Source organism: Prinia subflava, chromosome 18, assembly GCF_021018805.1.
Source record: "Prinia subflava isolate CZ2003 ecotype Zambia chromosome 18, Cam_Psub_1.2, whole genome shotgun sequence".
NCBI classification, from domain to species: domain Eukaryota; kingdom Metazoa; phylum Chordata; class Aves; order Passeriformes; family Cisticolidae; genus Prinia; species Prinia subflava.
This window is the reverse complement of record NC_086264.1, coordinates 10,304,772-10,579,549: the sequence shown is the minus strand read 5'-3', so window position 1 is coordinate 10,579,549 and position 274,778 is coordinate 10,304,772. Positions and strand designations below refer to the sequence as shown.

The 274,778-nt window shown below is 41.6% G+C and overlaps 8 protein-coding genes and 1 long non-coding RNA gene across 17 annotated transcripts; 5 read left to right on the top strand and 4 right to left on the bottom strand.

The window, feature by feature from the left end:
* Positions 1-7,024: 7,024 nt before the first annotated feature.
* Positions 7,025-19,248, bottom strand: ZNF330 (zinc finger protein 330). Of its 2 annotated transcripts, none has more exons than XM_063415199.1 (10): positions 19,112-19,248; positions 15,548-15,677; positions 15,265-15,284; positions 15,068-15,138; positions 13,501-13,580; positions 12,094-12,220; positions 11,270-11,374; positions 9,300-9,346; positions 8,086-8,203; positions 7,025-7,750 (listed from the first exon to the last, which is right to left on the bottom strand). In XM_063415199.1, exons 2-10 carry the CDS (start codon positions 15,665-15,667, stop codon positions 7,485-7,487), a joined length of 954 nt encoding a protein of 317 aa, XP_063271269.1. In that variant the 5' UTR covers positions 15,668-15,677; positions 19,112-19,248; the 3' UTR covers positions 7,025-7,484. The 2 variants fall into 2 exon arrangements, with proteins under 2 accessions (XP_063271269.1, XP_063271270.1); XM_063415200.1 differs by lacking the exon at positions 19,112-19,248 and adding an exon at positions 18,414-18,843.
* A 20,544-nt stretch (positions 19,249-39,792) lies between these two features.
* Positions 39,793-128,159, top strand: RNF150 (ring finger protein 150). Its single transcript, XM_063414946.1, has 7 exons — positions 39,793-41,204; positions 93,406-93,656; positions 99,549-99,620; positions 100,037-100,119; positions 105,928-106,024; positions 109,592-109,802; positions 127,280-128,159. The coding sequence occupies exons 1-7, from the start codon at positions 40,742-40,744 to the stop codon at positions 127,396-127,398; spliced, it is 1,296 nt and encodes a 431-aa protein (XP_063271016.1). The 5' UTR covers positions 39,793-40,741; the 3' UTR covers positions 127,399-128,159.
* A 2,980-nt stretch (positions 128,160-131,139) lies between these two features.
* LOC134560011 (uncharacterized) lies at positions 131,140-137,482 on the bottom strand. Its single transcript, XM_063415465.1, has 3 exons — positions 137,478-137,482; positions 135,021-135,665; positions 131,140-133,234 (listed from the first exon to the last, which is right to left on the bottom strand). Exons 1-3 carry the CDS (start codon positions 137,480-137,482, stop codon positions 133,183-133,185), a joined length of 702 nt encoding a protein of 233 aa, XP_063271535.1. The 3' UTR covers positions 131,140-133,182.
* A 1,612-nt stretch (positions 137,483-139,094) lies between these two features.
* LOC134559883 (uncharacterized) lies at positions 139,095-145,263 on the top strand. 2 transcript variants are annotated; one of them, XR_010082604.1, is made up of 5 exons: positions 139,095-140,065; positions 140,768-140,857; positions 142,940-143,025; positions 144,738-144,813; positions 144,886-145,263. It is a non-coding gene; the product is annotated as an uncharacterized LOC134559883 (long non-coding RNA). The 2 variants fall into 2 exon arrangements; XR_010082603.1 differs by having other exon boundaries at positions 139,095-140,857.
* Positions 145,264-147,638: 2,375 nt separating this feature from the next.
* Positions 147,639-185,396, top strand: TBC1D9 (TBC1 domain family member 9). Its single transcript, XM_063415270.1, has 21 exons — positions 147,639-148,063; positions 159,586-159,696; positions 161,779-161,897; positions 162,414-162,642; positions 163,640-163,901; positions 164,991-165,198; positions 168,009-168,215; positions 169,172-169,342; positions 169,784-169,934; positions 170,632-170,846; positions 171,650-171,767; positions 172,679-172,964; positions 173,686-173,815; positions 175,400-175,498; positions 175,615-175,683; positions 177,575-177,815; positions 179,757-179,822; positions 181,017-181,103; positions 182,002-182,076; positions 182,213-182,313; positions 183,224-185,396. The coding sequence occupies exons 1-21, from the start codon at positions 147,937-147,939 to the stop codon at positions 183,914-183,916; spliced, it is 3,765 nt and encodes a 1,254-aa protein (XP_063271340.1). The 5' UTR covers positions 147,639-147,936; the 3' UTR covers positions 183,917-185,396.
* ELMOD2 (ELMO domain containing 2) lies at positions 185,078-197,168 on the bottom strand. The gene is made up of 8 exons (XM_063415275.1): positions 196,908-197,168; positions 195,804-195,832; positions 195,140-195,234; positions 194,217-194,346; positions 193,264-193,397; positions 192,516-192,584; positions 191,326-191,459; positions 185,078-190,233 (listed from the first exon to the last, which is right to left on the bottom strand). Exons 1-8 carry the CDS (start codon positions 197,050-197,052, stop codon positions 190,076-190,078), a joined length of 894 nt encoding a protein of 297 aa, XP_063271345.1. The 5' UTR covers positions 197,053-197,168; the 3' UTR covers positions 185,078-190,075.
* Positions 197,169-197,251: 83 nt separating this feature from the next.
* MGAT4D (MGAT4 family member D) lies at positions 197,252-229,238 on the top strand. Of its 3 annotated transcripts, XM_063415274.1 has the most exons (17): positions 197,252-197,281; positions 199,397-199,471; positions 200,509-200,597; positions 209,995-210,156; positions 211,812-211,952; positions 213,680-213,813; positions 215,906-215,952; positions 217,709-217,822; positions 219,099-219,174; positions 221,773-221,884; positions 222,426-222,556; positions 224,788-224,895; positions 225,256-225,449; positions 226,685-226,763; positions 226,901-226,979; positions 227,824-227,936; positions 228,462-229,238. In XM_063415274.1, exons 4-17 carry the CDS (start codon positions 210,009-210,011, stop codon positions 228,486-228,488), a joined length of 1,503 nt encoding a protein of 500 aa, XP_063271344.1. In that variant the 5' UTR covers positions 197,252-197,281; positions 199,397-199,471; positions 200,509-200,597; positions 209,995-210,008; the 3' UTR covers positions 228,489-229,238. The 3 variants fall into 3 exon arrangements, with proteins under 3 accessions (XP_063271344.1, XP_063271341.1, XP_063271342.1); XM_063415271.1 differs by lacking the exons at positions 197,252-197,281; positions 199,397-199,471; positions 200,509-200,597 and adding an exon at positions 203,295-203,838; XM_063415272.1 differs by lacking the exons at positions 197,252-197,281; positions 199,397-199,471; positions 200,509-200,597; positions 228,462-229,238 and adding exons at positions 203,295-203,838; positions 228,091-228,411.
* A 1,381-nt stretch (positions 229,239-230,619) lies between these two features.
* Positions 230,620-249,261, top strand: CLGN (calmegin). 2 transcript variants are annotated; one of them, XM_063415174.1, is made up of 16 exons: positions 230,620-230,759; positions 234,927-235,097; positions 235,870-235,940; positions 236,382-236,440; positions 237,395-237,536; positions 237,722-237,803; positions 238,556-238,748; positions 239,255-239,444; positions 240,047-240,160; positions 240,689-240,845; positions 241,703-241,918; positions 242,704-242,823; positions 243,001-243,124; positions 245,090-245,167; positions 246,609-246,739; positions 248,271-249,261. In XM_063415174.1, the coding sequence occupies exons 2-16, from the start codon at positions 234,936-234,938 to the stop codon at positions 248,343-248,345; spliced, it is 1,914 nt and encodes a 637-aa protein (XP_063271244.1). In that variant the 5' UTR covers positions 230,620-230,759; positions 234,927-234,935; the 3' UTR covers positions 248,346-249,261. The 2 variants fall into 2 exon arrangements, with proteins under 2 accessions (XP_063271244.1, XP_063271243.1); XM_063415173.1 differs by lacking the exon at positions 230,620-230,759 and adding an exon at positions 230,929-231,061.
* Positions 249,262-251,088: 1,827 nt separating this feature from the next.
* Positions 251,089-260,687, bottom strand: SCOC (short coiled-coil protein). Of its 4 annotated transcripts, none has more exons than XM_063415232.1 (4): positions 260,609-260,687; positions 254,065-254,139; positions 253,881-253,964; positions 251,089-253,323 (listed from the first exon to the last, which is right to left on the bottom strand). In XM_063415232.1, exons 1-4 carry the CDS (start codon positions 260,670-260,672, stop codon positions 253,181-253,183), a joined length of 366 nt encoding a protein of 121 aa, XP_063271302.1. In that variant the 5' UTR covers positions 260,673-260,687; the 3' UTR covers positions 251,089-253,180. The 4 variants fall into 4 exon arrangements, with proteins under 4 accessions (XP_063271302.1, XP_063271303.1, XP_063271301.1 ...); XM_063415233.1 differs by having other exon boundaries at positions 254,065-254,136; XM_063415231.1 differs by lacking the exon at positions 260,609-260,687 and adding an exon at positions 254,741-254,846 and having other exon boundaries at positions 254,065-254,136.
* Between the last annotated feature and the right edge of the window lie 14,091 nt (positions 260,688-274,778).

Here is a 274,778-nt window from a genome sequence, read left to right as displayed (position 1 = left end):
CTGGAGGCCCTGCCACAGCTGCAGGTGTGTCTGGAAGGGCCCAGGCAGTTCCCCTCAGGTCCTGCAGGCTCAGAACGAGTGGGGAGTTATCCAAGGACAGCCCACAGGCTGCACTTCACTGGCACCCAGCCCATCCTAACACAGTCAGGGCTGTCTGGACTAGACACCAACCCCTGCACTTCAGCTGAACCTAAAGGCGAGTGGGGCTTTGGCAGGAGGGAAAAGGGCTGAAATTGTGCTGAGCAAAGGACCACAACCCACAGAGCACTGTTCAGCACCTGGGAGCTGAAGGACTGCGAGAGACAAGTACAGGAAAAACAACCCTCAGGTTTATTAGCAAGGTCGCTTGGCAATATTCCATGTATGAGAGAAAAATGCAGATGCTAGACTTGGTCCAGTACAGAACATGACAGATCCTTTGGCTTTTGTTCTCACCTTAGGGTATTTCACCAAAGGACCTGAGCTTAGCTGGAAACAAAACACCGTGTCCTGCAGCTTCATGGGTCAGCTCCGTGCCTGGGCTGGCGGTGATTCTGTGTCACTGTCACTGCAGCAGTGCCTGTCACCCCAGGGCACGCTCCCCTGCCAGGCTGCAGCTGATGGGAGCAGCCACAGAGCAAGTGGGAAGACCTCTTCACTTTCTTTATAAAGCAAGTTATTATCTGAGAACCAAATATCTCCAAAAGGACAAAGACTTTCAGATATTTTTAAATGGTACTTTAGGGACTCTGACTCATTTTCAATGTTAATAATCTCATATAGCTGTAATATTTTTTTTTAATGCCCAAGAAAAAATTACAGTGCATAAAAGACCATGAGGTTATATTTTAGTTTTCTAGAAGCTGAGATAGTCATATTAATATATTATGAAAGCATTGCAGCAAGAGTGCTAGGATTTTAATGATAAAACATTCAGGGTCAGCAGAAAATATATATCATCATGTGCAAATTCATTTTAGATATAATAAAATAGCATAGCATAGGAGATATGTCACGTCTTAAATAGGATAAATGTTATTTATACTTTATGCTGCAACATTTTATCTTCTGAAGAAGCAGGAAGGTGCAGCAGGATTCAGTATTTGATCATGTAGCATCTGCAAATGTGCAGAGCAGCCGCAGCAGCTCACCCAACAGCAACAGTGCAGGCTGCAGGAATTGCAATGTGTGGGGATGCTGGAGGCAGCTGAGGAGGGAAGCACTGCACAGGCTCAGAGGGGTGACAGCAAGGGGAGCAGGCAGGGAGGGAGCTGTGGGGGTCAAGGAGCTTTTTGCTGACCTGTGGGTTCCTCTACCAGGGAAGTGAGGCTGGGGGCAGGCAGAGGGGGAAAGCTCCTGGCAGTGAGTGCTTTCCTTTGGGAGTGAGCTCTGTCCTGCAGGGGTCCTGCACAGGGTGCAGAGCTCTGCCACAGCCCAGGGAATGCCAGGGATCCACGCTCCAGCACCAGCAGGATGCAGGGCACAGCTCTGCCACTGCCCAGGGAATGGCAGGGATCCACACTCCAGCACCAGCAGGATGCAGGGCACAGCTCTGCCACTGCCCAGGGAATGCCAGGGATCCACACTCCAGCACCAGCAGGATGCAGGGCACAGCTCTGCCACTGCCCAGGGAATGCCAGGGATCCACACTCCAGCACCAGCAGGATGCAGGGCACAGCTCTGCCACTGCCCAGGGAATGGCAGGGATCCACACTCCAGCACCAGCAGGATGCAGGGCACAGCTCTGCCACTGCCCAGGGAATGCCAGGGATCCACACTCCAGCACCAGCAGGATGCAGGGCACAGCTCTGCCACTGCCCAGGGAATGCCAGGGATCCACGCTCCAGCACCAGCAGGATGCAGGGCACAGCTCTGCCACTGCCCGGGGAATGGCAGGGATCCACACTCCAGCACCAGCAGGATGCAGGGCACAGCTCTGCCAGAGCCCAGGGAATGGCAGGGATCCACACTCCAGCACCAGCAGGATGCAGGGCACAGCTCTGCCCTCGGCTGGCTAAAACCTGCTGACTTAAACCAAGGTCAGGAATGCTGCTTGCAGGAGAGGTTTCTCAAGCTGAATTTGCTGGTGACTTTGTGAACTGTTGAAAAAAAGAGAGTTTTTCTGAAGGTGTGATAGGCTGAGATGGAACATGCTATGTTTTATGTTGGCCCTGTCTGCTCAGAAATGCTTTTGACAGTAGATCACAGCAGTGCTCTTGTGCAGTACTAGCAGGTAAACGTCAGGAGGGGATCTTTGAAATGCATGTAACATCAAGAAAGTGGGGAGAATGTGGAAGGAATGCCATTTATTATCCAACTTCTGAATTATTCTTAACGTTCCAAACCTGGCAGCAGTGGTTGTAGGCGCTAAATGCCTGGTAAGGAATTGCACAGTGCTCCCCAGGAACTGTGAATGCTTTGGCAAACAAAAGCCCCAAGGTTAAGCTCTGCATAATGCTTTCTTGGCCTGCCCTGCCAGACTTGAGAGGAGGGGGCTGGAACAGCCAGCTGTGAGCAGATGGTGCTGTCCTCTGCACACCCTTCCTTCAAAGCGCTGGGTACAGCTTTGGTGTTCAGCTCTAGACAGGGAAACGTCTTTATTGAACTGCCTACCTCATTTTCTTGCTTCAATCTGTGCTCAATAGGTTATTATTTTATTTTAATAAGGTGAAAATGGTAATAATGAGTTCTGTACAAGCTTGTGGACATATTCTGTTATTGCTGAGGAAGAAAGCAGAGTGTAAACACCTTCTCATGGGATGCAGCTTTGCAGTAGTTGTTTTTTCAGGCAGGATTTTTCCAGGCATTTGGGTTTCTTCAGGCTTCCAAAGTAGCCTAGTGAAAGGTCACATTTCAGTTGTACCACCTTGAGCTGGCACACCCTGTGCACTGGTGGTGACACCCAGGGTGAAGTCTTTGCACGCCTCCCCTGATGGTGGGAAAATCCCAAAGGGGCTCATCCTTGTCTCTGCCATCAAAATAAGGTGCTGAATTCAAATCAGACTGGAGGCACCCCAAGGGTTTATGTGCCTGACTAGCAGGAATTCACTTTCAAAATAATCAACCTCTTTCTCTATGCCAAAAATAAAACAGTAGGAACAGCAACAGGCAACCACAGCAGTAAAATACTTGTATTACCTGTTAAAGAAATTGTGGAAGGTTGGCATCTTTACACTCTGGTAATTTTTTCTTTTTTTTCTTTAATTGGTGGTTTTGTAATGTGAAAATCTACAACAGATGTGACATAACATCAAGATGAAGTGAAAACATTACTTGGGCACTGAGGCACTCAGTATTTCTCATTTCAGAAGGAAATCAAAGTGAATTTCAAATTACAGTTAAGTTTGGGAAACATTGGGAGAATCACAGGCTGCAGAAGTGAGGTTTATAAGAATACAGCTTACACTTTAGGATGCTTTAGTGTTAGAAAATAGCAGGAGTTGGGATAGCTACAATAGGCCTTCTCATGCTTTGCAGTTGTTTCTCAGCAAACCTGCTTATCTGCAGTAGCTTAATTTGGTGACAGAGAAATGCAATTTATTTTTTTCCCTTTCCTTATTGAAGTACAGACTTGTGAACCTACTGTTTGTTTAGCAAAGGGAACGAGTGGTTTTCTACAGATTATTCTTCACATCTGTGACACTGTCTTGCTGATTTTTGTCTGTCTTGCTTATGGAAGCTAAAAACTAGGCCCTGCTTCAAATTTCCCATGTGCAGTAGCCAATTACAGCACACATAATCTTAATAAAGGAGTGTCACAAAATATGTTTAGTCTGGAACTCCATGGGTAGGAGATGGAGAGTCCAAGCTGGAGAGGGCTGCTGCCAGCTGGATTATTCAGGCTGTGATTTTGTCAACTACTGTGTTTTCTATTTATGTACCTACAAAAGAGAGATGATAAAATCTGTCTATGTCCTAAGTGCTCTGAGTTTTTAGTAAATATTTATTAATTACATGAAGACTTTTCGGAGATGAGTAATTACATTTCTGCATCTTGTAGAATGTGATCTCTTCCTGCTTTAAGCAGCCTCATCTTTCAGTCTTGAGAGCACTTTCGAGTGAAACCGTTGAAATTTAGAACAAATATTTTCATGCTAATGGTTAACACATTAACCTCATGTTAAAAGCTTTGCTTCATCTTCCCCACTTCTGCTTATGCTCCAGTTGTGTTCCATAACACCTCCTGACATTTAGGATGAGCTGTAGATACTGGAGAATTGTTTGCACCTGGATAAATGGGAACTTTGCCATTGGCTCCTCTGGAATAGGATCAGGACCTGGATGTAATGCATGTGATGTCTTGCAAGGCACATTAATCCCACCTAATAATGCCTGAACAGATAGAACTCTGAGCATCTCTAAGTTTGTCCTCTAGCTCCCTGTGGCATGCCTGATGCTGCTTTTTCAGCTGACTAGTACATTACAATGATCTTCCCATTCATTTTCTGGAAGGAAAACTAGCAATACTGGATTGATCAGAAGACTCCCAGTTAACAGGTGCTCAATTACACCTGAGTATAAAGGGAAATGCATTAAATCTACAGGAGCACCCAATGAATTCATAATGAGCTGGTGCTGTCACCAGAATAAACAAATGCAAGAAAAGAGCTTACAGAGGTGACCAGAGCTTTTTTGTTTTAGGTTCTACAGGCACAATAAATGTTGCTGTAATTTTAATTCAAGTCCTACTTAAGCTTTGTTCAAGTGGTCATCACAGAGGTTAAAAAACCTGAAGTGTAAGATTTTATCAAGGTCTTGGATTCCTGGAGTGCAGCACATATTTCATGGGTATTACTGGTTTTGTGTTAGAACTGCCCCTCTCTCCAATCAAAACCTCCTTTAACCAGGGACAGGATTTCCAAAGGAAATGTACAGCAATGAAGAAAAATGGAACAAATATGATTTTGTCCCTGGCCTGTTTTTCAATCAAGTCAGAATACATGTTCATTTTCTGTTTCACCATGTTCCTGCCATTTACCTTAAGATAACCAAAATGATGCACTTTCTCTGAGAACAAGCTCTGAGGGCCCATCCCAACCACAGCACCTGCTTTTAGCTGCACTAAATAAGCAGAGAAAACACAACACATCACATCCTATCCAGTGTGCTGCCAGATTGACATGTTTGTCTGCTCCAGCCTGAATCCACCAGATTACTTTAAAGCAGCTTAAACTCGCCTGTTTTGACCCCTGGAAGGCCAGGCACTGCAGGGCTAATTCCTGATCCCAATTTCCTGACAGGCTGACAGCACAGTGGTCTGAACAGCAGCACAAAAAAGCAAATAAATGCCCACTGAGCAGTGACCTTGCTAAATTACAGCAGGTACCTTGAGCATGTGCTGCAGGCACTGCTGTGACCCTCCCTTCCAGTGTGCCACAGGAGCACACATCAGCTCTGGAGTATTGATCTAGCAAGGATCAGTGCAAGGGCACTTCAATGAGAAAATGATAATTCTTTACCCTGATTATGGTGATTAATTCTGTTATGTCAGCAGCCTTTGGCACAGCCAGCGACAGCAGCATATTTCAGAGGGGAAACACCAAATTCAAGAGCCAAGAACCTTAAAGAGGGGTTTTGTGTGGTTAAGTAATATTAACAAATGACACAGAGGCAGCCATAATTTTACATATATGCAGAAACACATGTACTTTCCTCAGCTCTGTACAGGTCTTGGTACTGATGTGTGTTTTGCATTTGAAACATCAGCCAAGATTTAAAAACTGGCACTGTTGCTGGAATTGTCCAGCCACAGATGGACTCAATGTGAAAGTTTTTGGACCACATAAAGCTGAGCAGAAATTCTCTCACACGTGCCAGTTTCACAACAAAGTGATCAGTGTTGAACTGGCAGGTGTCCCGCTTCTGTCACTTCAACTTAGGTTATGCTAAACACTAATCAAGCCATGTCTCAGGTACATGATTTAAGATAGGCCTTTGCACATGGTATTGGATATTTCAGTGTTTGAAGGGGATTTGGCTGTCAGTGCATCTGCTCGTTTCCTCTCCAGCTCTGAAGGAATGCAATCACCAGCTGTGCCCCTTTCTCCTACAGTTTCTCCCCCAGCTGCCATAGCCAAGTTGTGCTCCTTGTTTACATAACCAAGTTTGTTTTTGTCCTGGATGGACCCAGCTCTTGTCTTTCACACATTTGGTAGGAGATGTGTTTAGGAGGGGAGTATCACGACCAGGTTTTCCAGTCCTGCTTTGCCAGGCAATGTTCATTTGGCAATCCTAACATCATTAAAAATGACTCTCCATAGGGTATGCTCTGCCAGCACACGGCCTTTAGCTGGTAAGGAAGAGAAACACCACCAAAGCAGGTAATGAATATAATCAGTTCAGGTATTTGACAGATAACAAAAAGGGCTCTCTTGCAGTAAGAAAGGCATTTAGAAAGCTGAAGCAACACTTGATGTGGCTGCCCTTGCATCATGATCTGTCTGCTGTAAAACATTCCCCTACAGAGGGAAAATAAATGCCACCACTTAGATGTGTAGATGGGTCATTTACATGTTCCTTTTCCAATCAGAACCACTGCAAACACTTCTGCAGGTGTCACCCTCTCAGCTCAGAGGTGCTGATCATTGGCTTGCACAGGACAGTATTTCGACCCAGCATTTGGAACCCCCCACGTTTTCTCTCCTTCTCAGCTCATACATGTTGTTGTTTCCTATCATGTTTTTCCTAATTTCCTAATGTTTTTATCATATCCAAGGAAAACAGTTGAAGGCTAGGTACAGAAGAAACCAGTCTCCTTCTCATCTCATGGGAAACTGCCTTACTGATGTTTGTGGCAGAGAGGATACCAATATTTTATTTCCATAAAAGTTTTGATTATCTGGGGTGCTCTTACAGTGACTGTATATAGTCCCACCAATTAATATGTAATAAGAAAAATACTGAAAAGGTGATGTGCACATACACAGAGAACTGCATTGATCTGCCATACTGACATAAACAAGGAAGCAATTTCAGTGTCAATTTACACTTTGTATACAACCTGCTTTCCAACTGTTCAAGGGAGATCAATATTTATGACACTTCATTAGAGAATGCAGTTGAATTTTATTGTGAAGACCAAAAAAAAAAAAAAATGCAGCCACCAGCCCACCACTGCATTAATGTATGAAATCAGTTAACAAAATTATTGTAAAAAATAACTTAATTTCTGATGGGCAAATGGAAGCAAATTCTACAGCTTTCCCACATTTCTGTGTAGACAGGAGAAAATGGCATTGAACCACTGTACTCAGTAACTCAAGGACAAAACCATTCTGTTGTCCAGGGGAATAAAAATATCCTGATTTTCTCCCCCAGTGCCAAACCAAGCATCAGTTTATCTACAGGAAAAACGTCCCTTGGAGTTACTGCAGAATTCCCACACTCTTTATTCTCTAACTCTGATATGTAAGTACCTGCTAGAGCTATCCTACTGGCATGTACACAACTCACTGAAGCACTGCTTGGCTCCTTCCACATGTTTTTAGCTTGCCAGCACACTGAGCTTAATCTTCTGACTCCTCATAATGTGCATACCCACTAGCATAGGTCCTTCCCAAATTCAAATTGCTGAACACATCCGTGGCCTCGGAATCTGAATCCTTCCCTCGCTCATCGTTGTCCTCTTCATCATCATCTTCTGCCTCATACTCATCATCCTCCTCACGATCCCCAGACTTGCTGGAGGAAAGGTTTTTCCAGTAGGAATCATAACCAGAGGCTCCATCTGCATCTTCCCCTCCGCTCTGCCGGCCAAACTTCAAAGAGCGTGCTGCAGGCAAAGAAAAATCATCACGTTCCCACCAGCCCAACACTCCTATCTTGTGTTTTCACTACTTGAAGAATAGTTTAATGGAAATTATTTGTCATTTTTTCCACAACTAAAATCTCAAACTAAACAAAAGGTTTCACTTTCTTGGAAGCAATTAGTGGTTAAGAATAAGACTGCTCCATTGCAGAAGTCAGAAACAGAAAGTTTTTCTCAAAACAAATGAGGCAAAACTGTGCAAAACAACTGAAAGTAACCAGACTTTACTCAGTGCTCCTAGGCAGAAATTAGTCACTAATGGCATGTGTAAGGCTTGTTAGCTAGAGAAACTGGCTTACTTGACATGCTCAGATCCTTTGTCTGCTGAGTTTCATGGCCACATTTAGGGCAAGGAGGCTTTTTCCCTTTTTCCTGCTTGAAAACCTTACTTCTCACGTGGTCATCACAAAAACAAGCCTGTGTGTGGAAGGGAGAGTACAAAGGCCAAATGTTTTAATCACAGAAGCACAATCTTCAGCAAGAAGCAAGCAAAAATGTAATAATAACAGTAACAGCAGCAGGGCTTTCTGGCTGGGATTCAGATTTAATGAGGTCTCTCTTGCAGTGGACACGAGGTCTGCTGGATGTGGTTCCAGGGTTTCTGGGGAAGAGGCTGGATAAAAGTGCCAATAAAGAAGCAGAGAAAGTAACAAACTCCAGGGCTGGATTGCAGTGCTGCCCACAAGGAGCCTGGCAAACTTGGGGCTTGTGCTGACAAGCTTAAATAAACTTAATGAGATGGATGCCAGAACAAAACCATGCAGGGGCCTGAAGGCAAGAATTGGAGATGGGAGTTCACACGCTGAGCACCAGGGTGCACCAGGTATTTTCCAGGAAAATGCCTGGAAAAAGGAACTATTTGGAAAGGCCACTGATGCCATGGGAGGGTGCAGGGAAAACATATGGAGGGAAAGAAGAGTTAGAGCAGGCAGTGAACCAGCACCTGCAGAAATCTGGGCAATGCTGATGAGGAAGCAGGTGGAACTTTTTACACAAAATTACTTCTGAGGGTGTAAAACCATAAACCCAATGTCAACGAATCAGTCTGTTCACACGGAAAACTGGATTAGCTGTGGAGATTATTCCTTTGGATGCAGCGATTTCTGGTCAGAAATCAACAGTCAAACCTGACTGTTTCAAAGAACAACTCTTCTAACTGTTGTAGTTCCACGCTGGATCAAAGCACATTTCAAAGCCTTGGATTCTGTTCATGACCAAGGATTTCTTTTGTTGTTTTGGGTTTTTTTTAAGCCCCAAGATGTTGCAGGCCCAACTTAAACTAAGAGGGCTGGGCAGAGATCACCTCACACTGTCTTGTGGTTAATAGGCAAGCACAGATAAACAATTTTTGTCCCCCACAGATCTGGCTCCAGGCTACGGAAACTAACACAAATTTTAATTAATTACAAAGGATTTCCTTCTAATCATGGAGAGGAAATCATGGCAAGGCCTGATACCAGCCTGAAAGCCGAGGAGAATTAAATTCAGCTCCTCCCCTGTCTTTACTGCTCACCTTGCAGCGCAGGCAGGAATGCTGCCCCAGCCTGTTACAGGAGACACCTGTGGGAGAAAAGCAGCATGACAAATTCAGGACTTGCAAACTGGAGACTGTCGTGTTTTAAAACCTTGTACAAGTATGCAATACCATAATTGAGGCATTTTATTTTAATTCCCTGACACAACTGCACTCTGGTAACGTGAATCAGTCATTTTACCCACAGTACCATTTTACTAGATTTTTTTTAACTCTAAACCTCATTTTGACACAAAAAACGACAAAAAAAAAAGAATTCAAGAGGGGAAAAATGTTTAACTATTTCTTGAGCTTCCAAACTTTTAAAACCTGACATTTCAGAAACAATTTGGTGTTAAGGTTTCATCTTCCTTTTCCTTTTCTCACAACATTCAAAAGAGGTGCAAGAACACTTTAGGCTTGCAAATTTCTAAACCTACAAAAGTTGTTACATTCTGTATTTTCTGTCATATCCTCTCCAAATGTACCTGACTGCACAAAACTTCCTAAGAGTGTCTGTCTCTCTGTGTTAAAGAACTGGAGCTGTAAAGAGCAGAATCAGTGCAAAATTTAACTTGTCTTGAGCTTCAAATTGTTATTATTCCACTAGAGGGAGTGCAGTAAAGGCAAACACTCAGGAACTGGCAGCAACACGAATTTTGGTGAATAGTTACTCCTGGAGAAGCAGTAACGTGTACTCCACCAGTTTATGTGCAAGCACTCATTCCTTTCCTGCTTGTCTAACCCCTGTGACAGCAGCTTTTGAACCTGAATTAATAAATACCATCAGTTCTCCACATGAGCAGGACACACGTGGGATTCAGAGCTCTGACGTGTTTAAAGATGGAACTGGAAATGCTGATGCATAAATATTCATCATTTTTTGAGGATCTGCACTTCACTCAGACAGTGATGGAAAGTAACAGCACCTTTTTCACAATTAAAATGGATTTATACTACAATTGTATTACCACATTTCAAGTTCATATATTCTGTAAAAGTACAGGTTTTATAATCTTGTTACCTCACTGACAAAAATCTTGTCTCTACAATGTCTTACAAAACACCAAATCCAGTGAAAACTCTCAAAAAACCTCTCTATTCAGGGTGTGATACCACATCTGTGAATTGAGAGCTTCCAACAATGATTGAAAAAACATTCTTCTGTCTCAATATTGCTGCACAGGAAGAAACTGTCAGAATCCACCAAGGGAAGCTTAGCAAGGCTTAAAAAATAGCTGGCTAGGAACAAAAATACAGGAGATGGAAAGGAGATAAGAGATGTCTAAAGACACCGATTAAAATATTGAAATCACAAATATTCTGGATGAGGAGAAATCACTTAGGACAAGAGATGAGTCAGTTCAAAGGAAAACAGCCTTATGACAAAGAGCACCTTGGTTTAATAAGAATTGAAAATGTTGTAATAGGAAAAATACAAGCATACAGGTTTTGGGAAGGACAAACAAATGCTTGTCTTGTGATGAATAAAATTGGATTTAATGGTGGGTAGGCTGAAATACTGCCAGAAAAATTTAGTTATTTCAAATATGCATAGTCTTGGCTTGTTTTGTTTTGTTGTTGGGGTTTTTTTAACTTCCCTTGAAGATTCCCTGTTTCAGCCAGAGATGAGTAATGGGTGAGCAAAGTCGGGCATAGCCACCACGTCCTCTTACAAATACCAGTTTCAGTGTTGTCCACACAATTAATCCAAGTTCTAAAGGACAGAAATTGTTCAGCTACCAGTTCTTTACTCAGGAAAACAACTGCCATGCGTGCTCTGGCATGGAGAAATGTCCATGAAAGAGAAAAAATCTGTATTCTGGGTAACTGGATACCAAAAGGAGTACATAGGAAACAGGCCCTTCCCTCCAGCAGTGGCAAAATCTGCTTGGGAAAGGTGATGGAGACTGTTCTGAGCACAGAGTCTGCCTGGCTGTGCTGAAAGGGACTGTGAATAACCAACTTACATTTAAATGTCTCTGCTTCCAGAACTTGGCAGCTGGCTTGATGTTCAAACTGATCATCTTCACAGAGGAAATCGTGGCAAAAAGAGCAGGCGAATATTCTGCCCCCTGGAAATTTATCAAGGCAAGATAATCAACAATGGGCACAGGCACCAAGTCTTGCTCTGCAAACAATTTAGGCAGTTCTGACTGAAGACCAGCTCTCCCTACTGTCACAAATGCTTCAAGATCCTGAATTAGACACTGCCATCCATCTTTACACTGAAAAATACCTCCTGTCCTACAATGGAAGACAGCATAACTATAAAACAGGTATTACTTCTTGTACTTTTCTTCATTTCAATTGGACTGTAGCATTATTTTTCTTCAATCAGATCACACTCTCATCCAGTCTCTGATACACATCTGAAATAAACCCTTCAAAGGATTCCACAATGGAGACCAGTATGGTTTCCTAAGCAACTGGGAATCCAAATACCTGTGCTAGTGCAGAAGAATGAGTAAGAATGGCAGAAAACTGTGCTGGCAATTTGATGCAGTGCTTAATTATGTGAATAATTAAGCTGATAGAACCATTATAATTTAGATTTACATAATCATCTCTGAACTGAACACTTGCTCAATGTATGTTCCTGAGCAGGTCATTTACTTTCCCCACTGTATAATGGCAATTTTTACAACAGGGAGAATCCTTGCTTTGTACAAAGATACTGCAAGGAATAATCAGTGAAGACTAAAAGGGCTATGTTAAGAATATTGGTGCCCTAACTTAAGCAATGCAAGGAAAGAAGTGTAATTTATATTATTTTTAAATGTGAACAACCTACCATGGTCCCAGACACTTCTTTCACACTCAACGCACTCGGCATCTGCCAGAGGGCACGTACAGGCGTGGGTGCTGAGACACTTCCTGCCGTGGCACACCCAGGCCTCGCAGAAATCACAGATTGCACCCTGCAATCACAGCAACACATCAGCTCAGCACCAATGCAGCACCAGCAGAGACTCAGCCCATCATCCCCAGTGCCCCAGGATCCATTCCCTCAGCGGGCTTTGGTGCAGTGAGTATTGAACCAAAGCCCTGCTCCACAGGTCGTGTTTGTTATTCATTTCTGCAGGATTAACTATGATGCAAAATAATTTGGTTATCTATCTCAATTCTGGTTTTCATATTTCTTATCACACATTTTGCACGTGGTAAATTGTGTCCTCCAGTTGAAACCTGGGATCCATAAACAATGACAATGTTCTAGCAAAAATGAAATTTCAAAGAAGACCTGAAAGATGCCTCTAGATCCTTACAGCTGAAATCACTCATTTGGATTTTAACCTCTGCTATATTGGAGCACAAGCAGACAGTACTCTGCAGAGACTAAAGATCAAATAACTCATTAGAAGTAAGTCAGACTCTCTAACTTTTATTTTGATTAAATTATAAGATCTCCACTTCAGCTATCCTTAACTGTAGCATTTAAGAAGCCTTTTCAGCCCATAGGTAACCAATTACTGTGTGCATTACATGCACACAAAGCTAAGAAAACAATGAAAAAATTCAAACTTATCTATTGATGCATTTACTCTTGCATCAGTGAATGCATGGGATGAGTTCAGCATGTAAAGGCTGAGAACAGCTCACAACAGGACAAAGGTTTGGTCCATTTAATCCAGAGGCTGTGACAGTCTCACCTTGCTTCCCAGAATGCAGACACTAATTTGTCCTTCTAAGAACACTTCAAATGCCTGAAGCTAGGACTATCTCTAATTAAGAGCCCAAAAGAGGGGGTTTGTTCATTAAAATTCCCCTCTAATGGAACAGATTCCTCTCTGTGATGCTGATGATCTCTGCAGTACTAAGACAGCAGAGACACAGGTCTGCAGGTTTCTGCAGAATAATCCTAATTTTAACGACAGCTGGGAATTGTCTGTGGGGTATGTGGGGGTCCAATGCTCCTCATGCATGTGCTCAGGGCCTGCCACCAACACAGATCCATTAGCACCCATTAGGACATGTCCATGAGGACATGTGCTGGAGCTTGCAGGAGCTGAATCTAAAAATGAAAAATTTGGGGGGTTCAGCATAAGGGAAAAATCAGTTTGTTACAGAAAAGGGAGGAAAAAACCAAATTTGGCATGGTACACACTATCATTCCATAAATCTGTTTTATCATCTTTCCAGGAAGATTTGCACAGGATATCCTCATAGTGCAAAACAGGCTGTAATTTTGTATACATACCACCATAGCTAGTCCAGTACTGTACACACCAGCATGTTTTATAACACAGTCTGAAGACTTCATCATGCATTTGGTTTTTCCTGTATAAATAAAAAGGCAAGCAACCATAAGAACAATGTAAAATAAATATTAAAAAAAGTAGGACGCACATTTATGTAAGAACAGGACTTCAACTAAATGCTTGTGCTTTTAGCTAGCCATAAATCTAGGTAAAAATAATGCAAACATCTTTGCATTATTGCTGCATTCTGCAACCCACCTTCACACCTCCCTTAGGTTAAATTAATTATTGTCTGTTTTCAGCCAAATCTCTTGCCCCTGTACTGAGATAATAAGACAATGTGTTGGTCTTGCTCTGTATTTGAGGCAGTGGCAAAAATTTCAAAGATCAAAACAAAGAACAAAACTAAGGCCAAAGTCCAGCAATGAAAGCTTGAAGAGTTCTTTTTAACACCACTGCTAGTTCTGTCCCACCATGACAGCAAAGTTGGGCAGGGAGAAGTGGTGGGGGCAGGACTGGGTGTGCAGCACTGGACAGAGCTACCCTGCTCCCACCCCTCCCTGCCTCCTCTAAAATGCTGCTGGTTTGCAGTCCCCAGAGCTTGATTACACCTTAAACAGCCCAATGGGCTGTTTAAGACAGACAATTATTCCAGACAATGGGCTTTGTCTGGAATACCCTGGGTCTCAGAGCAGTGTGCTTGTTGACAGGAATGTTTTTCCTACTCCAGATTAAGATAAATGCAGCACACAGATATGAGCCATGAGACAGAGGGTGTGTTTCAGTACCTCACTGCATGGTGACAGAAAGGACACTTCTGGAGGGTGACACGCTGCACACTGACAGCCTGGCTCCCAGAAATGCTCCCACAAAAGCTGCACGCCAGCAGCTCTGAGAGCCAAACCCCAAAACTGCCAAACTGCTTAGTGACAAACTGGAAATCTGCAGTGACGTGTTGGAACAGTGCAACAACAAAATTCACCTCAGTATGGAATGAACATCAACATCTCCTGCAAGCAAGCAGCTGTTTAAAAACAGCATTTAAAAAGGGCATTTCAGCCTGACTCAGAGCAGTTCTCTCTTCTCTTCTAATTTCAAAGCATCACCCCTCAAGCCCACATAAATAACAAGAGTTGCATGTTACATTACACTCCATGCAAGGTGAATAATATATTGTTACTTTAATTGATATTGAATTGATAAGAAATTATATAATCCCTAAAAAAGCAGTATTTATTGGTGCCTTGCTTGCAGTCAGAGCATTTTCAGCTTTGCTGCTGTTATGAAACAATGCTCCACGTGGTCAATCTACAGAAACAGATTTCTCAAACCTAAAAGAAAGCGAGATAAATTTTTCCAAAGAGAAGCCACGATCCAGGCTTGCAAACCTCTGGGGGTTAGAGGCATATATACTGATAAAAGATCACTTCTCAAGGAGGATATCCACAGCAGATTGAAAAGAACCTGCTCCACATCACAGAGGTACTTTAAGATAAAGCTGCTGTAACACAGTACTGAGATTACAGGACTGAGGACAGCTTGCTTTCACTGATTATTTCTACTCACCACATTGTGCACAAATGGGCAGTTTCTGAACAGAATTACAGAAGTAACAAAAAGCTCTGTTCTTCTGTCGTCTAGGCACATGGAGGGGAAAAAAACAAAAAGTAAGTGTTAAGATTTAAAAGAAAGCATTTAAAAAAATCTGTAAAATCTCTGAAACCAATATTAACTACTGGTTTGAGAAGGGGAAAAATTCTTACCTTTGGCACTTATCACATTCCTAAAGAGAAGAAATAAAACACTAGTAATTATTTTCATAGTAGGTAAAATATATAAAATTTACAGACCTCTACAGGGAGTTACAATTAGGATCCAAACCTTTTAATCAATATTCAGTCTGGTGCAAATGTAACCTTAAATATCAAGGAAGGACAGTAGGAAGAACGACATTCTAGTGGCATTAAATGCAGTCAAGGTATTACCACTGGGTTTACATAATTGAAAATTAGGTATTTTAATACAGAATACTGTATTTTAATTTACCATTGAAGCATTGCAGGGATGTTTGGCCAGGTCGATGTTGGCTCGTGAAGCCCTTATCTGCTTCTCCCGTTCCCGACGGTTCTCAGCTTTCTTACGAGCACCAGTCTTTTTTTTAGGCATCTTTCACTGCCTGTGGGGGGAAAACAGGCATGGAGTGAATGCACACAGAACTGTGCATGTAAGTACAGGGACACACATGGCACATCCAGCACCAAACCTGGATTTTACAGCTCCTGCATTAACTGTGCTTCATCTCCGTTCATTTCCCTGTCTGAAAGCTCCTTTTGAAATGTAGAATAAGGGGACAATCCACGAGGAAGAGCCGCATGCTGAACCATAAAAAATCTTGTGATCTGGAAAACTTTGCTGTCCTGAACTTTGTATTGAACTATCTTTGAAGTGTTTTGTCTTAAAAAAAAATGAAACAATTACTATCTGTAGGTTTATTTGTGATGGACCTCTGGCTTTGGTTTGCCTTGCCTGTTTAATAAGCATCTGTAAGGACAGTTGCAGCAGTCAATTCTAGCAGCTTCAACTTGGAAGAAAAATTAGTATCTTCATTCAAAAGGTCTTATAAACCAAAGAGTCCTAACTTTCCTGAACACAGAAATATATTGTCCTGACCAGATACTAAAATTTGCTTTTGATAGCACACATAAATCCGTCTTCTTACCCTGTAGCATTTTGCACCGTGTTTAAATCGTATTAGTGTCATATTTTGTAGTCAAAATTATATTGCTGTGCTGCCTGCTGGCAACTGTCATTATTCTAGAGTGTGGCATTTCTGACACTGGGAGTCCAATATCAGGCTCCACACTAATTTTCAAACCACTCAAATGCTGATTTAACAATAGAATCTAATGGTTAGTATTTATACCTTGACTTCTTCACATTCCCCCATAATGGAAAGCAGCGAAATGACAAACTGTTTTCATGAAAAGCACTGCCCCAGTGCCTCCTGAGGACACAGATTATGAGAAATTTTAGATGGCAGTTTTCAGAAAGTTGCACTGAACTAAGCAACAGCAGAACTGCAATGTCAGGTCCCTTTAGCAGAGCTGTTGAGTGAATCCATGCTTTCAAACACCATCCAGTAATAACAACATCCTATAGATCAATATTCTTATCCCTCCCTCTGAGCTGTCATTTAAGTTGTTTGTTATCTTCATCCTGGGCTCAGTTTTTTAAGGAAGCTGCTGTCATTGTAATTTTAAGGACTAGAGCTTACAATGTTATGGTTCCAGAAATTACAACAGCGCAACCCTGTCTACCTTTAATTCCTTTCAAATCAGAGTATCCCCTCTTTTGAAACCACTAATTAGTGTTCAAATGCCTCTGCAGAGTGCTCTGCCTCCACTTTTAGCACTGTTACCACATGGTCGGGCAGGAAAGACCCAGTGGATTCTGCCTGCAGTGCACACCCTGAGGGGTGTGTGGGAGAGAAAAGTGCATCTGGAGGACCTAAAATAAGAGGCTGTGGGTCCGTGCCTGGTTCCCCCCTCAGCCCCAGGGGTACAGCTGTGCTGCCCTGCAGAGCCCTGCAGCTGCTGCACGGGACGTTCTGCACGAGGGTTCTTCTGCATTTGCAGCTCCCTGCTCAGGAGTGCGATGCTGTGCCTGGGCCACAGCAGCAGCCACGGGGGAGAGTGTGGCTCTCCAGCTGAAGGGCTGATGCTCTGTGTCTTGGGTTGGAAAATGTCACCAAAAATGTGTGTTCTATTTCCATCTGTTGAAGCCGGTTGGGAGATACTGATCTTTATTTGTTGTAACTCTAGGGGGGAAGAGGGCGGATGCCCTCTGTTAATGGACACCTGATAACACCAGATAAGGCAGGGCCTCCTTATCTCTTCCTCCACCCATCCTCCTCCGAGGGTATCCCCTGTGAATGGGCCATTGAAGGCCTCTCACATGACTGATAACTCATTCCATTGGGACATGTTCCACTCAGCAGGAGGAGCCAAAGCCTTTCCACCCGAATAAAAGCAGCAATTCCAAACACCAAGGGGGCCTGTTCCCACTGGATTCCCAGAGGATGACTGGACCCTTTCTTGAGGATCATCTCTACTCCAACGGAGCCACATCTGTCACTCCAGGAAGACTTATCTCAGTCTGCTTCCAACACCCTGACCAACAGGGTGTCAGGTTTGCATTCTGACTCTGTCAGTGGTCCTTTGTACTACTGCATTTATCTTATTTTATTTTCCCCTTTTTTGTTGTTTGTTTCTTCTCTCTCTATTAAATTGTATTTCTGACTTGGAGCCTCACTGGTTTTGCTTTCCAACCAGTACACTGTGGCACAAGGAAGCAGAGTTCAGATATCGGGAGGCTGTGTAGGAATGAGGTGAACAGTTCAAAGGAAAACCCCTAAAATGTGTTGTGTGAGTATTGCGTCCCAGCTCCCATTCTGTAGATTTTCTCTCCTGCTGCATTTTTTGCTAAGGCAACCATGGGCAAAGACCACAGATCTCCCACCACAGCTCCAAAGCCTGCTGGTAGATTTTAACTGGCGTTTGTGCTATGGGAGGTGCATCAACCATGCCCAGCACCTCAGTTCTGCCACAGTCACGGCTTCTTGTCCTTGGTGAGGTCCCAAAGACACAGCCTGCCTGCACCAGCAGCTCCTGGATCTTCTGTGCTGAGCAGGGCAGGGTCTGCCTCACTGCCTGCTGGTGCCCTGCCCACGCTGCTGTCACAGACTCGGGAATAGCTGCCAGGAGCTATTCACTGGGGGGCTACAGATACCAACACCCACAGAGGCTCTCTGACCATCAAACAGCTTCCACTCTACGTGTGTTCAAAATCTGTTTCACCACTCGCACAAAATTACAATTAAAAATTTAAAAACTGTATTAATAGGAGTCCATACTTAAAAGGACCGTGAACTGAACGCCTCAATAACGCATGAATAATTTTGCAGGCGTGTGACACCCATGACTCAGTCCATCTTTTGGAAGCACGGTGGCCACAAGCTGCGCTGTGGGCCCGCAGCACCGGGGCTGCTGTGCTGTAAAAGCGAGCAGGGGTGCAGGGCTGTCCTCAGGGCCCCTCTGCCCCACTCGCTGCCCGGGGGAGCCGGCCGAGACCCGCTCCGAGGCTCTGCGGGTGCCCGCACCCTGCGGCTGCTCGGCTCCTTCCCTCACCGCCAGTGTCCGCGCCCAGCCCCGCCGCACCGCGCTGCCCGCCTGGGCCGGGCACCGCAGCCGCAAGGGCCGGAACCGAGACCCTCGGCGCCTGTGAGGCACCTCTGAGGCACCGCGGCCCGCTCAGCGCTCCCGGCCCCGGCCCCGTTCCCGGCCCCGCTCCCGCTCCCGGCCCCGCTCCCGCTCCCGTTCCCGGCCCCGTTCCCGCTCCCGGCCCCGCTCCCGCTCCCGGCCCCGCTCCCGTTCCCGGCCCCGTTCCCGGCCCCGCCCCCGGCCCCGTTCCCGCTCCCGGCCCCGCTCCCGGCCCCGCTCCCGCTCCCGGCCCCGGCCCCGTTCCCGTTCCCGGCCCCGCTGCCGCCCCCGGCCCCGTTCCCGCTCCCGGCCCCGCTCCCGGCCCCGCTCCCGTTCCCGCTCCCGCTCCCACCTGGCCCGGGCGGCGCGCGGCAGGCGGAAGCGGCGGTGCACCGCGGTGCGCTGCCCGCCCAGCCCGCGCCGCCCGGCGGGGACGTTCCGAGCGCGGCTGTGCCCCTTCCCCTCACGGGATTTTGGTCTCCTCGTGTGGGCGCCGCTGCTGAGGGACGGCCCGGCCCCGACCCTGCGCGCTCTCGGCCCCTCAGCTCCCCCTTGTCAAGAGACCGAACTTCGGGAGCGATTGCAATGGTTAGTTGTGGTTGTAATGGGCACCTGAAAAGTTAGCTCTGAAATGTTTCATCTGTGGCTTGAGCTGCTTTTAAAATGAAGTGTTAATATAAGCGGTAGGAATACAGTGTAGCAGAAAGGGAAATTATAGGCGTGCTATAAAAAACACCCTGCACGCAGCTCTGTCTCGTCTGAGGTTCTGCAAGTCACCGTCACGGGTGGGTATTGCCTGGAAAACCCTTTGTGAAAATCATTAGAAGATGTTTTGTATAGCTATTTAATGGCAGTGCATGGATCACATTCCAGTATATTTCGTGGTCTTTTGCCTAGAAAAGTTTGGTACATATAAGTAAGATGTAGGGCATCGCTCTGTGTGCTTTGATCATCAATTTACTCGGGCAAAGTGGTTGTATTACAAACGAGGCCAGAACTCAGATGGATAAAGAAACCTCTTCGTTTATTATATGTGTTGCTTCACATTGTTACAAACGACTCAGACCTCAAGTGGGAACGAGTTATAAAAGTTTTAATGAGAATTAATCAAAATTACAGAGAGGGGCGGCACTGGGAGCGAGGCTGAACGTCGGGGGCTCGGCCACAAAATGGCGGCTGCGCCTTTTATTCCCCTGTGTTCATCAGCCCCGTAAATATTTATCAACATTCATACTTATTGCAGCATTTTCCATAAATATCCCTGGCTCCTCCCAAAGTCTGCCGGTTGAGCCTCCCTCATGGCCCATCCATGGAAATCTTCTCACATCCTGATGGGAGGGGAGGTGTGGTCAGCGACATTCCCCATTCCCGGCTGCCTCACCCTCCCCACACCCCTCAGACCACCCTTGCCACAGATGAGGGGAGAGAAGATTAAAGGGGTCCAAAACCAAACTACAACAACAGATCCTCTTATCAAAAAGAACTTTAAACCTTAACAAAACTTCTTTTAACACATGTAGTAACCCTTCCTCATTTGCGAGAGCCAATCACCACGCCACCCATCCATAAAACCTTGGTTGTAATTCTTCCTGAACGTTGGCTGCTGGATATGGAATGTGATTTTCACTTAATGAGAGACACAGGTTTTCATGGGCCATCATTGCCTTTCCAGGAAGACACTCCTGACTTTTGTGAGGCCACCGTTGATTCTCTCACAATAATTGTTTGCTTGCCACACTTTTCCTTCAAGATGTGATCTTCACAGCAGGTTAGTGGGATGCACAGAAAATAGCATTATTGTTTTGCAACAAAAAAATCGTGGTGGTCACTAAACTGGATGTTTCTTTATGAGAAAGTGTGTGGAGAGGTAATTTTTAATTATATTCAGTAGCCCTGGCCACATGCTGTTTAACTAAAAACCTGAGTAGAAAATCCCATCTTTTCTGAGATGTTAGAGGCACTTTTGTGTAAGTCTCACTTTTCTTAATGAATGTCACTAATCACCAATATTCTTGTATTCTGCTTGTGACCATTGTAGTCTGTTTTAGGCAGCCATGAATGCAAGAACAGAGTGAGGATAAATGTTACAGCATTGGAAAAAAATACAAACAGAAAGTTTTAATTTATTTTATAATCATTGTTCTAGTCAGCTAATCTGCTCTCATGAATGAATGGAGCTGTTGAAGAAAGGAGTATTACACATGCACAGATGTGATAGGGTATTTTTACATAAACTCATGAATGAAAAAGAAGGAGAAATCTAGAAAAAAACCCAAGGAGATAGGTAGATGCTAAGATTTTTGTCTTAGTTTTATTTTATCCTGTGAAACAGTATCTGCCTCAAATGTCTTCCAGAAACCACCCTCTAGATGGCAGGAGTTTGTCACTTCACTCATGAGCAGTAAAACATTTTCAGAACCAATAGAGTGGCCTAGGGCTGTAATACAAGTGAATTTAAAAAAAAATAGATGAGGATAGCCAATTTAGAGCTTACAGAATTTCCATTAGCAGTACTGGACCATCTCTGGGGAGTTATTGCAGACTTGTTTCGAAGAAAGAGCAGAAGGTAACGAGAGCCAGGCTGAGTTTTAGAGGTGTTTGGGGAGCAAACTCCTTTGGTGTGGGGAGCAGTGCAAGGACAGCGAGTGTGGCTCTGAACTGTTGTCATTCCGTGTCACCTTTCTGAGGATCAGAGCTGTCATGTCTGTGCTTAATGCCTGCTGCCTGGCCAAGAGAGCAGGTCAGGGCCAGCCCACACTGCTGGAAAAGGTGTCTGTGTGGTCAAGAGCAGCACAGGTACTGGTGACAGGCTGAACCCTCCGCTGAGCTACTGCAGAGGACACTAGAGACAGCAAAGTCACCTCTGTAAGGTAAGGATGCAAGGACAGCAGAGCTGTTGGTCTTCCCACAGCTGGTTTTCTCTTCTGTTCCACTCTGCCATGCCTTCGTGCATCTCATAAAGTTGGCTTTATCCATACCAAGGGCCAGAGGATGCTAATAAATCAGAATCTCTCAGAAATAAATGGATGTCGGGCATACAGAACTGTGACATTTTGAGCAATATCTTTCCACCCTCGCTCTCTTTTTTGTTCACCTTTCAGACTCATGTGGCAAGGCAGAGCAGTGGCACTCTGGATTATGTACTGATTGCTGGTCATGTCTTGTTTTTAAGGCAGCAAATTCACATTTCAAGTGGGAATAATTCAGCAAAAGAGTGTTGTGAACTGAGGGAAGGCAGGCTTGCTTTTTCCAGTGGCAAAGCTGAGTGGTGCCAGCTCACCTGGACACTGACCATCTCCAGGCTTGTTCTGCTCACTTCTTCCTCTGCTCAGCTCACAAAAATTCTGCCTTTGCTGTGAGAGCACATTTCAGGAATGGACATTTATTTACTCCTTAGGTTAGCCACGTGATAATAAAGGATTCATGCCTTCTCACTTCCACTGCTGGAAATCATGGAGATCAGAAAAGAAAATCAGGAAATTATTTGTGTGCAATATTCAGATAAGGGGCAGATAAGACCTTCATATGCAGTGCCACTGGGCTGTGCTGCATGACAATGAAATATTTTTATTGCCTTTTGCTGTGATATCTCAGTCCCTTTAAAGATACAAGAAAGCATAATATCTCTCAACTGACCTGAGTTGTTGTCGTTTACTTTTAATTGAATGAACTGAAATTTCTTTTTCTCTAAATAATATGCTTGTTCTGATCTAATTAGGCCCCTATTACCTACCTGCCTATTACCATAATTATCTTCATTATTGCAATGTCTCCTTGCAGCATTCAATATGTTTGCCTCCCTGGGGACTGCATTGCAAAATAGGTGCAGCATATACCTTTCTAAATGACCTTTGAAATGGCATACATCAAATTTAATTTGTTTTTAAATCCTGGCCTTGCAGCAAGTGACCTTAAAAGTCACGTCAATATTTGTTTGATGTAACATAATTTTGTCTGAAGACATTTATACTTGCTGATTTAACTGTATAAAGAAATGGGAAACAAAGAAAATAACTGGAGGCGAAAATCTTTACTGACGTCTACTGAATTGGCACGTTCAAATATAATATTTTAAAATAGGCATCCTAGAATTAGATGTTGGAAAGATTTTGGTGTGTGATTTTTTTTCCCCCTGCTATTATACCTCATGTTTGCAGTCATTAATCTTAGGCCTGGAAAGTCATTCCCCAAGAAATTTCTAGATGGTTATTTTCAGATGGTTATGGTCAGTGTTTGTGGAATGTATCAAGAGAGAAAAGAAGAAAAATAAGAGATGAAACAAAAAGAGAAATTTTGTTGTTAAGTGATTAGAGTCTTGATTCAGGGAGCTCACTCAGTTGTCAACTTCTTTATTAAAATCTATTAATCTTTTCTATTATATTCAAGTTGCATTTTTTCACATTTCTTCCATGACTTCAACAAAATACCGAACAGCATTTTTATCACAGTATCTTACTGGGGCCTTTTTATTTTGTTTTTTGAGATGAAAGCTATGCAGTAAAGCTAATACTGGGATTTATGTGCACAATTAATCTGCCATCATATGTTAATTACCATATATTAATTAAGATTGCTGAGGTGAGGGGATAGTGCAAGACTAATCAGCTACTCATTCTGTAACATAAGGGGGAAGCTATAATTTTTTGTTACAGAGAAAGAACTTGTCCGGTGGCGAGTTATTAGTATTATTTTTCCATGATGAGATTGCAATATCATAAATCACCTTGTTCCTCTTCCCTCTGATCCCATCAAAAGGCTGGCACACAGTGAAATATTTGCAGCATAGGTGACACTGGGAGGCTTTGTTTGGGAAGAAGAGGAGGGAGATGCCTGATAAATGGCAGCACCCGAGTGACAGAAATGAAAAAGGTAAAGAGAAAAAAAATCAAGGTCAGACAGAGGATGACTGATGACAAGAATTCCTCTCTCAGTGCTGGAGGGTTGTCAGGTGGATGTGGCAGAGGAGAATGAAAAATGGGAATGTTTTAATTGGTCACAGGGTAGGAGAGGTGTTCACACAGGTGATCAGGACACTGCCAAGGTGATCAGGGGACTGAGAGGCCACTCCCATAGGAGGGGGCCAGAAGGATGTGCTGTATCTGGCAAAGGGAAAGGTTGGAATGGGACAGTGGGGTTTCTGTCTTTGTGCTGAGTCAGAGGGGTGAGCAAAATGCCTGTTCTGGCACAAGAGCAAATGGGTACGAAATTTTACAGCCTGGGGCCACGTGGGCAGGGAGAGAGAATGGTGGGAGAGTGTCAAGGTTCAGGGGACGTGGGTTTGTGATGTATGGAGAGAGCTGACGCAGTTCAGTCTGGAGAAGGGAGGGCTGGGAAGGTCTAGTTGCTGTCTTTGAGGACCTGAAGGAAATTTATAGAGAAAACAGAGCCAGGCTCTTCTCAAGGGTACCCAGTGACAGCACAACAGACAACAGTCACAAGCTGCAGCATGAGGAATTACAACTGATTTACAGAAAAAGATTCTTTGAAGCGAGAGTGGTTAAGCAATGGCAAATCTGTGCTGGAGCCCCAAGCACTGAGGCTAAGAAACTCTCTTGTATTTAGAACGGATATTATTAAAATGACACAAGGATTTAGATAGGAGGGGACCTCTAGAGGTCACCTAGCCAAGTCTCCTGATTTCTACATCAAATACGAAGTTTCTACATCAAATAAGGCTGGTCAAGGCCTTGACTAGCTGAATCTTAAATGTTGCTATGGATAGGGAGTGCACAACTGCTCTGGACACCCTTTTCCCAGGATTAACAGCCTTGCCTGCAAAGATCCTGAACAGGAGGATCCTGCTGATTTCAAAGGCAGTTAGACTGTGTCCTAGATGAGGTAGAATATTTATTTGCCATATTTTTCTGAAATATCTGTTCTAACAAATTCAGCATTTCAGCTGTTCCGTGTTTTTCTTCCGTTATCGAGCTGTGTGACATGTTCCTCTTTGGTGTCACTTCTTATCTAGATAGCAATTTTTCTCCTTTAATTATGGCTTTTCCTTGTTCAGTAGAATTCGTTTGTAGAAATCTCATGCAAATATGAACTGAATGGTTTTCCTGTCTAATTACAGCTCCATTTAGATGACATTAATATCAGTGGCACTGAGCAGTGGCTGAATTAAATACTGAACTTATTCAGCTAATGAAAGCTGAAGGACAGATCATTTGTTTTATGGCATATGACATGGGTGCCTTAGCTGTTGATTCACAGGACTGAAAGAGAATTTTTGCATCGAGTGTTCATGACATTGTAAGGAGCTCTCTTGTCATCTCTTTCACAAAATTAACAAGCTCCCATCTTATTTGCCCTCTCCATGTTTTTGAAAAGCACTGTGGGTGAGGAACAGGATTGCACCCAGTGCAGCATAGCATCAAGCAGCAATTCATCATATACTGAATTTCACAGTGGAGGTGATGTAATACCTGTATTATAAATAAGATGTTTGAGTGCAGGTAATCGAGTGTCAAATCAGATGCTTATGGCACTGTGAAAAATGACACTTGGAACCATTTCTAGGCATGGATATCAGTCCTCAGTATTCTGATTGACTTGGAAATCCCATTTGTTTATGTTCTACTACTGTAAGTTGATATTCTGAAAATAGTTTCTATTCATTTTAATTTGTGTTTCATTAGATTTCCTCTATAGTGCAAAGCTGTAATAACAGTTCCATTGCTTCTCAAGTACCTGTACATTTAGACTTATTGAAATGTCACTATAAATAGTCATGTGCTCACCAGGTTCACTAAACTCCTTGTTTATGTTTATTGTGGAGTAATGAATCTCTAGTCCTACTCTGAGCTGGAGTTTATCCACTGGTGATGTATTGTGAAATACATTTCCATTTTTATCATAGGTGTTGGAAGCATGGTGCTGTTAAAAAGCTGAGCAAAAGCCTTTTTCTCAGAGTATGAGGGGGAATTGAAGAGTTTGCTCCAATTATTTAGTTGTATTTACATATTATTTAAAACACTAGTGAAAACTGCAGTGCTCTTGTACCTAAAGACAGGACAAAAGCAAGCAGTTTCTGAAAACAGCATTCTGGGCTGTGAGCTGGTTTCTTTGTTCACTTTTATTGGGTTATATCTCTTTTTGACAAGACAGAGTTCTGCTGTCTCTGCATTGAGTGTGTGTCTGATGGGTCACTGGGTGCATCAGGGTGTTTGAGGAGTTGTTTCTTTGTTTTACTCTGTTTCTTGTTGGTGTCACCTCTCTGGGCTGACTGTTGCCAGCTAGGACCTGGCTGTGTATTTTATATGAAGTCAAATATTTGTCTGCAAGGGCCTTGAGGCTATGAATTTGCCATTTGCATGATGATGAGTGAAGTTAGAAAGGAATAACTTTTGGTCACTGCCTGCTTCAGGGTGTTTGAGGAGTTGTTTCTTTGTTTTACTCTGTTTCTTGTTGGTGTCTCCTCTCTGGGCTGACTGTTGCCAGCTAGGACCTGGCTGTGTGTTTTATATGAAGTCAAATATTTGTCTGCAAGGGCCTTGAGGCTATGAATTTGCCATTTGCATGATGATGAGTGAAGTTAGAAAGGAATAACTTTTGGTCACTGCCTGCTTCTCTTGGTCTGACCCCTCTGAGCTTGAAGACCTTCCAGGCACCCTACAAAATCCAGTTGTGTAACAGATTTGGGCTGGAAGATGGATGGGATGCCCCTGACAGCCTGTGTGTTTCCAGAGCATTTCCATTTGTATCATTACCCAGCTGAAGTAAAATGTTGCTCACATTTGTTGTTTGCAAGTGGCTGCTAGGTGGAGTTTATTTGCATAGTGGTATTTTTGTCACTGGTCAGTTAAATTTAAATCCAGTTTGTTTCAGAGAGCTCAGATCTTGTAAATGAGCTCACTGTTTTCCTGTTAAATCCAGCTGAAACAGCCTAGAACGAGCTGGAGCACTGGCCTAGAAAGGAAAGGCTTCACAGCCCATTACTGATCCCCTGAGCCATCTCATCCCCTTTTCTGTCATGTAATGTTTGTTTAATGTAAAATTTCCATATAAAGCCAAACAAAATAAAACCCAAAATGCAGAACAGCAGCTCTTTGCCATTCAGATATTAAAATGTGAAGGTAGTGAAAATGAGATTTCCTTTCATAAGTGCCTCGGTGGCCTTAGGGAGACCCTCACCAGGGAAATGCCACAGGGGTGAGAAAAGCTCACAGGAGAAGGGGGATGAGCCTCCTTTGGCACCATGATTTGGAGTCACTGGGGGAGTTTTGTTTTCAGCCTCAAGGGAAAATAGCCCGTGTGGGAGCCTGTGAGGATTTCTAAAATCAGTGCTCTGTGCCAGGTGTCACTGTGCGTGTCACCAAGTGTGTCTGGGCAGGGTGTGTCACTGACTGACTGAGGAGTGCTGTGCATCACGGAGTATGTCATTCCATGAGCCACTGAGGATTTCTGTGTGTGACTGCTTCTCTGCTCAAATATGAATAAATAACATTTGGAGCCTCCAGTCATTCTAAAAAGGTTTAATCAAGGCTATCAACTGCACTGTCAAAAAAACATTCCTTGCTGAATTCATTCATGAGGTTTCAGGGAGTAAGTTCAGCATCCCGGCAGCTTCTCCTGGGTCATTTAAAGTTCCCACAAAGATCAAAGGAAGACCTCTAATTAAGATCTTTAAAAATGTGAAGCCCAGATGGGATCACTTGTGGGAAAGGTGGAAATGAGAACTCAACAAGTGCCTCTGCAGCCACGGGTGGAGCTGTGGAGTTTTGCACAGCATCGGGCGATGACTGCAGCCTTCACCCATGGGTGAGCTGGGGATTGCAGGTACTTGGCAATGAGGAGAGAGCGTGGAAAATGGCAAAGACAGCCTGAAAATACTTGCTGAACGTGCTGGGAGAAGGCAGGGGGAGAATTTCAGAGCTCCCTCACTAAGCATAAGGTGAAGTGACACATGTTTGCATGGACCTGTGGGTCTGGCACTTGGAGCAAGAGCCTCACGCGAGCTGCCCCTGTGTTCCACTGCCCCCACTGTCACCTTGGCCTCACCCTACCTCTGCTGGCACCCGAGGGGACATTTGTGTCACAGCCTCCCCCCTTGCAGGTCTGTCCTTTCATCTCAGTCTCTCACATGCCTCCATGCTCCCCCCACAAATGAAGGCAAACGAGATGAGTGGGCCATTCTGTGGATGACTATAAAGACATTCCAGGAATGCTGTGGAGTTACCAGAGCTTTTCTGAGGGCTGCTTTTTTCACCACTAAGTCAGTCTGAATTTGATCTTGAGAAGGTTTTGAAGAGAATGGGGCGATGGTCCTTGTTAGGGAGTGGTGCAGTTCCTTCATGTCACAGCTGGACAGTCACAAGCACGAGCCTCAGGGAATATCTGTGTCCTGCGTCTCTTAAAGAGCAGTGGAAGGCCTGGAAAGGTGTTCTGAAAGAAAGGTAGAGAAATTGCACATTCTTCCCTCTGGTTAACCCAATCTGCCTTTACATCAGACTTCCTTCGATTCAGCTTCAAGAGCTGATGTTGGTCTCACCCAAATGGGTGGGTTAGATTCTAACAGCAGTGTTTGCATCTGAGGTGAGGTGGATGCAAAGTTTGGAGTGATTTTTTAATTGCTGATATTTTATCCTTGCTATGTAGCAATGGCTGCCAGAGGAATACAGCAAATGCAATGTGACACAGCCCATCTAAAAGCAGAGCTGGAACCGAGGTGCTGGAATAAAAGTTATTGAAAGCTAGTCAAATATTATCCTCAGAGAGTTTGTTTCCCTATCTCTGTTGTGCAGCTACATCTCCTGTGGAGCAGTTGCAGCTCATTAAATAGGAAGTGGGTGTACCACAGAAATCCTTGGGAAAGAGGGATGCAGAGATAAATGAAGGCAAACATGAAATACAATTATCCGGCTTGGAAATGGGTTGCTACACAGATCTTATTGCCTTTCCTTTGGGGAATTTTGCTGACACAGGCTTCCCACTTTCATCCTGTGATCGAAGACACATTCAATTTTCATGGAAAATACAATAGAGATGTAAAACAATCAGAGTTGGTGTTTTTACTCTATAGAAAGTAGCCATAATGAGTTCAAAAATTTTAGATGGTATATTTTTACCACTTGAGATACAACATAAAAATGGATTTTGTCAGGCCCAGTAATATAGTTCCAATATTCAGAGTACTTGAACATTGGACTATGATTCATGAAGCATAAAAAAATAACTTTCTACATGAGCAGAAAGTCATCTGTTTGGTAGAGCTACTCCATGTATTGCAGTGTCCAAGTGTAAACCACAGCACAGTGATTTCTTACACAGTATGTGTATGCAATTATTAAGAATATTTAATGTATTTTGTCTTTATTCCCTGAACATAATTCTTTTTTTAGTTTGACTGTCTGTTTCTCTAACGTTAATTAACAGCAATGCTGGTAAGAAAAAGTGAGATGAGGACAGTCATGGATAAAATGTGAAGTAAATATTAATTATGCAGTACTTTATTTAATAATTAATTTTAAGTACAGTGACAAATATACTCTATAGCTAGAAAATTACCATGTAATACATCCATGAAATCATTGAATTGGGTTTCTTTCCTTTTGCAGTAAATTGTAGCTGCTCATGAGGATAGGCTGCCACTGGTGCTGATTGAATGTCCCTGGATTGTTGGGTTTGGTCTGTGATGAGGTTTCCATGGTGACATCCACAGATGATACTGTGGCCACTACAACAATTTCTTTGTGCTGGTGGGACTGTCAAGTGCCTGTCTAGCTGGGGAAATCCCAGCTTGGCTGAAAATCAGTGGGAATTGCTGTTCAGTGAATTTGGTGTTGTCTCTGTTGTGACTGGAAACTGCTGTGGAATCATACAGGTCCCAGGTGAAGGCAGGCTATAGTCAAGATAATAATTCTGGTTTAAACTGTTCACTGCTGCTTGAAACCAAGAGGGATTTGCTGGCATTCAAACCCCTCCCAGACTCACCACATTAAATAAGGGATGCCTCCACATTAAATAAGGGGTGCAAGCCATGTTCCTCACAACTTAAGGCCTCTGGGATGTGATTCCATTGCATGGAAGCCCTTAGAATGGAGTGGATGACATGGCATGAGATCCTGAAAGCAGAGAAGATGGTTCTGTTTCAAAGAGCTTGAGGAAGACTGGGAAAGCAGGAAAGGAGAATTGGCAGTGATCACAGCAAATCACTTGCCTGGCTAATTAAGATTGATATGTTGCCAGCTGAATAATTGACACTGGTTTTAAGGAGAATTTTGAAGGGAGACAAAAGGATTTGCTCTTCTGTGTGAAGCAGGTGGAGGAAAGTGTGGCAATGCTTTTTGGGAATCGAGTGGGCAGAGGGTGCAGCCATGGCAAACTTGAGAGGGATTGCAGTGCCCATTTTAAGGGAAAGATGGAGGCAAAAGTATGGCATGAAAAATAAGGAAGAGCTGGTGGATGAATATAAAAAAAGGAAGAAAAAGGGCCAAGATAGGAGGGTGATCTCATTTTAACAGTACTCTGAATTGCCCTAAAACTGGCAAGTGCCAGGACAAGATAAAAGGAGGCTGATGAGATGGGCAAAGGAAACTACATCAGATGGGTTCCTAGATAAGACTTCTACTGTTCAAGTGTGGTTAAGAAAGTCTGTCATTGTCTAGAGATTATGTGAAAAGAAATAGCAAGTTTTAGAAGTAATCAGGGTAGGAGAATCTTTGGAGTATAAAACAGTTTCCAAACTTTTCTACCGCCTTATTACAGTGAGACAGTCTTGGATCAGGCAACAATAGAAAAGAAGCACTTTTGTAATGTTTCAACTGTTTATTTAAGTTGAGAACAGGACAAGGGACAGGATTGATCGTTGAAGGTTAAAAGATCCCTTAAGGAAAGATTTTAGCTGTGATTTTTACTATCTCTTCTCTTGGATGGATAAGTAGCTGTTTCTCCTAGCAAGATAAATGTCCCAAATAATATCCCCTTCCTTGATCCCTGTGTTAAAGTTGAACTATGAGCATGTGGAAATGTTCAAGAAAGAAATCTAAGGTGAGAAAAGATGTATTAAAGGTACATATTTTTTAAAACGGCTTTGAATTTTTACAGAAACTCTTTTTTAAGGAGAAAAAGGAAAACAGTCTCAGTTGTGTCAGTTTTGTGTTCAGTTCTGTAACTCCTGAAAATACTGGGTAAATCCAGTACACTTGTGAAGACAATTTTTCTCCTAGACTGCAGGGAAAGGGTTCTCATGGAGCAAAGATGACCTCTTGTGGTTTGTTCTCTGGTAGAGATTCAGGCTTGGCCCCTGTCTAAAAGAGTCTGGATATTTATTAAATGAGGGAGAGTCACAGCATACATCAGTTTTTCCCATAGCAATCCTTTATTTAGGTGGGGAGTATGGACATACTGTCAGAGAGGGTGATTTTGCCCCTTTGCTGGAACTTCACTCATGTTGAGGTTCATGTTCCAAGCTGAAATGTTTGGGTTTTTTAAAATAATCCATAGAAGTGCAACAAAAAACCAAATAAACTTGGTGTAATTAAAGCCTTCCAGGTAAATGTTCCTCTCAGTCTAAATGGGTACAGCCCAGAAGTTGTGGCACTGTGCTGGCAATACAGGAAAGTACCATGGGCCTGACATTTGATAAATATGGCAAAATATTTCTCTTAGGCCTCTTTAGACTATTTGGAAGCAAGAAGGCATTTGGGGAGAAAACTTCTTGTTGGCTTACATGTAGCAGGACAGGTAGCTGCCCCTAGTACTCTGTTTAGAATTGAAGTGTTCAAGGTAAAGAAACCAGAACAAGGCTGTGCTGTGCCTAGAGAAAAGAACATTAGTTTTTTTTTACTAAATACATGTTTTACGTGCATGTGTACTTCTTGTCAGCACAATACAGGCAGGGCAGCTTTGCTTCCTACTGAAATATTTTGCTAGTTTTTGTTGGTGTGGATAGCAGGAAGAAAGTGATTTATAGTGGAAGTAAGTTTTTCCTACGTCTATGAGTAGCTTAGAAGTCAACTAATGAATTTCTACAAACTTGCTGTGAAGATCAAAAATTAGTTTGTAAAGTTTGAGAGGCAAAATGAAATATAAACCTCCATATACATTCTTGAGGTGCAAACAAGTTGCAAAGGTACCTTTTATTCCTAATGTCTCATAAAACATGGAGCTAGGAATGATACCTGATATTAAAAACAGCGTTAACAATTTAAATGTTAATAACATCATTAGTGTTGTAGGAAATCAGAGTAGGTGATCATAATGGACTCTCTTACAGGAACCCTAATTAGTCTTTGCTATCTGTAGCAAAAACAAACAAATCCTTACTGACTCCAGAAAAGCCTTTTTCTTCTCCCAAGACGATGTTATAATGAATCATTACATTGACTTGTATGACAACAAAACTTTTAGTCTGTTTACAAAATGCAGCTTTTAGACAAGATATTGACTAAGGCATATGCCAAATAAAGGTGTAATGTAATAAAGGGATTTCAGCAATTAACTCTGTCAGACAAACAGCAACGTTACTGCAAACTGCTGTGCTCAATGCTTTATTTAAAAAAAAGGTCCACATCAAAGATTAGAACTAGAACTTGATGAGCAAACTTTTTCAAATGACTTTCTTTGCTAAAAGTGTACTGATAAATCATTCATCAGTTCTTCCCCTGCGTGGGCCGTTTCTCTGTCACTCCAGCATGGACCATTTCTCTGTCTCTGTAATCGTAGTGATAAACAGTTTATAAATGTATGAGGTAAGAGGACACAATGCAAAGGACAGGGCTGTCATCTAAACCCTAAATGCAATGTCTGAAGTATTTGGGTGATGAGTTCAGAACACTTTCTTTTGAAAATTAGCCTTACAGGAGGACAGAAATCTAAAGCACAAAGAGGATGAGAAGTGGTAATAGCCCAAAATTAAAAATCTGAGCTCTATCAATTTTTCAGTATACACCCTGCATACTTTTTCCTTTGACTCAGTTCAAAGTCTCCATAGGCTGTAGTTGGAGCTGCAGTCCAGGTAACAAATACCCTCCCACTTAATTTAAGGAAAATCCAAGGAAGGAAATAAGAAAATGAGACAGCAAAATCCTTGGCTCTCATTTTCTTCATGGGCTTGGCATCCCTAGGATTGAGTGCAATTTTCATTCAAAAATGGTGGTAAAAATACCATTTGAAGAGGAATTTTAATATCTACATATGAAAGTGCTTCCCTTGAGCAGCAGCACTGCTTCTAAGAACCTGTTCAGCCACAGCTTTGAGCAGCAAACAATCGTAAGGAGCATATGTGGGAACACCATAAAGGATGCTTAATGTGCCACAGCCTTTTGGCCATCACCTGCAGATACTGAAGCACAGAGCTTGTAAAACTCCCTGTGACAGCACCAGCTGATGTCTTCCAATAATGCTATTTATGCTATTTTTAGGGGAAGGGAAGGAAAGAAATATCCTGACAAGCTTTAAAGATAAATTTGGGTATAGACAAAGGGATTTCCTGGATCATCTAGTCCAAACCTTGCTATTGCGTGCCATCATTTAATAATTCCTTCACATCAGTTAATCATGTCTTCTTTAATTCCAGTTAGGTAGTGAAAATTTCACTGCTCTGTAAATTAACAGCTTTCCTCTTTTTGTTTTCTTTTGTATTCATTTATATATGATAAACTTGCAGTCTTTTTCTTCAGGGCGGAATCCCAAATTGCTGTTTTCCTTCCACTGCATTTAGCTTTCCTGATATACCAACAGAGACCATCAAATCCTGTTGGTTTTCCCCTTGTTGCCAAGCTTTTAACTTTCTCATAAATAATTCTTTACTCCCTCAGTCTCCTGGATGCCCTTTTCTGCATCTGCTACAAGGGCAGCTCCAGGTGGGTTTTCTTGAGGCCTCACAAGAAAAGATTTGTGTGCCCCCATCACTGCTGATCTTGTCTGTTTATGCATTTTAAAGGAGGAGGGGGTGTTAATGGGATCTTTGTGACACTGGAGCCTTCATGAACCAGTATCCCAACCAAGGAGCTTCCAGTTAAGAGCAGAAATTTGTGTTTTCAGTCTGTAAATTCATGACCTGGCATGATGCACTATTGAATTTCATCCCATCTCTCTCGGTTGGATCAATAAGGTTTTCCTGTATTCCATACATGCCTTTCTCTGTATTGCCAATGGCACCTTATTTTGTGTTGTCAATTAATTTCCCATTTTGTTTCTATGCAGAGTGGTCATTTATGGTCCTGTTAATGGTGATCAATCCCACAAATCTCTCTTGGGAAATCTCTTTTAGTAACCTCACCCATCTGTTTTTAGGAGAACGTATTACTGTCTTCCATTTGGCCAAGCATCTGTGGCACTGTTTAAATCCTCTGTTTAAGGTCATCAGCAAGGTGTCCTAATACAGAATGCCCAATTAATTCAGGTATATGTTTCCTGTCTCTCAAGCAAGACCAGGAATCTCTGCATATGATTGAACTGCCCCAAAAAATCCTTCCCATTTTCCTGGATACATCTATTTTTCATTCATGCATTCAGAGGCTTGCTGGTGATTGTTTAAGGAGCAAGATGCAGGATGTCTGTTGAATAAATAACTTTGTCTGTGTGACTGCTGTCTGTTCTACAGCATATTCACTGATAGGCTTCAACTAAAACAGTGCAAAGCAGGATTCTGCCACTAATATGAAAACTGCAGTAAGGTTTATTATATATTGTCCACCATAGACAGGGGATTTTTTCTGCACAGAGACTCAACTCTGTGTTTCTCTTGGGCATTGGAGAATGGCAGGAAGCTGGCAATCTCTGCTTGCAAGATGTATCACTGTACCACAAAAGTTATGGGCCACCTAACAAGCGACTCCCTTTGCCCCCAGATCACATGAACTTCCAGCATGATCATCTCTAACCACACATTTCTCTGCAGGTTCTACTCATTATGCAGCCTTGATTAATACATTGCCAATTTGTCTGGGTTTTAAGAAAGAATCACTTTTATTGGTTACAGTTTTGTTTGGGTTCTTCACAATATTTCTCGTGGAAGGTGATTAAAACAGCAAAAGCTGACACCATTTTGGAGCTGTGTGTTAAGATATTCTGCCTCAGCAGGACTGTGCTTCACTCTTCAGCACCAGAGCAGTGAGCACAGATGCAGAAATACAAATTTGAGCTCCATTCCACAGTTGAGCTAAGTGCTGTCTCCAGCTGGTCAGGGTGACTCTTTAAGGGAAATGCTAATGACAGCAGTTCCTCATTTTCCCCTGTGGACTGTGGAAGATGTTAAGCTTAATAACAGAAGCTTGGGGGAGGTCCTGGTCAACTTTGATATTTTGGATTGTACATTCTCTGCCTTAGAGGGAGACGAGCAGCAAAGGAGCAGTTTGTTTCAGTTCAGTTCTCACATGAGGTGAGAACTGATAAGTTCCTGGTGTCCTGTAGGAGGAAACACCTGGCTGGGATGGCAGCAAGTGCCCCCTTGGCTGCCCTGCAGACCTGGGGCTGGGTTTGCCTGATCACTGTTTTTGTGAGACATTTAAATACCTCCCCTTATAGGAGAGCAAGGGAAATGACCTAATAACAGGAGAAAACGAACATTTTGATATTTTTACATTGCAAAGGAAAAGCCAATATTTTGACTAAGGGCTGAATGAGCCTCTAGATGAGATTAATGAGAAATGTGGAAAATGCTGGATGTTTAAGGGAGCTGAATGAACTATTACAAAGAGAAAGAAATTGCAGAAAGGTGACTGTTTATTTCAACATATTTTTAGGAAGCTATAAGACTATAAGGAAGAGGCAGAAAGGGGTTCCTCAGTAGCCATCCCCTGGGGTGTTGTACTTTACAAAAAAACCTCTAATGAAAGCAGACACTAAACAAATATGATGAAACACGGCGGGTTTTGCCTTTGGAACACAGGGAGCACTATCTCACTATGAAAACTTAATAGAGATCAAAGGAGCTAAGGCTGCTTTGAACTATTTTCATAGTTTTTAAATACCACTTTTGAAAATACCACTTTCCCTATAAATTCTATTGAACTTTTCCTATAGCTCCAGTGAACAGTTTATTTTGGCTGTAACACAGATCCTTTTTTGTCTGGGACTTTGCTCAGAAACTTTCTTTAGAGTGTCAAAGTATCCTCAAGACCATTTCAAATTTACCTCAGTAAATGGAACTACAGTGGCAACTGTAGCAATTCACAATATGTTACAGTAGAATGAAGCATGGCAGGATTCTGGAATAAAGTGACAGGTAATAGAGCTGTTAGCATATGAATGGGAAGATGGATGGAGTATTATCAATGTCACTTAGGACAAGAGAAGATGTATTGCTCAATTAACTCTCTAAATGAACTGACACAGTGGGGTTTGTAACTCAAAGTATTGGCAGCAAAGGGCTGAGGGGATGGGATTGCATTATCCTTGCCATGGTCTCCCAGGGTTAACAGCTCTGCTGCTCTTCTCCAGCCCTAGAAAAGGATCAAGTTCAGTCTCATAGCCAGGGAAGGCAAAAACTTCTTTTCCTGAGCAGAAAGATCATATTTCAGTCAGCTTTCCTGCTGTCCATCAGCATCAAGAAACCTTGAGGCTGCACTGGACCCCAAGTGTCTCCCAGTCACACGACTGTCCCCTAACCCCGTGGGGACAGTCACACCCAAGGCAGGGGGAACTGGCCAGAACCTCCTGAGAGGAGAGGGAACAGGGATTTCTCACCCACCCTGTGGTGTGTATTTTCCCTAAGTTTGCTTTTGCCTGTGCCCAGTGACTGACCCTTGGGACTATCTATACAATAAGACATCACGTTTGCGCACTCTGCATTGCTTCCCTCTAGTGATAACGGGAGCCAGTGCACCTAATACAGGCTTTTTCAATATCCTGCAATGCCACCTTCAGTATTCTTCTGGATAAAGGTTCCTAAATTCCAGGTAAATCCACACTTCAGCAGAATTTAGGCAGTATAGTATTTTAAAGTCTAATTTTTAAACCTTTTGCCATTTTACCTCTTGGCAATGAGTGTGCCAAGAAGTTCATAAAGAAGTCCACAAAACACGATGGGATTCTGTAACAGAGGGCTTCAGTAACCTGGTGGAGATTTCTCACCTTTTACTAAAGAAATTCCCTCTGTTTCCTTTGAGATCATTTGAGGTTTGGTACAGACACACAATGCAGCACAGTGTAAGCATGGCAATTACCTTTTAAACAAAAAAAGGGTATAAATGAATGAATTTTACCTCATGAAAGGGCAAAGAGTTATGGCATATGCCAGAGGTAGTAATGCAGTGAATTTCAATGTGTCCTTTGCTGTTGCCTAAATCCAGCTTCTGAGTTTCTATATATCAAGAATCTGGAGCTGGAGTTCCCCACATGCCACTTCTCTTCCACTTACTAACCCTATTTCACACACTCAAGTTTGAATATGATGGTCTTGTAGCTTTCTGCAAGGTATAGTTCAGATGGAATTATTATCACTTCAGAAACATGGAAAACAGAGAGGAGAATGTGTAATATGTTGTTAAAGTCACACATAACATTCAAAATCCAGAGATACACCCCTCATCCCAATGCTACTGATACTGTAAAATTATTTTCAGTAGCATATAAAAATAGAGATTGTGCTTTCCACTTTAATTTGGGCAATGAGGTTTGTGACAATGCCTTGTGTGCTTCTGTGGGTTTGGGATTTTTGGAGGTGAGAATGTAGGGTAGGGTAGGGTGGTGGCAAATGTCTTTCTGGCCTGAGAAGAAACATTTACAGCTGTTCTTGAGAGCATGGTGTTCTTGTGCCAGGACCAGAGCAGAGCTCTGGGGAAGATATTTCTGTGAACAGAAACAGCACGGGAAGAACCACCATCAGCTATGACACCACACTGGGTGAATTCAAGTCAGAGCATTGACCTAGTTAATTGTAGTTCAGCTTTCAGCAACAGAAGCAATCAAGCATTCTGTTGTCTTTATTCAGGAGTATTTTCAAGGTGAGAAGTGACCACTAGATTGTAAATGAATCGTGAAGAATTTCCCATCTTGCACTTGGAGCATGCTTTCAATCAGTGTTTGTTTGTTTAATCTGAATATAAGAGCAGATTCTTTCACTTCCCAGGACTGTCTCACTTCTGAATTTTCTCCAGTAGACAGGTAGTGTTAATCAGCTACTTTTGCTTTGAGCTGCACTGTCTAGTTTAAACTTTGGTTCCTGTTGTGTTTTGTCCTCTACCTTAAACACCCTATTAGTACCTGCTGTTATATCCCTGTGATGGTACTTACACAATGGAATCACATCACATCTTTTCTTGAAAAGCTGAATAGACTGTGCACCTGAGTTCTCCCTCTGAAGAGAAACTACTTCAAATTATTTTTAGGGTTCCTTTCTTAACCTTCTCAAGGGTCTCAATATATTTTTTTTAATGCGGATACCAAAACTGGACAGCTTTAAACATTTGTCTTACTGGTGTTTAAAGCAGAGCAAAAATCTACTTTTTCCTACTTGTTGCTCCTGTGAAAGATCCAGGGATTGCTGTATCCTCTTTAGGCCCCTTTTCCCTAGGAATATTGGACAATTCTTTGCCACTCCCTGTGTGCAGAGTAAACCACACACTGCTCCAGAGTCACCTGGAAATGTGTTTTTACATTAAGCTCTATTAAAACACATTCTGTTCCAACTACGTTCATCTTATCTGGCCCCTAATAGCTTACAGTGTAATGAGAATGTCATGGATCATTGAACAGCACACTTGTCAAAAACCTGTGGCTGTGTAACTTCACTAACCACACTGATAACTTCCTCACAAAAACATGAATCATATTTGCCTGGCAGGCCACTTCCCATAAAAACACTTTGCCCATACATTGGATTTTTTTCTCTCTTGTTTTTCTTCGAGTTGGTTAATGTCAGCCTAATCAGCCTGTAACTAACTGGTCACCATTATTAGTTTTTCTGGACCTTATCAGGAAATTGAACACTAAATGTTTCAAGATTTAATTGAAATAGTGTCAGAAAGAGAGTTACTCTCTCAGTCCTCCTGTCCATTCTTTTGGCATTTTATTGGTACATGTGCCATTTTTCTGGGTCTGCTGTTTTTCATATGTTCTTAAAAGATGCTTCTTGTCTTTTGAGCCCAAAATCAAGCAAATGTCCTCCCTTTCTTTCCAAATACAACCCTGAAGTATTTATTAATAATAGATATATATATATTTTAGCCTTCTCTTCTGATAATAGACCTTACACTTCTAAACATACAAATGGTTTATTACCCATAGCCCTCCAGGCATGGATTTTCCCCTTAGGGCTTTTGCTTCCCTGATGAAATCTCAACACTTTCTAATTAATGTTCATTGCCATCTACTTTTGCTTTTCAATGTTAGTTCTATGTGGTAATTTTTTCTTCTCATTTGCTGACTTTGCTTTTTCAAGGAAAGTTTTCCTCTTGCTTAGTAGTAGACTTGTTGGTAAATCCCCATATTTCCCTGTAAACTTCTCTTTTTTATTCCCCTATTCACCTTTTTCTCCCAAATGCACTTTTTTCAGCTTTAGGGAATTAACTTTTTCGAAGCAGCATGTGTGTGTGTAAAACATGGTTAAGGCCTGTTTGCTTGGATCATGGGCAGCTATGAACATAATCTGGAAAGAGGCAAATATTGACACGAGTGAGATATTTAGGCACTCACTGAATGAAAGGGAATGGTATTTCCAGCAGCAGATTTATAAATATAAATCTTGTGAGACATTCTTTTATTACTGAACATAATGATAGGAAAGTGCAATTTTGACCATCATTTGCACTAATATAGACAGACATAGACATTTGCACTAATATAGACAGAGTCCAGCTGTGTTTTGATCCTTTTGAAAGGTGTCAGTCACGGCCAAAATTCTTTTGGGGTGTTTGATACACTAAAAATCCCCAAGTCTGGGCTTTCACCGAGCCAAAATTAAACACATCGTTCAGCTGCCTCTAGAGAGCAGCTGCATCATTCTTTGAGGCTTTCTGTGCTCCTGTCGGTCACACCTGATTTTAGTAAAGGGCTTGTCCTTCCCATACCGGAAAGAACCGACAGAAATGTATTCGGTGTGTGTTTGAAAACCTCTGTACAAGCGACCACCCCTCTGAGCTGAGCGCCATGGTTACACTGTAATTTGGAAAATTTCTTAGCATCTCCTGCAGCAGTCGGGAAAAGTGGGAAAAGCAGAGCAAAACTGAAGTTGGAGCGGGGCTCGGGGGTGCCGGGCTGCGCTCCCGGGCGATGCCGGATCCCCGCACAGGCGGCCCCGGGCCCCGCTCCCGCCGGGTGGCGCCGCCGCGCCGCTCCCGCCGCTTCCCCCTCGGCCGGGAGCCCTTCAGCCGGGAACCCAGCCCGCCGGGAGCCCCTCGGCGGGGCCGGGCAGAGCTACCCCTCAGCTGAGAACCCAGCCCGCCAGGAAAACTCCTCTGCCAGGAACCCAGCCGGCCAGGGACCCTTCCGCCAGGAGCCCCTCCGCGGGGCCGAGCAGCGCAGCCCCTCAGCCGGGAACCCAGCCCGCCAGGAAAACCCCTCAGCCGGGCACCCAACCAGCCAGGAAAACCCCTCTGCCAGGAGCCCTTCCGCCAGGAACCCTTCCGCGGGGCCGGGCAGCGCAGCCCCTCTGCCCGGAACCCAACCCGCCAGGAGCCTGTCTGCCAGGATCCCCTCCACCGGGAACCCCCTCAGCCGGCAGCGCGCCCGTGGGGCCGCGGCCGAGCCCGCCGCGGGAGCTGCGCCGCCGTGTGCGCGTCTGGAGCTCCCCCCGCGCCGCCCCCTCCGCGCTTCCCCGGCCGCGCTGCCAGCGGCGGGGGAGGCAGCTGTGCGGGCAGGGCGAGGGAGGGGAGGAAGGGGCAGGAGGGAGGGGGGAAGGCGGAGACGGGGCCAGCCCGAGGAAATCAAACGGCCCCGACATGAATTAGGCAGCGGCTGCGGAGGGGAGGGCCCCCTCCCCCGCTCGCTGGCTGGCCCCGCACGGCGCCGGCGGGAGCAGCGCCGCCCCGCTCGGAGCGGCGGCTCGGGGCGCGCACGCACACACGGACCGGCGGCGGGAGGGCGGGGGGGCCGGCAGATGAAGATGGCAATGTCTGTGATCCAAGCGTGCCGCAGCCTGGCGCTCTCAACATGGCTGCTGTCCTTTTGTTTCGTGCATCTGCTGTGCCTGGACTTCACCGTGGCCGAGAAGGAGGAGTGGTACACGGCCTTCGTCAACATCACCTACGCCGACCCGGCGGCCGGCAGCGCCGAGCTCCGCAGCGAGAAGAGCGAGTGCGGGCGCTACGGCGAGCAGTCGCCCAAACAGGACGCCCGCGGGCAGGTGGTCTCCGCCTCGCCCGCCGACATCTACGCCTGCGACCCCGGCACCCGCTTCAACGCCCCGGCGCCGGGCAAGAGCTGGGTGGCCCTGATCCCGCGGGGAAACTGCACCTACAAGGACAAGATCCGCCACGCCGCCGCCCAGAACGCCTCCGCCGTCGTCATCTATAACATGGGCTCCAGCAACGCCAACGAGACCATCACCATGCCCCACGCAGGTGAGCCACGCCACCCAGGGGTGTGCTGAGGGGGCAGAGGGATGGAGCTCCTTTTCCAGCCCGCCCTGCCGTCCCGCATCCTCGGGGTGGGAGATACTGCGGGAAGGTGTCCTCGCACCTCCTGACAGGGAGCGGGATGGGCTGCGGGCGTCGCTGGGTGGTGGGTGCCCATCGTGGGGGCCATGGAGCTCCCCTCCATGCTACCATGGCCAAGGATGGATGTGCTGCTGGCAAATCCATAGCGGTGCCCGCCGGTGCTCCGGGGATGAAAAGTTTGGGACGTGTAAAGTTTGGGTCTGGTCAGAGGAGTGGGACGCTGATCCCACTGGTGGGGCACCGGTGTTTCTGAGGGTCCTGAGGGTCCTGTGGCAGGTGCGGTGTGGGGTGGAGCGCGATCGAGAGCTTCGGAAGAGGAGAAGTTGCAGTGTTGTGCTGCAGGCTTATCAGGAGGTGCAATAAAGTGGAGAACACGGTGTCCACAGTCCTGGCCGCGATAGTGTAAACGCTGCGAGATCGAGTAGGAGTGTCGAGTATCTGATTCGGTGAGAACGTGAGATATGTTGTCCAGGACTGGGATGAGGGGAGGGTTTCACTCTCCCAGGTGAATGTTCTGGTAGAGTTTGTGCTTACAGTGTCAGCACATGGGAGGTCGGGTCCCAACATGTGCTCATCAACTAGAACGCAGTCAAAATCCGGTCATTCAAAATAGCCTAAACCCTGGCTTATGCCCTCAACAAAATCCCCCCTTGTTCCTACACCAGCGCTTGATCTGAAATAATGTCTTAAAAACAGTTCACCAGATTTATATTTAGGGACAACGTTTTCTGCCAGGGGTCACTTGTCTTTTATACCAGCTGCCTATGCCATGGAGATAAAATGCCACCTATTGTGAAATCCCACTTTGGTTTCCATCCAGTAACTAATCGTGCCCAGCTGTTTCATGCCAGCTGAATCTTAGTGGAGTTGGGGTAAACAGAAACACAGAAATGCTGCAAAACAGGATGTTATTCTAATGACATGTTAAATTTCCACAGTAAACTAGCTAGCTTGGATGTGCTGAGAAACAATTTGTTGCCTAACCATAGTGCTAAAGTACTGCTGATGCAAAAGCAGCGATTTTGGAACCTCTTGTGTCCAGCCTGTTTCAGAGATTAACCATTTGTCTTGGAAAAATTAGTGTTTCTTTGGTAGGGTTGGTGGGAGATGGGGCTTTTTTAGTGTTTTCCTTTGGTTTTGTGAGACAAGCAACTCATAACCTCTTGAGCTTCCTGAAACTATGTTTTATAACCTGCCCATGGTTTAGCAGCTGTTCAGATTATACTTCTTGCTACTTTAAGTATCACAGATTATATACTAAGAAGTATAAAGCAGTAGGAGCTTGGCATACTTAGGCACCCTCAAAGTAAAGCTCAGGCTGTTTTAAAACTTAAGATGAAGCATAGTTTGTTCTTCTCTAGTAAGTCTCTCTATAACTGCCAACATGTTGGATTAATTAATGGTTTGCCTGTTTTTGAAGTATGCACTAAGCTGTTTTCCCACACAAATGGTGTTTTATTAAGAAATGGTGGGAGTAAAAAATGTGTCTAACCTTTTAAAATGTTAGAGCTTTGGTTTGGTTTAAAGTCTAAGATGAAGTGGGGAAGGAAACTTTCTAACCGAAAGTGGCCTCAGATTTAAAAAATATGAACATAGTATTAATTATCCTGGGAGCAGCTTCTTTTATGTCATATGATTGCATGGGATTTGTTGTGAGAATCCTTTCTGAGTACTGAATTGGTACCCAGCAGTGGGTTTGTACAGCACCAGAGGCTGAAATGAAAGGAAACTTTCAGAAATTAATCTGGACTTGTGAACGTGATCAGTGAGACTGAAGGACTTTGCTCATTGATTTGATGAAGTTGTCTTCGTTCTAAGGATTTTTGTTCAGCCAAGTTGAATAATGGTTGTTGGGCTTACCTTAGAGAAAGCCTATCCTCTGCACATGGTCAAAACTGAGGAGTTTTAGAGCACAAGTCTGATGGAACAGAAAAAGAAATAATTATTATATTATATATTATATTTAACAATCTAGCAGGGATTCAGAACTTTACTCTCCCTCTGGTACCGCTGTTACTCTGGGACAAAGTGAATGGTCAGGCTGTGTAAAATTGTGGCTGCAAGTTTCCAGCTTTGACATTTGCTTGTTCCCAGTCTAAATGATAGCACAAGATTCAAGGGAAAAATGAATCAGTTTCTTGGTTTCTGAGTTCAGCAGCATCTGCAGTGTTCTGCCCACGCGAAATCCTGGAGTGGGAAGAAGAAAATTCCATCCTGGAAAATACTTGGTGGTTGAGAGGGAAGGGTGAAATATGACCTAAAAAGCAATTTAAAAGAAATATGATGTTACTCCCTTTTTATTTTCTATTTTCCTCCCACAGATTTTTGTGAGGTTTCATAGAAGCTTAAACAAACTCTTCCTATGCAGAAACAGTATCCTGTTGCATAACTATGTGGCTTCTGCCCTTACTAAATAACTTTTACTCCTAAGAGTAATACTACTCCTAAGAGTTTTTTCCCTTACATTCTTCTCTTCTGTATGCTTTGCCTTTTCTGTTACTGTCACTTTACCTCTTTGTGCTGCCTTTTCTGCTCCTTTCACCCTTGTTCCTTCGTTTCTATTCCCTGCCTTAACCACGTTCCTTTGCCATTTCATAGTGCTTTGCCCTTGCCACTTTCTTCCCAAGGCACCCTTTCCCTTGCCAAAGAACTTACCTCATGGCTCTATGTTTAATTATATTTCCTGTTTTCTGCTAGAGTGCATGCCAATGACCCTTTGCTCATGTGGTGCCTGCTGATTTTGAAATCTATAGGCAGCTGTAGCAAGATACTGTGTGTGAAGTCAAAGGAGGGTTCATAGGCCTCCCTCCCACCACCCCCAAATGGAAAGCAGGGTAGCATTATATCAAAGCTTGTTGTGGAAATCCTAAAATACGACTCTCTAGGATTTATTTATAGAGCACACAGCACAAAGTGTGCAATCTGAACCAGTTCCGTCACCCTGTGGAAAGGCTTTGCTTTCAGGGAGCTTGCACTGAGGTCACTGCTTGCACTCCCAGAAGGATGAGGTAGAGTTATGACATCTGCATGGACAGGGAATGGGGAGCTCTGGGATTCTCCTGCTAGGATGTCCTTAGCTTGTAGATCATCTGCTACAGCCTGTGCTAATTGGCATTTTGTTTTTATTGGCTTGAAGGATGGCATAGGAGCAGTGAGTATGACTTTATTTGCTTTTTGACCAAGTAGACTCCAACCAGAGAAGGAAAAGAAGCATCTAGATTTTTTATTTCAGGTGCTTTGCATTTCTCCTAGACAAACTTTCCTAGCAGAAAAGTACTCTAATCATATAGAGGATGTTCTTTTTTTCTCCAGAACAATCCATGGGGTTGACTGGGGTTTCTCATTGAAGTTTTTTCTTACTCAGACCAAATTAGCCATTATCTAGGTTTGAAAAGGCCCCAGCCACTGTGTACATTGAATAACTTAGTATTAATTTGCAGTAGTCTTACTACCTGTTGTAGCACAGGTAGTGCTACAATGGTATCCTGTCTTTTTCTCTGAGCTCTGAATAGGAGCAGTGAGAGAGCTTCCAGAAGGTGATCCGAGGTGAGAAATTCCTTCTCTGCAGTTCATTTTTGAGGGGACCTACACGGGCCATTTCTAACTGGGGAACCTCTCAGGTGCTTGGGGCAAGGGAGGAATGTTAACCGTGACTGTACACGATTCATATGTGGGTAAAACCCAAATCTGTAATATTCTACATACTTCTAAGATTCAGTTGGAATTCTAGGATGCATCAGATTATCTCACAGAACAGATGTTGTTAATATGTGAAGTAAATTGCATCCTGCGTCTTTTGCACCAGGAACATGTGTTAGTCAGGCAGTTTTGCATTCTCCATGTTCTGCTTTTCCAGTGCATCCCACCACAAACTTTAAGCCACGTGCCTCACCTGTGACAGCAAATTCAGAAGTGTCCCACCACATGTGCTGTGAAGGGGGCCAGACTCAACCTGGGAGCATTCAGCTCAGTAACAGCCTCTTCCTTTGTACTCAGATTTTTGTTCCTTGATCAATGACTAGTCTTGCCTTTTACATATTTTAAGATGTGTTGGTAATAGCTTGGGCTTTGGGCTGCCCTGTAGATTTGTACTGATGTGCAAATTAAACAGCAAAGTTGAAGATTTCCCTCTTTACAGACTTAATTCAGTACTGTAGCTACATTTGCTTCCTTATTGAAACAATTGTTTCCCTAAACTTTCGTGGAATTCTAATGAGGAAAATGTGCTGAGAGCATTCACACTGAATTTACATATGGATAAGTGTGAATTAACAGAGGGCTGGAGATTTCATCCTTCCAGAGTCTGCCATCATGTTTTTCTTTCCCAGTCACCCAAGATTGATTCCTGATAGAAACTCACTCAGTGGGGGAGGGAGATGGAGATTAATGCATCTCTGAACCCCATTGAGGCATTGCTGGGATGTCCTGCCATCCTTGAGAACTCAGAAGAGCTCCTGGATCCATCATGTAGGCCTGGCTTTCTGCAGTGTTTGAACTAAATCTAAATCCAAACTAGAACTAAATCTAGTTTGCTGTGTTTATCACAATTCAGGGTCTCCAGGCTGTCCCGCTGCTTTACTGCCTGTGTGTTCAGCTGTGCTGGGTGCTAACTTGGTGCTGTTAGGTGACTAGTTCAGGTCAAACTGAGTTGAAAGGAATTAATCTGACCTTCAAGGACTAGAACAATAAAATAATGCTGGTCCCTGATGCTGCTTGGGACAGCCACTTCAGCTGGGGCCCTGAGTTTTGTCATTGAGAGACTTCTTCCCTTGTTGAGTCCTGCCTGGGCCGTGTGTGTCCTTCAGAGCCACTGCAGTCAGTGGGAAGAAAGACACTGGAAGGACACTGAGTCCGCTGAGCTTTGGATCAATAAGCTACAGCTTTCCCTACCAAGTGCTGAAGTATTGATTCATTGACGATTTCATTGATCCTCCAGGCTTACTGATTGCAAAAGCGTTAGATTTGTGCTTTGGTTATCTGCAGCATTTGTATGCAGTGACATTCATACAAGTGCTGTCTTCAGACCTCTGCAGTAGCAGGTGACACAGCAAGAAGAAAATCATCCTCAGGAACAAAACTGTATCCACATCCACACGAACTGTGACCTGGAGCACCTCCTTTTGGTATATAATCCTTAGGAGAATGGCTTCATTTTGAGAAAGCAAAAAGTGGTTTGTCCTAGTCCCATTGACATTTTGTCTTTATAATGGTGTGTCTTAGCTTGGGTTATTAGAATATTGTGGCAGCCTGTGGCTTGGTGTAGCTCACTAATTGATGCAGATACATTTCTGTGCTACCTCCCTTCATGTCATAGAGGACAGGAATGTTTTCAGCAAAAAGAGAGAGAAAACTAACGAGTTCAGTGTTAGCACTCTTAAGAGTCTTTTCCTGGTGAGAGAGGAGGACACTTTCTACTTGTCTCATGTCAAAGGACCCATTATTGTGCAGCGTTTGTTTGGTGGAGCTCATGGTGCTTTGTCATGTGAGATGAGTGAGTTTCAAGCGAGCACACCACGAGCCAGGCTGATGAAGAGTTGGGTCTTTATGAAGGGATAGCCCAACAAGTTCTCCACTTCCCAATAATTTGTGCACAGCTAACCTGCACAGAAACAGCATTCATTTCGAGACAAGCCCCACTTCTGCCCTTTCAGCTACATTTGAGTAACAGTCACTTGATGACTCCTTTGGTGCAGAAGGGGGTGAACAATACAATCATTGACTCATAGAAATCAGATATGGAAAAGATTGAGTAGTCCATGTAATCTGCCACCTCCCTAATGCAGGGCTGCTTCCTGCAGTGTTACCATCCACCACCATCACGGTGCTTTTTGCTCAGCATCTTGCAAAGGAAGGGATTTCGGGGTGCTTCAGGAACAAATGCAGTCTGTGTGAGGAGAGTGGTTCTGAGGCAAGAGGTACAAAGTGTAGGAGGATGTTAATTAGCAATACTATACCTTGCAGTAATATTAAATTCACATAACTTCCACAAAGGCACAGCAGTGAAAGGATAGGGTTAAAGGCCACCTGTATCCATTGTGTGTCACAGCCTAGGGGAGTTATATGGCAATTGTGACAAGAAAGAAGTGGCAATATCTTGCAACTGGTTGTATGCAAGCAGGCTTTACTGTGCTGTGTCTTTATCCCACAGTGGGATGCGATCTCAGACTTGTTCAGGACCAGTGTTCTCATTTCACTCCTCAGAGTGTTTTGGTTTCTCTGGAAAAGAAATGTGGATGGTTCAGCCTCAGGTCAGGCAGTGCAGTTTGATCAGATCCTGAATGTGGATGAGCAGGGGTCAGGGACCCCTCAGCGTGTCCTGCTTTTCATGGGTGCATTTGGATGTAGTATCTCAGAATATTCTCTTGAGAATTTCTGTTACCTGGAGAAGAAAGTCCAAACCTCTTAGATGAAACCTTAACTTTAAAAATTCACCATATTAAATCTACCAGCTGTGTATCTATTATCTGATGCACTGGCCACATTAGTATAAATAAAAGTAGCTCTACAGCCAGCTGAAAATTACTGAGTTAGGTTCTTACCAACTGCTGTTAACAATGGTTTCTAGTTCAGAAATGGATGGGGGGAAACACCTCTTCTTTCATCAGTTCTAATAGATAGGTTGTAAATATTGTTTGCTCATGAAACGTCAATATTATGGAGCTGTGTTTTACTGGAGAGGCCTAACAAGGACACTCTCTACCTTCTGTCTCTTCAATAAGTTATTTTAAATAAACCTTAGAAGACTGAGCTGAGGAGAAATGAAGGAGACTGTGAAAAAACTAAGCTGTTTGTTTTATTGCTATTCCACACTGAAATATGAAAAGCTAGGGTACTTTATTCTGTGCTACTTAAAGATAATAGCTTTTTAAAATAATTGTTCGTTTCTTTTCCCCCTCAAGAGTGGCCAATAAATAATGTCAATAAAGTGAAGTGCCTGTTCATTTGCCTCTGACAGTATAATCATAGTGATATTCAATTATACTGCTAGACCTAAGGGTCTGTCAGAGTTTTGGTCTCGAATTTTATGTGTTTAACTGTGTTAATGTACAGGGTAGTCCTTCTGTCAATTGGAAAGGTATTTTCAGGTTGAGACAAAATTAGAAAGAAAAAAATGTTTATCTTTTTTAGTCCCCAAAGCCCAGAAGCAAAAATTGCAGCCATGTAACTCCATAGAGCCCTGGCCTGAGTATGTCTTGCATACTTCTTAAACATAGAAACAAACATTACATCTACCCAGGAGTGCAGTTCCTCCAGGGATACCTGGAAGAGGGTGGGTTGGCAAGTGCTCCTTTGTGCTACATTCTTAATGAGACATAGCTTTTTAAAATAAATTTGTATTCCATGGTGTTGTGAGCCTTTGTCATGAAAGAGGGCCTCAGCAGTGGGGTGCTCCATAACAAAGCAGTTCTTGTTGTATGGTTTTCTGCCAAGACAGCCCCTTACTACTGATATATTTGTGTATGAACCATCATCCTTTGTCACTGAAATGGGCTTAATTACATAGGATTTTATTCTTCCTTGTAATTTGTTCCATATCTTAGCCTTCCTCCTTCCTACATGCTCTTTGGTTTGCTCCTTGCTGTTCAAGTCTCTCCTTACAAGCCATCTCTCTTTTTTGCAAGTCATTGTAAGAATATCTCACCAGATAATATATGTATCATATTATTAAGGGAGTTATATATCACATTCATCTCTAGCTTCCAGCTTTATAAATCATACATCATTAAATTGTGTTCCTCTATTTGTTGTTTCATTTTGCAGTCCTTGTCAAAAAATTCTTTTTTTTTTTTAGCATGGTCACTATTATTTACATAGAATGTGCCTGACATTACACAGCCATGTTCAGAATGGACTCCAGGGCCTAGGGGGTAGTTTCATCTTTAATTAACATACATACCTAATCTTAAGATTGCTGTAAAATGTATCAGCATTAGTTGAATATGTGTCATGGGTTGCCTGGGTTCAGACCCAGCACAGTAAGCTCTACGGTTTTATTGTTTTGGTTAAATTGATTTGTGCAGCGCTTGAGAAGCTTTTGCACCTAATTGTTATTCTCATAGTAGCAGAGCATTTCCAGATCCTCAGGATCAAAGCTCTGGGTGTCTAACAAGTTTCACTATAAAAGATTTCTTGCATTTTCCAATTATGCAAGGTTTCTCTATCAGTATCTGATAAAGATCTCTCTGGTTTTACATCCTGTGATGCTAGCTAAAATGTTCCTATTCTTCCTTTTCCATTTCAGTAGTTTCTGTTAGGAGAGAGAAATTATTTCTGCTTTTCCTTTGCCCTTTCAAAAATCTCTTTTTTTAAAGAATGTTAAATCTTCGGCCATATTTCCAGTACATGTCTGTGTTTGTACTCAAAAATAAATCAGTCTTTAGAATAATGCAGTCACATTCATGATTGCTTCTTGTACTTGCACAGAGTATGCCTTCCCCTCTTGTGCCTTTTTAAGGTTTTATTTTATGCTCATTGTCTCCTAGTTTTACCTGCTGCTATCGTGTTCCTTGACAGAGGCAGCTTTTTCAAGATTGTATAATCCCTGTGCCTGGTCTCTTGTTGCTGTTTACGTGTCCGTGTGTTTGAAGCACCATCTGGCTGTCCATCAAATCCATACCTTGACTAAACACTTTATCAAAACATCTCATGCTGGAAAACGAGGAGCTGTCTGAATAAAATACATATGTCTTTTTATAATGCTGTCTTTGATGTATTTGTCTTGCCTTATCTTTCCTTCAATCCTACACCCTCTTTATTTTCTACCTATTTTTCTCTCCTTTGGTTTGTTGGGGTTTTTTTCTGTATTATCCCTGCTTCCATTAAATCTTTTCCTTGGACTTCTCACTCTTTTTTTTCTCACCTTCTTCCCTTTCCCTTTATCTGTTCTGCACCTGTTTTCATCTCCACTATTTTGATTTTTTTTCCTGTCTGCCCACTCCTTACCATGTTGACAAAAGCAGCCAAAGGCCTTTTGCTTTGCATCAGCATTGACTGTAAGAGGGGGCAGAGCAGGATTTTGCTCTTTTGGTGGCTTTTCCTGTGCAGCTGACTCTGGGTTTAGAGAGCATCTGCTGTCTGCTGCTCAGGGTGGGCTCACAGGAGGGGACACAGCAACTGGGAACTCATCAGGAGAGTGACAGGCACAGCACATCTGCTGGGCATAGAAGGGCTTTGTGCTGAACACCTTCAAGTCTTTTTCATGAATTCTTAAAAGACTAAATTATGGTTTCCTCTCTTTCATGATTTTATGGAAGAAGATTAAGTTTTCCCCCATACTGGATGCTAGAAAAAGCTGATGGCAAATTTTTCTATCAGGACTGTTTTTCTTAGGTACTGAAATGGATTTTCAGCAGAAAACTGTTTTGGAAAGTTTTGCTCTCTGGAAAAGATCTCACAGGTCTGGTTTGAATAAAATTTTATTTTAGTAAATATTTTATGTTTCTGAATTTCAGTTTCAGAAGCAGTTTGGTTTTCCTTTTCCTATTTTTGATTATATATTACATTTTAATCAGCTTCTACCAGCTTTAGATACTAGTTCCCTTCCAGAGCACAATTGGACTGTTTTCCAACTCACTTTTCTCTGGGAATCAATGCATGCCTCTGATCATCATCAGGATTATTTAAAGATACTGACCTCAGGTTTGCAGTGCTGAATTTCCCTTCCCTGTGCCTGTGTGACAGCAGCTTTCTGTCTTCCCTCACTATATTTATATCCCTGAGCTGTGCAGGGTCCTTAGCCCTTGCTGCTGTCCTTACCAGCAGATTTCAGCACTGTGTCTAAATACACATGGGAATGACACTCAGTGTGAGGTAAAGATTGCTCTCACAGACAAAGGCATCTGTCAATGCAAGTGAAATAAATTCGGGCTTGTAGTATGATGCAATTCCCTAAATGTTTGCCCATACCATAATGTTATTTGCATGGGACTGGATAGTTCTCTAAATGTCAAATCCTGGTGAAAATGCCCCATTCTCTGGGGAAATTATGGTGGTATTTGGACAAGGAAGGGTAGAGAAGGTGTTCACGGTAGTTCTTGTGGTTTTAGGGCACTTCCCTGGCACTGCCACCCAGCTCTTTTCCACACTGGGAGACTCAAAACTGCTCAGTGGGCAGGGATGAACCCTGTGGAGTGAAGCACCAGCTTTTCACAACAGGATCTCTGCAAAGCCCTGCAGGATAGTGGTGAACCAATGTCAGCTTGATATTTCTTTGTGGCCGTTGCTCATAGGAAGGAAACTGCAAGAAAAGGCACTTGCAATAAAAACAGTCCGAGCCACTTTTATTTTTTGTGTCTGAAGAAGCTAGAAAATGCAGAGAGGTGTCTGTAAGCCTCCACCAACCAACCATTTCCTGAATCTTGTCTTGCAGCATGAGAGATATAAAAGCCTTTTTCTTCTAAACCTTTTATTTAACTGTTGTGATATTATTTAAATATTGTGATGGAACACAACCTAGAGCAGCAAAGCTATCACAGGGAGGATGGAATAGTTCAAAACATGGTGGTGCCATCATTCACTTTGCCAGAGGAACAGCTGAAACAGCCATTAGATGAAGGTCACATGGATGAACCTGAATCCTGGGGAGGTGAATTCATATTGATAAGAAAATAAAAGCCATCAAAGTAGATGGTGACCCCTGTGGTCTCCCCATCATGTGGGAATTCTTCCTCTCTGTGAAATGTGAAATGTGAGACTGTGAAATGTCTTTGACTAATCCATATATCTTAAACCTCATTTTAGTTCTGCACTGACCCCTATTTCTCACTGGCACTCACTGTCATGATCTTTGACATTTCCCTGTTTGCTGCCTCACTGCAGTTTGTCCCAGCCCTTCCTTGCTGCCTTTACAGGTGCTGGGATCATCCCTTGAGGTGATGAGGTTCCTGGGCAGCTGCAGTTTGATTTTCTCTCGTTGCATTTAGCAGTTGTGCATGTTTGGAAGGACGTGTTGCATTGCTCCCAGAGCTGGATCCAGGGGCAGATTGGACAGGGAAAGGCACGGAGCAGCCTGAGTGCCTGTGGAAGCCTGAGCTCTGCCTAAGGGATCCTCCTCTGGGCATATTCCCTCTGGGATCCTCCAGGGCACATTGATTCTTCAGGGAGCTCCCCTGTCATCCTCACTCCACTGACCTACTGACCCCTGCTAAGAAGATACACAGCAAAATTCCTTTTTTCAATGTTAGTGGGAGGTTGGGATTTTTTTTCCATCTAGAAACATTCTCTTTTCTTTGTTGAATACCCAGAGAGCCTTTTTTCCTCCCTTTTTTTTCCCATCCTAGTTTAATAACCAGAACTTATTGAGATGCAAGTTATGAGCGTTCACAGACAGTTTTTAAAACAAAAATATGACTGCATAACTACTTATTTCCAAAATTATGGCTTCTAATGGTTGTTAGTGCAAAGAAATTTTTGGTTCCAGAGAATTGATGTTACCTGCTTTCTAAATGTGCATGACATCACTTTTTTCTGCAATAATTAAGAGCTTCATTCCCATTTACTAATTTATGTAACCATCTTTCTGCTATTAGACTTCCGGAAAATAACAAAGCAAGCACTGAATTTTTAGTGGAAGGTCTCTGCTGTTGAGTACCGTGTACATTTGAAGTGTAGAATCTGTTCTTAGTTCTTAAGCAATGCTGTGTTGAATTAGCACAATGATTACTGTTGTCTTTTCATTTTCTGGCCACTAACCAGGAATATTTTTTTGCCAATGCGAAGACAACTCTGCAAATTTCCATCACAAAGCTGTTGTCTTTGGCTCTCACTAGCCAAATGTGTTGTGGATTAGCCCACAAAGCAGGAGCTACTTGGATATGTAAAGCAATATTCTCCTTGGTAGTACTGATAGCAGGGAGGCAAATTTAGTGGGGTCTCACCTGGTCTAACACAGCAGCTCCTAAAATCTCTTCCTTGCAAACACTTAAAAGCCACTTCTCACTTTACTAAGCTAGTGATTTGGCTATCATATAACTCAGTAGTAGGTATTTTAAAATTATTTCTGATGTCTGTGTTACATTGAATTAGTTTGGAGAACACTTCATTGCCCAGTTGAGGAAAATGTTTGCACACGTGGTTATTGTTAAGCTCACATTTGGTTCTTGCTGAGGATGGACTAGAAGTTGAGCACCTTGACTAAATGGGAAAACTGCAAGTGGTTCTGTGAGGAAATGTCATCCATGAAAGATGTGGAAGTGTCTGACAGAAGCTCATTGCTGAGAATGTTAGTGTGGTCATCTGAGGTGAAGCTTATGCCCTCCTCTAGCACTGTGAATACTCAACATCCTTACAGTAAGCACTTCTGTTTGAAACTGTAAAAATAAGGTACATATACTTTATACGTCATTAAAGAGCTGCGTAATAAATATCAATTAAAAGAGATGATTTGATTATTTTCCCTTTCTCCACACGGTTTGGCTTCTGCTTTCTGGGTTTTCAGCCATGTCTGCATCACAATAAGAAGCAAAGGTGCCTCTCAGCTTCTGGTGAGCACTGTGTCCCTTCCTCTGTGGAGAAGCTGGCCACCCAAACCCTTCCAAAGCCAGCTGCTCTCTGCTCTCCACAGTGTTTTATTTGATGTTTGTCACCATTGCATGCAGAGGAACAGGCACAGCTGTGGGGAGAGTGGACAGCTGTTTAGTTATTTGCAGATGGCTTAGAGATGTGGATTAACCAGTCATTGGTACTTGCTAGGTGAGCTAGAGGAGTTCATGTAATTTAGAATAGCCACACAGCCTTTCTTTGCTAATCAGGGAGTTGCCTAATTTAGAAATACATCTATATCTAAGGCCAATCTGATATACAGCGGCTCCTCACCTTACACCCATTCCAGTTTGGGAACAAGTATTGTAATGTTTTGCACTTTTGGTTCCAGCAGATAAAATTTTGCATCCTCCCTTGTGGCCTTATCAGTCTATCAGCTTCATTTTGCTTTGAGAAATTCAGGGCAGGTTTCCTTAATGTTCCCACTGGTGCACATCAGTTTTGGATAGAATTTTTAGCCATTTATACAGTTGTTTGGGTTATGTTGAGATGATGGGAAACTGTAACCAAGGAGAAGGGAAGTGTAAAATTAACAGATGTTCCTCTTTTAGACATTCCTAAAAAGCTAGCTGCCATATATAGTTAAAGGGCTCTGCCTGGAAATAATGCAATTATTACTTCTAATAGCCTTTAAGTACAAATGGGTGCCCAAAAACGACTGTGTTAACTTCACAGAAAGACTTGCTAGACCAGGCAAATATTAATGTAGGATACACAAGTGCTAATGAATACCTGAGGTGACTCTGCTGTGTCTGTGAAATCTGTATTTATCACTACAAAGATGTGAGATTATGTCACCATAATCTGCAGTGTGAATGGCCTGCCGTGCAAGTGGAGTGATTAGTATCTGTTTGTGAGTGCTGTGCTCTTCTCAGGCCTGGGCCCCACTTTGCCTTCTCCTGTTCCTCCCTGTTTAATAAAACAGAATTGGAATCCATCCATCAGTGAGTTACAGCAGATTTCATTAATTTATAAATAAACCTGATGTTCGTGCTGTTACCCAACAGTTGTCTCCACTTGTTGGCAAGAGTTGCAGGATCTGAGAATGCCTTAAGTCTTTATTCATAAAGTGCATGATATTAAATGAACTTAGAAAAAAGTAATTACAATTTCATTTTGGTTTCCATCTTTAATAATGGCATTGTCCCTGTCACTGAAAAAAGGGATAACATTCCCACCATGTAAGCACTTCCAGGCTCTAGCAGTGACGAGATTGTACCTTTTTTTGGGGAAGGGTGCTGCTCTGTGCAGACTTGGTAGCATGAAAACAGAAAGAATGTATGAAGTTTTAAATAGGTGGGTGAATTTTAGGTCCACTTTTCTGGCTGCTTTGAAGAAGCACAGAAATTACTGGAAAAGTCACAAGAAGTTCACAGGCAACACAAACTTCTCCAGCAGCAATATTCTGATCTCAGTTGTTCACACGTGGAGTATTGGGATTAGACCAGGCTCCAAGCTGACTTTTCACAGGCCATACTTTGCATATGCACGCTGCTTTCAGACCAGCTCAGGTGCTGATTTCTGAACTTTCAGGTTAGCCACTATTTAAGGGTCTCCAAAGTTCCCGTTTAATTTAATTACATTTTTGCATGTTAGGAAAAGGATTCCAGTAACCATCCTGTAAATTCCAGCTCCCAAATCTTTCCTTTAGGAAAAGCATTCTGAGATTGATGATTTCCAGAAATGCACTTACCTATGCCACTAAATTATAACCTCACTTCTGAAATCTTAACCATGCTGAAGTCAGTGACAAACCTTTCTAAGGATTCCATTGCCAAACAGTTAAATCAAGAAAATAAAAACCTGAACTCATTATAATATCTTCTGCTGCCCTTGTAATATTTAACACTTTGTCAAGTACAGAAGAGCCACCAAGAAACTTAATACCAGACTTTCACCAGCTCTGGCAATGAAGCATCAGCAGTCAGCATTTCATATGAAATGCTTCATTAAGATAATTCTGTAATGCAGAGAATGCAATTACAGGTCATAATTATATGACCATGCAATTACAGGTCAGCCTGTGAGTCCCTTGAACCTGTAAATGCTACTGGCATGAGCTCTCCAGCACATTTAACAAAGGGTCCACCTGGTCTCAAATGAATGTATAAAATATGTAGTCATTGTTCTATTTATGGTATAGGTAGAAGTTAATTTTCTTACCTTTTGAAGAGCTTGAGAACAGTAGGTCATGTCTTACGTGCATTTCTGACAGTGGGCTTCAAAACATTTTTTTCCTGAAATCTCCTGAGAGCTAAAATTTGGTTCCTGCAAGGCTTGTGGCTTTTGTGTGAAGTGAAAGGGATTGGGTGGGGTTCGAGCTGTGTTAGGACGGGGCTGAGAAGCTTGGTGTGCACGATGCACATCCCAGGGCAGGGGGAGAGGGAGCTGCCTGACAAAAGTCACAGTCCAGATAAAACCTCCGGCGTCTCAAGCAGGTACTGGCAGGATGCACTGCAGAAATACCTGCTCTAAATTTGGAGAGCAGGAGCAATATGGTTTTCACACCTTTCTTCACTAACTGGTACACTGAGAAGGAATGGCAGTGATGACAGCCTCATCACGAGGGGAGTGCTTCCGTGGTGGTTGTTAAGAGAACGCTCAAAATCTCAAAATTAGCATTTGCAGTCTCCAGTGAAGGAGTGGAATCTGTGTTTTATGCCATCTACAGACCAAATAAACGTGGACAGTTGTCATAGAAATAGTTACAGAGACAGTGTCTATCCACATTAAGCCTAGCAGAGCTAATTTCTAAACTGCTTTCTGTCTGACCAAGTTAAGATGGCATTTAATATGGGGTGCATTTGTTCCAGGGGATTAGTTATTAGATCTTGAAATACACGGCTGGTTGGTGATCTCTTTTTCTTCTTTTTTTTCCCTAAGTTTTCTAGAAATACCATTCAGCTGAAGAGACCACAGTGTGGGCAATACCAGTGTAGGAATAGCACATGGTGATTTCAGTGCCTTCATCCTGACATGCATATTGTGTTTTGAGTGACGCCAATCTGTTTTGAGAGCTTGTGGGATTTTCAAAGCCACTGCTATGTTAATCCCATTTGGGTTCTCTAGCCTACTTCAGATCACTCTCTCTTTTTCAGAGCCTGATTACAGGATGCTGAATGATGTTTTGTACAGCAAATGGGCTGTTTTCAGTTTTCACTACACCTTCATTTTCATCTGTAACTGTTTAACCTCTCTGTGAGTCTTCAGCATGCCATAGTACAGTGAAATTCTCTGCTAATCAAGGTGCTTGCTAATGAGAGAATCTCTGTCTCTCTCTCAGTAGAGGCACTGCTGTAGCCTAAAGACATCTTGCCCTTCTCCTTGATCCAGATTAATTGTAGGAGGCAAAATTCAGACAGAAATATCAACTGCATAGCAATGCTTAACAGAAATGTTACAATTACATAAAATATGAGAAATCAAAGGAGAGGTTCAGATAGGTGATTGAGAGTGGAAATAACACGGTAGCTGAAGTTCATGGTTTCAGCTTGTAGTTCTGATCTGCTCTTACATAGACACTGAGTCATCCATAATGCAATCCCACAGGTTGTATCTGCACAGGTGTAACACAGTGGGGACAGGAATTTGCCTTCTATTTGTCAGATTTGCAGAATACTAAAAGCAAGGGATACCATCTGGAGAAGAGTTTCTAAGTTTCTGAGAACAAAAACGAAATAAATATTATTCCCATATTGTCCCAACTGCTTGATTAGAAATGAGTCAGAGAGTGATCTCTGTGTTCTTCTCCTTCTGGACATGTGTGCTCCCTGGTAACTCAGATATGAAATTTAAAAATCCTGTTAGAAGTGTTTAGATCCTTAGGTTAAGTCCTTAGCTAAAATGACAAGGTTTCTTGTAGGAAAACAAGAGATTAGTTTTACAGTGCAGGCCTCATGCTGAAAATACTCACACAGGCGTGTACCATGGATGTAATGAACTTGCTGGATCTATTTATAGCTTTTCTCAGTGTATGTTTTACCCACATGGTGCTCCTTAAATTTCACTGGGCTGTGTGTATGAGCAGCAGTTCACACTAAAGATCACTGTGTACAACAAGAGTCCAGGTAGCAAGCAAATATACTTAATTAAGTAGACATTCACAATTAATTAATATGATACTTATGATCTTTTCATGGTGTCTCTCTGCAAAAAGGATTTGTAACTTTCAAAATTACTATTTTGTTTAGGTTTTGGATAATTTTCTTAACATGGATAAATAAATGACATTCAATTTTGAGAATGGAGAAACATGCAAAAAGGGTGGAATAGCCAAACCTTACCTTGTGCCAGGAGTGGATTCCAACCTTCCAGCACCTTCTTCACTCTGTGGTAATAGATCATTCCCATCCCTATAGCACCTTGCTTCTCAAAGCTTCCTATTTACTAATTTTGGTCCCATATCTTTACTCTTTTCATATGCTTGAGCTCCCACCAGGACTGGTTTGCTTTTCTTTTCTAGTACGACAGACATTTTCCTCCATTTTCAACTGAAGTCTATTTGTATTCACCTCTTTCATAAGCTGTTCTTGTCATTTAATTTTAAAAATGTTATCATTTTCATATACATTCTGAAATTCTGCTTTAATCTACCAACTTGAAGTTTTGTAAATTCAAAGAAGAAAAACATACCTGTAAAGGGGGAAAATAATGCAGGCAATTATATTAAATATCAAACTTCACATCAAGCTATGGTTGGACCAAATGTCTTTCCCCATGCCCCTCCCCTCCTACTGAAATGATAGATTTCATGTTAAATACAATATTTGAATAAAACACCTTTTTTTTTTCACATTCCCAGCCAGTGAATGGCATTTCATCTGCTGATACCCTGATACTTGTGCAGTGTATCTGGCACACATGAACTCACCCAGCATGGCTAATTTCTGATTTTAAGGCTTGGTGGCACAGAGATCATGGCTGGCTCTGAGGATGCCTGCAGCTGTCTTTGGGACAGGCAGAAATGAAAACTCAGTGGGTCCAGGTTGAAATACAGGAGGTTTTTTGTTTGGTTTTGTTTTGTTTTCCTCTGCTGCATGTGTCAGGAAGCTGGCCTCCCTTCTGCAGTTTGGTACTTTAAAAGCATTTGAAAATACAAATGTAATATTGAATTGAGCTCAATGGTTGCCAAGTATTTTCTGTGACTTTTAACAGGTTCAGTTACTAGATTGGGATCACATCAAAGGAACTGCAGGATTATTAGCACTACAAATCTGCTTCCTGATCGGAACTACTCAGCACATTGAGTTTAAGGAGAGGAGATTAATATGTTTCTGTAACATGAATGAAACCACCTCAGGCTCTAAAACAGCCTCTTGTGCATTCCATAAAACTTCCCCTGTCAGGAGCCAGGTGCTGTGAGGTGCTGATTGTCAATTTTAAGCTAATGGTTCTAACTTTGGAGGCTCTACAGAAAAGCAGTGGAGATGGGAACAGTGCCCCATCCTCTCTTGTTCTCTTCCTTCCCTGTCTTTCTTCAAGCTGCTTGTTTCCCACTCCCATACTGCTGTTTGCTTCCCTTTTAGCTCTTCCAAAATGAGTTTGGCTTCAAAAAGACTTTTTTCAAGTTAAAAAAAGAAACTATTCTTGGTTTGTTTTTTTTTTTCTGGACCCTATCAGACCTGATTCACCCTGCAGTCCCTTAGTTCCATGCTGGCCTAGCTGAAGCTTTGGTGATGTGCTGTGGCAGGAATGGCAGCCCGTGTGAGGAGGGCCATAACTCTGTAAAATGGCCTTGTTCCCAAAAAAAGGCAGAGGCTGGAACTGATATGGATTAAGTCTTGTATTGAGCATCAAGTGCAGCTGTTTTTATTACACTGTCTGCAAAACACAGCAAGGCAAGGCACAGTGGTCACTGATGAAAGTCACTGATGCTGTGTGAGGGCCCTGGACAAGAAGGCTTCTGAAGGAGACTATCACAAGATTGCAGGTTTCCTCACTGTATAGCACATTGTCTCAGAATTGTGTGTGCTGTGCCATCATTTCACACAGTTCCATCGACTCATCAGAGGCTGGTTGCCAACATTGTGCTTCAGCTGTTCATGCCAGGAGAACAATCTTGTGGAAAGGCAGGCATGCATGTTCCAGAACTATTCAGAGCTCCAAACAGGATGAATGCTGCAAAAGAGGAAATGGAAATAGAAATGACAAAAACCTACAGATGTTTGGAGAGCCAGAAGAATAGTGCAGGAGCTGCCAAAGAAAGAACACATAACAGGAAAAAGAAGGGGATGAAAAATACAGGAATGTGAGATGTGGTAGAGAACCTTGAAATGTTTGTCAAGACAAGAATCATCACCAGACCATGAGTAGATTATGGTATTTCCCAAGGTCTTTTCTGTTTCACCACAGTTTGATGATTAGATTTTATTTGATAGGGTGATTTTACTTCTGTTCATTCTCATTTTCCCAGCTGAGTGCTTGTGATCTAGTAAAATATAGGTTTATATAGGACTATCTTGTAATATTTGATGATGTTTGATAATGCTCAGTAGAAAAGGAAAACTGATGGTCTAGAGTAGCTGAAATATAATTTGTGCTAAGGATTTGCTACAAGCATTTCAGGTGGTATTTTTATCAGTATTTTGAAAAGAAGTACCTGTTCATTCCCTGGACCTGTGGAATGAAGTTCTGCTCTGTGTGTGCAGATGTAAACTTTGGTGTGATCAATACAGAGTGACAAATCAGGGCCGAGCTTCCTCCCACAAGCCAGCTCAAGGAATTCTCACCTAGAAAACAGAGGTGTAACTCAAGTAATGCAACTCCATCTCAGGAGAATCTTGTCTAGCTCCCACTGAAGTTTTCACTGAGGACTGTGGTGCAGTCAGGTCCTCACAAAAAAAAAAAAACCTTTGGAAGGCAGGCAAAGGAGAAAATATTGCGAGTTGCATTTTCATGAAGTGAAAGCAGAATCCTAAATAGCAGCTCCTCTGTGTAAAATATCAGAGTAGGGCAATCTCCAGTGCCTCGTTTTCTGCTGTGCTTGTAAATATAACATCACACACTTGTTAGTAAGAGGAAAATGAGATTGAATTTCCCTGTGATATATAAAAAGATGGCAATGACACAGTAGTGCAGAGGTGGAGGGCTCTGAGATGTGTTCTGACATTACAGCTGTCAGCCTCCCTGTACCTGCAGATGTCATACTGTCAGAATTCAATAGGGTGAAATAGGTTTTCATTTTAGATGAACAAGAACTCCAATTATAACCTCTTAGAATTCCAATTACTGTACTCTGGGTGAATGTGTTCGACATCAATGCAGCCTGTGGCACAGAAGTATTTCTGAAGGCAGTTACTTTGCTGAAAAAATTGTGTAACTGGTGGCAAAGTCATAAACTTTTCTGCATGGTATATGTGACCTTGAAAAAATCTGGTTTGCAAGTAGGTCCTCACAAGAGAGTGTTCATGTGTTGGAGTTAAAAAAACCACTGCCAGATTTTATGTATCTGTTTTCGTATTGAGATAGAAACACAGCTAAAATATTTTAAACAATGTAATTTCTAAAAAGAAAGTGTTTCCATTATAATTCCCTGTTGCAATAGTTTGGAATCACAATTGAGTTCCATTATATTTTTGTATTTATGACCTCATGCAGCTTCCTGTATTACTTGTGCAAAATCTTTGCTTTTTTAGCCAGACAGGCTAATTTGTTACACTCAAATGTATGCAATTTTGAGATACAAAGTTCTTATCTTGAAAGTGTGCATTTAAATGTACTAAGTTTCTATCTTTATTTAATCATAGTCCTGAGTTCTACAAACTGAGGCTGAGTCCCAGAAACACAGTGGTGCCTGTAGTGCATGGTTTGCTGTCAGACATGGGCAGAGCAGGGATTTCATTTGCTTTTCAGAGGAAGTCTTTGTAGTGTGAAGCTGCTTTGCTGCAATATCTCCTACTAATTAAATCTTCCCTGTACACAGTCAAATTAATTCCTGCCTTGTGGTTTTCTGGAAGGGTCTGAAAAGCTGGCACAGAGATATTAATTGTGTCTCATAGTAAGTTCATTTGTGGCTGCCTGTGTGCTTAAGCCTGTGTCTGTTATTGTGGCAGTGAACATTGTCCTGTGAAGCCTCGTGTGCACCAAGACTGAACAGCTAGAACAGAACTCACCTCATTCTTTTGCTTCTTTTCTAAATGTGACATCACAGAATTTTACTTACAGGTTAAGAAAATTTGATGTATAAGTTATTGACAAGAACTAGTTAAAGCTTCATCTGTCTCTCTTCTCTGAAATTCCTTGCAGAATAAAGCTGTCTGTAAAAAAAATAGTCTGTCACTGCAGCTGGAAATTTTAGTATCAGCATTAGGATACATTTCTATATTTCAATATTTCTATATTTCAATAGCCAAAAAAAGACAATTTGTTTTGAAATCTCATCTGCCTACTACAGCATATACATTTCTATAGCCTTGCAGCTTTGTTGTGTTTGTGCAAGTATATGCTGTGCTGGGCATTTTCTATTTAAAAAATATTTAAAATATGTGTAGATTAAATCAACACAGTTTATTCCATGTATCTCCATCTTTTGATCTAATATCTTTTTGCAAAATACATGAGATGTAATAGCTACAAAATAATACATGGCTCTAATAGATTAAAGTATGTAAGAGTATTATTTATCAGACATTTTGTCAAATCCAGACCTGCAAAAATAATCCATATCTGGGCTCTGTGATAAAAATAACAGTCGGATGTATTTTGATCATGAACTAAAATGAAATTCAGCTGTCTCACGGCGCTGTTGATCTTTTCCTGTGTGCCATTTAATCTGGTAATGAAAGACGTGCTATCTCCCTCCCCCATATGTTTAACTGGAATAATTTTTTCACGTGCTAAGCACCTGTGGCTCCAAACCAAAATAAGTGCACCAATTGACAATTCTGCTCGAACACAAAATGCTCTTCAACAAGTCCTTTTTATTGCCGAGATGACCGTCTGCCCTTGCAGGCTCTTGACAGTGCTATTTTGGGATGGTTTCACTAGTTAGCTCTGGAATGATCGGAACACATCTGAACAGCAGCAAAAAACCTGATGCAAAACAAGTGCACTTAACTCTAGCTCTGACATGCTGGTAGATGATTCAAAATCATATTATATTTGCTTCAGAGGAAAAACCTTTAGAGAAAATAATGTGAATGAGTAGTGGAAGTGGCATTTAAGGCATGCTTGCAGAGTTTAATTCCAGATTAAGCTTTGCTGTCTGACTGCCAGTGCACTCGCTCCCTTGCCATAAACAGATCATGTCTATCTCTTCACTTTAGTTGATTGCTGGAATGTAGAGAAAATGCTCACTGATGGGGTGAGATACAAAATTAAGTGCTTCAGACTGGTACAGCCAGAATTTGGAGTGAACATTGACTTCTGTCTCTGAGAAATGGTCCTTTCAGATATTTAAAACACGGCTTGGGCCAGAGAAGCTGTTTCTTCATTTTGTTTACTTAATGACAAATAGTATTTTATTGATAGAGAAATCAATGTGAGAGTAGGATATGTCTTTCACAAAATGAGTGTTTGACATGTCCCACAGTAATCGGTGCCTGGCTTGACAGTGTTGTCCCACTGGCACCCAGTCTAAAATTACTGGGATAAATGCAAGTGAAGTTGAGGGCAGAACCTGCTGCAGATTTACCATCCTTCTCCCACCCCCAACTGGGGCTCTCAAGAAGTGAAGATACTTGAAGAATTTGAACAAAAAATAATAAAGAAAGACCCAGTCAAATGCAAGCACATGTCCTTTTGTATAGGTGGGAATCTTCATTTGCTTAGTTTAACCACGTTGTAATTTTCTTTTGTTGCATGTCACTGCTCCAGGTTATGCCTCTTTTAGTGAGATTTATTTTATTATGCAAACTCTAATTCGATATGAAAAGTTGCAATAGTTAATGGCTATGGCATTCAATGATATAACTTTGGTCTTTTTTGAGGGATGCTAAGCACCTACAACTCTTCTATTAGTGGAAACAATGACTGCTCAGGATCTTTGAAAGGCACATCACAAATCTATCTATTAAGAAGATCTATTAATAATAATAATAATCTAATATATTAAGATTCACAAATAGATTCTCTTCTGATTCTCAGAAGCCCATTTCTTGTTATTTCAAAACTATTAACAGAAGCATTTATCTCTGGGCAAATTACGTGTATAATTAAAGGTGTAGTTTTGAGTGTTTAAACAGTCAGAATGATTTCGACCCTGAAATATGCTCTAGCATGGCAAACAAACAAACAAACAAACAAACAAAGAGCAGAGCGCAGGCGCAGAGCCCCCGCAGCCTCTCCCCAGCCCCTTTCCCTGCGCTGCAGCTCCGGGCGCGGCCACCAGGGGGCGCTGGGGGCTCCCGGCCGGGCAGGGCGGCTGCGCTGAGTCCCCCGCGCCTGCAGGGGGCGCTGTGGGCCCGCCCCCTCCCTCACGGGGCAACGGCGGCTGGGCCGGAGAGGAGAGGGGAGAGGGGAGAAGGGAGAAGGGGCTTTCCTCTGGCAGCCACAGCAAGGAGCCATGTCACGGACTGCAGCAGGAACCTCGGAGCAGCAGGCAGGAACAGCAGAGGTGGGCACACCCGGGGTGGCAAACAAAGCGTGGTGAAAACTCCCAAGTGGTGCCGGGAGCCGCGGGGTCAAGCAGACCCGGGGTGTGGGGTTGAAGTGTAGCAAAAAGGCCAAAGCAGCGGCAGAAAGCAGCAGGGCAGCGGCTGCCAGGCTCCCACAGGCAGCAGGAGCTGCTCCCTTGGAGGGTGTCAGGGTTGGGGTCCCGGGTTTTCCCCTGAGGCACCCAGGCAGATGCTGAGGGTCCTTCCCAGTGAGCACGGGGCTGGAAAGGTTCAGGGCTGCTCTGAGGAGCAAAGGCTCCCCCACAGGAATGAGGAGCGGTGAGGGACAGAACTCGGCTGTGGCAGAGAATTCCACCTTCAGCAGCAGCATCAGCCTGGCACCAAAACCACAACCTTCTCCCCTCCAATCCCGAGAACAGGGCCGAGCCCAGCCCCAGACCCCCAGCCAAAATCCCAAGGGATCGCTGCACTTCACCAGAGAAAGCCCCCCAGCACCACTTCTCCCCATCTGGCCACATCCCTTTGTCTCTCTTAAGCATCCATTGTTCCAGTCCCTTAGGCAGCAAATGGGAGAAAAAATCCCTAAAAGGGAGAAAATTTAAAAAGGAACAAATCCTAACCTTCAACACCTACTCAGAGGTAGATGCAGATACCTATAAATAAGCAAAAGTCACTTTCTTCCTCTCTCATTGCCAAAGTGTCTAAAAAAATACCAACAACAGTTGAAGATAGCAGATAAAATATGGTTATGTTTACTTAATTTTTTTTTTACAGTGAGTGCAGTTAACAGTAGACCAGAATCAGGATAAAAAGCTGGAAAATTAACTTGACTGTGTGCATGTCATTATTGGAAAAATTTCTGTAATCACCAAGTCATGGATTCTCAAGAGTCCTTGGGTTGTCCCTTTCTCTTTAATATTGACCAAACATGCCTCAGCAGGTGCACAGAATGTGCAGTGCCTGTTGTGTCTGTGAGAGCTGTACTTAAGATGCAGCAGGGCTCGTTTGTATGGAGGCACCAGGAACACTTGTCAGATCATAGCAGCTGTAATGAACTGACCTGCATTCCTTTCCCAGTGGAGTGAACACCAAGAGCTTCCCAATACTTACTGATGTCTTTTTGGAGAGATTCCAGTGCAATAACTTTGTTCCATTTTCAGAGTATTTTCTGTTGCATACTGAGCATTTGAGTAACATGGAAAGTGCCTGAGTGATTGCAAGCCCCCAGAGGGATAAAATTAGGACTGAGCTTCCTGGTGAGATATATTAAGGATGAATATGAAACAGATTATCAACAGGACAGGACATGAGACAAGAATTTGGACAAGAGATGTACAATATATTGATGGCCAAGAATAATAATTTTTGCTGTATTAATAATCTGGTTTTGTAACATCCTTTAAAAATTACCAAACTGGATACATAGAAGTAAATTATCTAGCCTGCTCCTCTGTAAACATGGAAGACGCTGTCAGGTTTTAAGAGGTGAGTAATTTCATGGTAGTGTTGGGTCCTCAAGATGCGCCATGGGTTAATTTTGCACTTCAGTAATTTCTCTGAAGAGTTTGGGCAGTGCAGCAGTAAGCTGTAACAAGAAGCTCACAGAGCAAAGAAAATCAAGATGTGCTCTCAGGATAGCCAGTGTTCCCCACTTGGACTTGGACTCCACACACTCCACAGTTGCCAGTGGGCAGTGTGCAGTTGCCAGTGGTGATGACTGGGTGGAAAATCAGAGATATATTTCTATTTATTAACTCAAGTGAAACAAAGAAAAAAAAAGTCACTCTGTTATCTTTATTACTGGGAAATGTAGTGCATATGGATCAGCTGGAAGTACTGAGTGCTGCATAGCTCATGGGAACTAAGCCCTTCAGGAGGATGCACAGAGAATGAGACATTTCAGGCTGTGGTTCTGGTGACTACACAGATTTTCAGTCCAAAAATCCAATTTAGATGATGTTGGTTAATAGATACTGGCTGTGGTTTGTCTCTGTGTGTGAGCTATTGGGAAATGTTTGAATTTCATTGTCTATTCTGCAGTTCAAAAGTAGGGTCTGGAATGTTTCATTAGGCATCCTTTGACAACATTTTTTTTGCCTTCTGTTCTGAAAGTAGAAAACGTGTTTCTAACCAAGTCTGAATTCTGAATTCTCATCAAGATGATTTTGGTCAAAAAAGATATTACATATTCTTTGGAAGGGCATTCATGTTGGGTGAGGGTTTAATGGGAGTTGATGGAATTAAAGAGAGATCATTTGGTACTGCTTAACGAGCAAAGATTGATTGGTCAGGTACAACGATACTCTTCCTTTCTCTGAAGCCTGTCTCTGATTGAATTCCTATTTCAGTGTCAAAGATAACTTGCTCAGCTTGTAGCTGGATTGTACATAATGAGAGAGAGTTGTGTGATGGGAGCATCCGTATGTGTCCGAGCAAGAGGGGAAGAAGGGAGGGATTTTGGCTTGTTTAGAAAATAAAATGCATCATTAATCTGAATATGACAGTAGCATGAGCTGTGAGGACTGCCTTCCAGCAGCATGCAGAGCCTGGCTTTCCTGCCAGCTGCACTCACGTTTTTCCTAACTGCGGGTTCGCTTTCCTGGCGCTCGGGTGAACCCAGCGCTGCCTCTGCCAGCAAACAGCACTGTGGGGAAAGAGTGCCTGGAAAACAGCTCTGAGAGAGTGATCTGCTCAGATACAGCATGGCAGGAGTGAAGGGGTACAGAAGAGTCATCACTGCTCCCTAAACCTGAACAGTGAGAGGCTTTGTGTCCTCTGCCTGGAGTCTTGTGTGCATTTGGGAGTGTCAAAGCTGGTGGAAGGCAAGGATTCAATGAGAAAAATCTGCCTGCAAAAGCTGGGTTTGTTTCATTTTTATTCCTTGTTGGGAGTGATCTTCAGAATGATCACCTTTCTATTTTGCTTCCCTTCTTCAAAAGCTAAATGCAAAGGGAGTTATAGGACAGAATATGAATACCTAATCATTTAGTGAGTTTGTCACCACTCTGCTTTGCATATGTGGTAGTGTTCTCTCTTCCCTGAATAGACATTTCTCCTTTAAACACTCTGCAAGTTGTTTTTTTTTGTGGGATTTGTTGCTTGTTGGTTTTTTTTAAATTAAAAAAAAGGTCACAGGCAAGTGAGTGCAAAAGCTAACAACATAAAATAAACAGCAATTATGAATAAGAAATGCATGGAGAAATATGCATATGTGTACAGAAAGTTTTTACATAAACTGAATATAAATGCAGTGGAAGCAGAAGAGGCTGAGCTGCTGCCAGCAGGATAATTATATAATTGATGTGCTCGTCTATGAAAGTGCTTTCTCTGTGCTGTGATATATAGCTCCACTAATGAGGTGGGTCTGGGTCCCAAAATGTGGTCTCTGTTCCTTGTGTAATATTCTTCATATCCAGCTCTGTGAGGAGTATGCCTGCAGCCTTTTGGAAATGAAACACAGCCCTTCTAGGGAACACTCACTGTGCCTGGCTGGTTCCTGGGTCACACTTTCTGCCACTCCCTTCTAGAAGAAGATGGTGGGAGTTGGTACAAACAGAAAATGGGAATCACGTAGTGCACACAGCAATTCACCTCTCCTTTCTCACAGCAGTCACGTTTATTCACATGTATCTTCCTGATTGCTTTTGTGACTGAGTTCTCCTTGACCCCTCCTTTCCTAATTAATCATATTCTTGTGCTTAAGCAGAAACTGATCTGGTGGGCAGATGATGTGCTGATGAATTCCATGAAGGTCAGGAAAAAGGATGGGTGTGTGACTGGAAGAATCAGGTTGTTTCACACCAAAGTACTGGTGTTTTGAAAAATAACTGAGTCTAAGTTGAATATTGCATTACCTGGGACCAGCAAGATGATTCTGGGTGAAAATTTTTATTTATTTATTTATTTATATGTAATTTGAAGATTATCAGACTTTTTTTTCCCATGCTCCCTTTTAGTTTTCTGACAGAATTCTCGTTTCTTTGAGCTGTCCTTGTAACTTTGCTCCCTCCTCATGCATGCACAGACATGTTGAGAAATAAGATTCAGAGCTCCATCGTTTCCTTTCAGAGGGTCATAAAGATGAGAGATCTTTAGGCTTTCTGTCTCCTCCTTTGCCTCTATTTCCATCTTTCCATTTGTTGTCCCCTAAAAAGAATCCCACAGACCAGTATTTCTTTTTTTGGAGTTGCTACTTTTGCTGAAGGTGCTGCAGGAACCTGCTGATGAGTGACTGTCCCTGACCCCTGTTCCGTGTGTCTCCACCACAGTCCCAGGGCTTAACACAGATGGGCATGTTCTGATGAGTTTTTTTCTGTACTCCTTAAGAGAGTAATAATTATTAGCAAGACTCCAACATACTCCTGTTTCCGAGCATTCTGCCTCTTCAGTCCCTGTACATTTGTGTGGTAATATGTTCTCGAGGGAAAATGAGGAGGCTTCGAATCTGGAAACACTGCATTTTAATAGGTAAATTTGGAATAATTAGAAGTGTTTTGCTATTGGTATGCTCTAGATAAACGCATGAAGGAGACTAAAGATACAGACCAGAAGTTCCAGATGTATATCCCAGAGTCACCCATGATTGTGCAATGTGCACCCAGAAAAGAGATCCCAGTGAGATGGGGCAGCATCTGCTCACTGATCCAGCAGCACCTGCTCTTCTGCTCTGCCCTGCTTGGCTTTGCTGTTTATGCATCAAAGTTGGCGTTTAAACCTTGACTGGAGGTATGATTCCTCAGCTTTGAGAAGGCACGGATCTTGAAAAAACAGGGGACAAACCATTTAAAGGACATCATGTTGTCAGAAAACATGGGATTTATGCACACAGCCTCACATGGGAGGCATGCCACCAGCGTGTCATATGTGTCTGCTGTCCAGAGCAAAAAAACCTGGATTTGGGAGTGAGATTTTGTCACTTAAACAACGATTTCCAGTACCCTTGTAGGCCCTGTGACACGTCCTGGGCTTCCAGAGGTCCTGCACTGTAGCTGCCAGCCCTGGCATCTTCCTCACACACCCTAAGGAGCAGAAAGTGGCACAGCTCACCTCCCTTAAGGCCACTGTATTTGGTGGCAGGAGGAAGTGCCTGGGGGGACTACTGGAAAAAATACCAGGAGCATTGGACAGCAGGAGAGGAACAGCCAGAGCATGTGATAAGGGAGATGTGAATGAGGCATATAAAGAGTGTAGGTTCTTTGTGGCAGGCAGATAATTAAAGAAACTTAAAATATAGGAGCCTGTTCTTTATACACTGGCATGTGCTTCTTGACAGAAAATCACATTAGTGACTTCCTCTTGCTGTAGCAGAAAAGTAGTTCAGGCTGGATTTGTCTTTCCACAGATCTTTATAGTATAAAATATGTCGATGTTCTGTAGGTTAGACTTGACAAAATTCCTCTCCAAAGGGTTCACAGTCTGCAAATTCACTTACTGGTCAATACTGTAGGTGACTAATGTGAACCAAATTGATGGTGCACAATTGTTTTGAAGTAGATTGGTCTTGGCATGAGGAGATATTTTCAAGGAAGTAGGAAGCCCAAGAATAGGGGTAAAGAAAATAGATGCAGCAAAACCACGACTGGAGAGTCATTAGCAATGATACCACTAACTAGGCCAGACTTAAAATCCAAATGGGAAGAAATGTGGATTATGTGTGCTGCAGTGAGAAGCAGTATCTGAGTGAGCCACAGAGGAACGATGCGAGTTTTATGAATTTAAACAAAAGTTCCTGCATTTAAAAATCAGTCTGTAGAGAGGGTGAGTGGGGAGTGAGCCAGCCTGGTGGCCAGGAGCCGGCTGGGAGTGCTGCTCCTGCTGGAGCCGAGCCAAGCCACCCCTGCTGGGCAAACCTGCGCTGTGTGAGCCCAGCCTGGGCACAGCTCCTCCACGGGAAGGGACGAGGAGGGAGCAGGGGAAACCAAGAGCTGGGGAGCCTGGAGAGAGTGGTGTGCAGGACTGTCCCTCTGCAGTGGAGCCATGTGCAGAGTCCTGGCACTGGCAGCTGGCCGGGCTCTGTCCTGCCCTGACCCAAAGCTGTCTCGGGCATCTGCCTGATCTGTCTAAGCCTGGAGCTGGCTCCAACTTACCCGGTGAAATACTCGTTATTATTCTTAATAAGTTATCAAGAGCTCAGATCTTAGCCAGCAACATGTGGTCAGTACATTTGGATTGTTATTTTTAACTTTGTAAAGAAAGAAAACAGTTGATTATATTGTTTAAGCTGTGTTTCTTCTAAACAGGAATTTCCTTTTTAGCACTGCCATATCCCTTAGCGTCTCCTTTACCTCTTTCATAGTTTTTAGTTGCAGTATCAACTATAAAATAATGTCTTCAAGTTAAAAATATCCGACATTTTAGCTGACAGTGCAGTATAGGCTTGTACAAGGTCCCGGGGTAGTTTTCTTTCTTTTCCTAGCTCTGAATGGCAAAGTAGATGGGACACAATTACACACTTGGAACAGGCGTGACAAAGGCTGGCATCAGCAAAGTACCAGGGCTGAAGGATAATTAGGATTTTGCCATAAGAAAGGTGCATTAAAACTTCTGCAATTAATAAAATGGATTGCTTAACACATAAAATATGCATCCAGTCATGGTCCATAAATAGCTTTTGTGGACTATGTAATATGTGATCCTGGGAAGATCCAGATGTGTTTAAGTGCAGGAGCTTCTGACTTCAAAAACACAGCTACTTGTAATAAGCATTCAGGTGAAGCCTCATGTTTTGAATGCAAGAGACAATTCTGTGAGAAGAAGCTGGGTTCTTCACCTTTGCCAACTTAGTTTTGTTTTCTCTCAATTTATTCCCTTTTCTCTCTTTTTTTTTTCATTATTCCTTGCTTTGCCATGCTTGCTTGTAGAAATCTGTAATAGGTAATGATGCAATGGATAGAAAGTAACAGAGAGAAAGACAACAACTCTGCATACCCAAAATCTCTATGATCCTGCTGGTACCAACATCTCATACAGAGTTACTCATATCTAATGCAGAATGAGAACAGATATCAAAGAGAAGTAAATATACTAATACTTGAAACCTGCTTAAAAGAAAAAAGTGTTTGTTTTAATAAAATATACCTATATTTCACATTACTACAGAATGTGATTCTAATATAATTTAAGCTGATCTAAGGTAATTTGCTACGTGTGTATGAGTAGGTGGATTAGAGGTTGCTTCCTGTCATTTTGTTGCTGTAATAATGCCCACAAAATGATGCTTTTCTTTCTTCCATATTCCTTTGTGGATGCAGTAAGCCTTGGTTTGTAAATGGACTACAGAAAAAATCCTGGATGGGGCAGAAATGTTTGGTTTATGCTTTGTCCCAAGAGGGAAAACTGACTTTTTAAGTCCATCTTACTAATAACAGAATGGTGGGATGAGAGCAGGCAGAGAAATGAGAATTAAAAGTGTTCTTTGTTCCTTTTTTACTGGACATTGGAAAGCTGATTTCTGTTGTTTAATGAATCTAGGATAATGAGTGTGTATTGAACGATCTTCCATTACTCAGTCATGGCATAGCAGAGAAACACAAAGGTAGGATAAATTCATTCTTGTTAGTCATAGAAAAAAAATCTTTTTTTACTGCCTCATGCTCAGTAGTTATTCATTTAGTCAGGTTCCTCCTGGAGCATAGAATAGGGGGAAGATTAGGCACAAAATTTGAATGACACCCTTATGCTTTCTTTAGCTGCAACATTATGGTTTAAATGGATGATCCATCTGGTATTTTCATCCTACATCGGAAGCTCTTTCTTGAAAACTGTTTGTTATGAGAAAGAGTAATTAGACTGCCTAGTTTAGTACAGGGTATTCAAATTAAAAACTTCACCAAATACTGATGTAGTTATGGGAAACAGTTCTTGACTTTAACATAACTTCCTTTATTGATGTCAGACTTCTGTGTGGCAGCTGTGGGCACAGCAGCAACAACCTCTGGGTTTCTTTGTCCTGCTTCATGTGTTTGCTTTCTTGAAGTGCGTTACAAAGAGGATCCACAAAAGACAAAAACCTAAAGCATTTTGTACAAGGTGTGGTCCCAGTCCTTTGTCAGTCCAGGTGCTTGCAGTCTAATTACCTCGTTTGTCCTACTCGAGTGTTCAGGCAGGAAAAGAAAACTGAAGGATTGAGTTGAGAAGCTGAATAGGTGGCCCCCAATTTTCTGTCCTGTCAAACCAAGGCCCTGAGAAGGAGGAATTCAAACACTTTGACTAAATACTCATTAATTGGGACATGGTGCTTTGATACTAGGTTTTATATCTCCCTTTTTCTCTTACAATACACAAGGAGTCTCAACACTCCTTCAGGAAACTTTAACTTTTATATAGAATCATAGAATGGTTTGGGTTGGAAGGGATCTTCAAAGTTCATCAAGTTCCAACTCCCCTGCCGTGGGCAGGGACACCTTCCCCTATCCCAGGCTGCTCAAAGCTCCACCAAACCTGGCCTTGAACACGTTCAGGAATGAGGCATCCACAGCTTCTCTGGGCAGCCTCTTCCAGTGCCTCACCACCCTCATGAATCTCTTTAGCTTAGAAGAGAGAAGGATGGCAGGTTTTCTACCTATGGTGGTCCTGATTTCAGTGTGGGTGCTTTGGCTGGTTAATCACTTTAGAAATAGTTTATATGTAGTTTAACCAGATTTCAGGTATCTGAGAAGGTGTGTGCTAATGTTTGGAAGAAAAACTATTCTGGAATGTGATGGCCACACACACACAAGCTGGCAACTTGAGCTTTTTGGCAATGGATGTTCAAATGCAGAATGTCTGAGGGCTTGTGCCTGAGGCATATGTGCCATGGCACCAGTTCACCCAGGATTTCTCCCAGCTTAGCATAAAAAAATGTATCTTGGACAAGAAGAGGCTGGACTACAGCTCCAGCTAAAACTTTGGAGGTCTACAGATTTGTCTAAAATTATGTGAGAACATCCTGAGCACAGGAGACATTTAATCATAAGAATGACTCTTTTGGACTAGCTTTTAAAATCAGTTTAGGGGAATCTCTGGAAATTTGTCCTTGTAGGTGGTATCTCCCCTTTCTGCTTAGATAAAGACTTAATCCTCAGAGGCTGATTATGTTCAGACTCAAGGATTTGGCTCAGAACCCATATTGGTGCAGAAGTGCAGGATCTATGCAGGTTCTTTGCAGCCATGAACTAAACCATAAGCTTATGAAGAACTCAGCCAGGCTTCCACTAGTTAAACAGCAGTGGAAGAAAAGTTCACACATGGAACTTGACTGTTTCCATTGAAATGAAGGCATTTTCTTTCCGAGAAGAATAGGGTCTGGTTTGTTTTTCTTTCGACTCTGGAAGTGAGTCTCTCAGATTTTTGAACTCCGAGAAGTGTTATTAGAGATTTTTTTCCACTCAGTATAATCACTGCTTCCACTTCCTGAATCTTTTTGTTTAGTTGGTAAAATTGTTATTGGCGTCATTAGAAAAAATACGTGGGCTACTCTGAGCAGGGTGGTGGTTAATTTTTAAAGAGTTACTGAGTAGCCTGATATTGCAAGAGTACACTTCTGTATCACTAAAAGCATTGCACAGAAAATTATTTACCCAACTTAAGCTAGAACTTGAGAATATTTTTGTGATTTCAGAGCTGGTTTTGTGACAGTATAAATTTCATGACTTTCCTACTAAAAAAATCTGAAACTGTACTGTTTCACTGTATTTTGCCTTTGCCATTGTATTTGTAGTTTGTGTATGGCAAAGAACCAAAACACCCAGGGGAAGCTGTATGTTTGTTTGTCTTTTTATTAATAAGCTGTTGGCGAAATAAAGTTCCATTGTTAAGTGACTGAGACAGTCAAATATTTATGATACAGACATAGGGCAGTTTCTTTTAAAGGCCTGTAAGAAACTTCTGGCCAAATGACTGAACATCTTTGGAAAATGGAGATTTCTGGGGTTACTAGTCAAGGATTCTCGTTGCAGGCACTGATTTCTGTTGTTTAATGAATTCTGGGGTAACCTTAATCACTCTTAATGAGTGCCAAATGTTGACCTGCTCTCCCCTCTCCACAAATGTGTTGTGTGGATGATGTTGTGATGGCTGCTTGTTTGTACTGTAACCTGAAGATGGCTCTCCCTGCAGCTCCCTTTATTTCACACATCTGGGCACATCGTGCACACAGCAGGATGTCAGTGCTGTCACTCAGCTGTGATCCACTGGCTCCACACGGATGCACTGAATCGGTCCCTTAGGCTGCACTTCAAAATTCTCCTTGTACTTATTGCTCTGGATTAAACAACACGGTCACCTCTTTTGTCAGTATTTGTCAGTTCTTCAGAATTTCAGCAATTCTGAGATGCCTTCCATGCCCTCCAGCACATAACGCTGCAGCCTGAACAAAGGCAGCGGAGTTTGCACTGGCAGTGTTGTGTCTGGATTGCTGCTTTTTTAGCTTTGGATGGATTTAATGCCTCTGCAGGGGAGTGAGCTCTAGGAGGAGGTGCTCTGCTGATCACAGTCTGTGTCTGGCAAAGAAATTTGCAGAAGCCAGGCCTCAGTTACCCCTCCCAGCCCAGCCTTGGCAGATCTTGCTCCTCTAATCTGCCATGGTGCAGTGATTTCTGAGGTACCTGTGCTAAGCCGTGCTGTGCCCTCAGAGTACTAAACAGGCTTACTGAGTGAAAATCCCCTGTCTGCACAGTCCCTAAGGACCACGTTAGGCCAAGGCTGTCCTGCATGTCTGGGAAAGTTCCAGCAAGTGTTAAGGCTGGGTTGTGACTTTCAGAACCAGGTACCTCATAGTATGTGCACATCTCCTTTCCTCTTTGCAGTGAGCAGTGTATTGTACTTGTCTTACTGTAGTGTATAATACTTGCAAAATACTTAAAGTCACACAGAATAATGGTTCGATTTTGAAGCCCGGACAAAATAAATTCTTAGAACCTGTGTAAATGTGAAAAAAATGTGCAGAGGATACACAAGTCCTAATTTTGAAAAATCCCCAGTATTGCTGTGGTGTTGTCTGCTTGTTGCTGTCCAGCTGCTGTGCCTCACTGCCTGCTTCTTTCCTGGTGGGTGCTTTATGATTTAAATCACTTCTTTGGGTGGAGAAAAGCAGATCTCTCTAATTCAGCAACAGCCGTTTATATTGACTTGACAGCAAGAAATAAAACCATTTGAAAAGGATCACTGCAAGGAAGGAGGAGAATAGGCCTGACTAATAAAAAGCTGCTGGAAGCAAAAGAAAAGGGGGACATACTACTGGGGTTTAGCTCTCTACTTAGGAACATAAGAAACATGCATGCAATTCTATGCATTCAGAAGTAAAGTGTTGTTAGATGAGGTTTATTTGTCATTTTAAAGGCAGGTTTTCATAATATGCATTGCTTATAGTTCTAGAATAATACCTTAACTCCGAGAGCAGCTTCCATGTTCTGTGTGGGCATTTTAAGCAAGGAGTAGGCTGTCACCACATGAAATCCTTTTGCCTTTTTTGACTGGAGAAGAAATGCTTGCAGACTGTGCAAAGACAAGAGAAAGACCAGACTGAGCTGCTTAATATTTGTGACTCTTTATGCCCTGTGCTTTTAGCAGAGTGTGGCATGGCTAGTGGGGAACTTCCCCCCTGAAATCCGATTATCTAACAGTTAATCTGTTTTGTTGATGTGCTGAACAACAGCAGCTCATTCAGGACCAGACTCGGGGCAGGAGGGGGGAGCTTTCAACCAAGCAAGCTGTTTCCACCAAACATTTTCCTTTTAGTGATTCATAGGATTAAATTTCAGGCTGTTGCCTATGGAACCTGGCATTAACAGCCAACACATTCATCATATTGGCTTTTCTCTTCAGCTTCCCTTACGGAAAAAAAATAGAGTTGTTGTTTCACCAACAGTCTCCCTTGACCAGCCCCTAAGGCTGTGATTACATTTTTCATCACTTTTTAACACTGACCAGACCCTGGGTGGTTAAATTTACAGCTCCATCATCTTTTTTTCTTTTCAGCACATACAGAATAGTCCTGAAATGAGCTAAAATCGAGCTGTTAGTCTCCTACCAGTAGCAGGGAGGCCATCAGGCTAATCAGAGTGAACGAGTCTGTGTCCTGTACGTGCTGCTCAGAGGCTTTGCTGCTCTTACCCACGGTAGCCAAAGAGCCGCCCAAGGGCGAGCGCGGTATCGCTGTGGTCACTGCAGTGTGCTCCTGCAGGGGAGGCCAGGCTCTGCAGCTCCAGCTTTCACACAGCCTCTTAATAACAAATATTAATAAACAAATTATGCTGGCTAGCACACAGCATTCGCCAGGAGGTGAAAGCTTAATAAAATAAAAAAAAAGTGTAGTTTTCACAGGTTGCTGTGAGTGCAGTGAGGATGCTGAGAAACAGCCAAAGCCTGGTAATAGGCACTGAAACTACAGATAGCTTTGCCTTTTCAGGATTGCAGTTTGCTACACTCTCTGAAAATGATGCAAGAACAGATTTTGACATCACAGAGATGAGATTTCAACCAGTGCAGACAGGGCTGAACTAATAATACCGTAGGGGACAAGAAAAGAACTAGACAGCCTTGTGCCATCAGCTCAAAGCCTCCTCCTCCACAGCTTGCTTCCAAACAGGTGGAATGATGTAGGGAAACTCACTTTTCAATTCTATCTTAATGTAATATGTTTTTTACCTGTTTCTGTAAGCTCAGATGTATTTATCTCTTGTGTATGCCTGGCTGTCATGCAATGAGGGTAGGAATAAGAGATTTTAAAACTCAGTATTTTCCCTGGAGGTATTTAGAAGATGTGTAGATTTGGCACTTACAGCCATATTTTGGTATTGGACTTGGCAGTGCTGGTTAAATGGTTGGACTCAAAAGCCTTTTCCAACCTCAACAGGAAACCTCAGTGTGTAGTCACAGGGTCATGGGCTGTGTATACCTTTTGGGAATGTGGTGTTTGCTTAGCTGGACTTGCTAAACTTGAACTAACAACTGCAGGGAAGTGTCCTGTGTCAGTATATACCCATGTTATTGCTACCTGGATATTTCTGTCTATGAAGAGTGTATAAATGGCATGGCAGGGCTGTGTGTAATGTGGAAGATGCCATTGTCAGGAGAGTCTCCTTGGGCTATTGGATCCGTGCAGGTGGATTTTTAACTTCTGGACAAATAGGTGGAAGGTTTGTGGATAAACCTCCAGGGTGTCATCATAGGTGGTGGTCCTCTCCATTCCATTTCCAAAGGTTTTTTCCAACTTTAATAATTCTGTGATTCTATGAAAATATAGAATAGAAAGAGCAAAAATGGATTTTGTGAAAATATAGGATAGTAAGAGCAGAAATTATACTTTTTAATGTAAACAACTTGGTTGTAGGGAGCAAATGAATGAAGCAACTGCTGAAAGACAAAAAGCATTGTGTTATTGACTAGAAATGTGAAGTGTGATGTATAATTCAAAACTAAGTCCCCCAGGAAGCATTCACATAATGTACATGAACTGCTGAGTGTTTTAATAAACAAGGAAACCAAAAAGGGCAGCATTTGCTACAATCCAGACATCTATTTAATGCATACAGATATTTGCAGCCAAATAAAAAACATGGGTTTTAACACTGAAGTGTTTCTTAGTGAGAGGAATTGATAATATCACTGTGGTTAAGCAGATTAGCACAGTACAGCTGTCCTCTTAAAATACAAGAAAATTTTATCAAACCTTTGAAACTTTTAGGGATTCACTGTTCCAGTCAGGGGTAGTGATACAGGAATTTCTAAAGTGAACATCTGTGCTTGCTACACTCTAGCAGTATTATGGGTTGGTGACTACTGAAGCCATTACCAATGCACAGCCTGGCAGCATTTGCCTCATTTTCAACCAGTGTTGTAGATAACTCAGTGCTATGAGAGCTTCAGTTCCTTCTGGGGTAACCTTTTTCATGAGAACTTGGCACTGTGGTGATTTCGAAAATCTTGACATTGTAATGAAAGCTTGGGTGTACCACTCTTTTCTCAGAGTTGAAGAGTGTTGCCGTTGATCCATGCAAGTCACTTTGCATCATTTAGCCCAGATGCTACTTCTGTTTTTTCACAGCTAAATCTGAACTGGGAATTTCCATCCCAGCAAAAGCCACTGGTGCCTATCTTCAGAGGGACAGCTGAACTGCTCTCTGTCCTTGGAGGGTCCTGCTGCCCTTCGGCATTTTGGGCAGCACTCTTGGTCAAACCAGCAGCAGCCTGCACAGGCTGCGTGTTCCAGTCAGCAGCAGGACTGCTGCCTTGGGATGACTGCAGTTTCCTGAGGCTAGAGGGAAGTCAGCTTGGTTTGTCTTTGTGTGCTCAGCTTTGTACTGTCTAATCTGCCTGACATGGGAGAACTGATTTGAAAGCTGCAAACAGTATTTCCTACTAAAGTGAAGTCTGAAGAAATCAGACTGAAGAAAACATTTTATTTTTGCATGCTATTTTTTTGTGTGTGTGTTTCTGGATGGCTCATCCCACACACACGGGGAATAAGGATATCAAGGAGTGACTGATTCCAAACCTGTAGGTCAGTGCAGCCTGCTGTACTAATTGCCTAGTGACCTTCCTTTTGGCTCCTTGGCAAGGCCTGTCTTTTTAGCAGTGTGTGCTTCTGCTGTGACCTCTGATTATGGATATTAAAAAAAGTACTCCTTGACTTTTCTCTCGCTTCTTGTTAACAAATAGGTACTGGTTTGTGTGGCCATTATTCCTGGGCTTTCCCCAACCGCTTTTCAACTGAGATTAAACTGAGATGAACAACTCTATGGTTTGGGGCAGCCTCCAGAGTGCAGAATAGATTCTTTGGTGTCCCACAGATTCTGTCCAGTGGCAGTGGGTGGGTGGCTTTGGAAGGCGTTCAGCCTGGCTTTTTTAACCAAAGCTATCCTAAAGTGACAGCACTAGTCTGAATGAGGCGGGTAAGGTCCATTTGTTGTTGTAAAGGGAAATGCATCTGCAGAGGATGGATATCTCATCTTTTTTGACTGTAGAAAGAGCCTTAGGCATCCCATGTTCAAAGTAATAATTTTAATTTTTCTGTGGTTTTTTCTTCTCTTTCTTATAACATTTAGACTGCCATATTTTGAGGGCACACTCACAAACAACTGATCCACAGCAATGTCTCAAGCATTGTTTCAATGGGGCTTTTCTTAATCTATTTTTTTTTTAAATGTAGATTTCTACTAAACATTTTTAGGAACCACCATGATGTAGCATGTAAGTGCTAGTTACAAACTAGTAACTGAGAAAATTGTGTCAAAATAGCATTAGAAGGGACCTTCAAAAGTCATTTAGGCCCCTGCTGGACTCTTCACAGTAAAAGCACCTGTTGCTATGGGGCACAAAATTTTGGTTTCCATCTTTATTAGCTGAGTGCTCTTACTCACTCTGTTCTTTCTGTACTGAATTAAATGATTTCCATGATGCTCCAGGAGTCTTTAAAAGGCCCACCTTTTATTAAGCTAGGTGCTTTCTGTTTGTAGATGGGATAAATACTGTCAGAAATAGCTGACATATTTATATATGGTACTGAATATGCATTGTTAGTAACCAGACAGTGCTTGGTAGACCAAAGTGCTTGTCCTCTGCAGGAGGGAGAAATTTCTAAAGGAATGCACTAACAAACCTGAAATCTTTCTCGATGTATACTTTGTCTGCATCTTTGTAGAAAGAGCACTTAAAAATCACCACCAAAATCCCAGATAAGAGAAAAATTTCATTCAGTTTTGGGTTCTTTCTTTTGTTCTTTCTTATTTGCCTTCTGGAGGTGACTGTCCAGGTCTAAGTGTTAGAATATTTTTGGTACAGAAGTCTTCTATGTGTTGACTTTTAATGTACTAATCTTTGAGACTGCCAGGCTCACCTTCGGGGGAAATGTTACATAATTGAAGTGTCACATAAAGTGTGTTGCTTTTTGACTAAATTCCTTTAAAGTCTTTGGTATTTCCCTCTTTTATTTCTGAAGTTCCTTCATTTCATGTCATAAATAACACTGACCTTGCTGAACCCTTGCCTATGAATTGCTTTGAGACTGGGTGACCACAAACACAAAGGGAAGTGAGAGATTTATTCAAACTTGACATCAATGCAAGCAAGTGGCATTTAGAGGCTTTGCCCTTAGTTATAAGAACCTCAAAACATCTACAAGAATCAGGAAACTGATGTTTAACTGCTTTAAAGCAGAACCAGAAAATTTAGCAGGGAAGACCGAAGATCATGACACAGGGTTTGCTGAGCAGATGAAGAGAGATTTTTTGATCTGCAGGGGAATGCTCTTCAATAGTTATAACTGTTTTTAATTAATTATTTGGAAACAGCATCTCTGATATGAAATTCTGGAATTGTTTTAGCCAAAGCATTTATCTGGCATTGATTCATTCAGATGCTGTGTAAAATGGTGTTTCGTGAAGCCTGCACTTCTATTTTGCTGAAAATAACAACCTGTACAATGCTGGGACATACTGCAGGATTTTAAGCAAACATTTAGCTCTTATACCTGCCAGGCTGTTTGGGGCCCTGTTTCCCTTCTCTGGGATGTCTGTAACTTCCATACATAATCAGTGAGGATTGCTCATATCCTATGCTGGGAAAATAAGGCCTGAGAGGCAGTCTATTAAACCTGTTGTCCAAAGAGCAGTGTATAAATAAAAACAGACAGCTTTTTCAGTAGTGGTGGATGTTTTCCCTTCAGTAACCCTTCCACAGCTGGGTACATCCAAAATGTCCAGTTCTGCATTGTTTTAGCCAGTGGGGGATTTCACTTTCATTTCATTGTGGGGAGAACCAGCTTTAAGCAGAAAAGGTGTGTGACTTCTGACTGGGACACAGACCTTTCCTTCCTGATTAAGGTGGGAAAATAAGATTTATATGGCATTTGCTTTTCATATCATATAAATGCACTTTTGAGGTGTTTATATTGCTGTCCTAGCAAGGTGTGCATTAAAAAGATTTTCAGGAGAAGCTATATATCCAAGCTCTGCATGAATTGCATAACTATAAGGTTCCAGAGCACAGTTGTTTCTCTGTATTGCATTAGAAAGCATTCCAGTGACTTTCTCCTCGTCAAGTCAGCAAAGATAAACAGTGTGCCTCTATAGAAATATAAATATTTTTCTCCAAGACATTTAGACTTTCACATGGTGTTGAAGATTGTTTTTCTTTTTTTTTTTTCTTCCATCTGTAAGAAGGCCTGCATATTCTAAACATTTTCAGGCTTGATGTGTAGTTTTAGCTTAGGGTGGGTGTATCTTGCAGAGCTTGAGGTTTTGTGAGCCCTGCCAGCTATTTCTGGGTTCACATGGTTCAGTCGTCTCGTTGAAGCCTGAAAAAATACTTCTCTTGTGTTTCATTTGTGGAGTTTTTCTTCTTTTTTTTTTCCAGTATGTTTTGTTTGTTCTGTTTCTTGTTTTGAATTAGGCTTTCTGCTCTTGAGCTCAAAAGCTGTAACATCACCTTACAAAAGGTCATGTGTGTTTGGTAATGTGCACTTGTGGTGCCTCTGCAGTCTCCCTCCTGGAGCCAAGGATGACCAGCTCAATAATAAACACCAAGGAATTCATTAGTGAGAGTCGTGTGTGAACAGCAGCCCTGGTGATCTTGAACTTCCCCTCCAATAATCTCATTTCATCACTCGTGTTCCTTTAAGCCCAAAATGCAAGTGGGAGTCACAGTTGCCAAGTATTGGTGACTCGATTTAAATAAACACACGAACATGCACACACTCTCACACACATATGCATCCTTGCTGAGCCCTTGTTTGGACTTCTGTCCATGTGGAAAGAAACAGGAAAATTCATAATTTGTAACATTTTCTTCTCAGCTGAATGTGCTTGACACAAGTCCAGGGAAGTTTACCATCTCTGTTTCAAAGCTTCTGAGGAGTCGAGGTGGAATCTAAAACATTGCAGAGGTGTTTTTGCATTTTTCTAATCTGCACTGTTTACTAAGGATAATCCAGGTTTCAGTCAGCATGCTCCTCCCAAAAAATAATCTTTCCCTGTCTAATCACTCTCACAGTTTAAAACTCCATAATTTATTTGTGATTTATTTGTGATTTTTGGTTCTGATTTGAAAAGACTCTCTCAATACTTTAGCTATGCATTTTCCAGTGTAGACAAAGACTCTCTTATTCAGATCAAATGTGCATGTACATATATGTAAATATAGATATGTATACACATTATGTGTGTATACATCTAATCAAGTCATCTCCTGGTTCTATTTTCAATAAAGTTCTCCAAATCCTTCAGGTCTCTCCAAAAGACCCTCTCCACAGCCACGAGCATTTCCATTATTCTGTTTCTCTCAATTCTTCTTTGCTTCTGCTCACTGTTTCCTGTTTATGAATCCGAGGATTGTACTTTTCTTTGCCACTAAGTTACCTCTGAACTCTACCCTGATATGGCAGATTTTGTTTTGGTTGGTCACTCTGCCAGACTTTCCAGTTTTCAGTCTCTTTTTTTTCTTCCCTGTTTTTGTTTTGTTGAGGGTTGTTTGGTTTGGGTTTTTTTGGTCTTTTTATATCCTGGTTTGTTTGCCCATTTTGACTTCCTTGTTCCTAGAAACACCACCTTGCTTGTAGGAGCGCATTAAGAAATGTGCAGGGCCACAGATGATCCCTGGCATCCCTCCCTGCCACTCATTCTGCTTTATTGAGCTATTTTTGTAAGAGCAGACTGTTGTGGGAAATGGTGGGCTGGGTTTTCCTCAGCAACATTCATAGGTATGTGTTGGGAGTTACAGAAAGCAAATGTAGGAACTAAAGTATCAGAAAATATTCCTTATATTCCTTTACTCTGTTGAGTCCTCAGAGAGTTGGATTATTCTCTCCAGTGCTTCAGTGGAGCCAGAAAATGGGACTTGTAGTCATGGGTGAGCTGGGGAAACCAGAGCTGTGTTCTCCTTGCTTTTTCTCTGTGCCTTGGACACTTTGCCTCTCTCTCAGCTGATATTTCACACAGCTCAGGGGCTGTGGTGGGGAGGAGAGAATTGTAGCTGCTTCCACCATGCTTTTTCTATAACCAGGGCTCAGCCTGGTTATTTAGTTATTAGGTTATTATCTTTCGGTTAGAGTGAAAAGCTGCAGGCAAAGTTAAATCTGGTAGTTGAATTAGTCAGGCAGAGGAATGTTAACTAACATCATGATAGTTCATTTGGGTGAAAGAAACCCCAAACAAACCAAAAATCTGGTAAAGAAAACCCTTCACCACCCCAAACCAGTGTTTTTAGGTGGCTTGCTCTCAATTTTGTCCCAACTGTTCTTAATTATGTCTCTGTTGGTATTATTCCGTGTTGCTTTTATCACTAAAACAGCTTTTCTCTCTTTTTGCTCCATTTCAATTCACTGTTCTTGACACAGACTGATAAAAGCAGTTTTTGCACTTCTGGGGAAGTTTTCCCTGAGTGAAGAAAGAGGAAATTCCCTGAAGTAATTTTATGAAATTTCCGGATTGTTGTTCTGAGTCTGTTTCTTGTCCAGCTAATTCAGGGTCACTTGAACCGGAGTATGCCCAGCAATGTTGCCAAAGCCACAGCACATGTGCCATGCTCTTTTCTAGCTCTTTACTCTTTCAGTCTGTGCTTTTTGAACCACAAACCAGCCCACGCAGAGCCCTCAGAGCTGTGTGTGGCTTCAACCACAGTTGTCTGAATCTCTCAGTCTGGGTAAGACACTAATTTTGAAGCTTTGAGAAAAGCTAAGGTTACAGTTAACAATAAATGTTGCTTATTTAGCTGAAATAAATAAATAAGCTTTGCTGAAGTCAGTTAAAAGTTAGAAAATAGTTAGAAGAAACCAGATTTAAGATAAGCTACCCCAGATTTAATAACTCATTGGTTGTCAAACAGAGAAACTAATCAATACAACACCAGACCTCCTGTTTCCAGAAACCCACTGAAATAGTCCTAGAAAACAAGAAACAGGGAGTTCTACCAGCCATTAATCACACCTGCATTAAAAAAGTTGAAAGTTTAGAACGAAGAAGGCTCATTTTACTTCCTCCTTTTGGTGACCACTCCTCACAAAAGGACCCCTGACCCATTTCAGGGAACAAACTACGCATGCTTAATCGCCTTTTTGTCAATTGGCATATGAAGCAGAGAAGAAGAAGTGACAGGAGTATGAATATGCATTTGTATTTTGTGTATTCAACATTTTTGTAAATAAAAAGCTTTGTAATGACCTGTGATCTTTGCAGTGCGCATTAGGGAGCTATCCCACGCGTTGCAATAAACATACACTTTCTAACTTTAACTCTTAGAGAGTCTTTTGTCCGTCACAGTTAGATATTGATATTAGATCGATATTCATATTTTAATAAATCATGGGGATTCTCATTCATCTTCTCTGGAAGAGGAGAACACCCGCCCTGCGAGGCTGCTCCTGCAGCAGGTTTGATGGTGCAGGAGGAAGATGTGCCCAGTCCTGCCCCTCCAAGCAGGGGACAGCAGCCCTTATTCCCTCATCCCCGGTCTGCAGCCCGTGGTGTCCATCCCTGGGGATCCCAGGGGAGACTGGAGCTGTTCCTGCACAGTAACTGGAGGGCTGTGGTGGCTCTGCTGCCTGCTGGGGTGACCTGCTGTGCCTGGGAGGAGCTGGGAGAGCCCTCCCCAGCCTGCAGGCACCACAGCTCCTTTGAAACTGGTTGGACTTGCACTGGGACTGCTACAGTTCCACTCTTTGGATAGTGATGAGAACCGGTGCTTGGAACTCAGGCATTTTTGTTGAAATTCTATTTTTGCATACATGCCTTCTTGTCTTTTTTCCTGTTTTAATGGCTTGGAAATTTCTTAATGGTTCTCTACTCTCCTGGGGCAAATGTTGTTTATTTAGTATATGTCCCTAATATTTTTTTCACACTTTCTCTCCTGTTATGAGTAAGTGGGCAGGATTGGTCAGTACATGAAAAAAAACCCACCAATTCTGTGTATTAAGTTTAGATTAAAAGCTTTTAAAAGTAATAATGCATGTAAAGATAATGATTAATCTCCATAATAATGGCAGCATTTTTTCTGTGCAGAGAGTATATATTTACACCCTTCTAAGAGCACAGGCACGTTAACTGGTTTGTGTTTGCATTGTACTCTACCCTGAATACATAAGATGCTATTTAAGGCATATTTTCTTTTGGCATAATTCCACTGAAAATAGCAGAGCAGCTTCTGCTTTAGACAGTGGGTGTGTTTTGCCAGAACCCTGAAAAGGTTGTATTTTACTAATAAATCATCCCTGTAGCATATTCTGGTCTGAGTTGGAGCATAGCTGAGCTGTAAAGCCTGCATGAAGGAATCTGTCTGGCCCCCTGGTACCTAAAAAAACCCCATAAGCATCCCAGTGCAAATTCCAATACAGAAAACAAGTGGCATATGCCATTAGCAGTATATATATTGTTTAAAAACCAAGGAAAAATTCTAAGGAGGTCTTCAGTACAAAGGCTTAGCAATTATAATGAAGTACTACCCTGGATAAGTGTCTCGACAGTTTGTGCCTTGGGTTGGGTTGGGATCTAAGGAAAGCTCTTGAAGCACAGCCTGTGTTCTGTAATTAAGTATGAATAAGTATCACTACGTTGGTTCATTAGCATTGGTTAGTTCAGCAGACTGATGAGCTGACACTGTAGGATAGAAGCCCAGGAAAAATGCAGCTACCATGCTGAATTTGATTTTGTGAACTTTGTAGCTGTTTACTTCTTTTTCCTTTGCTGCAGTTGCTGCATAAAATTTAGAGAAAGTCAATATATTGTGAGCTCTTACAGCCTTGGCAAGATCAGCATTGATTACAAAAGCATGAACAGAAATTTCTTTGTCCCTAAACAGCAATAAAGTGTCTGAAGCTGCTTTTCACAGGAAAGATCACAGTCAGAAGTATCTTGCCTCTCCTGGATTTAGCATCAAAAGAAATGAACCAAGAATAGCTCTGCTGGAGGTTGTTGTTGTCCAATTCAGGACAGAATAGCAAATTTTTATATCCCTTACTTAAATACTGTAGTCAGTCATTTACATCAGTGCCTCTTTTTTCTCTATGTGTTAATTAATTATCGTAGTAGATACTTGTGCTTCTGCAATGACAAGTGTTTCATAGCAGTAAGATTGTCTAAGGAAAAAAATAGTTTGCGTAAAAGAATTTCCTAATTTCCTTCTTTTGCAAGTGGGAAAAGTGCTGTAGGGGAAAGGTGTCACTGCTCTCTCCATGGTTGCTGCAGTTGCCTTTTAAAGGAAACTTGATTTACAGTTAAATGTTTTGGAAGATGGGCGAAGGACCAAGGCAGTGCTAGCAGTGCCAAGGAGAAGTGGGAAATCAGTGAGAGGGAAAGTTGAAGGAAATATCTCTGTGTTTTATAACAGACAAAGAAAACAAATTGGAAATGTGGGTGGGAGGAGATGAAAGCACCTACATCATCACAAAGCAAGGGCTCTAGAGTAAAAAAAGGAATAAATATGATATGGTGAAATCTTGTGTTCTGATAACTCCAGTAGCTTGATGCTCACAAAAACAGGGCTCCGTGCTGTTAGGCTGGCTTTGCCTCTGGCCCTCCCCTGCATTTTTCCTTCTCAGGCTGGACACCCTGGAAGGGCGTTTGCTCTGCCTGCTGGTGAGCCTCAGTTCTAGCAGTGGGAGCAGGGAACAGCAGCATTCCTGCTTTGCTGTTCTGCTGGCGTCTCCCCCACCCAGCAGGGTGTGAGGGCAGAGGGGCTGCTGCAGGGGTGCCCGGGGGTGCCAGTGCCTGTGGATCGCAGAAAGGGGTGGACAAAGACTTGGGTGTCCTGCTCTGCAGCTTTCCCACACTGCAGGCTGAAATCCTGCCTGAAACCTGCCCAGTCCTTGCCCTTGGTGACAGCAGTGCCTCTCTGGGATGGCACTGAGAGGAGGTGGCTGGGCTCGTGTGCAGGACCCAAGTGTGATGATGGAGGATGCAGTCACCTCACGTGTTGCTGCTGCTTCCCTCTGCTTTGTGCTGTGTTCATGCCCCGTGGGGGAAGCTGACATGTGGTATTCACATGTGGTGCAGAGCTCAGAGCCACCAGCCCACCCTCCTGTCCCACATCAGAAATGCACCCTTCTGCCTTGGCCAGTCCCTCTCTGGGTCTTTGAAAAGCAAGAGGCACCGACTGCCTCAGCCCCAGTCCCTCCTTGTTCATCACTGCTCTCAGAAACAGGGATGGTTTCCCTGTTTCAGCTTAGACAGAGACTTCTTGGTATAATCAGACCTCTGACTTTGGCCCTGTTGTGTTGGTGTCTCAACTTGAATTAATATTTCTTCTCTCCACGGGAGTTAAACTTTCAGTTCCCAGTTAGTGTGAAAACAAAGCTGTGGTTTGAGAGCAAAGGTCCGTGTGTCCCAGGTGGTGTTTCTCATGTTAGTGAGCAGGAGCTGCTTGGGGCAGAGAATGAGCTCGGGGTACAAACACTGAATCCTGCCTGTGCAGAACGGCGCTCCCAGCCTTCAGCAGCTTGTGATCCCTAGATGGTTTTTGTACCTGGTTGCTCTTGGATGTGTTGAACCCTTAGATCCTGTGTTTTAACCCCTTGTGTTCTCCTGTGAGGCCCATCCTATGTTATTCAGAACCACCTTTTTGGCTGAAGAGTCTTGGGTGAGGAATCTCACCGAATCACTTTGGACAAGCTGATCTGTAGCTGCCCATATCTGTTATGAAACCTCATTAGAAATTGGTGTCCTTTCAGTCCTCTGGCATCGAGGCAGTTTATGTAAGAGATTATAAGTGACAGTCTGCAGTCATTCACCTGTGACACATGACGTGTTGACTGTGTATTACTGCCACTTACTGTATATTGCACTTCTCCTGCCAATTTTTTCCCTATATTATCATTTATTAATATTTCAATTTGAGACCAATGCCGTGAATGCCCAGTAGGGAAAGGTTCCTGCAGGGAACTGTCCTTTTACCCACTTTGATTTCTTACCAGTAATGTGATGTTTCCCTGTTTGCCTACATAAGTGTCTAGGTCATATTTTAAGCAATATTATGCTTCTTCTTCCCCAAATTGGGTGAAGCTTAGAAACCAGGTTTTTGAAGATATTGCTTTGATTTTCAAATGTATTTTTTTAGTTCACAAAAACATAATGTACAGCTAAGTTGTTGGGTTTTCCAAGGAGAAAATCAGGTAGCAGCTGTTATTCTGATCAATTTATAATTGCACCATACAGAATAGAAGAACTGAGATTGAGCTCTCACTGGATGGTCTTAAAGACTTAAAACCCTTGTTGCAATTATGAAGATAGTAGTTCAAGGGCACATTTTGCAGCTGGGATGGTACTGAAATGGATTCCTAAAGACAAAATCATTTCTTCAAGAAGCAAGGAGGAGTTGCTTAGGCTATTGCACCTTCTTGTGAGGTTTTTGTTCCTGGGCTCTGAACTGGATTGAACAATCTCAGGGCTGTTTCTGAACTCAAAAAGTGTTTGGATTTTCACTGACAAAATCTGTAAAAGTAAGCACTTTACTACTTGATTTTGATCTGCAATATAAGACAAGTCTTCATTTATATCTTGTTAGGATATCTTGGAGAGAATATTCTATATGCCTCCCAAATTGAAATTCTATTCATGTAGTTCAATTAACTTCTCTGACTGACTTCTAGCTGTTGCCAAGCATGATGAATTAAACTGCCTGTTCTAAAATATGTCCGAAAGACCACATTTTAGAGCCTCCATCAAAAACTGACAAAGCATTAAAGGAGCAGCCCCGCCACTGCTGGGCCTGACTGCTAATGAGGAGGAGACAGGACTGTGCTCAGTGTCACCTCTGAAGCTCCCAGAGCAAATCAAGAAATATCTCAGGTTTGCAAGCACAGCCTGCAGCCAAGTGTAGCATTTATGTACATGCTCTGGATGTAAAACCTGTTTATTTCTTCTGCAGAAGGCACAGTTACTGCTCTGAAGTCTTTCATTTCTCTGTCACTAGTGAATAGATGGTTACCCTTGAAGTCTGCAGGTTTTGAATGAAAACATTCCTGCAATGTATTTCCATAGCCAGTACTCCATGGAGAGGGTGGGTTTGGAGAGGGTTTTCCACATTTTTTTCCAAAACATGCATTCTCTGCACCCAGAAATATTCAATAAGGCAGATACACTTCAGCAAGTTAAAATTACTTAAATCACCCAAATGCCTGTGATTTCTACCTTGCTTGTTTGGTTATTGGCTCATTAGGAGAGAACACTGATATGTTAAATGTTTTCTTAGCCAAAAAAAAAGAAGAAAAATAAAATCCATTCACTGCAGCTCAAAATACCTTTGATTTATGAATCTCTGATTCATCCTGACAGCTACTTAAAAATTCATGTCAAACTCTGCATTAATGTTGGCCAGAAAAAGAAAAGAAATGTGTTAGGGAACAAGTGCAGTTCCCACCGTGGGTGTGTTTAATGAAAGGCAGTGGTAGCATTTAACTTGCCAGGGAAGCATCAGTGCATGTTACTAGATCCTTTCTCTTTTTTAGATCTGTTGAACAAATGTGTACTTGGGCATAAAAATGCACCTCTAACACTGATGTCTCATTATGTTATTTCCTTTCTTTAATTTGCATAATTTTTGGTATGTTGGAGCTTATGTGAAACTGAGATGATACAAATATTTTGTTTAAAAAGGAAGAAAAGATAAAATACTTTCTTTTTCTTTTCTTTCTAATATGAACATATTGGATATTAAAAACATAGCTAATGACATGATTGATAAGTAGCATTCTTTATAATGTCTTGGAGAAATTATCATAAACTCAGTAAAACATTTTTAAAAATCTGATTATTATTTGTCAGTGCTTTGGTTATTTTTTTCCAACAATTCTTCATTACGAGTGGTAATGTTTTCCAAGAAAATAACCAGGTAGCCTGAAATTTTAATATCTTAAGGGTTTGAATAAATAAAAGCAGCTGCTTTCCTCTTGGAATAACAAGATAATGTCTTTTACTTTGCATTTCGAAACAGTTTTATTTAGAATATATTCATGGCAATTTGCTTAGTGTTCTGTGTTCAGAAATATATTAAAGATAAATAAACTGTAATTTAATTAAACATAATTAAACACATTGTTAAAGTTTTTCAGACCTACAAGATTCAATATAATTAAATAGTTAAGATACTACCTGTATTTTCTGCTGGAAACAGCTTTGTCTCCATTTTTATGAGCTTTCAGGTGATACCCATGGTCCAAGGTTGTACTGACCATGATGTCAAGGGTCAGTCCTGGGTAAGTCAATTGGACACAGTGGTGGCTTTTGGGCGAAGTTGATTAAATTCAGTATTTTTGGCTGTGGAGTTTTTCACTGTGGGTTCTTTTTGGCTGTGTGTGAAATTGGTGCTTTGCTTTTTCCTGTAGAATGAGTTTAATTTTTTTAAAGACAGGGAAAAGGACAAAAGAAGCCATGTGGACAGCTAAGCTCTGCTCCAGACAATTTTTCTTTTTGACTGCAGGAAAATTACTGGCATGGCACCAGTGCCCTTCTCAGGCACTTTGAGACTTGGCAAATTCTCCCTAGGCCATTAGGGTAATGTTTGCATTAGCCTTTTGTAATAAATAGGTATCAGAAGAGTTGCAAGGCTAGATTTCTCTTGACTGCTGATGGTGGAGTCTTGGTAGAAAAAAATAAAGGGAAATAGCTGAAAAACAAGAATGCTTTATAGAAGAGTATCAGCAGCAAGGTTGATTTTCCAATAATGGGAATATCTAAATATCAAATATCTAAATATCTAAAACTCCTGACTTGGCCAAGCTGTTGATCCCCTCTGTACTGATGTATATCCAAAGTCCTGCCAAACACCTCATGGCCTTCAGCATCCAAACCCATTTGAAAACCTGGTTTACACCTCAGGGTTTTTTTAGTGAAGAATTGTCTGAGCTGGACTTTGAGGATACAGTGCTGCACTGCTGGAGCTCACATTGGATTCCTGCTTGGCCGGAGGGAGAGGGATGCTGTTCAAAATAAAAATCACCCTCCCACATCTCCATTTGTGGCCAAGTGATCCCTTCCCATCTCAGTTAATGTCCCTGTGAACACAGAGCTTTCTCATCCTGCCACAGCCATGGGGTTAACAGCCTGGCAGCCCATTTCCTGGGATTTCATCTGAAATTCTGAGGCTGCACCGCAGCATAGCTCTTTGAGTTTGTACCTTTCTAAATGCCAGTTTGTCATCATTTCATTTGCTGTTGTTCCTAGCACATTTTTACATTACAATACACCCAGTCTGTCCTTAGCTGCTTAGAACAATTGGCTATTGCAAAACGTAGTTTAGGTGTAAAAATAGTCTACGTGCTTGTTTCATGAAGTGAAAGAACAGAATATCCCTAATTTCAAACTGTAAAGCGGTGATAGTTTATTTGAGAGGCCATAAAAGGCATTTAACAACCTGGCAAATCCCAGATAATTTCAGACCGTATATTTCATGTACGCAGGGGACATAAAATTGAAAAGAAAATCGTTTCAGCAATGTGTGATGCAGGCAACATCAAAGAGTGCTGTACAGAAAGGAACACTGGTGTGGAGTCAGGATAGCTGTATTGGTGGAGGGTCCAGCTCACAGGGTCATGACAGAAGGCTTGGCAGGACTGAAGGAGCCCCTGCTTCATCCCATTAGTGGGATTTTGCTGCCTCAGCCGTGCTGACTTGCCCGGCCGTGCTGCACACTGTGCCAGGGGCTGATCTGGCTGCAGAGGCAGTGATTTGTGGAATTAAACTGTGCTCTTGACTTTTAGCTTTTATCAGTTGGAGAGTCAAGCTCCCAGCAGAGAGTCCCTGTTTCTGTATGGGTTTGGGCTGTGGGGAGCACTGGGAAGATGCTGAGCTGCTCTTTGGTTGCCAGCCTGATGCTTTGGCACATTCCGGTTGTGAAACCTTGTGGGAATCTGTGATTGAAAGTGTTTCTGATCTGAATGCAGAGTTTGGAGGGGCTTCTCTGACAGACTCATGACCCTGCAAAACAGACTGTGATGAATGTGCATGGAGTGTTGGATGCAGTGTGCCTCTCTGCAGTGTTTACAGCAATATCATCCAGATAAAGCCTCAGTGGTGCTGGAAATCTGTGTTTGTGTCAACCCATGGAATGCAGTTTACGTATCTCACCAAGATTAGTATGCAGGAACACACTGGGGAACTGGTTTCAGTTAAACCTCCCTGAAATCCGTCTGACTTCCCTCTTGGTAAACAGGGAAGAGCAGAAGAAGGCACAGCTTTTTGTTACTGCTTTGCCAAAGCTGGACAAATCAGAGGGCTGGGCAATCACCAACCATGGGAAGGTCAACAAGTGAAGGGCCAGACTGTGCACCTGCGATGGGCAGCCCTGGCTGCGGGGACAGAGGGCAATGAGAGGCTGCAGAGCAGAGCTGTGCCAGGGGCCCTGGGGCTCCATGGACAGCTCAGGGTGAGCCAGCAGTGCCCGGGCAGCCAGGAGGGCCAGCCCTGTCCTGGGGACACCAGCACAGCACGGCCAGCTGGGCAGGGAGGGGACTGTCCCCTCTGCTCTGAGCTGGGGCGGCCTCACCTGCAGTGCTGGGGGCAGCTTTGGGTGCCACAAGGTAAAAAAGACACGAAACCATTAGAGAGGGACCAAAGGAGGCTACGAGGATGGGGAAGGGCCTTGAGGAGAAGCCATGTGAGGAGTGGCTGAAGTCACTCGGTCTGTCCAGCCTGGAGGAGACTGAGGAGAGACCTCACTGCAGTTATAACTTCATCAGGAGGGGAAGCAGAGGCGCAGGCACTGATCTCTTCTCTCCAGTGAGCAGTGATGGGACCCAAAGAAATGGTGTGAACTTGTGTCAGGGGAGATTCAGGTTGGATATTAAGAAAAGATTTTTCATCCAAAGGGTGGTTGGGCACTGGAACAGCTCCCCAGGGGAGTGGTCACAGAACCAAGCCTGACAGAGTTCAAGAAGCATTTGGACAAAGTCCTCAGGTGCATGGTGGAATTCTTGGGGTTTCCTGTATGGGGCCAGGAGTTGGACTTGAGTCATCTTTGTGAGTCCCTTCCAACTCAGGAAACTGTGATTCCATGATTGCCTTTTGGTGACCACGAGTTTTACTGAAGGTTCCTTTTCTCTCTCTGTCTGACAGGCTTAGAAGATGTTGTAGCAATAATGATTCCCGAACCCAAAGGAAAAGAGATAGTGAGCCTCCTGCAGAGGAACATCACTGTGATGATGTACATCACCATCGGGACACGCAACCTGCAGAAGTACGTCAGCAGGACCTCGGTGGTGTTCGTGTCCATCTCCTTCATCGTGCTGATGATCATCTCCTTGGCGTGGCTGGTCTTCTACTACATCCAGAGATTCCGCTACGCCAATGCCAGAGACAGAAATCAGGTGAGCAGGGCTAGAGTAACTGTTTGTGTGTCCAAAAAGTCACCATGGGATTCATTGTGGCAGTTAAATTGTCGGTATCTAGGGAAAACAGAAAACCAGAAGGAAATCCGAGAAATTGAAGAGAGTAGGAATATAGAAATTATTGTGGCTGGGGAAATCTAAGACTTCTGTCAATGTAGATGGGATTCAAGAAAAAAAAAAAGAAATTAATAGTGTATGTATATTATGGGATTTTTTTTCCTTATGCAAAACATAAAAAAATAGGCAGAAAGGTGATGTTTATTTGTGAAAAGATTGTTTTGGTACATATAGCCAAATGTCATAGCAATGTCATAACAATAACTAAGGACCCTTGAGATCAAAATGCAGACTAAAACACCATCAGGTATGTGTGTGTGAAGCAATGGTTCATGATAAGTAAAGAAAGGAAAAAAGTATTCTCACTCTAATGCTTCCCTAGAAGGGTGTTGGGCTAGAAAGACAAACATATCCCTCTTCGTTTGACAATAATCACTGAACAGGACTGTAGTGATAGGCACCAGTGTTATTAAACATTGCTGTGGGGTTTGGCATCTTGTCCAAACCCCTTGGAAGAGATAAAAAGCCTATAGAGCTGAAGAGAAGTCAGCAGCAGTGGTTTTGTAAAGCACTGTCCATCTTTATGGTAGTTCAGCAGTGAATAATAATATCAACAATAGTAATAAATTTGATAATTTCTTGTCTGGATGCAACTGTCTCAGCAGAACTGGGGAGCTGAGGCTTCTACATTTCATTCTAATGGAACAGTACAAAATGTTATCAATGTATGAAATCCCAACCATTTTACTGCAAGGAAAAAAATGCACTGTAATTCAGAGAGGTTTCTGAACCCTCAGTAAATTACTGTCAAGGCCAGGAGGGTTACATTGCTTATTCTGCAGAAAAGGTGAAACTCAGAGTATGAATAATCATCTCATGGAGAAAAGCACTGCCACACACTCTGTAACAAATACTTGACGTGCAGGAATCCCTCGCCTTCCCCCACTGAAATTCAGGCATCCTCTGAGATAGAGAGCAGCTGCTGTGTATTTACAGACAGAAAGAATATATTTTCCTTTTAAATATACAGTCTGAAATTTTGGATAGCAAGAATGAGACGATCCCAGCTGGAATTTGAACATCATTGGCAGCAGATTCGCTGTGACTGCAACGGCTGTGATAATTTTTAGATGCTTTGTCTGCAAAAGCACACGCGTGCCTAATTTGTGTGTGTGAGTAAGTGTGCTTTCAATCAAGTAATTATACAGGCAGCTTGGCAGTGTAAATAGATGTACATAAACATGAAACTCAGCAAAATAAGAAGCTCATTCAGGTGATGTGTTACAGTTTGAAACTGATGTGTTTATATGTTCAAACATATTTCCTTTTCCATGTTTTCTTCTCAAAGTTTGAATGAGACTAACATGTACACAAGCAGCTGTCCTATGGAGGGGTTTTAATAACTTGCTTATTATACTAGTTCTGTTCTTCAGAAAAATTAGGTAGCATGCTTCCTAAGTAATTACATATTATTAATTTGGGGGGCAAAACTGGGCAGTAATAAGGGGCAACTTAGAGAGTCTTCATGCACTTTTCTTCATACAGTTTTGTCTGACATATAATCTCTTTATTAGCTCTTTTCATATGAAAAATGGTAACAATATACAAACAAACACTATGATTTGTGTTAATGGGTTCCTGTAGCTTTTTAGTTTTGTTTCTTTTAGTCCTGGCTATGGAATATGATGTAGGTAGTTCAGAAGAGCTCAGCTTGCTCTTGCCCTTCCCATGAGGGTTCCTCTCTGTTTTCCATCAAGTTCTGGGGTTTTTTTTCATGTAGCACAAGGATGGGATCCCAGATTTTTGATTAAAATCATAAAATCCTTTTGTCAAGCCTCATAAACTCTTTTGTCTAGTCCTTCTCTATCTGGTGAATCCTTTCCAGGCCTGCTTCCCTTCTTTCATTGGGTGTAAGTTTCTGAGCAAGCAGTAAATCCAAAATGGACTGATTAATTATCCATCAAGAGAGCAATGAGCCCAGCTACTGAGAGAGGCAGCTAGAAAGGCTGCAGACTCTCCTGGAATCATTTCCTGTGACCCCACAGTGAGATGGAACCTGGACACACAGTCCATAGTACATTTTCAGGACACTCTTTCTCATCCTGTGTGCAAAATCTAAATTCACGTGCCAGAAGGAAGACAAAGCTTACTCCAATTAGGTGCCTGATTTTGATGAGTGGAGAATCAGGATCTCAAAGATTCTTGCTGAGTGCCAGGGCCTGTTCATCCCAAATTGACTGGGAATTAATGCAGTAGAGCACAAATTGTCTTCCAGTATGGGCTTGTGCACCTACAGCCAGGGTGTCAGCTACAAACATGGTTAGGTATCAATGTTTATTTTAATATATTTAATTTTTAAGGGTACCTCTAGCACAGACAACTGTACATTACATATGGAAGTAGAAGATAGGTAGTAATATTCTCGTGATTGAACTATTTCCCCACCTAACAAGATGTCCAGGAAGTAGGTAGTTGCCCTGATAATGAATCCTTTCGACATGAGGAGGATAGATTTGTACAAGATCTCTTTCCTCAACAGCTTGTTCCTGGAGGGCTCCTGAAGATGAGAGAGTCGAGAGAGTTTGTAAAAGGCTGTGGAAATTGTTTGAATCAAGAAATATCACTTTGCAGAGCTAATTAGAAGCAGTTTTGAATTAAGTGACAAGTTAAATTCCAGAAATAATTCAGCAAAATATGACCTGATGTTACAGCCTGTAACAGCCAGGGCACAGACATAAAAACAGCAACAACCCAACCCTGTCAGTGTGTCAGATTCACATTTCACCAGTAATGCAGAGTTCTCTTTTTATTGTTTGTGAGTTGGGAAAATGAAGAGGGGATGATGTTTCAGTGCCAGACTTCCATGTCCCTTCTTTCCATGGCTTCTTCTTCAAAGGAATTTTTCTACAAAGTCATTTTGAAACTGGTTGGGCTCCTGAAGTTTTGCAGGATAATGAAAGCCAAAGCACGTGGTGATTGCACTGCAGTTGAGGAGGATCTTGCGTGTCCTGGGTTAATCTTTATTATGTGACTGCCAGCATGTGGAGCATTTATCTGAGAAGGAGGACTGGTGGCTGTGGCTTGGAATGAGGGTTTGGGCCACTGAACAGGGATGTCAGTCTTGGAAGCAGTTTGGGAAGATGCTTCCCATGCTGGAGTCTGCAGACTTTGTGGATAGATCTGTCTGATCTCTGCTGCTGGTGATGGATCCCATCTGCACAAGGACAAGAGGATCTCCCTGCAAAGGTGGTGGCACTTCAGGAAGGCCATTAAGGGAGAAGCACATTCTGTGACTTCTCTTCCACAGCAGTCATGTCCTTTCTCAGGAGCACAGAAGTGCTGCTTTCCATGCCACTGTCCTTCCTTTCTAATGAGCACTGCCATCTCCTCAAGACCACTGCAGCTCATATGCTTAACTCCTTCCAGTCCAGTACTGAGTGTGGCAGCCTTGCTAATGAGATTATGAGATTTATGACTGTAAATCTCTAAGCCTCACTTTAAACCCTTAAACTGTTGTAATGCCTCTTATCTTTTAGGAAAAATCATTGGTTATTGATAGCGTGCCTTGCATTCAAATGGGAGAATCCTTTGAAAGTATGACTTTAGTCCAAGAAATTCCTCTTCTATCAAAATCTAAATTACTCTCATTTACATGTGAGTTATGAACTTAGCTGTTTGTAATAGATAAGAGAAAGCAAACATGAAAGCAAGCAGATCAAAGATGTACATGAGTTTTTAATCTTGTCCTTTCCCCTTCAAGAATGTGCAAACAAGAGCTGAGACATTTCATTCATTGAAGTAATACTAATGATAAAAAGGGATCACAAACACTTTCTGAAGCATGACATAATATCTCTTGTCTTGCTGTATGTTATCAGTCTGTCTTTGATTTACATTAAAGAACCAAATAGCTGACAAGAAATGTTTCCAACTCTCATTTGATTTTTTTATTTAAGGGAGACTGTGAGAAAAATGGACCATAGCAAGAGATGTTGAATAGCTACAAAATACTCCTTCATGTGCAATAATCAAGTTGGTGGAAAGCTCACATGTAAATCTCCTGGTAGCCAAGATTGTTTTCACCTGAAATTGCACTCTGCTTTCAATATTGCATGCATTTTGTCAGCCTTTCCAATCCAATAAAATTACTCTCCAATCCAATGATTTTAGTTGAATCTAATTGGTAATTCACTGGTCATGTCTGTGTAGTGATTAGGTCTCAACTTACAAACTACTTTGAGCTTCCTTCATTTTTGGCCTCTTGCTCCCCACCCTTTCCAGCTGGAAACCCTTCCTGCTGACAGGTCCCTCTGCACTCTGGCACAGGAGTTTCCCAGCCCAGAAAGTTGAATGTCTTCTGAGTCACCAAAGGCCCTGAGTCTCTCTCCTCTGTAACAACACACGGCTGGAAATGTGGCTGGGGAGAGGAGGGGAAGGGAAGAGTTCGAGTCATTTATTGGTGGCAAATTTAAACATGCTGTATCATGAACTGTTATAAAGACATTGGAGTGGGCATTGCTGTGTGAAACCATGAGAGAGGCATAGCAAAAATGGCAAGTGCCCAAAGGAGGGTCACCAGGATGGTGTGGGCAGAAGCACACGGCATCTGAGGAGGGTTGAAGGGACCTTGCTGTGCTGGGTGGGGAGCAGAGGACAGGAAGGGCTCTGCTTCCAGCTGCAGAAAGGGTGGCCAGAGAGGAGTCAGAATCAGCCTCTTCCTGGAAGTGCACAGGGTAATGGTCACAAATTACCAGCAAGGGAAATTCCATTAGTATGTTTAGAGAAGAAAAAAGACCGAGATTGGTTAAGCACTGGAACAAATTATCCACAGAGGTTGTGAAATCTCCTTTCCTGGAGATATTCAAAACTTGACTAACGCAGCTCTGACTTTGAAGCTGACCCAGCCTTGAGCAGGGGGTGGGAGTCCATGACCTCCCAAAGGCTGTTCCAGCCTGTGAGGCTGTCTGCAGACTGCCTTGTTGGTTTAGCACGAGTGAGCAGCCAAGTCCTTGGAGCAGATACAGCAGCAAGCTCTGTGGCACAGGGTGCTGAGCATGACTGTGTGAGCTGCCCCACAGCGCTCCCAGCCCCTTCAAGAGCAGCCCTGTCCATGAGGACAGGGTGTTTTGTGTCAGGCTGTTATTACAGGCTTTAATCCCGGTGGCTGTGACCCTGCCAGCACAGTAACAGTGTTTTGGAAATACGGAGAACAGTCGGAAACGTCACGTGGTAATCGCTTTATGGTCCACTGGAGGGAATGATGGAAAGGCAAAGAACTGCAAATGGTTATGGATGGACAGGGTGTGACTGCAGGACTGTACAGTGCTTTACCTGGGAGAAACTGCACATTTCCAGCTCATATTTACAAAGTAGGAGACTCTGTATTGCAGGAAAAAGGACAAGAGTTTTTGTGGTTAAAAAATTAACAGCTCTCAGAAGTTGTATCCTGCTGAAGATCGTGAACAGGTTATGGAACAGTGTAAGAACAAAGTTCAGTGTTAACTCTGCAAACTGCCCAGTATTTTTTTTAACAAGTGTCATTAAAAAGAGAGGGAAGAAATAGGATAACCAAATAATGGACTTGTTATCTACATTGGTATGCACTGCTGCAGTGTAGCACACCTACTGTGCCCTTATTATGAATTATTATGTTTATATTTATACACTATCCTGTTCCATGTACTTAATTATTAAGAAGCAAAATTATTAAAGCTAAATTATTAAGTATTAAATCATTAAGAAGCCTAGGGAGGAAAAGTTTTGATTTGTGCATGAAGAGATGCTCTTTGCTTAAGAGGAAATTTTGTGTTGCAGCGCCGGCTTGGAGATGCTGCGAAGAAAGCAATCAGCAAGCTGCAAGTCAGGACGATCAGGAAAGGTGACAAGGTAATTTTTCAAAATGCTTGTTACTAAATGAATCTCTGTGCTGAGGATTCCTTCAGACCTCTGGGACAATGAGGCAGAACAGAAATGCCAATTGCTTATTTAGCTCCTGTGTCCTTCGGGTGGGGGAGGAGTGCTGGTGAGAGAGTTAGGGATGGAACAGGGTGGGGAGAGACGGTGATTCAGTTAAAAATGCAGAAAATTCTGAAAGTTAAAACAAGCTAACTAAATCTGCATGCTTCCCAGTGCAAGCTTCCAGCTGGAAACATGTCAGAAAATCTGACTTGTTGGTTTTGAAATGCATTACTGGATTTGCAATCTGCCTCAGTGACTGTTTTACTTTGTCACATAGGCTCTTATATGAAGAGATTAGCTAACAATATAAAAAATGAATATGATTAATATTCTCTTTCCTGTAGGAGACTGAGCCAGACTTTGATAACTGTGCTGTTTGTATCGAAGGCTACAAGCCCAATGATGTTGTCAGGATATTGCCTTGCAGGTAAATTGAAGGTGCTTTTGGCTCTAATAATCTCTACTTCAAGACAGTCTCTGCTCTCAGTTTCATGCTGATGAGATTACATGAGAATTTGGGGAGGGAAGGGTGAGTTTATTATTTTGGCCTGTTCAAAATCTGTTAGTAAAGATACTGAAATGCCTCTTTATTGAACATGAAGTGAAACTAGTGTTGATGGTGGTGAGACCCTGAGGGTCTAGTATGGTAGTCAGAAATGTTGTCTGACCTGGGCCTATAACAAAGTCTCCAGTAGCATTTTAAACTAAAGTTTTGATTCATCTGTTTTCCACATTGTTCAGTTAATTAGAGTAAATGCCTTAGGAAAATTTGCCTCTGACTTGAAGGTGATCCCTGGCCACAGCAGCCCCCAAATCAATTCCTTAGGAAATTTCTTAGGCTCAGTCGCCCCTAGGAGAGCAACAGCAAGTGTTTGATTTCCCTAGAAATACAGATCTGAAGTGCTGCACATACAGAGCAGAGATTTTATTTTTTTCTATAGAATGTCGTTCTTCTCCTGAGTCATGTTCACTGGCTTGAGAAACCAAAATACTCATTTATTTTCCTTCTATGTTGTATTCTACTAGATATTTGAATGTTACAAGCTGTCCATTTTTGTTAGTTCATGTGATTCATTAAATCTGTTTACTGCCATCACTAAATGGCTAACACAAAGCAACAGATTAATCATACATTTGACCTACTGTAAATCCCCCACAATGACAAATTGCATGTGAACTCTTATTTTTTTTCTACAAGCAGACACAAATGCATCACTTCATGAAACAGATACAAAGAAAAATGAGAAATTACCAGAAATGCGGACCTTGGTTTGGCATCAAGCCCGTTGGCGCGGAGGCAGAATAAAGCTTGGAAATTTTACATGATAGAGACAGGCAGTGTTTGGAGGTAGATCTACAACAGTTTAAATAAATGTCTAAGCTTTAGCTTTCACTTGAGTCCCACTTGATAATTCAATGAGCCTTTGTCATCCGTGGAGTTGCATCAAGGAGACTGAAGAGGGAACACAGAGTTAACAGGTGGTGTTTAGTTCTTGGCTGACTTAAAAGGTCGCCCAGAAAATGACTCATGCTAAAAGGGTAGCAGTAGCAGAACTGCCTGGTAAAATACCCACAGTTTGAGCCTTAGCAGTCTGAATTATAAAAACTCAGAGATCTTTTTCAAGCAGCTATTTCACCAACCCTGCCTTTCCTGCTGCACAAACTGCGAGGGCAGCGCTTTGTGTACTCACAAGGGTTTGAGCTGCTGAAACATGAAGTGGAACTCCTGATTCTTTCTGCTGTTTTCTATCTCATCTCCTCATCAGAAACAAAAAGAAAGTGGATTAATTTCTGTTTCTGTGAAGTGAGTAGGAGAGTGTTGTATCTTGGTAAAGACCTAGGACTCTGTAGTTTTCCTGCTCCAGCATCCTCAATTAAGCCATGTTCAGTTTCTAACATGGGAACCTCATTAAACCTCCAGTACCGCAGTGGATGAGCTCTCAAGTCAAATAGATGGATGTTTACTAGGACTTGGGCTGTTTTTCCAAATGATCTCTCTTTCCTGCTGGTACTGGGATAGCTGTTTTTGTGTTCCCCACTCTGGAAAGCTCGAGGAGAATTCCAAGTGAACTTGTGCCTCTTCCTCTCTGTCTTCGTCAGGCAGCTCCCACAACTGACTGTAGTAATAAACTTCACTCTACAGAGTGTATGAAATAAATAAGGAATGACACGTGGTAAAAGTGAAAAGCATTGGCTTGCAGCTGGTTTTGTGTTTAGTGGTAGCAAACATCTCTGAAGTTGTCTTTGAGGGCACTGACACAAGATCAGATGTAACCAAGTGCGTTGTTCCCAGAGTGACATCTCTTGTCACAGCCCTGCTTCATTCTGCTTGTCTTCCATCTCCAGCTTCAAAACACCAGTTTCTGCTCTAGCTTTGGAGAAGGGACTGGTCCTGCTGCTCCCAGAGTGTGCCTTTTACTAAACTTTTACTAACTTTACTGAACTTCTGTGTAGAGGCAAGACATTTCTTTTAACTTTATCTCTGCTGAATGCCTCATAGGTTCTTTTTTCTGCTGTTTCATTTCTTTCACCAATAAACACATTCTCTCACCTCATTCCAGCTTGTTCTTTTCCCCTGAACCTTCACTCCATGAACAACTGTGATACCAGAGAGTTTTAACTCCTGCTTTCTCTTTTTATTTGATTCCTGTAAAAATTATTTCATCACACACATTCTTCCCTTTGATTCCTTCCTCTCAGCCTCATCATTCCCTTCTTTTGTCCTCCTCAGAAGTAAATAATACTGTACATGCACCCCCCAAAATCTCAAACCTTCCTGTTGGATACTACAGTGCTACTCAGTGTCTCACAAAAATTCTAAATCTTTCACTTCACCCTACATCTAATCCAGGCAACTGATGCTCTTACTTAGGGTTAGGAGGGATGTTTCTCTCTTTCTGCATAGGTGAGAGGAGAAGTGTTTCCCTTAATCTGGGAAGAAAGCCTCTCAAAGCTGTTGGCAAGCTGAGTGCTTTACAATAGTTGTACTAAAATCATCATCATAATCACTATTATTGTTGTTGTTTTGGGCTGAGTGCAACATGATTTCTTTTTCTTGTATGATTAAAATTGCATCTTTAAAGAAAACATAAATACATTTCAAACGAAACCAATGTCTAGTTAAAAAAAGTGAAGTGCTCTTTAGCTAATAGTGAATGGGATGCTCTGGGACTTGGAGGTTCTTTTCCTTTGTGCTCTGTGGGCTTTGCACAGCCATGTGCAGGCACAGGGGAGTGCAGGAGGGTCCCAGGGGAGCAGCACGGGGCACTGCCACGCACGCGTCATTCTTGGCAGCTTTTTCCAACACACTCTGCAGTCTCCCAGGATGAAGACTGCAAATTCCCCTGGTAATTTATTGCAGGGCTTCATTACCTTGACTGTGGCAAAGCCTTTCTTATTCTGTAACCTGGATCTCACTTGCTGCAGTTTCAACACCACCATTGTGCTTCTTATCCCTGGGAGAGGTGCAGAGTGGTTGTTTTCTTTCCTTATGAAAACCCGTTTTGTGTGAGCTTGTGACAACATCTCGCCTTCTTCTCTGTCAACTAATGAATTGCCCTTCTTTTGAGAAACTTTTCAACCCATCCAAATCAACATCGTTTTGCAATGAATGTGGTTGCACACAACAGGGAAAAAAAAACTGTATTTTTTTTTTCTGTCTTTGACTTTGATTGTCCAAGCCATGTCCTCAGCCTGAGCTTGAAACATCTCTTACTATGTCCCTGTATGGGTCATTACTTCTGAAATCATCCATGATCTCTGTCCTCTCCTTCCATTTCAAACCTGCATCAGTCAGAACTGCAAAGGGAGGGGGTTTTGTTGCAGTTTGATCTTTTTACATCTTTGTCTTACCACGTTACACTGAAATACTGCAGTTGCTCTTGTCTTTATGCTGAGCCTTTTTTGCTTTCATTTGAAACATAAAACAATTTGCAATTTGTTGAATGCCATAAACATGTACATAGTGCTATACCTAACAAACTTTCAAATCCAAATCTGCAAAGCCTGCCACCTTGCTTTTCTGCACAAATGTTTACATGTTCAAAACAATTATTATAAGAGCTCTAATTGTATAATGCAGTACAAAGATTTTAAAAGGCAAATCTTTATCTGATTTTCAGTAGCATTCCATTGTTCTGTGGATTTCTGTCAAATAATCAAGTTTCTTCTGTAGTACATATTAAATCTGAAATTAATGGAGTCATAATACACTGTGCTAAATTAGAATTGAGAAGTGCAAAGTGACAAGATCTGTCATGTATTTAAATTACTTGGCATTGTTAGGATTTATTTTAGAATATTGTTTTTGAAGCCAACTTTAGGAACACTGAACATCAGATTTTGAAGTCTTTAAGGCATGAAAAAATTCCAAGCTTTTGATAATGAACAAACATCATTAAATTCTCTAATATGAACCCTGGTTTGACTGAGGCTTTCAAAGGTGGAAATTGAAAACAAAAGGGGATTTTCTGGTCTATGGTAAAATGGCTCGATGGAAACTATGTATTTGTTATTCAAAACATAATTTGGAAATCTGTTTTGTTTTATGAGAGATTAATAAATATCTCAGGTTTTGTAAATAGACTGATTATTTTGGCACAAATGTGCTTCAGGTGTTTGCCAATAAACATATCTATGAATTTGATTATATAATTAAAGAAAACCAATCACTAACAAGAATTTCATCATAATTTCATGTAGCTGAAAGGCAAGACATAGACCTTCAGTACTCTCTGTGAATTAACAAACTCAAGCAAATCTGTTGGTTAGACTTTTAAATGTAAAATTACACATGCCTAAGAACTGTATCTTTATGCTTTCACCTATTCACAGTGCTTGTGCTGATGTGCTGAGTAGGCTCCTCCTAAATACAGAAGGAAGGAAATGTTAAGCAGGACAGAGACCAAATTCCAGTTCATTTGTTGTTATCCATTAGGTCAGGTCTTGTTTGGAAGGACAGCTGCAAATTTCAGTAGCCTTAGTAAAGTAGTGGCTTAAACTTCAAATATGACAATGCTTCATTTGATTAATCGTGTTGACATACAGGATCAAATGAGGTTTGATACCCCAGCCAACTGATATAATTAGGCTTGATGGAACTTCCAAGAGTATGTTTGCCCTTTCCCACAGTTGTATGAAGTGATACAAAGCACAGGAATGCAATAATTTACATCTGCTGACCCATTCAGGGGAACAAGCAGCAGTTCAATATTCAGAGTTACTTTGGTGCATTGGGTGGCCCTGGCTTTCTCAGAAATTGCATTTCCTCGTAGAGACTGGGATGTGCCATGCCCCAGGCAGAGCCTCAGGATCACACAGATATTGAGGATTTTGAAGCCTAACAATAGACCCAGCACTGCCAAGAATATCCCCAAGAGCCACATCCACACATCCTAAATACCTCCAGACACCCTGGGCTGCCTGTTCCAGTGCCTGGCCACCCTCTGGGTTACGAAATGTTTCCCAGTATTCCCAGTAACAGAATAGAGAGAGAATAAGGTCTGCCACTCAGGTACACACACTAAAGGTCTCTACAGGCATTATCAGTTTGTTAAAGGCAAAGCTAAATAAAAAGCTTTGAGTTCCTCCACCTGATTAATGTCTAGGAAAGGTGGTGCCCAGTAGCCACAGAGCTCAGGTGGTTGCTTCAGTCTCAGAACAGGATTAGCAACAATTCCTTCAGGGAATTGTGTAGGAGCTCTCTCTGATGGGAAGCTTCTAAAGACCAGGGAAGTCAGAGAGAATGTTTTTTAAAGCATTGTACTGTTTTTTCTGTTTATATGAAATTTTTTTTTTCTAATTCATTTCTTTATGCCTCTATCCTGAAAAATACTAGACCCTCAAAGGCTTCACATTTAAATTATGTGTAATCAGGTTTGTCTGTAGAACTATTAAGAAGAACTAAGATGATTTTTAGCTTTACCAGCAAGCAGCTTTTGTTTACTGACAACCTTTAACATTTAAAGAATATGGGGTTTGCTGGTGCATTTTGCATATTTTCCCTAAGTCTTTAAATATGTATGTCTTCTATTCCAAACACATTGAAATGTGCACATGCTTGAGTTGCTGCAGGAATCCTTTTCTGTGTGTAGGACCTGGTTCTGCAGTCCTTGCAGAGGTCACAGGTGGCACCAGTTGAAATATTCTCACTTAAAGGAATTCAGAATCATCTGGTACTGAGTGGTGAATTGTTCTGTGGTGCATTTGAATGAAGATCTCCTGGTTTTCATTGCAGGCATCTTTTCCACAAGTCCTGTGTAGACCCCTGGCTGCTGGACCATCGTACCTGCCCGATGTGTAAAATGAATATTCTGAAAGCCCTAGGCATTCCGGTAAGCACTTTGCAGGGCAGCCCATCAGGGCAGAAGAGAAACACCAGCCACCCCAGCATATCCCCAGCCTTTGCCTGTCTGTTCCCATCTTACTCTTTTTGCCATATTATTGAATAATTAATCAATTTAATGCAATTGGAAATGTCTGACTCTGCCTCTGTCCTGCACCCCACTTGTATTAGCAAGAGTGTGTGTATGGGGGTTGGGATTAGTGTGTCTGTGGCTGCCTGCTTGGTGGGGCAGAAGATTGTTCACTGGTGTTTTGGTGGATTTATAGAATCTTTCACAGCTTTCAGGACTGGATTTATTTTTTTAATCATGCCCTCAGTTCAAATCTGAAAGCAGAAAGTCTGCAAGTAAAATTTTCTCTGTTATACTCGTCAAGGACAACTAATTGCTAGTTCTGGGGAAGCAAATCCTTTTTCTGTCAGACTTCTCTTAAAGCAAGATCTGTACTCCTAATTCCAGCTAAAGGCCATTTCTCCCAGTTACTAAGCATGTGGTGGAACACATGACATACAGGAAATTTTTAAGCTCTTTGTTATTTGGAACATTCAGCTGTGGCTAGAAACTGCCAAAGCAATTGCTCTTTCTAAGTGGCATGTTTGCATTCACACTGTATGTCCTGCAGTTTCCTGACTGGAGCTATCACAGAGCTCAGGGGTTTCATCAGGAGGGACAGAGTCACTGTCCCACTGTGCAAGGCCTGTGGAGTTCAGTACTGAAGCACCTCCAGGTGCTGTAAATGTCCCCCCCAGTTTCAGCCACTGGTTTCAAACCAGTTCACGTTTGAAAGAGCTGCATAAAGTAAAACAGCTCACGTGAACCAACATTGGTACAGCCATTCTCAGAGAACTCAGTTTTGTGGAGAGTAGGAAGCAAGTGTCAGGCAAATATGTTAATAAACCTCATATAACCCAAAAAAACATGCAAAGGGCAAAATTAGGCAGGGCATTGTAGCTAGAGTAATGTATCCAAACAGTTTGGCTACTTTTTCTGCTAAGCATGTGTATTGCCCTTAGTATACTGAGAGGTGATGCAGCTGTTAAATCAGTGCTTCATTGAGCAGGAAAACTTTGGATTTTCCAGGAAAGAATTGGTTAAACCCCAAATATCTACATGTTTCGATTCAATTCACAACTAAACTCTGCATTTACTTTGTGATAGAAACTTAAAATATCTGCCCTAAGCTCAGATTCCCCAGGCAGCTGTGAGGCACCAAACCCCCTGCACCCATTTTCATTCTCTGAGCACCCCAACACCTCCACTTTTCTCCACATCCCTCTGCAGCTCCAGAGGATTATTAACTAATAATCCCAGCAAATGGTTGGCCTGACCTTTTCCACTCTTTGCTGGCAAAACCAGCTCAGACTACACCTGCAGTATTTGAAATGGATCACCACTTTCAAAGAGCTGCGTTGCTATTGGGACAATCCTACCATGTAAAAGTTTCCCTCTGCTTCTCCCCTTGTCTGCAAACATCTGCTGGGTCTGCAGTCAGCTGCGTTTTTGGCAGCAGATTGCATGACTTGAAGCAGTTCACTAAGAGCCTTAGCCAAGCCCTCAGAAGCCAATACAAAGCTTTGCCTTGGCTTTAGTGGAATTGTGCTCTCAAAGCAGTTGCATGCAGGGCACAAGTGAAACCAATATAATTAAACTTAGCAACTGTATCTGGGTCACTCTGGCTGCCACAGCTGTAGTGGTTTGGGGTTTTTTTCTGATCAGTATTTCGTAAAAGTAGTTTTATAGCATGCTGCTTAGTTTTGGGCATTTTTTTCAATTAAAATGATCAGGAGTAAAGGGATTAATTGTATCCAGCGATATTATTTTTGCATCTTTAATGTTTTCAATTGTAATCCCCCTCTTTAAAAGGTTTAAAAGTCTGTGGTAAAACCCCATTCTAGGAATAACTGGAATCAGAGCGAAGGACAGGCAACTGATCCCCTGAAAAATTGAAATAATTTTTCCTATAGGAGAAAGGAAAAATAGGCCTTTTGTTTTTAATATACGCTGCCATCAAAGGTAAATTAAATTAAAAATGAAATTCTGAAAATAGTGTTTTGTAATAGCTAAGAGAGAGGGAAAGAGTGATAGATCTGAGGGATAATTTTGGATCCCTGTCCTACAGATAAGTGATTGGTACTTCACTTGGAAAAGATTCAATGAGTTTCATTAACACCTGGTACAGAATGTGCCTTTTTTATCCCAAACCTGAGACATTCTTGCTGCTTGTGAATTAGACTGCAGCCAGACAACAACAATTTCAGTTTTCATTCCAAACTTCAGTTTGTGGATACAAGACTGCTTAAATTGCCCGTCCTTTTCATTAGAAACACTTGTGAAAAAAATAAGAGGTGACAACAATCAGACAGGGAATGTGTGGCAAAAGAGAAAACATGCTAAGTTCCAGATTCTGGAAAAAAAAAAAAAAGGAAACATATGGTAACCTTCTGTGCTTGAATTCAAGGGGATTTCTCTCATGCTTAAAGTTAAATCTCTCCTTAAGCCTTTGCTGTATCATATTTTGCTTCGTTTCTTGGTGCTTGCTGTTGGAGAGAGGCAGGTAGTGAGATTTTGAGATTTTCCCAAGTGCACAGGAGGAAAATGAGATCCACCAGAGAGGGTCCATCTCCCTGACACTGCCGTGTGAATGTCGGGATTCCAGGCCAGCAGCTTGAGCCCTGTCCCTGCCTAGTGCTGAGCAGAGAACAGGCAGAGGGAGCAATTCATACCTAGGGCTGGGGGGAATCACACAAAAAATGGCTCAAACCCCTGAAGTTTGAGAAAACCTAAGTGACTGATCCAGACTACCTGTCTGCCTCCTGGAGAATAAAGATAAATAGAAACAAATTAACATTTCCTAGCTTAACCAAACATCCCGTATATTGCAGCTCGGTCTTGGCATGTCTCTGTCATGGGTCTGGCTTCACATAGCAAGAATGTGAATCAAATAATGCTCTTCAGTTTCCCATTTTTATCTGCTTGTTTCTTTTCTCATAATTGTATTTTGTAGGAAATACAGTGTTAGCAAAGGAAATGATCTTTTGATGTTTAGAAACTTGTCTTATAAACAGCTTTAGCTTCTAGTTTTGCACAACACATACAGATGCACCCACAAGCAGTTCTTATTGAATTCTTATTCCTGTAAGCTCAGATACTGGCTCTGTAAAATGTATATTTCAGGAAAAGATCATTGTTCTCCTTCAGCTCCTGTCTCTGTTTACATTTGTGATCTGATTCAGCAACCTGCCTATGTTGAACAGATCATACCAATAAGTGAGTTACTTTTATAATGTGCACATTCCCCAACCCTATTAAAAGTATAAATAAGCATGTTTAGCAATTGTAGATGACACAGTTTAATCCTCAATATTTCCATGGCATACTTTGGGTCTCTCTTCCAACAGATTGTATTAAGTACACAATGACAAACTCCGTGTGTTTATTCATTATACATTGTCATTTTCAATACTGAAACAAAGCAGTAAAATATGAAGAAGAGCTAAGACGCAAATTGAATAATTTTACCGGGTAAGAGCTCTAATTTCTCCTTTTCCTCCCCGTCAGCCCAACGCAGACTGCATGGATGACATCCCTCCAGACCTGGACGCGTCCATAGGAGGGCCCCCCACCAACCAGATCACGGGCGCCAGCGACACCACGGTGAACGAGAGCTCGGTGGCGCTGGACGCGCCCGCCCGCGCCGGCGCCGCGCTGCACCTCAGCCAGGACGGGGACTCCTTCCCCCAGCCCGCCGAGGGCAACCTCAGCACCAGCAGTAAGTCACAATTTATGGCAGGGTTCATACTAGAAACACCAAGCATAAACCCATCTCTAGTGAATGGCCTCTCTCTCTTGTCACTGGAGCGGTGGCCTCATTTTAAAGTCAGCAGGAATCCAAATAAATTTAATTATCGTGTGTTCTGCTGTGCAGGACTGATGGTCAGAGCTCCTGTGCTTGAAAGCCTGAGTGCAGTTAAACAGCACTGATGATTTGTACAAAAACAAAAGGAGAATTTTATGTGCTTTCTTTCATCTTCATTTGTGTAAGGTGTGTAAGCGGTACCCTTTGAACAAGCAGTTCTCAAAATGTCTGCATGTCTCTCTGTTCCTAAAAATTATGTTCTCTACTGAAAATCTTCTTCTGACAGTTTAAAAGGAATGTTGTCAGTTGTTTTGAGTGAGGACTGTGCTAGTCTAAAATTCTCATTTTTAGGTAAAATAGCAGATCAGTAGAAAGTACCTATCTGTTTGATACCTGTTGGTGTATTTACAAGACTATTACAGAAAATCATATATACTTGAAGGGAAGTAGAAGAATGTGATAAAATGCAATATTTTGTATAGAGTTTGTGTGGATTCTGGAAAAAAATGTACATTTTCAAAGATTTCTAGGTACTGCTATGGGCCTGGGCATGAAGAAGAAGACAAGTAATGTTATTATGTGTAAATGGTAGGAGAGACATGATGGCACTAGGCTGAAATGATCTTACATTACTCTTCTTACTCCATGGAGAGTCTTGATAATCCAGTTTTCTTTCATATTGTAGCCAGTGTCGTGGAAAGGAAAATAACTTCTAGAAATGCTGGACTTGTGAGCTCAGATACAGGTGACCCAGGAACAGAGTTTTACATTCTGTTTTGTGGATTTCAGGTTTCATTTTTGGTCCTTTTATGGTCTAAGGTCTGGATGCAGCAAGGGGTGAAGAGCAGGGTTATAACCCCAGCATCCTCCATGGCCAGCCTGCCAGCTGGGGGCATTCAGTCCCCTCAGGTCTCCTCGAGTGCTGGCAAGAGCTGCTCAGAACAAGATGGGATTGTGTTGCTTCCAGTAATTGTTTTAAAATGCATTTAAGGCTGATTTTAAAAACCAAGGAAAGATGGCACCACAGTGGAATAAAGACTGGGCTAAATGCTGCTCTCTGCTCTGCCCTTTGGCATTCCAGAAGCAAGTAGATTCTCTCAGGGATAATGTTCCTTTTGCCCCACAGATCTCTGCAAGATCCAACTCTTGAGGCTGGAGGGGGGCTGTGGGTGCCCCTCACACACAGAGCTGCACAGCACATGCTGGAAAAGCCAGCAGCCTGTCCAAAGCCCAGCACGAGGGGCAGCCTGTGCTTTTCATCCCAGGATCTGGCCAGGCTGAGAACAGCTCCTCTGGTTTCTCACCAGGGTAACAATGGTGGAGAGGCTGCCAGGGAGCACAAGAGCTCAGAAACTCTCCAGGCACTCTCTTCCCTCCAGATTTGTTTCAAGAAATGTTTGTTCTTTCTGTTTGCAGAAGGAACAAACACATTTTTAATTCATTTTCCAAGTTGCCTGTTAAGTTAAGTAACTGGGTGAAAAGCTTGCTCAGAGCCAGCAGAATACTGCAAGGCCTACAAAGATGCCTGATTTTGCCTTGCTGCCCTTTGTTGTCCACCTTACCCTCCATTTTCCCCCTTACCTTTGATAATATTGGACAATAGGCCTGAAGATAGGACAATCCTGAGGGCTGACAGCAGAGCCCACAGACAAGGAACTTGCACCAAAACCAGGCTCACAGATGGCAAACTGTGGAGCATCAGGAGATCCTCATCACCTGAGGACACTGGCCATGCCCAGGGAAGGACTGTGAAAAGGATTTTTCCTGGTTATATGAGAGAGAGCAGGGAGAGAAAACTGGCAGATGGCCCAAGCTCTGTGAAGGTCGTGAACCTCTGTCAGAGATGTGGGTGAGGAAGCAGGAATTCCAATTGTTAGGAGAGGGAGGAAGGCCTGAACAAAGCTCAGAGCACCTTGGGACCTTCCAAAAACCTGCCTGTGCTGTGGTTGTCACACAGTCACTGAGGGAAATCTGGTTTAATGCTTAGTTAGCTGCTGTCATTTATTCATCATTGATGTGTAGACACAAATCTTTACTGGATTTCTCATCTGAAGGGCAATGCAATACTTGAATATTTGTCAGTGATGGATGTGCAAGTTTCCCTGCTGTCATCTCCACATCCAGCGTGTTACATTTTGCAGTAGTTCCCAGAAAAGCCACTTTGTCCCTTTCTGCAGCAGAGCTGCAGCAGAGAGGAGGTCTTTGGTTGGGAGTTAGGGGTGAGTTCCAGCAGTTGAGAGAATTTCACTCTCTGGTTGCCTCATGTGAATATGGAGGGTCCAGGCAGTCTGAAAGGCAGAACTTGGCATTGTAGGCAACCTGAACTCTTAAGGCAGTAAAAAGGGGAACATCCAGCACCTTGTATATAATTGTGGTATGAATCCAAATGCTAACTGAATCAGAGGGCAGCTGTAGGCTAAATAATGGCTCATAGCTGTCAGAGTAGATGGAACTTTATAGGCATTGTGTTTACTGTGTTTCTCATATCCACAATCAGTTACACAACTGCAGAGCTTGCTGAGCGTGCCCTTTCTGTGAACTGGCCTGCCTGGGAATTTGGAAGTGATGATGCCCATTGCTCCTAGGAATCTTTGCTGAAGTTGCTGTGTTCTGGCCTCTTTATATAGCATTACTAATGGGAGCCTACTCGCAGGCTGAATCTGCACTACAGGTTTTTCCCCTTGTTATTGAATCTGGGCAGACTCCAAGACTCCAGTGCAGCCTTGATGTGGCCTCCTGCACCCACCACAAGTCCTTGCATCCTCCCTTGTTCCTCACAAAGTTCAGTGCTCCGGGAGGTAAAGGACGTGCCACCTTCTTTCCACCCACTTCTGCAACACTTCTCACTTCATTGTTCTTGCATTCTTTTTTGTCTGTTGATTAATCATCCTGGTATTGTTGTCTTGGTTTGGGTTTAATTTCCCTTTTTGTGTTTCCAGTGATTATTCAGAGCCAGAGGACCTCCCACAGTGTGTCTGGAGGGAGGGTATTCCCACAATACTGTTCACACTGGGTAAAATTCTGTCTCCCTGGTGGCAAAGCTCCTCCCTACTTCAGTGGGGCCAGATCTTGATTTCTGGAACTCAGCCAGTGCTTTTTCTTATTTCTGTGTGTATGCTCAGCAGACATCTCGGCTTCTCTCCCTCCCTATTGCTCCCCATGCTTTTGATATCTGTGAGACCCTCAGAAATGTAGTGTACTATGAACATCTGCATGGGACTGAGCCCTAGGGTTCCTTGCTAAACCAAGAATCTCCTGTTTAGTAGCACTGAGCACTTAGAAATGGACAATTAGTTTCTCTCAGCTGCCTCTTAGCAAGATCCAAGCCTTCATCAAGTCGCTTGGGCATATCCACAGCTCAAAGTCTGTCCAGTATTTAGCATTAGTGACTGTTCTCTGTGATGGGATATTGTGTAGGATTCTCAGATAGCATGTTGTAATTTATTTCTGTAACATGTTGCTGAAAAGATATTCATGGAAAAAGTGAAAAACTGGAGTTTTGGAATAAAAAAACGTGATGTGGACAGGGGAAAATAGTGTGAAATACATACGAGTTAATCTAATTCTAGTGCACACATGAGCAGGACTTTATTGTGAAAAGCCACAAACTTTCCCCCAAGGTGTCATATCAGCTGCAAAGTCCACGGAGTTTGGCACACTGTACAACAGTGTGGGCAGTCTAGAGAATATCAGTGCCTTTTCTGCCTCTCCTTTTGTTCTTTCCATAAAACCCTGCCAACGTACAGCTAATCGTGACTGTTAGGACCCTTTCAAATCTCTCTGATAGCTCTTCATTAAATCTATTAATGTAACTTTTCAGGTAATTATTTTGATCTGTGTATGTCTGAAATGTCTTTGTGAAGAACAGTCAGCCTTTGGAAGTGGATGAAAGTGCATGATAAGAATCTGATCCACTGTTGTCTTGTAACCACTTGACTGTTCCTCCTTGCTATTAATAGTGGGGTTTTATAGGCAGAATGTAAAGGGGGAGGAAAAGGTGGGAAAACTCCCTAGATACTAATTAACACAGCAAGTTATTAACACTTGCATTAGCAAGTCCTAATACTGTCCCAGGGAGAGAATACTGATGGGACCTAGTTAAAGATGAGCAGATTGGGTCCCATGTGCCTGGCATGTGACCTGAGTCCTGGTGGTTCTACTGAAATCTTGGGTGGTTATTGCACTAAATAATTGTCATGGACTGAAACTTCCAATGAGCTGAGTTCCCAGATTGTTTTGGGGCTACGACTGATGCCAACATAGCACTGGTGGTTTGAAAGTCACCAAGTGAAATGTAGCAGGCACTAAAAATGTGCTCTGGATTTAAAATGGACAATTTTTAATTGCATACACCTACGAGACTCCTGCCAGCTCTGAATGGACAGGGAGGTTTCTCTGTTATAAAACTGTTCCTCCTTTCCATATGTTGAGAAGTGAAATACAAAGCACTTCTGCACAGGAAATACAAATTATGACTTCATACTAGCTAATCTCTTTGATTTTACTTGACAACAAAAGCCTTGCCTTGTAAGAGATGTTCAGAATCTTGCACACAATTGACTTGATTATTTAGGACTCATGTTCACATTTGTATTGCCTGTGGAGTTTTTATTCTCATCAGTTTTTATGCAAAAAGCTCCACTGAAATCATCAGCAAGTGATGTTTAAGATACAATGTGCTACTCTGATTCTGAATCTTTCTTATCAATTCAGAAACAAAACCCCTTGGGAGACACACGGATCCAGCTTGGATCAGCACCTGAAAACAAGAAGCATGGCAGAGCAGTGGTGCTGTAGTGAGGCAGGCAGAGGAAGGGGAGGATTCCAGGGTCATTTCAGACAGGCAAGGTGAAAGCAGTGCCCACCTGAGCTGTGCAGAGCTCAGAGACCTCCACCAGGGCCAGGCAGTGCTGGGTCAGTCAGTGCACAGAGATGGACCCACCTGCACCTCCTGTCGTTCTGCATGTGGGCAGTTTAAAGTGAAGATGGTGCCTGAAACTGATGCTTTGAGACTGACAGGCCACGTGGAGAAACTGCCTTAGGAGTGTTTGTAGAAAATGGGAATTGATTGGAAAAGAAGGAGGTAACAGATCAGGCCCAGTATCCCAGAGGAAATACCCAATTTCTGACATGCATGTCAGAGGATTTTCTCCTGCCTGAGAGCCTGGGGATGGGAGGGACACATAAACCCTCCCATTTAGGGATGCTGAAAACAGGATACATGGATATATCCTTGTCCAGCTAGATGCCACCTTTGCCCCTCCAGTGGCAAGGCTGACATCCTGGGGAATACACTCGAGGCTGCACTCAGCACCAGGGCTGCATTAATGAATATCCACCCCAGCTGGCCTTTTATTGTGACTGTCTTTTACAAGTGCAATATATCTGACTGTTCTTTTCATTGTAACTCATGTTAACATATCTGAGGGAGTAGGCAGGAACATATGCTCTGTTGGGTGGCAGTAATTAAGCCATGTATTAATATACACAATGTGCAAAACAACTTACCTGGTGATCTCGGGGAATTTCTGCTCTATTTTCCAGTCTCAGGTAGCATAGTGCTGTAAGACAATGAAAAAATACTCCTACAGGAAAAGTACACAGAAAATGTAGAGAATGAGGGTGCCACTGGCAAAGTCAGGATATGAAAAGCACTGAAGCTGAAACAGCTTTATTAAATTGTAGCATCTCAGTGGGGGGAAAAACCACAAAAAGGGGGTTTAAAACCTGCCAGTTCCTTGCACAGGTAATTAAATAACTCAGTGTTTTCTGCTGCTGAGGTTTCTTTGGGAGACAGCCACCAAATGGGATGTGTCACGTATGCATGAGAAACCCGAGTTCAGATTTTGCCCCCGAGTGCACAGGATATTGAATTCAGCTAAGGGGTTGCTAAACTTCATTACTTCCCTGTAATGGCATTTTGTAAAGGTAGTGGCACCAGCAAATTGTCTTTCTGTGCATGAATAGCTGTCAGTGTGTAAAGCCAAAACAGTCTTAAAGAAGGAAATTTTAGAAAAATGACCCTCTGCCAACCTGCTCTGGGAGGTGGAGCATGTGGAGAGCCCTGCAGCCTGAGAGTGCACTCCCAAGGGAACAGTTTTGGAGGAAAGCTTTGCTAGAAAGGTTGTGTTTTTAGTTGTTCCACCCTCAAAAGCGAGTTGTTAAACTACTGTACCTGCATATTCCACAAGGCAGAAAGAATTACACGTGTTTGCAGTAATTAATTCCTTCTGTCTCTTTTTTTCCCCTAAATTAATCCTTCGGTTTTTGCTTGATTGTGACTGAAAGATGCAAGAGCACTTCCCTTGTAAAAGCTTAAAATTTACTATAAAGTGGTACTGAGCTTCTAAAAGCCCTTTTTCCAGACTAGATAGAAAATACACCAATAATTTAATGTTTTGTTTTCTAAAGTCTCCTGGGGTCCAACTTGTGCTGGAACTGCCTGGGTACCCCCTGGACATGACCACTTCTCAGTGAGAGGAGTGGAAAGTGAAGAAAACTGAATAAAAAAGGAATGGCAAAAGGGGTTAAAACCAAACTTAATGTTACAGAGTTTTGACTCTAACTTTACAGTGGCATACCCAAGGGAAATAATGAACAGTGCAAAGGCATTTATGTGTTTTGAAGTTCCATGATTGGTTTCCAGGTGGTTAGAGTGGTTTTGTTACTCTTATTTTCCTAGGGAGGTATGGTTATATAGGGTAAAAACTCTTTCTTCTGCCTCTCAGAGGAGTGTGAATGTCCAGAACACAAAAGGAGAAGGAGCAGGACTATATATTAATTTAAAAATTGAGACAGAGACAAAGGATTTTCATGCAGAGAAACAGTGGTTTTAAATTGTTCTGTTTCAATTTGAGTTTCACATGAAGAGTGTTGGGGAGGTCTTGGTGCTAGTGATGGTGGCCAAGTGACTTAATAAACATATTTTCTAGTGAAATTCCAGCTGCAATTTGTTGAAACTTAAATTGACCTTTCCCATCCACTGCTCTAAGAAGAAGCTTGGAAAATGGATGTCCTGGGTTTGGCCTTTCTCATGTTCTCATGAGCATTTCAGCAAACATCCCTGATAAAAGCTGGGCTTTGGAGGGAATTTGCTGATGCCAGAAGTTGTTCAGTTGAAACTGCACTGTGACTGGAGGTTTATTTGAAAGGAAATGCTAAATGGCCCTAGATTTATAAAATCTAAAAGCAGTTTCTGCTGATGTCCCTGCAGGATTTCTTCCCAGCCAGACCCAAGGCTCCAAGGGTGTTTTGCAAGTGAGAAATTATCCTCAGGGGCCCTTTAGCTTAATAATTTCAGCTTTAGTGACCTCTGGGTGAGATTGGGTTCCCTCTTCAGTGTTATTTCACCTTGCTGTCCTGGTTGCTCCTCTCTGGGTTCTGTCACAATTTTTTGTCACATTGAGCAAAAGAAACTCACTTTTTTGTCATGTTACTTGTGTGAACCATGAGCAGGGAAGCAAAAGGAGGTAGGGAAATGAGGAGGGAACACGTGTGTTCTCTTGCTTTAGCCTGGAGAGACAAAACTCTTGGTTTCAGACCTCAGGTCAAGAAAAACTGTGCTATGTTCTTTTTAATACGGGCTCATTTTGGACAGAAGGGGAGGCAGGCAGGAAGGAGACACAGGATCAGGAGGAGACTCACATTAAATTAATTTGAACTCCTTAAATCGAAATTGTCAATTTGGTTTCAGTTGTTGTAAAGGCTGATTTAATTTTTCTTCTTCTTTACATAAAGCTATTTTCATAAATTTTTTTCAGACAATATTGAGTGTAGCAGGCCAGGCCTGGCACATCAGATTTATTTATAATGGGAAAAAAAAAGTTGAGCTATTGCAGGATTGTCAAAGGAATGTTCCAGTTAAAAGGAGATTGGCATCAACTGATTTAAATTTTCCAAAATTAACAAGATAAACAGCTGACCTCTTCCTTTATGAGAGCTTTTCTTGATTGTTCTGTACTCAAGTGTTCTCTGTGAGTGCTTTAAATGTGCATTAATGTACTCAGACAAGCTTGTTAGAATTTTATCTGGTGCAATAGCCCTACTAGACACAAGTAACATTTTGGACATCTCTGTTCCAAACAAACAGTGGTTCTGTACCTCCTCATATTTTAATCCTCATTTCAGGTGCTAGTGATGGGGTTTAAATGTGCTCATTTTTCTTTCCTGTGGAGTGCTTTTGATGAGGTAAAAAAATAGTGCTTAATCCTCTAACTAAACCATGAAAGCAACCTAAAGAAGATGCAGAGGACATTAAAAAGGTTTACTTTTCCACAAAGAAAGGTTTTACTGTAATCTCTGAGTCTGGGTTTTTTTATTGTTTCTAAACTAATGAAAAGAGACATGTTTCTCATAAAAGCAACTCTACATGGAGCAATTAGATCGGGCAGTTTTGCTTAAATTTTCAGGAAGTCCTTGTGGAGATGTTCCTGATGGAAACTCTGGGCTGTTTCAGCCTGCAGAAATGTACTTTATTTTCCTGCTAGTACTGTGCCCCAGTTGTGAGGTTTGCAGATCCTACCAGCCAACAATGCCCTAAAGCCAGCAGCAGCCTGAGAACGTGCACCCTCTGCAAAAGGCTGACCCAAAGACCTTCCCAGTACACAGACTGTGCAGACAGGGAGAGGTTACAAATTTTTACCCATAAACATTCACATTTTGCTGTTGGGGGCCTTGATCAGATTTTCTTCGCAGTCAGAGGACTGGCCACAGCTGTAGATACATGACTGATAGTGAAGCTGGTGAGTAGGCTGCAGGGAAGATCAGATCTGGGATAAAGCTGTTCAAAAGCTGCATAATTACCCTGGAATATAAAATGTGTTGCAAGGTTTGATAGGCTTGTGATGTTTAAGAGGAAGGAGAGTTAGCAGCTGAACTCAGCTGTCACTGTAGGATGTTGGAAAAAAAAATCTCAGTGGTTTGGTGTAGCATGAAGGGCTCTTTTGAAAAGCAGCTCTTGGGGCTTTTAGCTGCCACCCATCTGCAGTTCTGCACTGGCACAGAGATGAAGGCAGGGGATGGGAAGCTGGGGCAGTGAATGATGCTAATTGCTGCCAAATTGAAAGGGTTTGTGTCGTGCACAATTGTGGAGAGCAGGCTCAGCTACCCAGGACATCCCTTCCCGAGCAGCTCCCACTCTGAGTACAGAGTAATGCTCCTGTGTTAAAGTTTCTGAACACTGAAGCTGTTTCAAAGCCTGGTTTCTGCACTTGTCCTCCCTTTTTCCTGCTGTTGTTCTAAAACATCACCACGTAAGGCTCCAGAGAAGAAAAATCTGAGAATAGTGAAGTATTTGAGGTTAATTAGTTTAAATGAGACGTTTTTGAAAGCTCCAGAAGTCTCTAGTACCTCATCTTAAGTGTTGTCAGTGGTCAGTAAAGGTCAGAGCTGTCCTTTTTGTGAGGGTGGATCAGATAAGTACTCACTAAGAGTGTATCTGAACAGGGGGCACTAGAAATTAGGTGTACACTGTTTTTGATTAGGATTAAAACTTCCTTCTGTAAGGATTCTGTGAAATGAGATATTAAAGAAAGCTTCCTTGCAGAATTTTTAATTAGGGACTTCAGGAAGTGTATGGATACTATAAGAAGCCCATAGGGAGGAGATTTTAACTGGTAGAATACTTTGAAAGCATCTACACTTTATTTTTTTAAACTAATTTTTTAAAAACTATTTTTTAAACTTTCAGGCTTGCTGGAAGCAGAGCACACTGCTGACACAGGTTTTTAAAATGTAGATAAGAAAGCTCAGTCACAGTAGCAGTCCCCAGGATAGCCCATGGAAACTGAGATACACAGAATTAAATCGTGATATTATACTGCCTGGATGTAAAAGTATCTTTATTCTGCCAGCCTGCCAATAGGCTGTGTGTTGTACAACACACATCTGGCTCTGCTTTTGTCTCCCACCTGCTGTCCCTTCAGAGTTTGGAGGTGTTTGCTCACTGCTCAAAGGGTGTTTGTCTCTCCTGGGACAATCCTTGCAAGGTCCCTTACACACTCTGAACATGACACAGCACGTATCTTTTGTAATTTTATCACTTCATGCTCATTGTTCTGCAGTAACACCAAGGAGCTCTGGTTATTCAGCAGCTGCTAAGAAAACCAAGTAAATAATCCCCAAACACAGCACTTGATGTTTTACATGTTCAACAGCACGGTTACTGCAGGGACAGCTTGCAGGTGTAATACCAAAGGCAGCTGAGGTACTTGAAAATCAAAACTATCATGTACTTGCAGCCCTGTGCTTCAGTGGTTTTTTAATCTTTTCCCTTCTTACGGGAGATTTCATTTTCTGTTTTTCAGTCAAGGATATTAATAATTTTGCATGTTCTAAATAATAATATTTGTACCACTGGGTGCATTGAGTGAAAAACCTCCACATTTACTTATGAAACTTCCTGTGGGATCAGAAGGACGTGGTGTCCTGAGCAGAGGTGCACGTGGTGCAGTGTGTGGGCACTGAGGATGGTAAAGGAGGGTGTGCAGCGGCATCCCACTGCCCCTCTCTCCTTCTAGGCAGTGAGAAAGGAAAAGCACCTTTGCAAAGGTTTAACAGGCTGGATGCCGTGTTGTGAAGGAAGTAGAGTGGTCCTTGTCTGTTGGTGAAACAAGATGAGAGTGTGAGACTGAGGTATGGGGTCAGAGATGGAATCAAACACTTTGCAGTGAATAAAATGCAATAGGTGGCATCCCTGCCTGTGGCATGGGGTCGGAGCTGATCTTTAAGATGATCCAACCCAAGCCTCTCTGTGATTCTATGAAGAGCAGATGTGCAGATAAACTGTGAAGGACCTTCAGTGTGGGGATGAGCTGATCCAACACAAAGTCCAAGAGACAGTACAATGACTCCATTGCCTGTTCTGCTAATCTTTGAATCTTTGTGACCAAATTCTGGCTGAGTTTCCAGTGGGAAAGACTAGTCATGTAAAAAGAAAATGATGCTGCAGTATCTAGGCCACAGAAGGAGTTTCCCTGCTGGTCCCAGGGCAGGAACATGATGAGCATGACCCATAAAAGTAAGAACAAAGAGGAAATTATACTGAAAGCAAAAATACTGGATTTTCTTGTGCCATCCGTGGCAGAAGCATGTTTGCTGTATCACAGAAGGTTGGCAGCTCCCCACTAAGACAGCTGATCAAAAGTTCCCAAAATGTCAACCAGTCTCTCACAGAGAGAAGACTGATCTCCAAAGTGTTGACTACTAAAATAACGTTAATATGTGCTGTGAATTTCAAAGGCTGAGTGTTCTAATTCCTGGGTAGAATCCCAAGGATTTAATATGTGCTCATTAAAGATAGATATACATATATGTACCATGGGAAAAAAGAAGTTTTCCTTTTCCAGCCAGTTGGACACAGCTGCTTCCGTGCAATAACATCTGGTATGTGTTCCACCCTTTTTTTGCTCAGCTTTCTGCAAATGTGTTTGCTGTCTGCTCCCTGTGTTATATATCCTTATTTGGACAGATTTTTTTTTCCTTTTGGAGAAAGCATTTGGGTGCTGATACTCTCTGCACTCTCTCTGAAAATGAGTTTATTGGTCTTGCCAAAGCACAAAATGTCTTCTCAGGTAACTGGTGTTAAAGTTTATTGCTTAAGTACAACATGCTCCAAATTTAGGCTTCAGAAAATTAATTATATTACTAATAAATTCTCCAAGCTTGGCTTGAGATCCTGGGGTGTATCAGATGATGATGATGATGTTCATACTGCAGGATGTTTAAAGACAAGGGAGCCATGTGTTTGGCTGTTTTTCATTAAGAGATGTTGTATATTCTCCCAAACCACGTGTTCTAGAAAAAGATTAAGGGAAGAAATTTTGTTGCCGTTTTATTCAGTAGTAAGGAAAAAAAAACAGGTTTCCTTTGGGAGAGCCTCCAGTGTTTTAGGTCATTTCCAGACCCATCTATCACATCTCTTAACCACTTAGGGGTTTGGTGCAGGTAAAGATATTTTTGAAGTGTCCTCTTGAATTAATCTTGCCAGGTCATGGCATGTGGTTCTCTCTCTCCCTGTGTCTGGGTATTCTTTGCAAAATGTTTCAGACATCATCTGCTTTCCCTCCTGGAAGAAGCTTTGTTGCCATTAGTGCATTCACAGAGCTCTGGCTTGTTATTTACAAAAGAGGCTCTAACCTTTCCTTCCAAAAGCCATTACCACACTCAAGTACTTGTTCCCCTTGCTGCTCAGATAAATCTCCCTCTGGTTCTAGGGAACAGCAATAAAATATTTCCCCAGTGCTCTGGCTCAGTTGTAGCCAGCCAAACTTCTTCATCTGTTTTATTAGCCTCTGTGTACAGAGGGACTGCATTAGTTACAAGGGATTTTATAACCCTTTCTCCTCAAACATATCCCCACTGCTTCTCTTGCATTAGAGATTTTATAGGCTTTTTTTAACGTGTATTTTATTTTATGTTATGTTAGTGCAGTTATGGTCCTCTTCTAAAGTGTTACCATTCTCAAGATTATATGGAAGGAAACTGAGACTTGTAAAATGATCCAAGGAGAAGTATGAGATTATTAACTTGAGAATAATTTTAACAATCAGTAATATTTTTAAAAGAAGGGGTCTTAGTGATAAATTTAATTGGTATTATTGTGAAAGGAGTTGCCATTTGAGGTAATAACTTCCTAAGATGTTCTTCCTCTTGGACTATGAACAACAAAGCGATGCAATGGAAAAGCCACAGTAGGAAGTAACAAACTGCAATGGTAAAGTGCATTCTTAGGCAGACAAAGAAACACAGAGGACTCTGGTCTCTCTCGTAAATCAAATGTGATGAATTGTGTCCTGGTTGTTCTTACACTGGAAACAAAATCTGAATAGAGCACTGCTTGCATTGACTTTCTTCTGTGGCTTCAAGCTGAGAAGAATGAGTTTTCATAAAGATCCCATATCCATGCCTCCAGTGACTCTGGATATATTTTCTGATCAGGTCCTCAAAGCTCTAGGAGAGGGTGACATTTCTGGTTTCTTGTGAAGCAAAATCCTTCTGGACACACCTGAATGTTTTCTTAGAAGAAATGAGCCCTAGACTGGAGTAAGGTTCATGGTAATGCACACAGATACTTGTCTACATCTGGGAGCATAACTAACACCGAGGATTTCATGTTTTTGTTTAAATCTGTCTTCTGCAGACTGAAGAGTTCTGAAATAAGGTGTATTTCACCACAGTGAGGATGGGAAAGGAGCAGTCGTGCTTCTCTGCTTATTCTCAAATGGTTGTAATAGCAGAGAGCTACCCAAAGGCCCAGAGAAGGAAAAAAGTGCCATCTTAGACAAACCTTATCTATATTTAATGCCAAGAAGCTTTTGTTGTTAACATTTTAGCGTGGTCTCATTTTTCTGCTGATTTCCTGGATGCAAATTGCTTATTGACATTTGAGCTCAGTTATGGGCTTCTACAGCTCGATGAGCTGGGGGAAATCTCAGCCTCTGAGGAAGCCAGAGCAATTTTAGGCAAGCCCCATGGCACTGTCGGTGTCCTGGGGACATCAGAGGAGAGTGTGGGGTGTGGCCAGCACAGTTTTGAGCAGGAGTGAGCCCTGCTCAAAGTCCAGCAGGGTTTCATCAGCTGCTCCATCACCCTGGAGTGGGACACTGCAGTGGATCTCAGCTGGTGCCCGTGCCTGTGTGCTTGGCAGAGGAACGGGGTTGTAAATGCACTTTTCACTCGCTGATCAATGCTGAGCTCTCTCCCAAGGCTCTTGTAAGCAGTATCGAATTCTCAGAAACCCATTGTCTGACCTCTTTCTTTTGGAATATTTATTAGTGTACAACAGCTACAGACTTACACCAATGGTTACGAATGGCAGCAGCAGTAGTTAACTATTACTAGTGTGCAATCTTATGTTGTCAAAACACCAGAGTAATTAGCTGTTTTCATCCTTGATTGCAGTAATATTCAAATGTAAGCATCACTTGATGCACTTTTCAAGAGGTAAGGGCTGAACCACCTTTGTGTAGGTCACTTACAAATCTACATGGTGATATCTTCCCATGCTAGTGTAACTGATTTAAATAATATTGGCTACAGAAGGAGTTTGGTGGATTTCACCTCTCAGAAGAATGTGTGTCAGGAAATACAAGTGAGTGGAAAAGTCTGTCTGGACAGGCAGCATGCTGTGGTGTATTATGTTTCACTGACATGAGAGGAATGTGGCAGGGAGGTCTACAGTTCCCTGCTGTAGGCACTAACGCTGGCTGGAGAGCAGCTTGGGATGTGCTTTTTGCTTCATTAAGCAAAAGGCTTTCTGCCCGTGGCAAGAAGTGCTGTAAAACACAGTGCAAGTATGAGAGTGTGTGTGGTTAGACAGGGTTGCCAAGTATCCAACATCACAAGTCAGATATTCCAACAAAAAATCTGTCTAGAAAATAGAGATTTAATTTTTAAAACACTTCGTTTCCTTTTTGCCTGTTAAGCTTCATTTATTTTTAAGTGAAAGCTGAGATCTTCACTGAAAGTTGAGATCCTCGTCTGACTTCAAGGCTTTAAGAAAAACAGCAAATTACAAAAAGCTTGCAAAGGGGTCCTAAAGGTTGTTAACAGTGAGTCAGGCATCTTGTGCAGAAGCTGTGTGATTGTCTAAGCTTTGTCATTGTAAATAGGATCTGAAAGGCAGGGATGCAAAACGCAGGCTAAGCTCCTGGCACTCGCAGTGGAGTTGAGGTTTGCTTACCTTTAACAAATAACAGTAACTCTGCTGGCTTGTGTTATTGAGCAGCCAGCCAAAAAAAACCCAACCAAACAAACCAGCACAGTCTGGCAAGCCTGGGATGTGTGGGGGAGCCAGGGGAGGCAGTTTTAGACCTTGCAGCCAGAGTTACCTACAGATCATGTCTGGTGTAACTTGTGCAGCCTCCAGAGTTTCATCCTCTGTGTGTGGGGTCAGCAGCAGGATCCTGTTTGCAGGAGCCAGCAGGTAATGGGAGGGATGCATTAATTTCCTTATATTGCCTGCAGCTTCCAAAGAATGTCAGTGCTTCCCTGAAAGGGAAGGTATAAGAACAGTGATGTGCAGGTTCTCCTCACTCTGCCAAAGCTGCAGCTTTAGCATTTTGAACTGCTGCACTGGTGGCAAGCAAGGAGGGTGGAGAGCTTCTGTTCTAGGCACTATCACAGTGCTGGAAAAGCAATGCCAGAGCACAGACAGGGCGTTTGCAGGATCGTTCCTTGTTCCTGCCGACCTGCACTTCAGTTCCAGAGAAGACAAACTACAGAGCCCACACTTTGCAAAGACTGAGCTCCAAGAATTTGAATAACTGTATAGGATTTGTAAAGTAAAACTCGAGTTTGCTGGTTTGGAGAGGGTGTGCTGCTGTACCTCCATCAGATATTAGGCAGGTGAGCTGCAAATCCAGTCCTGTTCTATCTGCCTGTCTTGAACTCAGTTGAGATTTTATTCTGTTGTGCAACCCTGGAAGAAACAATTGTTGAAATAACATTTCAGCATTATTAAACACTGCTTTTTGCGTGCTCTGACATTTGGTGTTGGCAGCTCTGCCTGCCTGTTCAGCACGCATCTGGCTGTCACTGCTCAGCCAGTCCTTTTCTTCTGCACAGCTAGTTCAGATGGAAACCACCTTGGCTCTCAAGGGTGCTCCAAGTGGCTGTTCAGCATGGCTGAGCCTCAGGAGCTCTGTCTTGCAAATATAAACTTGCTCTTAAGCATAATTTTCATTGTTTTTAAGAATCCTATTAATTATAGAGGAATGATAAATAATCCAGTGGTCTGAAACCACATTATTCTGACTCAGGGAGCTGTTACCACTAAAGATGATGCTTTAGGTGTTGGAGTATATGAGATGCTCTCATGTACTCCAGGGTCTCACCTGAAGGTTCAATGTCATTGAAGACCACTGCAGGATTTATCATTCAGCTTGTAAATACTTCCTCCACCTCCAGTGGAAGCATTTATAGTCAGAAGCAATGTTGAAATGTTTGCTAATGTCATACTGAAAGGGCAAAAAAAGATAGAGATGTAAAGATGTTGTGTGCATTAATTATTTATCTTGCAATCAAGAATGTATAAAAGTAATCCATGGTGAAAAGTGGGAAGAATTGTAAAGGAAAACACTGAGTCTTTCAGTTTGAATAATGCAGACCCCATTCAAGCTTTCTCTGCAGAACATGAGGTCTAATCCCAGCACAAGTAAACATGTGGGGGTTTTTCCTATAAAAGATTTAAAAATCCTGCTGCTCTTGAGAGGTGACTAATTGTGCTCACTTAGATTCAAGTGAATAATTAAACCGTGAGGAGTTATTATTTTCCTGGCTCCTCTGTTGTGTTTCTTACTTATTCTTAGATATTCAACTTTTAGACATTTTAGCATCAATCAGGCTCTGCTTTTATTGTCTAAAAACCAAAATATGTAAAGGAAAAACTGCCACAGATTTAAAGACATTGTATTGTTACAGTGTAAATACCGTCTTTGTAATTAAACCACTTGAAAATATAAACCATCAAATATTTCTCCCAGGGCCTCAGCCACCTATGAGGGTTTTGTGCCTTTGAAAATTTCCCTAGTGTGCTTTGCTTCCCTGATTGTTCATGGAAGAAAATTAGCTTTTAGTCCTTTAAAATCTGTTGGCTTTATTTGCTGCTAAATATACACATGTTAAATGCTGTGGGATCAAAACAAAAACAAGTTGCTCTTCCTATGGTGTGATTTGCCATTTGGCAGAAGTCAACAATACAACTCTTAGTGTATTTGGGGTCTTGGTGCATTAAGGTAGATCCCTTTGGCCTGGATCAAGAACCTGCAAGGTATCTTCAAATCAGAGGAAAGAGTGAATTTAAAGAGACTAGAAAAGGGTGAGAGAAGCCACTTGAGAAGGCAGGTAGCCTGGTCCAAAGTCCTGGTTTGTTTTGTCCCGGTCCAGTGCCCATGTTTGTATATTAGACTAGTGCCCTCTTAAAAATGTCCTCTGAGACTGTCACTTTGAGGGTTTGGGCAGCTTTTTTTCCTGTTAGGAATGTTTTCCTGATGACTGAGTTGCTGTACCAGGTGCCTGGGCTCTGTCAGTAACTTGCTGTCTTTGTGGGGAGAGGAGGATGTGCCAGGTTAAGGAAGTGAAAGGGGATGGGGAGGGCAGTTCTCAGGTGGTGGGAGGAAGTTTGTGAAGGACCTGGATGAAAAGCCCTGGGAGGATTAAGAGAAGAAAATGTTACCTATCCAGGTTCCTTTTCATCATGTTTTTCACTATGAATGGCTTGAAGTTTGGGATATTTTTGGAGTATTTTAGACAGATATTGAATAAGAGCAAAGTTTGTCATCTAATCACAATCTCATTGGTGGAGAGACCTCTGGTTTCCATCTACAGAACACAAAATTAGTCCTATGTTAACAGAAAGACGTGACCTTTTGCTGTCTTTTCTACCCTCACAGATGAACAGGAGCCAGCAGTGAGCAGTGATTCAGATATTTCACTGATCATGGCAATGGAGGTCGGACTGTCCGACGTGGAGCTTTCCACCGACCAGGACTGCGAAGAGGTGAAATCTTGAAAAACAGAGACCCACCACGAAACTCCAGGGGAGGGTCACAGGTAGGGACCGAGCCAGCTTTGTAGGATTTGGACCAGTCATGCACACGCCTCCAGAGCACTGTCACTCCTGCACACTCCATCCTGGGACGGTCATGAAAAGCAATAGCAGCTGCTGTGTCTGCCTGGATGCGGTTTCATCGTCTGCACACCTTCGTTCGCTTCTCACGGGAGATGGACGCTGCCACTTCACCCACGTGCTTGAGAGCCAGAATGGAACTCTCCAGGGGCTCGTAAACATGCAACTGAAATGACAGCTTGAGTGTTTTCTACACTTGTTCAATCCAAGTTTCGTTGGGTTTATTTTTTGAAAAGGCGTTTGTTTATTTTATTTGTTTGTTTGTTTATAGTTCGTTATGGATGGACACTCTGTTTTTATTGACTGACCCCAGCTTTTTCAAGAGCTCAGTCCAGAAATCTGAATTCCCGTTCACTGGGCACTTCATGATCTGGCCAGGATTTATCATTGCCTTGTTGTTTCTGCATGAATTACGTGTGGCTGGCTTCAGAAGGATGATGCACCAGCACCCTGCGTTAATGTAACACCGGCTTTCATTAAGTGGAAGGCTTGGAAATGGTATATCCTGAAGGCTTTAATTGTAAGGGAGCTCTGAATTAGCAGAATTTGGGTTAAAATGACATTAGTTTGTCTTTTACTTAGAGCTCTGTTCTAGACAAGTACTGTACAGTGTGAAGGAAAGAAAGAAAAGCTTAAAAGCCTCACTCCGTCCATGTAGTCCTGTCTGTATTTTCTGCTCTTCATGGGTGTCAGTACATTAGTGTCCTTCCTTCAAGTGACAATTCAGTAGCTGGAAAAAAGACCTAGCATAACATCATTTCTTTTCTTAATTTTACAGACCAAAACCAGATCAGTGAGCTAAAGGAGCATCTGAGAGGTTTCAGGAGGCTGCTTATTAACAGTTCTGCATTAAGTGAGTGACAGTATTCTTACAGAGGGTCTGGAGATGCTGCTATCAGTGTCAGAAATTGCTAAGGGAGCAAGAGGCAGCCATTTGAAATGTTTAATTCCTGGTTTGCTTTGGGTGTTTTCCCTTAGTGTGTTTCATTTCTTCAGTTTTGACAGCAGTTTTTGTCTGCTTGTATCTAACAAGAGTTCAGGTTGGGAAGGGAATTTGGGGAGGGAATTTGAAACTAAAAGAACTAACATACATCAAAACACCTACATAATAATGGCCTGAAATAATAATTTCTTTCATTCTGAGCTCTTCTTTCCAGGTAAGAGCTCACTGTTAATTGTTCAGTGCATGATTTGGTTTTTCAGTCAAAATACTCAACTGTGAAGAAGCTTACTGTTACACAAGAGTACACAGTTTGTGTTGAGAGTCAGATGATTTGAATCACATTACTGCCTCCTGAGTCAGTCCACAGAATCAACAATTCATCTTACACTGAGGTTTCATGCAGAGGTCAAACATTTTGACTTGGCTGTGTCATGGCAGCATCTCAAAATGCAACTCTGGGGCTCACTGCATTTAATCTCCTGATGGATTTACTTGTTAAATGTGAAAACCAGCTTCCAGCCAAAATTTGTGTTTGTCGGATTTTATACAGGAACAAATGCGTTTAGAACTATCCCTAAAATTTTGGCTGACTTGCTTCTTTAGTACAGAAAGAAGGAAAAATATTCTCTATGCTCTTCTCCATTTAGAACTAATTAAACATTTAGTTTCATTTTGGTTTATGTTCTTAGTCCCTAAATTGCAGCATAATCTTGAGATAAAGATTTTCAACTGAAGCAGGGCAGATTTAGATTAGAGATTAGAAATAAATTATTACTGTGAGGATGCTGAGGCACTCAGCTGTGGATGTCCCATCCCTGGAAGTGTTCAGGGCCAGCCTGGATGGAGCTTTGAGCAGCCTGGGATAGGGAAATATCTCCCTGGCCGTGGCAGAGGGTGTGGAACGAGGTGATCTTTAATGTCCCTTCCAGCCCAAGCCATTATGTGATTCTATAAAATGACCCATAAATGTGCTGTTACCTCTTTAGAAGCCGTTGGAAGGAAAATCTTTTTTCAATTAAAGGGATGGAGGCAGCTGGAAATCTTGGTTATAAAGGAAATTACAGACTGTTCCAGAGGGTACACTATGTCAGTCTTGACAATATTTGTGGTTCTGTAATCTTGTTTTCCGTATTCTTTTATGTCTTCTCTATTCCTTGCTGCTGTGGGAAAGGCCTGACACATCAACGTTGATATTGACCCCCACACACAAGAGTTTGCACAAGGTACTGCATCAGCTCCACTTCAGCTCTGTCAATAATGCTGAGATGGGATTTAAGTGGTGCTTACATCAAATTTTGACCCAGGAATGAAATTCATTTCAAACGACTGCAGGGGGAGAGGTGAGGCTGGTCATACACAGTAAGGGCTCCTTATAGAAAGTCAAAACTCTGGTACAATTTCTTCTCCACCACTGGGTGCTGCATGTCACAGGAACATCACAAACACCACGTCCAAGTTGTCTGATCCTTTCACATATGCACGCTGTAGCTCAGCACACAGGCACAGAACTCCTGGCCAAAATGTTTGGGTTTCAGAGCAGCTGTCACAAAGTCTTCATTTTACTTCATGAGCTGAATTAAGTTGATCTCAATGGGTAGATTGACCAATTAGCTGTTGCTGTAGCAGAAGCACCCATGGCACAGCAGAATGAGCAAAGTCTGTGGAAAAGCAAGGCAAGAGGGGCAACTCCCAGCTGACACTGAGCTGGGTCCTTTGCCCAGCAAAATCATTAAAGTGAGCTCGAAAAGGCATCACAGATTTGGTAATTCAGACCCTGCACCTATTTCTGAGAGTTCATGAGGAACTCTGTAGAGGTCTTGCCCTGTGCACACACTTCCTAAATATCCCATATTAGATCTGGTCCCTGGGGGTCCACAGGTGGCTGAGTGGTTTTGACATATCACCAGTTAGTGATACACCTTTTGGAAGAGGCATCCGAGCAAGTCTGGGTCAGGAATCTTTCTGCTTTTGTTGCCCCAGTTCTACCTGCAGGCTCACTCAGGGAAGATGTTGTTCCATCCCTGTCCTCAGGTGTTCTGCAGCTCTGAGCACTGTTAAGTGATGATGAGGGCAAAGCCAGGTTACACATCACTCAAGCCTGAACTTAAGAAAGCACTTAAGTAAATGTTTTATTCCGTCCTTTTTCAAAAAAACACATTATTAATTTTAGACTTGCACCAAAATCACATTATTTTCATGAGCAGTGTCATCTATGAGCATAATTAAGCCCCTGTGTCAAAAGGAAATGTTTTCCCAAAGCTGGACCTGACTGACAATAATCCTTGCATATATAACCTGTGAACTGCCTGGGGAATTTGAGGTGCGTTATAGATGTTAAGACCCCCTGATGTGTGTTTGTGACAGGGATGAAAGCCTTGGCACTGCTGCCCGCTGAGCTTGGGCATTCAGTAGGAGGGGTTCAGCTGCTGGGGATGCAGCTCTGGCTGTTGAGAAGGGAGGGCAGCCTTTGGCAGCCAGGAAAGAGCAAAATCCTCTGCAAGCAAGTGTTCACAGGTACAATTCTGCAGGCTGGAGCCATGGTTGGGCTGGGGGCATCTCCTGCGCAGGGGCAGTGGCCAGGGGATTGTGTGGCTCCCAGGAAAAGGCACTCTTGTCATTAAGCTGATCCTGTGCCCCTCCCAGCAATTCCCATCTTGTCATCTGAAGCACTTTTCTCTTCCGTGAGCAAGTGGTAGGTGGGAGAAGCATTTCCCTTTAGGAGGGTCATCATCACTCAGCCCGGGCTGCAGGATAAAACTGGGTGAGACAGAAACTGCACTCAGAGTGCAGTTTCTGTACTTGGATTTTTCAGTACTTGGATTTTCTTGGGTTTCACTGAGCTGCCTTCCCAAAGGTCTGTTCATTGGGTAGGATGCACAGAAAGTTATGCAGGCAGAATTTTGCACTCACAAATGACCTGATGTGTTAATGCAGATGTGCAAGGCACCAGGTGTACATCCCCTCCCCACTGCTCACCTCTTCTGCTGGGGATACAGAGCTGGCACTTACTGAGGGTTTGGGGGTTTTATTTTCTGACTGCTTTAGAGCCTCAAAACCAGGATCATGACTATCATAGCACTGCAGTTCATGCTTTAAGCACTCTATAGAATTAATCTGACATCTATGCATATAAAAGTGCATTGATGTGAGTATGGAGACTGTACTGTTGTGAAATCAGGAGTTGCCATTTTTAGGCCTTTTATTTGAGGGAGATTGTGGCACTAAAGAAAAAGGTTTTGTAGAGCCAATTTGGAAAAATAAAATATTAAAATCACATATGATAAGTGTTCCCTTGGATCTCACTAATGACCCCTGGATCAAACCCCAAGGCAGTCATGGCAGGAAGGGCACTGTTGTTGGGATGCATCCATTTGGCAGGACTAACACAGCAGAGAAACCCAGCCTGTTCCTTCCCATCTCACAAGTGCTTCTCCAAGGGTGAGCCTGTGTTGCAGGGGAAGGAGATCCTGGGATCACACCTGCACAGTGCTGCTTCCTCTCCTGTGTTTTGTGCTGCCAGTATGTCTTGGATAAGTGGAGGGAAAGGAGCTGGCCCAAGTTCAGCTCCAGGGCTTGGTGAAGAGCAGGCCTGGGGCTTTCAGCAGGTTTGGGACAGCCAAGCTTCTTCGTGGCTAGTGCTGACCCTGGGATTGGAACTTTGATGAACATTGAGCCCATGTGGACTCGTTTGTTTTGTAGTTGCACAAATGTGTGAGTGTTATTTGGGGCAGGCAGCCTGGCAGCAGTGAATGGGCTCGGTCAGCGCCAGCGGGAAACACCGTGGGGAACGATAGGGCTGAGGGGAAAGGAGGCTTCACAGGTTCTTAAATAGGGGAAATGGACCCAAAATAAGCACTGCTTTCATTGTACCAAGCTGTTCCCTGAGGTAATTGATAGTTTCAGGGAATGAGGAGTGCTAGCTGGACTGTTCAGGGAGGGTTTGTTTGTGAAGCAGGTGGCAGTGGTGGGTCAGGATGGAGGGTGAGGGTCAGGGCTGTCCCTCTGCCACATCTCTTACCCCACTGGGCTGGACACCACTTGGCCCCTTTATCTGCCCATTTCTTCTCCAAGGAAGCACCCTTCCAAGCAGGAGCTGTATTTCACAGGGAGAAACAAAGAAATGAAAATGTGGATTTTGACTGAAAAGCCAACATATGATTTTTCCATCTGAAATTAATCTTGTCTCTCTCAAGTATTTTAATTGTGAATTGGTGGAAGTTACTTCTTTCTGTAGTGAATGGAAAAACAAATGAGAGGAAAAAAGGAGTAATAGTGTTTTCCCTTTCGTGTTTATTTCTTGATTCTTCGGTCCTGAGTAGCATTAAACACAATAGCCAGATCAAGATGCTTTGCTCTGAATGTATACAGTTATTTCAGATGTCAAATACCTAAATGTTTTGTATATGTATGTAATGCCATCCTCAATACTTGTTTCATGTTAGGAACCTGAAATGACTGTACCATTTTATAATTAGATATGTAAAGAGGGGACAGTGGGTGGGAGGGTCTGTTATTTTTATACCAAGATGTTCCTTGTATTTAGTGAACATTTGAAACCGTTTTGTACTTGTCAAAATATACATTCCATCCATTTCCAGAAGAGAATTATTTCTATTTAGAGTAGTTTATAAGCAAACCAAAAAAAAAAGTGGCATCCCACTTGTATGCAGTTCGTGAACAGAGCAGCAGTATCCTGGTTTTCTGTGATGGCTACAGAGCTTTTTCTAGCCGTGTCCCTTCTCACATGCAGCAGAGCCATAGCAGCAAATGCCAGTGCTACAAAAGGAATAAAAATCCCAAATTAAATAAATACCACATGGATCAGTGCACAGCTCAACAAAATTAACAAAACACTTAACAAAACTTAACAAAAACACTTTGTTAAGTTCAGAGACAGTGAAATTCTCCAAAGTAATCCTGCTCTGGACAGCAGGAGCAGATTGACTGGGAGGCTCTGGCTGTGCTGCAGCTTTGCTTTGGGAAACACCTACCAAAGCCACGACAAAGTCACACCGTGGCACTGGCATGGGCCATCCTTTTTCTTGTCGTTGTCTTTTTCATTCCCTCCCTTTCCCTGCTACCTGTGACGTGCTGCCAAAATTGTGCAGTAGCAGTTTGTGAAGATTTTTTTTTTGCCTTTTTTTCCCTTCTCTACAGTCTTGCAAATAAACTTTTAACTCTTTGCTGACATTTTATAACATATACATCTTCCTCTCCAATGCACTTTATCTCTCTTGAAAAACGTGGGAGTCGGAGAACTACCATCTTAAAGGGATTTGCCTGAAATCATGAGACACATACTTTTTATTACTTTGTGTCCTTTTTGCTTTGTTAGATACTGTAAATGCTTAAAGAGCATAGACAGTGACTCAGCTGGGGGAAATACTGAAATGTTGTGGCTAATACTTGGAAGCATTATTCAGTAGTCCAACATGGCTATTTTTGTTATATAGAGGATTATAATGTAAATATGTGAGACTGTGTTACTACGTACTAGTAAAATATTGCAACTCTCAAAGTTAAGATGGTGAATTGCAAGGAATTTTATTGCAAGTTTTTTAATAAAACAAATCTGATGATTGTGTTGTATGTATTTTCTAACAGCCTGTGTAAACCTGGAATTTCCTGATGTGTGAAACCTGTGGGTTGTTTCTTCCTGAGCTCAGCACTGCAAACTTTGGCGTTCCTAGGAGGCAGAAGGTACAGTGGGAAGGGACCTGAGTGACAGCCTGGTCTTGGTGACACATCTGCAGCTCCTTCCTGCTCTGGTCTCCTCTGCCCTTCTGTTGGTTCTAAACAAAAAGCAGCAGCTGTGTGAGAGGTAAATGCTGCTCTGCCTCAAGGGAGAGCTGCAGCCTCAGCCCCGACACTGGGCACGATGTGTTAGAACGGCTTTAAACGATGCCTGCTGTTCCTCAGTGGGAATTGCAGCGCTGTGTGAGGAACCATCCCGCTGCTCTTCCCTGGGCACCCCTGGGAGCAGGGGGGGAGGAGAGCCCGGGAGTTGTTGGTATGCTGCTTGCAAGAGGTTTGAGGCACAGTAAAAATCCTGCCTAAACATAATTTAAGAGATTTACAAGTTTTCCAGTAGATGCAAAAGAAGCAGAGAGATACCCCTGAAGGAGCCAACTCCTGGCTCAAGCTACAGCCCTGCCAGGGGTCCAGCCTGCCCCATCCTGGCCCACCTTTTTCGCTTTCCGGCTGGTGCCACCTCTCTTTTCCAGCCACAGCGCCGCGTTCCAGGTGACAGCACGGCGGATGGGCTGGAGCCGCGGGCTGGATTCCACCGGGAGCAGGGATGGCAGCAGCAGGGGCCGGGTCACTCCCAGCTCCGCGGCCCCTGCTGCCTCCTCGCCCCTGTGCACCCGCCCCGTTCATCTCTGCTCTGCCCACGGCAGCCGGCTCAGAGCCAGGGAAACGCGCCTGCGATTGAACGCGGCTTTCTCAGCAACGCCGGGAATTGCCGTGCTCTTCTCCTGTCAGCAGCACGGCCCGGAGCTCCCATCCCACCAGCCCTGCTCCGCGGGCAGGAGCCCTCCGCACCGAAACAAACCCGGCTTGCCTTTGCAAAGAGGATTCGTGTCTTGCTTGCCAAGAAATCCGCTCTCGCTCCTCCCCACGCGTCTCCCTGCCCGCCGGCTGCTTTGTTCCGTGTCTGCGTTTCCTGCCTGGCTCGGGGGAGCGGGCCCGGCTGTCCCTGGCCGGCAGCGGTGTCCACCGGCAGCGGTGTCCGTGTGAGCGGCACACACGGGGGAGCAGGGCTGGTGTCCCTGGCCGGCAGCGGTGTCCACCGGCAGCGGTGTCCGTGTGAGCGGCACACACGGGGGAGCGGGGCTGGTGTCCCTGGCCGGCAGCGGTGTCCGTGTGAGCGGCACACACGGGGGAGCGGGGCTGGTGTCCCTGGCCGGCAGCGGTGTCCGTGTGAGCTGCACACACGGGGGAGCGGGGCTGGTGTCCCTGGCCGGCAGCGGTGTCCGTGTGAGCTGCACACACGGGGGAGCGGGGCTGGTGTCCCTGGCCGGCAGCGGTGTCCGTGTGAGCGGCACACACCGGGGAGCAGGGCTGGTGTCCCTGGCCGGCAGCGGTGTCCCTGGCCGGCAGCGGTGTCCGTGTGAGCGGCTCACTCGGCACCGCTGCCGGGGCAGGGGAAGCGCCGGGAGGAGCAGGAGCGCGTCGGGCACCTCGGGGTGTGAGCACCTGCTCGGGGCTCGTGTCACATCACTCTCCGCCCTGTATGGAATTAATTGCTGGGTAAAATATGGAAATGAAGCCGTGCTGCTCTGTGCTCTGTTGCTTTGTGGGGTTTGGTTTTGTTCTGTTTTCTTCCAGAAGGAATAAGGCAAATTGTACTCACTCCTGATTCAACGAGGTGACACTCAGACCCATCACAGTCAATGGAGAGGATGTGAGATTCAAAGGGAATTTACCCAGGTCTGCACTGCACAGCAGTGTGTACAACACAGGGTCCTGGGATATTTAAACCATGCCAAGAAAGAAAATGCACTTTTAGGGTGCCCGAAAAGGAGATGGATTCCCCTGTGCTGGGTCTCAGGAAGCCGCTCTGGAAAAAAACACTGAGAAGGCAATTCTCTAACACAGGGAGATCAGGTTTGGGGGTATCCCTGAGGGAATGGGACTTCATGGCCTAAGAGAAATCTAATAAGCCAGTGTATTTATCAGAATTCATCTGTAGGATGTCAGTGCTCAGTAGGTGAGGCTATAATTTTGTAGCTCAGTCTTACTGTGTGGGATGCTGTTCCGTGCCTTAGCACACATTCAGTTTTGGGCTCCTCATACAGGAAAGACACTGAGGTGCTGGAGTGTGACCAGAGAAGGGTAACAAAGCTGGGGAAGGGTCTGGAACATAAATCCAATGGAGGAGCAGCTGAGGGGTTTATCCTGGGTAAAAGGAGGCCCGGGGAAGACCTTATCACACACTGCAACTCCCTGAAAGGAGGCTGCAGCCTGGTAGGATTTGGTTGTTCCTCCCAGGCAGCAAGTGACAGGACAGAGGAAGTGGCCTCAAGTTGCAGCAGGGATTTAGACTGGATGTTAGGAGAAATTTCTTTGCTGAAAGGGTGATCAGGCATTGGAATAGGCTGCCCAGGGAAGCAGTGGAATTACCGTCCCTGGAAGGGTTCAAAAAGATGTAGATGTGGCACTCAGGGACACGGTTTAGCAGTGGGCTTGGCAGTACTGCTTAAGTGTTCGACTTTGTCATCTTAGAGATCTTTTCCAGCCTTAACAATTCCATAGCTCTGTGAATCTGTGTCCTTGCTGCCTTTCTCCAGACCTCACTGCCCTTTCTTAAACTTCATGGCATGGAGTCCCAGGGCATGGAGTCCCAGGCAGGGCACAGTGCCAGGAGAGGAGGATGGAGACAAGCCCCTGGCAGTAACACAGCCAAGGCATTGCCAGCCTCACACCAGGACACACTCCCCACTCCCAAGGGCTTTGGATGTCACTTGCATGCCCCAGCCCCGGCAGTGCCCCCACCTGGACGTGCCGGGGCTTCTCCAGAGGTGCCCGGGGTGCCAAACCTCAGCTCCTGGAGGCAAAGGAATAGCGGCTGCAGGAGATGGAAGGCAGCAGGGGCACAGCTCAAGGACCTAAGAAAGTGGTTCTAGAAATGAGCGGTAAAAGGTGGGAGGTTTGTCACTCCGTGGAGACAGCAGGCAGAGGCAGCTGCCTGCATCCCTTATCTCGCATCCCTCATCCGGCATCCCGCATCCCTCATCCGGCGCCGTGTCTCTCCAGCAGGAGGCTCTCCCGCCTCGCAGATCCGTGGCGCAGCCTCGGGCGCCCTGCCCGCGCCTGGCTGTGTTTATTGAGCCAAATCAGTGACTATTTGCCGTGTTAAACAAGTGAAAGGTCCCACTGTGGGGGCTTTCTCTGCTCTCCCTGGAACCTTCCCCGCCGTGTCCATCGTGTCGCTGGGGAGGCAGAGAGAGCCACCAAACCATCCCCTCCCGGTGTGGGGCGTGAGTAGCTGCATACTCTGGAGCAGCACAGCACCTACGGCATGGGCTGCAGGTCACTTAATTAGAAGGATGCGATTTTAAAAAGATACAATTTGAAAAGGATGCAATTTGAAAAGGAAACTGCTTTTAAAAGGATCATTAGTGTCAAGGAAAAAACAACAACAACAACAAAAACCCCTACCACTTCTCTCTTTGCTTACACTTAGCAAAGTCTTAAATACGATCAGCTGCCCGAATTCCCCAGATGCTGTTGGCAATGACCAGCCGGGGCTGTTCCTGCAGGTGGGACGGGCTGGTGCTGTGGACCCACTGAGCCTGTAAAAGGGGAGTACTTTGTGCTTGTTTACTTTTTTCTTTTTCTTTTTCTTTTTTTTTTTTTTTGGAAGGAAAAGACTCAGAGCAGTGCTAGGGCCCTGTTCTTCAGGGCGTTAAGGACTTGCCTGTGCTTTGAGAGGTAGGAAAAATGTATTTTTCCCTGAAGCTGGTTGTCCCTTACTGGAGTAGTCTGCCCAGCTGTCCTTGTTTCAGCTGGGACAGTCAGGTTTTTTCGAAGTACCTGGTCAGTTCTGTGTTCTGGGTTTAGCAGGAGGATAAAATTGGTAACACACTGATGTGTTGGCTGTTGCTCAGTAGTGCTCAGCCTAAATAAAGGACTTTGCAGTCTCCCATGCTCTGCCAGTGAGGAGGTGCACAGCAAGCTTGAAGGGAGTATGGCCAGGAGAGCAGAGCCAAACTGGTCCAAAGGATGTTCCTTACTGTAGGAAATCATCCCAGGATATAAACTGTGAGGAGTTCCCAGGATTGGGCCAGTCATGGGATGGGTGATGGTTATTTGCTGAGTGCTGTACATGTGTTTTGTTGGCCACCACACTCCATCAGTGGCAGAGCAGCTTCATTTTGACCACGAGAATTTCTCTCTCTCCTCTGTTAAAGATGATAATCGTGTGCAGCAGTGAGATCATGTCCCTTGAGGGGAAACCTCACCAGCAAAGGAGCAAGGCAAATCAGTGGCACTGAGTCTCCCTCCTCAGGCATTGGAGATATTCATCACAGCAATTCAGAAATGCATTTGGCCCTCTCAGGGATGTGAAGTCTGACTCCACACAAGTGACACGTTAAATACAAACTGCATGCAAAGCATAAATATGATTTTGACTTTCTAGGAGAAGAATTTTTCAGCTCATTTTGGTTTGCAGTTTTTCTCCTCTCCTTTTAATGCAAGTTCTCAGCTGTTCACATTCTGATCACACAGGAGGAGCTATTTTCTGCAGCAACAACTTTCTGTGCTGTCTGTGCTCAGGCAACTGTGGCCTGGTATTTGATTATCACAAAAAAGGTGGAGAAAAAGATGATTCTCTAGGATGTATAGGAATGAATTTGAAGTATGGTGGGGGTTTTTTGATTGGGAATTTTTTTGCAACACATCTTGAGGAGCTGCCTTGGACAGAGGAGCCCCGACTGGCTCCTGAGATGGAGCTGGAAATCACACTGGGGTTTATGTTAGCTGGTGTTCTGTCTGCTTTGAGCACTGCAGCCAGTGCTGAGAAAACCAATATCTACTATAAGAAGCACCTAGAGAGTCATAAATACTGGAGGATACTAAGCACTTTCTACCCCCATTAAAGATGGATATGAAAATGGGTGTTTGTTTTGTAGAGAAAGCTTAAGGGATGTGTAAAATGCCATGGCAGAAAACAGTCAGGTAGTTATTTACTTCTAAAGGCATGGAAGATGTGAGACCTAAAAGCAATGAAAGGAAATAACATAATGCAATATCCTATTGATCTGTGGGATTTTCTACTGCTTAAGATGATGGCACCACAAGCAATGTTTGTAGTTGTACTAACTAGAATTAAAATAATTATAGGATGGAAACAAACCATGACAAAAACTCCTTAGGGTTTAAAGCTTTCTGCCTCTCACTTGTTGGCTGATGGGGTCCAGGGGTTTCTGCCATTGTTGAATATTGCTGCAATGCCCAGTTATATGTGCTGTGAGGGTTTTGTGTCTCACTCTGGAGCCACTGGTAACATTTCCTGGGTAGGCTGAGTGCCAGGTCCTTGGCTGGCAGAAATCAATCAGTGCTGCTGACTCTGGGAACCACCTGCCCCGCCACGGGCTCCCTCCCCTCAGCACCAGTGGGGAGCTCACACATGAAATAAAATCAGGATATGTCCAGCTAAGAGGGAAGGAAAGGAAAGAAACCCCTGCTTCTGCTAGGGGGATAAACAGCCTGGCATCCCAAAGCAAGACAGGTGCTGAGACTTGGATAGCACAAGGTAGCAGGGAAGGGGTGGTGTGATCAGTAGCACAATTAGTAAAAGATTCATTTTAATTATGGTGTGTTAACAGAGCTGTAGTGGAAAGCATTTTCCTTAATTCAAGCCCTAGTTAATGCAGGGCTGTAATCACTAGCCCAGGTGACAGAATCTGTGTGAGAGCTGGGGGACAGGTGACAGTAAGGACACAGCTCGACCTCTCCCTAAGCACCATTGCTGTGTGCACTAGAACAGCTTACTTTGAGGATTCTGCTTTTATTTCTTCCTTTTTCAGGGTGAAGAGAGGGTCAGGTTCTTCAGAAGCTGGGGAGTGGGCTCCTGGCCTCACCACCCTCAGAGCTTCCAAGGTATCCATGTCCAGGCTGAGTACTGAAGGCCTTGCTGCTTGTTTGAAGTAATAGGTAACAATTCGGATGATTTCTTTTCAGGATGCAGCAAAGTGCCCATTACACTTCAGGCCAAATATATTTTCTGCTATTGGAAAGAAAAAAAAATTAAAAATAAAATCCAGTGACTGGAGGAATCAGGGAATTTTTTCATGGGAAGGTTTGACTACTTTATCTTGCATTAAAGCTGATCAGTGAGGACTCAGGTTGCATCATCCTTCATAAAAAAAAATCCAGCTCACAGGAACAGCTTCTTCTCCAGTGATATCAACTGGAGATATCCAGTGCTGCTTCAACAGGCAGGTCCTGGAAACCTCACAGGAATTTAAAAAAGCCCCAAAGTTACTCCATCAGCCCTCTGTGAGGTGATGCATAACAGTTATTAATGAGAACAAGGCAGTCCACAAAAGACTGATGCCTTTCTTCCTGCATCCCTGTTTTCTTCCCCCAACCCCAATATCCTTCTGTACCCTTGGATCTTACCAAGCAGTCATGAATCAGACCTGTGGGTCTTCTCTTCACAGTAACAAATGGTCAGGAGGCCAGGTGGGAGCTGAGATTTGTGCTACAGACTTTCACACAGGCAGGGAAACGGGCTTCAGTTAAATACTCACAGGACTGGCTGTGGAAAAAAGCCTTAAAATCTGTCTTCTCGGTTTTCAGCTGCACATCTAGGAGCAGGCACTCTTAAGGCTCTGCATTTTTATCCACCAGCCCAAAAACGTGTGAAGGAACTATTCCTGTCAGAGCCAGGTAAGACAATTTTCCTTTCATTTCCTAATATCCCCTTATGTTGCCATAATATCTGGTTTTCCATGTTTGCTTGCTTTTCTAAAGAGAGCACCAAAGGCTCTCCCAAGGACCAAAATCCTGTGCCCATTCTGAGTCCCTTTCCCTCTGGTGTGATGCTTCAGCACAGCTTTGGAGGAGGCTCTGGGGATTTCTGCCGGCTCCATAGCGCAGAGCCTGAGTCATGCTCTAAAAATAACCAGGGAAATGTCAGCCCAGCCAGAGCCATTGGCTGATTAACCAGGAGCTTTCGTGATTCTACACACCTCCAGATACGCTCCTGATCTTAACCACAGAGCTGGGCTTTTTAAAAAGAAATAAATATATAATAAATGACGAGTAGTGAGTTAAAAAAACCACCCCAAACTGTTAGAGGTAATGCAGAAACAGATTTCTTTATCCTCCCCAGGAGTGTATGTAATCAGCAAAGGGCTAGAGGGATTGTCTGGCTGGAAATGCAGTGTGTCCCTTCTAGTAAGAGGAATGAGAGATTAAAAACTGGACAGGGCTGAAGAGAAGCAGATCTTTTGTCCTTGAGGGCAGTGTGGTGCTGTGACTCTGGTCTGTGTGGAAGTAGGAATGGTCTGGGGTGGGGGATCAGGCATGGTGCTGTGCCCAGCACTGGGAGCGTGCCAGGCAGAGCAGTGTGGATCTCCCCTTGGCAGGAGGAGTTTCACCTGCCCAGAGGGACAGATGTGCTCTACCAGGAGTGATGCAGCTAACATCTCCCTCCAGCAGCAGCGGTGTTGATCTCTTAGGCAGGGAAGCTGGGACAGAGGTGCTGACAGAGGCAGGGAGAGCACCCCAGTGCCAGAAATCCCCGCCTGCTGCACGTGCTGAGGGTGCACCTGAAAAACAGCTCCATCAAGAGCCTTGGAAAAGAAATAAAATTAATCTTATTTCTCTAAAAGCTGACACGGTGCCAGAGCAGGTGTTGAACCACTGCAGCAGCAGCCTGTGGTGGCCACATGTCCGTTGGGCCGGGCACACCAAATGAATGGTTTGTGGTCCAAGGGTGGTGCAGGCAGACCTGAAATACCTCCTCTGGAGAAACAAGGGAAAGAATTGAGTGAGCAGATTGGGCACTGGTGCCTGACAGCTCCTCCCAGACAAAGCTTTGCTGGCAGAGTTACCTGTTCCATTAATTAATTCTGGAGAGGCCTTTGCTCCTTGTTTCTGATTTCTTACACGGGACTCACCAAAGGCTGCTACCCATATGGGCAAGGGGAGCAGGAAAGGCATGCTCAGATGTGGCCAAGCTGTTGGGGACAGCAGGGACCAGGGTGGCCATGCCATTTGCTGTCCATTAAAGTGCTCTGCTCTGCGTGCCAGGCAGGGAGCACTGCTTTGCTGCAGCTTTGGCAGTGCCTTCACACCCCCCTGGGAGCTCCTCGCCAGTGCCCAGAATATTGGGAGTCAGGACCAAAACAACAAAAGTGTGGATGAGCAGACTGCTGGAGGAGCTGTCTGAGCATCCAGACTGCCACTGCTGCCAGTAAAAGTGGGCATTTTGTGTGGAGACACAAACACTGATCCCAGACTCTCAGCAGCTGCTTGGTGGGCAGCCAGGAGGAGTGGGATGGAGAGAGAGCAGCAGTTCACAGCCTGCCAAAGAGATGGTTTGTTAAAATTGTGTGATTTACTGTGGCTTATTTAACAAAGAAACCCAAATGAGGACAAGCTCCCTGTAGCTGTGGCTGTGTAACCACTGGGTTGCATCAGCAGGACTTTTCCATCATCAGAAACAGTGATGGGATCTGCTTCTTCCTGGGGAGGCAGAACAAGGTAGCAAAGACTGAAACTGCACTGATGATAAGCAGAACAAAATGACAGATATGTCTAGGGGATAGTTTATTATCCCAAATCATTTTGGGGGAGGTTGTTTTGGTTTTTTTGTGCCCGGGGTGGCCGCTTTGGCTCTGGGACTGGGCTTGCCGTGTTTCTGTAGAGCTCTGCTGTTGGGAAGCCCAGGGGCAGTGCAGACCATGGGAATCTCTCAACTCTTTATTTCTTACATCTGAACCTTGACTTTCCTGTTTGTCTCAGTTTTTAGAAATCTCTAAAACTATAAGTTTCTCCAAAGTGTTGCAGTTCAGGACTCTTGGAAATTCCGCCGTGGCAATGTGATCACAGTATGTATATTGAGATTTTTGTTTGAAAATAAAATTGGCAAATGATTCACTGCATGCTAACTGTCACACTTTAGTACTGGCAAACACTTCCTATACAATGTCTATAAATAAATGCATATGGATAAATAAAATGTATATCCGTAATTTACAAAAGTTCACGTTATGCAAATTAAAAAGTAACACTGAAGTAATTTATTAAAATTTTCATAAGCTCAAAATCCTTTCCACAAAGGTCATTTGTGGGTGCTTACACCCCCTCAAAGTGCAATGTGTAAAATTATAGTTTAAATCAATACATAAGGTTCTACAGATAGCTTCATGTGCAATGGCAAACAGGATGGGAGTTCAGCTGGGAGTATATCTGTCAAGTATTCTGGATTTCTGGGAGGTTTAGGAATAAATCTGAGCACATGCAGTATAAAGCACAGGTATAATCCTCTCTGATACAGCAGATTTCATTTGTATGATGTTGTAAAGGCCTTCTCTAACACAGATTTCCACCCCCAGAATTAGAAATAAAGCTTTTCATGTAGACGTACTTCTTCCTGACTATTGATTTCTGGCATACCTCTGATACGTTGATCTCTAAAGTAAGAAAAAATGTATCAGGTTTTTAGAACAAAAACTGTTTTAAAATGTCTGATCTGTTGTCCAAAACATAGCCCCATACTATCTGATATGAAGAAAATTAACTTCACCCCAGCTGGAAACAGCACACATTTAACACAAATTTCTGTTCTGGAACAGATCAATTTTACATATCTTTTCTGCTACATCAGGGTAAGTGAGCAGAGAAGAGCAAAAATATGTCAGAATTCCCATAAGACCTCTAACAAAATGACACAAATCCCTAAAAATGCTGTTATCAAGACCATCTTGGAGGTAACAGTCCATGTGCAAATCAAATGAAGAGCAAAATAAAATACTAATTGTATAGGAACCTCTTGGGGTAGCCCACGTTGTAGTTTAATTGCCACTGAAGTTGTAATCCCATTGCCATAGCTCTGCATGTGCATGACTTGTTGGCTCTGTGAATTTCTCAACAGATTTCTGATATTTTCCATGACTGCTCTCCGTGGCTGTTTTTAAGCAAAGAGGAAAATTTCACAAAATTCCACTTGTTTTTTTGAGCTCTACCCCACTGGGAATATCCTCCTGAAAAGATCCAAAATATAATTTTCCATAGAAAACTACTGCCTATACATGTAGTCATCTGCAAAATTTGATTTACTGTAAATAGATTTTCTTAGGTAGTAGGACAGAAGGGAAATGGCTACAAATGGCTGATGAATCATTTGTAAATATTCCTGAGGGGAACATTCCTTATTCTTACCAGTACCTACTGGTCCCTTATTCCCTCTCCAATTTCTTGCCATACACTTTCCCTGGGGACAGGTAGCACAGAGCAGCTCCTTCCACAGGAGCCACAACACAATCACAAGCAAATATGAAATAATTGCCCAGAGCCCACATCACAAATTTCCTCCAAGAGGAGAGGAAGCTGTGAGTTGTATTCTGAAATGTACCACTAATTTTGCATTTTTATGTTCAAACAACCGACTTCTGTATTTTTCTGAAGGTTGCACCCTGATATGTGCTAGTATTCAGCCAGGAGCTGTGCAGAAATTGCATCCACGGGATTGGTTTCTTCATTTTTTTGGGCAGACACTAGTGCAATGCCAAAATCAACTACCACTCTCTTCTGCTTACAGGGAGAAGTGGGGGTTGGAAGAAATTAAAGGGGATTCTAATGAAGAAATACCCAATTTTGCAGCTTGGACTCAAGAGGTGAGAATGATCAGATTTACAAACAGGCTGAGGGGTGAGTTGTGACTAAATCCTCTCCTTTATATCCACCAGGTCACAGCAATGTCCCCCTGTAGTGACCTCTGCATCTCTGGGTAGCTCAGGAGCCAGCCAGAGCTCACTTTAAGGAACACACCTGTGACCAGGCATTTTCTGACTCATTTTCCCTCAGGTACCTCGTTGGAAGGAGGAAAGTTAATCCCAGACATGGAATGGAGATGGGAAAGGTCTGGACTTCAAGCCAGTGAAGGGGGTTGAGTTTTTTTGTTTGTTTTGAGTGTAAGCAGAGTAGGCCTTCCATGCTGCTTCACAAAATGGATTCATACCTTTTCCCTTCCAAAGGGAACTAAACCAAAGACTTTTTTATCTCCCCCACCTAAATATTCTCTTGCAAACTTCCTAAATAAATTGCAGGTTTACTAAAGGTCCAGCAGACATCACACTGGGGTGCCACAGATGTGCATTTCAAAACCTTTTTAGTGAATGCTGAAATACATCAGGGGTTTGTTTTGTTTTGTTTTTTGATCTACAAAGCCAATAATAATAACAACAATAAAACCTTGCATTCTTTCTTATTTTAGGTTTCAGAGAGCTCGTGTATGAGGTTTGTATGGCAGAGTGGCTTCAGTGAGAAGCTGCCAGAAGCTTCCCCTGTGTCTGACGGAGGCAATGCCAGCCAACTCTAACATGGATCTGCTGCTGGCAGAGTAAAACCCATCAGCAACTGTGGGACAAGAGCTTTAAAACAGGGGAAAAAGGATCAACTGCACAACTGCAGCTAGAGAGAAAAGTGAGTGAAACAACACTGTGGGTGTGGAGGTCAGTGAAGGAGGAGGAACCAGGTCAGTGTTGTTTTACATGGCTCGTTTAGAAAATCAGCAGAATCTGCTCGGGTTTTTGCAAATCTGTGTGGAACTACAGCAATGGCAATCCTCTTCTAAGTTAGACCAAGTACAGTGACATTATTTAAGGGAGATTTTAATGGATTCCACTGCAAATGATGCAATACTTTCAAAGGAATTCAGCTCTTCATCTTTCAGTGTCTTAACTAATCTCGGTGCTGTCATATTATTTTCAATAAGCAGGCAAGTAAGTGGTAAACAGTTTATTACCCATCATTTAGATGTCAAACCAAGCATATTTATCAATATTTCAGCAACCATCTAGTTCCTTCATGAACATGGAACAGAAGTTTTTAAGTGTCAATTCAGATACCAGCTGCCACATAATAATTTTTAAAGTATTTAGTCATAGAAAGAAACATCAAGGAGGAATCTGGCTTCACTGATTGCACTGAAGTTGCATTATGAGTTTCTTTGGTGTAAGCCACATACTCATATATTTTGTAAGCAAATATAGAACATCTCAGACACTTAAAAAAGAAAGATAAAATGAACTGGGCAAAATGAAAAAAAAAAACAAAAAACGAACAGCACAATAACTTGTGAAATAGTTAAGGTAATGAATATTCAACTATACCCCATCTGTCCCAATAAATAACTGCAAACTGACTTAACTCTGTAAATCCTTTAATACACAAATGTTTAAATGAACAGACCAGTATCTTGGCTTTTATTTGTTTTAGCAGGTAGGTTTATTCCTCATTTTTCATGGAGTGTTGCTTCTCTAAATTATTTCACGTCAGATGTGCACTTTATTTTTGGATAACACAAATAACAAAACCAGTGTATAGAAAAGCAAGGAACATCATCGAGGGTAAACAAAATTTATTCTGAATTTGAGGATAAACAAACCTAGCCACTTTATGAATGGGCAGTGTTAATTAAGTCTTATGACACATATCAAAGAATTTAAATTCAGGTACTTAGCATAAGTAGTTAATGAAGGGATTCTAGGGTAAATAATTACTGAGCATGAACACCCTTAAAGCCAAATTAAGTCCAGCATTTCTTTGTTGTCCAACATAACTTATGTTGTTCCTCAAAAAATCTGTCATCTCCAACTGGTTAAAACTGTTAATTACATGAGCATGTAATGAAACCTTCAAAATCTTTGAAAGAAACTTCATTTCTTGCCAGTGTTTGTCTTTAAACATTCTCACTCATGTCACGCTAAAGAAACAGTGCCAAGGAAGCTGTTGGCTGAACTGGTTTGGTGACTTCTCATCTGCCTGGCTGCTGGTGGCTCCAGAAGGTGCCAAAAGGAAGGTGCAAGATGGATTTGGATCACTGAATTTCAGAAAAATGGCCAATACTGCTTAACCAAGATGTACACCTCTTTTTTACCACAGCTTCTCTGGGCAACCTGTGCCCACTCCAGTGCCTTTCCACCCTCCTACTGAAGAATTTCTTCCACAGTTTGAAGCCCTCACTCCTTGTCCTATTAAACAGTCCCTCTCCAGCTCTCCTGTGGCCCGTTCGGGTACTGAGATGCGCTATAAGCTCTCCCCGAGCCTTCTCTTCTCCAGGATGAGCACCAGAGCTCTCCCAGGCTGTGCAGAGGAGGCTGCGGCCCCCAGAGCTGAGCGCAGGCTTCAGGCGGGGTCTCCCAGAGCCGAGGGGCAGCATCCCCTCCCTCCCCTGCTGCCCGCGGTGCTCTGGCTGCAGCCCAGGACACGTTTGGCTTTGTGGGTGCGAGCTCGCATTGCCGGCTCGGCTCCAGCCTGCGCTGTCCCGCACCCCGGGCCCTCCCGGGCTCTGTCCGCGGTCTCACCCGCGCTGTGTCTGCGGAGCGCCGCCGGGCGCGGCTCCGCCACGGGTGCGCCGTGCCCGCGCACAGGTGCGGGGGCGCGGAGCGCGCTCCCCGCGGGGCGGGCGGAGCGATCGGCGGCGCGCACGGCGCGGGTGCGCGGCGGTCCCGCGGGCTTTGTGCGAGAGGGAGCGCGGCGGGGCCGGGCCGGCGTTGATGTCACCGCTGCGGCGGGAGCTGCCGCCGCCCCGGGCCGCAGCAGCCGGCCGTGCGCGCCCGGCGGAGCTCGGGTAGGCGGCGGGGGCCATGCGGCTGCTGCCTCCGCCCGGTGCCCGCCGGTGCCCGCGGGGCTGCGCCGTCCGCCGCGGCGGCCGGGCATGGTGGCGCCCGATGCGGGCGGTGCGTGCGTGAGCCACCCCTCAGCCCGCCGGGCCTGCGCCTGTCCGCGCCGGGAGCATGTGGGTGAACCCCGAGGAGGTGCTGCTGGCCAACGCGCTGTGGGTGACGGAGCGGGCCAACCCCTATTTCATCCTGCAGAGGAGGAAGGGGCACGGCGGCGATGGCGGCGGCGGGGGACTGGCGGGTAAGGGCGGCGGCGGCGGGGCCGGGGCGGGGCCCTCGGCGGTTTCCGGGGCCGGGGTCCCCTCAGGGGCGCGGGGTCCCTCAGCGGCCGGGGTCGCTCGGGGACGCGGGGCATCCTCGGGGGCCGGGGTTCCTCAGGGGCCGGGGTCCCTCGCGGGTCCCTCGGGGGTCCCTCGGGGGCCGGGGTTCCTCGGGGGTCCCTTAGGGGCCGGGGTCCCTCGGGGGTCCCTCGGGGGCCGGGGTGCGGCCGCCCCGGCGCTCTCCGGTCCTGCCGCCCGCCCGGGCTCGGGCGTGTGGGACGCGCCCAGGTTCCCACGCGGAGCCGTGTGTGGAGAGCGCCGGTGAGCGATGGCTCCGTACAGCAGGGTGGGACTCGGCCCGCGTTCTGGTGGGAGAATGTTCTTGCTGAGCCTCTAGCGCGCGTTCCGTAAAAGACAAGAATAACGGTGTAATTCAGAAATTTATGAAGAGAACAGGTTTGGTTCGGCTTCCCGGTATTCTCCAGATGTCCTTGTGGAGTATGTTCCCTAAATGCTTTGTTTGCGACTGCTGGCAGCTGGAAACGCTTTTGTAAAGGTTTGGGTCAGACTCGTCTAGGGCTCAGCAATACTTGCGTCTACACTCACCAAGGTCTTCCACCCTTTCTTAGGCAACGTATTTATATGAGATTGGAGATACGGATCCCAATGGTGTTTCCATTGATGCTTGAATTGGTACAGAATAATCAAGCTCATTCTCCTGTGCTTTCTTCTTTATGCACTTTCATGACAATTAGTGCTTCAGGCTCAGTAAAATAAGCATATGGACTGCATCTGTGTTTGGTTCAAGGTCCTGTACGTGTTTACTGTGAGATTAAGTGTTTCTTCAGCCCTTCAATGCTCTGTGGACTTGTAAACAGATCATAATGTAAACTAAGGCACTGCTGTGAAGTGTGTTTTCATGTAGACTGCTGAGATCTTCAGTCAGCGTTGTGTGTTGATAAACGACCTCATTCTTGTGTGGGAAGTGACCAGCAGCCACTCCACATTGCCTGTAGATTTTTAATTTTTTTTAATAATCTTTTGAAGCGTGGACAGGATTGACAAATCCATAAAAATGTGTTTTGCCTCAAAAGTTCACCTCTGCTCTGCTTACTAAAAAATTCTTCTCAGGCTCTTTCGTGGATTACCCCCTGGCCTCTCAAGGTCTGACAAGGCATTCTTCTACCTTTCTGACTTTGTTTTCTTTAGATTAGAGATGGTTTGAGATAGCCATCAATTTCCCAGTCATTTCTCAGTTATTGGGGAAACAGGTTGAGAGTTTGGGGTTCTGTTCTTCAGCCTGTTTGCACAGTGCATGCATACCTAAGTCTTCTTGCAGTTTTATGTGTAATAGTCTCATTGGTGGTACTTCTTTACAGATGGAGAAAATAGTTTTGAAAGGTTTTGTTCTTGAATGGAAGTAGGGTTCATAAATATCCACTCCTTTTTTTGTGGAGGCCACATAAGCCTGCAGCATTTGGTAGTAGTTCAGGATAGAGAAATAATTCTTTGTTTTTGCACTACCCCCTCCCCCCCATCTTCTGGAATTTAAATATTTGTGTGCTGTATCCATTATTTTAGTATGTGAATGAAGTCTGTATAGCGAGTATTGTTTAGAAGGTGAAATTCTCCACATATTTTGAAATCTGCTTTCCATGTAGCTCTTACCAGTGCCTTTGCTTTGCCTGGAATTGCAGCTGATGTGGCATTGGGGTAGTAGCAACAAGTCCATTTCCAGTTTTTTTTTTGTTTATACAGAAAAGGGCTGGTAAAAAGTTGTAGCTTTTTGCAGTAAGTTGCCAAAACCATAGCTAGTCAAACCCCTGTAGCTAACTAATTTATTAGAGTTGGCACCATTTAAAGGAATCTATGGGAACTTATCAGACCACAGTGGTCAGCAAAAGGTGAGAGAGAAGGGGAGGCAGGGAGGGATGTAGTCTCCAAGCCATTCCCAGAGCGACAGGCACAGTCATAAGGGGAATTTAGGTTTGTTTTTTTAATGGAAATACTGGAATTTTCTACTGGTTTCTCTTAACAGCTGTTGTCTGCTAGTTGAGGGACAAGGAAGGTGGAGAAAGCCAGTGGATTGTTCTTGGTAGGAAAGACTGGTTAAAAGCAAGGTATTGAGGGATCTAGCTGATCCTGAGTCAAAGAATAAATCTGCTGACATGGTAAACAGGATACATAATTTGTAGTAATTATACAATATAGGATGACCCTTTGGAAGCTCCCTAGGTGATACTGATCATGTGACAAAGGTGGAGGTTACCTGGTCAAAAGTAAACAGGGAAAAAAGAACTTGTGGTATGGTGTGGTGGGTTGGGGTTTTTTGTTCTCCTTAATTACCCTTTCTGTAGTGACATAATGCTGAAATTTGTTCTGATGTAATCTATGGTATAAAATTTGGCCTGGTTGCTCTTTGGCAATATGTCCTTGAAGTTGACTAGAAATACTGTTTACAAAATTTTTAACTGTGCTAGGGATGATCTCAATTCATATTTGCAAGAGAGGATGTAAATACAGCTGTCCTTTTTTTTTTTTTTGTGTGTGATCTAACTTTTGCTGACTTGTATTCCCTCATTATTGACTCTTGAAGTCATTTGTCTTGAACTGTAGAACGAGAATTGACTTTCAAATGGATGAGACTGTGGGTAAGATGACTTTGGATGGCTTCACCATGTAACCTAAGCAGTGGCCAGACAATGAGAAGCATTGATTCTCTGGCACTGCCCTCAAATCTGGGTTTGCTGTGAAGCTGTCATCAGCAAACTGATCAGGGTTAAATGCCCTTCTGTCCCTCTGTGATCATGGCAAACCTCTTCTGGCATGTTTTAGTCTAAAGCCAGGTATTTTATGTAGTCTTGGGGTGGGTGACAGTACTTCTTGTTGGAGCTGAGGAACAGTACTCGAGTTATCTGTTCTCCTGGATCCACTCTGAGTGCCCCAGTGCCTTCCAGGAAAAGGAATATCAGTCACTTTGGGGAAAGGGTGAAAAATCTGCCCTTTCTACGCTGGTTCTCTCCTCTTGACATTAGTTTATGTAGCAGTTGAACAGAGAAACTCTTATTTAAATCCTTGTTTGGACACTGGAGACATTTTCTCTGCTATATTGTATTGTAAGCAGTTAGGAGAATGTGATGATCTTTTAATGTCTTAAGGCAGTGTGATTAGCAGTCCATGGAGGTAATCTCTGCTAACAAGGTGTGTTAGATCAATAGTTTACTCCAGAGATACAGCTTTTCTAATAAACAGTGTGGATCCATTTTTATACTGAATTAGGGTCTGGACTCATTTAAATTATTGTGTCAATGTCAGTACTAGTCATATCAGTGGGGCTTTTCTTCATAAGCATGCCTTAATTGAAGGGCTGTTTGGGTTTTATTTTCCTTTTTAACAAGAAGAAAATAGGAAAGATTGTAAATTGGATTTTAAATTGGATTTTCATAGCTGTTCTGCAGACTCACATTATCTTGCATCACTGCATTAATCTTCCAGGACAAGACCAAAAAATGTACTTTCCTGCTTTAAAAGTATTTGGTGGTTGATGAGCTTTCTCTGTAATTAAATTGTTTCATGCCTTGCACATAATGCCATGCCCATATTTTGTTTTTGTGTGACCCTTGGTCAGGTGTTTCATCTTCTTTTTGTTCACCAACATGGAAAAAAGTATTTTCTTTCCTCATACTCTTCTTGCATCCCTGGGCTGCCTGGTAGTTTGGCCTGTATGAAATAATTCCTTCTCCAGAGGAATGTGGTGTGTTTATTTACACAGCAGGACAGAACATGAACCCAGATCTCTGCCATCATTTGGACACTGTGCCCTGCACCACAGTATGACTTTTATGGATGTAAAGATCCTGAACATATCAGAAACTTTATAAACAACTCAAAGGCTCATGTTATTGAGTGCATCTTGTATTCAAATGCAACAAATAGGTTTAAAAACGTCTCTTAACTGCTTTCTGCTATTCTGTGATCCTGTTTGCCAAACTCTTCTACTCGAGGCATTATAGTAAGGAATTATTGTGCCTGGTGATGGATGGCAGAGCAGTGAATTTATTGTTGGAGCTCACAGGAGGAGACACTGAGGCTGTGGTGGCTGCCGTGTTCCTTTTGCCTGTGTGCATTCGTGTGTGTGAAGCAGAGATGAAGTTCTAAGTGACTTTGTTTAAAGTCCTGGTGTGAGATCTTTGAATCCCAAGGGAAATAAGTTGTTCTTAGCAAGAACTGTTTTTAGAAGTGAATTATTTTGCAAGTAGGGTATGTATGCCTTACAGCTGGGACAGGGCCTGTGTGAGAGATGCAGTAGGAGTTGTAAGTCCATGCGATGCTGCCAAGAATGATTCAAATGTTTAAGCAGAAGAGAGCAGATGGAAATTTGCTGACTTGTGGTGATAAAAGGATCTGATGAAATACTACTTCTCCCCAGATATTTTTGCAATAGGAGTTGTCATTTAATTTCTACATTAAAAGGCAAAAAGGAGAGGTTGTTAGCTCGGCTGGCTGATGTGACATATCAATGTCAGATCTAGTATAATTTTTAATACTGTGACAGTGTTCTAACTCAAAAGACTTTTCTGCAGCCTTGCTGGACAACACAATATTTCACATTTGGAGCTAGGATCCTTGCAGTCTCTCAGTTCAGAGAGCTGAGGAGGAGATTACTTGAAAACCTGTTTATTGCTTAATATTTAGAAAAGCTTTTGGCCAGTTGATCATCTGCCTGAACAAAGTATGGTCTGTGTTTTAACAAACTTGACACTTTCTGCCCTTGTTGACTCAAGTAGATGGGATTTTTCATGTCAGACCTGAGTAGAAAGCATGTGCTTTCTGATACTTGAAATACAATGTTTATCAAAATGTGTTTGCTTCTCCACACCAGTGCATTTTCACTTCAAGGAAAATGCAGATATCTAGGGCTGAATTGGTGTTGGATTTTTCTCACTGTTTCTCCCTAATTTCATATAGTCTGGTGTGATTGATATATAGTATAAAATGTACTATTTTTAGTAGAGTGAGATAAGTTCTTCAGGGCTTTGTCTAAATATCAGTTTTCTCTGTGCTGTAAGCCTTCACACACTCCTAACTGTGGCACGTCCTGTCAGTGTTCATCTCTGTGAGCTTCAGCTTAGCAGGAGTTACAAAAAGTTGTAAAAGCTGAAAGTCTAAACCCAGCTTGATTTAGGTTCAAGCTGAGATACAGATTTTTTACAGGGGTGGTTGTTTGGACACCTTAACAAGTACATCTGATCCCTTTTAAATTAACATATTGGGAAGATAAGCTCATTCAATCACAGTTGTTAAGCTTGAAGGGCTGATGAAAGCTTTACTGTTTGTTGCTGCTTTATCCCTTGGTAATCAAGCCAGATATCACACTGGCCCTTCCCAAGCTTGTTCTTTAAGTATTAGTGGGCAGTTTTTCAGTCTTCTCTCATTTATGTTCATCAGGCTGAGGACAGAGAAAGTAAATACTGGTTTTGCTGCTTTTCTTACTAAATGTCAGTAGAGTGACAATTCCTCCTCAGACTCAGTTTCACTGCACATGTTTGAAAACTCCTGTGCAAAGGACAGGGTGGCTGCACAAATCAGTGATCTATAGAACTGTGTTGGTAGGAAAAGAGAGCAGCAAAGGCAGACATTGGGGAAAACTTAACAAATCCTAATTTCTTAATATTTGAGAAATATGTACATTTACAAAATACAATTATTAATTTCTTAGTTAATTAAATAATATTATTTTACTTTAATTTTTATGAATGAGCACCTATTTAAAAAGTGTAGCCCTTCATAAAGTTTTAAGGGCTGTGTTCACAATTCAGAGGTTATGTTCTTACTTTTGTGGGTATTATTGCCAGTACTGGAAGTTTAACACTCAATTATTTTTGTGTAGTGTATAATCTTTTCAATTTATATAGGCTTTCCTGTGAAATTAAATCAAGCAGAATTTGCCCTCCCTTTTTAAAGGATTTGTCTGTAGTATCACCCGTGGAGTTCAGGTTGTTGCTCTAGGTTGAGTTTTGACAGACAAGTAATGGGATGATCTCATCTTGTAATAACAAATGGGAGAGCTAATCACATAAACGGCCTTGAGAAAGAATGGAAGAGTGGTGATTCATTATTGTTACTATGAAAAACAATTCCTTGTGCTGCATGCTGTGTTAGGAGTACTGTATGTGGTTTTAGGTGTTATTGTTTTTATAGCTCAGGAAGCAACACTTAAACTTTAGGATGAGTTTATTCATTGTCCATTAAATCAATAGAAAACTGAATGCTCAGGGTGTAAATATGGCTTAAATCAACCTTATTGATTGAAGCTTTCTTGCAAATCAGCTGACATCTGCAGGCTAAATAGGTGCCGTGGGTGTTTCAGGTTTATGACCAGAGCTCATGGTGTGTCCATCTTACTTCAGTGTGCTTTAAATACTGAGGCCCTTTGAAGCAGTGTATTTTTGATCCAGTGCTGGAGTGCCTATTTTGAAAAGTTCGTGCTTGTGACATGTGACATCCCAAGTTTTCCTGGTCGTGGTGTTGGGCTCCTACACAAACAGGCTGCTGACATGCATGAGGCTGTTTGAATGACAGCTCATGAGATTCCAGGAGTCACAGTCTGACCTGTATTACAGCTCAGCTCCTTTGCAGGGTATTATTTTGTATTTAGCCTGTGTGCTAAAAACATGTATGCTCTTTGTTTGGACATTTTTAGATAAAAATCTTATAACAAAAGCTATTTTGAGGGATGTGGATTCATGTTGACCTGGCAGGAGGAGGAGACAGGGCAGGGCTCTTCTCCCAGGAGCCATGATGTGAATAACCTGTTTGTACTCTGGGAATTGGGGAAGGGAGGGCACAGCAGGCAGTGGCATCAGCTGCAGGGTGACACAAGGTGTGACACGAGCTGCCCGTGTCACTGCAGAGTGGATGTGTCACAGGTCCCTGGTGTGTGCTGAAAGCCCTCTGCTCTGAGGTTAGAGATGATTAGGGAGCATCACTGATACCATCCCAAGCTTTTTGGTGCTTGCCATGCAACAAAGCCATGGCTGCTGGTAATTCTTAAGCTTTGAAGTGCCATTATTTATTGTAATTCATTGGCTTCAGTGTTTTCATAAGGTGCACCAGAGGTAATATATAATCCAGATGCTCACTCTTGAATATGTAATCCAATCTACTTTGCACAGGTAAAACACAAAAGCTCTCAAATATAATATTGCTGTGAGGGGAACTGTATAAGGGTGATAAAGACTACTCAGTCTTTGTGTTTTATAAATGAAAACATGGCTCTCTGTGGAAGAGGGTTAGTGTTTGTTGTAAGAAAATCCTTTGTTCATGTGTACAGTACATAAAATTGCTTTTCCTTTAAAAACACCAGTAACTGATGTTTTACAATGACACTTGCAAATTATTATGAAAGATAAAAGAAAGAAAAGAGAGACAAATACTCCTGCAGCAAAGATCTGTGCCATGGATATCCAAATAGTTATGACAGGTGTTTGAGTCTGTGTGTTCTGAGGTGTGCTTAAAATGTGCCAGGTTGATTCCGCAGGTCATTGCTTGATTTCATTCCTGTTTGTGGGTAGTTTGTAATCAGTCTGGACTGGAAGCCATCTGGTCTGCAAGGAGCAAGGGCTGCAGTGGTGCTTGGAAGAATCTCAGCTGGCTGAAATTATTGGCTTAGCTTTCAAACCAAGATGACCTTTCTGAAAAATACCCCTTTGTGAGATAGGAGTAATTTGTGAAGGGTGTCTGTGATATGAAGGAGATCAGGCTTCATATAGTCCTTAATCCTTCTAGCAAAAAAAACCCAGGTTGAAAATCAGTTGCTGTTGTAAGGATACAACGAGAGCACATCATAAATTATTTAATGAATAAAGACTACTAATCTGTACTTTCTGCAAGGGTTATAGGCTCCCCCTCCAGCTCATGACTAAATGTGGTCAGATAAGTAAAATGTAGTGTGATTTCTTCCTTCAGCACAAAGTGCCTCGGGTAGCTGAACCCCTTTTCCAGTAATTCCCTCTAGTGCACTGTATGTCCTTCCAGTAACACGATGCAAGAGCAATTGTGGCTTTGTATTCCCTGCTTCCAGATATTACATATCATTAGTTTTCCTCTGCTAATGCCTGTGTTTTACAGAAAAGAAAGAGAATACTGCTCAATCTTCTGCACCTTCACTTTAGAACTCAAGTTTGCAAAAGAGGAACCTGACTTTATTAAGAAACTGTATCAAACAAAGTGAAGGCATTATCATTATCCCTCCCTTTTCCCTTCCTGCCCCATAGATAGGTGTGGTTGCTCTAGAATTTCAGTGTGTGTGTGGTGGGACTGTTCTTACATAAATAGCTACTCATGCTTGAGTGCCTGCAGGACTGGGGCTCCCATCAATTAGCCACATGCTAATCCTACAAATTATGCCATGTGCTTTAAACCTTCTCTCATGAAAACCTCTTGCTTCACCAAGGGCTTGCAGGTTTCGTATTCTTACATTGGAAATTTCTCCCCTTATTTCATTGTGCAGTCAGAAACCTGATGAAAGAATGGGAAAAAATTTGCAATTGGTATAGTCATGTGATCTGATGCCTGGGTAATTCACTGGCTCTTGCCCAAGGCCAGGCTAATCTAAGGGATATGATTCTTTGTTCTGTTTCTATAGAAACTCAGTTACTTAATCGTGTCTGAAAAGGTACTTGCTACATGAAGAATTAATGAACCAATGAACAGTATTAAAATACTCTCTTTTTTTTTTTTTAATTTTAACTTCTACTTCATGTAGAAAATCCTCAAATAGATTATCACTATGACCTGCTGTGATTTCGTTCTGGTTGCATCACATGTCTGCATTGCAAAAAAACCCAACCAAACAACACAGACCCAAACCAACCAGCACAGACCTAACAACACAAAAAGGAACAGGAACCTGCTTGCTCTCCTCTTTGTGAAGGAGAGCAAGCAGGCACAGCTGCAGGATTGCACGAGGTTTCATGGTATAAAAACACAGAGTTTATTTCTTTAATATCACACGTATCATCTGTCAAAAGAGCTGCTGCGTGATACAAGTGAAATGTTACTGATAAACTGTCAGCTGCAATTATCTTGGTAGGCTGGAATTATATCAGTTTTCTTCTTTTAACTTCACTACATGATTATTTTTTCAACCTGTTTACTGAAAAGCCCCTGGCCAACTCCTACTTACTGCACCACTGGAAAGTATTCTTTGTTTTCTTTTCCTTTCCTACCTGCCATCTGTTGTTTCAGTCACTGCTGGCTTCTCTCTTGTTAATTTTTTTTTCACAGTGCTGTCCACATTTCTTCAGTGCATTGCTCTGTCTCAGAGTGTTTGGTGGCACAGGGGGCTGTTCCTCTCCTGTGTGCCACACCCAGGGCAGAAGAAGGTGGGATGGGAAGTTCCTTTGAACCTGATGTTGCTGTACAAGGCAGTAGGTTTGTTTTGACTCCTTGATCTCACCTGCATATCCCAGTTTTTACAGTGCTCCAAGAACTAGGGGCAGAATTGTTTGGCAAGACCATCCACGTTCCAAGGAATTTGGAAATACAGCAAGGAGGAAAGAAACAAGCATATTTTTAAAGAGTACAAGGAATTAACAGTGTTTCTGTATCTCGGAGAAGATTGCATTTGGCCAGCATACAACTTTATTTAGATATTACATCATGCCTATTGCATATTTATTACTGTCAGTAGTCATGTGAAGCTGAAGAGCGCAAAGAAAAGATTCCTGCTGTATTTGCAGCAAGCTCAGATGATGAACAAAGTGTAGTGTCTGGCTTGGTCCCCACTCCAGTTGGGCAGTCCTGGCAGCTTTACCTGTTTGAGGCTTTTGCCCTTGGTTGAAGTGACGTGTGCTTTCTGGGCCAGGGCTGTACTGCATTTGTGATGCTCAGATAAAGAGACAAAAAATAATTAAAGGTACATTTTAACCTACTTTGTTCTCCTGAGTTTGAAAGAAGGGCTGGTGGAGAATTGTCAGTGTACAACCAGTAATCAAAATGTGAGAGAGATGAAGGGCAACTAAAGCCAGTGAAACTAATGCACATTGGGTTATTGTACATTCATATTTGGTGTGTGCATCCTATAATTGTCACAGAGCTTTGGAGCACACCTCACTAATGGCCTGATGTTGTGCTCAGACTTGTTTCTCACGTGTTGCAGAACTCTTGAATTAACAAGTGGTGTGTGTTAATTCCTTGAGCAGAAAGAGATTGCAGTTTATCCAGCTGAGAAGATCTGTATAAAACAAAATACAAATAAAAGGGATAGAATGGGGGAAATACAAAATCACTGATAGGTGGGGTGTTTCTTGGTATCAGGTTCAGTTCAGATTTGGGGGATCTACTGAGGTGGAAAAGGGGTACTGCTTTTGTATCTTTATGATGCACAGCAAAATCTGAAAGAAGAACAGCAAGGGAAGCAATGTTGTGTATACCAGTTACAACAGAGCAAATTGAGGAACTAATAAAACTATGACAGTAAAAGATGAACAAGTGAGACCTGAAAGGAGAAGAGAACTTTTAACAGGGCAGTTTAAAAATGGTTTTGGTACATGCAGTTTATTTCAGCTGTTTTAAAAAAACCCCAATTTCTACCCCAATAAATATTTTTACCAAGAAAAATCTCTGGAAGTTCATCCATTTGTTGTTTATATATTTAAGTTTTTTTTCAACAATTGAAGCAATTTGCTGAGAACTTCAGCATGAAAATTTAAATCTGACATCTCTGCAGGGGAGATGAAAAGGGGGAAGACTTACACAGTTCAAAAATAAATAGTTCCTTCTTGCAGAGAGTTTGGGAGGGTTAGAGTTTTGTTTTATGTGTAGTTTATAATAAAAATAGGATCTAATATTTGTGGAAATACAGTTAGGAATTATTGGTGGCTTTTGGTATGTGACTGTTGGTGGCTCTCTCAGTAGCAAAGAATTTTCAAAGCTACCTCTGGAAAACAGTATGGCTTTGTCTTTCCTCAGTTTCCTTTCATCTGGAAAACAGCTTGACTCTTAAGGCATTTTGATCCTTCCTACCCTAAATAATCAGACTGTTAAGCAGCACAATTATTTTTGCTGGAAGTCTTGAGTTTTACCTAGCTGACATTCAAGTTTTGAACCCTTTTAGGATGTATTGTCTGGGATTTCTTGTTGGTGTTGGAGGAGGGTTTGTAGTTGTTTTGTTTGTAGGTTTTTTTACTGCTCAGGGCTTCAGCAGTATATGACACAGGAAAGAACTAAATAACTTTGAAACGTGATTTCATAACACAACCACCTTCTGCTTGTTTTTATGCTGGCATTGACGTAGGTTAAAGAGTTGAAGTCTTGTTTAAGCTGAAGATGTTTCCCTGTTAAATCACTCTTCCTCTTCACAACATGAGACAGCAAACGTGAGGATGAATGTGTAGATCTGCATTTTGAAATGGAATGGGGAGGGGCTGCAGAGCCCTCCTCTGTGGCATCTTGAATTTTACCCATCACTGTGTGTTTATTTAAATTTCCTCTTCCCCAGGTCTCCTTGTGGGTACTCTTGATGTTGTGTTGGACTCCAGTGCCAGAGTGGCACCGTATCGAATCCTGTACCAAGCCCCAGACTCCTTGGTCTACTGGACCATTGCCTGTGGTAAGGACAAATACACTGACACGTGGAGTTTTGTTCTCCCTGGGTGCTGTGTCACATAACGTAACGAGAGAGCATCCTTCCTGCTGAGCACAGTCATCTCAGGATGAATAAATGGGTCAGGATGAAAACCTGCTCTGGTGGTAAAATTCAGTGGCATCAGAGTTTCTGAGAGTCAGAAATGCCAGAATGAGGAGGTGTGTTATACACAACGACTGAATGAAACCAGAAATGGAGCAGGGACAAAACATCTGTCATTTCCCACTTTTCTTCTCCCAGGGGTGTTCCCAGAGCAGCAGCACCTTTCCTCCTCCTTGCACGCTCTTCTCTATGCCCAGGGCTCACTCCCACAGCACTGCCAAAGTGCAGCACTCCTGGCTGATGGGGAGCCTAAAGAGGATGGTGGGAGGAACACCTGGATTGCAGCACCCCACACAGGGCTCCTGCCTTCCCTTGGAGTGGCAACCAGGAAGAAAGGGCAGCCCCAGCACCCACGTGAATACTGAGCAGCAAGCAGTGAGACATTTCCTGTCCCTCCAGGATAAATCCCATCCACATCCCAGGCATGCCCTGCCTCCTGGCTCTTTGTTTCAGGCAGTGTGTGTGGTCCTGCTAAATATGATGTACTTAGAGTTCAGTGAGATGGTAGCTAGGTTAAAGTTAACTACAGAAATGTATGTTCTCACATAGAGCAACAACTTCTAAGTGTTTTGGTCTTCAATGTTCCAAACTGTGATTTAGTTACTTTTCAGGAACAACTGATGGTCTAGGAATGTAAAATGTTGTACACAATCAGCCTTTCCTCTCGTAGCAGCCCTGCTGTGTCCCATGCCAGTGTCCCCCCAGTCTGCTGGTGCTCAGTTTAAGGCTGAAATGGTGCTCTGTCAAAATTCTGTTTGCAAATGAGCAACTTTTTTAGATCCTTCTCCACCTATAAAATCAGTCATTCTTACAGTGGCTTTGTGGGTGTTTCAGGTGTAGAACTGCTGTAGGGTTTTTGTGGTAATGGTAATTAGATGCATTTTCATGCAGGTTGCTATGTTGTAGCTATTTTTGTTTTTATTTCCTGCCAGTCTTGAGGGCTCTGTATTTTGAAGTGCAGTGTTTTAACTGTCAAATTTGATTTCTTCCCCTTCCCTGAGAGTCAGAGTTATTGCTTAGTTTACCTAAAAGGCCAGTGGTGGCAAAATGGTAAATACTTTTAATATGCTAAGACAGCAAAAACTTTCCAGTAACAGAGATAAAATAACCTGTAGTTTAAGACATTGCAGAAAATGTGTATTTTTATCTTTAGTGAACAAAGCAAAGAGAAAGACCTAACCTGTGATGATGAATTGCTGAGAACTGGGTGTAGGTTTTGGACTGATTGCATGATCTGCTGTAGGGGAGACTGGGAGATTAAATAGTGAGATAATGGAGACAAAAAGCAGTGGGGGAAAAAAAAAAAGATGCACTGTTACAGGTTGAGAATAATCAGCCAAAGCAGTTTCAGAAGTGATGAAAAACAATTGTTGAACCACAAACCAGAAAGAGACAGCTTTAAGAAACAGTTCATCATGATAGTGTGTCTGCACTGCTTGTCACTGCTCTTACAAGCTAAGCAGTTTTTCTGATGACAGTTTAGTTTTATATACATAGCTCTTGCATTTCATCAGTGCTTTTTACAGCAGTGGTAAAGCCAACAAGAAATAAAATAGTGTTCAGACCACCCTGAGTTCCAGAAAAGTCTGGTTGTGTGCAGTAGTTTTAAGGAGAAGTAGCAGTGGTGATCATTTGTGGTTCTAAAATATTGATTACATATGTAGGCTGTTCTGCAACATGATTTATATATCTGTGCTACTGCCAGAATTGTGACATTCCCCTGCAAGCCGCACAGAATGTTGCATTCTGTTGTCTTCAGTGGAGTTATTAAATTAAATACAATGGGAGAAAAATTTGGAATTTCCAGTAGGACAACATCTAGTGAAATATTGCATCTCCACTTGCTGGGAAGTTTTCCTGGAGCTTTTTGTTCATGATTAAAGGAACACTGACACTGGTGAATTATTTATTTTGTGACTTTTGGTTTGTTTGTTTTTTATATAGGTTGCTCCAGGAAGGAAATCACTGAACACTGGGAATGGCTGGAACAGAATTTGTTGCAAACTCTTTCAATTTTTGAAAATGAGAATGACATAAATACATTTGTCAGAGGAAAAATCCAGGTAGTGTATTAAATACTGCAAATGTTGCTAATTATAATTATGACTGTGGAAGGAAAACTGATGTGAATTTGAAACAAATTGGAGCTGGTAGTCCCCAGGCTGCTCTGCCTTTGTGAAGGAATACCAGATGCTGAGTAGCAACATTTTGTGTGAAATCCTTAATCCATCTCCTGAGGAAGGGAGAGGAAAATCCTACAGACCATAGGTGCTTCACAGGGCTGTAAGAATGTTGAGTTAGGCTGGTTAATTTAAAACAAGGGGCTGGCAAGTGCTTGGTGTTTGGTTGCTCTTGACATGGGCACAATAGGGAGTAAGGTCATCAGAAAGAAAGCTTTGAATAAAGTAAATAACTACATAAGGCAAAGAGTGAGCAGAACAATAAGAGCTCACATCCTGAAAGACATCCTTGGCACTGCAGTAACCACTGTGGCCTGTGGCCTGGACAGCAGTGGGAATTGGGATATCTGATAGCTCTGGCCACTAACAGGACGTGTCCTTTTTTTCATTCCCTGCCAGGGCATCATTGCTGAGTACAACAAAATCAACGGCATCAAAGAGGACGACGACACAGAAAAATTCAAGGAAGCCATAGTGAAATTTCACAAGCTGTTTGGGATGCCAGAAGAAGAGAAATTAGTGAACTACTACTCATGCAGTTACTGGAAGGGAAAGGTTCCCCGTCAGGGCTGGGTGTACCTCAGCATTAATCACCTTTGCTTTTACTCTTTTCTCATGGGCAGGGAAGGTATGTTCTCAGTGGAATGGTAATTTGTGCATCTGAAAATGGTTAGGAAATGCATAAAAATGGTTAGGAAATCTGTAGCTTGTACAAAAAGTACAAAAGGGTGAGGGTACACCCCTTTGTACCCTGAGGGTGCAAAGACACTGCTCAGGAAAGGAGAAGCAGGGAGCAATTCCCTGATTTGTCTCAGTCCTTCACTGTGTGCTTGTTCCCTTGTTTGTTTGGTCTCTCTCAAAGTAGTTCTCTGTAAAACTTGGCATTGTCCAGGGTTCACCTGGGAGCTGTGCCCAAAAGGGAGTAGGGACAAGATCACACCAGTTCTGGTGGTTCTCTTTCTTTTTCTGCTCTTACACAATCCTCAAGTACTGCTGTGGCAGACTTTGCACCCTTAAATGACACATCTACATTTGTACAACACCAGAACATCAGAAAGGTTTCAGAGGAGACCCAGAGCAAAGAACTGCATGGTGTGGATGCAGTCTGCTCTGCAGGGAGTTAATTCAAAGCATGGTGGAGGTGAACAGTTCAGCAGTGTTTGGTTATGGGCAGTGGATCAGTCCTGGGATTTAGCCCCTGCTTTAAGGACAACACCTGTATTGGTGTTGGGAGAAAAGCTCAGGTTCTGGCATGGCTGTAGTATTTGTTTAAAAATAACACAAGCCTGTCTGATGTGTTTAGACTGTGTTTCTTTGCTTCCATAGGAAAAGAGGACATCAGAGTCTGAGCAAGTGAGGTGACAATTATAAGTCATGTTAGCTCACCTAGCTTTGTAATCTTTGTGTGGAGTTCTGTAAATAAAATAAATGGTATTTAAACTCTTTTATCTGCTGGTTGTCAGGCGATAGTTTGTACAAACTTGGTCTATTTATGCTGTGCTCCCAACTTTTCAAGGTGCAAGAAAAAGTCAGCTGAACACATTTTATAGGAAGAGAAAGCTAAAAACTCCTAAATTGTGCTCATTTTTGTACTGAATCTTGTTTCTTTGTTTGCTCCTGTTCAGCAAAGTTAGTTATCCGTTGGGTTGACATCACTCAGCTTGAGAAGAATGCCACGCTGCTCTTCCCTGACATGATCAAAGTGAGCACAAGGTCGAGTGAACATTTCTTCTCAGTATTCCTTAATATCAGTGAGACATTTAAACTAATGGAGCAGCTTGCCAATATAGCCATGCGACAGCTTTTGGACAACGAAGGGTTTGAACAAGACAGGTCATTACCCAAACTGAAAAAGAAATCCCCCAAAAAAGTATCTGCTCTCAAACGGTAGGTAGCACTCACTTGTTCCTCCTCAGTCCTTTTACTTGCAGGATTTTCTACTTTTCTAATGTTGCAGCCATTTACTGTCACTCCAAAAGGAATGATTGAATCCAGCAGTGGCAAAATGTGAATAATTATTTAAATATAATTACCTGGTATCTTGTTGAAATAGGAAATGGAAAACACTTGAATACAAACATGTTGCAAAAATAAACTTAGTTGAGCCAAATGCTCGTTTGTTCAGAAGCTCTTTAGTGTATCTCCTGACACTGGCTGCATTTTGGTGTCTGTTGAAGGCTATTTAATATTAGTAAGGGAAGGTAATAAAGTAATTATTGTGTTATTAAGAATTATGCCTAGCATTCTCACTTGTTCTTATCACTGGAATTGGGAAATGACTCTAGATTATTCATTCTGTCTAGAATGTGGTTTAGGTAACAGCGATACAAAAATCGACATAAAATTCCAAGAGATGAAAAGTTGTCTGAAAAATAATTCTTCTTTTACATTATACTTCAGCTTGTTAGTTTCTTTTTCATTTTTCTTTGCATGTTGTTCATGTTAGTTTACCAAACAGAATTATAGGAAGTCCTTGTTTATATTTCTCATTACTTAGTGGCATCTGACACCCATTTTATCACTTTTGTTTGTCCTTACTGTTGAGTGTTTGCACTGAATGCATGATCAAGACTAAGTCTTGAAATTGTTAACAAACTCTAACATTAAGGATTCCATAACATAAATAAATAAGCCTCAAAGAAGCATTTTTTTATTACTATTAGCAAAAAATGGATTCACTGTACACATTCTCAGAAAGTAGGGCTGAATATGAAAAGCTCACTCAGTCTTTCCTCTCTGAGAAGTAAGGATCAATGTCTGAGTCATTCATGGCAGACTTTTTTTGTGTAGTTTTAGAACCTTAAAAAAAGTGAAAACTATTTCCACTATATCCAAATTATTTCCAGCTTTCTGCTGTACACTCCTTGCTTAGCTGAGTTATATGTTGCAGGTAACTTGCAATGATTTGCATAAAATACATCTCAAAATGTATTTTACATTCCCTAAACCAAGGTGATCTTTCTGTGGGTTTTTTAGGGATCTTGATGCCAGAGCAAAGAGTGAGAGATACCGTGCATTGTTCCGGCTTCCCAAGGATGAGAAATTGGATGGACACACAGACTGTACTCTTTGGACTCCATTCAACAAAATGCATATTTTGGGCCAGATGTTTGTTTCTACAAACTACATTTGCTTTACTAGTAAAGAAGAGAACTTGTGCAGCCTTATTATCCCTCTTCGAGAGGTAAATATTTGTATTTTTAAATTTATAGGGCAAGTAATAAAGCAGTATCTTGCTAGATATTTCAGCCTACTTAGAATTTTTACTGGGTTTTTTTTAGTGTTATTTATTTTTTGTCTGTTTTGGTTGATTGTCTTTGAAGAAAAGCCTCTTTTTATATTTTTAATCTCTTGTGAGCATGCCATTCTGATATGTTCTAAGTAATATTTAATGACTGTGTGTATTAGTTCATATGGAGTTTTTTCCATCAGCTTTCATAACCCTTGTGAGTTCTTCCTCTCTCATCACGTGTATTCTGATTTACAGCCCAATTTTACATTTTTTGTTCCTCACAGAGAGGAGTAGAGGGTGAAACTTCCTCGATTGATGAGTGGAAATTCTGTTAAAGAATCCGTCAGATAAGATTGGCTTTTATCAGATGTAAAAAGATTCATAATCCTAAAGTTTTAAATTGCCTCTTCACACAGACTTGCAATTGTTTATTCTTGTATGTGGAAAATATTTTGTCAGTATTTTTCAAATTAATGTGTTCCTCTTTTTAAAGCTGGTTATTTAAAGCAGATCGTCAGTTAGAAGAGTTTGTTTGATGCAATTAAAAAGAAATTATCTTGGGGACTTTTTTTTATGGTTGAGTTGATTTGTGGGTTAATGGAAAATTGTGTTAAGTAAGTGTTAGAAGTAGTAGCAAAGCTGGTGTAACCAAGGACAGTTTGGCTAGACTGAAGAACCACAGAATATTTCAAGGCACTGTTTTTCCCCCAAGTCGCTGAGAGTAAAATTGTTCAGAAACTTTGAAGTACATCTTCTCAGCAGCTTGTTGCAACAACTTTGGTTATTTGGGGTGAGACATTCAGTTATGGTCACACTGTTTGAAAATCAATGGGAATGGCAGTCCTGCAGGTAAAGAGGTGGGGAGGGACTCAAAGTCTTTATTGAACAGGGCCCCTTTTCCTGGATGCAGATTCAGCAGCTGCTTTTGATAGCCACAGTCCCAGCAGATGGGATTCAGAGCAGCTCTGAAGCTTGAAGAGACAGAAGTACTGAAGGAATAAGAGAACAGAATTAATTCTTCTGTGAGAACAGAAGAATTTTTAAGTCTCAGCACCAGCAAGGAGAGCAGTAAACCAGGGGGCAGTGCCAGTGCTCAGAACAACTGATCAGTACCATCAGTAATTAAAGGGAAGCTTTCTATTTAATGAAAGCTTTGGGTTCAAACCTAAGTTAATTCCAGTGTTCTGTAATATCCTGGAGGTGTTTTGACAGATGAGACAATAGCAAAGCATTGATTCAGAAATCATGGTGGGGAAAGATTTTCAGTGGCTGACTGCACTGCTCCCTGCACCTTCAGCAGGTGCCCTCTCCAAGACAAAGCACTTCAGATATGTGTGTGTCTCTACTGAAAGGGAAATAAGGGGATATCAGCTCTCATTATAGCAGAGCTGTAATTAAGCTTGCTTTAATAATGTCTCCTGTGCCTTTAGAACTTGTCTGTCTTTTGTGCTGATTGTGCTTGAGCAGTTTTTAAGTGGAACAGAAAACACAGGGAACAATTTTTAGCTAACTTCAATGTGCTATTAGTGAAGTCCTTTGATTTAACAAATAACTAGCAGATTTGTAGTTAACAGAAAAATAAAAGGAAGTGGAGGAAACAGAGAAGTGGTTTAGCACCTGAGCAGTGCACTGCAGTCTTTAAGTCTTCAAAGAGAATGCATGAAAAATGGTTACCTATCCATTTAGCTAGAGAGCTAATTAATTAATATTACTATATAATAATTAATATTACAGTACTCATGTCTTACCATTGATTTCTGTTTTTAAAAGGGTTAGAGGAGCAAAAGTACAAGTCCTAGCAAAATCTGCCACTTTCTGTTCTGAAGGCAGTAATGAAATGTCAGTTTCCATTACCTAAGAAATCATCTAAAGTCATAAAAGCAGTGGTTAAAAGTATTTACAATTGTGATTTGTGTTTTGTTCCATGTATGAACTACACAAACATGATGGATTGATGTTTTTAAGGCTGATAGTTGATAATGTTTAGGACACACAACTGTTACATAATTCATCAGCAGTGCATGTATGACTTGTCCCTGAGATTTCTTTGTGTTAATGTGCTTTTCCAAAACCTTGGGGAACTCGTTCCCTGTACTCAGTGGATTGTGGTGTGAGTACTGCTTACAGGGTGGAGTTCAGGTAGATTAGTGACCATTCCCCTGACAACTGAAGGCCAAACAAGCCTCCACCTCCCAGGGCAGATATTTTCCTTTGTAAGGGAAGACATGGCAATCATTTCCCTTTGTTGCAAGTTCCTGTGTGCTATGAAAATACACAGTATTTTCACAGAGTGAAAATAACACTGTGCAACTGTTTTCACAGTATGCAACTATAATACAGGACAAAAATGGTTTATTCACATGTATTGGGAGTAAAAGGTAAGCCAAGGTTTCTGTGGATTCAGCATGTGCTGATGATGTTGGGAATTAGAACAGGGATTTAGAAGTCCTACAACAAAGCTGATCGATTTCTATCCCACACATGAAATTTTGTTTCACTGATTCTTTTAAAATGGGGCCTGAGGAAAATCAACTAAGTAGTTCAGGGGAGTTTTGATAGAAAATGTACTGTAGGCAGTTGTTTGAGGGATTACAGCCTTCATCTTTCAGCCTTGTAAGCCTTACAGCAAACCATGTCTTCTGTGTCCATAGGGATTTGATAAAGTGTGGCAAGAGCATGAGTCTATTTTATTAAGATGGTCTCCTAGACCAAGCAGCTTGATTAACTAAAGATCTTAAGCTGTATCCACTGTTTTTTCCTAGGTGACAATCGTGGAAAAGGCAGACAGCTCCAGTGTGCTGCCCAGCCCGCTGTCAATCAGCACGAAGAACAGAATGACGTTCCTCTTTGCCAACTTGAAAGACAGAGACTTCCTTGTACAGAGGATCTCAGACTTTCTGCAACAAACCACCTCAAAAATATACTTGGATAAAAACATTTCTGGAAGCTATATCAGCTCAGATGATGAGGTATGTGAAGGAACCAGAATAATTTACCAGAAGGGGATTTTAACTGGTGTGGGGAGAGGAAACACCTTCAAGTTTTTGTGAAACTAAACCTTTAGGCACAGAAACGTGTCCTCTTTTGTGTTAATACCTTTGAGCTGAAGTCTTAACTTTTGTCAGTTAGAATATCTATCTTTTTCATGTTAAACCTAAGAGAAATCATCTTTGCTGAGGGAAGAGCTACTCTAATTCTTGCTGCCACATTCTGAAATTACCATGTATCTTGTTGGGAAGTGTCATAGTTAATTAAATGGTTAATTGAATAGCACTTTTAATATCTATTTACTTGTCCAACTCAAATGTAATTCTGGAATTTTAATAATTTGAAGAAATTATGTGTGTCTTAAAAGATTTTTTTTTTTACTTTCTTTGTTGATGGTGAAGTGTAATTACTGTGTTGTTGTATACCAGAGCACATAGGCATGTATAGTGCTGGAACTTCTACCTACTGAATTATTAACAAATTAATTGTATTAATTAATTAATTAATTAGTAATATGACTACATATCTAGATATGCATTACTACTACTTGCAATTTCAGGCATTTGGTGCAAACTGCACCATGAGATTTTGCTGTGATGCAGTTTCAAAGCTGTTTGAGAAGTCAGAAAATCCTTTTTCTTCAAAATGCTTTTCCAAATCACAATCTAACAGTCTTGTGATACTGACAGATGAAGGGAGCTGGTTAAATTCTCCATGGCTACTTAAGGTTAACATTACCCTAGCAAGTCTAGATCTAGAATTTGGTTGTGTTTCAGGAGAGCTATTGAGAAACTGGAAGCTATTTCATGATTCTCTGCTGGTTTAACTTGCACTGCCATATGTTTTTGTTAACCATTAGCATGTATAAATTTTGAAGTGAAGTGAAGTAAAAAGCCCAGACACTGGCTCATCTTTAGGCCTGTATTGCTTTCCCCAGGTGTTCACCAGGTCGAGCAGTTTAATTTCTGGCAGCCCTCACAAAAGCCTGAGCTCGGAGTCGGAGGGCGAGCGGCAGTTCAACCTCAACGACACCGGCATCCCCACGGCGACCCAGGCCCTCATGACCATGTACCGGCGCCGCTCCCCCGAGGAGTTCAACCCTAAGCTGGTAAAACACCTCTGCCTGCTCCGCCTGCCTGGAAAGGCTGGCCAGTTATGTTTGCCTTAACACCCCTGTTTCTGACCCAGAAAAGGTTCATTCTGCTAGACAGTTAAGAAGAGGCAGTATTTTTCACAGAAGTAAAAGCTTGAACATGTTGTTGTTTTACCAATACAAATAATTTCACAACGTAAAGGCAAAGTTGGATGTGATAGAAGGAGAGATTATATTCCTGCTCCTAAGTATAACTGCTTCTCTCAACAGCAAGCTCTGCTGGCATAGAAACTAGGAAATGGGAGGAGGCAGCCCATTTAGAAGGTAACTGGACTGTAGCCAAGTTATTTCTTGCTCACTTGGAAGGTTAGGATATTGCAGGCTTTTTAGCACTCAGGATTTTAGGGTGTTAGAAAGAGAAGCTGCATCTTTATTGCTGCTTTGCTTTGCTTTTAGGCCAAGGAGTTCCTGAAGGAGCAGGCATGGAAGATTCACTTTGCTGAATATGGCCAAGGGGTCTGTATGTATCGCACAGAGAAAACGAGAGACCTGGTGCTAAAGGGCATTCCAGAGAGCATGAGAGGGGAGCTCTGGCTGCTCTTCTCAGGTGGGTTTTCATTGGAATGTGGCTGTGGGATGTAAGCAGAAGCATGAGGGAAGAAAGGATTTCAAAGATGATTAAAGGTGCACAAAAAATATCTGAAAATATTTGGAGTAAGTAAGGCTGTGATTGTTAGCGGGCAAGTTTAGACAAGATTCCTGTTCAGACCAGCAAATAACCTTTCTCAAACTGGCTTACATAATTAAGGAAGAACATATAAAAGCAGAACACACACTCTGTAACCAGAAGCCAGTAGTTTAGGGGCCTTCTAGATGTTCAGCAACCACCAGCAAGCCTAAATCCCATTTATTTAATAATTTCTGGATCCAGTTAAGCTTCACAGCAATTGTTGCAAGGAATTCCAAAATTTAGGCATGTTGCATGGAACCACTGTCTTTTCTTTTGTTGATACCATGTGACTGCACAGTTGGTTTGTTCTTCATGTCTCCTGCTTTGTTCTGGTTGAGAGAGATTTTAACCTTATTAGAAAAATGCCTGTAGAGAAGACAGGAAGGGGTGATAATCACCAAAGCACATCCTTTTTATTTTGTAATCACCTTTAAAGAAACAATATTTTCATATTTGCTTTCGGAGTTCTTGGTGACATTTGGAATGGAAGGCGAGCAGATCACCCTGTTGGAACACTGTACCTGCTAAACCTCCTTCTTTTCTCCTGGTTTTAACACTGTTCTCCTACTCCTAGGAGCCATTAATGAGATGGCCACTCATCCTGGCTATTACGAGGACCTGGTGGAGAAATCAATGGGCAAATACAACCTTGCTACAGAGGAGATAGAGAGGGATCTGCACCGCTCCCTCCCAGAGCACCCTGCGTTCCAGAATGAGATGGGCATCGCTGCTTTGAGGAGAGTCTTGACAGCTTATGCTTTCAGAAATCCAAACATAGGCTACTGTCAGGTAACTGGAACACCCTGGGCTCCTGCAGTTTGTGGGATTCCAGTTCTTTCCTGGCAGTGCTGTTTGCTCAGCCTGGAGGTGTGGATGTGCTGTGAGCTCAGTGCTGCAGAGAGGCAGGGGGACAGAGGGTGTCACACAGGGACCTGTCCAGCAGCAGTGTTAATAGCACACCTTGAGAGATGCTTGCTGTAAGCAGATTTTCTGCTCATAAATCTAGAAACTGGACAGGTGGTAACAGAGCTGTCTACAGAAATGACAGTGGAACCTGCAGAAAGGTTATTTTCTTATTAATAAAAAATCCCCTCAAAATCACTTTGTGTTCAGCCTTAAATTTTTATCTATTTTTTATGTATCCATCTTATAATGAATTATTATTTAATGTATTATAGCCCTCCAGAACCTCCTTTCCTCTTTCAATGGTGCCATGCCATCATTAAAACAATGAAAAGAAACAAAAACAAGCAAAAAAAACCCAAATGCTTGACCTGAGTCAACCCTTGTTTAGGAAGAAAAATACTGATTTCTTTAAAAATATCTGCAACACAAAACCAACCAACCCCAAAAAAACCCCACCAAAAAGCCCCAGTGAAGAAACAACAACAAAACTGAAGAAAAACCTTAGGACATTTGTGATTTGAGGCTTTATTGAGCCTGTCCTTGAGCACTGGGAAACGCTGCTGTTTTTACAGGGAAGTACTTGAACAGTGTGGGATCAGCAGGGAGAGATGTAGCTCATTTCCTAACCAGTCATCTGCCCAGGTACAGTGCTAGATATTGAATAATTATATTTCCCTTTCTTTTAGGCTATGAATATTGTCACTTCAGTGCTCCTCCTTTATGCAAAAGAGGAGGAAGCTTTCTGGCTGCTGGTGGCTCTGTGTGAGCGTATGCTGCCTGACTACTACAACACAAGAGTTGTTGGTATGCTATGGGGACATTTTTGAAATGACATTACCCAAAAACCCCAAATTAACTGCTATTATTTGTACTGAAACAAATTTATGGGTATATGCATGCTAGTGACAAGACAGCTTGCTCAGGAGAATAAAGGCTATTTCCTAAAGAGGTAATGTTATGGTTAATAGTTTATCACTTAGAATCAGATGGTATTCTAAAGTGGGCTTAAGCAAAGCAGATTTTTAAGAAGAGATGGGAGGCTAAAATTTGAGTTTTAGATGATCCAGTTATGTGGTTAAAGTAAGGTGGGAACAGGAGGTTTAGCAGTTTGCAGTACAAGTCTTTGTGCCTGTGCCTCTAATGTGAAAGGGCACAAGTATCAGAAAAGTTGTTGTTTTCAGATGAGCTTCCTTGTGCATGTGGAAGTGAGTGACCTCAGTTTATCATGGAATCTGTTTTTACTGTATCTCACAAATATTTGAGATACTCAGCCTTAGAAATTATTCTTTCTGGCCTGGTTAAAACACGGCATGGGAATGTAAAATATGGGTTCTCTTGAGGTAAATCTGAACCCTCACAGTCACCCTGGCCTCATTCCACAGGTGATACTGAGGTCCTACTCCAGTTAGTAATGGTAATATCAAGCCACTATTTAACTTCTGCTGGTGCTAGACCAATTTAATCCTTTTTAGTTTCTTATGGAGTGTATAATTAAAACAGAGTAAAACCTATTACAGTTCAATTTGTATGTATAGCTCAGTGGTGTAATAGAATCTGTTACTCATTTGAAAGGGAGAAAAGGTGCATAAAAGCAGCATGCAAAATATTCTTAGCTTTTTTATTTCTATACATAGAATATATAGATTTTTTTTCCACCCTTAAATGTAATGTATCAGTTGCTCCTGAATTAATTCAACCTCATTTATCTTCAACAGGAGCACTGGTGGATCAGGGTGTCTTTGAGGAGCTGGCTCGTGACTACATTCCACAGCTCTATGACTGCATGCAGGACCTGGGTGTGATCTCCACCATCTCCCTGTCCTGGTTCCTCACTCTTTTCCTCAGTGTAATGCCCTTTGAAAGTGCAGTGGTAGTTGTGGATTGTTTCTTCTGTGAAGGAATAAAGGTGATATTTCAGTTAGCACTCGCTGTCCTCGAAGCTAATGTAGACAAGCTGCTTAACTGTAAAGATGATGGAGAAGCCATGACAGTCTTGGGAAGGTATTTATTACAGAAAATTAAGTATCTTCATCTTTGGGGTCTTTTTTTCCCTTGCTCTTCTGATGTTGAAATACTGAATTTAAACTGGTGCCATATATGTTAAATCTTTTACATGCCTGTAGTCCTCTTTCATCCACATAAGATACTCCTTATATTATTTTAAAATAATACTAAGTGACCAACAAGACATAAATTCTTCTTTCAAGACGTTCAAATAAACTTCCCAAACCTGGTTACAGAAATTTAACTTGATTCATTATTTTAGTGGATGACGTGAGTTTTGTTACTTCAACCTGCTAAATTTTAAATATCACTAAGAAAAAGCCTTGATGTCAAGGAAAATTGGTTTGGGAATAGACTAAGTAGGACTCAAAGGAGTTAGGTAGGGTCTTGAACAAATAGATTTCAGTGAAGTAGGATGATGATAGATAGAGTGGCTTGAGTCATTTAATCAGAACTAATGCTGCTGAGTGTAACCTCTCATTTTCTTGTGCTTGGTAGAGGTTTTTAGTTTTCAAGATGCTGCTGGAACTTTGGAATTTTTTTCATGATGAATTTCAGTAGTATAACCTTAACTCTTCCTACAAGAGTTAATCAAGCCATTGCTTGATTACTTTTACATGTAACAATCAATATGTAACCTGTATGCTGCTAACCCTCAGAAGGGAGTGTCTACAGATTTATCTTGAGTTCCTCATTTCTTTATTTTTCCCCCCACTAGATATTTGGACAGTGTAACTAACAAGGACAGCACTCTTCCTCCCATTCCTCATCTTCACTCCCTGCTCAGTGATGATGTGGAGCCTTATCCTGAGGTGGACATCTTCAGGCTCATCAGGTCTTCCTATGAGGTAGGATAAGAGTACTTGCTGGGCAACCATCTCCTCTTAATCTTGTTTGATATTATTTACTATTAATTAATAGTTTAAAATAATAGGAAGACCTACAGCTGAAGAAAATGTGGGTCTTTTTGGAGACCTTTGACACACACCATCCCCAAGGAGTGGGGAAAACCTTGTCCTTTCCAGACTGTCCTGTGATATTTGTCAGGAGAACTTGGTGGCACTGGCAAAGGCACAATATTTGAATTTTTTATGCAGAGCTGCTTTCCAGCATGCTCTGACACTGCCCAGCTCTTAGGTAATCACATCAGATGCATATATGAGAAGTCTCCAGTGAAAGTTGAAGGGATGCAGAGGAATTTCTTGGTAAATAAGTGATCAGCAGCCCTCTCTGCAATGATACTGAGCAGACTTTCTACTTTCAAAGGAGAAACCCTCTTCAAATAACAGAATATACATAACAAGCATTTTATGCTGCCAGTACTTTCTTAATTTACTGAAAATAGGTTTTACTAAGAAATCTCTTACCCTTTCATTCAATTTTGCTTTTAATTCAGAAGCCATAGATCCTGGTGTCGTAATAATTATAGTAGAAGCAACTGAAATAATGCATAATAACTGCAGCTTTAAAAACCTGTGCATAAATCACTAGCTGTCTGTGGAGTGTAGACTCATAATCAGAGCTGTTATGTGTTTAACTCATTTAATTTATGTGTTAGCTAATTAGGAAAAAAATAGGCCTTTAACACTTCAGCTGTGTGTGCAGGGGTATCTGGATCTTGATTATTTTAATGAAAGAGCTGAAAGGTCTGTGCTGTGAGAGGTTTGATACAGTTTTGACCTTGAGCAGGTGACATCCTCCAACAACTCCCTGTACAATTTGAAAATTCATGCTTTACCTGTGGTGTCATTGATGTCTGGCATTATTGTTCCTGCTGAGCGTCTGTGTGGATTTTGGATGGCAAGAAACTTCTGCTTACAATACTTCTACAAAAATGAATCTTAGGGATTAGGCATTAACATGGAATATTGTTCCTAACAGGTTTTCCCCCTACGACACTTCTGTGGGATGTGCAGGAGCTCCCTGACACTCATTATGTTCATTATGAAGAAAACTTCTGAAAATAAGACTTGGATATTAAAGAGAATATTTTCCTAGTGGAAATTGCATTCTTGCTATTTGGTTTCAGATGCTCAGAGTGTAAGGGCTGCTGTACTGTCTCAGCCATTAGAGATGCAGTTCGTTTAATATCCTCTTTCTTTTGTGATTGTGAGACATTCCAGGACAGGCTGAAATAAAACTCTGCAGGAGGACTTACAAAACAGCCTATTCACAGAGATTTGCCAAGCAAGAAGTTTCTAATTACTGAGATTACAGTTTGAAATAAGAGAGTTTGGAATTGAATAAAGATCTTTCAAAAATAAAATCTAGTGATGCATTCCTAAAGTCTTTGTAATTTTGTAATGTATTAGAAAAATGCAGTTTCATTTGTGGTACCTCATGTCATTAAATTCACTTCTCTAATACAGTAAAGGCAAGCTAAATATTCTGAATATTAATACACAGTCATGTATTACTTTTTCTCTTTCAAGAAATTTGGAAGCATCCGGGCAGATTTAATTGAACAGATGAGATTCAAACAAAGACTGAAAGTCATCCAAACCCTGGAAGACACCACAAAGCGCAATGTGGTCAGTACTGAAATAATGTTATTTGCAAACAATAAATTCAGTTTCTGAAATTTAACCTAGCTTTTCAGTGAGACATGGATCTCAGATCTCTGACTGTTAATGTTGTGTTTCAAAAGGTCCGAACTATTGTGACAGAGACTTCTTTTACCATCGATGAACTGGAGGAGCTGTATGCGCTTTTCAAGGTAAAGCTGAGTGAGGATGTGCCTCCAGAAGTGAAAATGTTCATTTGTGATGTGGGACTGTCTTTTCTAAGCACCAGGTCAAGGCTGTCAGTTATTATTGGATATCTTGATACAAATTTGGATTAGCTGCTGTATTACTGATGTACAAAAAAAACGTAAACTTGAGCAGTTTTTAAAACATCGGGAGAGGTTTCATTCGCTAATTGATTTGTCCATGGAAAAAAGTATATATACTGATAAAAAAATAAAATGAAAAATTGCATAGAGGCTTTTCACCAATCATTAGAAATGAAACATACGTCTCTGAGCCAAATTTTGGAATTTATCACAATGATTCTATCATCTCACACAGTACTTTTGTATCTGATTTTTGCCATTGTTAGTGCTTTAATGCATCACATGGAAATTTAATGCCACAAAATGGCATTATGTGTCTTCTTAAGTTGGTTGTACAGCGGTGCCATCTTATCCACAAACTTAAAGTTGAGCATTTAAATGTGTTGGCTTCACCTTCATTCACAATGTCTGAAAAGAAATTACTTTCTTCCTCTCTTTTGTTATAAAAAGAGATTTTTCTTTAATACAATGAAGAATTTTTTTCCTTTTCATTTCCCATCTGTAATGACAAGTCCAAGTTTTCCAAATCCTGCAGTGCCTTCTTTCAGTCTCCCATGAAATCAGTGAGACCAAGTCAGACAGTCCTCTCTGGATGATCGCTGTGCTGGATCTTTTTCCCTGAGCTTCTGAATTGTTTTGAAGTAGGTTCTGCCAAATCAGCTCCAGAACCTCCACTGGCTTCAGTAAGACTGAAAGAATAGTTTATTATTCAGCATTTTTGAGAATCTACAAATGTATTTCAAATAAACAGCTAGTTTCATATAGTTAAAGATTAAAGTTTTCATGAGGCTTCTGACTTGACTGCGTGATGAGGGTGCAGAGGGTGAGTAAGCACAACAAGGCTGTGAAGTCACAGCTCTGGCCAAAACAGGTATTTCATGTTTCATCTGCCTGGGAGGCAGAAAAAGCTTTGCTTTATCTCTTTTTTTGTTTTTTTACTAGAGGGATGCTTTTTTATGCTGATTAGAGGAGAAACCTCTTCCAGAAGAGCAGAAGGGCTGGATAAATTGAAATGTTACCTTGCATTGTGTTAATGTTGCCATGAGTTTTTCCTAGCTAGCTGAGCGTTCATATTAAAGTAGAAGTGTGCAGCTTCTCACGCTCATGAATGTAAACACAAGATCGTGTTTTGTAAATATTGGCAATGTTATGAATTCCTTCTCCAAGCGACGGGGAGGTTGAATGACAGTCCCTTTGACCAATGTGGGTGAGAGGTGGGAATGCCTCTCTCCAATCCATGGGCACCTTGCTATAGGTATATAATAGGTATAATAAACAAAGGGAGAGATTCTGCCCTGCATGCTCTGTGAACCCAGCCCTGTGTCCCTGTGATAATAAATCCTCCTTTTATTCCCTTAAGGGTCTAAGATAGCTCAGTCCTTTTCAGGCCCTGGAGGAATATATCAAAAGACAGGAAAAAGGACTCAAAAGAGGCTCTCACCCTTAGCTGCAGTAAGATGTTTATTCCAGGTGGTCTCCAGGGGGAAAGAGGGCGTGCACAGGGGAACAGGGTCTTTTCTCAGCACTTGTGAGGGTGGGGCAAGTTGGCACACAGCCAATGGGCTCAGAAAGGGAAGGAAGGGTCAGACTACATGGCACAAGCTCTAGGGGTCCCTGAGGGCAGAGAAACCCTTCCCACAGGGGAATGCAACATCCCCAAGTCTCATTTCTGGTCAGGCCTCGCGGTGATCTGTTAAGAACGCACGTGGAAGAGCTGTTTGGAATTGATGAATTGCTCACAGTGACAATCCCGTGGCGTTTCCCCTGTGCTCAGGCAGAACACCTGACCAGCTGCTACTGGGGCGGCACCAGCAACGCGGTGGAGCGGCACGACCCGAGCCTGCCGTACCTGGAGCAGTACCGCATCGACGTGGAGCAGTTCAAGGGCATGTTCGCGCTGCTCTTCCCCTGGGCCTGCGGGGCGCACTCGGACGTGCTGGCCGCGCGCCTCTTCAGGCTGCTGGACGACAACGGCGACCTGCTCATCAACTTCCGCGAGTTCGTCTCGGGCCTCAGTAAGGGGATCCACTTTCAAACTAACCTGACAAACCAGTTTGTTTCTGTTCAGCTCGTTTTAGCTGCCTGGGACAGTGGCTCCCCCTGGGGTTTAGGCTGCTGTCAGTAGGTGAATCTACACTAGCCAGTGGTGTGGGGAAAGGACAACACGTGAACAGATCTGTCAGGATCTGAGGATTTCACTGCTGCGGACTCTGAACACAAGAATTAACTGCAGCGCAGGTGCTTAGCGGTGTGTTTCCTCTGGGCATGGTTAGAGTGTGAATACTGCCTCTGCTGCTTCTGAAATAGTAACCAAACTGCAGAAAGCACTTTGAATGTCCCCTGGAAAGGAGAGAGTGAAGGTGCAGGTCAGAGAGGGAGGCTGAGTGTTTTTAGTCTGGAAGAAGCAAGATTTCAGGACATGAAAGTTGACATCATGAGCCCCAGGATCAACACGAGGGAGCAAAGATGAGGCAGGAGCCAGCCACTCCTTTTTTAAATACAGCAGGAGGTGTTTGCTGTAAGTGTGCAACATCTCACCATCTACCATGGTGGTCATCTACCACCATGAAAGGTGTGTCTTGCAAGGAGTACCTGAGTGGGGTTTTTTTGGTTGTGGGTTTTTGGGGTTTTTTTGCAAACAGAATTTTTTCAACCATAGAATGCAGGAGGATATTCAAAAAGCACAGTGGTAACCTCACCACTTCTGGAAGCTTTTCAGGGGCAGGATCACTGCCCTTGACCTGCTGCCAGTGCCCTTCCTAATTTTGAGCAAAAAGGAAAAGGGATGCATTAGGAGGAAGGAGAAGTGTGCTTCAGGAAGCACACACTGATTTATCTCATGGTGGCTGTGGAGCTTTTTCAGTTCTCTTCATATCTGGGGACAGAGAGAGGAGCAAGCCTACACCCTGTGCCCTGACTCCTGTTTTACAGTTCCCTCTTGATGGAGGGTGCAGAAGTGCAGCCCATTCTGCCTTTGGTTATTTCATGTTGCCTTTGCCAGGAGAGAACACATTATCTGCATGGTGTGATGCACCAGATAGGAACATAAGGAGGGTCTGTGTTTAAAATGTTGCAAGCAAAATGGCTGAGGTAGATGTGCTCAGTTTTTTGGCCTAACATCTGTATTTATTGGAGAGCTAAGCTTTACAGGAGACTGTGGTTGTTAGTACTTGCCATACCACACTCTGTAGTGTGCATAGCAGAGGTAAGTTGACACAGTCACCTATAAGGTAAAATAAATCTCTGTACAGTCTAATTAGTGAAAGTTAATTTGTTTATTTATGGATGGCACGTCACAAGAAGTGGGGTTTATGAAAATGTCTGATTATTGGTTATTTTGTCACTTTAAAATTAACTACTGTCTATTTAATTAATTGGAAAGAGAGACTTCAGTAGACCTCTTGCACTTCATACAGGTAATTCTAGTGTAGTCCAGAAACAAATAAGGGTTGATGTAGAAAAATCACTAGAAAGTATTGCCTGAACATCAGTTTAGCTAACCCAAGGCTAAGCTATGATAAATGCTGTTTACTTGAATATCTCTTTTATTTTTTCTTTTTGTAAATACCTTACTGCTCTGAGCCATGTGATGTTGTTATTGCATCCTCAGATCAGAAAGTTTCAAGTCCACACAAGAAAGATCTTGTTAAGTTCCATCTGGAGACCTTTCTGAGTGATAATGCCATAACCATAGATGGAGTGGTGTGAAATAGGCATTTAATAAAGGAGCCAAGATTGGAGTATGAAATTCAGGGTAGATTTGTCTGTGTTCTCTTACTGGTTTTACTCTATGACCTTGGAAGTCAAGTGACTGCCTTATGATCTTGAGCTATAAAGGGGTATAGTGGTTCCCAGAGTGATGAATGCAGCAGCTTCCAAACCAAATTATTGTGGCAGTAACAAATAAAATGGTACAGAATGCTGACTGATAATGTACTGCCTGTAATGTTGTTTAGGTGCAGCGTGCCATGGAGATCTTACAGAGAAGCTGAAGCTGCTCTATAAAATGCATGTTTTGCCTGGTAAGTAAATGATGTTCAAATAGCTCCTGTTTTGATGACAGCAGGAATTTGGAGCAGAGTTGTTTATGACTGGCTTTCCCAATTAAAAATTAATTTGTGGGAATTACTGTAGCTGTTCATGAAGCAGTAAAATAAGGAGGCTTCCTCTCTAACCAAAGAGAGATTGGGAAAGTCTGAAAGCACCCTCACAGCCCTCAATTGCTCCCTCCACAAACATAAAAATGTCTCTTGCTGTTAAGTTGGGGCTGGTGCTATCCTCCAGGCACGAATCCAGTGTTCTTCAACATATGTTACCATAATGTACTTTATTTAAGAGTTTGAAAATTCAGCTGGTTTGAAATGTTCCTGCATGTCCTGGCTGCTCATTCCTGTCCCCAGGCTCTGTTCCTGGTTCCCCTGGGCTGACACAGCTCTCTGCAGAGGGAAGCTCCAGAGGGTTTCACAGATCTTTTCCAGGGGCTGTACCTGGACTCAGCTAAGGGAGAGAAGCAGTTCAGGGTGGAGAGGGGGTGAAAACACCTCAGAGCAGTTCTGAAAATGCTCTACTGGAGCTGTGTCCTCTGGCTTGTCACACATGTGCCATGCAGGACCTACTGCTGTCCTCACTGAGCCTGCACTTCAGGAACATTGCAACTGCTTGGGTGCTTGAATCCTTGTGCACATTTACGTGCTGTAGTAAACATATCTAAAATCTTTGAGAGGACATTCACCTTTGAAGATAGCTCATTGCTCCCAGCTGCCTTTGCTTGGAGGTAGGACTGAGTGATTCAGTAATTAACTGGGAAAGAATACTTTAAATACTTTTAAAAAATACTTAAAAAAATAAATATTACAAAAATTATGTTTTTAAGAATGCAGCTTCTCATATTTGGGGACTGGTAAGCTCATACCAAACGAGGACAGACTGTTTCCAGGTAGGAAAGAGATGACACCCTGCTCAGGACACGCTGAGCTGCACAGGAGAAAGTGGAAGTAGGCATGGGAAGATGGGTGAGGCAGGCTCTGAAAACAAACAGCTCCTTGTGAGACAGTTCAGGTCCAGTTGTTCATCTCCTGTGAGTTAGAGATGATTCCTAACCCATCACACCCTCATACTTCCAGAAATTGACATTCTACAAGTATTAATGGAAATATCTCTCAGTTTTTTATTAGAGGGGGGAGTTTTTAATGAAAGAATCTTGCTGTGTTGCTTAGATCCATCCCCTGAGCAAGAAGAGCCAGACTCTGCTTTTGAAGCTACCCAGTACTTCTTTGAGGACATCACACCTGACTGTACTCATGGTAGGCATCTTCTGTCTCGGGCATGAGCAGATGAGGTGATGTGTTTCAATCAGCATGTCATTTTTGGGAGCTACTTTTTAATTGGATTAAACTTTATTAGAAAAATATTCTCTTTGAAAAGAATTGTGAAGCATTTGTATTTGCGTTGGTGTCTTTAGAGGTGCAGACATGTGCACCGTAAGAGCCCGCCTGAATTGTGAAATACTTGCAGAAGTACCTGCAGAATAATGCCAAAAGTGTGTTGTAGCAGAAGTAATTTCGTGGAGAATAAGAATAAATAGATTGGCTTTCAAGATGTATTTGGATCAGAACTTAAAACATTCTAAGAAACTGAGAGCAAAAGATAGATCAAAATGTAGTTCAGCAGTTTGAAATCAATGTGTGTGCTAATGAGAGCCAGCATCTCATCACTGCTGCTTTAAATGGCTTTCTCTTTCTGGTGATACTTGATGTGAAGTTTCTCTCTAATTCAAGAAAAATATAACCCATCCTTCAGCTTGTAAGTAGGAGGAAAGTTGTTTGGAAATACAGGGAAGAGTGAATAGTCTAGAAATGGCAATTTCAAGTCCTGAGAGGCAAAAAAAGCAGCACTGGTATAATCACCAAACATATATCATGCTAGGAGGTGTGTCCTGTTAGCACAGGTTAATCATTGTACTATGCATACAAAATCTAAGATTGTCCCAGCCTGAGCAGTGATATTGTAAATTAAATAGAATTTATCAGCAGGTTTAACAATGAGCAAAAATCATCGCTCATTCCTGTAATTTTGACTCTGCTTTTTTTGCAGAGTTTGTAAATATTGGTAAATGTTTTGTTACTTTGCACTGTACGCCTGCAAACAATGTCTGTGTGTAAACCCTCACTGATCTCTCTCCCCTGCCCCTGCCCTCCCCAGTTGTTGGCCTGGACAGCAGGAACAAGCACGGAGTGGATGATGGCTTTGTTACAGTGAGTCTGAAAACAGACAAAGGTATGCCTGGTGTCTGTGTGAGTTACACCTTTCATTTCATGTAAAGATGTCCTTTTGGAAATGGGGAATAAAGGTAATCATTCAAGGTTTCTTCATGGACTTTTCCCTCCATCTCTGGGTCATTTGTTGGCAATAGGCAAGAAGAGCTCACAAGAGAATCGGAATTACCTGAGAATGTGGAGCCAAGAGAATAAATCCAAAGCAAAAAACACAAAGGACTTGCCCAAGCTGAATCAGGTACTTCTGCTGACATTTCTTTTCATTAAATTTAAACTTTCTTCACATATCTATAAATATTCAATGTATTAACACTGAACAAAGGTTTTACTTAGAGCAGATGCTTTTTTACCAGCGTAGTAGTCAGCTGCTTGCACAAGTTTATTGTTCACAAAATAATTTAACTGGCATTCAGCTCCCAAAACATCCCCAAAATGAGATTAACACATACAGGAATGGTAAAACACATTATTTTGATGTCTAAACAAAAAATGTGACACTAAATATCACCAGCCAGCTCTTAATGTCTAATAAGCATAACCTGGAAGTATTATTTGATGTTCTGTAATTTGTACTGCTGGTCTCAATCCCCTTGGATCCACTGCTGGTAGGGAGGAGGAGGCCCATTGGGACAGCTGTTTCCTCCAGGGCACATAGGGAAGGTTTATTTCCTGGAGAGATTTCCTACTTATCCTGAGCAAATCTTCCTATTTAATTCATCACTTTTGAATTTCAAAAGACTTGTGTCTAACTAAGTTACTCCTGTTAGCTAAGGAATGCTGCAGGTCTTCACTTTTCATTCCTTCTCCTCAGTTTTAGCACCCTTAGTTATTCTTGGCATCATTCCCACAAGAAAATCCACCAAAATGAATCCAAAGTGTCTCACTGCTCACCCTCTGTGGCTGCAGAGAATTATATTTGTGATATGTTGGACAAAACATCCAGTAGTTTATTCTAAATATCTTTGAGAGGCACAACATATCTGACTGCCCAGTCATAGAAAATGCTTCCTAGACTGCACCTGGGTTATTTCAGATTTCACTTCAGTCACATAAATGCCGTGCCTCAATGCCAGACTTTCAGAACTGGTTTGGAAGATGCCAGCGTGACGTTTTCCTGCTCCTGTTTAACGTTCCCTCCCTGTGCTTAGGGGCAGTTCATCGAGCTGTGCAAGACCATGTACAACATGTTCAGCGAGGACCCCAACGAGCAGGACCTGTACCACGCCACGGCGGCCGTCACCAGCCTGCTGCTGGAGATTGGGGAGGTGGGGAAGCTCTTCAGTTCTCAGCCCGCCGGCGACACGGACAGCAGCGCCGGCAGCAGGGCCCTGCCCAGCGAGCTCTTCCACAAGAAGGAGCAGCACCAGTTCCCCCTGGAGCAGCACAAACCCTTCCGCGGCGGCGAGGAGGAGGCGGCCCTGGGCATGCAGATGGAGGACATCAAGCTGGAGGACTCCTCCCCCAGGGACAACGGGGCCTGCTCCTCCATGCTCATCTCGGACGACGACACGAAGGACGACAGCTCCATGTCGTCGTACTCGGTGCTGAGCGCGGGCTCGCACGAGGAGGAGAAGCTGCACTGCGAGGACATCGGCGAGGACACGGTGCTGGTGCGCAGCGGCCCCGGCGCCGCGCTGCGCCGCAGCACCAGCATCGACAGGGACTGGGCCATCACCTTCGAGCAGTTCCTGGCCTCGCTGCTCACCGAGCCCGCCCTGGTCAGGTACTTCGACAAGCCCGTGTCCATGATGGCCAGGATCACCAACGCCAAGAACGTCAGGATGAGGGGCAAGCCCATCACCTCGGCCAGCGACTACGAAATCTCTACTATGTCGGGATAAAAGGCATTTTCTATTTAATTTCTTCTTTTTATTCTCTATTTATTCGTACCTGGCAGAGGCCCTGGTATTTTCAAAACATGGTTGTTTTCACTAATGTGAAAATGGTGGGGTGCGAACGTAACTATCTTCAAGTATAATCACTCTTTCTGTGGGAAATGTTACACATGCAAATTTTATTCAAAATACGGAAAAAAATAACGCTTGTCAGTGAAGTGTGTGTATTATTAATATTGCTGTCGGTGTATAATGGTAAAGATTAGTTCTTAATTTCTAAATATAAACTTAATGCCAATATTTATGTGCATTTTTAAAATAGACATATCTAGAGATCTGATGCTTGGGAATAAAACCAAACCAAAATGGGGAAGAACCTAAAATCTAAAGGGACGCTGTCAACCTGAAAAGGACCTCAGGTGAAAATAAGTACCAGATAACATCTTTGAAGCATAATTTTAGTTCATATAATCTTTTTTCCAAAGAGGCTTTGACCGTATGCTTTGGTTTTACTTTTCTGAATGTATGAAAGGCCAGTGACACCTGCCTGGCTCCTGGTGTGCTCAGTGAGGGTGAGAAATCCTCCCCAGCCCAGCTGCCCCAGTGTGGGTCAGTGTGGGGTTCCTGCCCCTTTGCCTTTCCCTGGTTCAGAGAGGGAAAGCCCTGCCCAGCTGTGTTCACCACAGGACATTTCCAGCACGGCCCTGCCAGGGCTGCACTCCTAACCAGGGCCTGGGAAGCTTTGCTGGTGCTCTCCTGAGACTGTGTGCAGGTCCCAGAACAGGCAGAGTCTCTTTTCAAAATTTTAAGTCTGTTTTTAAAAGCTTAGGTGGAAAAAAAAAAGTCTATATATCTACTTTTAAGGCTGGATCCACAGCAAATATAGCTTAGTTCTTAAAACTAACCTTTACCACCAACCTATTATATCCTTGTTAGATTAAGAAAAATAAAAGTATTGCATAAGTCTTTATTTACTACAGTGTAAAGCAGCAGTAATGAAAAACAATCTGCAAGATGATGTAACTGAATGTTTCAATCATACTGAGAACACTGTCACTTTATATGAAATGAATAGTATCCTGTATTGACTTACTGAATAATATGTTGAAATGAAAACTGGAGCACCTGCACTTTGAATCCTTGCTTTTTTTATACAGATATTTGGGATTTTTTTTTTAAATTTTGTTAGCTGTTTTTTAATTCATATTTGTTTGTTTCAGGATCATGCCTACATGCCTAATCTTTATTTGCCGTTTTGAGAATATTTTCTGTAGAATACTGTTGATTTTTTATACTCCTGTATAATACTGCATCCATGTAACTTGCAGGTTTTTTTAGCACAAGCTATGTTTAATTCTTTTGTTTTAAAAGAATGCTTTTAAACTGTCAGATGAAGTGGTTTGTAACCACAAATAGGTAATGTGAACAAATAAAGTACACTCTGCACAGAATTGATTTTTAACTATTAAAGTCATGCTAGAGGGAAGATGAGGTGGCTGTGCTTTGTTACACAGACAGATGTTAGTGTGTGTGCAGGTAAGTGTCTGAAAAAGCTGTGCTCTCTCTGCTGTGACTGTGGGTGGGCTCACATATGCATCAAATAATGATGTTCATTTGAGCCATAATCATTTTGAATACTATTTGAATACTATTTGAATACTATTGCTTTAATTTAGGATGCCAAGGCCAGAGTGGGCTGCTTCATTGTAATGTCTGGCAGCTGAATAAGCTCTCATGGAGTTCTTCAGCATCCTTAAGTGGACTACTGACCTTTTTTACGTTTGCAGCTATTCAGGATTCAATAATTATTATTATATTATTATTTTATTATTATTATTTATTAAACTTGCTAGGGAGGCCTTGTAGTTCTCATGGAATGGCCCTTTGGTACATTAATAGCATTTATTATTATAAGCATTATTTATTAGAAGCGTTTGGTGTCCAGAATTCAGGAGGGGAAACAAACGCTGCCTGAGAGATACAAATAAACCTAAAAAAAAAAACCAAGCAAATTATTTAACATGGCTTGTATGAAGGCATGCCAGAAGATAACAACTAACAAACCATCAACACTTGAGGGTTTCTCTTTCTTTCTCTGGAGTTGTTCTCCGGCTTTTAAATTTTGTTCCTCCTGAACATTTGGAGTTGCCTCTGAGAGTTCACTTCCAGGCCCTTAAAATGTAATCATTGTTGTGGGGTTTTTGGGGGGTTGGGTTTGGTTGGGGTTTTTTTGTGTTGTGGAATTTTTTAATTATATTTTTTTGTGCATGTTGGATTTTTTTTTTTTAAAGCTTAAGACAGAGTTTCTTTTCAAGTGTGGATTTTAAAAGCAGCTGAAATGAAGCAGTGATAAATCTCTACCACTTGCAGAAACAGGATCAAGAACCAAGGACCTCTGAGCAAGCTGGGGGTAAGCTGGGAGGATGGGGGCAAGAAAAAAGTAGGAAAAAGCTTTCACTCACCCCATGAAACTGAAAATTGTTGCATTTCCTAGCAGGCCAAAGACAGGACTGTTGACAATAATTTGGATTAACCCGTTCTTTATTTGCTACCATTGTAAACATCTCTATTACACAGACATCACAGGATACATTATTGCTTTTATACTGTGGGAAACAGGAGTTCCCGTTAGTACACAGCTATCTAAGCACAGTGTCAGAAGAAGAAACTGCCCACGAGTTATCCTGGGCTGGCTGTTCTTGATTCCCTAGACAAGGACAGGAACCAGACTGGCACAAACATCAGCCCAAAGATGTGCAAAGGTACCACAGCAACACAGACAGGAGTGACAGAGGAGACCACGGTCACAGCTTCACCACACATCAGCAGGGCTGGCCAGGACTGCTCAGCTCCCACCTAACTAACACAAACCTCTTCATCACCACTCCTAACACAAGGCTAACTAATCCCTTTTGTGAAATTTGCATTGAACTAGGACGGAAAATCTGGAGAACTCACGGGGCTGTGTGTGTGTGCATGATTTTTGTTTGCATTTGTTTTGTTCAGAGACTGGAAGTCCAAAACTGCTCACCTGGGGTGTTTAATTTCCCTTTTGCCTATTAGGGCACAATTTCCTATTCTTTACCTGGCTGTACCAGATGAGAGAAGCACAACCAGTTTAAAGACATTGTTCCTTTCTTCCTACCTAGCACTGTCTTCAGATGGCTTTCCAATAATTACTGCTGAAACAATGTGTTTACTTTGAGAAAAACTAGATTTTACATTGGCTTGTAGTAAACTTCGGATTAATTTGTTCATAGAGTGGCACCATGTTTCAAGCATACAGTAAACAACAAAAATGAAGGTAGTTTGTTAAATATTTGCTACAGGAACAACAAATTTAGAGAACCACCTTGTCTCTAGTTTTAATTTTTTTAATACTATTGCATACAAGCTTTCACATAGTGAATGTTTTAAAGAGGCAGCAAGTTAGAAAACTAACAGCACTCAAGCCCTAGTAAGATAATATGTATTTAAAACATGATGGTTAATAAATAATAACTTAGAGAGTTTTTAAGACTCTTAGAATAACCTGTAATGTTAAAGATTCTATCAACTTGAGAAAAGTGGCCTACCTCCATTTCCAGTCTTCCATAACCTTAGGATTGTCACCTACAGCAGAGTTAGCATTAAATACCAGTGACTATTACAGCAAAGCCTTGTCCTTGCCTTCTCTAAACACCATTTCACCTATTTCAGTACATTTTCTAGCTACCACCATTACACAGTTCACCAGCAGGGGTGCAAACAGGGACTCCCAGTGCTATTCTACATCTAGTGAGTGATTCCTAGACACAATTACTGGGCTCACACAAAAAAACACATGCAAATTCTAATTGTTTCCTGGGAGGGTGCACTGGAGCCTAACAGAAACATTCACCTTAATTACTACATGCAAACTAATGCATTCCCTTATGTTTGATGACAGGGGTTACTTTTTTACTTTTTCTCCTTGTGTGCTGCCACCATTTACTTCCACATTGCCCACTGATTTAAGGAGAAAATAAATAATATTAAATGCACAGATGCATCTTATTAAAAGCTTGAGATACACTTGATACTAAAACATCTCAGGTGTGTGACAGGTGAACCCTGAGCCTGGACTCTGTGGCTGGGCTTTAGAAGCCTCAGCAATAGTTAAATGTCAGTCTGCAGTGAAAGTTTCAATGCTGGGAAGACAAGGGTGGAGATTACTTCTGCAACTGTTGCAAAACAAAAAACAAAACAAACCCCAAAAAACCCAAACAAACAAACAAAAAAAGAGATAAGCTTGCAGACGTAGCTCAGGGGAGCCTTTAGACGTGGCCCTCACACAATTTTGTTACTAACTGGTAGGCAGCAGAGGGAAACAAACAGGATCTCCTTTGCTGCTGCTGCCAAACCCAATAACTGGAATTCAAAAAGTCAGTTGTGTGTTGCCTGCAAGGGAGATCTACAAGCAGTAGAGAAAGTTATTAATGAAGGCAAACTCCACAGAAGATGGGGCTAGAAATGACCACTTGGGCCACTGGGAATGAGTCCCCTTCCCACTTCCTTCCTTGGATTTTTGGCATGTCCAGCGTCTGCAAGGCTCAGAGAAGCAGAGCTCCACCACAGGCCCTGAACCCCAGCATGCTCTCCACAAGATTTCTCTTTTCAGTGGTGAGAATTCCAGGATCCACAAATGGGAGTGCAGCAAAAGAACTGGGCCTGCCACTGCCAGCTTGGATCTAACCTGGTCCCTTCAGCTCATCTTGGATCTAACCTGGTCAGTTTAAAACCAGGACCTTATTCTTCAGGAACCTCTTCTGGAGTGGTCATTGATTAGAAATTAATTCGTTTACCTGAGATGATTAAAAAAAATATATGAAAGCTTGTATCAGCATATAAATTTTGTGCCACTGTGAGCTGTTTAGGTATATGGTGAAAAAATCTTCCTCAAATTCCTCAAGTTGCTAAGGCTGTGATCTAGTTAGAAGAATTAAAATAAAAAGCTGATTGAAACCAGCAGAAGGCACTTATTTAATAGAAAGTCTTAGAAAACAAAGTGATGGTCATACCAAATCCATTTAAAGTTGCTCTAAGCAATAATTAGTCACAATACAGACACGAAGTTCTAGCTATTAGATTGTCTGAGGATGGCAGGACTAAGGAACACACCAAAGCTGCATCCCTTCCATGGAAAATACATCTCATTTTGACTTTTACCCAGATGTGAATTTACTTTTACAAGATAAAGACTGCAGCTGCAATAAAGGGGTTTTTTAAACTTTATAAAAGGGCTTAAGTAGATTTGTTGAACCTCCCACTAAGAACACCCCCTTAGCTGCTAAAAGAAAGGGCTGACAGCAGACTCTGAGTAAATCATCCTCAGCATCTGAAGTCAGATTGGAAAGAAAAGTTTTTACAACAGGAATACTTCTAGAAAGAGCAGCTGTAGCCTGAGGATCTCATCCTCATGCTGATGGCGTGGTTCTTTTTGTTTGTTTGCAAACTAAACTCCTTCCAAGCACAGGAACTGGCTGGTACAAATCCACAGATAAACTTCCTTAGGCAGAAGTGATTTCTAGTAAGTACATCAATATGCTGATTGATTAAGCCTCTTCTCCAAAATTATAAACAAATAATACATCTCCTTTGAGGACCTCTTAATCACAGAAATTTAACATTGTTGAGTGAACCATCAATGGCATAAAGGAACAAGAAGACAAAAAACCTAAAACCACAAGAACTTCAACTAAAAGCTTAACTTCAACCGTTACGTTAAAAGGTTGGAATTTAAATTCAGATTTGAAAAGCTGAACTTAAACTGTCTTTAAAAAGACCATTAACAGTCAAACCCATTCACAGAAAATATGATGCAGCATAAATACCTGCTTCATGTTCCTGCACCAAGAAGTATTAATGAAAATGTAAAATGAAGCAGTCCAGAGGTTCTTGAGATTCGGGGGTTGTTTTTTGTGTTGGGTTTTGTTTCACTTCCTTTCCAAAAAGCTGCCCTTTGGAGAATAGCATAAAAATACCTGTAAACAGAGGTTGATTGTCCAAGCTTTCCTAACTGAATTTTGCTCATTTTCTTTTTTTTAATGTAAAAAAAAAAAAATTCTTTTGTTGGACAGTTTTTGGTGAAACACACCAAATGCATCACTCAATTTTTGATACAGAACCTCATATACTGCAGAGAAACTAAGGTTTCTTTGTCTCTTGTAAGGTCAGTACCACACTGTGATCCAGCAGAAGTCCCTTGATTTTCTCATGGAATTTCTCTCTGTACTGGTTGAAGTGCATGATGCTTTCTGGTTCCTCTTCAAACCAGAACTTGTCAAACTCATAAACCAGATAACCTGTGAAGAAAATAAAATACAGAGCTGCAAAAATCACCTCCACAATTTCCTGCCTTGATTTAGCCAGTCCTTGAGTGATCCTTTAGACTCTCTTCAACCCCTTAAAACAAGGATTGTCCCATCTTGGTCTACAGCAAGCTGTTAGATTCTTTAATAATGAATAAAAATATAAATCTGAGCTTTCTGACTGGAGTATCTACAATATAGAAAGCCCCAGAAATGATCCTTAAATGTCCATTTCTGCAGCATAACGTTTAGGCAGCAGGTGCATTTCCAATGCCTGCTGCAGAAGACAAACAGCTGATGAGAAAAGGGTGGAAATGCCCTCCAGAGAGGCCAGGCTGTGCTGTGGCCTGCCCTGGGCACTCAGTACTTCTTAGGGTTGCTGTTCCCTGGGAGTTTCCCCTGGGTTGCTGTTCCCCAAGGTAATCAGGTTTTCAGTCTTCTCTTCGCCCTGGGTGTTTCACACCGAAGCCAGAGACAACAAGTTGAGTCCAGCAGTTCGTGTTATCAAGGCTGTTTATTCTCAATTATCTCTCAGTTCTTGTCCAGCTTTGCAGGTCGTCCCCAGCAGAGCAGGACACGCGGGGGACTGGGCGGATCAGAGAGCCCCGCACTGTATGTACGGTATCTTTGACCCAACCACTGTCCAAAACAAACTTTTTATTTACAGAATTTTACCAATACCTGCTACCTATACTAACATGTCAATTCTACTCTAAACCAATCTCTAAAACCCAACTCAGCACAAGATGGGGGACAAGAGCAAGAACAAGGAGCACAGGGGCCACTCCCCAATTCCTCCATCTTGTCTCTTCAGCCCCATCTACTAAGAATCCTAATTTCTGTATTTATATTCTATAATAAACCAGCTACTAGTTATTTTAAATTCTTAGGGTTTGTGATTCTTCCTGCATGTGGGCATTCACTCCCATGGACAGGAATCAGAGGCAGTGTCCTCCTGGGATCTGTGTGAGGCTCTGACCCCCCTGTACAGATCCCAGACCCCCCTGTCCAGTCTCCAAACCCTCCAGGGTGGCCAGAGGGATGTCCTGGACTCCAACAAGTACTGAAGGAGCTTTAGATACTCACAGTAGAACTGGTGGAAGTGCTCCATCTGTGGCAGCCCAGGGGCCACGTTGTAGAGATGAGCCTTTAGAGCGCCACTCCTGAGCAGGCTGTACGCCATCTCTGTCAGATTGATCCCAACTATGGCATAGGAGTACCTGCAACACAAATCAGGCCTTTGTGTTATGGACTGAAACCCTTGGGAGCTGCCCTGGCACTCTCTGCTTTGTCAGATTTCTCCTGTGGTACTTGTGGATGAGGTGATTCCAATCTACAGAACATTCCCTGCTCCGTGTACACCCAACCCTGTAAAAGTTACTGTGATATTGAGATGGCAAAGTTAATCAACACTGACTTCAATATTAATAATTGGAAGTGAAAAAAATCATTGCAGTCTAAATGGAATGGCTATTTCAAGCTGAAAGAATCTGGTTTTCTGTTGCATGGTATAAAAAGCATTATGATAGAAATTCTTAAACAACAGTTAAAGTGTTTGTGGAGGAAGGAAAAGTGAAAATTAATTAATTTGTGCCCATTATATATTATGTGATTGAGCAAAAACTCTCACATATCCTGTTCATGACAGAGTTAGGTTATCACAGGGTAATGTTATTTATAATCAAAGTCATAAATGGCTCCTGCTTTTTGTTAGCCCATCAAGTTAACTTGGGACTAGATGGCTCAGATTATTATATCTGACTGGTTTGAGAGTGTATTTCCCTGTAAAATTAGCTACATGTTTAAATCGGCAAAATTTTAAGAAAAATATAGTTGAACAACAACACAACACTTGTTTTAAATACTTATTACAGAGGAGAAACCTAGAGGAAAAAAAAGGACCTTAATAGGTAATCTACACTATCCCAACACAGAATCAGTAAGAAGGTGATAAATAAGTATGAATTTCTAAATCTAATCTATTACAACTCAAACTAACTAAAATGTTAAAGGTGTTAAATAAAGATGATATTTTGCAATATTTTTGCCCCAACAACTCCATTCTGAACACAAAAAGAAAGCTGCACTTAGTTCCTAGCTAGAAATTGCTTTCTGTGTTTGGTTTCTCACACCTTTCTATTTGACCCTTTTTTTTCATTCTTTAATGGAAAAAACCCACAGATATTTTTCGTCTTTACTTTCTGGACACAAGTTTAGCAGCTTTCATATAAATTGTTGTATAGAAGCAGCCAGAAAAAAAATGTAGAGTGACTTACCCCAGCTTTGGGTGATTGGACCGAGAAAGGATCTGACGAGCTTCATTGGTGTAATGCTTACTGAAATACCTGCCAGTGTAAAATATGATTATAAATTCTTTGGAAAAAAAAAATACTGTGTTAATGTCAACAATAAACTGTTTAATTGGTGTAATGCTTACTGAAATACCTGCCAGTGTAAAATATGATTATAAATTCTTTGGAAAAAATTATACTGTGTTAATGTCAACATTCAAATCTTTAAACTAAAGGTGAAAACTAGCCTGTAACTGGAAAATGGCACAAAATGAAAACCAAGGAAAAGGTAGCAAATTAAATTTATTTAGCATGAACTAATACTGTAAAAGAATCATTGTGATCTGAACATCAAATATGAAGTTCAACATAGTCCAAAAGTTAGCTGAGCAAACATATGTACATTTGTCTATTTTTCACCATAGTAGGAATTTTTGCATTCAGGAATTTTTACATTCAGGAATTTTTAAAGCTTTTGACAAGTTAGCTACAAACTACCACCTCTGTCACAAGGCAACAAAAAATTGAGGTGTCTTGGGCAAATTTGTGTCCCTTCCCTCCCTTCTTGCCCTCACCCAACCACATGACATTTACAATGTGCAGCCACTAGAAATGTTGAACATGCTGCTTCTGATCAGTTTTAATAGAAACAGCATTAACTAAATAGAAAGAAAAGAAAGCACAGATACTGCAAATCAGTTCCAACAGGACTGAAGTGCTGTTTTTCACTCACACCAGGTTCACCAGGCCCAGCAGCCCCATGCCCCTGAAGTCTGTCCTGGGGTCGTCGCCCTGGAAGCCGATGTCGCACCACTGCTTGCTGATCCTGGCCCTCACAGCCTGGTGAGGCATCAGCAGATTCCAGAGCTGCACAGAGACATTTCCACGTTATCCTGGTCAGATATTCCAGTCACAGATCTCACAACACTGCTGAACACCAGAAACATCCACCAAGGAACAACCTGCAGGCTGCTCTTTGCTGTCAGCACAATCCGCACTCTGCTGCACTGGCTCACTCCAGCAATCAGCAGAGTTATTACATTTAACATCAAATGAGGTCATTTCCCTTCACAAAGATGCCAAATAAACAAAGACTTGTTGCACCTCTGAAATTAATTTATGCATTTTGTAACTGGACAGCTACAAACTGAAATACAGATTCTCAATGAATCCTCTTTTAATGTGTTAGTGTTGGGGCTTCCACAGCAAGCTGAGATAATTATGAAGTGCTGAGGAAATACTTTTTATCTTTCAGGATCAAACTATCTTCCTTGACATTAACTGGGATGCAGTAATAAGAATAACTTAGTGTCTTTTTTTTTAATTTAGTAATTAGTGGTTTAAGAAGTTAGACTTTGTTAAAGGTTAAAGATATTTAACCTTATGTGCATAAGGTTATATATCTTTTTAGTAGATTCTTCAGTGATGCATCACAAATCTATTTTTCAACTCATATATTGTTGTCATGTCTAATTTCACACAATTCCACTGCAAGTAACCCCAGTTTACTTTTATTTTCTTTGAGATTTTATTTTAACGTGCCATTTCTGTAATGGCTTTGCAGTTTCTAAGTAGAAAAGAGCTTGAAATAGGCCAGCTGGTAAAAATGTTACCAATAAGTTTTTTCAAGGTGTTGGAGGGGAGAAAAACAAACAAACAGCACATGTATTTTAAAAATTATTTCACCTCAATTAACTGCTCCTCGTGCTCTTCATTTTCTGAATCATATGGGACCTTCCTTAGGTTTTCCACATTCAAATACAGTTTTTTATAACCTGATATCTGTAGCAAGGATATATGCAAATTTGTCTTAAACCTGAAATAATAACAAAACACCACAGAGAAGTTTTTAAATAGGACTACTCAGCCATAAAATCTAGCTTGAATTATCAGATAAAACCTTTCTTATGTTAATGCAATGTAAACAGCAGAATTTGGAAGGGCTTTAGGTGTATCTTTACAAACTACAGCGTGCTGCTGAAGTACACTGCCACATGGATCTCACACACTTTAAACATCTCTAGCTAATTCCAGTGCTGCTCAGACTCTATCACCTTAATTAAGGTAATAATTTAAGGTAATAAATTAAAGAAAGCAAAACCAAAAAAGCTAAAATCTGTTATAACACAATAAAACTCCATATATCATCCTGACCACTGCACCTACCCCAAAGTTTTTTGTAAGTCTTACAGTCAAACTTTGTCAGAAATACTTATCATTTCAAAGAAGAATTTCATTAGACTTTGAGATTTTGATATTCCCTGCCACTAATTACTTATGCAGATGAATGCAAACTTTAATCAGGCATCATATATATGCTCTCAAGAATATCTAAGGAATTATGTAGCTCTTGTAATCAACCTATGCAATGATCACAGTAGTTAGAAATATGGAGTAACAGAGGGATTGCAGAACAGAGGCACAGTAATGCCAAATCCACATGAATTAAAACTTTGCAAATCATTTTCTAAAACTGATGAGGACATAACCACACCTTATTTTCAGATTTCATTCTGAATACTTGTGTTGAGTGGCCTAAATATTGCAGCAGGTTAAGCAACTGGAAGAACATGAAACGAGTGAGAACAGAGAGAGGTTTCCAAACACACCCTGTGTCCTTCTGTTCAATCTTCTTTTCTTTCATCACATCTCTCACACAATTCTCCACTTCTGCTTCCTCAACATGTACAGCACTTCTTAAAACCTAGAAGTTAACACAGAAAACACCTTCATGAGGAATGAAGACATAATCTACTTTTCTATTACTGCTCAGCCTCTGTACATCTGTTGTGTGAATTATTTATTATAAGAGGAGAAAGGTCAGTTTAAGGCAATCGCTTACAATGCACATAAAAGATCTGCAATAATTACATGATTTGTAACTTTGGCAGGCTGTAAACAACAATGTTTATGTAGGAATTGCATAAAGAATAAACACAAAGCTGGAGAGTTGCTTGGTTTTGCTTTCAGCTGCTGAATTGAAATATGTTCTTCCAAATCCAAACAAGTGCAGCCAAGAAAATAATGCTTCAGAATCAGGAGACAGGCAGCTAATAATGCTGAGATTTCAATGAAACAAACATCTGAAGAGACATGGGATTATTTTTGAGAAAACTTAAATAAACCTAGCATATAGAACACAAAATTCCACGTTTTCTTCTCTCTGTTCTTTACTCCTCTTCAGTTCTCTCAAAAAATAAATGCATGTGTTATTTTGCTGGGATCTGTCTCTGAAAAAAGGCTTATTACAGTTTCATCTTTAGTATATCTTACCTTATTTTTTGATGATTCCAGTGAACGTTCTGCGATACGAAAAAAAAGTAGATGTCAAAGTTAAATTGAACTGTTTTAATAATTGACAATAGCTGTTCTTGCAGTATATAAGTATTATAAAACTTTACATCCCTTTTATACATGCAATAAAAATCAATCTTAAAATGAGCAGGTTATCAGGTGACAGAATGTCTTTACACAGATTTTTTATAACTCCTCAGTACAATGCTGAAAGTAGATTTGGATTTTTTTTTAAGCATCAATTGCATGTACAAAACAAAGACAAATTTGAAAAGGTGTCTGGAGAGAATACATTATCAATTGATATTTTCCTGTTCTCAGACATTATTTCATGCTTATTACTGAAGAATAAGGAAGTACAGTCACTTCCACAAGTTATTGTAAAACCACAAAAATGTTCAGTAGTTTCTTGAATTGCTATTTTAGACCAAAATTCTGCATCAAACAGATTTGTAAGTTAAATCACTCTTCCTTCCTCACTCATCTCCAAAAAAGCGCTTTTATGCCTATTCAGCGTGATTTTTTTTTAGCAGATGAAGGTAAAAGCATATAGACAAAATGATGGGCAGACTCTGGGGGAAAGGCATGATTTCTGACCGACTTTTTGATGACACTGGCATGTCCTTAGCAAGCAGACAAGGCACGGATAATAGCTCTGGCACGGATCTCGAATTCCCATAGGACAGCCGGGATGAAAGGAGAGTGAAAACACAATTGTGGGGCTGCACACCGGGATCTGATCTGCAGCTCCTGGGACTCAGGAGGCTCGGGGGGGACTGGGAAGGAGCCTGTGGACAGCAGGAGAGGAAAGGTCCTCAGGCTGTGCCGGGGGAGGTTCAGCTTGGACGTGAGGGAAAAATTCAAGCACTGAACGGGCTGCCCAGGGCAGAAGTTTCGTCACCACCATTTAGAGAGGTTTACAAGATTTGTGCATGTGGCACTGCGAGACACGGTTAGCGGTGGGTTTGGCAGCGCTGGCTCGATGGCTGGAATGGATGATTATCATTTTCCACGGCGAATGGAAGCGGCTCCACACGCCGCTCCCGAGGCCGCCTCACGGCCCTGCCCCGGCCCCTCCATTACCTACGCCCAGCGTCCGCCGCGCGCCCGCCTCCGCGCCGCCCAGCAGGCGCTGCAGCTCGCACTTGCCGGTCAGCACCCGCAGCACCCACTTGAGCCAGAACCGAAAGTACTTGCTGTACAGGAACCGCCACACGTGCGCCCACATCTTCGGCGGGCGGCGGCGCCGCGCCGGCGGGGCCCCCGATGCGCCCCGGCCCGGCCGCCGCTCCCGCCCGCTGCCGCCGCCGGCGCCCCCTCGCGGCCGGGCCGCGGCCCTCAGAGCGCGGCGGGCACCGAGCGCGCCCGGCCGGAAGGAGCGCCCGACCTGGAAGTGATCGCGGGCACGGCCGCGGCGGAAGTGCCGGCGGGAGGGGTTCGCCTTCCCCGGTGCCTTTGTCGGCGTGAGGGGCTCGGGAGGGGTTCGCCTCTCCCGGTGCCTTTGGCGGCGTGAGGGGCTCGGGGGAGTTCGCCTCTCCCGGTGGCCTTTGGCGGCGTGAGGCGCTCCTGCCCCCTCTCCCGCCTCCTACCCCGCCGGGCAAAAACCGGACGGATCGCCCCGAGTGCATCAAGCACACCCGTGAGGGACATGGAGTGTCTGTTTCAGAGTTGCACAACCCTGGGTGATCCCTGATAATGCACAGATCAAGCGCCCCGACTCTCATAACTTTGCTAATCATACGTTTTAGCAAACAAAGGGGTTAGTGTTCATTGGCTGCAGGTTACACAGTTCAGTTACTAATTAGTGTTCTATCTTCTGCTGGTTAATGATTCTGTCCTCTCACGCTAATTAATCCCGTGCTCAGTCTCTCCCTTTGGGCCGGTGGGTTTTTGGGCTCGGTGCTCTGTGGGTGGGTCGGGATCTGCCCCTGCCGTGATTACCTGTGACACACCTGGAGCCCATTTCAGCACAATTTCTGAGTTCTCGTCATTTGTTTCTGCCTTTCATTTGTTTCTGCCTTTCATTTGTTTCTGTTTGTGCCCCTGAATTCCGCATCCTTTGGGTGCCCTGTGGGACAGCTGCTGTGTCCTCAGCGGTGCATCCTTCTTCCCCAGCTTTGTTAACCTCCCCTGGGCCTGAGAGCATTGAAGCTTGTCCAGCCCTAAACCTTAACAAGACAATTCCACCAAAAAGTAATTTGTTTTCCTAACACCTGTACATCACCTAGAGCTTGTTGGGTGCTCGCTGTTTCATGAATTAAATCTTTCCTCTTGCTGATTAGACTTGAAAGTAGATAAAGATCAAAACACCAAAGGATGCTCTTAAGGAAATTTTTATATATTCCACATCTTGCAACAGTTGGGCTAGATGGTTTTAAGGAGTGTGTTGCCATGGATCCTGCCCTGCCTTTGCTGAATGGAGGTTCAGCCTGAGTGCTCCACTTAGTTTCAGTCACTTCTTCCATTGTATTATAATTGATTGTTTCAGTAAACATTGGTTGAACACAGAATTGTATGCAAAATTTGGAGTGTTGAAAGGGAGCTGGCAGACTCGTTTGACTGCATTCTGATGCTATTTTTTGATGTGTGGAAAGTGAGGTAATTTTACACGAAATCAAAAGCCACACGGCAGCTCTGCTGGCCTGGGTCCCACAGGGGATTTCAGAGCATGGACCAACTGGTTTGGCATCCTCTCTCTAGGTTCCTACACTCCCAGGGGTGCAGAGTTTCATGTGGGGAAACCACTGATGTGTGAACTTCAATTGTTAGCATATCTTCTTCCTTCTCTTCAAAACTGCAACTTTTAACATGTTGCATGTTCAGAGGCAGTGTAAGAGCTTAGGGAGCACTCTGACTTTCAAAGCATTGGAGCATTGTGTGAAAATCAGCTTGAAAGTATTTATCTCTGTTTAAAAGTATTCTTACTTGGTGACAAGATGATGATTTTATCATATTACCTGTGTATAAGTTGTTCCAAGGTGGCCAAATCCCAGGAAATACATATTTAAAAAAAAAAAAAAATCAAAGATCCAGTGCCTAAGAACTGGTAGCAGAAACTGGAGGAAAGAAATTTATGTGTATTGCAGGACCTGGGTGTAAGCTACAGCTCCCACTTAGCTTGTATATGAAACAACTGTTCTTCCTGACAGTCTTTATGGCCACTCATGGATTGCACTGAGGTGGTTCATTAAAAGTCTGAGCTGCTGGAATTTTAGGAAGTCCAGCAGGTGCATCCTTAAAGCGTGGCCCTACACAAATAACACAGGGAAATTTCTGGCTGATGAGACTTTTGTTGATTTTTTAATACCAGAGTTAAACTGTGCTGCTGCTTCAAGGGTTTCACTTTCCATGGAATCTTTTAAGGGATTAAATATCTTCATTACAATATGAATAATTTTTCATTATATTTATACTTAAACAGAAATTACATTTTGTGTGGAATGTGAAGAACCAAAGTAACTTTTACTACACATTTGGAATTTGTTCCACTTCCTACTGTGATTTACTGTAATAACACATACACACAGTACAGGATTATTGTTTTCTCAGTTCTCTATGCTTCCATTCTCCAGGACTGATGTGTGGAGTGTCTGCTGTTGACAGTACATTGCACAACACTTCTCTGTGATATCATTAGATTCACTGAGGTAAGCCTGACACATTTTAAGGTCTTGGTTTAAAAATTAGGCACTTCTGAAATGTGAATTTAAAAGATGCAAGTTTTAGTCTTACACTTATTTTTGCTCATAAGTTTTCTTCTCTTTAAATCTGTATTTTAAAGTAAAATCTGTAACCTAATTAATTATTTAAAAATATTATAGTGTGGTTGTAGAGACGGCCACGACACTCAGAGTGCTTTGGTAAAATTTGAGTTTTGCAGTTCCAACTCTCTCCTTCCTGTCCCCAGCACAGCCACCTCACCCTGTCTGTCCCTTGTACAATGTGTCACCCTTTCTGTCCCTCACACAAGCTCCTGTCTGTCTGTCTGTCTGTCCCTCCCTCCTCAGAGTAGGGCCAGCAGACCCCAACTAACTCCAGCCAGCAAATTCACTCTTTTGTCACACCCATAGCTGTGAGGGCAAGGCTGTTCCCACCCTTTGGTAATTAACAAAGCTCCAATATATCAGGGGCAAGATTGCCTTCAGCACTGTCTCCCCACATTATAGCACTCTTTTTTTGACAGTTTTTTCCACAGCTTTTTGTATATTGCAAAACAGCAAGCATGTTTGAATTTGTACAAATGTTAGCACTCAAATCCTGCAAGATGCTTCTGCATCATCATGTTCAGTCAATTAATAAATTATAGTAGGACAGTCAAAAATACCATGGTGTAGAAAAAAAATTCTACCTACCTCTTGTGTTCAGTAGTGGAACTTGTTCTGCCTTTAAGACTTATGTTCAAAGAGGCTTTGGTTGAAGTAAAGATCATAACCTGTTTACTTTTAAAATCCCACTTCTTGGGTGACAGCAGAGCAAATGACCAGCAGTAACAGTTGGAGCTTTATCTAGTCAGAAAACTTTCCATGGCAGCAACTATTACCTGTTATTACTAATCATTCTTTGTTCATCTACCTTTGCACATGAAGGACATGCAAAATAATCCACTGCTTGGCTCAGCCAGGATCCTGTGTTTTGTCAAATATTTATTTTAATGTTTCTTATCTCTACTCTTGCTTGCACACAGATGTGTGAGAACCGTTTAAAAATGTGGAGTAAACATCTGAGCAAGAAGAGACAAAGCACAAGGACAAGCCTAGGAACCCTCTCTTGCAGGTAAGGAGAACCAGTCCTCTGAATCACTTGCTGAGTGTTCAAGTATTACAGGTTACAGGTCTTTTTAAGGGTGATCCATTTGCCAAAAATACAGAAAGTCTTCTGATGGGAGGTAAAACTCCTCTGAAACAATTAACACCCCCCAAAACTCCCAGCACAACTTGTTCCAGTTGTACACAGTTCTTGAGCATGTGAAATAACATGTGCAGAGAGCCCCGGGAGGGAGATAGTGTGAAAGATAAGGGACCCTGTGTGCAGCATGTCCATGTGCAGTGGAAGCTCATCAAGGTTTCAGACAGGAGATTTTTGATTTTTATTTTGAGGAAACTTAATGCATTACCTCATTGTAAGTTAATGAGCTAGTCTGTGAAGTGAGCATCAAGTAAATGGTCCCCACAACTCAGCATGGCTGAGTAACTGTATCTGCTGCCTTAATAAATAATATCAAATGCAGTCAGTGGCAGTCTCCGTGGGCATTCCCTGAACACTGTGTCTGTTTGTTATTAGTTTCTGGAAATATGTGATGGTCTTGTCTTTTTTTTTTCCTTACTTGCTCTGAACATAAGCTAAAATTAAACATGTGTCAGATTTCTGTTGGTCTTATCTTCAGCAGCCCCTCCTACTCTACTGCATCATTCACATGTTAGCTTTGGCTTTATTACAGATAGGACACCAACCAATAGAGACATTTTATTCATTACTTGAGGCATATTTAATGCTCATTTGTTCCTCTTAGTTCTAAATCTCTATTTTACTGCAAACGTGCCAAAATCTACATTGACCCTCCATCAAAATCAGTGCCCTGAGCTTTTAGTTTATTAACTGGGAGAGGGAAATTAAATGGTGATGGGGAGGCAGAAGGGAAGAGGATTGCATTGTGATTGCATTGCATCTCATTAGCCAGTTATAAATGCATAGCCAATGTGTAGCTTAAAAAGATTTCTCAAAAAAAAAAAAATTCAAAGGCACAGAAGCTGAAGGTAGAGGGAAGTTTATAACAAATGAGTACAGGACAGGAGTAGTGAGCTCTTCACAGTAATTTATGGAGCCACACTGAGATTTTTAGTTCATGTGTATACTGACACAGGCTACTAGCAGTCTCCTGCATTTCTAATGAATAATAACATTTATAACTCAAAGTAATTAGTAAACAGAGATATAAACCCATCCATATCATAATTCAAACACAAGAAGGTCACAGTAACCTTGCCAGAGCTGCAATGTACAGTTTGTGAGGTCTGAGATTTCCAAAAAGGACATAGTTATATTGTTGTTAGGATAAAGAGGGGCACATAAAGGCAGCACTGACATTAGGACTCCAGCACAACTGTTGTAGGATTTCTCACTGTTTTGCACCACACCCTCACAAACGATTTGGGGGTTTGGTACAAAATGAGGTAAATTGTTAAATAAGCAAGGAGAGAAAAGGAAGGAAGAGATACTGTATTAATAATACAAGCATATTTTTAGAAAACAAATTAGCTAAAATACTACGTCCCCAGGGTAAATAAGGCACCGAATTCAATATGCTAGTAATACATTAAGGAAGTAGATAACACTTTAGATAGCAAAAAGCTTATTGCTTTTGAGGGCTGCCAAAGTCCAGTGTGATTTCTGAAGCTGTCCTTTGCATGCTTGCAACACAGAATAGGAAACCATTTTTTCTTTATCATAGGTGTAGAATGAAAGGTAGATTTGTGAGCAGGTAGAGAACATGTCCAAGCAAAAGCCACTAAACACCTGCTGATCAAACATCTTTTCTTATAAAATTTAGGTGGCTCTATTAGAGCTGTGTTGCTGTAAGTGGTTCCAGGAACCTTGGTAAATAAGGTATCCATTCTCTTTATAGACTCTGTTGTAGAAGATGTATTCTAAACAGTGACTACTTTTTTGTTTTCTTATGGATTGCTGCAGACCTAAAAAGGCAAACAGGCGTGTGAAGCAAGGTACAATAGCTGAAATATAATATATAATATATATAATTATACCAGTGTAGAGCTACCAGTGTACCACTAGACTTTCATCAGGTTAGATTTTGCAGCTGCTTGGCCTCCTTCCTCTTCAAAGGTGAACTCAAAAGCTGGGTTTATTTACCTGATTCTGTGACTCTGCTAAATGCATGTGTTAATTGCACACAGCATGGCTTTCCTGATACAATCTTATAAGCAATATGCAAACAAATGCCCCATTGGTTTTAAATGAGCAAAATAACGTTGGCCATTACTGTGTTGTGCAGAAAAAAATTCACATCACAAGAGGTTTATGTCCAAAAAGGAGACAGAGGAGTCCCGTAGCTTTATTCATGAACAAAGGGAGAGGCCATGAGGCATTTCCCATGGGGTCTCTCAAATTGTTGGAGGGCACAACTGCCTTGTTATCCTGATTTTCCCAGCCACATCACCCTCTTTCTTTCCCCACTGGCTGCGGTATTTGGAAGGTGCAGACTTCTTGATTCGCCTGTTATGTCCCCCTTAACACATGCACACACACACACACCACCCCTTGCATAAGTTCTATCAAGTCTTTATCCTTCTTTTCGAAGTTCGGGAATCCAGCATGGCCTCGGCAGAGCCGTAGTCCTTGTCAATTAGTAACATTTTCTGAAATGGTGGTTTCTTCCTCTAGCTCCGTATCTGCACTCTCTGGCCCTATTTTCACGCAGATTCACACATCTGTTTGTAAAGACACGTTCATCCTATTCCTTTCAATGCAATGACCTGGGCTGCACAGCACCTGCCGAAGTGCCGGCTGAGGGGTTTGTGTCGTGGAAAGGGTCTGTACCTGCCGCAGTCAGAGGCTGAGGGCAGGGCAGGGCTCTGCCAGGGGCTTTACAGCGGGAATTCCCGGGGGCACTTGTTCACCGGGCCGGTGTGTCCCGGGGTACGGGCGGGCGGCAGGAGGAGCGGTGCCCGTCGGTGCGGACACGCAAAGCGCCCAGGGGACGGGCACCCGTGCTCGGGGAACGCCGCTGTGCAGCGGGAGAGCTGGGCGGCCCCGCCCGGCGAGCGGCGAGGCAGGACGTGCCCCGGCCCTCGGCGGAGGGGGCGGGCAGGGCAGGGCAGGGCAGGGCAGCGCGGACGCGCCCGGCCCGCGGTGCCCGGGCGGCGGCGGCGGCGGCGGCGGCGGTGCGGGCAGCGCCCGCGGGAGATGCGGCTGCGGCTCGGGCAGGTGCTGCCGGCGCTGTGCCTCGGCGCCGCCTTCCCTCTGCTGTTGTGGTACGCGGTGTGGCGGGGGAGCCCAGGTGAGAGCGGGCGGCGGGGGCGCCCCTGCTGTCTGTGCGGGGCGCGAAGGGCGGGGGGCGCGCTGGAGCTTGCTGTGCCCCTTTCGCCGGGCCGTCGGGGCAGTGCGGCTCTGCCCGTCCCGGCTCTGCCCAGCCCGGCTCTGCCCGACCGGCGCTGCTCAGCCCGGCTCTGCCCAGCCCGGCGCTGCCCAGCCCGGCTCTGCTCAGCCCGGCTCTGCCCGTCCGGCTCTGCTCAGCCCGGCGCTGCCCAGCCCGGCTCTGGCTCTGCCCGGCTCTGCCCGGCTCTGCCCAGCCCGGCTCTGCCCGTCCGGCTCTGCCCATCCGGCGGTACCGGGCACCGCGGTGGCCCCGGCCGTCGTGCGGGTCCGGGCCGGGCATGGCCGGGGTTCGGCGGATCCCTCATCCCCTCCCGGAGCTCCGCACCCGCTCGGCTCTCGGGCGCGCTGGGCAGATAAGGACGCTGTGTGTGTGTGTGCCCCGAGGCTTGGCCGCGTGTGAGGTTGGGCATGCGGGTCTCGTCGGTTCTCCCGGGGTCGTGGCACAGCCTTGCCAAGCAGCTTACAGGATTGGAACCTTGGGCCGTGCTACCCCTATTAAAAATACAACCCTAAATATAAGAAACAATAAAAGTTTCTTTTAAACTTTTTTCCCCTCTTTTTTTCTTTTTTCCAACTCTATTTCTAACAAGCTGCTTGCATTAAGATGGAAAGAAACATCTAAACGTGATTGTTGGGGCTGTCACTTTTAAAAGTGGTTTTGATTTTATTGTTGGGGAGGATAAAGTGGCATTATCCATCCTGCAATTGTGTTTGTGCCTCACGTAGTCACTTTTTCCTGTGCATATTTCCAGGACCAGAATACAGAGAAAAAACACTGAACTTTTATATTTTGTTTCTAAACTTTAAAACGATAGACTGTCTTCTTAGTAGGTTATATAGGTGGCACATGCCAGATAAATCTATATAAAGCCATGTCTAAGATTCTCTGAGCCAACATAGGAAAGATAAAATGAGAAGAAATGAGAAGGTCTTTCCAAACAGTATCTCTGAGACTTGAGACATTTCTTGTTATGGGTGAGGGGGTGGTTAGTTTGGGGTGAGGGAAAGAGAGTGGAGCTTTGAGTGCTTCCTACATCCACCTTTGTAATAGGTTTGGTTTTACAGGTGCAGAAGAATTAGAATAAACCAATTAGTAATTTCTGGGATGAACACCGCTGCAGCTAGCAGATAATTTGTTTATATTAATTATTCGTGTAATAACTGGAAGCAGTGGTAGAGATCTTGGCCCAACAATGGCATATTGAGTAGAGTCAAGGCAGTGCTGATCCTCCTGTATGGTTGTTTGCCTTACATTTTATGTTTTCTTCAGTGGCAGTCCTGCTAGGAGTGAGGAAGGAAAAATGAAGGGTGTGTCTTTGGAGAGGAAGATCCAAGAGATGTCAGAATGAGAGTGTTTGTCCAATCTGCAGATACCACTGTGTTGTCTTGTGGCTCCTGTTTTGGGACTCCTCATTGCTGACATTACCTTTTCATTTCATTTTCTTTTTGACGTTTTTCTGATGACATTTCACACTAGGCTGTTTTGCTTGGGGATTTTTATTTGTGTTTGTTTGTTTTGGGAAAGAGGGATAATTGTGTTGAGGTGTTTATGTGTTGTCTTAACTTCTATTTCCACAGTTGGCTCCTCCTCCACTAAACTGAGCAACTAATTCCTCTCAGATGGTATAATTTTCCTAATTAATATTATTATTAGCATTTCTTTTTTTAGCAAACTTTTGTTCATTGCATATGTGAATGTGTAGTCTAAAGCCTAAAAGACTCTCTTAAGCTCAGTAACTCCCAAACATGTAAATAAAATTTATTATCAGTAACTAAAGGAGGAAGTAGCAATACATGACTTTGAATTATGTTAATTTTACTGTAAATATTGCCTTTGCTCCCAAGGGGTGTTAGAAGATAAGCCTTCTACTCATCCAGAAAACCTTAAGAACAGCCAGCCATAGGTAACAACAACAAAAGTTGTTGTCTTTTTCTACAGAGAGAGAAGCATTGGGAGCAAACCCACTAATGCTCTGTTGTTGTCACAGGGTGTTTGTTGAAGAAAGTGATTTCAAATTAATCTTTTGCCCTTAAAACAGGCAGATATCTCTGCTTAGATGTTGCTAAACCTAAATCACAGGTACATAAAACAATAGAGTAAACGTAAGGAGGTAGCAGTTTTTTCCTCACTTGAAAAACAGAAGGCAAAACCACATTATAAACTCATGATGAGCTTACATAAAGTTTCTTCAGAGGCAACTGTTCCTGAATAAAAAGAAATGTTGGTGTCTTTGCTGTACAGCAGTGAAATTTTTGTAAGTAAATCAGATAATCTCTTTAGGCAATGCCTCTTCATGTGGCTCTCAAGGGTTACAAGATTGAATCCCTTTGAATTGATTTGTAACATGTTGCTGCCCTCTTCACCTAAATTTGTAGGATCCTTTGTCCAAGCAAATTAAAAGTAAGCTTTGCCTGGAAGTTAAGAGGAGTTGATGCTGAAATATGATGTCACAAGGATCTAGGCATGTCAGTAGACACATGTGGAGTCAAACATTGTGAAACCTGAATTTCTTTAGTTGTTTCTTTGAGGTGGGATGAACAAGACAGAGGCTGATCATACAATTACATTCACAGAAGTATATATAAGGATCATCCATTTTTTTAACATTTACACTTTGAATTTGTTCCACAAATTGGGGGGTGGGGGGAGGAGAGTTTCATCATTGCAGAAAGTTAAAGAGGTATTTCTGATGAAAGTATCTTTTTTCCTCGTTGAAATACAGTAATGTACATGTTATGCCAGACACCAATCACACATTTCTTGTATTTCCAGTCATCTTCTGCCTGTGGTGTTCTGCTCTGTTCAGCTGTGCAGCCAGTGCAGGTCCTCAGCAGATCCTGCCATTTGTGATGGAGTTCTTTGCAGGTTTCCTGCCCAGTCCCAGCTCTCATGCTCTGGCTCGAAGCTTCAATGAAATAGTGGCAAATTGACAGATTTGATAAATCCTGAATTACACTGCTCTCATTCAGCCCATACAGCTTATCCAGATTTCTCAACATGCAAAATCCAATCTTCCTCTCTTCTCTAGGGCTGCCAGGCTGGGTTTAACCCCACTTTTCCCAGCTGCCTTGTGGGCTGTGTCTGCCCTTCACGTGCACATCTCCTTCCAGTGACACTGAGAGCAAACAGAGGTTATTGCACGTTTGGGTTTTGTCTCAACATGCAGTTGGGTTTGGCTGCAATGCACGGTGTGATAAGGAAAGAGTTTTTCTGTCTATCAATTGCTTACTCAGTTTCTTTGTGTAGTTCTGCATTTTGGCATTAAAAAACCTCCCCAACAGCCTCAAATGGTCCACTTGAAGCTTAGTATTTACTGGTCCCAAATTTGATATCAAAATTCATATCCAAGACTTAGAAAAGCTGTATAGTTTTATTGGCTTCCAAGTGTGTAATTTACTAAATGAAGATTCTGCTGCTTTTTACTTTTACTTCAGGCAGGACTGTGCCTAAAGAGTAGAGGAATTTAGCCATAAATCTTGTGGTAGGAAGGAGGCCAGCTATTGTTGTGTTTTGTAGAGAAAGGGATAAAGGAGCATTTCAGACCTCTCTTTGTTTGCTGGGCAGTGTCTCATCATCACCTGGACTTAAACAAGTGTAAACATATGGCCTTCCTGCTTTCCTGGTGTTGTGCACTGACTCTTGAGGAACAGAGTTTTGTCTAGAAATACTTTAGTTGGTGGGTAGGCATTTAACTAAATGTGTGTATAATTTAGTAGTTGTTACTACCTCAGGAAGAGAAGTAAAATATTTAAAATACCAACCAGAGCAAAGCAATAGCAATTGCTTGAAGTGAATGAGTACTACCTTAAAACCAAAGTATATCAATTATGGGCAAACACTATACAATATCCATTCAATTTCTATATTTTTTCACTTTTTTAATAATATTGCTTTCTTATATGGTGATGTTCTGACTGAAGGTTTTAAGATCTTTCACTACCTTCTAATGTAGGAAAAGATTCAAGTCTACAATGAGGATTGTTTACCAACATTTAAGAAAATATTATTAGAGCTTAAGTTGTAGTTTCTTTGAAACAAGTTTCCTTATCTGTCTTCAGTTAGACACAGCATGCAAATTGTTCAGTAAAAAATATTCTGTGCCAAACTCAAGACTGAGTCCCTGATCATTAGACAATATTGTGAGCTTTTAAAACCCAGTTATTAACTTTGCCAATAACTCTGTAAGGTGTGTGCTTGTTTTAATACTGAAAGTATTCAGATTCTCTTCCCAGTCTGCCCTGTATGGGAATAGAGGAATTCTGTCTCCCCTGCCCCAAATTTCTGGCACAGTGCTTTTCTTTAATATCCCTGGGTTAATGCAAAGTCCCTCCACTGCCTGTGGGTCCTGATGTGGACACTGTGAAAGGCGAGCAGATGTCTCTAACATTTTGGAAAACACAATCCTGTGCTGTAAGACTCTAAACAAACTAGTTAAAGGTAATGCACATTGTTGAATTTAGGTGTTTGCTTGCTGTTCTGCCCTGAGACAGAGGCATTGTTTGGGGATTTTTTCTTTCCTTCCTTTCTCAGAGAGCACAAAACCTGAGTATGCAAAGCGTGTAACAAGATTGAGAAAGGTATCTCATATTAGATCAGTTATGGAGAGATAATCAACGCCAGTTATTAGTGCAGTGCATGCCTCAGTGGTTTAATGGGCCTCATTAACCTCAGCAGTGAGCAGTGGTTCCAAGCACAGACCATGACAAGATCTTTTGCAGTTAGTGTGCTTATATGGTTTTCTTCTAAGGAGGCCATTAACCAAATATCAGTTTCTCAAAGAAACGGTCTTTGGCTATGATAAGCAATGTAGCTTGTAAACAAGAAATAGGAACAAGAGTCACTGCTGGGCTTTGAAGTGTTTTCTTGCCTCCCTTCTGCCACTTTTCTGTTTGAGTGCTGGGAAGAGATAGTGATGAATTGTTCCACAGCTCTTAGATATTGCCAGAAATCATTAATGAGACTGGAAGCATTTATAATCAAACAGGAAGTATATATGTGTGGAGCTAAGAGAAACAATCAGTTGGCTTTTAGAGTGAGTATTTTCTGTAGAGATTGGTATTGTTTCTAAACAGTTTCAATTTCCAGTGCTGAACATTTTATACATATAAAATATATCTATTAGGGCATAACACAAGAGCACATTTAAAACCATTTTAAATGTCGCTGTCTTAGAATTACAGTATCCATAGGTACACATATGCCAATGTGTGGTTAACAGTCAGAGCTGAAAATTGACTGTAAAATCTTTTGAGTGCTCTCACTGTGTCTAGGAGGTGGCTGGGTGTTTTTTTGCTCCCATGGCTTGTAGCTGGTGTGGCCCCACTGACTTTTCCTAGAAGGGAAATTCAGTGAACACCTCTTAGCCCATCAGAGCGATTCATCTTCAGCTCACCAAGGGGAGAAGCCTTTCATAGAATCCCAGAATGTGCTCAGATGGAAGGGACCCACAGGGATGACTGAGTCCAGCTCCTGGCCTTGCACAGAGTGCAGAGTCACACCGTGTGCCTGAGAGTGTTGTTCAAAAGCTTGACCTTTTCCTGATGAGCCTACTTCAATCCAGTAGAAGTGTCTTGTTGCATGAAGCTGAAATAATCCAGATTTCCCCTCCCTTCAGCAATGCTAAATTTACGTTCATAGCTCCATAGTATAACATACTCGTAGATATGAATGCCTTTCTTTCAAGTCAAAACATTTTTAAGAGTGTCAAAAATTTTAGGAAACGTTCATTTTATGAGATTTCATTAAACATCCTTTAAATTTTTAATGAGGTAAATAATGAAAAATGTAGCACCTTCCCCTGCAACTCACAGTCTTTCACTTGGATTTCCTTTATTATAGATTTTGTGTTCTTGGTTTTGTCCTCAATTTACCTTTCCCCAGCTGTGCTCCCTAAACTTTACCTTCTAAATGCTCTTCAAGGCTACTTCTTCTCCTGAATAAGCTTTATTATTGTTTATGCACTTTGGTGATGTGACCTGCTGGGCCATCTCCTATTCCTTTAACTTCATTCCATCATATAAATCGCCTTTTAGAAAAGAAATTATGTTCTTATTGCAGGAAATGACTTAGATATGTACCAAGACCAGTTGCTGGAACTTCACCAAAGACTATTGAATGCTGAAAAGGAAAATAAAAAAAGATCACACGAACTGAGCAGTGCCTTAGATGCAATTAAACATATAGTTGCAAGAAGGATGAACATGACAAAAAGTCACACAGGTTGGTAGGAGTTTTCTCTGGTTTTTGTTGGGTTTTGGGGTATTTTATAGGATACTAACATTTAAAGTTTAGTGATCTGGTTTCTTCCCATTGTTTAATTGAACTTTTTAGTTGCCTTGCCTTACAGACTGTTGTACATCTCTGAATATCTGCACACTGCAGTTACATGCAGTAGATTGACATTTTGATTTTGTCACTTAAAATAAATAATGTAATTGTGCAGGATCTGTTTTCCTCCCTGTTGAGATGGGCAGAGCTTCTTTTCTGGGGAGAGAAGGGAAACGAGAAGAGGCTTCTCTGTGCTGGAGGCATTTCACAGCATACCCCAACTTCAGAAAGAGTCTGGGTGTGACTGAAAATTATCATTTACCAGTCCTCACTTTCATTCAGTACAGCAGGCTGATAATCAGAATAAAACAGGGAATTAACCAGGGCTGTCACAGGAGAAGAAGGAACAAGGTGCATTTCTTCTTTGTATAGTCAAAATTGTTTCTTCTCCTGTTCTGCCCTGCCAGTCTTTGTCTGATTATCCCATATTAATTCACTGGGACTGTTCAGTTTAAATTGAAAGGTTTATTGTAGTCAATGGAACTAAACTCTATAGGTACTAGTTCCAAATAAAGAAGGAAAATCCTTCAAAAGTTGTGAAGGTGGTTTCTATGCAACAAAATTCCAGTGTATTTAATGGCTTAGCAGCGTGGAAGGACTTGTGGGTCTCTGTCTCATACACAAATATCTGGGCAGATATATGTGTGTGTGGGATTTTTAACTGTATTCTCTAAGGCAGGAAATCTCTTTTTAATCCAAATTTTCAGTGGGAGTATCTTTTGGAAGTTGAAAAACTTAAAATATTGCCCAATCAGTAAGCCTCTGCCTTTCTTAATGTAAGCTGAGTGAATAAAGCTGATGATGCTTTTTGTGATTCTTGTATGTAACTTTGAAGGGTGGTAAATTTGCAGAGTTATCTTAGATGCATTTCTTGGGAAAAGCAACCTTCCATCCCAATCAGTAAAAGTTCTGTTGCTTTCATCTTTATTTTAAAGTATTTAAAAAAAAATAAAATCCCTACTTTTCTCTTCCCTGCTTTAGCCTTTTGTTTCTTGAATAGTTTTTAAAGGCCTGTATATGGTTATTCTTTTTACCATGGGACTTTTTATAAACTGAGAACTTTTGCTTGAGCTGTGAAAACCACCATGTGTTACTTTTTGACAAAAATATTTAAGTTTATTAAGTAGTTAAGAAGGCTATTAATCAGAATCTGTGTTTCTTTCATTTAAAAATTGCTTGCCAACTGTGTAAAAAACCACCAAAATCAATCAGTTTTTTACTGCTGCTTTTAAAATAACTACTTACTGTGTTTTAAGATGACTCAGTCCTGCAAGTGTGCAGACACAGGGAAATACAGATGGTATTCCCAGGATGTTCAAGCTTGGAGCTCTGTACCACCACCTGAGTGGGAAGGAGCTGTACTGGGAAATTCTCAATTTAATATAATGTAATATAGATGACATATAATCACCTCTGAGGAATAGTTCTGATTGAATAACCTTGTGTGAGGTAATCTGCCAGTGTTCAGTGGGGCAAAACAGGTGAAGAAATAGGCTCCTCTGCTTGCTTTTTATTTTATGTGTATCTCTGTTTGTTGTGTCTTTAAGGTGATGTGAAATGGAAAGATTTAAACCTCTCCAGAAAACTCCCCATGCACCTTACAAATATGTACTACTACCTCCCTCACCTTCAAGAATGTGAAGATGCAATTTTCCCAAATGTTATTTTTGGGCAACAGAGAACTGGAGGTAGGAAATAAAGTTTGGCTTCTATTTTCTAGATTTGTATTTTTTATTAATTTCTAGCAATGAAGCATACCCAAAAGTTTGGAATGGATTTTCTCCCTTAACTTTCTAATGTTGCCAAGCTGAATGAATTTGAATGGCAAAAGCAAAAGTATTTTTTAAATGCCCACCCCTATTTCAAGTCTTTATCTCAAAGTATTCTGAAAAACTTTTGAAATATCAATAAAAAATAATCTTAATTGAAAAACCAGATTATTTTTTCTTTTAATCAGATATCCATATGGCTAAGATGCAGTAGCTGACATTTTTTCCCCACAAAATTAGTATGGATGAGGAAGCCAAGGTGAATTTCCAATGCATTCAATTTGCCAGTGTGAGAAGCAAAGGGAAAGGTGATGTGATCATTTCAAGGATTTTAATATATCTTCAATGTAGCTTTTTCATCCACATGAGAAATCAGCTGACACTTGCAGAAATCATAATGAATTCCAGTGAACGAGAATATAAATTTTAAATGTGTTGTCCTAACTGACATGTGACAGGTAAAAGGAACCTGCAAAAATATTAAACAAAGAAGAAACTGGTCAACCATTTTGCTGAGTTTTGTATTTTGTTTTGGTTTGAATTTTTTACTTTTCTCTAGGATGATTTTATATGAAAAAACAATGGCAGAGTTTTTGATTTAACTAAAAAAAACCCCAAACCCTGGGTCATGCTCATGACAATGGAAAACTTTCTGCAGACTTCTTCTTAATTGTACAATGTGATATGTGTTCTCACCATAGATCAGTGTCACTAATAAATAAATACTCCGTGTCTAATCTTCTTTTATTTGTACAGGAAAATCACAATGGCAAGGCTATAGTTTGGTAAGTGCAGGTTGACCTTCAGTGTGTAAATTGAAATAAACCCCAGTGGTTTATCAGGATATGTGCTGGGAAGGAACATTAACACACTGGAGCTTTGGTGTTTTTGAGCTGACACTGGCGTGGAAGTTAAAGTCAGAAACAAGTCACCAATTGCACCCAGTTTTTATTTCAAACTGTTGTTTCCTCACCTGCTTCTGGGATTTTGGTGAATAGAAATCATCTGCAAGGACTAAGATTCCACAGGTTTTGGCTGCTGATTTAAGTACTGCCCATCCTAATGGAAAAAGAGACATCCTGCTTATGGTTTAACAATGTAGTACAGCAGAGGTTTGCTACTGGTGGAGTCTCTGCCAGAGACAATTTCATTTCCTTTATTTTTAATAACAGTAACATCTTAATTCTTTGATGAGCATCATTGATGCTATGAAAACCATTGGTGCACATCAATTAACCTGCTCAGAAGGATGGTTGAATTGGATTCCTTTCTGAAATACACAGCATTCACTTCTACAAGAACCTGCTCACTGCAGCAGTGTTGGTTCAGCCCTTCCTCCCTGGATCTCCAAAGCAAGAGCAAGCACTTATTTTGGAATACTCACTTTTGATTCTCAGCACCAAACACCTCTGTAGCAATATCTCCAATTTCTCAAGAGCAGACCTGGTGTTTCTAACACAGACACAGGTGTCTCTAAACTAAACATAGCTGGAGGTGTCTCTCCTTCCAGGGAGTGGAGCAAATCCTGTCACAGTGCTAAGGAAATATTCACTGTCACCAAGCTGCATGGTCACACCAAATCAAAATTAAAATGTGATTTCAATTTCCCTTAAAGTTACACAGCTTGGGGTGTTCTCTCTTTGCAGTCTCCCTTGTGATGGGTATTCCTACAGTGAAAAGGGAAAAGCAAAATTACCTGATTGATACATTGCATTCCCTGCTGTACCAACTGTCTGAAGAGCAAGAGAAGGACTGCATCATAATCATCTTTATAGCAGAGGTAAGCTTGCATGGAGAGGTGCAGAATGCTGATAGACAATCTGGAGATTTGTGTCTAAATATAATAGTGCAAAACACTGTTAGATTTGCCTTTGGGAGGGATTTCTTCAGGGCTGGAGGAGATGGTGAGTAGTTATTGCCTCAGTGTTCATATGTGGGGAAAAAAACCTGAAATGTAGATGGTCAAAGGGTAAAAAGTCATATTACCTTTACCAAAAGAGTTGTTGGGTCAGATTTTCCAACAAAACCATATGAACTCATTATTTATCTCTGAAAGAAAGGTTTTCTGCTTCCAGAATGAAATGTAAAAGTGTCCTCCACAGAAAAGTGTCATAGAACCTGTAGAAAGTAAACTTAGTTTTACAAATGTTCAAATTATTTCTCTGCTGCTTTGATAATGCATATCTTGCAAAGCATCTTAACACACTGGAGCATTCTGCATGTGTTTTGGCATTTCCCATGCAAAAGAAAACTGCTCAGAGCTTTAAGCATGTTTGGGAAAGTAAACAGTGCTCAAGGTCAGATATAAGGGATAAATGCATTTTATTTCCTCACTCAAAACTGCCTTGATTACATCAGAAAAAAAAAAGCTGCAGAAGGAAGTTAGCTACTAATTGCTTCTAGCAGGCAAAATGACTGTGCAATTATTCAGACTTCATATTTATTCTTCATATTTCTTTGTCCTTACATAGCATTAAATTCACCCAGGTATTAACAGCTATAATTTGCTATTTTTCATTATTTAGTCATCACTTTTACAGGTGTAAAAGTGTCAGAGTATAGTTCACTTTAATACGTTTAGCCATGACTTCCACTTTTCTGTTTGGATCACAGTGATGAGTATGCAGGATCAGTTTTATTTGCTTTAATTCCTCTTCAGCACAGCTTTTAGGAGCTGAACTTGCTTTGCAGTTGGTTTTCCCCAATAAAGAGCCCTGGCAGTGATGAGCTTTGCCTGGCTGCCATTCAAACTTCTGATTACAGGGCTTCAGAGGAGTCTGTCTGTTTTTAAGGTTTACTTTTGAATAGTTTCCCACTGTGGAGAATCCCAATGTGACACTTTGAACAAACAGGAGCTGTGGTTGTAGTAATAGTCCTTATCAGCCAATTTTGATTAAACTTGTAAAAATTACTATTCCTTTTCTCCCAACTCAAAGTCATGTTCTCACAGCTTCCATTTTTCTGCGGTAAACTGGAGATAACCATGCTGATCTGAGAGGTGATAAGAACATTTTATTACGAGAGCAGGGCAGGTGTGTTCACTGGTCATGAATCCACACCTTCCTTTCCTCACAAAGTTTTAAAAGATCAAAGTAAATGTTTACATCATGAGTTAACATTGAGCAACTTATTGACTGAGTTTTATGTTCTGGGTATTTTTTTTCTTATCAAAGTTCTTGACTTCACTTTTTTCTTTTTTAACTTACTACAAATTTAATATATAATTGGTAACAATAATAATATATTCAACAATTTGTTTATTTAAAGAAAAATCTGAACCCTAAGACAGTTATTGCGTTGCTTTAGAAATCACATTCATAAAACTTTGCACTCTTAATGTAGTTAACAGATATGTTTGGCACACTCAAACTGTTACTTTTATGAAGCAGCAGTAATGAATGTCCTCAAAATTTTCAAACAAAGTGTGTTATATTAGGAAGAAACGAAATAAAAATTTTAGGTATCACTAACTGTAGAATATTTTGCTGAGGTGATTTTTCTCATCAGCCTTGGGCCTCTGTTGTGATTTTTGGATGATTAACCAAAACCAGCTCTTTTTACTGATAGTTATATGGGTGTGCTTTACTGGCACAGCTGAACAGAATTTTAGCTTGGCCTTCTGCAAAAGCAGTGAAAAACAAAGTGCAGGAATGGCAGCTGGAGATGGTTGGAAGCAAAGGTGAACTACTGTGGAAGTTTGGTTGGCTTGAAAGGCCCATACTGTTCCTTAGTGGAGTAGAAACGCTGCTGTAACATACCACGTTTTTTTGGAAGGAAAAAAAATTAATTATTTGCATATACACTTTCCTACAAAGTGTTGTTAAATACAAAAATGGGTGACTTTTAATGAAACCTAACCTTCTTTTCTTTAGGTGGATGCAGAGTATGTTAAGAATGTGGCAGAAAGTGTTAGAATCAGGTAAGTCAACCACCAGCGTGAACATATTTGGAGCTTTTATGGAAAGAATTAGAACATTTCAACACTGAAATGGAGCTGAGGCAAAGGTGCACTCTCAGCATATGTGCCTTAACACACTGTGAAATTGAGAACAGAAATATGTATATCAAATTTTTTTTGATTTCTTATTTGATAAATATGCTTGAACTAACCAGTCAATCTTAAATCTCTGATAAATATTTACTTGAGCCTCTTTTCCCCATGAAATTAATGATGCAATTCATGCACCTGAGGCTGCATGTATGAGGTCCCCATGACTGCACAACCCTGCAGGGTAATCTGGCATCTCTCATAGAATCATGGAATTCCTTAGGTTAGAAAAGACTTGGAAAATCAAGAGAGTTCAACCATTAGCCCAGCACTGCCACCACTAAACTGTGTCCCCAAGTGCCACTACACACCCATGTTTTCCCAGCCTTTGTTTCCTTTTTTAAACTATTTTTCAGGAAGGCAATAGACTCGGGATAGGAATGGGATTACATTTATGATGTTAAATGCTACTGCATGGTGGGCACCATGGGATGGGCAGTCTTTGCCCTGCCAAATTAACCTTAGAGATGTCAAACAGAAGCTTGGTTCTCACTGAGTTCTGCTTGCTCTTATCTTTCTTGAACAAGATCCCTGGAGGAGCTGACCTTCTCCTCCTCCTCATTTGAGGCTTTCTGCACATCCTCCTTCACTCCAGGGTTTCCCAGAGTGTATTTTGAGTGGGTTTCCCCCAGCAGGCTCCTCATTCTGAAGCTGTTAGCTCAGTCCCATTCATTTCCTGCCTTCAGAGGGTTTATCTCAGTGGGAGCACTGTGGCAAGGACAAGGGGAAGAGGCACTCCTTGGCACTGCCAAGGTACAATACCTACAGCAACTTAAACACTCAGATAATTTTAATTACTGCTTTATGGCTTTTGAAAAAATCACTGCAGAGTATTTGCTTTGTCAAGGTTGCACAGTAAGACTGGTATTTTTTTTTCCCATAATGCTGGTACTATGATGTGTTTTATTTTTAGTGTTGTCTTTTGTTTACTAATCATAGGAAATGGGAAACTCAGTTTTGAAAGCTCTACTCTACCTGTCTTGTGTTGGCGTTTTAAAATGTTTTTTTGTTTGTTTTTGTTTTTGGTTTTTTTTGTGTATTTGTTGGTTTTTTGGTTGGTGGTTTTCTAGTTTTTTTGGAGGAAGGGGGAAATTTGACTTCTAGGTTTGGCTCCCAAAGTAGGTTACACATTTTTTCAATGTCTTTTAAATGGAAAATTTAATTCTTGGAGCAGACACTAGACCCAGACTCCCCATTTTAAGCTCCCGCTCTGGGGCAATGTAATTTTGCTTAGAAAGTAGAATTAGAGTTGGAGCAAGGGTGAGGGAACTGGGAGCTCTCCTGCAAGGGGGAGTTGTGTGTTGTTCTAGATGTGGGTTTGGTTGTGAATTACTGCTGCGTTTTGGTAACTGTCTCAGGATTGTTATTAAGCATCTACAGAGGCAGGAGAGGCAGGATTTCTGAGACACACTTCTCTCCAGTGTTTTCTGAGACTTGGATGAGTTCCTGACCTGTCTGTTGTGATGGTTGTTAAGGATCCCTTCTTGGTTCCAAATTTGCAGTCAGGCTCTTTGCTAGAGTTGAGAATTCACTTCTGGAGGAGCAGACCTGGCTTTGGGGAGCTGCTGTCTGTGGTTGCCCTCAGAAGTGTTTTTGAGGAATGAGGTCTCACTAAGGTTCTTCCCAGCTTCCCCAGAGAAGTCCAGTCTGGAGTCCTAGAGGTTATTTCTCCTCCTGCTTCTTATTACCCAGATCTTTCCAACCTGAAGAAAACATTTGGAGATTCTGAGGACCGAGTAAGGTAAGATTGCTATATAAAACCTAAGAACTTTTGCTAATGAAAGATTCAGATAAAGTCAGCATTGTTTGAGCTGATAAGGTTTCTGTGTTTCAGAGCTAAAGGACCTCATTTGTACTTGTAAAACAAATTTACAAGGGGATCTTGAGAAAAGCTCTGCTGCACATCAGCTTCAGGGTGAGAGCCAAGGCATCTCCTTTGGGTGCTGACTCTGGGCACCCAACAGGTTTTAAACCAGATGGACAATGCCAACAAGCAATAGGCAATATGATCTGGTCACACAGGAAAAAATAGAAAAACCTTTAATGTAACTGGTGAGGGAGAGTCTGTGAACACACAGAGGAAACCCCCTGTGGCCTTCCAGCTAATTACTGCCAACTACTGTGGGTTTAATCAATGACCTCACTTCTGCTGATCATTGACTTTTTATCTGCTGTTAATACATCCTTAATGGTGATTTCATTCACATGCCCCAAATTCACTGAGACGGAGATTATAACCTAAAAAAAATTACCTACTGGAGGAAAGTAGTTTTCTTTCAATCAACAATAACTAATTTATCACAAGCCACTGCAACAATGGAGAAGGAGAGTTGCAGTACTGAGAGTTTAGGCTGGAGGAAATCAGCTAGTATATTTATATATGTGTGTGTGTGTATTGGCTTTATAGATAAACCTTATGTGTTCATTCCATAGGCCATAAACAAGTTTATATACTTATAATTTAGTTTTAGATATTATTTGGATCAGTTATAATTTTATGATAATTAAATACTGATAAATTACTCTGTAGTGTTTCAGTGTTGATTATCAAACATCAACATCTGGTAAAATGAGAGACTGTACAAAATATGTGTTTATATTTAAACCTGAAAATTAAGGATATTAACCTGCTCTTGTGCTGTTCATATGTAAAACCATTTACTTTTTAATCTTTAAATAATCCATGGGTGTTTATTTCTACTCTTTATGAAATAATGAGTAGAACCTTTTAAGTCATTTGACATGAATAACTTGTTAGAGATTTTGTTTCAAACTCCAATGAAAGAGATCCATTTTTTGTTTATTTAATGTTAATTTTTATAGGAAAATAAAATTATTTACAAATGTTTACATTGATTGTAGAGGAATGCTTTTGCACTTAGCAATGGGTTAGAATACTCAACCTTGCAATTTTATTGTAGAGACAAAAAATGCAGAGAATTAGAAGTTCTGTTATTACAGAAATAACCCTTGCAACCCCCTCAAAAAGCTTATCAGAATTTGCTGCTTGTTTTTAGGTGGAGAACTAAACAGAATTTGGATTATAGCTTTTTAATGCTATATGCTCAACCTAAGGGAACATTTTATTTACAGGTAAGTCCATATTATCATTAAGTAGCAGCAATACCTCTGATGATTAGCTTTGGGAATTTTAATTTGTTAATTTGCTGCAATAAAACCAGCAATCTATTGCCATTTTCTGTGTATTTTGCCTTTTACAAGCATCCATGTATTTCTGTATTTATATACACTAGGCTCTAGGTTAGGCCTATTTGGTAGAGCTCCTAAAAGGAGCTCCACAGTGAGACAAAATGTAAAAATACTCTAACAAAATTCAGAAAGGAAGAACTTTCCTGCCTGATTCCTAAACTTTCATTGCATTCCTTCACTTTTTTGTTGCTACTTTCTTTTTACTTCTCTTAGACAGACAACCTGTATGAGAAAAATGAATGGAAACCCATTTGTTACCTCTCATGTAGGAAATTTTCACAGTCTTGCTGTAGTGGATGTGTTTTTTCTCATTCTGCAGCACTGATGACTGAAGTTAGCTGTGATTATGAGTTTTGCTGGCTTTCCCATGGCAGTGGACTGGGCAGTTCATATCTTAAAATATCTTAAACTCCCTGACCCAGCTGTGTGCAGCCACTGCACAACTTTCTTTGGTGGATAAGAGCATATCAGAAAACAGGTGGCTGTAAGCTGAAGACAGAAAAAAATTCAAATTAGAATTTGGGCTCAAAGTATTAAACATTAAACGATAAAATGTTGTATAACATACTGAAAAAACCTGATACTGGAATCTCCAAGCAATAGAAGATGTTCTCCAAGAAGATGCGCTTTAATTGAACACAAATTACAGGGTTAAATAAATAACTTTAATGGTTTGTGCTACATGGGATATCAAACTACATCTAATAGTCACTGTCATCTTCAGGAAAGACCATCTCAGACTTCAAAATTACTTTCTGTTCATAACCACATTCACAGTCCCTTAGCATCACAGCCTCTGTGCTTTTAATCTTCACTGGTTTTTAATACTTTAAATACTTTTCTATGGTGTTTCTCAATATGGTGGCCTCCGTAGGTTTTTGAGGTACTCCAGTCTGCTTTTCATCCTTTTTTGGTGCCCCTCATTTTCTCTTTCATGTCTGCAGCAGGGCCAGTGAAGTATAAGAGTTAAAATAAGTTACTGTATGATTACACTACACCCCAGCAATATTTTCCTGAAGTCTTGGTCTCCTCTCCCTGTGTTTTCACACCCATACTGAATTCAAACCATGAATTACTCGCTCATTAATTATTTCTGGAATACATTTATTCCTTTGTGTCACTGCCTCCAACCTCCTTGTCTGGATTCATAGCCCTCAGCTTTAGTAGGATAAGTAGGAACAGCTTCTGGCTTTTCAGATGCCCAATTCTTGTTTGAAAGCCAGGCAAAAAATGAAGCCTTTCCCACTTCCTTGATGGATGTCAGTCTCCTCTTCCAAGTACTCTGTGCTGGCCTTTACAACTCCTTGAAAGCTCTGTGTATTCCTATTTTTCAGTGTGATTCACCCCTTCATTACCAGCATTCCCTTGCTTTCTGCTGCCATCTCAGCAATCATCCACAGTCCTCCTCAGTGGCCTGGTATGAATGACAAAGCCTGCCCAGGCTACCAGAGCTTTTAGACACTTTTCCTTTCAGACAGTGTAATAAACACTAATCACTCGCTTTCGGGATTTTTGGAAATTTAATAAAAATAAAAATGGTTATAAAAAAATAGTAATACAAATACAATAATAAAAGTTAAACAATTTAGAGTAGGACAATTTATGAGACAATAATAGCAAAGAGAAACAGCCCAGCCCGGGTACCTCTTCCTGGACAAAAGTGAGCCAGGAAAAGGACAACGTTAAAAGAGAATTTACCCCTTAAGAGGAGTCACCTCATGATTATGCATATTTTATTTAAAACAAGACATTTTGCTTGGTACTCATCAAAAACTTTCTGTTAATCCCCAGGCGCCTCTGAGTCTAAGTCAGGCTTGAAGAGGTTCGTTTCTGTAGATAAGGAATTCCATAAATCCTTCTCCTCTGGAAATTTAGGGGTTTCTGTAATTGTTACCTCTGTGTGAAGAACCCCCTGATTATCTTCTCCTGAGCTAATAAAAAGAATATCTCACACACATAGCTTCTATTTTAACTACTAGAGCTTAATGTTAATTACAAAACTACATTCACTATACTATTCAAAAGTTAACACAGCATAACTTTTCAACCTAGCATAACACATATAGTAAATATCTGCGCAGAGCCATATAATATGCATTTCTCACAGACAGTCTGCTCCTGCTGCTTATCAGTGCTTACACAACCTAAGAACAAACTGTTTATTGTTGTCTTCCTTAACCTCGTCTTTTTGCTTCATGTTTTCTCCTGAGTGAGATCTCTTTAAGGCAGGGAGTCCTCCTCCATCAAAAAAGGGAGAAGCACCCATGGTGTTATGGCCATTCCTGTAGATAATTACTTAATTATAAGTGATACTAAACCAGAGATATATGTAGAAGCTAAATAGCAATCCAATTTAGATCAGCTTCAGTACAGCAGTTAAACACAACAGTTTTCACTTGCCTGTGGCCATGTCACCACTCCCTCTGCAAGCAATAAAATCACTGCTTGCCTTCTCTTTTTCTGTTGCAATTTTCCCCCCAGCTGGAAGATGATATTATAGCCAAACCTGATTATATTGAAAGTGTAAAAAGCTTTGCTGCTCAACAGTCCCAAGATTGGATGGTTCTTGAGTTCTCACAACTTGGATTTATTGGTGAGTATTAAGACCTCAGCAGGATCAGCTGGATCTGTTTGGATCAGAGAGGGCTCACACAGAATTACATCTCTAAGCATGGAAGGACTTGCATATCAAAACTTCCTTGGTTCTTCAGGAAACATCCCACTGAAAGTGGTTTACTTTTTGTTCTCTTTAAAACTTTTTTAAATACAGTCTTTTCAGCATAGAATCTATAATTGAGTTCCCATAAGGAGGAAATTGTTCCACCTCAGGGAACTACGTGCCCCTGTAATGTGTAGCTCTCTTTTCATTGAATGGAATTTGAACAATCTATATATTAAAATAAAGCTTCCTCCTTTTCTGTGTGGAGGAGAATATGCATCCCATATCATAGGGCTGGATGATCAGCAACTCTTCAAAGCCAGATTCTGTGTGAAATTTTTCATTAAATATAATTACATTGATGTGCACAAGGCTGGTGTGATACTTAAACATTTATTTAAATAAATTACATTTAAACATAAAGCTGGTGATTCTAGCATAGCAATCAAAATATAACTTCTTGTCTTGCTTCCAGGAAAATTGTTTAAATCAGAAGACTTACCACTGATAGTGGAATTTTTTCTCATGTTCTATAAGGATAAGCCCATAGACTGGCTTATAGACCACCTGCTCTGGGTTAAAGTGTGCAACCCAGAAAAGGATGCAGTAAGTATAACTGTGGGTTTGTGAACATAAATAACATTCAAACACTCTCAGTGACTAAATTGATTTTCAAAAAGTGGAATATAAATCTCTCAAGCTGGACTTACTTTGGACTGACCAGACTTTCTGCTCCTTCTTGGGTTTTAGGTTTAAAGAGTTTTAACTGGTGTAGCCAGCTCCTGCTCCAGGACTTGCACATGTTACTTTTGTGTTGATAAAGGAGCAAGAATAAACAGACAGGAGTTGTGCAGAGCAGGAGATGAAGGAGAAGCAAGCTTCAAGTTTTACCCTGTAAATAGGGGATAGCAGCAGGTCCCTGGTTTTAGACTTAGTAGTGCACTCCATAGTCTCCAGACCCATTTCATACAGATGGGAGCAAACTTTTAAATCCTGCTCTGTGAGTTAGGCCAGCTCACAGGAGTTAGTGAACCTCAAGAAACTAAAAAAAAGTACAAAAAAGAGCCATGGACCTGTTAGAGCAGGTGGAGAGGCCACAGAAATGGTCAGAGGGCTGGAGACAGGCTGAAAGAATCAGAGCTAAACTGAAAGAAGGAATGTTTAGGTTGGATACAAGGAAAATATTTTTTATGGTTAGGGTGGTGAGTCACTGGCACGGGTTGCCCAGGAAAGGTGCAGATACCACATGCAGTGTTTCTGACCAGGCTGGATGGCTCTGAGCAGCCTGGTTTAGTGGAAGCCTGTCCATGGCAGGGCAGTCAGAACAAGATGATCTTTACAGGTCACTTTGAAGCCAACAATTCTGTGTTTTTGTGATGAAATGCACTGGCCTGTGGCTATCACATGCAGTGGCAGTACAGGCTGCAAGGATGGCAGCCCTGGCTGGAGAAGCAGCCTTATCTCAGCCTCTGCAGAAAGGACCACGCCTGCCTCTGATTATTCTCATCTACTGCCAGAAGCTCTTTTGGTAGTGCTGCTAGCATAGAACACAACATTCTGGAGCCTGCATTATTGCAGGGGATGAAATGCAAACCCTGGCAGTAGAAAGAACACAAAATAATTTTCTTAAAATTAATTCTTCTTTACTGAGGTATAGTGTGCCTTTCAGAGAAACAGCTGCCAGTAAATCAATTTGCACACAATGTATTGTGATTTTACGTTGTTTTGCTGAACATCTGCTGTGGACAAAAGTAAAAATACTTATTTTTTTGAATAGCTTTCCAGGGTTTTGAACTTTTAATTAGTACTCCTGTGGTGCTCATAAATCCCTCATGAGTTTTGATGGTTTTAAGCCAGTGAGTGAAGACTTAATCACTTCTGGCTTTAGAAGGCATTGATATAGTTAATGTAACATTTTTCTTTTATAGAACTGAAACCACTTTGTGGAAGAGGTAAGCACATTATCCTCTCAAATTTTAAGCTATGAGACTTGGGATACAGAAAAGTTAAATGATCTTCCAAACTCATACAATAATTCTGTGGCAGCACCAAGAATACAACCCAGGGAGTCTCATTTTAGCTCTTTGCTTTGCTCCTTGCCATTATGCTTCATTGCTGTATTAATTACTGTGGCATGTTTGTGCCATTGCATCAAACTATGATGCTATATGTGGACAAAGAAAAAAAATTACATTTAAAGAAGTAGGTTGCTATCATTCAAAGATCAGGAAACGCCAATATTATTACCAATTACAGTTATTTAATTCCTTGATGGGTGGAATGTCATGTCCCAGGTGTAGTAAACCAGAAAATTGTGGTTGAAACACAGTATTTAAGGGCTTTATCTAATTATAAAAGATCCATAACTTATTACACATTAAAAGCCTCCCAAACACAATAAAAAAAGACAAAATTATGAAGATTGAAATGTAACCAGACTCTATCTTGAGGTCAGTTTTGGTCAAAATAGTTTAATTAGAATGATATGGCAAGGCTAAGAGTTGAAATAGAATTTGCCAGAAACAGCTAAGAAATCAATCAGTTTGAGATTTGAGTCCATTTTTGTCACCCTGAGATGTGATTGATCACATACTGTGCAGGAATCTCTGAATTGCTGCTGGTTGAGCCTTCAAAACTAAATAACAGCAGGAGTGGAATTAGGAGTTTTAGTCTCAAACAGTGTGTTTGACATAAGGTGTTAATTTAAGGATTATTCATTTAAATGTGGATAAATATTCTGGACCCAAACCCTTAACTACATAATGAAATTTCCTTATGAACATAGTTTGTCTCTCCTTGGTTAAATAATCCTTCACTCTCTTCTATTTTCTTTCCAGACACACTGTGAAAAGGAAAAATCAAAGTTACGTATCCGTGCCAAACCATCTCTCTTTCAGCATATGGGAATTTATTCTTCATTGGCTGGGAAGATACAGAATTTGAAAGTAAGAATAAGAAATTAATGCCATATTTTTACATTGTATGCTTGTGTTCTGACTTCTCAAATGAGTTTCAAGGACCACATCTTTGACATTAGGTGGCAACTATGAAATAGCCTCCTGTGAAGATTTTTGTTTTTAAATCTTGGCAGCTAAGAAACAATCAGTATAGCTCTGTCTACAAATTGTCACATTGAGTCCCAGTGATTACACTGAAATTAATATTCTATATCAATTAAAAATGGATTGTATATTTTTTGACACAGAGGTGATTATTTTCTGGAATAAATTCCTGTAGTAACTACAGACATCAATGTACTTTTTTTTCTATTGTATGGGTGAAATTACATTTCTTTATATCAACAGGATAAAGATTTTGGAAAAAATCTGCTACATAAAGCACATAATAATCCACCTGCAAAACTGGATACAAGCCTAAGAATATACGAGCAATATACCTTGGAAAAAGTTTATGAAGGACAAGACTTTTTTTGGGCTTTAGCTCCAGTGGCAGGGGACTACATCAGGTTCAGATTTTTAAATCCACTAGAAATTGAAAAGTAAGTATTACATGACATGGAACATGGAAGCCTACATATATCCAGTTTGGAAATACTTGAGTCTGAAATTATCAGTGCTCAACTGTTTGTATAAACCTTGTCACTGACAAAAAATCCATGATTTGCTATTTATCTGCTCTTCTTGAACTGCCTTCCTGAATTATATCTCTTCATTGGTAATTAGAAAGCTTCCTATTTTTTTTCCTTTCCTTCAGGTAAATATTTTACACTGTCTCATGGTAATTCTCAAAGAAATTTGTTTTTGACTGATGAATTTCATCAGTGGTGTTAGTGAAAGCTTTATTTGCATAGCTGCATACAGATATCAACTCTGTATCTCCACCTAGTGAGTGACAGTGGTTACAATAAACACTGGTGTTCTGTAGTAATTAATTGTAGCTAATTAACTGGTTAATGCTTTCTGAAACTGGGGTAGGCTGGAGTTTTACCTGTTCCTATTGCTGAGAAGCTGCACTGGATGAAGCTGATTTATATATGGTATTGTCTAATGGCTGGTCCCAGCCCCATTACACTGCCAGTCTGTGAAAATGTAGGGTTAATCCTATAATATTTAGTGGTTTTCAGCCTTGAATACTTGATATCAGAGGAGAGAGTTTGATGATTTAAATTATCTTAGTTCTTTCTGGATCTAAACCCCTAAGAACTCTTTAACGCCAGAAATTTAAAACCAAACAGGGATTTTAATTCTTAGATGTTTTTGCTTGGATTCTTGTTTGGTCAATGTTCTTGCTTATTTGTTATAAAGGAAATTGTGTAGAAGCACCTGAGTTGACCAGTACTGATGAAAGAGGGGAATTCTCCTGGCTTTAGTATCTGGCCTATTAGAAACAGAATTTTTTGCTGCCACTCACCTTCCAGAAGCCCTTTCCCCCTTCAGTCTTACAATTACAGGAACAGATCAAAGGGAAGACCTTCCTTAGCCATTTAAGCATGGAAAGTTAATTTATTTGGAACTTGAGCACTAAAAAGGGGCAACACTTGCAATTTGTGGTCCCAGAGAAGGATGGTTTAAATATTTGTTCTGTTTAAAATAAAAATACTACATTGTGGTTTGGTTTATAGTTTCAAGGCCTATTTGTGTTCTCTGTAGCCAAAAATATACAAAGAAAAGGTATCTTTTCTTTATGGACAGTATTGAAACTTTCCTTCAAAACTGGAAAGAATTACTCTTCTAAAGTATAAAATACCTGGAAATAATACATGTTTTTCATCAGGTACTTGTTCAGAAGTGGAAACGTGGAGCACCCTGGTGATAAACTGTTCAACACTACTGTGGAAGTGTTGCCAGCTGATGTAAGTCTCTCATTCAGACCCATATTTCATTTTCAGAATATATTCAGACCCATATTTCATTTTCAGAATGATATTCAGCATAAAATGGCATACACTAGACAATACTTGTTAGAATGTTATTGTTTTATTTTCTACAGGAAACGCTAAGAAAAGAATTGGCCGATAATGGAAGTAAATTTAACTACCCAGCAACCAAAGATGGATACTTAAAGATAGGTAAATTGTTTATTGTCACTTCAAGACCAGAAATTATGTTCCTACATTTAAAATGTTTCTGCTCTCAAGGATTTCATTAACTCTCTGATAAATTCAACATTCCAAGGTGAACTAGTAAGGAAAAGAAACCCTTTGCATTACTGCGTCTTGTGGTGTATGGTGTTTGACCAATGACTCCCCTATTTTGGTTTAAATATGGCCAATGACAAAAGCCAAGACGTCTAATTAGAAGGAGAACTAATTACAGTCCCTGTAAAAGGTTTTGGTAGCTGGGGTGGCTTCAATGAAAAGCTGCCAGAAGTTTCCCTCCTGTCCAGTGGAGCCAGCTCCAGGACAGACCTACAGACAGACAGACAGGCCAAGGCTGAATCCACCACGGCCCCATTCCCCATCTCCCTGCACACCTGGGGTAAGAAGGTAGAGAAAATAAAGAATAAAGCCTAGCCCAAGAAGAAGGGAGGGTTGGGGAAAGGTGTTCCTAATATTTGGTTTTATTTCTCATTACCCTACTCTGATATGATTAAATTTTTTTCGCCAAGTCAAGTCTGGCTTGCCCATGACAGTAATTTGTAACTGATTGATCTCTCCTTGTCCTTATTTCCACCCATGAGTTTTTTCCAAAACATTTTTTCCCTCATGTATTCCTGGATTTAATTTATAGTTTGTAATTTAGAGCTTTTTCACAAGTTTGCTTGGAAATTTATTTCATTCTAATAAATGTTCATATGGGTCTTGTTTTTTTGGTTTTGTTTTTTTGGTTTTGTTTTGGTTTTTTTGTGTGTGTTTTTGTTTTGGTTTGGGGTTTTTTTTATTATTATTATTTGTTTTTTATTTATTTTTTTAGGGGCTTTTGAAAATGGCATTGCAGAAGGCAGCATCAGTCAGTCAATAGGAAAAATCCAAGCTATTCGTTTATCAGTCACTTCTGATTCTCCAGTCTGGGCAATACTGAGTGAGGTAAGCATATCAATAAAAGCAATTTATTATTCATTATTAAATGAATTTTGGTCCTTCCAATCATAAAGTATTGCCAATCAATCATGTTATTTCATTTTGAATAGAATTTTGTGTGGAAAACACAAGTGAAGAATTTAATATTAATTATTTTCAGGACAGAAGTTAAACATACTTCCATGGAAGTGCTGAAATGCTCAAATGGGATGGTTCTCCAGTTTTGCAGTGCTGTAATCCTATTTGATAGGACTTGGGTTTTGACAAATAAAGCTTTTTTCAGTCACCATCTTGGATATTAATTACTTTTTGTCAACATTTTCAGATGAACCTCTGATTTTTTTAATTCTTCCAAGTTTTTCCCAAGTGTTTAAATGTCAGTGAGTCCATAAGTAGAAAATACTCAGCAGAAGTCACTGAAGAGAATTACTGCAGCTCTAAACACTAGCCATAGCTAGAAAAGGGAAAAACCAATGTCATAGGAAAAGCTCCTGCAGATTTTAGAAAATAATAGACTTTGGTTTTTTCCAGGTACTTATCAAGACATCTGAAAACTGAAAAAATCCATTTTTGATGTGTCACTTGTTATGTATTGCTTGAAAACAACGCTGACTGCAACAACACAAAAAAGGACTGGGTCAAAAGATCAATTCCATACCCATTTAATTACTAATATTCTGTATTAGGAAAGAGTTGAGATAAATCTTAGGTCTTTATACGACAAGGTATGTGAAAAGAATGTTAATAATTTCTATAAAATGTTCTTGAGTAATATGTCATATATAAAAATCTCACCTTAGTTTGGCAACATTAAATAGATATTATTATAAACAATTGATAAGGCATTATAGCCTGCCTCAGGGACTAAAGCATAAAGGTATAAAGAGTTTCAAAAATGTCTGTATTTTTATTTCTGGTGAAAAATATTAAGGCATTTCAACTCCATTAAAAATACTGGTCAATTTTGTAGGGAAATTGGAACTGAAGGAATAGTTGTAAATATTCGTTGCAAGTATTTAAAGTAGTTCACAACAGCAAGTTAATGTTGTGAAAATTGATCTCAAACTTAATATAAATGTGTTTCAGCCTTAATGTAGCATAAGTTATATTAAATATTTTTTTAAATGAGAAGTGCCTAGAAGTTAAGTTATCATTTGAATAACTTGAAACTTAAACAGGTATTTTTTGGAAGATTGTAAAACTTGTCAGTGAATTGTGCATTGAATTAATTACAGGAAATAAGAGTATTATGGGTGACTATATTTTTGTAGAAAGAAAATCTATTTAAATAAAATTTTGGATCCTAAATTTAGCTAATCAGTGTGTACTGATATTTCAGTCCTTGTCACGAGTTCAAATTCAACATAAATTTGAAAATAAAAAAGTAAACCGCAGTAGTCTCATTTGAAAAGTTTTTGGGAAATGACAATCCACTTTGGACATTTACCTGTTAATGGGCAGAATTCCAGGATCACTTCCTTAGCATGTAAACCACGACTGCACCCTCATTCCCCTGCACAGGCACTGCATCCTGAAAGCAGCAAATAAATTCAATTTGTGGATTTGTATTCAATGGTTTACATTAATGTAGAGTTGTATTCTTAATGCCACAGTGGTTTTCATTTAGGATGAGATGGAATTAATTTTTTTACATTAAAACAATACAGAAGAGTGTAAAGACAACCTCTAGTAATATTTTGAAAATATTGCTCATAGGTTTATTATTTATCTATTTTACTTTATTTAGATTTTTATGTACAGGATTGTTTGTATACTGTGGTGCTGTATATGTGTAGATATATGTATGCTATATATGCATGTAGATATATGTACATACATATATTGGACCAAATATTGCAGCCTTCATTAGGTTGGGAGTTTAATGCAGGCATTGCTTCCAAATGATTAATACAACTAATTAAAAATTAGTTAAGAAACATACGACTTTCAACAGTTTGATATTACTAATGTTTTATTCAAACAATTTTGATTTTCTCTGGAGCACAGTTACTCATTTCTCTGAATGTGTCCTATTCTCGACTTAAATCTTTTTAAGGGCTTTTGAAAGGGACACATCAACATTTGCCTTCAGTACAAAAGGCAGATGTGTACTCGGCTTTAGTATTTTATTTAAAACGTTTGTATTTCGCTCTGCTTCGCGGCACGTATATTCAAGTGTCAGGGTAGGAGTCCATTTGTAACTAACGCTTTTTAATTCGAGGTTACAGGTTGGGAATCCCTTTTCCTGGCGGCTCTCTGGCTGCAGGCGTGTGGAGCGGAGCGTCCCGCACTGCCCGCGGACCGCGGCCATACCGGCACAGCCTCCGCCAGCGGCGCCGAGCGCTGAGGGCCGCGGCCGGCGATTGGCTGAGGCACCCCGCGCTGGGCGGGCCAGCAGCGGATCCAGCCTCTCATTGGCTGTCACCTCACGCCGGGCACCCCCGATTGGCTCAGCTCGCTGCCCATCTCCCGCGCCCACACACGCTCGGCGGCTCGGCTGGGCCGCGCGCGCTGAGCCGTGATTGGCCGGCGCGGCGCGGCACGAGCGGCGGCACCTGCTCCGCATCCCCGGGAGCGGCGGGGACGCTGGGCGCCTGCGCGGCCGGGGATGCGCCGGGACAAGCGGCCGGGCCCGGCTCCGGCTCCCGCCGCCGGTAAGCGCCCGCCGCGGGCCGGGCAGCGCCGGGACCGCCCCGGGAACCACCGGTAACCGCCCGCCGCGGGCCGGGCAGCGCCGGCACCGCCGCCAGTAACCGCCCGCCGCGGGCCGGGCAGCGCCGGGACCGCCGGTAAACGCCCGCCCTGGGAGGAGCTGTGTCGCGGTGCTCGGTAAGCAGGCCGGGAGAAGCGGCGGCCGCCCAGCCCCGCGGTGGATCCCGTGTGGCGAGGGGAGGGGGCGGTGGCTGCCCCGCTCCGCCCCGCTCCCCTCAGCCCCCGGGGCCTGAGGCGCCCCCGGCTCGGCCGCGCCTCACGGGCGGCGGCGGGTCCCGGAGGAGGGCGGTGGGAACTGGGTGAAGGCGCCGCAGGGGAGGGTTTGGGAGCTCGGCCCCTTACCCGAGACCGGCTGGAGGAGCGCGGCCCCGGGGATGAACGACGGGCGCAGCGCCTGCGGCGCTCGATCTCACTTCGAGGTATCCCTAAAAGCGGGTTCGCCTTGGGTACCGACGGACACCGCGTGCCCGTTTGACCCAAACGTCTATTATTTATTTTTTTAAATTGGAATATAAGGTCTTCTTGAAGGTTTTAATCGAGCTCGCTGTAGCAGCAAAATATCTCGAGGCACCTGCGGGAGCGCAGCATTGCGGCTGGAGTAAATGCTGAATTTCACATTCGGCATCCATTCCAGCTGCCTTACAGCTCGGGTAAAGGGAGGGAAGAACCCAGCAAAGGAAAAAATTAAAGTTGCATAAGGATTCTTGCATGCTTTTAATGGAGCAGTTTCAGCTGGATGTTGTCTTATGTCGGGTTGATGCCGGTGTAGCAGAATGGGGCAGGAATACAGCTCATGGTTATGGGGTGTGGGAAAAACTCCTCCACTTTTCATGGCCTTGGATGGAATTGATATTTGGCCCTATGAAAAGCTCATGTGTTGATACTGGATGTAGGATCTTTGGATTTTCGAGTGAGAATGGCTGTCTTATTCCCTTTCTGCATGAGAATCCAGAACTCTGAGAATTACATGGAAAAGGCATGACCATTTGCAAAGTCCATAAATAAGTTAGTAACCTAAAAGATCCTGACCTCTTACTTAGTTTTGCAGGAGATGGAATAATGATGCTACTGATGGCACGTATAGGATACACAAAAACCATGGTGCAGAGTTACAAGGGTTGACACATTTGCAGTGTGCAACCCAAATTAAATCATCCAGGTGGGAAGGGGCAGCAGGAGATCTCTCCTGACCTGCTGCTCAATGCCATTATTTTTTATAAATACTAGTCTGTGTCTCAGAAAAAGCAGCTTGTTACTCCAGGTGCAATATTCTTCTGATGTTGCAGCACTGTTGCTGGTCCCTGGAGCATGCCTTGCAGTAGTACTGCTGGCTTAAATGTCTTTTTTAAATGTGTAGCTGTGCTGTGGTTACCCAGGGTAAAAAGCAACCAAATTATGCAAAATATATATTTAAAATTGCAAGTCTGAACTTAGATACATTGTCAGGACTTCCAGTAAATGTGTTCGGGATTTTATGAGAGCCTTAGACTAAAATTTCTACTGAGTTACGCTGAGGAAATTTTAACAGTGGGATTCCTCTTGGCTTATTTTCATTGCCATCTTGAAAACAGAGTAAAAAGAGTTTCTCATAGGTCTTCATGTGTTAATTAGGAAAGTTCAGTAGGTTTTAAAAAAATTAAATGTGTACTGTGAAGTTGTGTTTTGAGACAAGAAACACACTGATTTCATTGAAAGATTTATTTTATATTTTAAAACTATAGTGTGGCAGAGCTCACAAAAGTTAAAGATATCATGGATTGGTTAAAACCACCTTTGCCTGGCATTTGAGTGATAACTGTAATTGGTCTTGATAACATATTTCAGTATTTCTGGGATTATTTTAGAAGTGTATCAAAATGTCAGAGGTTAAAATGCTCCTTCTCTTCTTGAAGGAAGAAGTAAGAGATATAATTGAAAACTGAAGGAAATTAGGGAAGTCCTAGGCAGGATCAGGGAGTAGTGATAAGATTCAGAGGGAACAAAGTGAAAGCATCAGGCATTTTGTAAGGGAGTGTTTGGAAAGGTGAATAAGTACTACTGTCACCTCTTGGATGCTCTTGGTCTGTTTATGGAACAAATGTGAATATAATTCAGAAGTAATTACAGTAAAACTACAGTTACATGAGTGAAAAGCATTTTGGATCATACAAAACACCCCTGAAATGTGCTGGAAGAGGAGGTTGTTCCTCTTCCTCTGCCTCAGGAGAAGCACAGGAGATGACAAACCAGCTAAGGTAAGGTAGGCAAGCTAAAATTCTAAAAATGCAAGTGTGAAATGTGGTTAATGTATGACACTTCAGCTAGCAGTGAAGGGCTTCAGAAGGTATTGGTATGGAATTCTTTGACTGCTTGTCCTAATAGGATAATTAGAAGAAAATGGGGTTGGTAAAGCTGATACTCCTCAGGCAAAGGTGTTCAGAAATACACCACGAGATTAAATGTTCACCTGTGATAAACTCAATTACTTTAAATCTTCAGGGCAGGATTAAGGTCTACAACTGCTAAGGAGATCTATGACTTAACAATAACTCTAGTTTTTAACTGATTTTTTTTAAAAAATCAATTACAAAACCTTAGTAAAATTTGCAGATAACTATTGAATGTACCACCTCAAAAAAGGGAACCACAGACTCGCTGTCTTCAAGCAAGCTTGTGAATTCCCACAAAGAATGGCAGGGATTGTGGATTGTAATGGGGGAGAAAATAAGAATGGTAACATCATTAATGTAGTTTTGTGGAAAATGGGTGTTAGTCCCAAAAAAACGAGGCTTTTGATTATTTCCTGGTATTGACATAGTATTACTGTGTGAAACACTTCTTTATGATAATCCTGTGTTTTGGCTCGAAATCTGATCAGTGCAGTTAATAATAAATTAATAGATCTTAAGAGAAATAAAGCCCTGATACTGTTTGATCTCTGTATATGTTGCTTGAGAAAACCTTTGGGTGTTAATAAATTAATGATGAAATAATTATTGGTGGAGTTATAATGTTTGAATTGCTTATCCAGTTTGATAAAACGAGGAAGAAAGTTACACATTCAATATAAGACAGTATCTATAATTGCTGGGATATTTAGAGTTGTAAACAATTCAATCTCTAAGGAGTGATGATGGAACTGAGAGGAGGGTGCTGCTTCCTCAGGTGCAAAAGGCACCTCAGCACCAGAGCACTGAGTGTAACCAGTAGTGGCTACAGGTAAGGCAAGGCTTGAAAATGCCTTACAATAGCAAAATAAATATCAGCATTTATTTAAGCTTACTGTGAATAGAAATTAGTAAGGACCAAGGGATAAATACCTGTGCAGAGGTGTCTAGAATCTGTCTTCATTCTGTTTCCAAATTCAGACAAAATAATTTCAGAAAAAAGCATTTTTTGCAGGACCTTTGAGGAAATTTGCGTAGGCATTTTTGACACTGCTCCTCCTCAAACCACTGGATACTCTAACATTAAATTGGATTTGTCTGTTGTACAGATGTGAAACAAAAAATGCTGGAAAACAATCTTTTTCACAGCAGATTAGATTGAGAGGCTGGGACAGTTGTCTGCTATTGACATTTATACAGATTAAAGATTTCCAGGTTTCCCTGAAATTAGGAAGGTATTTGCATTTATGCCTAAAGTCTTGTTCTACCTAACTTAAACTTGAAAATTACTGGATAATAATTTTGAAGCAGAAAATATTTTCTGGAACCATCTTAAACTTTCTTTGGCACTTACATCTGGAGCCAGTATACACTCTGCACTTACCTAAATGTAGTCATTGGAAGTAGGGGCAAATACAAGTGCAATTCTGGCAGTGGATAATTATCTAATTAATTAGTACATTCTAAATCAACAATTTCATTTTTCCTAATGAAAGGGATGTTACTTATTGCTGCATTGTAGAGAATGATTCAACTTAATTATTTGTTCAGATTTATGAATGAGAAAAATGAAAGCAGTCTTGCTTAGTTCTTAGAAGTATAAGAAAGTATATATTAGAAAATATATATATTGCAGTCAGGTTCTTGGTAGATTTGGTAAGGTAAAGGAACAGGCTACAGGCACTTCCATAGGGAAAACAGGAGGGAAAAGAGAGTCTGAGTCAGGGCTCAGTAATAAAAAATTTAAAAAGCAAATTAAGATAATATTATAGTGACAACACTTTCTGGTAGTTATTTCTCCTTATTTTAATGTTTTTGGTTTTTTTTCTTCTTTTAGATAAAGCCTGGGTTAAAATGGAACTAGTATTGATAATATCGTTGAAATTATATTTAAAATCTGACACTTTGAATTCTTCAGATAAGCAAGATGCACTTCCAGTGGGACTGGCTGTGCCTGGGTGTCCTGATCATCAGCTCAGTGACTGCAGGAATGGAAAACGAGGAAGATCCGGATGCAGATGTTGAAGTGGAGAATTTTGACAAGCAGTCCCAAGAGGCTGATGCTGACAGAGATAAATCTTCTATAGAGGTGAGATTACAGAGGTCTTCAGTTCAAGCTGGTTAAATACAAGATGCACAGTTACAACCAGAGCAAGTTAATCTGCATTTGACAACTGAGTGGGTCTCCCGGATAGCAGTCTGAGTTTTTGTGTTGCTGTATGTGACATAAAGGGCAAAACTTAATGAGGAATCTCTTCTGCCCAAGTGTAAAATCTTCTGCCTGTGGCTGATAATAATCAAAAAGGTTTTTATTCAACCTAGATACAAAACCTTTTGTTGCAAGTCCTAACATGCCACTTCTAAAGAATTAAATGGAGAGCACCTTGGTCTCACTGAGACTTTGACTTCAGACCCATCTCTTGACTTCATCACTTTTGACACTGTCTTTATTACCAGAAAATCTGTATGCTGTTCTTGAAAAGAGATGTGGACAACAGGTGGGAAAACAGAAGAAAGGAAAACATACAAAGAAAGAAACAGGGAGGAAGCAGATTTGGTGGAAGTTGAGAAAAATCTGGGGGGTTTTGTTTCACATAGGATGTAACAAAGCTTTAGTTATGAGCTTTGAATAGAGGAAGCAACTTTTAAAATTCAGAGGTGTGAAATTGCTCCCTGTTGGAGGGATGCACACAAACAATTGAAATGTGGGTGGGGGGAAAAGGGGTTTTATGCTGCTGAGTATTTCTAATGAACAAAATCTGTTGCTCTGCCTGGGTGGATTACTTCTGGAGATGTGAGACTGGATTTCAAATGAAAAATTGTAATTTAAGTTGGGACTTGTATGTGTACATATCTCTTAGGTTGTGTACCAGACTCCAAAGCCAACTGGGGACGTGTATTTTGCAGAATCCTTTGATGAAGGATTGTCTAGGTAAGTTAATGTCGTAAAATGATAAACTTTTACTTTCAGCAGTTTAACTTACAGTGCCAGGACTTGTTTTGTATTCATTTTTCTGCTACTATCTTTATAAGAATCATATTTATGAGTATTAGAATTGGAAAGGCTGTTAAAGCTGAACTTGTATGTAAAACTGAAGTTTATTCAGAATTATAGAAGTCAGAAATTGAATTACTATAGACTTATAATTGTCTATTCATTTACATTTTTAGGAAATATTTTCAAATGCTGTATTAGACTACTGTCTTTTAATTTTTCTTTGCATGTTCTTTGAACTACATGCAGTTCCATGATGCTGACTCAGAATCAGAATTACAAGTTGACAGCTTAGAAGCACAAGCTGTTTTTCCTTTGTTTGTTAAATAATACAGCCTTGCACAGACAGATCAATGAGCAGTACAATTTGTGTTTTAGGTGGGTGTTGTCTGTAACTCTGAAAGAAGACGTGGATGATAACGTTGCTAAATATGATGGTAAGCAGTTTTATTATTTATCTCCACTGGGTAGTTTGTGATGTCCTGTTGTTTTTTGAGAAATAACTACTATTTCTTTGAGAAATAACTACTATTTCTTTGAGAAGTAACACAGAACTTTGAGTGTCTAGATGACCTAGGTCAGAAATGTTAGTTTGTATTCTGTTATCCTGAAACTGAGGTGTGAAATGTTGCTCATTGGGTTGCTTAGTGTGAAGATACCAATTTATGAATCTTCTCTAATTACATGCTGGAGAAGTCCTGATGTTTTCTTCCTTTTCCCATTGACACAGGCATTCTTCAAGATTACAGTGGATTGTAAAAGTAGGGGGTTTTTGTGTGTTCTTTTCTGGAAAAAACTCCAGTGAATCTTGTCCTGTTAATCTCTGAGAAAATCCAGCTGCCCTTTTAGAAGAAATCTTGTTCTGTGGATGTTGGGCACATGTGTATTCAACTGTATTTATCCCAAACTTGGAGAAAGTAGAAATATCTTCTATTTTCAAAGCTGGAGGCTTGATTTGGACCAAATCTGATAATTCTTGGAAGAGCTTTGGGGAGGAGGGAGGGAGCTTCATCTATGCTGTGATTAGATTTAACTCAAGATGCCAATTCTGTGTAAGCAGGAAAAAAGTAATGATGCAGATCTTTAGCTTTACACAGTGCTTTGTGACTGATGTTTATGTGATGATGGTAGAAGTAAATCTAAAATCTGGAGAAATATTTTGTTCCTCTAGCCATTGCAGGATACCACAACCTAAAGATCCAGATCTACAGTATTAAAATTTACTTAGAGATTTCTATAAACTTCAGAAAAACAAGGAATAACATCTTTGATGCCAACATCTCTTCCCTACCTTGCCAATAGTCTTTATTTGTTGCTAACTCTTTGCTTGTAACAAGGCTGTGATTTCTTGACCTCAGACTGCATTTTTTCAATTTGTGTGTGTGTTTTAGGAAGATGGGAAGTAGAAGAGCTGAAAGAAAACGCAGTGCCTGGAGACAAAGGATTAGTGTTAAAATCAGTGGCAAAGTATCATGCAATATCAGCAATGCTAACAAAAACATTTGTTTTTGATGATAAACCTTTGATTGTTCAGTAAGTAATCCTTCAGATTTTTACTTGATGTCTATTAGTAAGTTAAAACATTTTGCTTACATGGAAGTGTTTTGACAATAGGTACTAATACAGTCTTAATATATTCATAATTAGAATGCAGATTGGGAGTTAACTGATATTTTTCTGATACTCTGAATGTTTTTCTCACTTTTTTTTTTGCCCAGATATGAAGTGAATTTTCAAAAAGGCATTGACTGTGGTGGTGCATATATTAAACTTCTCTCCAGCAGCAATGACTTGAATCTGGTATGTCCTCTTGCTTAATATTTATTATCAGTTGTTCATTTGAGGAACAGCTTGGTTCTCCATGGGTGGTGTCTGATATCCAGGATGGAGTTTAGTATTTCCAGGATTTCTGTATTAATGGAAGCCACGGGATCTTAACTCATAACTTGTGAAACAATATTTAACTGAACACCACAGGCATGTTATTGTGTATTCAAATACAGAAAAGATAAATAGTTAAAAGATACTGACATGACTCTGTAATGCAATGTACTCTGAAGGAGAATAATTATATCTGATATTTTCAGGGTTGTTTGTTGTTGTTACTTAATGCAGAGAGAAAAAGGCACTGATAAAATACTGGATATTAATCTCCTGGGGTTTATCTTCATTGGAAAATGAAATTGTTATGAGGAACAGTAACTAGTTCCTTTCCATCTTTTAGTGTAATGTTTACAGAGGGAGACAAATAATTGGGTGTTTTCATTTGTGACAGGCACTCCTATTTAACATAAGGATAAAATCTAAAGATATGAATGTATTCATCTTCCTTGAAGAGACTGAGAGTCACTCCCTGAGAACAGAGAGCACCCATCAGCTCCACAGGACTGTTGGGTTCCCTCCATGATTTATTCTGTTTTTAGAATAGAATAGAATTTTAGAACTTTTCATTTACCTTTTAGGAGTAGGTAACTGTGCTCTATGCCAAGAAAAATGAAGTATCAAAAGTGACGTAATCAAATGTCCAGTGTAACACATTCTTGCTTCTACAGGAACACTTTTTTGACAAAACACCTTACACAATTATGTTTGGACCAGATAAATGTGGAGAAGATTACAAACTGCACTTCATCTTCAGACATAAGAATCCTAAAACTGGAGAATATGATGAAAAACATGCTGAACGTCCTGATGTAGACCTAAAAAAATTCTATTTGGACAAGAAGACACATCTGTATACTCTTGGTATTGTTTAATTCTTAAAAGTGGAATTTCAGTTCTTAAATTGGAGAGATTAAAAATGTGGTTTTGTATGCAGAAGCTTTGTAATGGAGTCTTTGTTTGTAATAGCCTGTTAATTCTGAGTGGTGGTTGCTTAATGATTTGGGTTAAATGGTTTAATGACTGGGTTTAACTGCAGGATATAAAAGTAGCTTTCAGATGCTACTGCTTAATATTCAGTTACAGGAAAAAACAAATCAGCCCTGCCTAGCCTTTACTAATAAAGGCCTTCAGTAATTATTGTGTTAAAACTATTTTTAGTGGGGAAGATATTAAAATATACAAGTGCCCACTATTCTAGGAAGGTGTCAGAGGAGTGCAGTTAGATCTGCAGCATGCCATCCTCTGCTAGTGAGGATCCTGTTTGCTGTTATTGGACTAAGTCTGTGCTTATTAAATAGTTTTGGTTAAATATATCTGTAACATTAAATGGCTCCCTTATTTCTTCAATATAAATTTTTTCCATTTAGTGCTAAAACCAGATGATACATTTGAAATATTAATTGACCAAACAGTTGTCAGTAAAGGAAGTCTACTTGAGAATATGATTCCTCCAGTAAATCCTTCCAAAGAAGTAGAGGATCCTACTGATAAGAAGCCTGACGATTGGGATGAGAGACCAAAAATACCCGATCCAAATGCTGTCAAACCAGACGACTGGTAAGGAGAACATTTTAATTTTTACAGTGTCTTTTACATACAGGTTATTTGTTTGAAAGATTTGACTGGTTTTATTTTGGGCTTTGCTAATGACAATTGGAATAGATTTCACTAAGAGCACTAAAGTTTGAAAACATAACTGAGGTGGGTATAAGGATCTGGTTGTGTTCTAAGGAGACAAAATCATTATTTGCTGGTTTTGCAACCTGCGTGGTTGCAAGTAGTAACTAAGGTTGCTACACGAGAATAAGAAGTTTTTTCTACCATATAGTCTTAATTTATAATGAATTTTTACTTCTGTGTGAACTACTGTTCTTATGGCAACTCAGAAAAAGTAGGGAAATCTCAATGGGAAGACCTGACTGACACCTGCCACTTGATACCATCAATTTCTGGACTAAATACCTCTATGAAACAATGAAAATATAATCCAGACATTTATAAGCAGATAATAAATTAGATGTCTAAGGTTCATGATCAGTGAGTCTCAATTCTTTTTGTGTTTTTGACAATCACCCCTTTCATGGCAGTTGTGTTCCTTTGAACAGAACATTGGTCCCAAGTCAGCTGCTGTGTTTTCTAACATTGGTCTGTAATTGAAGGGATGAAGATGAACCTGCCAGAATAGAAGATCCCGATGCTGTGAAGCCTGAGGGCTGGCTGGATGATGAACCACAGTATGTTCCAGACCCTCATGCAAAGAAACCCAAGGACTGGTAAGTGCAGCTTGTTCAGGTGTTTTGTAGATGGGACTGGTGTCTGTGGCAGATTATTTGTTGTAGAAGTCAGTCCAAACCTCATTGTCTTTTGAGGGAGGAATTGGAATGTGGAAGGTATGGCCACTGCTTCTGTAAAAACATGAATTTGTCTTTGCCTTTCATTTTCTGAAGATAAATAAGTAAAACCAGAATATGAAGGTTTCTTTTAAAGAACTTACTAGAGTTTAGGTTGCTAACTTGAAATCATAATGTAAGTCTCAAAGGGATCTAAGCATCCTGGGTAGAAATCTTTCAAGCTGTCTGCAGAGGCAGGAGTGTAGTAGAAGTCAGTCATGCTGTGGTAGTTATGTGACCTTTAAATAAAAAGGTGTAGCACTCCTTAAAAAAATTGTGTATATTGGGTAAAGTTCTGTGAGTGGTCAGAGTTGAGGTTTTTACAATATACATGGACCCCACCTTCAGCCTGCCAGTGTTTGACAGCTGGCTGATCTTCAAGCAGTTATTTGTCTTTTTTTTTCTCTCTAGGGATGAGGAAATGGATGGGGAGTGGGAAGCTCCTCAGATCCCCAATCCAAAATGTGAGAGTGCACCTGGTTGTGGAGAGTGGGTGCGTCCCATGAAGAACAACCCAAAGTACAAAGGGAAATGGAGAGCACCTATGATAGATAATCCGAACTATCAGGTAACAGCCAAATTGTTGGTCATGGCTAAAGGTAGAGTTCAGCTGAGCAAGCAAGTCAAAGCAGTATATTTACTTAGGCTTTTTGCAGTATATTTGTATTTTAGAATGAGTCTGAATACCTCACTAATAGGAGATTTTTTTGCTTTTAATTTGCCTTTTGTTTTCCTTGAAAAATACTGGGAAACAATAATGCTTCCTGTGTTTCAACAACTTACCTGTTTAAAGTTGCCTTTTGTACAACTTGCATTGGTACCATTTATTTAGTATGGTCTTCAGAATTGTATTCTGAATTACATTAACATTTTAAATGTGAGTCTTTTAAATATTAACAAATGAAGCCTTTCAGTAAGCAGATTGCCTTCCTAGTTCAATTTTAGAGGAAGCATCAATTTTGGATAATTAAATTCCCTTCCTTCCCTGCAAATATTACAGGTAATCAGCTGGATATTAAAGAGAGTTACTTTGTATTAGTTATGGCTGGGAAGTACTTGAATCTGATATCTCTGAGGGTAAGATCCTAAGCAGGTTTGCAAGCAAAATTTGGCTATAGCTTTTACAGATATCATAAAGTTGAATTTTCCTTCCCTAAAATTTTGTCTAACACTTCTGCTAAGTGTCAGTTATTACTGTAACCTCTACAGTAAAAAAGAAAAAATTACTTAGGAAGTCTGCCCTAAACCATAAAATTGAGACCTATCTTCCAGAATCCTACACACTATTTCCAGTTCTGTTTTAGATAGGTTAAACTCTACTGCTTGTCTTTTAAAGTAAAAATTCTTATTATATTGAAGTGTCTTTGACAAATTGTTCTTTTGGAGAGCCATAGGTGACGTGATCACATTTGTTTCCATTAACAGGGGATCTGGAGCCCTCGGAAAATACCAAACCCAGACTATTTTGAAGATCTTCACCCGTTCAAGATGACCCCAGTCAGTGCCATTGGTTTGGAGCTCTGGTCTATGACGTCTGAGATCTACTTTGATAACTTCATCATATGTTCAGAAAAAGAAGTAGCAGATCGCTGGGCAGCAGACAGCTGGGGCTTGAAGAAATTAGTAGCAAGTGCTAATGAGGTATAAACTTTATTATGTTCTGGATAGTATAAAGCTGTGGTGTTGGAAGAATTTTCTGTCACTGCTGACAGCATTAATTTGTCTGCAGTTAATAATTTTGCTGAGTAATTTCTAGGTTTTCTGTCTTATAGTTTGGCTTTTTTACCCTTCCCAGGTGAATGTGTTTTGAGGTTAAAAGGGTACTGCTTTTTACTTAAACACCTAGTGAGAAATTGAGTTCCTGTGAAGCCTTCTGCTCTTCATGTTGATTTTAGAAATTCAGTACCTGGCAGCAAGTGAAAGAATGAAGGCTGAGTTACTTACACTCTTCCCCTCCTGCCCCTCTGCCCCTATTTTCCCTTGTGACTATATCCATGGGAATATTCTTTATATTATTCATATTCTTTAGATGCTTCCATCCCACGAGGAATGAATAGTCTAGTGGCTGGGAAGGGTGTAAAGTGTGAGGTTGCCAAGGCTCCAAATGTTACTTTACAAAGTTGTGTTGTGGCCAGTCTGGTGTGGTTGGAATTGTGCATCTGTTCCTTCTTACTCAACACCTGCCATTTATTTCCAATTTGTAGAGTTGTTGCTTTACTAGTATTGAAATACTAGTTTAAATAATTTTTAAAAATTATTTTTAAAAAAATAATTAAAAAAAAAAATTTGAAATACTGTTTTAGTCATTAAAAAGCAAAGGTAAAGAAGGGTTTTGGACAACATAAATGTATACAGTACACTTCATAAATTTTTTAAAGTGTTGAGAGGGATATAAATGCAGTTATTTTAATTTTTTTTTAATACAGCCTGGTATGTTTAGTGAATTGTTGACTGCTGCAGAAGAACACCCCTGGCTCTGGGTTCTTTACATCTTGACTTTAGCACTCCCTGTTGGTCTAGGTGTGTTGTTCTGCTGGCCAGGAAAGGTTAGTGAAATTTATTATATTTTTATTTGGTTTTATTCTTAATACTTTATTTGAAAACTCTTGAGCATCTGTGCAACAATATCCTCTTTTAATATGCCATTGGTATTACTTAGCTTACAGTGCCTGTTTAACTCTTAATTGGAGTTGAAATATAAATAGATTTTTAATTCGTTGTAGAAATCAGATGACTATATGGACTTCAAAAAACCTGAGACATCTAAGCAAATTACAAAGAGAGAACTAAGAGAAGAGGCTGAGGAGTTTGAAGATGATGAGCTGGAAGAGGAAAAAGAAAACGAAGGTACTGGTGAAGATGGTAAAATGAGTGTGTCAGCTTGCAGTTTGGTTAGAGACGTGAATAGAACTAGTTCATGGATTGCATTGTCAATAATTACATCCTGTTATCTTGGACTATGTGAAATGTGCCTTGCTCTGAGCCTTTTTTCCTCTTTGATAACTTCCACTGAGTGGTATCCCATGGCTAATAGCTCTGGAAAATAATAAGCAGAAAGTAAGGCTCTATTCAGGATTTTTTCACTTTCAAGAAATGAACATGCATCCAACACTATTTTTTATGTCTGTAGACAATGATACATATGTTATCCCTTCTAAATATTTCATATATTAAACACATTTTAATTACTCAGGTATAAGTACCTGAAGCAGTTAAAGTCCCTTTATTCTTTAAAATGTGTCTGGAATAGCTTTAAGTCTCTAACAGAAATCCACTTACACCTCTCTGGGAGGGTTATACTATTCTGTTGGTCACTGATTTGAGTTATTCTTGTTAAAGCTTGAAAATACAGTAGGCTTGACATACTGAAGCCTGCAGCTTCCTTTATGTTGCTTTTTAACAACCTGTTGTGTGCCTGCAGAGATGTGTCCTGCTGCCCAGGGGAGAAATCAATAGCAAATCAATAGCAAATCAATAGCAAATCAATAGCAAATCAGCAATCAGTAGCAAATCAGCAATCAGTAGCAAATCAGCAATCAGTAGCAAATCAGCAATCAGTAGCAAATCAGCAGGTTGAGCTTGTACTTCAGCCTCCAAGGATAAAATCATCCTGTGTTACTGTATTGGAGATCACTGGGTACTGCTCAGCTGTAGCTGTGAGGTGCTGTTAGCATTTCCCCGTGTCTATATAATGAATAAAAACCAAAGCACTTAACTTACAATGCCTTATCTTGACTTTGATGAGGAAATTTTTAGCTTCAGAACTCTGCGAGGTTCTGCCTCTTATTTCACTCTCCCTTGGTGAGAACAAAGAAAGAGACAAGGGGCTGACGTGGATAATTAGATACGTAGCAGACATTCATGTTTTGTTGGGGGTTTTGTCTTGGGACTGACATCACTTTGTGTTACTGATTGAAACTTGGTGGGTTTTGTCTGTCTTTGCACCATGTTCTGTGAGCGTTGATGGTTTCTGTCTGCATGATTTAAAAAATTCAGCATCAGCCTTTTCCATGCCACTGCTGACAGAATTGAGGACGTGTTTGGCACAGTGCTTGTCACACCAAGCTTAGTCCATCTGCCTTGCTATTGGAGACCAAGGCAATTAATTATTCTGGTTATGCTGCATACACTCTTTGCTTTAGCTTAAATTGTAGCTACATGATTGCAGTGTTGTATGCCCCTACATTTTCCTTTTGATCTTACTCTACTCGACCTGTTCTTTGCTTCTGAATTACAGATTTGTTTTATTCTACCCAGTCTTGATGCAGATCATAGACAGTTTGTACCTCATATGCAGCTGTTGCAAGGCTCATTCCTAATCCAAATCCCTCAATTCCAATATTCTTCTGTTAATTTAGTTAATTACAACACATTACTTAATAAATAATATGCTAAAATATGTGTTTCAATGTCAGAAATAAGGCCTGAGCAATTGCAGAGGAACTTTGTTCTTAAATTGTACTTGGAACAGCTGTTCATGGTGTTGCAAAGGTAGGTTCTATTTTAGACCTTCACTTTTAGTTACTAAACAGAACACAGAGTAAAAGGAACCTAGCTAGCTTTTGTATGACTATTGCAGGGTTTTCAAATAAATTCTAGACTGCAGAGGCAAAGATTACACTTTGCTCTCACATGACTTGATGGTTTCTTGCTGTAAGAAGAATTGCTCAGCTTCCTTTAGCTTCCTGCCACCTTTTACCACTTGCAGGTTGAAATCTTCCCTTCATTTCCTATTGCTCTTTTGCCTCTTTATATCTGAGAGCATTAGAGAATTTGTCTACTGCCTCCTTTTCCTGATTCTTTTTGCTACAGAGAGAAGAGAAATGGAGGAGACAAAAAGAGAGCTAATAAAGGATACAAGGAAGATGGGAAGGGAGGCTCCTGTTTCAGGTACTGGGAAAGGGAAGCAATTTGGGCCAGGACTGGCCAGTGGCTCTCTCCTATCTGTTTTCTTCCCTCTGCTCCCTTGTTGGTGGTAGAACTTCAGGCTGGTGGATGTCAGCTTCCATCAGGTGCAGATGCAAGTTTGCTCTGAGATTTCTCCCTATGGTGTCTGTAGTCAGAAATATTTCCTACTAGGATCTTTGTCTCTTTATGATTTTTACTTTATGAGTTTCTTCATAGTCATTACCTCCTCCTTTGGTTTTTTTGGGGGTTTTGAGCTGTGGAATAGTGAATGACTTGAGATCCACCTTGTAACATGGGACCATTTTAAAAAGAATGAAAAAGAAAGTGCAGCACAACAGCAAATTTCAGAAACACTTGGCAATTCCTTTAACACCACTGACAATGAGTTGCTGGCAGAGTACCTCTTGAAGGGCATTGTCCATGGGATTTACTGTTTTATTTTGTTCTATGTTAATTTTGTGGCATTGTCTATTTGTCTGCTTTGTCTCCTTGTTTTCCTTGACCTCTAGAACAATATTGCAGGAAGTAAAAGAATGTTGCCACAAAATGGAATTTCAGGGGCAGAGTCTTATTAGTCAAGTTCTACATTTATTTATAGGAAATAATGCTTAAATTGCTATTTGATTAAATTTAAAATAATAATTTTGATAGTATAGTTTTCCAGTTCTGGGTTCTACAGCTTCTGATGTCTGAAGTATTTTTTCTTTGGGGTTTTTTCCCCCTCTATTGAAGTTTGTACTTATGGGAGGAGCTGGATTTGCATCATTCATCATTTCCAATCTCTTTATTAGAATATGAGCAAAGCTCTTCTGTTAAGGGCTTATTTTTAGGACAGAGATCTTTGTCTATATCTTTCTTAAACTATCTTCATTATTTGGTCATATTTCTCCTTTTGATAATAGAGACATAGTAGACATGAACCAGGTGTATTGACAGACGGCAAAACTAACTTCTTATTTCATAACGATTAGTGAAGCTCTGTTTGGTTCAATATATAGCTATATTGCAGCCAAAGTTCTTGGTACTTCTACAGAAGTCTCATATTTTAACAAATTAGGTATTTCTAAATTTTCATCAACAAGAATCAGGAGAGTCTGGTCTGACATGTGACAACATTCTAAATTTGCATGGATATTTTTGTTTCTGTTTAACTGAGATCCAACAGTCTGAAGACAGTATGGGCTGTTATGAGAAGAGGCAAAGTTGGAGCTATTAAAATTGGTTATTAAATGTGGCAGTTACTACTTTCTACTAATTCATGGGAATTGTACTCTGTGTATCACAGGCATGTTTTAATGGGGTATTTTGAAAAAGCAGTTCATTCTAGGACTGAAATTGGCCTCTTTTCCTTACTGGTATGTCTGGATTTAGTGTATTTGTAATACAGTTCTGCTTTACTAAGTAAAATTTACTTCTTCTGCAGAAGATGAAGGTGAAGGTGGTGAAGATATTTACGATGATGAAGAAGAAAATGAAGTTCCAGATGAAGAAGTAAATCAAGTTCTAGATGGAAGTCAAGGTGATGAGTTAAATAAATCTGATTCAGAAGATGAGGTAAGTTTGCATTTTTCCTACTTTCTCCTTGCCATTGTTTGTCATCATTCTTCTAACTAAGCCCAGCTACCTACAAGTGTTTTTCTTCTGTTGAGGCATAAAACAAACCCTGAGATAAAAATAAGCTTTGGGTTTGACACCTCAAATGCTCTGCATAAATACAGTTATAGTATAGAAGTGATTGGACAGCTCCCTAAACATGAAATGTTTTTACAGGAGTATAGTTTTTAACAGATTATTAATTGCAAGTCTTGAAAATTTGGATGCTGCAGCAGATTGGTCAGTTTTCATTGTGCTTCTTAATTTATAGAACATATGCTTCCAATTGAATAGCCTTTTCCCAAGACCTAGAAAAACCTTCCGTTTTTCAGTTACATACTGGGGTTTTTTATTCCAAAATAAGGTTTTAAGCAAAATAACAATAATAATGTTGTGTTTTTGAACACAGCATCTGCAGTTTCATTTTTCTTGTGCAGATTAATCCAGTCAGCCAGATATTCCACAAAATTATTTTCATAAAATATCATTGTAGAATGGAATTTGTGCTTTTCTTGTTTGTCAACTACTCATTAATTAGTCTTTTATTTAGAAACTGGTAGTGTCTGAAACAATTTAGATCCACCCATTGATCATCTCATGCTTGCCACTCCCTAAATGAGTCACTTTCCAGGTTAAGGGAGTTGTTCAATGTAAGGTTAACTCCTTTTGATGTAAAACTCTTCTAGGAAACTGTACCTTGCATGAAGTTGTTTCAGCACTAAAAGTCTTTGTTAATCACCCCTTATTCTGTGTTTTCTTTTGTTCCTGTAAGAAGTTTTCTTTTCCTTGTCCATTTACCCAGGAATACAGTGAAAATAATGGCAAGCTGTGAGTGTGTCTGTGGCATTACAGTCACAGTGAGGCCGTGGCTTGCTTTTCTCTGGGTGTTTTCAGAGTGGAGGCGTTTCTGTTTTGAGTTGTCTGGAGCACATCACTCAGGCTGGGCCAGTTCTGTCAGCTGCTCCTTCAAAGGAGGTGCCTGCCATTAGGAGAGGCAGGAAAGCAAAGCCTGGTCTGAAAATGGATTTCACATTGGGAAGGCTTTTCCTGTGCCTCTGTGAGCCCAGTGCTTTGAAACTGGACACACCACATCTGATTCAAGGACAGTTTGTACCTCTCCAAAGGGTACAGCTAAAATATTTTAAATACAACTTACTTCAGAAATGAAATAAAATTAGCAAAAGATGCACTTTAAGAAGTTAAATCAGTTTAAAAGTCACTGCTTTTAAACCAGCAAAGACATGGGCAAAACCAAATTCTTGACATCAGCTTAGACATACTACTCTTTTCCTTCTGAATATAGAAATAAAAATTTGTCTACTCACTTTATTAATCATCAGATTAGAAGTGTAGAAAAAAATGTCCTATCCCCTAAGTGCTGCGTTTAGTGATAAAATGACTGGGGAGTTCAGGAAGAGGAATAATGTAGCATGCCAGTTTCAGTAATTAAAATAGGTCTAAAGTGTTGATGCTGAATTTATTTTTTTTCCAGAAGAAAGAAGGTGATGAAGGAATGGGAGATCGACCACTGAAGTCAGTACGCAAAAGAAGAGTTCGAAAGGACTGAGTTATTTCCAGGTCTAGAGACAGTGACAGTAACTTCTGGTGTGCCACCAAATTCCTGAGCTTGGACAGGAAAAGGAGGAGCTCATTGCTATTTAACCTCCTGTTTTAATTCTCTGACCTCTTCAACCATCTCAAACTTCCTCAATTCCCTTTTTTAAAGCATAGATGCTATCTGTGAAGAGTTAGCTGGTATTTCACATTCAGAATAAAAGGGAAATTACAACTTGACCAACTGATTTTTAGGTGAAGATTCTTAAGATTTGAACTTTCTTAGAAATTAGTATTAGTTGGAGATAAACTTACTCTAAATATTTTTTTAAATGAATGCATTATACTCCTTTTGTAGCTCTAGCACAAAATAAGCTGTTCAGTTTTCAGCTAAAAGAAGATGGTAGTATAGATGTAGCATCTGTAGCAGTTCACACTGCTATGAAAAAAGGTACTTTTTTTCTGTGCAGAGCTAAATGCAATAATTGTTTTTTTGTATGATGATTTTGTGCTAGCAACAATTTTTATTGTAAATTATTTATTTTAGTTGATCTTGTTACATGGGTGGTCACCTGTTCACTTTAGGCATTGGTTACAGTAATTTATTTTCAAGATATATTTTAAAGTAGAATACAAGTGGTAATTGATGTGACTTGTTTTACTCTTGAATGCAGGTTTCAAATCTGCAGAAGTCATATACAGATGATTTTTTCAAACTTTTATAGTTCTCATGTTCTACAACAGTGGTATGACCCGTTTATAGAATACTTGCTAAGTGTATATTGTCACCTAAAAATATTTATTAATTCTTGCTTAATATGAAATTTATTAATATAGATAAGAATTTTTGATGGATTAAGTTTTTTACAATGTGAGTAACTTGGGCATTCTCATAATATAGTTTGAATAAACTGCTTATTGTAAAGAAACTTTGTTTTGTTGAAGTTCAGCTGTGTATTAAACAATAAAATTTCAGTCACCACAAACCTCTTGCTGCTTGGCAGCTGCCTGCAGTAGTAGTAGAATGTGTAAATGCTGGCAAAAGTAGTCATACATTACAAAAAGCAGAAATGCATCAACTCCTAAGGAATCAAACAGATTTTCTTGTGCCTGTCATAAAATTTGTCCACTTTAAAAGGAAGTATTTTCACAGCAGATTCCATGGAAGTCTCTAAGAAATGAATTCTTAACCCTTATGAAGAAGCCAATGTCCTCAAGTGCCTGTTTTGAAGCCTTCAGAAGTTAATTATATTTGACTTTTACTTGGTGTGAATTACATGGAAATGTCTCTAAGTTTTTGTTTAATTTGGGGCTTTTTGTGTCTTTTTTTAACTGCAAGTTCCCACCTCTTTACTTAGGGTCTCCATGCAAAAGGTAAGAGGACTCCAGGTTACTCCTAGCAATGGATGGAAGCTGTTAGCAGTGTAGTATCCTGCTAGCAGCAGTTACTGTGAGCTGTCAGGGAGCATTTCAGCTCACCTTTTAAATGAGTAATGCCTGAGTCTGATAAAAATCCTTTGGAATTGTTACACCATTTGGGTGTCCTGGGTTGGTTTGGGTGTCCATTTGGGGTCTGGTTTGTTTGTTTGCTTGCTTAGGGGTTTTGGAGGTGTTTTTTTTCTCTTACGTGATAGTTACTCCAGTTTACTATAGTTTCTTTGATGTTTTTATTTAGTTATTATTTAGTTATTTTTTATTTATTATATAATATAAATAAATAAAGTTATTATTTATTTAATTATTTAGTTATTCCAGAGATTGGTCACCCCATGGGGGATGCTCATCTTTCCCTTAGGGTTTTGAACTTCAAGTTCCCATAAACCATTGATTGATGGCCCATCAGCTTTGATCCCCTGGAACCTGGAGATCCCATATATCCTTCTGCACATCAGCGTGCTTGGATCCAGATTTATACAGATGATTAGAGGAGAAATAGCAGGGATGTTGAGGATTTGAGGCTCTAGAGACAGAAAACCAGGCAAAAGGGCAACCCCTGTTCATTGATCCAGTGCCACAGTGAGATTTCACCCACACTTCTGTGCACTGGCCATTTTTTTCTGAAAAAAAATAATTTTCAGGAAACATACTTCATCTTGCTCTCATGGTTGCCTGAAAGAGCTTTAAAATTAAAATGATGATTTCCAGTTCCAGCATGTCTTGCTATTAAAACTGTCACCCATCTTTGGAACTCCATTAGCAGCAAGACCTGCACAGCCTGCACTCCCTCTGGCTGTGTTTGCCATCTTACTGAGGATGCCAGATCCCAAAAAACTTTTGATATGCAGGGAAGGCCAAATAGCACTGAGGCCCTTTTATTTAGTTACAGCTGAAGCTGCTCTTCAGTTGGCATCTACATTCATGAAGGCACCATGAAGTAATTCTGGTTTCTGTATAAGCTCACTAGAAGTGTAGGATAAAGTAACATTTCTAACTTGGCTTAACAGTCTCCCACGTGGAGGAGTGCAAGTTTCACTTTTTGACAACAGTGGATGCAGTCTACCCATCCTTTTTACTTAGCAAGAACAGAAAAGTAGACAGAAATATAAGAGTGATGGCTGAAAATAGTGAGTCAGGAAGTGAAGCTTTGCTAAAACCAGATTCATTAACCCAGGTTTAATCTCAATTACATGTAGTTTTTCAGACAGTTCAGCTAGGTCAAAACCATTAAGATGATTACTAACCCTACTGCTTTTTCACCTTTTGACTGCAGATAGTTATGAGAAGTGTTAGGGTTTACAAATATTAAACCAAACTAATCGAGACAAATGAAAAGATTTTATTTGGTGTAAAGTCAGAAATACAACATCTTTAAAACGTTCATAAGTTAAATGAAGGCCACAGTAGTGGGATGTAAGATGGAGATGCAATAACTGCTGTATACACACTGATGGATAAAATACCACTATCCAATCTACAATACAAACCCATGATTTTAATTTAAAATGACTTTATCCTGGGAATTGCTGTGGTGGTACAAGCGCATGCTGTGATCTGTAGAGCAGATGGAGGCGGCAGTGACGTGGCTTTAAAGCTACCATGGCTGCAATGCAATGCAATCCTTACAGTCAAGTGCTGGCTGTGATTGTTCTTCCTTTAATGCTCAAACTCTGGACTAGCCGTGTGATCTACCCTACCTGCTAGCAGTTCTTGGATTAATTTAGAGTTGCAGTAATGTGAGAAAGTAGTCCATAAAAGATTAAAGTTAATTTTAGATGTTGACAAGGACCCCGTCACACAAATGGTTTTGTTCATTTTTGGTCACTGGGTTTCTTGACCCAGACTTGTGAGCAGCCCTCAGGACTGTACTGTTAGTGCTTTGTTTGGAGCCTTTTGACTCCAGTGAGCATTGTATAACCATTTTAAATGGGGAAAAATGGGAAATCTCACCTTTGGGAGGGGGAACCTCACAATGTCAACTTAGACTTAACACACAGCAGTACCTAAGTGCTAAGAAACTTGGGATTTGAGAGGGATTTATTATTCTATTACACTGACTCATTCACACCATGCTTGAGAAAGATCCTTGAACTAGTGGTTTCCTTTTAAAAGGTCAAGTAAAATGTCTTCATTACTGAAGCGAGAACTCAGTCCTAGCTAAAGTCCATAAATAAGTCTGCGGTGGTGTTACAGGGCAAGATGAAACAGATACAACTAAGTACAGCTAAAATTTACATATTTGTGTTTCAGCTTCTGCTCTCCCCTAATACTGACTATGCTGGACATGCTGCCTCTGTGGGAAGTGCTCAGACCCATAATCTGGGCTGAGCTCCCCTATAAAACCTAACACCCAAGCCAGGAAAAAACAGCACCTGGACACCAGGCGCTGCTCAGAGCAGCACAAAGAGAGGCAAAATCTACCTTTGTTCCACTGCATCCTCCTGCCTTAGGTGTTTTTATGCACTTCACAGGCTTAGGCTGTGAGGCAGGAAAACAGCTGCTCTGAGGCCTGAAGCAAAGACAAGTTTGGCACTCCAGGAGGAAAGTAAAAGGTAGGAAGGAGAGACTTGTTCTCAGCTCCTCGCTGTGAATTGTTCACGAGCACAAGGAGCATCGCTGACCTCTTCCTGCAAAGGTTACCACTGAGGTTTTACTGAACTTTTCATCAAACAGAAGAACTTGAAGAAGATCCTACATCATGATGATGTGCCTGATCATCTTCAGGGAAACAGGAAAGCAGCAATGGTTTCAAGAGTACGTATTACATCTGATACTGCAGATTGGTTTTTCCAATCTGTTTGGTATTTCCCTGATAAGGCTGCTTACCCTTGTTCCTTCTCTTACCCTCCCCCTTCCCAAAAAAACCCGAGGTGTTTTTCCATATGCAAGCCCTGCAAAGAATGTCATACTGTTCCTACTTCACAGAAATGCTTAACTGGTTTATAGGCTGTTGTTTTGTTTGGCAGAGCTATGAACAGTCCTACACAGTAAACACATCTCAGGTGAAAGAAACCTGAAGCAGTTAAACTCTGAATATTTTTATCAAATGGGATTTCAACACAATATTGTAACTATTACTTGGCTAGTCGAGAAATCTACCCTGACCTCAGAGTGCCAGCAAACCTTTGTTTAACCTGACAAACTAATCTGCTGTTTAACAAGATATGGTCATTTTTAAAACAAATACAAAAATTTTGTAATTATCTACAGTACATTTGCACATTGCTTAATACACAAACTTCTCTCTCCTGTTCATGATAATGCTCTAAATTCTGTTTATTACCAAAGTTTATAATCTTTGAGAATCCAGTAAACCACAAACTAAAGTATTTTAGCTTATGTAGCCTATGCCAGTTAAAACAAAAGAAAAAAACCAGCAGCAATACAATGACATAATCTGTGAGACAACCCTTACTTCCTTTTGCTTTTTGTGTCAGTTGTCTGGAAAACACTAGATGCTGACATCAGATTTTCTATATACTGTCCAAGAACTTGGTTTTCTGATTTCAGTTTCAAGTTTTCTTCCTTAACAGCATCTACTCGTGCTGAGAGATCTGTGAATGTGACATTAATAGAAATATATTAGATACTATTGCATACAATAATGAGGATGTTCTATGGGCCTACATCAGACTAGTCACACCTTTAATCCAGGAAACATTACCATAGGGTATTATAAAACATTCTCTACCCATGTTTTACCTAAAGGCCATTTTTCTGATATTATTTTGTAGTACAGAATTTTGACTAACTAAACTGTACTGCTAGTCTCTAAGTTTATTACTTTGTTGAATTTTTGAATTACATTATTGCAAACTAAATTACTTGGAAACAAGAGTGCAGTGATGAGCAGCCTCAGATGTGTCTTCTAATAAGCACGGACATATTAACTCTATCACCCATTCTACTTGCTGTGTATTACCAAGGTCGAGCAAACTTAATGTTGCATAAAGAGGAAGAAAAAAACTATTTCCAAGACCTTGGTTTTGTACCTTCAGCTGCTTTAAGTGACACACTTCTGGACACCATGACTAAGGGCAGGACGGTCAGGTTCTCTTCTTTAGTTTATCACTGTGCACTTGTAAAACATCTGATGTGTCAAGCTGCTAACCTTCAAGTGTGTGCTGCAGTTCCAAAACTTGATTAATAAGCCGTGTTTTCTCTTCTAATTCCACCTGATTCTCAGCCTCAACAGCTGCAATAAATCACGAGAGTTTTAGTGCAACCTCTGTTAACAGGTAGAAATTATACTGATTAGAATAACAATGAAGAACAAGAACATTAAGAATTTATACCATCCATATCGGCGTTCATCATTGTAGTAGGGGCTCCTTCCACTTTTGAAGAGCGTTTTCTTGAGCAATACTCTGCTTAAAGAAAAAACAAACCAGAGGCAGTAATTATTGGAACTTCCGTTATATTTGAATTTTAGATGATTTTCCCTAATTATGAAGGGTCAGGCCTAAGGCACAGCAACCTTTTTCACCATTCTTTAATTGTTTTTCCTAGGCCTCATGCCGTACATACCCATGGTTCGGTGAGTAACTATGCCTCTGTTTACAAAAATAACTGATCCAGATTACTGCAAAGCACGAAATATCGCTGTTTCAATGATGTAATCGCCGCCTTCTCAGCTCCGATCGTTCTGGAACGGGTTATTCCAGCACTGGCTATTCCCGAACGCCGAAGCGGAATGGCCCTGCATTGTCCCCCGCCAGTGCTGGCCGGTGCCCGGGCCTGCGAGACGGGCGGTGCTGGCCCCGGGCCCCCCGCACCCCGCCTCGAGCTGCGGAACGGGGCAGCTGCGCTGACAGCGGCGCCCGCGGCCCGGGGGGAGGCAGCGCTGCAGAGGGGCGTCCCCGCAGCACCCGGCCGGCAGCTGTGCCCCCCTGCCCGCAGACCCCACCGCGCACTCCCAGCCTGGGTGCGCCCCGCGGTCCCTCCCGCTCCGGCCCCGCTCCGGCCCCGCACCTGCCCCGCCACCGGCGCCTCCCGCGGGCTCTGCCCCGGCCCGGCCGCTCCGCGCTGCCAACGCGCCTGCGCCGCGCGCGGGGCGGGGCGGGGCGGGCGCGCGGAGGGGCGGGAGCGCCATTGGCCCCTCCCCGGCACGGGGCGGCGCGCGCCGCGGCTGCGGCCCCTCACGGGCCCCGGGCACGTCCCGCGGAACGGCGAGTGAGAGAATGTTTGTGATTAGTTCGTTCGTGCGCTGCCAGTGTTCAAAGCAGCGGTCCTCAATGGTTGGTCGCTCTGCGGAGCGTTGAGAAGAGGTTAAGAAAAGGCATTTATTGCCTGAAGGAAGCCCTTCAGATTTAGGTAGGTTGGCAAAGCCCGAGAAAGGTCTGAGCAGGCAGTGTATGTGTGGCTGCTGTTAACTCTCTTGTATGTGGAGCTCTGGGAGAGAGCGGTCTCCCAGCCGGAGTCCAGCCAGTTTTCCCTGCCCCGGTTCAGAGCCGTGTACACCTGGCCCACTCTGGCCAGTAGCCTTTATCACAGCAGCGTCCAGAGTAAGAACTTGTGAATTAGCTCCATGCCTCCGGGTCTCACAGCGCTGAGATCACATCACACAAGAACATGGGTAACTTCACGGAGTTGCCCTCCTGTGATGGCTCAGTAGCTCCAAACAGCCCTCCTGTGTCAATGTTCTTCCCCTGGTTCCTGGAGGGAATAACCCTTGCAGAACAGGGTCCTCACTTTGATCTCACAGCACAGTCCGTGAGCCACAGCAAGGGAATGAAAAACCTTCATGACCTGAACTAATTTTGGTGGCTTCACTGAAGTAACTGCACTGCATAACTTGTGGTACTGTGTAGTTTGAACCGTATGTTGCAGTGAAATATATTCATATTGTATCTGTAAATTACAGTAATGTATCTAGTTGTAAATAAATAATTCAGTGCTGTGCAGACACTCAGGAAGATAAAGGCGTTTGGGAAGTGAGCCCTCTGCTGTATTTTTAAATACACTTCAGAAAGTGTGTATTTCTAACATCTTCATCTTCTGGCTGCCTCCACAGTATTATTGTTGTGTCAATGACTTCTTTTAACCTTACAATCAGATAAGTTCAGATTAGACTGAAAGCTATTCAAGGTCTGAATATGTACTGCAATTAGAGGCTTGCTGTCCACTGTACTGCCAAATGAATGTTTCCAGTTCCATTACAGTTTACTTAAAAGCATATCACTGTCTCTACGAAGGGCATTTTCAAAACAGCAATCCTTATTTCTTATTTTCTTATTAAGCAGTCCTCTCAGGTGGTGGCTGGGCTTTAGGAGTTTGTTGGAAAGTTTCCTTGATTACTGTTTTTAAAATGCCAGGTGCTTGGACTCTTTTGGTTATGCTTGCTGCACTGGCAAACCTGCAGTCAACAGGTTCTCTCCTAATTCTTCCTAATGAGACAAACTCCAGCACTTGCATTAACAAAGGGAAAAAATTACGGCCAGACTCTCCAGGTGTGTACAGATGGATGGAGACCTTGCTTAGCTGGTGAGGACCATGCTGTGCTTTTATACTGTAAGAGGAGGAAAAATTATTATGGGCTGATCTTGAGGAAGCACACCTCTCTGCTGCAGAAATTGCACTTTTCTTGTGGCATTACAGTTGGAGATTATTGTCAAAACTGTCCCAAAATGAGCAAATGGGGGAAAGCCTTGATGTTAAATTATGGGACAGAATGGAAAGCAGACAGGCTGGCTCCTGTGCTGTTGTAGCCAAGGCAGCAGTCATTTCAAGAGCTGCTGGTTTACCCACTGTTTCCTTTTTGGTATGCATGCCGTTGGCGTTCATTCTACTTTGCCTGCTTGTGGTTTCTCACTGTAGTACTTTCTTTGATTCTGAACTCTGAACATGAGCACCAGGATGAACTCATTCTCAGAAGTCAACCTTGTATGAGAGGTTTTTTGTTTTTCCTTTAGAGAAAGCTGTTGTTCTGAGCTTCCACTCAGAACGTTGCCATTGCAGAGGGGTTATCAGCAGAGAGCAGCTGACATTTCCAGTCTACAGAGTGCTGTGTGTGATGAGGTTAGCATTGAATGCTCCAGGAACCAAAAGGTTTGGATTGGTACTGCTGGGTGTAAATTCCACAGGGAGATTCCTAGATCATCCTGTGTTCCCTTAAAAAGGCTTGCACTCCTAACCCTTTCTCTGTTTTCCAGTGCAAAGAAGGCAACTCCAGAATTCTAAATATCCAGTGCACCACTACATTTAAACAAACGAACACCAAAAAACACGGACGCTCTGAAAAACTCCAAAACACAAATGCAAAAATGCCCAAACCAAATGTATCACAGAATAGGGGTCCACAGCCCAAAATATTCTTCGTATGAGAAATCAACCAAGAAACCAGAAGCTTAACAAAACACATGATTTACCTACTGGCTTTTTCAATTCCTTACCTCACCTGTCTTGCATTGTGTAATATATTACCAATTAAATTTTTTGTGCACTTTAAATGTAAAGCTTTAGGGCCTTAGGATATATCCTCAACAATCAGATTCCTTTTGTAACACAGACTGTGTCCCAGGGAGGGCACCTGTGCACATTGTGACACAAAGGTGGGTGGCAGTGTTGATCTGATGGGTCACAACAACCCCAGGCAGTGCTGCAGACTATTTTCTGAGGCATTTGGTTAAATCAGAGGAGACATTCGTGACACTGTCATTATATTGAATTTATAGGAACAAGTTTTGGTTTACAAATGCAGCTATCTGTACTTACTTGTATCCTATGTTCTAGTTAGATTTTCTAAAAGTAGTTGATGTCACTGGCAAAAGGAATCAAATTATTCAGTTTCACTGAAAGAGCAATTTTTGCTTAAAATAAAACAACCTCCTTAGCACAGAAAGTATCATTAATAGTTTACCTGAATTCATATAGAGGTACAGTTACAAACTGAGAGGAGAGGATTCTATTGCTCTGCACTCAGCCTCTCAGTCACTGCTGCCAATGACAAACATTTTCGGATGTTTTATTTCCAAATTCCGCTTTGCATCCTGTTTTTCCCGTGGCACACAGAGCAAACCAGCAAGGCTCTGCCTTCCCTTCTGGCCGCGTTCCAGGCAGCAGGGGCGCCTGCGAGCGCTGAGGGGTGACAGAGGCCGCACTGTTCACGGTACAATAGAGATGGATCCTTTCTTTCACAGACAGAGGAAGGCACTGTCCGTGCTGCTGAGATGACACTGCTATCTCACTGTTTGCTCCTTGGACTGATTATTGCCACAAAGAAAAAGACAGAAAGGAACACAAGTGGCTTAAGTCTTTTTCCGTGCAATGCTAATTTGTGAGACCCTTTGCATCAAATCTTCATCTTTTTTGTTTCCCTGCAGAAATAACAGACTCTGAGGAGGTTTTTTTTTTTGGGTAGTGTTGCTTTACACCAAATTCTCTGCAATTCTTATTACTCTTTCAGAGTAACCTCATAAAGCTTTTGTTGCCTAGTGCATATTCTTGTGTAAATTTACATTTGGGGTCTTCTGCTAAGTGCAGAATTTGAGTACATTTTAGATTGTGCTTATTCCAACTAAATCAATTTATACGAAATGAGTAAAGTATTTATATACTTTACAAAGTATTAAATACTTTGGCTTACATTGTTCCAACTCATCTGTGCCTTTACTTATTGTGCATGTCTTGTTTTGCCTTAAGTCCTGAGTGAGAATGGGACCTTGCAGATGATATAACCTGTGAGCATACAGTTGGAATGAAAAAAGGCAGCCTGTTTAGAAAGTCTACAAAAAGCAGGCCTCAGAAAGTCATAATTTCTCATACATCTGTATAGCCAACGCATGGCTACATCATATCCTTTGCAAGACTGAGCATGACTACAAGAGTTCTCATTTCTACTGACTCCACGAAAATGGATTTTTAAATAGACTGAGGAACTGTACTCTTTGCAGCTTTGGGCTGGGAATACCGACCTACATTACATAACATTATCCTCTTAATTGTTTGATCCTCCTTGTAATTGTCAGCACTAGGTTTGCCACCAGGTTTTGTGGAAGGATATTTAGCAAGGTTTCATAAAGCTTTACTGGTAACTTAATTAGATGGAAATCTGCTTTGTCTTTCTATAAGTTAAAGGCTTGCATCTACTTTTAAAAGGATGGGTTTACATGAGAGATGTAGTCACTAATGTTGGCTTTCTGTAAAGTATATTTGAAAAAAGGGTAAGATAATTTCTAAGTACTCTTCAATGAGGAAAGAGGGCCTTGATCTGCTTATTCAACATTCATTGGAAGTACAGTAAAGAAATTTCATAGCTGTTATGTGACATTTCACTGTTTTGTTTTACTTTTGGTTTGATTTCCTCTGTGCTTTTGTTTAGGTAGGTCGTTTTTTGAGGGAACTTTTTCTAGTGCTGTGAGTTTCAAAACTGAAAGGTATTTCTTTCATTAAAGGTAAACATATTTTCAGATATGTTTTCCTTTATTTCATGTGCTGTTAATATTGCTATTAAAATACTTCCAGAAAGTGTCTATCTTGCTACTATTTTGTGTTTGTCTTAATCTACATGGAAGTGTTTTATTTTTATTACCTGAATACTTAACAAATGGAAAGACACTGCTGTTTTGAAAGAGCAACAGCTATTAAATATTCATGGTTGTGCTTGGTTAAGGAGGCTCAGTAACCCCTGTTGCTTTGACACAGTGGCTTTTCTCTGTACCATGGAAATTTTGAGATGAAGGCTGCATTCTGATTATCATTCAGACTGTACATACACAGCATGTTGGTCTCCTTGCCTGTCTAGTACTTTCCAGTATGTTTTAAGAAATGAGGGCAAAACCTTATGCAGTAACAAATGTGCTCCAGTTCACTAAAACCACCGCACCTTTGTGAACCTTCTTAATAATTAATGAAGGAACACTTGCATGTGAAACATCGTCATTCTCAAAGTCCACTTAGGATCTACACAGTGCAAGCCTAGTTTCCTTACTCCTTGCTCAAACTTGCTCTTGTCCATCCTAAGGAATCTTTTTCTCTCTCACTGTGTGGACTTTTAGTTTCCCTGCTCTTCTGGAATTGATGTTATTCTCCAGTCGTACTGTTAGAGCCATAAAGCTCACTGTCTTTGTTAGCTTCAGTGCCGCAGAATTATTGTAATTAGTCTCAACTTCAGCTGAAGAGTTAAAGACTTTCCTACAAAGTACATCATAGTCTCTTCCTGTTGTAGTTTAGGAATTTTCTAATACTTTAGAACTTCCAGGTGTTGCCAGAAGAGACAGACCAGGGTTATCATGTTCACCATGAATCTTACCATATCTACCTTCTGTGCCTTCGAGCTATAAGCTTGCTTGAAAATGTCACTTATTTTCAGTTATTCTCATTTTACTTCTACTTTCTGACCGGCGGTCCCCACCTCTTCACTACCAGGGGAAACGCTGTAATACTGGTAGCAGATATTTAATAAAGGAGTCTCTGTATTGTGAACATGAGCTTTCTCAATTAGCTTGCATCACTTCTTGTGAGTTCTCACTAGAGTATGTCAGAGGTTTATTATTCTGTATATAGCATTTTCTGTATTTTATTTGATAGTAGTAACTACTGAGTTAATATTTCTGTAACAGTGTCTCTCTAATCAGTGAGAGGCTCTGTGTGCTCAGATGAGGAGTGTATATTACCATATGCTAATATATGAAAACTGTGGTAGCCTCCATGCCCCCAAACCCTCAATTCTTAGCTCATCACAAAGCTTATTCAAACCATGCAACTGAAAAAAGTTTACTTGAGGGTATTTGCTGACAATACCTTGTACCTGCTAACCAGGACAAACTTGGCTGCTCTCACAGTGCTGTTATTCAGCCTGTGGAATTTTCATTGTATCAGCAGAGCACTGCAGTCTCTTACCTGCATCATCTGCCAAGGAAATGTTGGTGAACGTGCCGTCCTCCTCGTCCAAAGGTAACTCCATTTTGCTGCCTTTTCCCCCGGTTTTTGAGAATTGTGTTAAGCATGGCATTTGTCAGCCATCTTTGAGTGCACACGTGACTTCTGTGGTTAAATCTTTAATGAGTCCAGCACAGGTGTCGCTGGCAGCTGCACACGTCTTGCTGTGTGCGCCCTCTGCCCTGAACCTTGAGCCCTTCTGCGGAAATCGTTGGGCTGGAAGGTGTCTGACTTCCCACTGCTTTGTCAAACAAATGCTGAGCAAACGCTGCTATTACAAGTTCTTTCTGTAACACAATTGTATCCATCCTGGCTGGCTTCTTGTTATCATTGCTCTTTATTTTCTCTAGGCCTGCACATGGAGCCTCCTTTTATGGAGGGGTTTTTGATAGAGAAAAGAGCAGAAGTAACTTAGTGTTCAAGAAACATTGCTTACAGTCCATGAAAATGCAATGGACAGACCTGGGAGCAGCAATTTTAAAATGCAACCTTCAAATACTTAGGAATGTGAGTGATTTTATTTACGTGACACAGCTGCATCAAAAGCAGTCAGGTAATGTGAAAAAGTGAAAGTATATACATGAATCTGACATTCTGTGGTGGAAGACAGGAGGAAGGAAGAGAAATCAAATTCAAGGAAAACCTCACTTTAGTCATCTTGTTTTCCTTTTCAAAGAATGCTGGACACAGTTTGAACATACAAATTAAAAATCCACCTCAGACTACTTACTTTAAGAATATCTTTTGCTTGTACTTGTGGAACACTCTGTTCTCCTGCAATTAATTTGAAAATATAAAATGGCCTTGATTGAAGACAGAATAGTGGATAGTGGAATCACTCTTTTCAGGGTGTTGCATGTTCAGAATCTAGCTGTCCTTTATTTTTTTAATTTTGTATTCAGAAAAGAACTGTAAATTAAGGGTGTTACAAATGCTTTTTTCCTTAAGTGTAATTCAGAACCTCTCTAAAGTCTCACTAAAAATCAAATCCGAATTTTGTGAAGCACTGACCAACTGTCAAATGAGAATTCTCTGAATTTACAGTCTGCCTTTCACACTTTTGGATGTAATGTTGGACTTCTGAGACAGCTTCTGTGTACAAAGAAAATGCATATAACTTTGCAGGACAAAGGACGTAAGACACAGACTCACATAATTAATTAGGCTGGAGAAGACCTCTGAGATCATCAGGTCCAACCTTTGACTAATCACCACTGAGTTAATCAGACCATGGCACTGAGTGCCACATCCAGTTGTTTCTTGAGCACCTCCAGGGATGATAATTCCATCATCTCCCTGGATCTCAATGCAGCCATAGAAACTTTCTGTACAACAGCTCAAGTGCTGAGATCTCTAGTGTGAGTACTTCAGCAATGTCATTTCAGTACAGATTCCAGTGCTGGCCTCAGAATTAGAGCTGGTGTCAGGAGCAGAGTGAGCGCCCTGTGCTACAGGAGCAAGGCAGACATTGGTGCACAGTCCAACAGGGTGTCAGCCCACCAGCTCTCCTGCATCTTTTCTCAGAACCTTACTGCTTACTGGGGGAAAATAGGGGAGATCCATAAAGAATTTTACCATTTGCAAAATCAGATGCATCTCTTCATGGCTTGAATCATACCTGTAGGAGAAGGGATTACAGGCAACCTAGACCCTGGTGAGTCACAGCTGTGTCCAGTAAAGATAAGTGTGATAAAAGGCTGGTCAGGGGAGGACCTGGAGGAAAGAGACTGAGAGGACCTTGAGGAAGAGGAACGAGATGCTGAAGGAATGACCAGAAGGACTGGGCTAAACAGGGGAGAGAATCACTGCTGTGAGGTCAGTCTGGGTCTGCAGTCAGAGCCTGTTGTTGGAACCTGCAGTCACAGTCTGCAAACCAATCTCTGCAGTCACAGTCTAGCTGGGTAAAAGCTGCAGTCAGGGTCTGCAAACCAATCCCTGCAGTCAGAGCCTGCAAGGGAAACCTCCAGCAGGAGCTTGCTGCAGGCAGTCAGGGAATGGTTGGAGTCAGGATGGCTGAGCTGTAAAGAGGAATAAATTAGGACCCTGTTCATGCTGTGTTTAACAAGGTTGTGGGCTCATTTCTGCCCTCTAACGAGAGGGCTGCTGCAACATCACCTTCTCTGGGCTAGATTAACTTCATTGAGAACTCTTACTCTCACCTGCTGTTGCTGCACGCTTTGAAGGACAGGATTATGTGGGAACTGCATGTGCTGGTTATGGGTACTTTGTGTGTGTACCAAAAGAAGATTTTGGCTTTTTCACAGCCCTGTAATGTCCAACTGGTGAAGAGGACTAGGTCCAGAGTACCAGGCAGAATTCCAAGTCCTTGATGACTTATTAGCAGAAACAAATATAGCATCTGTCATTTTCTCTGCCAAAACAGTGACCAAAGTGTATAAACAGGCTGCTGCTCCTCACTTGGAGCAGTCTGCACAATAAGGTGTGTGTCAAAGAACGACAAAGTCCATGCATTTACACCTATTTTTTCAAAGCCCCACACTTTAATAGATGCCATTGTCCCTTGCATGCAGATGCCCCACTGGAAGATCTCAAGTTTCCTGTTGTCACACATCTGGTTTCCAGAGGAACCTGCAGTGGAATGCAGTCATGTAACACATTTGCTCAGTCATTTGTTTCTTGCTTATTTTTGGATGTTGTCCATTTGAGCTGCAGCTATGCTGGCTTTTCTTTAGTCCAAGTCTCCTGGAGGGTTATTTCTGATGGCATCTGTGGCCAAAGCTTGTCTGGAGAGATGAATTATTTAATGTGTCTAATGCATTTAATGGACTTGATGATCAATAGTACTTAAAACAATACAATAGCAGGGAAATCTCAGTTGAGAGTGAGAGATGTTTTCATATATGATAAAAAACAATTCCTGGAGAAGGAAGTGGTTTTTGGACATATTTTTCCCCCTACAAAATGGGCTATTTCCCAGTGACTTTAGCAGAATTGTGTGTAGATTTAGTTTTACCGTAAGTCTTAAAATAACTGGTGTTTCCTTAAAAAAAAAAAAACCCAGAAATTATGTGAGAATCTTCATGGGTTTTATTTTTAAATGCATGACCTGTGATAAGGAATGGAAGTTAAAAGGATAACTGAACCATGGCAGAAAATGAACACAAATGTGAAGTATCTGAATGTATTAAGGAGAAATTCTTTTACTTTAGATCTAAATCCATGAGTCACAGCATTTAAATGGTGGAGTAGTCACTTTGTTCCCAGGTTTCACTTTAAAAACGTTTTATAAAGGCTAAGATGTTACTTAGGTGTGTCAGTTCAAGATACAGGAGGAAATACACCATGAATTGGACACAGCCCAGCATAAAATTGTGAGAGTTGTAATGATACATAGTGAGAATCTGCTGCAAGGCCTGTGCTACAGTAACAGGACACATTCTATGTCAATGTTTGCTACCAAAAAAACCTCACCAAAAGCCAACAAACAGCAGAGTTACCCTCAGAAGTTGCAAGTCTAATGATGGAATCACCTGGCATGGGCCAAAAAATGGAGCAGGTGAAGGAGCAGCAAGAAGCTTTTTTGTGTCTGTGCCTCAGCTGAAATTTCTGTAAAGATTGGGAGGAACTGAAAGCCCTTCACTGTCACTGTGCTGTGGTTCACAGCTTTGTAGGCTTTGATCATAAATATAAGGCAAGATTCTAGTCCCTGGGGAGAGGGGTGGGTGGGAACTCTGGCCTTATTTTTCGGAAAACTACACCAAACAACTTAACATGAGGTGATACCTTCATAGGGCAAAGTTAAGATTGCTTTATAATTATCGTGGGTTTTGTCCTTTGGGAATGAAATGCAGTAACTTTAGTGGTGTTCCACTAGAACAGTTTCAGACAGAAAGTGAGGATGTCTGCACAAACAAGAAATTAATGAGTGAAGAGCTTTCCTAAGTTACATGGATTCTCTGTGAAAGAAAAAAAAAAGGGCTTATTAGTTCTCCTCATCTAGTGTATGAAGAGCCAGATGCTAAGATACATGTGTGGTTTTTCCTTTGACAAACTCTGAGGAAAACTGTGGTTAGGAAACAAACAAACCCATCTGAGCATCCTCTGGGGATGTGACTCCTTACAGTCCTTTTCTCATTAGTCAGACCAAACTGTAAGAGGATGTATTTGCCATACAAAGGGAAAAGGAGTCATCTTTTTTCTTGATAATCTGTTCCACAGAGGGTCCCTTCATCTTTGACTCTCCCAACAGACCTCAGCCCCTTTCCTTGTCTTAGTTCCCAGTGGAGTAGTTCCACACTCCAGCAGTGTTGTGAATCAACAGCCAGGCTTCAGTGATGAGTTTGACATTCATTAATGCTAATTATTCGTGCTCTGTGTATTGTATGCTTTGCATGAGTGTGGACCTCAGATCTCTACAGTACTTTTGTTGATTATCTGAGAGTTTTTTAAAATCCATTGCTTTGTATGCAAATTATCCTCGCTAATGAAAGTAGGGAAGATATTTCCAAGCCATTTTGTAATGTCCCTAAATAAGTATCTGGAAGTGGGCCCCCTGTCATTGAGATTGAAGGTGGTTTGAAGGGCTGCTGTATAAAGTGTTACATTTAATAAATATTCCCCTCTCCAGGTCTGTAGCAAGCATGGCATGAGATGTGTGGGGTCTCAGGGTGGTATCTTGCAGATAAGATTTTAAATCATGATTCGTTTGGGTAAATTCCAAAGGTGAACCCATGAGCTAAAGGGTGCAATACCAGACCTGACTCCTCCAGAAGGGATTTTCTTGCTGTATTCTGAACTGAAGAGCGTTGATATCTGATCCAAAGGAGGGCAGTGTTTTCTTCTTTTTTTCCTGAAAGGAAGCATTTCCTTCCGTTTGTTTGAAAAAGTCTGGCTGAGAGACTTTACATTTTTTGTTAATTGAAGTTGCTGTGACAGTTGTTACTTGGGTCAGCAGAGTGCACGGCCAGCTTCCAATTACCAGTAACTAATGGAGAACTACATTTTACTAAATCATTGCCTTGATATAGTGTCATTGATTTTAAATTATGGATGAGGCAAGGAGTATTCTCATATGCTCACAAAGCAGTTCACCAAGGTGAGCCAGACTAACGTAATGCTTGTGGCACACTAGGAATGCCAATGATGATAGATATCACCAGTTACTACAGATAATTTGGGGAGTCCAAGGGTGGTTAATTTGCATTTCATTCTGCTCAATGTTTCTAACATTTATGTGCAGTTCTTGTAAGTTTTTGGTTCTTTAGTTTGCTTGGGTTTTCTTACAGAATGTATTTCTGAGCAGACTAGCAAGTAGAACTAAACAAATCTATAAAGGCTCCTGTTTTGGTGAGGTTTGCTTGATTCGTGGAGTGCCAGAGTAACAGAACTCAGCAATGAATTCTTACACATAGAGAGCAAGGAAATCAAACTTCAGTGTTTCTAATTCTGCTTTTTGTTATTGTTCACCCCTAATTTTAGCACTTTTATACTGACTCTAATATCCACAGCACTTATCCCTAAGTTAAATCAGGTTTTTTGTGATGAGGCTCAATTAAGTGATGCAGTTGTCATTTGTGCACACAGGTTTAAAAACTTTGGCCTTTGGATATATAAATAAATATTAGGAATTCAAGGTCTTTTGGTGGCTAAATAAGCATAGCAACATTTGTAGTGCTGAGTTTCCCTGTACCACAGTTGCCTTCACAGTAAAACTTATCTCGGGATTTAATGTGGAGCGCAGTAATTTGTGAGATTCTTGCTTACAGCTGCACCAGTGGCCCTGCAAAAAAGCTTTTTCTTCATTTTGTTAGCTCTGAAGTGTTTTTGATTTCTGACAAAATATTTTTTAAATAACATTTTGCCAGAAATGCTGCCTAGAAATATAACAGTTTCCTGTAGAAATGAAAAAGTGTGCCAGGAAAATTTTCCTAAGTGTAGCCCTCTGTAAGAAATGTGACTTGAGTGTTACTGGCAGCTCCTCAGGCTCTGCCCTGCAGTATTTTCTCAAAGAAGCTGTGAACCTCTTTAATTTCTTTATTGTTTATATTTATGATATGTACCTGATACTGAGCCACAGATGGAGAGTTCACTGTGTTTAATACAAGTGCAGAAGCAAAGGATCACTGCTCCAAAGAGGCTGCAGTTGAGAGAAACTAAGAAGAGCTGGAAGCATGCAGAGACAGTGGGATAATGCTGGCTATATGCCAGGCAGTATTTTTAGCACACTCACAACCTGACTGTGGCCAAAGTTTTCTTTAGAGCATCAAAGGAAAACTGTGGAGAACTGTAATCAGGCAGTATTGTCAATATGTTGCAATACCTTTAGGGAATCACCAGTTTGGGAATATAACAATTCAGCATCCAAGCTTGGCAGTGTGGGCAGAGTGGAGCATCTCAGTACGGCACAAGAAGGTGAGGGAGGAAGAGAACTGAGAAGTCTGAGCAATCAAAATGAGTTGAGTTTGTAGCAGAGAAGCAGCTGCTATTTGAAAACTACAAGAGAGATGGCCCAGTGAAAAAAATATTAAAAAAAAAAGCCCAGAGAAATTATCTTTGCAGTGATATTTTGAATGAAATAAGACAGCCAAGATTGCAGCTGCCAAGGCCAAGGGGAAGGATGTTGTGGTAATCACCATGAGAATCAGAGTTTCAGCTGGGTGGATGGGTAAGAAAAGTCATGGCTTAGATTTGTTATCCAGTAAGAACATACAAGACACTCAGGTCGTCTGCTTGTGCTGAGCAGATTAACTTCTAGTGGAAAGTACAGGTCATCTGCCTCAAGCAGGTGTTTATTAAAACAGTTGTCAAACTGTTAATTTCAGAGGAAGTGGGAGGAAGAGTGAAAAGACAGATGAAAGAGGTAAAGAATAAACTGTAAGAAGATTGTTGGCACTACTTTCATGTCCCCATACCACAGCCAGAGGCTGATGGCACATATCTGATCGTAAGGGGAAAGTTGGTCTTTTTCTTCATTATTTCAGCGTTTCTCAGATCAGCAGCCTTGGTGTGATAACACTGGAGGAGTGTTGTGCATCCACCCTTAGAGGTGATGATTCTCATTAGCTAAACTGAACCATCAGGGCCTGCAGGGCTTCACAGATACACCTCTGCCTCAAACTCCAGCACAGCAATGGCTGGGCTTAAACTATTGACCAAGCCCTCATCTATGGGTTTTCACCAGCCCTGTGTTTGCTGACAGTAACCACTTCCCTAAGGAAGTTTGGCTTGATTCTCCTTCCTTACTTCATAACAACGTTTGGGTTCTTTTAAGGGTTATTTACTGAATAATTGGGAGTATAGCACAACCTTGTAAATCAGACTTTACCTCAAAAGGAGCTAGCTGCTACCATGTGACTTTCAGGATTTTAATAGATTTTCAAGGAATGTAGAAAAACCCACCTTCCTCTCCATTTGCATAATTTTTGATCAGGACACTGAAAATTAGGTTGAGCTGTGTGGTTATTATTTTGGGGAATAGATTCTCAGTTTTCAGGCCCCTGGCTTTTGATTTAATATTTCAGTGCACAAATATAAACCCATCCAGCTGCTTTTCCAAATACATGGGCTAGCTGACTGCATCCTGAATCTGATGATGTTGATGACTTCCCTAAGATAAGTTATGGGATCTTGGTTTCTTTTCACTAGTCGTATTCTAAGCATAAGAATTTAGGAATTTTCTGCAAGGTGAAGTTGCACAAAACTGGAGAGGTTACAGATCAACATCAGTGGGTGGTTGTGTGTACTGATCTAACAGAGTATTTTAAGTAATTACATTGAAGCTGATCTTTTTGTAGCCTGGTATTACAAAGAACAGAAGGAGAATGCTGCTCTTGTCAGAAGATTGCTTTAGTAGGTTATGGTGACTTCTGTTTTTCGTTAAACTACAGAAATTAGATCTGCATCACCGGGGAGCATCCAGATGGTTCCAAAGTATAATTGTTGACCTTTAAATAAATTTAAATCTACATTCTTGTAGATGAGCTAGGAGTGCAGAGGTTTGTTTTAAAGTCTCTATTTGAATGCCTGTGTGGAGAGGAGCTGTTGAAACTACAGAATTTTCTTGATGCAGAAGAAACAGGAGAAGTGGGTTAAGACAGGGGCTAGAGAAGTTATTCATTTGAGCAGAGTATCTTGGTTTGACAGCATTTTTGTGCTCACTAAAGAGAAAACTGCTGTAGAGAGTACAAGGCAAAAGCAAAGCATCTAAGTGAGCTACTACATTTGTTTTGTAGAAAATTTAAGTCCTGTAGCTCTTCTCCTGCCTCTTCCTCCTCCAGAAACAAACACATGTGCCTTTTGCTGCAGATTGGTTTGTTTACCAGTAATTAATGCTTCAGTCTTCCACAGCCTTGGGTCTAGCTGTGGATCAGGGCACTGGAGAGCATGACAGCTAAAAGGAAAGAAGTGAGTCCACTGTGATCACTGTATGCTAGGAACTGAAATACTTCGGGTTCTTTTCAGGGAATACAATTCCCTCTCTTTCCTTGGAAATAGCAGCAGGTAGGGTACATACTCTGCTACCCACTTAGTGCTTAAACAAACCATTTTCTTTTTCAAACAGATGTTGCCTACAGGAATGGTTTAAAATGTATGGAATATGCATTACTAGAGTTTCATTTATTTTTATGCTTAACATTTACTGAAAAGTGTTCTGATCAGACTGAATTTATTTATGCTTATGTAAGTAACAAAAGAAAATTTGCACATTACAGATAAAATGTGATCAATTGGTAGTTTTAAAGTTTGCTTTTGTTATTTTTTTTGCTTGCCTGCGACTTTCACATTAACAGCATGCTTCTAAAATGCTTATTTGCAGATGTCACTTTAAATATTATTTTTCAAGAGTTTCTTTTTCTTAGAAAACAGATGTCTGTAATTATCTTCTTTGACCTTGAGACTTATCAAAGTCAAATAGGTAATCATCCAATCAGACGGGGTATCATTATCAAAAGAAAAGTAATTATAATCTGAATATGTTTGAACATGATTATTACAAGCTTTGAACAGTTACACTTCTGACTGGGACAGAACTAAAGACATTATCACTTTATAATTCACATGATGTAACTTCACCTACCCTTGTCATTTTGGAATATGGAGAGCTAAATTTCTTGAACAGTGTAGTTTTTAAAACTTGAAAAAAGTATCTAATGCCCTCTCTAAAACCAGAAGAATTCCCAGATAGTGTTGCAGGTAGTTTGTTGTCTTTCCATGCTGGAGAGCAGGGAAGTGACTGTACAGAAAAAAAATGTGACTGCTGCCAAAGAAAGCACAGTTGTCATTTTTCCTCCCTGCTTGTCAGAAATAGAAATTCTCCGTCCCCTGGAAGAAGGAACATGGAGACCAGAATTAGCCACTATTGCAAAAAAACTTCCATGATTCTAGAATAATGTATGACTTGTGATTTTAGTTTCTAGTCATGAATGAGAACAAAATGTTCATATTCTACTCCTGCCATTCCAGATCAGGGATGAACTAGATTTCCTGATTTGCTTAAAGGAATTTGAGAGAAGGGGAAAAAAGCTCTAGAGTGACGTGGACAAGATGGAAACCACTTCAGGTTTTTGTCATGAAAATGCTGTGATAAAAAATGATAAAACAATTATTTAAGTCAGTTGTTGAGTTGCCTAGTTCTTGCTGGACTGTGCTACTCTCAGAACTGACATTTGGGACCTAGATGGGGAAGTGTGTCAGTTAAGGATGAATTATTTGGCATGCAAAACCAGGTTTTCTTTGGGCTTCATGGAATTAGTCCTTTCAGCAGTAAGAAAAGGGAAACACCAGAAGCTGTTGCCTGTGGTAGCAGGGTCTTCATGGAGAGATTTCCCTGCTGCTGCTGCTGCCTGATGGGGAGTCTGAGGCATTCCTAGGTGAGGACACCAGTCAGCTGTGGGTTATTTGAGAGGCAGGAGAGACAGCTTGTTAAAGCACAGAATTGATTAAAAACAGGCTGGGATTTCTGAGCAACAGCTCTCTGTCCCTAGGACATTGAGAGAAACACAATTTTATATATATTTTAGCAAAGAAATCTTACCCTGCCAAAGAAATACTCAATGTTGTTTTTGCAGTGGCCCTTTGCAGGGGTTAACATACTGTGGTTTGGTCCACGGTGAAGGGGCAACAGTGTGTTTAATTAACCAACTTCCTTTGGTTTATTTTTCTGAATTTGCAGTAATTTTGAATTTGTTTTACTAATGCCATCACTTCATAGCTGCAACCTTGTGTAAGTTTGGAAGGTGAGCATTGGCAGGATTTATCCCAGGCATCAATCAATAAAGTTTGGCCATTCCTTCTAAATTCTTTCTTGTCTACACATCGGTTTATTTTAAAGATGGTCTGTAAAATTCTTGGGTAAGAAGGAGGTCTCTTCAGACATTTCACTCTTCACAAATAAGTGAAACCCATGTAAAAAATTGATTTTATAATGAAGAATGTCTTGTGCACTGTCCGTTTTCCAGCCATTGAACTCCTTGATCAACACAGAAATTCAGAACCAGATGGGATGTCTTTCTTCAAAAACATATTCATAAATTCTTCTTACATCATCTTTACAGAGTGTTTTGAGCTAAAAAAAAGGTTACAGGGACAGTTACTCAGACTTTGCCCACTTTTTAATCCTATCTCCTTTATTCAGACATTTTGTAAAATTTTGGTTCTCCCCCTCTCTTCTGTCACTTCTTGGTCCTCGTACATCAGATTAGCTCTCCCAGGTACTCGAGTGTCTCATCACACCTGAACTCAACTGCCCCCTGGTTTGCAGGTCAATTTTATTTACTGTGGTACCTCAGTGAATCAGTTCCTTCTTCCTCATCTTTAACTTCCCTCCTCAATATTCCTACACTGCTTATCAGGAGAGTTTGCTTCCTTCCCTATTCCAGTTTTTAGATTGACTCTTTCCCCAAATGAGGTCTTTGTTCAGAACTGCAGTGGGTCATGCCTTACTCTGGACCCTTCTGCAGCTAATTCAATAAACTATTGAATTACCTAACTAATAAATAATAAACTATTGTATTACCTAACTGAGGAGTGGCTCTTGACTCTCACAGATTTTCCCACTGGAAGGTCTTGAGGAAGGTTGAAAGATTTCCCCAGGTACAGATGGCAGCAACACTGCTTCCACTTGAAATCTTAGAGAGCTGCAGAAAGCAGAGATTAAAAATAATGTGTAGTACCAACTATTGAGCAGCCCCACTAATAATGTATTTGATCACTCTCTCAATTTCTGCTTGCCATTGTGATTATTTTAATAGCAAAAGGCACGTGATACATCTTGCAGAGAAGGCTTTTGAGAAGCAAAAGTGAGAGTAACTTGTCTGACTTTCCTTGGCATCCTGTGTGCTACAAGCATTTGATTGCTAGTCACATCTTTGCCAAAATTTTCCCTGCATCTTCAAATATATCATTATAAAGCAAAATAAAACAACTCCTGTATTGAACTATAGTTATTAAATTACTATAAATATACATTTAAATGTTATTCTATATATACTATGTTATACTTGTCTCCACAGAATCATTTTGGTTGGAAATGACCTCTAAGATCATAAGAGTCCAACCATTAACCCAAGTTCACCACTAAGCCATGTCTCTAAGGGCCACATCTAGAGTTTTATTAAATGACAAGTAATCAGTTTAAAAGCAGTGCAGAAAAAAAAAGGAGCAGTGGAAGATAGCAGCATTTTTGATATGTGGTCTTTGTAAGAATAGTAATTTTTGAGATGAGTTGATTGCAACTTTTAACTGAAGCTAGAGGGGAATTAGGTATTTTACACTTCTACAAATAATGCCAAATACAAGAGGTCTCTGGAGAGCTGGAGAACTTAAAAAGTACTGTATAAGTAGTGATTTAATCATCTCAGCAGCTGGTATGCAAAAAGGAAACTACTTTTCAAATTACCTTTCCAGGATTGCGTTCTTAAATATTTAAGTAGAGGTGCACACATGAGGAACACGGTGTATGTAAATAATCCCAGTTACTTTTAGTGGATCTGCAGTTATCTGTTTGGATTATACAGTATGTCATATTCACCTGAATTGTTTCTCTTTAAATATAAACTTTATTAACAACAAAGAATATTTTGAAGTTCTAGTGAATCTAGTCCCATGGCTGCATTTTGGAAGGGAAGTAGTAATGAGGTACTTCAGCTCTGCTTTGGTTTGATATGTCTTCTAAGCAGTCACTGCTAGTGTTGCCTGTGTGTGCTCAATAATTGTTTTGGGGAAGTAGATTTTGTTCAGCAGAAGTTTTAACATGCCTGAATGAGGGGAAAGGATCACTGTTCCTGAATTAGAAATTTCTCCTGATGCAAGTTACACCATAAAAGAAGCTTGTATAGTATGAAATGTAATGGTTAGGGTTTGTGGGGTTTTAATCTAGAGGTATTTCTCAACTGCTGTGTTCTATTAAACCACACGAGCTCTGGTTTGTTCCTCTTTGGAAAGAGGTGTACTTCAGTTGCTAGGAGGGATCTCAGTGTACACTGAACGCTTAGAGGAGAAAGGAAAACAAATTGCAGCATCTAAAGCAGTGCAAGTCTGAAAAAACTGAGGATGTCTGGAGATATTTTACATTTGTATGTCACCTCCTTTCCCAGCATCCACAAGGTTGCAATAATGCATTACAGACTTGCAGTATCATAAATTGTGTATTGCTACCTCCATTTCATTGACAAGGGGCTGAGATACAGAAATACTCATGGTTTTTCAAGTAATTCCATGAGCTAGCTTAAAAAATGGACATACTGTTCCCCTTTCTTGAATCCTAATTGTGTTTCAAGTAAAAAAGGTCTTGTTCCTCTCATGAAATAATTAATTTTTTTTTGTAATCCCCATTAAGAGTTCTGATTTTTTTTATATCAGTCTCAAAATATGTTTGTTTAATTCATTCTCTAGTGACAAACACATGACAACCTCTCCAGGCAATATGTTTCAATGTCTCCCTGTGCTTATCACTGGAGAAGTTTGCTGCAATTTAACTCTATTACTTCTTGTTCACGAAGGGCAGGCAGAACAAATTACTCCTTTGCTTTGAAAACGGTGGCCCTACTCCTCCTCAGTCTTCCATCTGGAGATAAAACAGTCTCTGCTCCTCTGATCTTTCATTGCAGGCTGCATTTTCTAACCCTCTGATCACTGTCTTTGCTCCCTGCTGCTCTTTGCAGTTAACAACATCCTTGACACGTGCCCAAACCGAGGTGCTGCACTCAAGCCCGATGCCCTGTTAGCGATGAATACAGCAGAAGGATCAGCAGAAGGATCCCTTCGCTTGTCCCACAGAGCAATTTCCTGCTGCACACCAAGTGTGCTTGCCTTTTCCCCCAAGAGTGACTTTGCTGATTCACATTGCTTGTCCTGAGTTGGGGACCTGTTTTTCTGTGGAAAGGCTGTCCCACCACTCCGGCCCCAGCCTGGCCTCTGTGCCCACCTTGCAGTTGGCACAAGACATTTAGTTTGCAGTTTTAGAATCAGGCTGTCTTCATCCTTTCCAGACTGCATAGAAAGAGCTAACAGGAACATAAAGCACAGAGCCCACCCAAGCCATCATTACTGCAGCCATCACCATGAAATACCCACTTCTATACATTCTTCAAATGTAAGTTTTTTCTGCCTACACCGTGTTGATCAATCTGGGATGTTTGTCACCATCCAAGGGAGGTGAAATATTGGATCTAGTTGAACTGTGTTCACTTGTTTTCATAGCAGAGCATTCTCCGTGGTGCAAAGAGCAGCCCTGTCCCGTGTTACTTTCGCAAGGCCCTAGAGGTCAAGACATTTTGATCTCCTTCTGTGTGCTGGGTGCTGTTCAGTGACAGGATCACCTTGGGCAGCGTTGCATGTTTGCTGTTTCCTGGGCCGACTGCAAAAAAGAGAAAAAATTATCTGCAGGGTCTCGCAGGTGATAAACAGGTGTTGTCTTTTCCATTTATCTTCACAGTTTTCACTTGTTCTCGTCAAAACACTCGCGATGAGGTTTCTCTCGAGGGCTGGTGCCGGCTCGGGCGCGGTGCCGCCGCCGGCCCGCAGGCGGCGCCCCTGCAGCGGGGCCCGGGCAGCGGCGGCAGCGGCGGCAGCGGCTCGGCTCTCCCCGCGGGGCCAGCCCGGCCCGGCGCACGGCCTGTGGCGGAGCGCGCCCCGCTCCGGCAGCGCCCGCTCCGCACCTCAGCTGCGCCTC

Coding starts and splice junctions, on each gene's coding strand:
- ZNF330 (XM_063415199.1), bottom strand. CDS start 15,667: ATGCCTAAAAAAAAGACTGGTGCTCGTAAGAAAGCTGAGAACCGTCGG. Junction 15,285..15,547: donor ATCCCTGCAATGCTTCAATG/GTAAATTAAAAT, acceptor TCTTCTCTTTAG/GAATGTGATAAGTGCCAAAG. Junction 8,204..9,299: donor ATTCCTGCCTGCGCTGCAAG/GTGAGCAGTAAA, acceptor TTCCACACACAG/GCTTGTTTTTGTGATGACCA.
- RNF150 (XM_063414946.1), top strand. CDS start 40,742: ATGAAGATGGCAATGTCTGTGATCCAAGCGTGCCGCAGCCTGGCGCTC. Junction 100,120..105,927: donor GTCAGGATATTGCCTTGCAG/GTAAATTGAAGG, acceptor TTTTCATTGCAG/GCATCTTTTCCACAAGTCCT. Junction 106,025..109,591: donor TGAAAGCCCTAGGCATTCCG/GTAAGCACTTTG, acceptor CCTCCCCGTCAG/CCCAACGCAGACTGCATGGA.
- LOC134560011 (XM_063415465.1), bottom strand. Junction 133,235..135,020: donor CACGAATCCTCTTTGCAAAG/GCAAGCCGGGTT, acceptor TTCCTTTTGTAG/CACTGGCATTTGCTGCTATG.
- TBC1D9 (XM_063415270.1), top strand. CDS start 147,937: ATGTGGGTGAACCCCGAGGAGGTGCTGCTGGCCAACGCGCTGTGGGTG. Junction 148,064..159,585: donor CGGCGGCGGGGGACTGGCGG/GTAAGGGCGGCG, acceptor CCTCTTCCCCAG/GTCTCCTTGTGGGTACTCTT. Junction 179,823..181,016: donor TAAAATGCATGTTTTGCCTG/GTAAGTAAATGA, acceptor TGTGTTGCTTAG/ATCCATCCCCTGAGCAAGAA.
- ELMOD2 (XM_063415275.1), bottom strand. CDS start 197,052: ATGTGGGCGCACGTGTGGCGGTTCCTGTACAGCAAGTACTTTCGGTTC. Junction 194,347..195,139: donor ATTGAACAGAAGGACACAGG/GTGTGTTTGGAA, acceptor TTATTATTTCAG/GTTTAAGACAAATTTGCATA. Junction 191,460..192,515: donor TCCAATCACCCAAAGCTGGG/GTAAGTCACTCT, acceptor TTTGTGTTGCAG/GTACTCCTATGCCATAGTTG.
- MGAT4D (XM_063415271.1), top strand. CDS start 203,310: ATGACCTGGGCTGCACAGCACCTGCCGAAGTGCCGGCTGAGGGGTTTG. Junction 203,839..209,994: donor GGTGTGGCGGGGGAGCCCAG/GTGAGAGCGGGC, acceptor TTCTTATTGCAG/GAAATGACTTAGATATGTAC. Junction 219,175..221,772: donor AGGGAACATTTTATTTACAG/GTAAGTCCATAT, acceptor TTTTCCCCCCAG/CTGGAAGATGATATTATAGC.
- CLGN (XM_063415173.1), top strand. CDS start 231,017: ATGAACGACGGGCGCAGCGCCTGCGGCGCTCGATCTCACTTCGAG. Junction 245,168..246,608: donor AAGGGAGGCTCCTGTTTCAG/GTACTGGGAAAG, acceptor CTTCTTCTGCAG/AAGATGAAGGTGAAGGTGGT. Junction 246,740..248,270: donor AATCTGATTCAGAAGATGAG/GTAAGTTTGCAT, acceptor TTTTTTTTCCAG/AAGAAAGAAGGTGATGAAGG.
- SCOC (XM_063415232.1), bottom strand. CDS start 260,672: ATGGAGTTACCTTTGGACGAGGAGGACGGCACGTTCACCAACATTTCC. Junction 254,140..260,608: donor TTCCTTGGCAGATGATGCAG/GTAAGAGACTGC, acceptor TTTTTCTTTAAG/CAGAGTATTGCTCAAGAAAA. Junction 253,324..253,880: donor ACTGCAGCACACACTTGAAG/GTTAGCAGCTTG, acceptor TCACATTCACAG/ATCTCTCAGCACGAGTAGAT.